This window comes from Rhinoderma darwinii, chromosome 3, assembly GCF_050947455.1.
Source record: "Rhinoderma darwinii isolate aRhiDar2 chromosome 3, aRhiDar2.hap1, whole genome shotgun sequence".
In the NCBI taxonomy this organism is placed as follows: domain Eukaryota; kingdom Metazoa; phylum Chordata; class Amphibia; order Anura; family Rhinodermatidae; genus Rhinoderma; species Rhinoderma darwinii.
In genome coordinates, this window is record NC_134689.1 from 129,898,870 (window position 1) to 130,187,227 (window position 288,358).

General features: G+C 42.8%; 4 protein-coding genes and 2 long non-coding RNA genes across 21 annotated transcripts; 2 read left to right on the plus strand and 4 right to left on the minus strand.

The window, feature by feature from the left end:
- Positions 1–8,527: 8,527 nt before the first annotated feature.
- KDM3B (lysine demethylase 3B) lies at positions 8,528–61,904 on the minus strand. 2 transcript variants are annotated; one of them, XM_075856721.1, is made up of 24 exons: positions 61,483–61,904; positions 59,421–59,588; positions 58,250–58,363; positions 58,051–58,156; positions 57,332–57,456; positions 53,350–53,418; positions 47,466–48,032; positions 45,458–46,646; positions 44,237–44,438; positions 43,913–44,127; positions 43,498–43,650; positions 41,090–41,203; positions 40,783–40,910; positions 39,917–40,193; positions 38,006–38,253; positions 22,241–22,504; positions 21,976–22,147; positions 19,986–20,076; positions 19,175–19,305; positions 13,838–13,957; positions 12,185–12,324; positions 11,929–12,105; positions 10,337–10,471; positions 8,528–9,958 (listed from the first exon to the last, which is right to left on the minus strand). In XM_075856721.1, exons 1-24 carry the CDS (start codon positions 61,645–61,647, stop codon positions 9,878–9,880), a joined length of 5,151 nt encoding a protein of 1,716 aa, XP_075712836.1. In that variant the 5' UTR covers positions 61,648–61,904; the 3' UTR covers positions 8,528–9,877. The 2 variants fall into 2 exon arrangements, with proteins under 2 accessions (XP_075712836.1, XP_075712834.1); XM_075856719.1 differs by having other exon boundaries at positions 58,051–58,159; positions 61,483–61,903.
- An 11,120-nt stretch (positions 61,905–73,024) lies between these two features.
- LOC142749119 (C-terminal-binding protein 2) lies at positions 73,025–95,872 on the minus strand. Of its 5 annotated transcripts, none has more exons than XM_075856724.1 (10): positions 95,774–95,872; positions 92,463–92,526; positions 86,694–86,848; positions 82,742–82,886; positions 82,438–82,644; positions 82,087–82,301; positions 76,780–76,910; positions 76,573–76,700; positions 76,330–76,444; positions 73,025–74,510 (listed from the first exon to the last, which is right to left on the minus strand). In XM_075856724.1, the coding sequence occupies exons 2-10, from the start codon at positions 92,503–92,505 to the stop codon at positions 74,348–74,350; spliced, it is 1,302 nt and encodes a 433-aa protein (XP_075712839.1). In that variant the 5' UTR covers positions 92,506–92,526; positions 95,774–95,872; the 3' UTR covers positions 73,025–74,347. The 5 variants fall into 5 exon arrangements, with proteins under 5 accessions (XP_075712839.1, XP_075712837.1, XP_075712838.1 ...); XM_075856722.1 differs by having other exon boundaries at positions 92,457–92,526; XM_075856723.1 differs by lacking the exon at positions 95,774–95,872 and adding an exon at positions 92,638–93,153 and having other exon boundaries at positions 92,457–92,526.
- A 12-nt stretch (positions 95,873–95,884) lies between these two features.
- On the plus strand, positions 95,885–139,286 carry LOC142749123 (uncharacterized). Of its 3 annotated transcripts, none has more exons than XR_012882375.1 (4): positions 95,885–95,986; positions 96,334–96,505; positions 104,002–104,122; positions 138,932–139,286. It is a non-coding gene; the product is annotated as an uncharacterized LOC142749123 (long non-coding RNA). The 3 variants fall into 3 exon arrangements; XR_012882374.1 differs by lacking the exon at positions 138,932–139,286 and adding an exon at positions 114,718–114,999; XR_012882376.1 differs by lacking the exons at positions 104,002–104,122; positions 138,932–139,286 and adding an exon at positions 114,718–114,999.
- On the minus strand, positions 135,280–189,084 carry FAM53C (family with sequence similarity 53 member C). Of its 5 annotated transcripts, none has more exons than XM_075856729.1 (5): positions 188,912–189,084; positions 187,486–187,683; positions 172,887–172,944; positions 140,283–141,040; positions 135,280–140,173 (listed from the first exon to the last, which is right to left on the minus strand). In XM_075856729.1, the coding sequence occupies exons 2-5, from the start codon at positions 187,561–187,563 to the stop codon at positions 139,949–139,951; spliced, it is 1,119 nt and encodes a 372-aa protein (XP_075712844.1). In that variant the 5' UTR covers positions 187,564–187,683; positions 188,912–189,084; the 3' UTR covers positions 135,280–139,948. The 5 variants fall into 5 exon arrangements, with proteins under 5 accessions (XP_075712844.1, XP_075712843.1, XP_075712842.1 ...); XM_075856728.1 differs by lacking the exon at positions 188,912–189,084 and adding an exon at positions 188,308–188,650; XM_075856727.1 differs by lacking the exon at positions 188,912–189,084 and adding an exon at positions 188,305–188,650.
- LOC142749122 (uncharacterized) lies at positions 188,099–201,328 on the plus strand. The gene is made up of 3 exons (XR_012882373.1): positions 188,099–188,733; positions 200,043–200,173; positions 201,171–201,328. It is a non-coding gene; the product is annotated as an uncharacterized LOC142749122 (long non-coding RNA).
- On the minus strand, positions 197,952–234,170 carry LOC142749121 (oocyte-specific histone RNA stem-loop-binding protein 2-like). 5 transcript variants are annotated; one of them, XM_075856736.1, is made up of 8 exons: positions 233,789–234,170; positions 228,529–228,648; positions 207,438–207,524; positions 202,673–202,786; positions 201,557–201,685; positions 200,377–200,514; positions 200,072–200,162; positions 197,952–198,297 (listed from the first exon to the last, which is right to left on the minus strand). In XM_075856736.1, the coding sequence occupies exons 1-8, from the start codon at positions 233,791–233,793 to the stop codon at positions 198,184–198,186; spliced, it is 798 nt and encodes a 265-aa protein (XP_075712851.1). In that variant the 5' UTR covers positions 233,794–234,170; the 3' UTR covers positions 197,952–198,183. The 5 variants fall into 5 exon arrangements, with proteins under 5 accessions (XP_075712851.1, XP_075712850.1, XP_075712849.1 ...); XM_075856735.1 differs by lacking the exon at positions 233,789–234,170 and adding an exon at positions 233,561–233,662 and having other exon boundaries at positions 201,557–201,682; XM_075856734.1 differs by lacking the exon at positions 233,789–234,170 and adding an exon at positions 233,561–233,662.
- Between the last annotated feature and the right edge of the window lie 54,188 nt (positions 234,171–288,358).

A 288,358-nucleotide genomic window follows, 5' to 3' on the forward strand; every position in this document is an offset into this window, starting at 1 on the left:
GGGTCTATGCAGCGGAACGGACACTACCTTTCTCTACTTATTGACTCTACCTACGGGTAAGCTTGTGACCTAATGGTCATTTTTTGATCAAATCACTATTTGCTATGATATGTACTGCACCTTTTCCTGCTTACAACCTCCTACCTATGGAGATATTACTCTTTCTTTCATATTTCTGAGAGATGGTGTATTAGTGCTATGATGATTTGGAATTAGTGCCTAGGCAAGCATGAAGTCTAAATACAGTCCTGCCTCAATGTCTGCAGCAACAGGTGTCATATTTTGTTGGCTGTCATTGTTACCATCGTCCACTAATCTTGTTACACCACTTCCGTAGCAAACCATATATACTGATTCTTGGGGGAGGTCTGAAAACTTCCCAGCAAAATAGTCGTGTGTTTTTTTGAATAAGCCCATGCATACATAGGCCTCCACTGCCACAATTCTTTGTTGTATCAAATACATCATGTTGGACACACTTGCAAGTGCATCATACTTATGTACGACGCTAGGAGTCCCTGCCTTGCTGCAGGACAACTGTCCCGTAGTATAATCATGTTTACAGTACGGGACAGTTGTCCTGCAGCGAGGCAGGGACTTCTAGCATCGTACATAAGTATGATGCTAGGAGCCCGGCTCCTTGCACTGTGTTCGGTCCGGGACTTGCGGCCGAAATACGTCCGTCAATTACGGACGTAATTAGAGTGTGTGCACATACCCTTACTGTAAGAGTTTTGATGAATGAGGCCCGATAAGCATTATCCTGTACAATCCACAATTCTGTTTCTTTGTTCATACCAGTGCTTGATTCGGAGCAGCATTGCTTAGCCTTTGAATAGTGTAATGTGGAAAACATCAGGTAGTAGGCCCTGTCAATTCTTTATAAGCTCAGCTAGTTAGAGATGGAGATTGAAGAAGGATAAAACTGCTTAAAAAAAAAAAAAATCACATACAGGAAACATTGTGGTCAGAAATCACTTTATAATAGACTTTACTGAAGATTAACCTATAATAACAGGTAAGCTTTTGAGCATCCTGTCCCTTTAAGAAGGGACGAGTGATTTAATCAGAGCACCATACCCCCATTATGTATAATGGAAATATATGCCATCCCAGCAACGAGGCTGCTGGAGAGCATTATGGCCAGTATTCCGTAATCTTCACCTCTGGAGACTTGCTTAAACTTGAGCCTCAGAGGTGAAGTGTAGGAAACAAGACCCCCTAATAAACCCTGGCTGTCCTACTCTCTTCCCCTCCATTTCTGAGAAATGCCAGCCTGTGCATCCACAACTCCAGATTTTCAAACTCTGACCGAGAGACTAATGCATCTGTATGGGGGACAGCACTGTAAGCATCAAGAAACTGTAGCGATCCAGAGCTCCTGTATCTAAGCCTATCCTGTGATGCGGTCTTCTCAACTGTGTACCTAATCCAAAGGAGGAGGGAGGAGGAGGGAGGGAGGGAGGAGGGAGGAGGAGGAGGATTCTTTTATTTTTCTTGGACATTACAAGGCTTAGAACATAAACTGCAATTTCTCATATTTTTAAGAAAATTTCAAAAGCCTTTTTTTTAAGGAACCGCTTCAGTTCTGAAGTGACTTTGAGGGGCCTATGTATTAGAAACCCTGATAAAACACCCCATTTTAAAAACTAGACCCCTCAATGTATTCAAAACAGCATTTAGAAAGTTTTTTAACCCTTCAGGCATTTCACAGGAATTAAAGGAACAGTGTCATCACAAATTATTTTTTTATATGTTAGAGATGTTAGTGCTTTATTAAAAACGTTTATATTCATTTGTGTGTTTGTGTTTTACTTTTTCTTATTTTTACACTTTTTCTTCCCTATGGGGGCTGCCATTTTTTGTTCCATTTCTGTGTGTGTCGATTAACGACACATACAGACATGGAATACGGCAGCCACAGTCCCATAGGGACTGCGAACGGCTCCCGTCCCATTGACTGCAGTGTACGGCGTCTGTGTGGGAACTGCGCATGCGCCGCTCCCACACAGTCCTATTCGAAATTGGCGCCGTTCGGCGCCATTTTCCTGTGGACCGGAAGTCGCGGCCGGACAGTAATATTACTACTTCCGGTCGCGGCTTCCGGATTTGTGCACTTGCACCAGTGGCAGCAAACGGAGCGGACGGGCCGGAGGGAGCCGCGGCGGCAGGAGCAGGTAAGAAATTTCAATGTATGTTCGTGTTTGTGTGTGTTTACTACTGTATGTAAACCTACTACACTGTGGGTTAGCTCAAAAAATGGCGACACACAGTGTAGGAGGTTACACCGTTCAAACCCCTCGTTTATCCCGGCACTAGCCAGGATAAAGGAGGGGGGGATGCTGAGAGCTCACTAGAGCGAGGGCTTTTAACCCAATGTTGCAATGCTGTAACATTGGGAACAGCTCCATCTAGTGACCAAAAATGGGTAGTATTATAAATTAGAAATAATTTATAATATTTCCTGGACTCGTGCAAAAAAAAAAAAAAATTTGAACAATGTTTAATCACCCACACACTAAATGTTTAATTTTTAAAAAAAAAAACATGTTTTTCTGGCAACACATTCCCTTTAAAGCAAAGTGGAGGTGAAATTTGCAAATTTCATTTTTCTTGCTGAATTTCAATTTCATTCAATTTTTTTTATGTAACACAGAAGGTTTTACCAGAGAAATACTACTAAATATGTATTGTCCATATTCTGACGTTTTTAGAAATGTCCCACATGTGGCTATACTGCGCTCGTGGAATAAAACACAAGCCCTAGAAGCAAGGAAGCACCTAGTGGATTTTGAGGCCTCTTTTTTTATTAGTATATATTTTAGGCAGCATGCCAGGTTTGAAAAGGTGTTCAGGTGCCAAAACAGTAGGAATCCCCCAATAGTGACCCCATTTTGGAAACTACACCCCTCAAGGAATTCATTTATGGTTGTTGTTACCATTTTGACCGCACAGTTTTTTCACAGCACCTATTTGAATTGGGCTGTGAAATTAAAAAAATGAAATTTTTTCCAATAAAATGTAATTTGTGATCAAAATTTCTTATTTTCACAGGGAACAAAATACCCCATTTTGTTGCCCAATTTGTCCTTAGTCCGGCAATACCCCATTTGTGGTGATAAACTGCCGTTTGGGCCCATGGGAGGGCTCAGAAGGAAAGGAGCGCTATGTGTTTGTTGGAGTCCAGATTAGCTGGATTGGTTTTCGGGTGCCATGTCGCATTTGCAGAGCCCCAGATGTATCAAAGCAATGGAAACCCACCATAAGTGACCCCATTTTGGAAACTACACCCCTCAAGGAATTCAAATATGGTTGTTGTTACAATTTTGACCGCACAGTTTTTTCACAGCGCCTATTTGAATTGGGCTGTGAATTGAAAAAAATGTCATTTTTTATCAAAATTTCTTATTTTCACAGGGAACAAAATATCCCATTTTGTTGCACAATTTCTCCTGAGTGCAGCAATACCCCATTTGTGGTGGTAAACTGCCGTTTGGGCCTATGGGAGGCCTCAGAAGGGAAGGAGCGATGTGTGTTCTTTGGAGTGCAGATTTTGCTGGTTTGGTTTTCGGGTGCCATGTCGCATTTGCAGAGCCCCAGAGGTATCAAAGCAATGGAAACCCACCAGAAGTGACCCCATTTTGGAAACTACACCCCTCAAGGAATTCATTTATGGGTAATGTGACCATTTAGACACCATAGTTTCTTCACAGAACTTATTTCAATTGGGCTGGGAATTTAAAAAAAATAAAAATTTTCCAATAATATGTCGTTTTAGCTCAAAAATTCTTATTTTCACAAGAAATAAAATACTCCATTTTGTTGCCCAATTTGTCCTGAGTGCGGCAATACCCCATTTGTGGTGATAAACGGCCGTTTGGACCCATGGGAGGGCTCAGAAGAAAAGGACCACCATTTGGCCTACTGGGGATTTTCTGGTGCGAAGTCATGTATGCAGAAGCCCCGAGGTACCAGTACAGTTGAAACCCGCAAGAAGTGACCCAATTTTAAAAACTGCACCCTTAAGGCATTCATCTAGAGGTGTAGTGAGCATTTGTAGTACGGCAATACCCTCAATGTGGCTGTTATCAGCTGCCTGGGCACACAGCAGGGCCCAGAAGGGAAAGACGAGGGGGGATAAGCTGTGCGGAGTACATCAGGGTAAGGCCTCATTCACACAACAGGGTTTCCCGGGCCGGGTGCCGGCCCTTCATAAATCGGCCGGCACCCGGCTGCATTAAGAATAATAGACCCCTAATGGGGCTATTCACACGACCGATTTTTTGACGGCCGGGAAAACCGGTCGTCAAAAAATAGGACATGCTCTATTTTCGGCTGGGTACCCGGCCGCCCGGCTCCCATAGAAGTCTATGGGGCCGGGTAATACACGGCCATCACCAGAATGTGTCCCGAGTGATGGCCGGGTTTTCCGTCGCTTGCGCTCTATCTCCTCCTCCTCACAGCGCAGAGTGCATGTGAGGAGGAGGAGTTGCTGCCATTCGGACAAATGGCTACGCTGGAGACTGTGTGGCAGGGCCGGGGTGTACATCAGGTGGAGCGCTGCGCTGGCTCCCTTCCCCTGCTTGTTTTAAAAGCGCCCTGGCCCGGCGACACCTTCCATGGCACCGCTAGCAGCTGCTGCGGCTGCTACTACTGTAGCAACGCCACTATAGCAGAGCAGGGATGTATCTCCCCGCTCTGCTATGTGCTAGCCCCAATTGAAGGAGCGGAACCCCTGTGTTTTCGGGGATTCCGCTCCTGGACAGAGCGCTTGATGTCTCTGTCCATATCTGGGCAGTGACATCAGGGGAAACTCCTGAAGCGGAATCCCCGAACACATGGGGATTCCCCTTCAGGAGTTGCCGCTGATGTCACTGTCCAGATCTGCCCGGCCCGGATGCAAAACCTTATGCAAACCGGCCGGGCAAAATGGCCGATTTTACCAGCCGACACTCGGGCGGGACCCTGTCGTGTGAATCCCGCCTAAGTACAATTGGGGTAAATTATAAACCAAGGGATGTAAGATACATTTTAAAACACTCTTTCATACAGAGTTCTGGTTTTTCGGGACACGTGTCACATTGATATATTGTGTCCTCCCTTATCCCCCTCTTATAGCAGACTTTGCACCTCTTTTGACTTTTTCCCTTCTTGCCAGTTTGGGGAACTTCTCCTGGAAAGTGTTGCCCTGGGACGATGCGTCTGGCTCCACTTCCAGAAGTACTGGGTGCCCCCCCTTCTTGGTCCCTGAAGATTAGGTTCTTGATAATCACCTCTTGAAATTCCAGGAAAGTTCCCCTCTGGCCTGCACATCGACGTAGCACGTACACATTGTACAATGCCATCTGTATGATGTGCACGGCCAGCTTCTTATACCACACCGCATGGCGCTGTAAGGCTTCAGGACTTGATCTGACAAGTCCACCCCTCCCATGTACCTATTGTAGTCCAGGATGCAGTCTGGTTTGGGGGTCTCTGTACTGGTACCTCGTACTGGTGTGGCCATGTATTGTTGTCAATACAAGGACATCTCTCTTGTCCTTGTACTTGACACACAATATGTTGCTGCTAGAATGTGCCTTGCTCTCACCCAGTCTGAGTGTTTGTCCAAGCAGTGTCTTAGGGAGGCCTCTCAGGTTTCTTCTAGCAGTGCCGCGTGCCGCATGCCGCAGTACTTCTGGAAGCGAGGCAGTTGAAGAGTGGGACGCTGGTATAAAAATTATCCAGGTAGAGGTGGTAACCCTGGTCCAGCAGTGGGTGCACCAAATCCCACACAAATTTTGCATTAACTCCCAGTAAGGGGGGACACTCTGGGGGCTGAATACTGCTGTCCTTCCCTTCATATATCCTAAATCTGTAGGTATACCCTGATGCACTCTCGCACAGCTTATACATCTTCACGCCATACCTTGCCCTCTTACCCGGCAGGTACTCGCGGAATTGAACCCTCCTTTTAAAATGTACCAAGGACTCATCAATAGAAATACAATTTTCGGGGGTGTATGCTTGGGAAAACCGGGCACTGAAACGGTCTAATAGGGGTCTCCATTTATACAAACGGTCAAAACTGGGGTCATCTCGGGGTGGGCACGGCTCATTATCATTATAATGTAAGAAGCGAAGTATTGCCTCATTTATTTATTTTTTTAGGTTACAGTTCAGAAGTTGCTTTGAGGGGCCTATATATGAGAAACCCCTATCAAACACCCCATTTTAGAAACTAGACCCCTCAAAGTATTCACAACAGCATTTAGAAAGTTTATAAACCCTTTAGGTGTTTCACAGAAATGTAGAGCAAAGTAGAGGTGAAATTTACATTTATTTTTTTGTCAGAAAATCCTCTTTATACCATTTTTTCTATAACACAAAAGGTTTTATCAGAGAAACGCAACTTAATACTTATTGCCCAGATTCTGCAGTTTTGAGAAATATCCCACATGTGGCCCTAGTGCGGTAATGGACTGAAGCACTGGCCTCCGAAGCAAAGGAGCACCTAGTGGATTTTGAGGCCCCTTTTTTATTAGGCACCATGTCCGGTTTGAAGAGGTCTTGTGGTGCCAAAACAGTGGAAACCCCCAAAAGTGACCCCATTTTGGAAACTAGACCCCTTGAGGAATTCATTGTAGTTTTCTTGGGGTGCATGCGGCTTTTTGATCAGTTTTTATTCTATTTTTAAGAGGCGTGGTGACTAAAAACAGCAATTCTACTATTGTTTTTTTATTCTATTTTTTTTACAGCGTTCACCGTGCGCTATAAATGACATATTCACTTTATTCTGCGTGGCGATACGATTACGGCGATACCAGATGTTTATAGGTTTTTTTTATGTCTTATGGCGTTTGCACAATAAAATATGTTTTGTAAAAAATCATTCACTTTTTGTGTTACCTTATTCTAAGAGCCATAACGTTTTTATTTTTACATCAATAAAGGCGTGCGAGGACTTATTTTTTGCGTAACGAACTGTAGTTTCGATCAGCACCATTTTTAGGTACATGCGCCTTTTTGATCTCTTTTTATTCCATTTTTTGGGAGTTGAAGTGACCAAACAATTGTGATTGTGGTTCGGTTTATTATTATTTTCTTTTACGGCTTTCACCGTGCGGGATAAATAATGAAATAATTTTGTAGTTCAGGCCGTTACGGACGCGGCGATACCAATTATGTATAGTTTGTTTATATATTTTTATTAATAATAAAAAGGACTGATAAGGTAAAAAGGGGGATTTTTACTTTTAATACTTTTAAAACTTTTATTTTCTTATTTTTACACATCTTTTTTTTACTTTATTACTTTGTCCCATTAGGGGACATGAGGGCAGGAGGCCCTGATCGCTATTCTAATACACTGCACTACATGCATAGTGCAGTGTATTAGAGCTGTCAGCTACTCACTGACAGCAAGCATAGTGGGTCCTGACTTTGTCAGGACCCACTAGGCTTCAGTCTATGGCATAGCCGGATGCCATGGTTTGGTGTCCGGTTGCCATAGTCACCATCGCCGGCCGCTATCGTGTAGCAGGCCGGCGATGGCAGCTTAACCCCTAAAAAGCCGCGATCTCTATTGAACGCGGCTTTTAAGGGGTTAATCAGCGGGGACACAGTGATCGGTCCCCGCTGTAGGAGCTGTGACAGCTGCTGTACGAGACAGCAGCTGTCATAGCTCCTGTATGTGTCGGGAGGACGGCCGAAACAGCCGTTACTCCCGAGACGTACTATTAGGTCATGGAGTGCGAACGATACAGCTACCATGACCTAATAGTACGTCCAGGAGCGGGAAGGGGTTAAGCACCTCCCTACATACTTAACCTTTCCAATTCACCGAATTTTTGGATAAATGCCCAGATTTGTCTTCCTGTGACCCTGCACTGCTGATTCTATACTTTTCTCCTTGATTTGTTCCACTTGGCATTGCCCATCTGTCTAGGCCATATTTATCTAGGCCTATCAAGAGAACAATAAAGCGGTCATTCCAATCTTCCACCTACTATTTAAATGAGATTACCTTTCAGCAGGTTGTAAATGGACACTAGTTTGCCCTATCATTTAGTGAGGACTTAACCCTTTGTTCTGCTAGAGAAGGACAATATTCTGTCATTAATTTCTGCTAGGTACTGCCAAAAAAAAAACAAAAAAAAAACAAAAAAACAGAACTTCGCTTGGCTCTACTGAACCAAACTTAGAGCACCAATGGGGTTCCAAATGTGCTATTCTGCAACTCCGTTACTGCAGAGTTGAATCGAAACTGGTGTGTTGACACAGACAAAAGTAGTGGCAGGGTACAACATCAAAAATACACCTTTTAAATATTTTTCTCCTGCCAGAGAAGTTGCCAGGCATACGGTCGTCACTTTCCATTAACTGGGAGGTAAGGAAACTTCCAAATGAGACCACAGGATAAATTGATACTGGTGTGAATTTAACATTACTCAGACACGGCTAAGAAGATTACAATTGTGCAGTCAATTGCAAAATACTTTTTGCACCACATTGTTTAGTACCTGAGGGGGGAAAAAACAACTCAAACTAGAGATTCATTGTACTTTAATAAGAACATCATAACCCTAGCCAGCCCTTCACAAAATCAAAGTACAGGAAATCAAATTAAACGTAATCTACAGTAATTCACTTAAAAAACGTGTGTATATGATTATATAAACAGACCTGCAAAGTGGCACAACAATACAGGTGGAGAAATGATCACCTTCCAAAAGTCAATAAAGAAAGCTCCTTAGAACAATTAATTGAGCCGTATTTATCAAAACTGTCTAACAGTTAAACTGTCCATGTTGCTCAAAGCGACCAATTAGAGCTCAGCTTTCATTTTTCTAGAGCAGTTTGATAAATGAGAGCACAGCTCTGACTGGTTGCTGTGAGCAACAAGGACACTTTTACGGTTAGAAAATTTTGGTAAATGACGCCTATTAATGTTTGAGGCCAATTAAATCATCAGATATCATTAATTTCAAAATATTTAATTGGCTAAAAATACCGCTTTCATTGGATGGGTACAATTGTTGGATGAAATGGATAATGTGCCAAACATTTTGCAAGAAGTTGCTACAGCAACTATATACATTTAATTCAAACACTGAGGAAAAATGCCCAATAACGGCTTACTTTGTCAACGCGAACACTCGTCCTGTGTTAGGGTTCTTTGACCCCCTACCCATTGCTTACACTATTTCAATTTGAAAGGAAGACTAAATACAATGTGCCTTTCTGGAAATGCAGGAAAACAGAGGTGGGTCTTCAAAGGGTCTAAAAATGTCTAATTTCATGAAAGAATAACTGTTCTGCTACAAACCTATTGTTCTTAATAAATACATTTCCAATCCATTGCTTTCCCCAGCAAAAGCATTAATTCAGCACCCGCCACTTTATTTAGAGCTAGCATATTGAACTATGCTATTTAAAAAAGGTTTTAATAAGTTGATTTGTATTGCAAATAACTACAAGGACAAAAGTTTAAATTATCCATTGTGTTAGACATTTGGGTTCAATGTGAAGAGTATCTCTTTTTTAATGTGTTAGTTCATCTTAAATTGGTTTTGTAGATTTCTCCATGACTAGAAAACTATGCCCAAGAAGCCAAACATGCTCTTCTATATTTTTAGTCCAGACTAGCACTAGAAGCCCAGTTTTCCAGCGTCCATGTGGTTAAAGCTGAAGGCAGCAACAGAAAATAGACGCCTTTCAGTCAAGTGCGCCAGTGAAAAATGTCTGCAGTACATGTGATTATGAGGCTGTATAGAAAAACAGCGCCTGGGTTGAACAATGGATTCGCACAATATTGACATTTGCCTCTAGTCGAAGAAATTCAAAACGTGAAGGAGGCTTTCTGTCCGAATTCTCCAAGTAGTAAAGCAAATGTTTTCTATGATCTGGCCAGTTTAGATTCATGAGCTCGGAGCGTTCCAACAGCATCTTTCACTGCATGGTAAATAATGTTCTTCACCTGAAACAAAAGCAAACAGCAACGATAAGCGGGGGAAAAAAAATAAAAATCATCATACACTTTTTGGGGTATTATCCAAATTCATCTTGTGAATTTGACACCTTAAATAAAGCCCTAAATAAACCACCCTAAATAGGACCTAAACAGAAGATGAATCGATTTGCGGAAAAAATGAAAATAGTAAAATATTGAAATCCAGAATGTAAGAGCATAGCGGATCCACACTCTGGTACATGCTCTGTAACTAACATAATAAACCATCTTTTTCCATGTTGAGCATTATGTATGAGGGGAAAATAAAGACTATTTAACCACTTTATGCCTGTGTTTTCCTAAGAAACAGAGCTGGTACTTTTTAAGTTATTGTTAATACTCTACCTGTAGTTTGTCCTCATGGTTTGTATGCGTATTTGACAAGTGCCTAAATTCCTGTGTCAGCCGGAAACAATGTTTCACATGTTCTGGAGAGACAAAATCTTCCGCTACTTTTATACAACTGTATAAGTTGTGCACCTTCAAACAAAAAGGAAATAAATATTGATATAAAACAACAGACTATCAGTGTATAGTAAGCTCAGCACAATCATGAACCTTGGTCCCGGAGAGCTCAACTTGGATTCAGAATTGCGTAATGAAGTAATATACAACTTCTAGTTCTCAGTTGCGTGACATTTAAAAAGAAACAAAGTAGGTGTTGTGGAAGCGAACATGTGGTGCCCCTCGGACAATCAGGCCTGGAGGATTGGTCCTAGGCACGCGAAATGGCAGTTTGAGGTGCTGTTTGGCAGGTGTAGTAGAATTTGCGGAGATGTTTGAGCTACAATATCATACAGATTCCCTAACTTAAAGGGGTCGGTCATCAAGTCTATTCGGAGGCTTATGCAAGTCTAGATCTACATAGTAATCTCATATCCTGCCACGACCAGCCGGCCTGCAAAACGATGAGATGCAGTGTGGATGTGACATGATAGAACACAGAAGGTATGCTTCAATAGTATTAAAAAGGTAAAAACAAGAAGTAGGCTGTCTCACAGGAATAGTATCCCATGTTATGTAGCCAGTGGCACTGTATGAGATATCACCAAGTAGGCAGATCTTAAATGCCACTGTTATATAAAGCTCCATACCCATCCTTTCTTCAAGCATTGAGAGAATACGGGACAAGCAACTTGTTTACACTGGCATCGGGCTGTCACCTGAGCCTGATGCCAATGCTTCAAAAAAGGAAACCGAATAGTCTCAATATTCAAAATAGATATGTTGGTTTATTCACCACACGTGCAAACGCAATGTTTCGGCTCAACCTAAAAACCTTTCGGTTAAGCCAAAAGTTGCGTTCGCACATGTAGTGAATAAACCAACATATATATTTTGACTGTTGAGATTGTATGCCGTTTTGTATTCGAATCACTGGATTTGAATATATGGGATTGATCCGCCCTAAGGTAACGTGCATACATCTCTAAATTAGGGTTGTCCACACGTAGCAGAATAGCGGTGTATTTTCCATCCCAAACTGCGAATGGATAATACGCAGAATGCAGCAAAGTGGGTGAGATTTGACAAATCCCATCCACACGCTGCATAAAAATTCTGAGCAGAAATTGGCCTGCGGTGCGAATTTTTCGTACTGCAGCATGTCAATTCCTGCTGTGGAAAGTGGACTGAATTGCGGCGTTTTTCAGAGATGTCACCATATCCCAGAATTGAGAAAAACGAAGGAAATGGTGCGTTTTTGCCGCTTCGAAAAGCCTGCTACTTTCAACGGAATTGCTGCAGATATTTTCTGTGGACAAGCCCCTAGAGTGCGGAGAGTGCTAGATCACTTTTACATTTTTTAAGTCTGAGGCCACACAGAGCAGCATGGTGGACTGCATGTGGCCATAGGCTGGATATTGCGCCAGTGTGCTTTTGATCCATTATTGAAATTTTTATACAACACAGAAAACCAGAAATGCATTGACTTGTACCTGATGTGGCGCTCCAGCTGGAATAAACACAGCATCTCCCAGGAATTGAACAATTGCCCAGCCCTGCACTCCATATTCCTCATAGAGACGCTTACGTAACGCCTGATCCAAATACCAACTTTGATCATGTATCGGATCATGATCTGGTGGATTTTCTTGTCCCTGTTCATCACCAAACTATGACATAGAAGAAAAAATTAATTACACATTGTTGTGTTTCATCTAAATAATACATTGCTAGATACCAAAACCATACCTTTCTAAGAAGCTCACGGATCTTCTCTGCATCCTTAGCAGCGTAAATATGCCACAAAGCGCCAGGCTTTTCTTTCCCCTCATATATACGTTTTTTTGTTACTTCATCGGCATCACCTTCATCAATAGTCTTGAGTACCTCTAAAAGTTGTATTACATTAGTCCAAACAGTACAAGTAAACCAATGTTATTAAATACATTCTGTACATATGTTTTTGAAATCTTTCTAAAATTTTATATTTTTGATGGTTTAGTATACTTGAGACAAGCAAAATTGATATGCACAAAGCTGTTTGGGTGAATTCACGCAGTGCGGATTTACGGCAGATTGCAGCTTGGATTCTGCACTGAACCTGCAGTAATTTACAGTATAATACATGTAAGTGGGGTTTTTAAATCCACATCCACGTGCTGCAACAACAATCTGCGTTGAACTGAGGGAATGCTGCAGATTTTGTAATCCGCAGCATGTCAATCAATTCTTACGCAGATTTCATCCTTTGCAATGCATAGGGGGAAATTTGCATCAATAAAACATGCAGATTTACTACAAAAATAGCCTGCATCGTGTGGACGCAAATACAATACAGATGTCTAGCAATGATTGCGGATTTTTCTTTGTTATATAAATAATTTTTTGTATCTGCATATAACTTTCCTTCCAATAAAAGTATTGTTTGCCCATAAAAATACAAATGTCATGCGAGGAAGACAGCAGACAGGGACAGGCCATAGAACTCAGTGCACAGGCGCTCCCCCATAAGTACTAGCAAATGTATTATAAAGCAGCATATAAAAAAGTGGAATTAAACTGATTTAAAAAAAAAAAAAAAAAGATCAATTATTGTTATTCCTCCCAATATCAGTGTACTGTTTAACTAAGAAAGAACACGAGAATAAAATCAATGCAAATCCACACTCTCATTCTGTGGTCTATTCTTCCTTAAAATGTAATCTCTAGTAAGAATCTGTTACCAGCAAAAGGCTCATGTTCTAGGCTGGAGGACACCTAGTAGAATGTATCTGGAAGCACAAAGCAGGTTTTGTGGGGGTTTTTCATTATTATTTTAAAATTGCGGAAAAACGCCACGGTTGCACAAAACATTTTGTCCAACTACAGCATTTCTTTAGGCCTTATTCAGACTACCGTGTTCAGTCCGTGATATACGGACCATGTGTTGGCCATATTTCCCGGGCCGGGCCGACCAGAGTCCAGGGAGCTGTGATCCTATAATCATAGTTATCTATAATGCTAGGAGTCCCTGCCTCCCTGTGGGAATACAGTCCTGTACTGTAATCATGTTTTCAGGACAGTACTCCCGTGGGGAGACTAGCATTATAGATAACTATGATTATAGGAGCCGGGCTCCCTGCTCTCCCGCCGGTCCGGGAAATACAGCCACCACACGATCCATATATCACGGATCAAACACAGCCATCTGAACAAGGCCTTGCTACAAATTCTGGGACAATCACAAAAAAAAAAAAAAAAGAAACGGCCAAACAACTTGAATACACCCAAAGGGGACTTTTCTGGTGGGGATTGTCAAAAAAAATAAAAACCCCTTTCTGGTGGGTTTCTGGTTTGCAATTAACGTTAGTGTGTTGGTCATCTGGCATAGGATTATCATTGGATGTTTAATGAAATGATTACCTTCATTGTGTGCACTCTCTCCTACAGGAATTCCTACATATACCATGACATTTACTGCATCAGACACATCCAAATGCAAGTTTGTTGTACCAACTCGTCTGTCTTCAGCAGTAATTAAACCTAATTAAAGAAAAGAAAACAAACAGTTAAAATCGTATGACCTAATTTTATAGAATGTATTCACATGTATACTTTCATGAACTGTGGACCTAAAAAATTGTTTTTTATATATTATATAAAAGCCTTTGTCCCGCTTCTTCTGATACACAAGGAACGTGTCTGAAAAATTGGACGAAGCTTTAGGGCTCGTCCGGACGTAACGGAATTGCGCTTATTTTCCATCCGGAATTGCAGACAGAAAATACGCAGCAGAATACAATAGAAGCAAAGTGGGTGAGATTTGACAAATGCCATCCAAATGCTGCAGAATAATCTAATTTTATTTCTGCAACATGTCAACTATTGCCTGTGGACTGATTTCCTGTGTTTTTCTGATGTACTGTGGAATTTGCTGCGGAATTTCTTACGGGGTGGAAAGGACATCACAGGAAAAAGAAAGATCACCATCACACAGTCCTTTGAAAAACATCTGCACAATTTTCTGCACTAAAAAAACCACATGAAATGGAACGGATTTGTCTGCTAGTTGATGCGTAAATGCTGCGAAAATTTCCTGCAGCAAATCCGTTTAGTGTGGACAAGCGCTTAGTCATGCCAAACAAGACATATTTAACAGAAAACGATGGTAAGTGTGCTAATTAATATCCTAATATATCTTTATGGCCGTAACAGCTGGTTTTATGATAGAGTTCCAAATCCTCTGCAAAAACAGATTTAAAAGATAAGCTGCTGGCTACCTGCAGGCGCAACTAGAGGGAGGTTATTGTATACGGAGTTCAATTTGTATAACTGTATACAGTTTGCTCGTAAGCTCCCTCTAGTGGCCGCAGGTAGCCAGCAAGTTATTTCATAGCCCATTAGTGACTGCCGTTTTACGGCGGCCTAATCTATGTCCTGCATGGATAACCTGCGCGGGCTAGGGCTCGAGGGTCTAATGACCACCGGGCTCCAGCTCGGACAGCTGGGATAGGAGGAACCTCTGATCCTGCCTATTTAACCGGTTTTATTTACAGAGCGAGGGAACTCCATCTGTCACCCATCAGCGGCTTGCTGATGTGTTACCATGGCAGCCAGGGGCCTAACAAAGGTCCCGAGGCCTGCCGTGGCTGTATGCCAGAGGCATGGCCTAAAAGATTGCCTTTTAGGCCTTATGCACACATCAGTATTTTGGTTCAGTATTTGGAAGCCAAAACCAGGAGTGCGTCCAGAACACGGAGGAGGTGCAAATCTTTCCATTATAGGTTCTCGCTTTATCTTTCACTACTGGTTTTGGCTTTCAAATACTGAAGCAAAATACTGACCGGAATACTTACGTGTGCATGAGGCCTTAGTTTTACAACGAAAGGCAGTAATGCTTTGGTATTAGGGGATTCCTATTTTTTCCTGTAAAAAAAAAACAAAAAACCTGTTTTGGCCCCTACTACAGAATATACGCCACCTACAGACACTGAACAAATCCAGTCTGCAAATGCAGTAGGAGAAGTAGAACACAAGCTAAAGAAAACAACAACAACTGAACCAGAGAGGAAATTGTCCAACCACAACAACTGAAGAAACAAAATCGGTGGGAGGTGTGTCCCCCAATAGTACTGGCACTACAAATATGCCGTATTTCTTTGTAAAGTTGGAATAGCTCTGGGGAAATCCCAATTAGGGAAGAAACGCGTCAGCTGAACTGCTAATTAGATGCTCGGTGCAGGTAGGGACGTCAACCCTGCCTAAGCAACCACGATGTGGTGGATATGTCACATGGAAAGAGCATGATAGGATTCCAAACCTTTCTGACCCTGCTCACTTCTTATTTGGAGGACTGCTCGCTGGGTTTGATCTCCAGAGAAACTATTGAGGTGCACCAGACTAGATGGACTAGACCGGGCCCCGTCCATAAAAAATTTAAAGATAAAAACCGTCTACCCTAGGTCTTCCTTGGCTTTGAAAGTAGCATTAAAGGAAAGCACTGTTTGGGAGTGTCAGAAAACGCAGCTTGGAATCACAATCCTGGATCAGAGTACACCTGGTTACTTTCTGCATTTTGTATTATATACCTGTGCTTTGTTCAAAGGCTGGTTGGTTATCTGCCACAGTAATATCTTGAAAGGATATTGGCAGTATCAAAATTAAATCACAAGTGTGAATCAAACCAAGCACTCGGTGCCAAAACTTCCTTTTGAGATGGGACTGACTTTGCTGATCTACGATCTTAAAAAAACTATTCTTAGATGAGAATTAAGCGTTATATCTTTTCGTAAAGGAGTGAATAAATTAAATTAATTGAGAATAAATAAATACATAATATTTTATTATCCCTAAAGAGTGCCTAAAATATTTCTGGCTTTTGTCTTTTTTGTGTTGTCGAATATTTCACTTGTCCCCCAATAGACTGGACGAAGAAAGGATTTTACTGCGAGTACTCAAAACATTTCCTTTTTCTCATTAGTCTCATTGGGAGGCGGGGGGAGCAGACCGTGGGACATCCTAAGCATCCCCAGGCCCAGGAGCGGGGATAGAGAAACAAAAGGACGTAATTGTTTGCAAGATGCCTGCAAGACCTTGCGGCCAAGGGAAATATCCACTAAAGCAAAATGTATGCGCCCAGTAGAACTTGGTAAATGTGTGCAGAGACTACCAGGTAGATGCCTTTGCACACATGAGGAGCAGTAGCCTGATGGAGGCATCAACTGCCCATGTGGAATGAGCTATAATCCGGTAGACCTCGCAAATGGCCAAATGAATCCAGCAAGTGATAATAGCCTTCCTCGGACCTTCCGGGACCACAAACAAGGAGTCAGATCTGCGAAAAGAGAAAGTGGAGAGGTAGACGCGCAAGGTGCAGACGACGTCCAGATTGCAAAGAGAGTATTCTTTAGGATGCAAGGGGACAGTAGGAGACCACTTTTGTCAAAAAGGAAGGCACGCTACACAGTACTGCCTTATCCTGATGAGTTAAATGCAGGGAAAGACAAGACTTGGCTGTCAGTTCATAAACCCTCTAGAATGGCCACTGCCACGAGTAAAACCACCATTCCAGATGAGGAAACTTTAAAAGATCTCCTGCAGAGGTTCAAACTGAGCCGACTGCAGCGTGACTAACACCAAGGTCAAATCCAAGGTAGTAGAGTGGGGGCAGATAGAGGGAATCGTGTGAGTTTACCCCCTGCAAAGAGGTCCGAACATTAGATTTGGACGGCAGTGGTCTGTTGAAGAGCATAGATAAAGGAGACACCTTATGTGAACTGAGGGCAAGACCACAATCCATCCCTTCCTGGAGGAACAACAGAATACTGGGCAAAGGAAAAAAATAACCAAAGGAGGAAGATTCAGATACTCGCACCATCGCAAGTATATCTTCGAAGTACGGTGCAGTATGAAGAAAGCTTTATAGCCTTAACATGGTGTGGGTCACCCGCTCCGATAAGATCCCTGCTCTTAGAACAGCCGCTTCAACAGCCACGCCCTTAAACATAGCGGATGTAAATTTGGGTGGAAGAGAGGTCAGAGAAAGCAGAGATAAATCATGGTGAATTGGTTCATAGGAAGATCAGAGCGTCGACCGTGCATTTCTTGAGTCCGAGAAATGAATTGGTGAACATTTGCAGTTGTTCCTGGACGCCAACTAGTCCACGTCCTGACTGTCCCACCTGGAGCAAATCTGGTTGAATACTTCGTGATGGAGACCATACGCCTGGGTCGATCGAATCAGCGACCAAATTGTCAACACCTGGGATTTACATTGCCAAGAGAGCAGGAACGTAAAGCTACGCTCACTTAATAATTCTCACAACCCCGCCATCACTGCTGAACTCTGCTTCGGGATTTAGATAGATTACGGCCATAATGTTGCCCATCTGGACTCGGACAGAATGGTAGTCCAATGTCTCAGACACAGATAGATCATCCTCAATTCCAGGATGGGAAGACAGGATTCCTGTTGGGACCACAGGCCTTGGAGCAGTGAAGTTCCCGAACGTTTCTCCCCAACCGAATGGACTGGTGACAATGGACAGGACGTGCCAGTGAAGTGGGAGAAAGGAGCGGCCCTGAGGGATGACCAGCAGCTGAGGGACCATTGTATGGTCAGAGGAAGTAGGATGTGTCGGTCCAATGAAACTGGAGAGCAGTTCTACTAGAAGTGCATTGCCCTTTGAAGTGGGGGGGGGGGGGGAAGAGTGTGAAACTGGGCAAACTTAATGGCCTTGATTGAAGCCACAATGTCGCCCAGGACTCTCATGCAGTAGCGGAAAGACGCGGGAGCCCCCTCCACAGAGCCCTCACAACCTATTGGAGGGCGGACAACTTCTTTGGAGGAAAAACACCCATTCCGACTGGGTGTCGAGCATCATACCAAGTAAGTAATCCGGGATTTTGGGCTGGGGTTGCGCAAGCACACGAGCGCCATAAAGTGATAATGATACAGGGGAACTGCAAAGTGCAGGAAGCGCTGATGGGACTGGCAAATGAGGACATGGAGGTATGTGTCCTTTACATCCACAGAATAGACAAAAAAAAAAATCCCCGTTCCATGGAAGCGATGGCTGAGCAGAGGGACCCCATCCGGTAGTAGTAGCTTACGGAGGGTAGGGAGTTTCAAAGGATAAGTACCTGTTCATTTGTTATTTTATACCCTCCTGAACAATTTTAAAAAAAACAAAAAAAAACTCCCGGATACCCGCTTTTGGCTCTGTTCCCAGAGTTTTTTTTTGCCACGGTTAAAAAACCGTGGCAAAAAACGCATGTGGTGCAAAACCACTTAAAAAAAAACAGAGCTGATTTTTTCAGGCAGAATTTTTCTGCCTGCAAAAAAAATCATGTGAACAGGCCCTTAAGGATTTGACTAACACTTGTGATGTGGCATGTCACCTGCTGACCGCAGCCACTGATTTTATTGATTGAACACTATGCATTAAAGGAGTTTTCTCAGCATAAAGCCCCACCCAACGATCAGTTCTGGCTTCTAAAACCGCTGGCAATCGGCTCATATTGCCAAAGGGAGTTGCGACCACTACAATATATAGTATTACATGGCTAGGCCAAGTCTGCTATAGTAGGAGCTCCGCTTTCTTCCCAAGCTGGGGACCCCCTGCAAAGGGCATGTGGAAAAGTGTTCTCTTGTTGAGATAACGCCTTTAAGGAGTCTAAATCGGTCTCTTAAAAACTAGTTTCCCTATACTAAACAATGCAACGTGAAATACCACTTCTGACATTTACGTGACAACATACCATAGGCATTATACATCTTAGGCCCAAGATCTGGTCGCACAAAGTAACTGGGCAATCTTGATGCCAAATTAAGCCTCCCATCTCGCTTTGTATATTCTGGCAGAGGAAGGTTCTCCATCAAGTCATCAAATCTACAACAAAGTGAAATCAAATTATTTCGGGAGAACGGACATGTAAGCCTTGCTTTCAACAGAAACATTTCAATCATGGCATGGTAAAGGGAAATTAGATATACTTGTATGTGTATAAAGTGTAAGGAATATAGCAGTGTGGTAGTAGATAATTTTAAAAGGGTTTTTGGGGATACCAAAAAAAAAAAGACTTTTTTAATTCTAACACAAATCCTAAAATAATAAATATATTTAGTATTCATACGAGTGGCCTGGCCAATCACTGGGAACTGCAGTAAAATGTCCTCCACAGAGACGTTACTAAGGTGGGCTGAGACTGGCTGGTTCACTATTGTGACATGTTCTTACTATGGACGACATGCCATCATGCAAACACGTTAATAGATATGGTAGATAAAACAGCGGTAGCAGCAAGGAATTCTAAAGGTTACTATTGTAGCATTTTGGAAAGCTTTTTTTTTTTTTTTTTTTTTTTTAAATCCCCCTAAATATCAGTAGAATCTCTCCATGGAATGGACCTACCTGGGCCTGAATGAGCTGTGTAAAGGCATCAAAATGAGTCAAACCCTTTAATGAATATAATGTTTGTAGAGACAAGAGAAGTCGGTGTCTGTAGTGAAGATTGGAACCATTTGGCCCTGTAATCTCATCATATGCCTTTAAGAAGAATGGCACTTTACCGTGTTGGCATCATGTCCCTGAAATCCTCCCCTGGAGGCCAGTCTTTTAGTTTAAGGACCATAGGAGAGCCATCCTCTGCCCTTAGTCGTTCTAAAAAAAATAGTAAAAATGAACGTTTATATTGAGCGTAATCGCAACAAATTCTTAATACAGGCTAGGATATTAATGCTTGTACTCAAAGTTAGGGCCTGTTCACATCACCGTTCGCTTTCCACTCCGGGGTTCCGTCTGAGGTTTCCGTCGGGTGAACCCCGCAACGGAAAGTGAAACCACAGCTTTCGTTTCAGTCACCATTGATATCAATGGTGACGGAAACATCGCTAATGGTTTCCGTTCGTCACCAATCCGTCAGGTTTCCGGTTTTCTGAAAGAATCAATAGCACAGTCGACTCCGCTATTGATTCCGTCGGAAAACCGGAAACCTGCCGGAATGGTGACGAATGGAAACCATTAGCGATATTTCCATCACCACTGATGTCAATGGTGACTGAAACGGAAGCTGTGGTTTTGCTTTCCGTCGGGTGAAGCCCGCAACGGAAAGCGAACGGTGATGTGAACAGGCCCTAAGGCTATATTCACACGAAAGTGGAAAAAAGTGTCCATTAAAAACTGATCAACTGTCAGTTTTTCATGGCCATTTTGCATCAGCGTGTCTCTAAATTTTCATCCATTTCCAGTCCGTCTGTCCGTTTTTAATGGCCGTTTGACATCCGTTTTGCATCAGTTTTTCATGGCCGTTAAAAAAAACTGATGAATTACATTGGTCAGGCTTTTTTTATCCCAGCCCCCTGAAAACACCCAAAGGAAGGTCACATGTTCACCTAGACACGATTTATAGCCTCCCTGTATAGGATGCCACACAGCCTCCCTGTATAGGATGCCACACAGCCTCCCTGTATAGGATGCCACACAGCCTCCCTGTATAGGATGCCACACAGCCTCCCTGTATAGGATGCCACACAGACCGACACGAATGCCCTACATACTCACCGATGCAGAGCTGTCTTCTACAGGTAAGGTCTCACCTTCACGGGAACTGCGGTGACGCGATGACACTCACCGATGCAGATAGTCTTCACGCAATCTGCGAAGGCAGCGTAATGACGTCATCGCATCTCCTTCGCAGAACCAGTGAAGACGAGAGACCACACCTGAAGAGGTTGGTGCTGAATCGGTGAGTGTCATCAAGCCGCCGATAGCCAGCAAGGGAACTAGTAGTTCCCTTGCAAATCCCCATGTCACAGATCCGTTTTTAGCGGTTGTTACATGTATTGACAGACGTTAAAAACTGATCCATTGACTTCTATGGGGCCGTCAGTCCGTGAAAACTGCAAAAAATAGGACATGTCCTATCTTTTGACGGCCATTATTCATGGGCCGTTAAAAAAACGGCCGTGTGAATACACCTATAGAACATCATTGTTCTGAAAACGCCCGTGTGACGGCCGTCACATGGCCGTTTTTCACTGTTGTGTGAATAAGGCCTTATACATTTATCCAAGACATTAATATGCAACAATTACAGCTTTACGGACATTTGGCATTCTAGCTGATGTAAGAAACTGTGAGATACTTCTATAAAATCACTGGCTCTCTTGTGGATGAATAATAGTATTTCACTTTTATTAGATATGCATTAAAAAAATGGTTTCCGCTATAACTCAGCATCTAATTCCACTTAGAAATTATCTATGCGGAACTTGGGCGGTAGTACACAGATCACTGTCACTTGTGATCAGCGCCAGCCCTAATAGGGGATAGATATGGCACTGTTTGTACAACACAGGTTGCAGCAAACACTCAGAGGGGGTAAAGAATACTCCTTAGTATCCCTGCCTGACCCTTTTCAGTCAGCTGCATTCAGCTCCCTCTATTACAACTACACCCAGTCGGGTGCACTAATGTCTGGACGCATTTCGTCTGTGGTGTAACCCACAGATACTTCAGGAGACTTATGCGAACTAATGCACGCACGCAGATTATGCTTACTTTCAATAACTTCAAACCCATCCCAAAAATCGCGAACTTTCACATCCGAAATTATAGCACAGTTCCGACAATTCACTAAATCCACATCTTGATCTCCAAATTCAAGGCTGAATGCTTCAGGTTTCCATAACTCCCCCTTTAGTTTTTTCTGGACGCCAGAGACAAGTACAGGCTGGGAAGACCAAGAAAATAAAGTTAGATTCTATACGGATACAGATTAAATTGAATATACATTTTCGCTCCCAAACGGCAAATATATTCTCACCTGGCCTTGTTTCCAACATTCCCTAAATATTTTCCAATTATTTTTGTTACTTGGGTCGTGTAGACATAGAAGCCTTCCATCACAAAGCCAGGAATGTGAGGTGTGCGGGTCAAGTACGTGTAAACCCATCACCATCTCCTTGCCCTCCTTTAGACTCTCCGTTGAGCTACTAGCTCTCTTGGCAGCATCTGATGTCTTTTTGTTTTCTACAACAGAAGCAATAATGTGGTCCAAAAAGTTTGGTAAGCTGGATTTTCCCTTTGCCTGAAAAATACAAAATGAATTTGTGGTTTTGTTAGAACAAAATGCAATACAGAGATCTCGCCACAAACTAATGTTCATAAATGATCTGGAGGAAGAGATACACTGCACCCATATAATTGTACAACAGATCCAAGTCCCATTTCACAACCTCTACGAATAGAAGAAATTCCTTGAGGTTTATAAACCAAGTTACTTGCAGCCCTCCCATGACTGCACACTTTTACTATCACACATTGATAACTACTGCGATACAGGAACAATAAAAATACACAAATAAAAAACCTCATATAACAGCAATTATTCCTTTAACCTGAGCCTACCTTATATTGCAACTAAAAGTGTGAGGAATATAGAAAGACTTTATCAATCTGTGCGTGCGTTTCTAAGGCTGGGTTCACACGACCTATTTTCAGACGTAAACGAGGCGTATTATGCCTTGTTTTACGTCTGAAAATAGGGCTACAATACGTCGGCAAACATCTGCCCATTCATTTGAATGGGTTTGCCGACGTACTGTGCAGACGACCTGTCATTTACGTGTCGTCGTTTGACAACTGTCAAACGACGACGCGTAAAAATACAGCCTCGTCAAAAGAGGTGCAGGACACTTCTTTGGACGTTTTTGGAGCTGTTTTCTCAGACTCCAATGAAAACAGCTCCAAAAACGGACGTAAAAAACGCTGCGAAAACGCCGCGAAACATGCAAAAAACGTCTGAAAAGCAGGGGCTGTTTTCCCTTGAAAACAGCTCTGTATTTTCAGACGTTTTTGGTCACTACGTGTGAACTTACCCTAATACCGAACAAGAATTACCTCAAAAACTGGAACAGCTGAACCCTATAGGTAGGCTCTCTGGTTACACCCTTAACCTGGACAAAACAGAGGAACTTTTACTCCAAGGTCCATCAAGACCTTTATAGTCATCTTCATACCCATTCCAATGCTAAACAAAAGCCCTGAAGTACTCAGGGGTACAAATAGCCAAAAAATCCAACGGTATTTTATAGAACGAATATCAACCCGTAAAGACAAGCGTTGGAGGCGATATGGAAAGTCTGAAAAGCTCACAAACGGTACGGGAGCGATATCATGAAATGACCAATTTCTATACAACCATTGGATTCCTTTCACTAAATGGGCATCAGACCTAACTTATCAGGTAACACAGCAATGGAGCAGGCTCAAAGGTATTTACCACCGGCCAAATATTTGGAGAGAAGATTGAAAGTGTGCCATAGTGTTCCTCACTCCTTCTTGGGGCCATCTAACAGGAAACTATGAATCCCTCAATTGATCAAATGTAATATACCCAACGCAAATTTATATCACTGCCTGTGGGACTGCCCCGCGATACAGCAGATTTGGATGAGGGTACATAACTAACTTTGTTCCCCAAGACCCACTCTGGGCTATTTTTAGATATTTATAGACAAAGAACACTATAGATGTACTCAAGGGGCAAGTAATTTATTGCATTTAGTGGCAGCAGCAGGAATTAAAGAGACTCTGTCACCACATTATAAGGGCCCTATCTCCTACATAAGGAGATCGGCGCTGTAATGTAGGTGACAGTGATGCTTTTTATGTAGAAAAATGATTATTTTAAACCACTTTATTAGCGATTTTTAGCTTTATGCTAATGAGCTTTCTTAATGCCCAAGTGGGCGTGTTTTTACTTTCGACCAAGTGGGCGTTGTACAGAGGAGTGTATGACGCTGACCAATCAGTGTCATGCACTTCTCATTGTTCCAGCCCAGCTTCTTTCACTGCACAATCACACTGTAACAATAAGAATTGTAGGTCACTAATTGGTCACTGATTGGTCAGCCTCATACGCTCCTCTGTACAACGCCCACTTGGTCAAAAGTAATAACACACCCAGTTGTCTATTTACCCCTTCCCGCCGGATCACGTACAGTAACGTCAAGAAAACTGGTGTCTTACCGCATTTTCACGTTACTGTACGTCATGGAGATGAAGCTGGCTCAGGAGCTGAGCCAGCGACATCACCGCCGGGTGACAGCTGTATGTTACAGCTGGCACCCTGAGGTATCGGGCAGGACCGGAGCTAGCCTCCGATCCGACCGATTAACCCTTCACATGCTGCGTTCAATAGAGATCGCAGCATGTGAGGAGTTTATAGCCACCGGCACCCCAGTAACGTGATCGCTGGGTTGCCGGTGGCTGCAAAGGCGATCGGAGGGCTAATGCAGTAACGGAATCCTCCTATGGCGGGGCCCAGGAGGCTTCCGGTACCATCGGCAAGATGGCGCCGGCTCAACTTCCGGCTCAGAAGCGGAGCCGGCGTCATCAGCAGTGGGTGTCCGCTGTATGTTACAGCGGACACCCCGATCTATCGCCAGGAACCGGAGCTAGCTCCGATTCCTGGCATTAACCCCTTCGATGCAGCGATCCATTGTGATCGCTGCATCCTAGAGGTTTGAAGAAAATCAGCAGCCTTGCCATGCGATGGCAAGGCTGGCGACTGTTACTATGGCAACAGGAGCCCTAACAATAGACTCCTGTCTGCCATTACGTAAGCTGATTAGGCCCCGCCCAGAGGCGGAGCCTGATGGGCTTGCTGTCAGTGAACAACTGACAGTTCCAATACATTGCACTACATAGGTAGTGCAATGTATTAGAACATCAAACAAACAGTTGGACATTCAAGTCCCCTAGTGGGACTAAAGGAAAGTGTAAAAAAAAAAGTGTAAAAAAAGTAAAACTAAAAGTTGTAAAACATACAATAAAAGTTTCAAATAATAACACAAAACACAATCGCCCTTTTCACTTATCAAGTCATTTATTATAGAAAAAAATAATAAAGCCATACATATTTGGTATCGCAGCGACCATAACGACCTGAACTATAAAAATATTATGTTATTTATCCAGCGCAGTGAACGCCGTAAAAAAACAAACTCAAAAACACTGCCATAATTACTGTTTTTTTTGGTCACCGTCTTCCAAAAATTGAAATAAAAAGTGATCAAAAAGTCGCATGTATCCAAAAATAGTACCTAAAAAATCTATACCTCGTCTCGCAAAAAACAAGCCCTCACACAGCTCCATCGACGAAAAAAATGTAAAAGTTATGGCTCTCACAACTTGGCGACAGAAAAAATACATTCTCTTTCCAAAAGTAATTTTATTGTGCAAAAAGTTATAAAAAAGTTCTATAAATTAGGTATCGCCGGAATCTTACTGACCCGCAGAATAAAGGTAACATGTAGTTTATAACGTACGGTGAACGCTGTATATAAAAAAAAAAGTGGCACAAGCTGGGCACGACATATTTGACACTGAATTGGCATATCTAGGGAAAAATTTTAATTTGTACCTTCCGCAGCGCAAACATTTATGGAAAAGACACGTGGGGTGAAAATGCTCACTACACCTCTTAATAAATGTCTTGAGGGGTGCAGTTTCCAAAATGGGGTCACTTCTCAGGGGTTTCTTTTATTATTTCACATCAAAGCCTCTGCAATTGTGAACCAATACTTTATATGTCGCCAAATTAGGCCTCAATTTTACATGGTACTCTTTCACTCCTGAGCCCTGTCGAATGTCCAGGCAAAAGATTAGGGCCACATGTAGGGTGATTCTAAAACAGGGAAACACTGCATAATAATTGAGAGCTGTCTTGTTATGGTGGCACAAGCTGGGCACCACATATTGGCGTATCTAAGGAAAAATTCCCATTTTCATTCTCCCACATCGTGTGCACACAAATTTCTGCAAAACACCTGTCGGGTTAACATGCTCACTACACCCCTAGGTGAATACCTTGAGGGTGTTGTTTCCAAAATGGGTTCACTTCTGGGGGGGATCCACTGTTTTGGTTCCACAGAGACTTTGCAAATGCAACATAGCGACCAGAAACTAAATGCAGCAAAATCTGTACACCAAAAGCAAATGGCGCTCCTTCCCTTCTGAGCCCTGCCGTGTGCCCAAACAGCATTTTATGACCACGTGTGGGGTATTACCGTACTCCAGAGAAGTTGCTTTACAAGTGTTGGGGTTCTTTTTTTCCTTTATTTGTTGAGAAAATTAAAAATTTGGAGCTAAAGCTACGTCTTATTGAAGAAAAAGGATTTTTTTTATTTTCACTGCCCAATTCTAATAAAATCTATGAAACACCTGTGGGGGCAAAATGCTCACTACACCCCTAGATGGATTCCTCAAGGGGTGTAGTTTTCTCAATGGAGTCACTTTTTTGGCGTTTTCACTGTTTTGGTCCCTCAGGGGCTTTGCAAATGAGACATGGCCTCCGCAAACCATTCCTGCTAAATTTGAGCTCCAAAAGCCGAATAGCGCTCTTTCCCTTCTAAGCTCCGCCGTGTGTCCAAACATCCGTTTATAACCACATGTGGGGTATTGTTTTACTCGGGAGAAATTGCTTTACAAATGTTGTGGTGCTTTTTCTCCTTTAGTCCTCGTGGAAATTAGAAAAAATTAGCTAAACCTACATTTTCTTTGAAAGAATGACGATTTTCATTTTCTCGGCCTACTTCCAATAATTTCTGCAAAAAACCTGCGGGGTCAAAATGCTCACTATACCCCTAGATAATTTCCTCATGGGGTGTAGTTTCCCAAATGGGGTCACTTTTGGTGGATTTCCACTGTTTTGGCACCGAAAGAGCCCTTGAGACCTGACATGGTGCCTAAAATATTTTCTAATAAAAAGGAGGCCCAAAATCCACAAGGTGCTCCTTTGCTTCCGAGGCCGGTGCTTCAGTCCATTACCGCACTAGGGCCACATGTGGGATATTTCTAAAAACTGCAGAATCTGGGCAATAAATATTGAGTTGCGTTTCTCTGGTAAAAACTTCTGTTACAAAAAAAATAGATTAAAAATGAATTTCTGCAAAAAAAAAAATGAAATTTGAAAATTTCACCTCTACGTTGCTTTAATTCCTGTGAAACGTTTAAAGGGTTAAGAAACTTTCTAAATGCTGTTTTGAATACTTTGAGGGGTGAAGTTTTTAAAATGGGGTGACTTTTTGGGGGTTTCTAATATATAAGGCCCTAAAAGCCGCTTCACAACTGAACTGGCCACTGTAAAAATAGCATTTTGAAATTTTCTTGAAAAAGTGAGAAATTGCTGCTAAAGTTCTAAGCCTTGTAACGTCATAAAAAAATAAAAGGACGTTCAAAAAACGATGCCAATCTAAAGTAGACATATGGGTGATGTTAATTAGCAACAATTTTGTGTGGTATAACTGCCTGTCTTACAAGCAGATACATTTACATTTAGAAAAATGCTAATTTTTGAAATTTTTCACAAAATTTTGGTGTTATTCACTGGTAAATATTGAATTTATCGACCACATTTTTCCACTATCATAACGTCCAATGTGTCATGAGAAAACAATCTCAGAATCGCTTTGATAGGTAAAAGCATTCCGGAGTTATTACCACATAAAGTGAAATATGTCAGATTTGAAAAAATGGGTCTGGTCCTGAAGGCCAAAATGAGCTTGGTCCTGAAGGGGTTAAGAAACGAATTAGCATAAATCTAAAATAACTCTTAACTTGCTCAAAAATGATCGTTTTTCAAAATAAAAACCACTGTTATCTACATTACAGCGCCGATTACATTATGTAGGAGATAGGGCACTTAACCCCTTAATGACGGGCATGTTTGTACCTTAACCCCTTAAGGACGCAGCCTAGTTTTGGCCTTAAGGCTCAGAGCCCATTTTTCAAATCTGACATATTTCACTTTATGTGGTAATAACGTTGGAATGCTTAAACCTACCCAAGCGATTCTGAGATTGTTTTCTCGTGACACATTGGGCTTCATGTTCGTGGTAAAATTTGGTCGATATATTCAGTGTTTATTGGTGAAAAATTGCAAAATGTAGAGAAAATTTTGAAAAAATTGCATTTTTCTGAATTTAAATGCATCTGCTTGTAAAACAGACGGTTATACCACCCAAAATAGTTACTAGTTCACATTTCCCATATGTCTACTTTAGATTGGCATCGTTTTTTGAACATTTTTTTATTTTTCTTGGACGTTACAAGGCTTAGAACATAAACAGCAATTTCTCATATTTTTAAGAAAATTTCAAAAGCCTTTTTTTTAAGGTACCTCTTGAGTTCTGAAGTGGCTTTGTGGGGCCTATGTATTAGAAACCCTGATAAAACACCCCATTTTAAAAACTAGACCCCTCAAAGTATTCAAAACAGCAGTTAGAAAGTTTTTTAACCCTTCAGGCATTTCACAGGAATTAAAGCAAAGTGGAGGTGAAATTTGCAAATTTCATTTTTCTTGCTGAATTTCAATTTTATTCATTTTTTTTTCTGTAACACAGAAGGTTTTACCAGAGAAACACTACTAAATATGTATTCTCCAGATTCTGCAGTTTTTAGAAATGTCCCACATGTGGCCCTACTGCGCTCGTGGACTAAAACACAAGCCCTAGAAGCAAAGAAGCACCTAGTGCATTTTGAGGCCCCTTTTTTATTAGAATATATTTTAGGCAGCATGCCAGGTTTGAAGAGGTGTTGAGGTGTCAAAACAGTAGGAATCCCCCAATAGTGACCCCATTTTGGAAACTACACCCCTCAAGGAATTCATTTAGGGTTGTTGTTACCATTTTGACCGCACAGTTTTTTCACAGCACGTATTTGAATTGGGCTCTGAAATGAAAAAAATGTCATTTTTTCCAATAAAATGTCATTTGTGATCAAAATTTCTTATTTTCACAAGGAACAAAATACCCCATTTTGTTGCCCAATTTGTCCTTAGTGTGGCAATACCCCATTTGTGGTGATAAACTGCCGTTTGGGCCCATGGGAGGGCTCAGAAGGAAAGGAGCGCTATATGTTTGTTGGAGTCCAGATTTTGTTGGATTGGTTTTCGGGTGCCATGTCGCATTTGCAGAGCCTCAGAGGTATCAAAGCAATGGAAACCCACCAAAAGTGACCCCATTTTGGAAACTACACCCCTCAAGGAATTCATTTATGGTTGTTGTTAGCATTTTGACCACACAGTTTTTTCACAGCATCTATTTCAATTGGGCTGTGACATTAAAAAAATGACATTTTTTCCAATAAGATGTAATTTTTTACCAAAATTTCTTATTTTCACAGGGAACAAAATACTCAATTTTGTTGCCCAATTTCTCCTGAGTGCATCAATACCCCATTTGTGGCAATAAACTGCCGTTTGGGCCCATGGGAGGCCTCAGAAGGGAAGGAGCGCTGTGTGTTCTTCGGAGTACAGATTTTGCTGGTTTGGTTTTCGGGTGCCATGTCGCATTTGCAGAGCCCCAGAGGTATCAAAGCAATGGAAACCCACCAGAAGTGACCCCATTTTGGAAACTACACCCCTCAAGGAATTCATTTATGGGTAATGTGACCATTTAGACTCCATAGTTTCTTCACAGAACTAATTTGAATTGGGCTGGGAATTAAAAAAATATATATTTTTTCCAATAATATGTCATTTTAGCTCAAAAATTCTTATTTTCACAAGAAATAAAATACTCCATTCTGTTGCCCAATTTGTCCTGAGTGCGGCAATACCCCATTTGTGGTGATAAACTGCCGTTTGGGCCCATGGGAGGGCTCAGAAGGAAAGGAGCGCTGTGTGTTCTTTGGAGTCCAGATTTTGCTGGATTGGTTTTCGGGTGCCATGTCGCATTTGCAGAGCCCCAGAGGTATCAAAGCAATAGAAACCAACCACAAATGACCCCATTTTGGAAACTACACCCCTCAAGGACTTCATTTATGGGTGTTGTGACCATTTTGACCCCATAGTTTTTTCACAGAACTTATTTGAATTGGGCTGGGAATGAAAACAAAATTATTTTTTTCAAATAATATGTAGTTTTGGCTGAAAATTTCTTATTTTCACAAGAAACAAAATACCCCATTCTGTTGCGCAATTTGTTCTGAGGGCCGCAATACCCCATTTGTTGTGATAAACTGCCATTTGGGCCCATGGGAGGGCTCAGAAGGAAAGGACCACCATTTGGCCTACTGGGGATTTTCTAGTGCGAAGTCATGTATGCAGAAGCCCCTGAGGTACCAGAACAGTTGAAACCCCCGAGAAGTGACCCCGTTTTAAAAACTACACCCTTAAGGCATTCATCTACATGTGTAGTGAGCATTTTGACCGGAGACCTACACCCCATAAACTGTAATGTGGGTTCTCCCGGGTATGGCAATACCCTACATGTGGCTGTTATCAGCTGCCTGGACACACAGCAGGGATCAGAGGGGAAAGACGAGGGGGGATAAGCTGTGTGGAGTGCATCAGGGTAAGTAAAATTGGGGTAAATTATAAACCAAGGGATGTATGATAAATTTTAAAACACTTTCATACAGAGCTCTGGTTATTCGGGACACGTGTCACATTGAGATATTGTGTCATCCCTTATCCCCCTCTTATAGCAGACTTTGCACCTCTTTTGACTTTTTCCCTTCTTGCCAGTTTGGGGAACTTCTCCTGGAAAGTGTTGCCCTGGTACGATGCGTGTGGGCTCGCTTCCAGAAGTACTGGGTGCCCCCCCCTTCTTGGTCCCTAAAGATTAGGTTCTTGATAATCACCTCTTGAAATTCCAGGAAAGTTCCCGTCTGGCCTGCACATCGACGTAGCATGTACGCATTGTACAATGCCATCTGTATGATGTGCCCGGCCAGCTTCTTATACCACACCGCATGGCGCTGTAGGGCTTCAGGGCTTGATCTTACAAGTCCATCCCTCCCATGTACCTATTGTAGTCCAGGATGCAGTCTGGTTTGGGGGTGGCCTTTCCTTCATATATCCTAAACCTGTAGGTATACCCTGATGCACTCTCACAGCTTATACATCTTCACGCCATACCTTGCCCTCTTACCCGGCAGGTACTCGCGGAATTGAACCCTCCCTTTAAAATGTACCAGGGACTCATCAATAGAAATACACTTCTCAGGGGTGTATGCTTGGGAAAACCGGGCACTGGAACGGTCTAATAGGGGTCTCCGTTTATACAAACGGTCAAAACTGGGGTCATCTCGGGGTGGGCACGGCTCATTATCAGTATAATGTAAGAAGCGAAGTATTGCCTCATTTATTTATTTTTTTAGGTTCCAGTTCAGTTCTGAAGTTGCTTTGAGGGGCCCATATATTAGAAACCCCTATCAAACACCCCATTTTAGAAACTAGACCCCTCAAAGTATCCACAACAGCATTTAGAAAGTTTATGAACCCTTTAGGTGTTTCACAGGAATTTAGAGCAAAGTAGAGGTGAAATTTACATTTTTTTTTTGGTAAGAAAATCCTCTTTATACCATTTTTTTTATAACACAAAAGGATTTATCAGAGAAACGCAACTCGATACTTATTGCCCAGATTCTGCAGTTTTGAGAAATATCCCACATGTGGCCCTCGTGCGGTAATGGGCTGAAGCATCGGCCTCCGAAGCAAAGGAGCACCTAGTGGATTTTGAAGCATCTTTTTTATTAGGCACCATGTCCGGTTTGAAGAGGTCTTGTGGTGCCAAAACATTGGGAACCCCCCAAAAGTGACCCCAATTTGGAAACTAGACCCCTTGAGGAATCCATTGTAGTTTTCTTGGGGTGCATGCGGCTTTTTGATCAGTTTTTATTCTATTTTTAGGTGGCGTGGTGACTAAAAAACAGCAATTGTACGATTGTTTTTTTTTTCGTTTTTTTTTACAGCGTTCACCGTGCGCTATAAATGACATATTCACTTTATTCTGCGTGGCGATACGATTACGGCGATACCAGATGTTTATAGTTTTTTTTTATGTCTTATGGCGTTTGCACAATAAAATAAGTTTTGTAAACAATCATTCACTTTTTGTGTTACCTTATTCTAAGAGCCATAAAGTTTTTATTTTTCAATCAATAAAGCCGTGCGAGGACTTATTTTTTGCGTAACGAACTGTAGTTTCGATCAGTACCATTTTTAGGTACATGCGACTTTTTGATCTCTTTTTATTCCATTTTTTGGGAGGTGAAGTGACCAAAGAATTGTGATTGTGGTTCGGTTTATTATTTATTTTTTTTACGGCGTTCACCGTGCGGGATAAATAATGAAATAATTTTGTAGTTCAGGCCGTTACGGACGCGGCGATACCAATTATGTATAGTTTATTTGTTTGTTTATATATTTTTATTAATAATAAATGACTGATAAGGGAAAAAGGGGGATTTTTACTTTTAATACTTTTAAATCTTTTATTTTCTTTTTTTTACACAACTTTTTTTAACTTTTTTTTTACTTTATTACTTTGTCCCACTAGGGGACATGAGGGCAGGAGGCCCTGATCGCTATTCTAATACACTGCACTACATGCGTAGTGCAGTGTATTAGAACTGTCAGCTACTCACTGACAGCAAGCATAGTGGGTCCTGACGTTGTCAGGACCCACTAGGCTTCCGTCTATGGCATCGCCGGACGCCATTGTTTGGTGTCCGGTTGCCATAGTCACCATCGCCGGCCGCTATCGCGTAGCAGGCCGGCGATGGCAGCTTAACCCCTAAAAAGCCGCGATCTCTATAGAACGCGGCTTTTAACGGGTTAATCAGCGGGGACACAGCGATCGGTCCCCGCTGTAGGAGCTGTGACAGCTGCTGAACAAGACAGCAGCGTCACAGCTCCTGTATGTGTCGGGAGGACGGCCGAAACGGCCGTTACTCCCGTGACGTACTATTACGTCATGGAGCGCGAACGATACAGCTGCCATGACGTAATAGTACGTCAAGGAGCGGGAAGGGGTTAATGACCAAGCCAGATTTGTCAAATCTGGTATGTCTGACTTTATCAGAGAATAACTCTGTGAAAGTTTTGAATATCCAAGTAATTCTGACATTGTTTTTTCGTCACATGTTGTACTTTATTTTAGTGGTAAAAGTAGACTGATACGATTTGCGGAAATTAATTAAAAAATAGAAAAATGGAAGAAATTTTGTAAAAATTACCATTTTCCCCTATTTTTAACTGCAATATGTCACATATGTACACACATACTGTACAATTTTTTTAATTAAATATATATTTCCATCTCTTTACTCTATTTTGGCAGCACTTTTGAAAAAATAAAATAAATTTTCAGCAATTTAGAGGACTTACAAATTGAATAATAATTTTATAAATTTTGAAGTACATTTTGTTTTCCTGCACCAAGCCAGGTTTTCATAGGCTCATAGGTGTCAGAGTGATGGAAACACCCACAAATGACCCCATTTAGAAAACTAGACCCCTTAAGGTATTTACCTAAGGGTATAGTAAGTATTTTGACCCCACAGTTCTTTGCTAAATTTAATGCATATCAGGTGAAAAAAATAATAATTTCACTTTTTTCATAAAAGTATTTGTTTGAAGACCGATTTCTTTGTAAAGCGACCATGAAAATGAAGAAACACACCCCAAAATCTATCACCCTCTTTCTCCTGTTTTCAAAAATACCCACATTGTGGCCCTAATGCGTTGTTTGGACACACGGCAGGGCCCCAAAGGAAGGGAACACCCGGAGGCTTTCAGGACTCATATTTTGCTTGAAAATGTTTTAGGCCCCAATGTACATTTGGAGAAGCTTTGAGCTGCCAGAATGATAGAAACTCCCCATAAACGACCCCATTTCGAAAACTAGACCCCTTAAGGTATTTATCTAGGGGTATAGTTAGCATTTTGACTACACAGGTTTTTCGCTAAATATATTGAAATTAGTCTGCAAGAATTAAAATGTACTTTTTTTCTGAAACAACATAGACATTTTTATTATTTACAAGGAATAACGAAGAAAATGCACCCCAACATTTGTAAAGCAATGTCTCCCGATTACGACAATACGCCATATGTGGTAATAAACTGCTGTTTGGACCCACAGCAGGGCTCAGAAGGGAAGGAGCGCCATTTGGATTTATGATTTTGCTGGAATGGTTTTCGGTGCCATGTCGCATTTGCAATGCACTGGAGGGACCAAAACAGTGGAAACCCACCAAGAGTGACCCCATTTTGGAAAAACCTTCAAGGAATTTTTCTAGGGGTATAGCGAGCATTTAGACCCCACGGGTCTTTTGCAGAGTTTATTAGAATTAGGGCGCGAAAATTAATATCAACATTTTTTCCACTAAAATGTTGCATTTTCTCATTTTCACAAGGGATAAAGGAGGAAAAAAACAACCATTTTTTTATAAAGCAATTTCTCCCGAGTACGGAAATACCCAACATGTTGTCATCGTTTTTTCATTAGAAATGAATTAACCCTTTCAGGACTGATCCATTTTTTGCTTTCATATTTTAGATTTTCACTCCCCGCTTTCCAAGAGCCATAACTTTTTTTAATTTTCCATCAATAGAGTGGTGTGAAGGCTTATTTGTTGCGGGACAATATGTCGTTTTCATTGGTACCATTTTGGGGTACATGCGATTTTTTTTGATCACTTTTTATTCAATTTTTTTGCAATCCTGAGCAAAAAACAGGAATTCTGACACCGTTTTTTTAGGTTTTCTTTTTGCGGCGCTCACCGTACGCTATAAATGACATTTTTACTTTATTCTGCGGGTCGGTACGATTACGGCGATACCATATGTATATAGGTTTGGTCCTTTTTTTAGCGTTTGCGCAATAAAATGACTTATTTATAAAAAAAATAAATTCTGTGTCACCATATTCTGAGAGCCATAATTTTTTAATTTTTTAGTCAAAAAAGCTGTGTAAGGGCTTGTTTTTTGCGGGACGGATAGAAGTTTTTATTGGTACTATTTTCGGGTACATGCGACTTTTTGATCACTTTTTATTCTTTATTTAGGGAGCGGTGGTGACCCAAAAAAATTGCGATTCTGTCGTAGTTTTTTATTGATTTTTTTTGGGGTGTTCATCGTGCGGGAAAAATAACATTCTAGTTTTATAGTTGGGTTCGTTACGAACGCGGTGATACCAGATATGTGTACTTTAACGTGTTCATTTTTTTTCTATAATAAAAGTCTTATTATAGGAAAAAAAGCATTTAGTGTTTATAGAACTTATAACTTTTATTTTTACACTTTTTTTAAAACATTTTTATTACTTTTTTAACTTGTCCCACTAGGGGACACTTAGTCTTGCAGCTTTGATCGCTGCTAGAGTACATTACACTACACACGTAGTGTAATGTACTCTAACTGTCATTGTGACGTGACTGTCACACTGACAGGAAGCAGAGGAGGAACGGCCGGAGGCTGTTCCTCCGAGGCTTCCGTGCATGGCAACCCGGAGGTCATTATCTGACCTCCGATTGCCGTGACAAGCATCGGTAGCCCCCACGATCACTTCGTGGGGGCTGCTGATGTGCTTCAAACCACTTAAATGCGGCGACGGCAATCCGTTGCCGCACTTAAGAGGTTAACTGCCGAAATCAGCGGCGATGGTCCGCTGTCCGGCAAGACTGATGTCTCAGCTGTCGGGGACAACTGTCAGCGCGGGTCTGTCACTCTGTGTTTACACAGAGTGACAGTTTTCAATGCGGACGAAAATGAACGTCATGGTGCGGGAACTAGCAGCCGACCATGACGTTCATTTTCGTCCTCGGTCGTTAAGGGGTTAAAGAGGCTCTGTCACCAGATTATAAGTCCAGAACTCCTAAGCGTTTATAACATAAAATCCTGAGGGGTGTTTGGAGGACGAGTTGGTGGTCATGCATTTGAAGGCATGGAGAGCATGGCTGGAATCGAGTTCCCCATCTGATTATCTGGATTAATTGTACAATTTAGACTTTATTGTTGTTGACATTTTGATTTGTGATGTTCCCCCTTCTTGCTTTCCATCCCTTGATCACCCATTTTGGGTTTACATATTGGGGGATTGGTTAATAAGCATATGGACTCAAATACTGAACCGACTGTTACAAGAGCCACAAATAGCCAAATAAGATATCTTTTGCCATTTCTCACCTAGATATTGAATTGTCTGTTTATTTTCCTTCTTTGTCAAGTTTTACATATTAAAATCTTTAATAAAAACATTTTTTTTTAAAAATAGAAAATTCAGGTACCCCCTTCCCGACATTTGACGTATCCATACGCTAAAGTCGGGTAGGGGGAAGTATGGAACGGGCTCACGGAGTGAACCCGCTCCATACGATGCCGGCGTCGGCTGTATGTTACAGCCAACACTTCAGAGTAACGAGCGCCTGTCAGAATCACTATATACTGCAATACATTAGTATTGCAGTATATCGTGCAAGCGATCTAACGATCACTGGTTGAAGTCCCCTAGGGGGACTAATAAAAAAAGTAAAAATTTGTTAAATAAAAGGTTTATTTTTATATAGAAAAAATGTTTTTCATTAAAAGTTCAAAAAACCACCCTTTTCCCATTTTCCCCCTAGAGCATAGTAAAAAAAGAACAAACATAATTGGTATCGCCGCGTCCATAAAAGTCTGAACTATTACAATATATCATTATTTAACCCGCACGGGGAACGCCGTAAAACAAATTGTAAACGCCAGAATGTCTATTTATTGGTCACCTCATATCCAACAAAAAATGAAATAAAAAGTGATCAAAATATCGCATGTACCCCAAAATGGTATCATTAAAAACTACAGCTTATCCCGCAAAAAATAAGCCCTCATACCACTTAATCGACGGAAAAATAAAAAATGTTATGCCTCCCAGAAATTTTCTTTTTTACACTTCGGTTTTTACTTGTAAAAGTAGTCAAATATAGAAAAAAACGATATATATATTTGGTATCGCCGTAATCGTATTGACCCACAGAATAAAGGTAACATGTTGTTTTAATTGCACAATGAATTCCGTAAAAAACTACGCCCAAAAAACCATGGGAGGAATCGCTGTTTTTTTCATTTTCTACCCCACAAATAATTTTTTTCCCTGTTTCTTAGTACATTATATGGCACAATAAATGGTGCTACGAAAAACCTACAACTCGTCCCGCAAAAATCAAGCCCTCATAGGATTAGATCGACGGAAACATAGAAGTTATGGCTTTTGGAAGGTGGGGAGGAAAAACTAAAATTAAAATCTGAAAAAGGGCTGCGGCGGGAAGGGGTTAAGATCCATCTAGTGTAAGGGTATGTTGAGACGCAGTAGCAAATTACGTCTGAAATGACGGAGCGGTTTTCAGGCGAAAACAGCTCCTGAATTTCAGACGTTTTTGCAAGTGCACGCGTTTTTCGCTGCGTCCATTACGGACGTAATTGGAGCTGTTTAGCAATGGAGTCAATGAAAAACTGCTCCAAAAACTTCCAAAGAAGTGACATGCACTTCTTTGACGCGGGTGTCTTTTTACGCGCCGTCTTTTGACAGCGACACGTAAAATTACACCTCGTCTGAACAGAACATAATAAAACCCATGGCAAACAATGGGCAGATGTTTGCAGACGTAATGGAGCCGTCTTTTCATGCGTAATGCGAGGTGTAAAACGCCTGAATTACGTCTGAAAATAGGTCGTGTGAACATACCCTAAAACATACTTCCTTAACAAACTGGTATTATAATCAGCCATTTAAAAAAACTAAAAAAAACTACTCACTGTAGCATTAAAGACTGGAGGGAAAGGAACTCCTGCTTCCAGTGCTCCTTGAGAAAGCTTCCCAGGACCAGAGTGAAGCAAATCTCTTAAACTGGAACCTTCAGTCTTTGTGTTGGAGGCAGCCGGGCCTAATAAAAGGCTGTTGAAGAGTTTTGGGGATGAGGATGTCTTCATACTTGAATTAAGAGAATCCAAACCGAAGGAAGGACTTGATTCGTTTTGCTGTACATGCTTCTGCGAATTAGGATCTGAAATAAAACATATCATTAAGTTCACTCAACTTTCGATTGTAAAGAGATTTGAACTCTGTAAATCTCAGATTCAAAGACAACAATGAGAAGTTAAGGTTTAGTTTACCAAGATAAATTTAAACCAGTATTTATTTTTTACTTAACTAAATAAAAAGGTCCATAATGCTAAGGCTATGTTTCCATCTGCGGTCGGGTTTTACTTTGTTCTGCTCAGGTCATAAAAATCGAAGTCGCCGGATCTGTCGGATGACGGAAACCAACAGAAACCATTACATGGAATCTATTTTGTCGGGTTTCCATCATGGTGTCCGTCGTTTTTGCCTGACAATGGAGCCTCCGACGCAGATATGAACTGATCCTTAGACAGCGCTGACTAAATGTTTATAAAACGTATAACTTATTAGGCTTTTGTCTTTTTCCGTATATTGCTGTGCAAAGTTACAATGGTCTAATATCCACTAGAAATGCACAAAGCCAGAATATTCAGTGTCTCGCTATACAATGTGTAATGTGGAAAATTAAAGGGATCCTCTGGAATTTGGGGGTCAAATCACTTCAGCAAGAGAATGCTTAAAAGGGGTTTTCTGGGAGTTTGAATGTTCTTTTGAGGCCTGTAATATGCAAAATGAAAAACAATGGACTTACTCTGCCAATATATTTACCTCGGTTCCTGTATCCTGGCCACTCCTTGCTTTATTCAGTGCGTGATCACTATGGATCACCGGTCATCACGTACCAAGTAACACAAGGAGTGCCACAAGACACACTAAACCCTTTTAACCCCTCCTCCCCTAAATAGGTTCAAGTACCCAAAAAACACTTTTAAAATCAGTGTTTCCAACTAGTGGTTAGGGAGCGCGCTGCATGTAGTTGAGGGAAGCTCTAAATACTATTAGGCCCTAATGACATCAAGGTTGTCATAGTATTACTAATGCTTAACAAAAGGGTTACAGTCATAACATTTGGTAAACAGCCATGTGACAGTATTAAAATAAAATGATCTGATTGGTAGCTATGGTCAATGCCGACACGACTCGTCAGCACTAGTTTACTTGCATAAGGCCCAATATGTATACCTCTTAATACAAAGTGCGGCTTAAGGCAACCTGTCAAATTTGAAAGTGGCTCGTTGGCAATAAAAAGCTGGGGACCTCTGGTTTAAACTATCTAATATCTAATCTAGTATTTTTAAAACCGCATTGAGGAACTTGTCAGATTTACAGGTTTTACTACATGCAAAACAATTGAATCTTTCCATAACATTCCCCGATTCACGTAGGGATCACAAAAAGCAAGTACTAATAAGCCAAATACAGAGAAACCCAAATGAAACACCAAATAATATGACAAGAAAGGAAACCTGTCACTAAGATAATGCTGCCCTAACCACAGGCAGATTCATTTAGTGACAAGTCCATAATCCACGTCTCCCTCCAGGCACGCTGTGATTGACAGGCATCTGCCCATTTGTGTAGGGAGCGGACACTTCTCCTTGAACACTAGCCATAACCCAGCGTTGAAGCCATGTGTTCTCTAAAACGTGACATCCCTTTAAAGTTCACCATAGCAGATTATGATCGTTTGACCTGTCACTAAGTCAGGAGTCTTTGTTCATAAAAAGAATGAATGAGTTTCTAGTAAAAACACATTTGTGCGCTACCTTTTGTTTCTTCTTTTGCTTTTTGTGCTGCCAGGTCTGCCAGCCAGTGCAAAGCGGATGAGGGAGTAGATTCTGGGCACTGCGGTTTGTTTTTATTCTCTGTGCTGTTCAAATTATTTTGTTCAGCCATGGTGTCCTCAGCCATGTTATCAGCAGTGTCAAGCTTCAAATCATCCTCGGTTTTAAGGCTATTTTCATTTGTTTGTCCAATAGTTGTGGATGATGACGATGATAATGACGTTGCAGAATCGCTTACAGGAGTACTTAAAGCTGGAAGCTTGAAAAAGTAAAAAACACAATCAAACTGGAATTTCATACCATGCACAGGAGAAAATTCACTGTAAAGAGTAGAAAAACAAATTGTATGCCTTGCCAGTGATGACCCAATCAGAGTGAGGGGGGGGGGGGGTTTACAGACCTGAGTGCCGCTGCGATGTTTACAAGCAGTGGCGCTCAGGTCAGCGGGCACTGTAGGGAGGTGATTGTTTTTTTTAAACAATTGCAAAGCGCTCTTAATTCTACATTAATAAGAGGACTAGAAAAATACAAAAAAAAATCCAGACAAACCATTTAAACAGTTAATAATTCAAGTACTCACACTTTATAACTTAAATTCTTATTTTTTTTTTTAAAAAAGGACACACTGGGTGCCTGTAAAAATTAAAGGCGTAACAAATATCTCAGCGCTATACCCCATCTCACACTGGGGCCTGTTACACAGACCTCTATGTAAGCGGCTCTGTGCCTGCGGTGCGCCTAGACGGGGTTATTTTAATGAGACAACCGCTTTCGTTGATTAGTAACATCTGGAATACATGTTCGCTCTCAACACAATAATGAAAAAAAATATAAGATCACGAAGTTACCTGGGACATGCCATTTGTGACTGCTGGTCTCAATACAGTTTTGTTATTTCTGTTAATACATGGGCAGTTTGCCTTGATACCCCATTTTCCTCTTGCTGCGTGGACCATATCCCCAATGTTGTAAAGGGCTGCAAGTAAAAATACATTTGACTTGTTAAACAAGAAAAAAAAATGTGTATAATAATTTGCAGCTTCCATAAAATATGTAAGGGTCGTGGTTGGTTGGAGGATGGTGTATTCTATCTCTGCTATTTTTCTAAGGTTCTTGAATAACAATAATAAAAAGGTAAAAATGGCTAATGCTTACCTGTGCCAGGGATAATCTGAGTGGGCATGAGGTTTTCTGGTTCATGTGACTGTCCTTTAGCACATTTTAACCAAGCAAAAACCTCTTCATCACCGGTGTCATCCTCTGGGGCAGCTGAGAAAACAAGCACATAAGAAATGACCAACTATCAAGACTCCTAGTATAATCTTCTTGATATTAGAAATCTATTTGACATTTTAGTATACACTCCATAAATCAGGCTAAAGTCACCCGGAACAGAAAATGCACCTCCTATTTGTAGTGATTACTACTGAATATAAGATCTCAATGACAAATCACGCAGACATTCTTTTTTCATTGTTTGTTAAAGAAGCAGTCCGGCTACTTTTTTTTTTCTGACCCCCTGCACTCCCACACGTTTGCAAATATAATATAGCACAATGTAGTCATGTGTATTAGCTTACCTGGTGTTATATTTCAAGAGTAGCCGCTCCGGTCCACCGTTGGGTCACGTGATCTCTATTCTGACTCCCTGAAGTCTACAGCTTCTACTGTAGAAAGTGCATGTCAGTCTCTCAATGGAAGTCTAGAAGACTCACATCGAGGCGATCATAGACTTGCATTGAGAGACTGACTTCCGCTCCCTACAATGGACGCTGTCAGATTCAGGGAGTCAGAATGGTAGTCACATAACCCAACGGCGGCCCTGAACCGCTACCCATAAAATACAGCCCCAGGTAAGCCAATACACATTGCACTACATCACAATTGCCAATGGGGGGGGGGGGGGCTATTTGTGGATTTGTTGCGTATTCCACAAACAAATTTGCAACAATTTACAGTACAATACATGTTGAGAGTTTTAAAAACTTCATCCACACAAAGAGAGATAATAATAACTCGGTGCAGAATTTAGGATATGCTGCTAATTTATAAAGCATATCTAACTTTGCAGCTCACTGCCTAAATATGAATTAAGATAAATAAAATATAAACTTATTTGATTTACCTTAAAAACAGTATCATGTTCAAGCTCAAATAATCAGCGTAAAAAATACACCCCTTACTAGGGACAAAACTATAAAAAACACAACGAGGTTCTAAAAATTGAAGGTCAATTAGTGGATCAGTCGTATAACGCTGCAAACACAGGAATGGTATTGATGCTAAACGCTGAAAATTCTCACTATTAGCTGGTCAACAGAAACATAGAGTAAATACTGTCTCATACAGATGGTACTGAGTAACTTATGCCATCATTCTGTTCAATATCACCATGCATATCCATGGGGTAACTGACATATGTTAATACCATCTAGAGAGTTATATCTAACTGCTCTGTTGCATGGTCCAGGACATAAATCAGGGGAAAAGGTATCCTGAAATGGCCTGACGTAGAAGAAAACCTAATTCCACCTGGGAATCAGTGAAGCAAATCTTACCCATGGAGGTTGAAAGTGAAGTGATCCACCCGGTAATGAGGCACCGCGACGCGCGTTTCGCATGTATCGCTTCCATTTTATTCAACAATAGTTTTACGTTCATTAATATAATTTAAAGGAACAGTGTCATCACAAATTATTTTTTTATATGTTAAAGATGTTAGTGCTTTATTAAAAACGTTTATATTCATTTGTGTGTTTGTGTTTTACTTTTTCTTATTTTTACACTTTTTCTTCCCTATGGGGGCTGCCATTTTTTGTTCCATTTCTGTCTGTGTCGATTAACGACACATACAGACATGGAATACGGCAGCCACAGTCCCATAGGGACTGCGAACGGCTCCCGTCCCATTGACTTCAGTGTACGGCGTCTGTGTGGGAACTGCGCATGCGCCGCTCCCACACAGTCCAATTCGAAATTGGCGCCGTCCGGCGCCATTTTCCTGTGGACCGGAAGTCGCGGCCGGACAGTAATATTACTACTTCCGGTCGCGGCTTCCGGATTTGTGCACTTGGACCAGCGGCAGCAAACGGAGCGGACGGGCCGGAGGGAGCCGCGGCGGCAGGAGCAGGTAAGAGATTTCAATGTATGTTCGTGTTTGTGTGTGTTTACTACTGTATGTAAACCTACTACACTGTGTGTTAGCTCAAAAAATGGCGACACACAGTGTAGGAGGTTACACCGTTCAAACCCCTCGTTTATCCCGGCACTAGCCAGGATAAAGGAGGGGGGGATGCTGAGAGCTCACTAGAGCGAGGGCTTTTAACCCAATGTTGCAATGCTGCAATTTTGGGAATAGCTCCATCTAGTGACCAAAAATGGGTAGTATTATAAATTAGAATTAATTTATAATATTTCCTGACTCGTGAAAAAAATAAAAAAAATTTGAACAATGTTTAATCACCCACACACTAAATGTTTAATTTAAAAAAAAACAACATGTTTTTCTGGCAACACATTCCCTTTAAGTACCAAAAAAACGTGGAAAATGTCCAGATATTTACCTCTGAGTTGCCTACTCTTCCTGAGCCGATAACAATCGAGACAGACACCAAATCCACACTTGCGACAAACCCAGTGAATATTGAAGAGCGTCGTCTCACAAACATCACACATCTCCCGCACACCTCGGACTGCTCGTTTCCAAGCAACCTTTTCTGTATAGAAACACAATGCTAATGTTAAAATGGCAACATTTTAAAACGCTTACGTTTTTATTTATTTGATCATAACTGATGATAGGACCAGAACAATTTAGGGTTACTGGGCTATCCAATCATGGATGACTCAATATATTGCGTGGTCTATAGATTGCTGTGTGTAACAGGTCACAGTAACGTTATGTAAATAGATCCCACAAATACCTTAGTTATGTTATGAGCACAAAAGTGTTATCCACAAGAAAGTATAAAAACTTACGTTGCGGCTCCACCATCATCATTGCTTCTTTTTCAGACATAACTAACTGACAGAACTGATCTCCCACATTAGCAAGAACATATTTAGAGGTCTCCAAGTCAATGCCCTCAGCAGGAACTGCATTTGGAATCCAGAGACGCATTGCTTCAGAATCACTCTGCTGGGGACTCAAAAAGCCTTCCACACGAAGTATTCCTTTCCTGGTAAAAATGAGCCTGAAATGCAACGAGAAAAACGGCAAATAATAAAGTCATCAAACAGTCAGCAATATTCCTGGAAAGCGATGTCTTAGATTTACTAAATAAGTTATTGATAAAACCATACCTGCGGAAGTGGAAGAATCTACAAGCCACAGTGGAATCATCCTGATCTGGCTCCTTAAATTTCCGATACCGTTCTAATCTGCACTCCCGACATTTATGTAAATGTGGCGCGACATTAATGCAGGACCCATCCTGAAGAAAAGGTTCTCCAGACTGCTTCAGCTTTCTTACTTTACTCATGTCTTTCAAAACAGACTGTCCAACTGCAATAAAAAGAAAAATATAAATCATGCACGGTGGGAACAAAAATTTTATTTGAGGATCGTGTTTACATTTTATTTGCGAGTGACATTTATGCAATAAAATGATTTATGCAATACTGGATTGTAGCATAGATTTCCAGGTTTTACCATTCAGAAGACTAGGAAAACTGTATACAGTCTACAGTATACAAACTGTGTACATATTAAGTCCAAAATCAATAAGCAATGACTGTTAGAACTAAAAATTACATTATGTCAAATGGCAGCCATCCGTCTTAAAGGGTAACTAAACATTCAACAAACTTCTGACTTGTCAGAAGTTTTGATTGGTGGGGATCCAAGCACCGCGACCCCCCAGCAAACCACTAAAACGAAGCGGCAGAAGTGCTCATGTGAGCGCTCAGCTGCTTCGTGTCTGTCCGATACATTGATTTCCAGAAAAAGCCGGAGTACGGACTCAATAGAAAGTCTATGAGCCTGTACTCCACCACATAATCTTTCCGGAAAAAGCCGGACACAAACAAGTGACACAGCGCTTACACGGGCACTACTGCCGCTTGGTTTTAGCGATTGGTGGGGGTCTCAGTGCTTGGACGCCCCACCAATCAAAAATTCTGACATGTCACTATGACATGTCAGAAGTTTGTTGAACGTTTAGTTACCCTTTAACTTTGTCAGCACAGCGATCCAGTACTTTAGGTTTTCCTTTTTTCTCTGGCCATTATTACCGGAGCGCAGTTATCGAACATGTCGGGATCGCACAAGCACTGCTTCAGATCCCAACATTTTACTAATCTAGAGGTTTTTAAAAGAAATTATCTGATTGGTAGCTATTGTCAATGCTGACACTATTTGTCAGCACTAGTTTACTTGCATAATGCCCAATACGTATACTGAATAAATTCCTAGCCGGTTAGTAAGGTGCATCTAAACAAACAATATAATTGCGGATGCAATAAGTGCGGGTACTGTTGACCTAGAGTAATAAAAAAAACATCCAATTTTCCTTTGCTTCATACCTTTCAGCGGAGCAGTAGTTCTTGGTCTTGCTTTTGGCAACTGTTTTCCTCTACCTTTTGCCAACAACAGGTCCACACCACGCTCTCCATTAGGTCCTAGCCTCCCAACAAGGTGCTCTGGAATACCTTTAAAGCCAGCCCTAGAATTCAGCTGCTCTTCTGAATCGCTCAGATCACTCAAATCACTGTTCGTACTGGAATCAGAGTCTTGTTTTGATGTCCTACTTCGTTCATCTAGTGTGAACCTGTTAACAGATTCAAAAGCGGCTTTACCATCATGAGAAAATTCAGAGGAGGAGAGGACACCAGGTTGGAGTCTACTTGACAAAGCAGTGAATGTTCTTAACAACGGGTTGTCCATTTGTCCAGATCCTATTGCAGGCTTATCTTCAGTAGGACTTGAAGACAATGTTGGCATTTCAATTGGTTGACTTAAGTTATTTGCTGGGGAATTTGAACGCCCATTTCCCAAAAAAGTAGAACTTTGAAGATTTTCCGTTATTGATGTATCTGAAGTTATGGGCAACCTTTTAAGTGTCTCTGTTGTAAACAGGGGTTTGGTTTTCAACAAGGAGCCAGGTTCATCAACTCGGTGCTGGTCCTGCCAAATAGAAGATGACATATTTCCAGGTAATGAACTCTGGACTGGCGAGGTTGCAAAGCCAAATGGTGAAATGTCCTTTTTATCTGAAAAAGCCAAGAAAGGGTTCGATGGTTCCTCTCGTGATAGCTTTGGGGGTTGCAGAAAAAGGTTTTCATGGCTCTCAGGTGGTCGAGCAGTTAACACCTTTCCAGGAAATGCAGGGGTAAGTTTAGGCATAGATTCAGAAAAGGGCGCTTTTGCGTTTACTTTTGTTTCCTGTGGAGTGAGAGCCTTTGGCTTAAAAAGTGTGGAAGAAAGACCTTCCTTGCATAACATCCCTGGGTCCTTGCTTGAGGGTTCATCCACCGCACTCTCGGAGATGGCAGTAAAGTAGTTACTTGGTGGAACGTTTTGTGACATACACTGGAAAAATAGATTTTTAGAAATATCTTTTGAATCCTCCTGAACCCTGCTTGCTCCAAACTGGAAGCCGACAGATTTGTTTCCTTGAACTGTGCCATTGGATTGGTTTCTGTCCTCTCCAAAAGTTGGCTGCTGAACAGACATACCAAAAGCACTTTTGACAGGAACACCTTGTCTGAAATTCTGCAAAACATTGAACAAAAAGGCTCAGGGTAAGCAAGGTTTTAATATGCAAATTTATAAACGTCATGATTAAAATGTTGTGAAGTATAACTTGAAGGCAAGTCGGTACAGTCAATTCAACATGAAAGAAACCAAAAAAAAAAAGGCAATACTATATAAAAAAAAAAAAGAAATTAGGAGAGTCTCCGGCGCTTTCATTGGATTTCCATTGCTTTTTAACGTGAGAATAGTGTAGTCTGCATTGCTATTCTTGCCATAAACAAATACCAGATTCCCGTCCGTCCATCAGCATCTGATTGACAATGCATACATAATATCGGTCATGGCTCCGTTATGATGCTAGTGTCAACAGAGTTAATTCTTGTACAATGGAAGACAACCTGACTTTTCCCATGTTTTAGTGTGTGCCATTGAATCACAGGGGTTTTAATAAGGATTTTTGATTAATGCTAAGACAATTTTGTTTCAATTCCTCACCGATATCAAGATATCAGCTTGCGGTCAGTGAATGAGAACACTATTGTTAACATTGAGACTGCAATCCTGAACATACCTAGTCCATCGCTCAGCTAAAAAGTGGATACAATTGTACAAGTCTGTGAGGCTGATAGATCAGCAAACAACCAGAAAGATTGATACTGCTGTATTTAGCTCACCGAAGATTGTCAATTCTAGATACAACACAATGGTGATCGATCCTGAACAAAAAATAAACGGAAACTAAAAATGACACAATATAAGTTATTCAGAGTTTTCTTGTGTCCTTTACAAATTCACCAGTAGGGTTAGAAACCTAAATACAGAGTATATAAGAATTACCTCTCCGCTGGTCCAGTTAGACTTCTTGCTTTCCTCTGCCGCTGCACTGGATAGACCGGTGTCAGAGATTCTTACTGTAGTTGGTGTTACGCCACTTGACGTTAAAGTGTCGGTTGTGCTTACAGCATTATCAGCCAGCAATGCGCTTTTATTCACAGGTCTTACTATTTCCGGCACCAGTGAGCCTTGACTAGCCATCGCTGAAAACGTCGGAAAAGATACAGGTGTTCCTTCACCAACAGGCTGGTCTTGGACCACTAATGTGCGCCCATTTTCTTTGGTGTAAGTTGCAAAGCGAATATTGCGATTAATTTGTGGAACAAAATGTAACATCTGTTTGGATCTTGAATCTACCACAGGGTCAGCAATACAGCCACTATTCCGGGAACTGCGGTTAAGCTCACTTAATTCACCACCATTGCTATCCAACTCTTTCTTTTCTGCTTTGTGTTTTTTTCCGGAAGAATCACCTTCTGCATCTGAAGGTAATTTTCTTCTACGGCCATCTCTTCCATCTGTATTTTCTTTTTTCTTTTTTGCTTTTGATTTGGTTACTTTTAAAGTGTCCTGAAACATAATTATAAATATGTGAAAAAGAGGTTAAGTTGCATATTATACAGTAACGACATGTTGGATATTTTATGTTAGCATGTACGCAGTTCTAGATTTATTTTGCGCACGTACTCAACCTGTGCATCCTAAAATTAGTGTGTGTGTGTATATGTGTGTGGGTGTGTGTATGTGTGTATGTATGTATATATATATATATATATATATATATATATATATACACACATATACATACACACACACACACATACATACATACATACATACACATATACACACACACAGCCCGTGTTATTCGGACTATAAGACGCAGCTGACCATTTGACGCACCCAGGTTTTAGACAACAGAAAATAGGGAAAAAATTATTTGTTCTGTTTCACCACATTCTTTGATCACTTTTTTAAGCGCTAAGGTGACCAAAAAACGATTCCGATGTTTCGTTTTTTAAAAAAAATTACGCAGTTCACCGTGCAAGTTAAATAATAGTATATTGTAATAGATCAGACTTTTACGGACGCAGAGATACCAAATTATTTTATTTTTTAAATTGTGCTTGTGGAAAAACGGGAAAATGTAATAATTTATCTAACGTTTTCTTTTTTTATTTTACACATTTCATTAGTTCCCCCAGGGGACGTGAACCAGCGGCCACTTGATTACATGTGGAGTTACTGAAACAGCGTAACTCGCTGAGCTACGCTGTTTCCGTAACTCCCATAGTAGTGAGTGGCAGTTACGGAAGCAGCGTAGCATGCGAGCTACGCTGTTTTCGTAACTACTGTTCAGTTCTATGGGAGTTACGGAAACAGCGTAGCTCAGCAAGTTACGCTGTTTCAGTAACTCCACATGCAATCACGTGGCCGGGAGAGCACAGAAAGCTAGAACGGGGTTTAGGGGGCCCCCGTCCTGGAGATAGGTGCGGGTCCCAGAGGTGGGACCCAGATCTATCTGAAATGTATGACCTATCATGTGGATAGGTCATAAATGTACTTCATGGAAAAACCCCTATAAATGCCACGGTCGCTATTGACCGCGGCATTTAACTAGTTAAAGGTGTTTGCCATAAAAAAAAACATGTATACCCTATCCACAGGATAGGGGCTACACGTGGGATCGCTGGGGGTCCGACCGCTGGGACCCCCAGCGATAAGGAGAACAGGGTACCGAAAGTCATCCAGAGCGCTACATGAGAAGCATGGACTTCCAGGCTCTGTGTCCGGCAGCTCCATAGAAATCAATGGAGAGCCGCTCACGCATGTGCAGAAGAATCCCATTTATCTCTACGGAGCTGCCGGACACAGAAAGCGGAAGTCAAAGCTTCTCATGTAGCACTCTTGGTGACTTTCGGTCCCGGTTCTCCTTATTGCTAGGGGTCGGACCCCCAGCGATCACACATGTGCTTTATTGCACAACCCCTTTAAACCCCCCTCCCCCTTTGGACCAGCATGTCAGCATACATCATACATCCCCCCCCCCCCCGCTCCATGATGTGCCGCCACGCCATGGGTCAGGAAAGGGTTAAGTAATGAAGCAGTCAGGGGGCCTGGCGGAGCCGGGTCCCCTGACTGTGGACTATAAGACGCAGGGACTGTTTAGCAAGATTTATTCTTGCTAAAAACTGTGTCTTATAGTCCGAAAAATACGGTACATATTCAGTTAAGACAACTCTACATTTGGTGACCAATATTTATTTCCCATGATGTAAGTCAGGCTAGTCCAGACAAGTTATTAAAATGTCCAGTTTGCAAAGAACATGTCTTTATGTTCTCAATTATGGAAGTATGTATAAGAGCTAGAACTTTTTTTTCCCCGTGGACATAGTTGTATGATGACTTTTTTTTTTTTTTTTGCGGGATTAGTTGTATTTTTTAATGGCACCATTTTGGGGTACATATTTTTTTATTACATCTTATTCACTTTTTTTTTTGGGGGGGGGGGGGAATAGGAAAAAAAAACCAGCAATTCCGCCATTGTTCTATACGTTTAAAATTTACACCGATTACCGTGTGGCGTAAATAACATGTTAACTTTATTCTATGGGTCAGTATGATTACGACTATACTAAATACGTATAGTTTTTTACATCTTACTACTTTTGCACAATAAAAACAAACACTTTTGAACTGACATTATTATTTTTTTGCATCATCGCTTTCCAAGAGCCATAACGTTTTTATTTTTCCATCAATTTACTTGTAAGTGGGCTTGTTTTTGCAGGACGAGATGTAGTTTCATTGGTACTTTTTGGGGGTACATTGGACTTATTGATTAACTATTACTTTTTGGGGGGCAACGGAAAAAATAGCAATTCCGCCATAGTTCACCTGCTGTTTTTTTTTTTTTACGGTGTTCACCTTGTGGTTTAAATTACACATGAACTTTATTGTTTGGGTCATTACAGTTGCGGCGATACCATATATGTGTGCTTTTGTTTTTTTTTTACACTTTTACTAAATAAAACCAGTATTTGATGGAAAAAAATGTTTATATATTTTTTTAACTGTAAAATTTATTTAACATTTATTACTTATTATTTTAGTCCCAATAGGGGACTTCACTATGCGATATTTTGATCACAGATATAATGCTTTGGTATACTTCGTATTATTGCCGGTCAGTGTAAAACGGACAAGCAATCTATTAGGATGTGTCTCTGGCATGTCCTAATAGGCATATAGCCAGGGTAGGTCTGGGTGCCTTTATTAGGCCCCCGGCTGCCATGGCACCCATCGGAGGCCCGCAATCGCATTTGTGGGCTGCTGATGGGTGACAGAGGGAGCTCCCTCCCTCTGCAAACAACTTAAATTCCGCAGTCGACATGGACCGCAGCATTTAACGGGTTAAACGGAAACTATCGAAGTAAACTTCGATCGCTAGCGTTGGAGCAGGAGACAGCTGAACACCCACCACAGCCTGCACGGGACACCCGTGCAGGACTTAGACTAGGCTGCCGTGAACAGGCAGTGACCTAGCCTTAAAGGGGGTTTTACACTGGGCGATTATCGTGCAGACGAGCGTTCGTATAACGTTCGTTGCCGATAATTGCCATGTGTAAAAAAGGCAGCGATCAGCAGATGAATGAGCAAACACTCAATCATCTGCTGGTCGTATCGTTTTAAAAAACTGAAACATTATCGTTGTCAGCAGCCCATCTCCCAGGGACACACAATGCCAACACTATAATAATGTATGGGGACGAGCGATCGGAGTAACGACCGATCGTCCCCATCCATAGCTCCGTGTGACCGGTGCAAACGAGTGTCGGCCGGTGTAAAAGGCCCTTAAGGCCCCTTCGTGACCGCCGTGAAATTGTTTGTCACTAAGCGGTTAAAGGTTTACACAGCATCAAATTCTGAGTCCCTATTCACAAGACAGGGTTTCCCGGCCGTTCAAAAAAAGTCCATCACACGGCCGCAGTAGGAACAATAGGCCCCAAATGGGGCTATTCACACGACCGACTTTTTGACGGCCCAGGAAACCAGTCCGTCAAAAAATGGGACATGCCCTATTTTTGGCCATTCTCCCGGCCCCCATAGAAATCTATGGGGCCGGGTAATACACGGCCATCACTTGAATGTGTTCCGAGTGACGGCCGTGTCTTTCTTCCGTCCGTTGCTCGCTCTCTCCTTTTCCTCCTCCTCACTGTGCGAAGTGCATGTGAGGAGGAGGAGGGTATTTTTTTGCTCCCTGTAGGTGCGGAATTCTCAATCCCCGGCCGCAGCTTCGGCAACGCTGTGGCCCGGGGATTGGGGATTCTGCTCCTGGAGAGGTCCCTGACTTCACTGTCCATATATGGACACTGTGACGTCAGGGACTTCTGAAGTGGAATCCCCGGCGCTGTGGCCGGCGTTTCCGCTCCAGGAGAAGTCCCTGACTTCACTGTCCATATATGGACAGTGAAGTCAGGGACTTCTCCTGGAACAGTCCCCTAAAATGGCGCCATCTACAGAAAGGTGGGGAGGGGTGACATCTATGGGGGTTGCTATAGAGGGGGGCTGTGTGGCATTACCTACAGGGGGGCTGTGTGGCATTACCTACAGGGGGGCTGTGGCAGAGGGCAGTGTGTGGCATTATATATAGAGGGAAGTGTTTTGCAAAAGATTTACAAAGAAAATTCATCCGTTTTCAAAACGGACGGAAAAACACGGATGCAAAACGGGACAAAATCGGCCGTTAAAAACGGAAACACGGCCCGGAACGGATGCAAAACGGCCGAGAAAAACGGACCAAAACGGCAGTTTTTATCGGCCGACACTCGGACCCTGTCGTGTGAATAGAGCCTGAGTGTTTACAACGCGCTTACAAAAACACTGGTAAAACAATGTAATTACAGTCATAAACCAGATTAAAGTGCAGATCCAAAAGATAAACAATGTGACAGGAGATATTAAGATATTATACAATCGACAGTTTTGTAAGGGTCCCCTTAGGCCTCATGCACACGACCGTAGCCATGTGCACGGCCGTGATTTCCAGGTCGGCTGGCCATGGAGTGACAGCCGCAAGCCGCCCGCAAATCGCGGGCTGTGCACATGGCCGCGGCCATTATTTTCAATGAGCCCGTTCTTTCTGCGGTCCGGACTCCGGGGCCGTGAAAACCATGGTCGTGTGCATGGCCCCATAGGAATGAATGGGGCCGCAATTCCCCCGTGGATTTTCGGGGGAATTGCGGCCGCAAAAACACGTTCGTGTGCATGGGGCCTTACACGGCCCCGATGTGGGACGCGTAAATGAAGGCCTATCAACGAGACAGCTCAATTGATCGGTGGCCAATTGCTCCTTTCACAAGTTGCTATGTATGGGGACGAGCGCTCATTACTACGATCGCTCGTCCCCATACATTTCTATCATGTCAACAGCACATCTCTCTATTTACACAGGGAGATGTGCTGCAGGCAATGATAATATTTTCGGCTGCATAAATGATACAATTAGTCGTTGGCTCGTTCATCGGCTGATCGTTGCCCTGTTTACACAGGGCAATGACCGGGAACGACGTTCTGTGAATGCTCATTTGCCCAATAATTGGCCAGTGTAAAAGGGCCTGAAGTCTAGACGTATTCTACTGAAAAGAAAAAAGCATTACAGCTTCTAAATAAATGAAATGGAGATCAAACCTCAATAGCTGACAAAAGCTCATTGCTACTCACTTTTCACCACCACCCCACCATAACTGTATTCATTTTTTAATCTTGAACGCAACGTTTTGGAGCGTAGGAAGAAGGATTTATAATTTTACCACGTTGTTTCTATCCTATTCTTCAACAATCAGAGTAACATTTTATATTAGAACTTACAAATAAAATATATTACCTCAGGCTCTAAAACGGATTCATCAACTAGCACCACATGTACCAATTTGGGATCAATAGTTTCAGCTCCCTGTGAACATAGTAAAAAAAAAAAAAAAGTTGTAATAATATGGAGCAAAATGTAAAATAAAAAAATAAATAAAAACATTTCTAAAAGAAGTGTAAAGTACAGACAAAAATAATAAAGTGGCTATAGTGATACGGAGATTAATGCTGAAAACTCCTGCTCATTACTTATATGGCATATTCGAGTAACCGATATTCCTTTGATGACTACATTTCCTTTGCCGCCTGTGTTCAAGGGAAACAAGGGATGAGCTCAACTGTCAAATGCCTAAACAGCAAAGATTGGCAACATTTTAACAAGTCTTTCTAAAAAATAAACAGGTAAATGACAAGGAATATAATAATAATAATAATCTTTATTTATATAGCGCCAACATATTACGCAGCACTTTACAATTTAGAGGGAACATGAAACAAACAATATCAGACATTACATAGTGACAAAGTTCATTTACAATTCAAACCTGGGGAGTAAGGACCCTGCTCGCAAGAGCTTACAATCTATGAGGACATAAGGGAGACACAAAGTGTAATAGTGTTTGTTCTGTACAATGGTCCGGCCATTTTTATACACATGCGGTGGTAACATAAAGCTGCATGAGCCGGTCACCAGCCAGTATCCGTGTATGACGGACATGAAGAGAAGGAGTGTGAGGGAATCTTATTCTGATGACTAATCTAAATGGAGGGCCATGGAAAGGAGTCAGATTAGGGAATGTTATAGGCCTGTCTAAATAGATGTGTTTTCAGGGCACGTTTAAAACTGTGGATATTGGGAATTAATCTGATTGTCTGGGGTAGCACATTCCAGAGGACGGGTGCAGCACGAGAGAAATCCTGGAGACGGTAGTGGGAGGTTCGGATAATGGAGGATTTTAATCTAAGGTCGTTGGCAGAACGTAGAGCCCGAGTAGGGTGGTAGACAGAGATGAGGGAGGAGATGTAAGGAGGTGCAGCACTGTGGAGAGCTTTGTGGGTGAGAGTAATAAGTTTGAATTTTATTCGGAAGGGGATGGGCAACCAGTGCAGTGACTGGCACAGATTAGAGGCGTTGGTGTAGCGGTTGGTCATAAAGATGAGCCTGGCTGCTGCATTGAGGATAGATTGGAGAGGGGAGAGTTTAGTGAGGGGAAGACCGACTAGTAATGAGTTACAGTAGTCAAGACGAGAGTGAATCAGAGCAACAATGAGAGTTTTGGCAGTTTCCTCCGTAAGAAAAGAGCGGATTCTGGAGATGTTTTTGAGGTGAAAATGACAGGAGCGTGAAAGTGATTGTATGTGAGGAGTAAAGGAAAGATCTGAGTCAAAAATAACCCCGAGACAGCGGGCGTGCTGCTTAGGAGTTATGATAGTGCCACACACAGAGATGGAGAAATCAGGTTTAGGGAGGTTAGTAGATGGTGGGAACACAAGGAGCTCAGTTTTAGAAAGATTCAGTTTCAGATAGAGAGAGGACATGATGTTAGAGACAGCGGACAGACAATCACTGGTGTTCTGTATTAGAGCAGGGGTGATGTCACGGGAAGAGGTATATAATTGGGTGTCATCAGCGTAGAGATGGTACTGAAAGCCAAATCTGCTGATGGTTTGTCCAATAGGAGCTGTATAGAGAGAAAAGAGGAGCGGACCTAGGACTGATCCGTGAGGAACCCCGATATCAAGGGGAAGAGGAGAAGAAGTGGAACCAGCAAATGACACACTGAATGAGCGGTCAGAGAGATAGGAGGAAAACCAAGAGAGAGCCGCGTCCTTGAGGCCAATAGAGTGGAGCATGTTAAGTAGGAGTTTGTGGTCTACAGTGTCAAAGGCTGCAGAGAGATCCAAAAGAATCAGGAGAGAGGATTTACCGTCCGATTTAGCCGCCAAGAGATCATTTGAGACTTTAGTAAGGGCAGTTTCTGTGGAGTGTAGAGTGCGGAAACCAGATTGTAAGGGGTCAAGAATGGAGTTAGCAGAGAGATAGCGGATAAGGCGAGAGTAGACCAAGCGTTCCAGGAGTTTGGAGATGAAGGGCAGATTAGAGACTGGTCGGTAGTTGGCAGCGCTGGATGGGTCAAGAGTTGGTTTTTTCAATAATGGGTTTATAATGGCATGTTTAAAAGCGGAGGGAAAGATACCAGAGGAAAGAGAGAGGTTAAATATTTTAGTCAGGTGACTAGTGACAGCTGGGGAGAGGGACTGGAGGAGGTGTGAGGGGACAGGATCACTAGGGCAGGTAGTAGGACGAGAAGAAGAGAGGAGCCTCGAGACTTCTTCTTCAGTTATTGGGTGAAATGCTGAGAGTGAAGAAGAGGGAGTGCGGGGGGGAAGGGGATCGATGTTACTAGGGGACTGGGAGATAATATCATGCCGGATGTTGTCAATTTTAACTTTAAAATAATTGGCCAGGTCTTCAGCACTGAGATCTGTGATTGGCGTCTGAACTTTAGGACTAAGGAGGGAGTGAAAAGTATCAAAGAGGCGTTTTGGATTATTAGATAGTGTGGAGATGAGAGAAGTGAAGTAGACTTGTTTGGCGCGGTGAAGGGCAGAGTTGTAAGTTTTGAGCATAAATTTGTAATGGAGGAAATCTGCATTTAAATGCGATTTTCTCCACAGTCGTTCGGCACATCTCAAGCACCGCTGAAGAAAGCGGGATTGAGGCGTGTGCCAGGGTTGTCGTCGTCTTTGTCGGGTGGTTCGGAGTGTAGGGGGGGCTGCTTCATCCAATGCATTTTTGAGAGTGTTATTATAAAGTTTGGCAGCCAGATTGGGAAAGGAGAGGGAAGTGATAGGGGACAATGAGGACTGTAGACTGTCTGTGAGTTTCACAGTGTTAATGGCATGTAGATTTCTGTATGTCTGATACGTAGGGATGACCTGAGGAGGCAGAGAATATTTGATAGTAAAGCAGAGAAGATTGTGGTCAGAAAGCGGGAGAGGAGAGTTAATAAAGTCAGAAACTGAGCAGAGCCGGAAGAAGACCAGGTCAAGTGAATGCCCGTCTCCATGTGTAGGAGAGTTAGTAAGTTGTGACAGACCGAGGGACGAGGTTAAAGATAGAAACTGGGAGGCAGATGAGGAGATTGGGTTATCAATGGGGATGTTGAAGTCACCCATGATGAGAGTGGGTGTTTCAGAGGATAGAAATTGTGGAAGCCAGGCAGCAAAATGATCCAGGAATTGGCGGGGTGAGCCCGGTGGGCGGTAGACAACTGCCACTCGGAGGGAAAAAGGGTGAAAGAGTCTGAGGGTGTGGACTTCAAAAGAGGGAAATGTGAGTGAGGGGACCAGGGGAATGACCTGGAAAGTGCAGTGTGGGGAAAGAAGTATACCTACTCCTCCACCCTGCCTGTTCTCAGGTCTGGGGGTTAAAAGGAATAGTATAGTGAGAATATATTGAATGCAAAGCAACTGTAATATTGCAATTGCAAAACTATACAATTAAAATATATGAAACAGTATCACAAGTCATGTTTTACAGGATAGTGTATGCCATATTCTACATGGAAATAATTAGTTTTATGCATGCAGGGACAACATCATCAGAGAGAATGGCTGTATACAGGATGTGTCTCATCATGAATTTTATAAAGAAAACTAAGACAGGAACCTAATAATCTATTCTCTTCTCTTGAGCCCATGATCTGCTACTTTCCACTTGTATAGAGGTAGTATAAAGATGAAGAATATCACTACCAGCTACGTGACATGATGGGAGATTAACTGTACGGCAAACCAATACGGCCAACAGAGAAACTAGAGAATATCTGCAGGACATACCAGTCTAAAAAAACAATATAAAAACGTGACTTTTATAAAAATGTATCGTGCTCTTTTTAAAGAAATTAACAAAGAAGTCATAGCGTGCAAAAGAAAGCAAATGTTACATAAAGTTCCTTTACAACTGAATTATGCATCTAAATCTTTATACCAACCTCATTCATTGTAACATTTATTATACGAGTAATAGGGTCCTGATGGGTTACAATTCCACAAATCCATGTCTCATTCTCATCTGGCCTGAATACCTTCACCTCTTGACCTTGAATACTGCAAATACCTAGAAAATTAACATAAAAATAAAATAAAAATGCACTAAATTAAAGAGAATCAACAACAAAATAAGATTTCACTGTGTCAAGCTGAATCTCCCCCTCTGAATAACATTGTGCATACAGCCAGCCCATGTAGAATCTAGCAGCTACGTAATATATATTTCATCACCTTTTCGTTGCTTTCAATAATGGATCAGCGTTTTTATCCCGTGCAATGTATGAAATAAAATCCCGTTGCTAGCAGGAAACCGTCAAATGGTTATTGACAACAATGTTATTCTTATTAGAGGTCTTTTTAGGTTATTCAGACTATTTGATGGTTTCCAGGTAGTAACCAACATTTTTATACATGTTTTTTTAATGGACCATTAAATTCAATGGGCCGGTCGGATCCGCAAAAACGGACAGGAATATGACTGGTTCATAAAAACGGATGTATGCATGGTTAAAAACACAGGTAGCAGACTGAAGAAATTCACTGAAGTGTCCACGAGCCCTTAGTTTTCCCATTGGAGCTGCATGGGTTTAGTTATGAAGACTACAGTTCATGCAAATAAAAATAATGTAAAGACATAATAAATATCCTCATTAATCTGTACCTCTTAAGATGATTTCTTGGATTTTCCTTGAGTTAATGATGTAAGTAACCGCATCCCGCAATACCGGCTGTTCTTTTAAAACCATTTTGTGGCTGTCAACTCCCATCTGCTGGAATAGGAAACGAAAAACGCATTTAATGTATTTGTGACAAAGGCAAGCCAAAAAAACGTTGCCTCTATGACAAGACAGAGGCGTTACCTGATAAAGACGGAGAGTGCTGGCATCTGGAAGGAAATGCAAGATTCCTTCCAACAGAAACTCTATAGGCACCAGGGTTCCTAGGCCCAACTTATCCACCAGAGTTGTGAATGTCTGCAAACAAAGAACACATTAGTATGGCTGTTAGGGTGACTCTGAAGGCTAGGGCGACATATTTGTTTTTTTAGCAAGATGTTTTTCTATGGAGTATTTAGAACATAACCAAGCGATGTCTAAGATTTAAGTGTTACTCTATAAAAGGAAAAAAGAAGCTACTAAAAAAATAAAAAATAAAACGCTCAGGAATCCCAGCATGTAGCGATTAAAAAAAAAAAAAAAAAAAAAAGCATTGCTGGCAACTCACTTAACTGGAGCGAGTGCTAAAAAGTCCGGATGTAGCCCTAGCCTAGATAAAAGATCTTGGTTTTAGATGGAATTATCTCAAGTGGTTCTTATATACATGAACTACCCCATGATCCACCTCCCGCACCAGGCAGATAATCTTTAGGGTATGTGCACACAGACTAATTACGTCCGTAATTGACGGACGTATTTCGGCCGCAAGTCCCGGACCGAACACAGTGCAGGGAGCCGGGCTCCTAGCATCATACTTATGTACGATGCTAGGAGTCCCTGCCTCGCTGCAGGACAACCGTCCCGTAGTATAATCATGTTTTCAGTACGAGACAGTTGTCCTGCAGCGAGGCAGGGACTCCTAGCATCGTACATAAGTATGATGCTAGGAGCCCGGCTCCTTGCACTGTGTTCGGTCCGGGACTTGCGGCCGAAATACGTCCGTCAATTACGGACGTAATTAGTGTGTGTGCACATACCCTAACTGAGTAAAAAGGGTACAAAAACTCCAACCACTGTAAATCCATCAGTCCACTTTTCTTTGTGCGGCTATATTGGTGTTCTGTTATACAGAGGTCGGGGCGTACATGATAAATGTCTCAGGCTCCTATGAGAGGTGGAATTAGGGCCATCTGGACGTGGCAATACAGAGCGCACCTAGCGCAGATTTCTCACGAAGAACCATATTAAATAAATGTCAAAATGATGGTAATGGCCAAACTCCAAATAAAAACTAATTTAACCCTTTGACGGGAGTGGCAGAAAGGCAAAGCAAAAAAACTTTTGACAAAACACAGAATATAAGTGGGATACTCACCAGTGCTGGCCAATGTGTTGGACAAATGCGACTTCCTTGGACAATAATAGGTTCTTTTCTTGGTGACCAAACCAGTGGCCCTTCCAGCAAGATCACCAAAACGTCCTTTCCATGAACTTGCACCCATGAATGTGGCCTAGAGCTTTTTTCATCAAATTCTACATATACCTGATAGGGAAAAGAAAAACGTCAACTACACTACTCTATAAAGAGACATCCAGTATACAGAAAAATTTAAAAAAACACAGCACATGGTATACATTTTTTTTTTTTTTTACGATGGGACCCTATAGGCGCAGAATGCCACTGTATGTATACAGTGACATACCGCAGAGGGTATTAGGAAACTAATCTGGCATAGCCGTAATTGCTCCGTTATAAATGGCAGCTGTGGCGCTAGTGTGAATACCGCGTTATACTTTGAATTGTGCTTCAGGTGCTCACCGTTTTTAAGATGTTTACTGTCAGTGAATGAAAACATTCTTGTTTACATCTAGTCTGACAATCTGCACAGACCTGTACAACCTGAGAGTTTTCTGTAATGTATCATCCAAGGCAATCCTCTGTGAGCTAAACATAGCAGCAGCACAAATCTCTCTGTCCCAATGTTTGCTACCCCCTTGGCGAAATGTTACGTAACCTTATGTCACAGCCACCAAGGGGGAGAATGGAGCAGGCTCACGGGCTGAGCAAGCTCCATACTCAGTCAGTGTCAACTGTAAAATACCCAAAAAAAAAAAAAGTATGGAATAGCGTGCTATAGGTTTTTTTTAAATGGAGGCCTATGGGCAACATATCCCACTGTATGCCTATGCAATCGTACACATCACCTTCTTGCGTTGGAGGTATACATCAGAAGCTTTTCCCGGGTTAAACGGGCGGCCACAGATTGATGTGAACAGGGCCTATTCTCAATCGATGACAGCAAGTAGAGATCTTAAAAATGGTGAATACGAGTAGCTTTCATTATGCCATGCTTAAAGGGATTTTACCATAATCCATATTATTCACCCCCTATACACAGGATAGGTGATAAATATCTGATCGGTGAGGGTCCGACAGGTGGAACCCCCACCGATCCCAAGGACAGGCTAACCTGGCCGTCTTTGTGCGCCCAATATGAATGCTATACTGCGCATGCTTAACCACTGCTCCATTCCTTTTTATAGGGCGCCAGAGACCGCGCTCAGCAGCCCCATAGAAATGAATAGAACGCTGGCCGAGCATGCGCTGTATAGCTCCATTCATATGGGGTGCACGGGGACCGTCTGATAAGCCCCTTTTTCAGGATCGGTGGTGGTCCCAGCTGTCGTACCCCCACCAGTTATTTATCACCTATAGGAGACAAATATTGATTATGGTAAAACGCTTTAGTTATATAAACAGATTTTTTTTATTAACGCTGCAGGGGGGACGTAGCTTTACACGGCTGGGATTTATTCACGTCATAAATGAAGACTTGTCTTTTTTTTTTTTTTTTTTGCTAAAAGGCAGTTGTACTGATGGATGAGGCAAGACACGGACTTCCATTTCACTCAACATCTGATTATCCCCAGAGAGGTGACAATCACTCAGATAACAGGAAGAAAGTTCCACTTGTAAGAAAATTCAGCCCAGCAATTCCTCAGCAGCAACAACAGTGATCCGGACATAGGGAGACGATTGTTGCTACAATGTGACATTTTCAACCAGAAAGCAGGTAACTATTTAGGGTTTCTGTCATGGATTCATTGACAAAGTTTATGAAAACTATGACAGAAAGTGTGAGTTCCAGAGTTCGGTACGGCTCAGGAGGGGGGTCACAGGAGGGCACACACCCCTCATGTCCTGACAGCAGCCCCATGTTGTATAAGGAGTGCAGCGGGCGGCGCAGCACCATTGTTATCCATGGAGCCTCAGTATAACGTGTTTACATTGGGCGTGGGGGAGGGGCTGCAGTCATGGGGCAGGGAATGTTATCACCGGGAGTGGGCCGGACTAGGCCCAGACAAGACACCGAGTGATTCCGAACTCCGGAAGAAAGCGTTCTATAACGAGATGCAGGTTAGGAGTGGCCACTTACCGCCAGCTCCTCGGGCGCTGCTCCTTTGAGCCCCCGCACAGTTCCGCCCTCCCAGGCCCGCTTCCCCAACGGGATAGACGGATCTGGGACTCCTTCACGTCCGGAGGAACTCTCGTCAAACAGCAGCCTCAGCCGCTTCCCTACTGGGGACACCGGTGCAGTCATGTTCAGTACCACTCTCCGGCTGGTTACCCGCGATCACCGGACGTGGAAAGAGCGAGGCCTTTGCAGCACCCACCGAGACAACGCGTTACACAACAACGCCGCCGTGCGGCTGGGAGTTCATTGCAAGGAACCAACAGCGCCCCGTGTGGTAAGGAGGAGAACAGCCATCAAAACAATGCATTAAACCGCCCAGCGCCGTGTGTAGTCCGGACTCTACGAAATATGCTCTAGCGCCCCCTTCCGACAGGGATCTCAGGCAATAGAATGCATAGCAACCCACCCATTCATCTGTTGGCAATTCAGGGCTATAGTGCACAGCGCCCCTAGTGGTATGGAGTACACGCTGCACGCTTATCCTATAAAACAGTAAAGATTCGATTGGTCAATATACTGAAGAGATCTTCAGAAACAAAGAGGCGGACGAGATTGATGGAGCGGCATGAACTGGAGCGCGGTGGGGAAAAGCCGCCATTACATGTTGTCTATACACTCTGGGAGGGATAACTTGAACGGCTGACTGAGAACGGGCGTGGCCTTTAGGATAATGAGCTGAGCGATAGGGGAGTATACCACTTAGAAAATGGGTGGAACGGACTCATGCAAGGAACTAAAAGCCCAACTCACTGACCAGACCTGTAGTATTGTATGTGTGAAATAAGTAGACCAATACACAGAACATAATATCCCAACTACATGTACAGAACACCTCATAATCAGTTAAAAGGACTTCCTCTATTGTTTATGGACCTTGCCCCTAATTTTTTTAATGGCGTCTCAAATCTTTTTATACATAAATCTATTTGAGGCCAGTTTTACAAGGCCATAATATGGCCACAACACCTGAACACCCGGCAGTTCTACTAAACCAAACATAAGTCACCATAGATCCCTATGGTAGTCTAAGCTTGGTTTATGAAAACCATTAGGTCCAGGTATTACATGTGGAACCAGTGATGTAAACAATGAATGTCAAACTGGTTGCCATGGCTACGTCCAGAGACATATATATATATATATATATATATATATATATCCCTTTAAATTGTGTGCATTTTAATTTATTGTAACAGCATGCTTCTCCTTTCTCTGTATGGAATAGAAAAGTAGACTACACTATTCCACGCAGAGACATTCAGCTAAATAAAACATATACCACTTGGTATAGATCTTTTTACATTGTGACACTATGGTCAACATATGCAGTGCCATACGTTGCAGCCTTTCGTCAGCGGTATATGATGGAAAATAAAAAGTTATTAAACATACAGGACGAATGAATAGAGTCAAACAATATAGCAACACCCTGGAGTGAAACACAGAGGGTGAATACATGCCCATAGTGATATGGATACATATTATGTATAAAGCGCATACATAGTGCTAGGTAATATATCAACTCATAAAGATATATATCATATGTAAATATAAATTGCCTGCAATACTGCAGTGTGAATGAGGACACGGACAAGAGGCTAAATGCAAGCAGTAATGGACTAAGATTTGTAAGACATGTTCAAAAGAGTGCAGCATATGACATAACATGCCTCAATACATACGCATGTGTATGAATCAGCTAGGACGGCGCCAACCGTATTTTGTATGAGATGTTTGTTTTTTTTAAGCTTCAACATTTTTTATTTATTTTTTTAAAACAGCAGCATAAAATTATGACGTACACCGCTTATTACCATTGAAATTAATAGAATGCGGTTTACAGGCGTTTTCGACTTGTATTTTGGAGCATAATGCAAATGCTCCAAAATACGCTAGAAAATAAGCCGTGTGAACATGCATTTAAAGGGGTTGTCCACTATTGGACAACTGATGACCTACTGATAGGTCATCAGTGTACGATCGGTGGGGGACCGACACCCGGACGCTGCACCGGCTGCCACCGTGCACTGGTCGTCCATGCTGGAAACACATAGCTTCGGTCACGGAATAACGGCCGAGCTGCAGCACGGTTGCTATGCAATGTACAGAGTCAACTGCTTCCGGATCCGTACACTGCGTACTGTGCAATGACCCCCCCCACCAATCGTATACTGATGACCTATTCAGTGGATGGGTCATCGGTTGTCCGGTAGTGTACAACCCCTTTAAGTACACAGCGATATTACAGATCTGTGTTGTACAAATCGTGCCATATTCCACTATGTGCCATATTAAGAAGCTATTCGGCCATAGAAGGAAGGCTTCTAGCAATCCCCTCCCCCCAAGGCTGGATTCACATGACCATGTTACGTCCGTGATGGATGGAACGTATTTCAGCCAGAAGTCTCGGACCGAACACAGTGCAGGGAGCTGGGCTCCTAGCATCATAGTTATGTACGATGCTAGGAGTCCCTGCCTCGCTGCAGGACAACTGTCCCGTACTGAAAACATGATTACAGTACGGGACAGTTGTCTGGCAGCAAGGCAGGGACTCCTAGCATCGTACATAAGTATGATGCTAGGAGCCCGGCTCCCTGCACTGTGTTCGATCCGGGATTAGCGGCCGAAATACGTTCCGTCCATTACGGACGTAACATGGTCGTGTGAATCCAGCCTAATTCTCATTTCTGGGCTTCATAGCAGGTGCAAAGCTTAAAAAGAGCTGTTCACAGCCTACTATAGTTAAACAGCCACTTTAAAAAAGGGTCTTACACTATAACAGAATGGTGTAAACTTTTAATGTACAGAGTCGTGATCCTTCAGCGCATTTACAAGGGGAGTATTAGGGGAACACTTCCTTGAAGTCTAATCCAGGAAGCATTACCTGTGTGCAGAAATGCTTGTTACAGAATAAGGCCCCATGCACACGACCGTGCCCGCAATCACGGGCACGGCCGGCCGCTGACTGACAGCCGCATTTTCGGGCCGTGCTCCCATACAAAGTATGGGAGCACGGCCCGCAAAATGCGAAAGAACGGACATGTTCCATAATTCCCGGAACATTTCCACGGCACTGACACCCTTCCGTAGTGCTACGGAAAGGTGTCAGTGTTCAATGAAAGTGAATGGCTCCGTTTTTGCGGACCGCAATTGCGGTCCGCAAAAACGAAGGTTTTTTGCTGTCGTGTGCATGGGGCCTTAGGGTATGTGCCCACGACCTATTTTCAGACGTAATTCAGGCGTTTTACACCTCGAATTATGAGTTAAAAGACGTCTCCAATATGTCTGCAAACATCTGCTCATTGCCTGCAATGAGTTTTACGATGTTCTGTGCAGACGAGGTGGAATTTTACGCGTCGCTGTCAAAAGACGGCGCGTAAAATTACGCCCGCGTCAAAGAAGTGCAGGACACTTCTTGGGACATGTTTGGAGCAGTTTTTCATTGACTCCAATGAACAGATCCAATTACGTCCGTAAAAGACGCTGCGAAAAATGCGAGTACATGCAAAAAAGTCTGAAAATCAGGAGCGGTTTTCGCCTGAAAAGATCTCTGTAATTTCAGACGTATTTTGCGATTGCATGTGAACATACCCTTAGGGTATACCCTTCTCCAAACATGTCCCAAGAAGTGTCCTGCACTTCTTTAACGCGGGCGTAATTTTACTTTGACGTCATTTTAATTTCAGACTTTTTTTTAACAACTCACGTTTTTTGCGGCGTATTTTACGGACATTATTGAAGCTGTTTTTCAATGGAGTCAATGAAAAACGGCTCCAAAAACATCCCAAGAAGTGACATGCACTTCTTTGAAGCGGGCGTCTTTTTACGCGACGTCTTTCGACAGCGACGCGTAAAGTTACACCTCATGGGAACAGAACATCGTAAAACCCATTGAAATCAATGGGCAGATGTTTGAAGGTGTAATGGAGCCGTTTTTTCAGGCGTAATTCGAGGCGTAAAATGCCCGAATTACGTCTGAAAACAGTGCGTGTGAACATACCCTAATGCTCCTAATTACACAAGTCCAGGAAGCGTTCCTACAAAGATGTCCTGCTCTCCACCCACAATCAACACAAACGTTGCACAGCATGCTTATTTTGGATGAGTTATATATTAGTACGTTAAACCCATTTCCAATTATAAACTCTGGGACACAATATCATCAATGTAGGGGATCGCTTTTAGGCCTTATTCACACAAACGTGTATTACTTCCGTGATACGCGCGTGAAAATCACGCGCGTCGCACGGACCTATGTTAGTGAATGGGACTGTTCAGGAAGTCTGATTTGCACGCAGCATGTGTCCGCTGAGTAAAACTTACGACATGTCCTATACTTGGCCGTTTTTCGCCAATCACGCACACATTGAAGTAATTTGCGCAACAGTAGATAAAGAAATGAAGGAAAAAATAAAAGCACTTCCTTCATTTCTTTTTCTAAACTTCAAAACAGCGTGTCATACGCATGGCATATGCGTGAAAATCACGCAGCACATACATCAGTTGGCTTTCTGTTCCGGGGTTCCGTCTGAGGTTTCCGTCGGGTGAACCCCGCAATGGAAAGTCAAACTGAAACCACAGCTTCCGTTTCCGTCACCATTGATATCAATGGTCACGGAAACATTGCTAATGGTTTCTGTTCGTCACCATTCCGGCAGGTTTCCGTTTTAATGACCGAATCAATAGTGCAGTCGACTGCGCTATTGATTCCATGGGAAAAACGGAAACCTGCCGGAATGGTGATGAACAGAAACCATTAGCAATGTTTCCGTCACCATTGATATCAATGGTGACGGAAACGGAAGCTGTGGTTTCAGTTTGACTTTCCATTGCGGGGTTCACCCAACGGAAACCTCAGACGGAAAGCCAAAGCTGATGTGAACAGGCCCTTATAAATTAACAAAATGCAAAGTGAATGAACAGACGAGAAATCTAATTCAAATCAATATTTGGTGTGACCATTTTTTGCTTTCAAAACAGCATCAATTCTTCGAGGTACATTTGGACACAGATTTTGAAGGAACTCGACAGAGGTTGTTCCAAACACCTGGAGAACTAGCCACAGATCTTCTGTGGATGTAGGCCTCCTCAAATCCTTCTGTCTCTTTATGTAATCCCAGACAAGACTTGATGATGTTGAGATCATCACTTCCAGGTCTCCCTGTTCTTCTTTACGCTGATGATAGTTCTTAATGACATTGGCTGCATGTTTGCGGTCGTTGTCCTCCTGCAGAATTTGGTGCCAATCAGACGCCTACCTGATGGTATTGTAAGATGGATATCTGCCTGTATTTCTCAGCATTGAGGACGCCATTAGTCCTGACCAATTCCCCAACTCCACTTGCTGAAATGCAGCCCCAACCTTGCAAGGAACCTCCACCATGCTTCAGGCTGGGTTCACACAACCACTTTAACGTCCGTAATCGACGGACGTATTTCGGGCGGAAGTCCCGGACCGAACACAGTGCATGGAGCCGGGCTCCTAGCATCATAGTTATGTACGATGCTAGGAGTCCCTGCCTCTCCGTGGAACTACTGTCCCGTACTGAAAACATGATTACAGTACGGGACAGTAGTCCTGCAGAGAGGCAGGGACTCCTAGCATCGTACATAACTATGATGCTAGGAGCCCGGCTTCCTGCACTGAGTTCGGTCCGGGACTTCCGGCCGAAATACGTCCGTCGATTACGGACGTTAAAGTGGTCGTGTGAACCCAGCCTCACGGTCACCTGCAGACACTCATTATTTTACCGCTCTCCAGGCCTTCGGCGAACAAACTGCCTTCTGTTACATCCAAATTTGGACTCACCACTCCAGAGCGCCTGCTGCCATTTTTCTGCACCCTCAGTTCCTATGTTTTCATGCATAGCCGGGTCGCTTGGCCTTGTTTCCACATCGAAGGTATGGCATTTTGTCTGCAATTCTTCAGTGAAGACCACATCTGGCCAGACTTCTCTGAACAGTAGATGGTTGTACCTGGGTCCCACTGGTTTCTGCCAATTCTGAGCTGATGCCACTGCTAGACATCTTCCGAATTCAAAGGGAAGCACGACGTGTCTTTGATCTGCTGCACTAAGTTACTATTGGCAGACCACTGCATCTGCGGTCCTCAACGTTGCCCGTTTCTTTGTGTTTCTTCAGAAGACCTTGAACAGCACATCTTGAAAAAACAATCTGCTTTTAAATCTTTGCCTGGGAGAGTTTCTGATGTAGAATAACTACCTTGTGTCTTGTTGCTGTGCTAAGTCTTGCCATGGTGGACCTGTGACATGAAGCGGTCTTCCACATCCTTACCTTTATAGCAGAGTTTGGCTGTTCCTCATCCAGTTTTAAACCTCCTACATAGCGGTTTGTTACATTTAGTGACTGTTTCAACCTACATATGAAAATAATTATCACCTGTTTGGTATAATTGGTTAATCTTATACCTGACTATTATCCTACAAAATCCATGACTTTGTGCAAGTGTACCATGAAGAATTGATTCTATTTTGAAGGCAAAGGGTGGTCACATCAAATGTTGATTTGATTTAGACTTCTCTTCTGTTCACTTTGTATTTTGTTCTTTTATAATTTATTAACATATTTTTTTAAAGCAGTCTTACTTTGAAGCATTTTTCCGCAAGTGCCTAAAACTTTTGCACAGTACTGTATATTTTCCCAGTAGTTTCCTGCTTGCATCTGACTGGATACACGTTTGGTGAGATATAGACCTCTCAAGGATGGAAAATACAGCTGGGGAAAACGTGCCCTTTGATGTTCTGTTCAAAATGACTGATGCCTTATAACCCCAGAAGATCGTAAAACACATTTTTTTTTTTTTATCTTACTAAAGGAATACAGACAAGTATAACATTGGTTGTAGGACTTTATTAAAATATTATAGAGAAATGATTAGGAGACAAAACTATCCTAACAAATCATTTTCTAAGTACTACAAGTGAAAAATTAAAGTATTTGCAGTCAGACCAATTAAAAAAAATGAAAAAGGAAATTAAACAATGAAAATACAGAACACTTGTTTACAGACAGCTTTTCAATGTTTCACAGTTTTAGCTATCCAGCTGAAAAAAGGCATATTGTTCATTGTCTACAAAAATATATTTCTGACACTCCGAGTAATTTATAAAAAGCTGGTCAGCTGTGCATAACCTGTAACAAACCAACACAAGATTGACCACACAACACTGCACCTTTAGGACACAGGGTCACATCTCAGCTCAGTCCATGCAGGGTTAATACAAGATCACCCATTGCAGATGTGGGGCCACTGTACAGGGTAAGAAACGCTCTAATATCTTCTCCATGCAGATTGGGACATCACTAATACAGGAAAATAAACCATACAGGACCCCAGTCACTAAGAATCCCTGCTGAGGGTTAATTAAGGGAATCCTCAAAATAACCCATGTATGTAGGGGACGTATAGAAAATAATGCAAATAACGGAATCCCACATGAACAGGGGCCAAAATCATCTAATTAAAGCTACTAGCCAATATTAAATGCATGGCCTGTTTTTAGAGATTATCTCAAGGGCCCTCCATTTATCTACACATACTCCACTGTAGTAACCTGAACCCCTAATTATCCACAAAAATGGTTCATGGGAATAAAAGAAACCTGCTATGTGCATGTCATACCGAGGCTCAGAAGTCTTGCGTTGAGCTGATTTATGAAAGTTTGTTTTTTTAACAGTATAAAAAAAGGCTCCTTTTAAAGGAGAGCGGATAAAATATGTCAATTCATAGGATGCGATTATTTTCTGTGTGCTGGGTTGCTGTTCAACATAAAATACACAAAAAAAATCTTAAGACTTTGGTGAGTTGCTTCCTAGACATCCCAGTCAGAAGTGTCTGCACTACCAAACTGCGGTAAACTTTGATATGGTGCTCTGCTATGTAACATTAACACAATTACCAATGCTAAATCACCCGCTTATTTACCCATTCCCAGAAATTATAATTCATTAACTGTCCTCTTCTAGAGAAATAAGACAACTACTATTGTCTCAGCGGATTGAAACTTTGTTGTCCTGGAACACAATTACAACCTTCTTGTAAAACAATGTGCTGCTGGAACCATTTATTAGTGAAGGGCAAATGTTGCAGCCCTCAAAAATACCTCGTATGGCCACATGTGGTGTCAGCAGCCACTGGCTGCTTTGTGGGACCTTGGTTATTCCAGTAAGCGTTAAAGAGAACCTTTCACCTGTCCATAGATGTGCAGCTGAGCACAGCATGTAATGGACAGGGCTGCACAAACCCTGGGGTACTTTAAAATTGTTTTCTACCCTCCTCCGTTATATTTGGCGCCTGATATTTAAAGAGGCTCTGTCACCACATTATAAGTGGCCTATCTCGTACATAATGTCATCGGCACTGTAATGTAGATTACAGCAGTGTTTTTTTATTTAGAAAAGTGATCATTTTTGACGGAGTTATGACCTATATTAGCTTTATGCTAATGAGTTGCCTAATGGACAACTGGGCGTGTTTTACTTTTTGGCTAAGTGGGAGTTATGGAGAGAAGTGTATGAGGCTGACCAATCCCTTCATACACTTCTCTCCATTCATTTATACAGCACATAGCGATATAGCTATATCGCTAAGTTCAGCCACATAAACACACTATAACATTACTGCAGTGTCCTGATAATGAATATACATTACCTCCAGTCAGGACGTGACGTCTATTCAGAATCCTGACACTTCGCTAACGTTTGTGAGATTTACAGCAAGACAAGCGTAATCTCGCGAGATTACAATGTAACCTGTCATTTAAAACGAGATTACGCTTGCCTTGCTGTAAATCTCACAGAAACGTTAGCGAAGTGTCAGGATTCTGAATAGACATCACGTCCTGGCTGGAGGTAATGTATATTCACTGTCAGGACACTGCAGTAATGTTAGTGTTTGTGTATGCATATAACGATATAGCTATATCGCTATGTGCTGTGTAAATTAATGGTCAGCGTCATACACTTCTCTCCACAATGCCCACTTGGCCAAAAAGTAAAACACGCCCAGTTGTCTATTAAGAAAGTAATTAGCATAAAGCGAATATAGGTCATAACTGTCAAAAATTATCGTGTTTCTAAATAAAAAAACACTACTGTAATCTACATTACAGCGCCGATCACATCATGTACAAGATGGGGCACTTATAATGTGGTGACAGAGCCTCTTTAAATAACCCCCTGAACGTTCAATGGGGCGTGTAATGGCAAGGGGGCGTGTAACACGGCTGTGAAACTGTCCAATCAGCTACAGACAGTGTCACAGCAAGAGCTGGAGAGAGGAGCATGTGCGATCGCACGCGCGCTCTCACTCTTCAGCTCTCACTCTTCAGCTCTCGGCAGACAAGTACAAGACTGATCTCTCGCAAGAGATCAGACTTCTTACTTTCCCTATAGAAAAAGTATTGCTACAAGCACTTTCATTTCCATAATATGTGACCACTATCACCTAAACATGTTAGGCCCCTAATATGTTATTAAAGCAAAGGCAAAAGAGACCAGTCATACCCCCCTACAAGATATCTCCAGTGCAAAACATTATGCAAACCCCTTCATAGTAAAGAGCTAATATAATGGATAAAACTGAAAATGATATCAAACATACACAAGCACTAAAACACTGTAAAAAAAGGCTGAAAACTTGGTGTGCAGAAAATAAGGTAATACAATGGGTCAGTGAAACAAAAAGGTTCTGCTATAGTCATCACAGAGTGACCATAAAGAAATCCCAATGCGAAGAATGGAAAAGCAACAGAAATGGTATGTGTGTGTATGTATGTATGCATATAGATAGATAGAGAGAGAGCCAATTCTGTCTGATGTATTTATATAAGCAATTTAAAAATTACGTCAATTTCCCTTCAATTAAAATGTAGATGACTTTGTCACCGTATTTTAGAGCTGTTCTCCTCTAGAAGCAATGCTCCTAGGTGAGAATAGCTGGGTAAAACTGCATCTGATTGACATGGCATAAAACCTCCTTATGCCGATATATGAAATCACAGGCATAAGGTGGTACAGCAGGGCCCCGTATGGGTGCCCTATTATGGCTCTGTACAACCCAGAGGTTATAGTCTGAATACTGCCATGTGCATAGGCCCATAGACGGGATACTTAAGGACTGATAACTAACTATATAATGCACGTAACAATAGTCAGAACAGCTAGTTTGCAAGCCTACCTTATGTTTGGGAAGAGCATGCCACAGTCACATAACTGCTTATAGATGAGAACATCCCAGTACTAGTTTTTGAGAACTGGCCAAACTCACAAGTTTGAAAATTAATTAAAAAATAATAATGTTCAGGGTATTTACAGGCTACATTTATTTTCACCTGCGGTATCTATGCATTTAGGGTATGTACATTTATTGCAGCAGTGAGACGTTACATTGTAGTGAACAGAGAGAAGAGAGTAATCAGAAACAACCAGATCGGACAGGTTTCAATGGTACTTTAATGCAAGTGCTGTTTTTGGAATTAGTGGTGATCCTCACGGATTTTAAACCTAACATACAACCTGAGAAATGGACCTGGAGTAATTGCTACAATATTCATAATGGGGACATTGTACACATCCAGAAAACAAGCCTTCAGGAAAGGCTTGATTCTGATCTCAAAAAATGGAATCTGATCCCGTACTTCGCTCTAGAGGACTCATACATGGATATATATTGGATGTGGATATGGATATGCTTGTGTGCATGATTCCTTATTCGAAGACTCAAAATCCTAAAATGAAGTAAAAATCTATATTCTCTGGGCTGACAGGACTAAAGTCTGGTTGTCCATAGGCCAAATGCACTAAGGAAATGGGCCCCACCAAATGGAGGGCTTTCTAATTTTCAGATGATTAAACTAATGATTTGAAATTTTAATTAAATATAACAATATAAACAAACTTAGCACCAAACATTCAGATAAATGTCTCTTAACAGCAAATATATGCCAAGAATGAGGACAGGAGATAACAAGAAAACTAAAAGACAAAAGGAAAAAAAACAAAAAAAAACCTTAAGATGTTGCTCAGCCTTTTCGCTGTTATTAAAGAGGCTCTGTCACCACATTATAAGTGTTCTATCTCCTACATAATGTGATCGGCGCTGTAATGTAGATAACAGCAGTGGTTTTTATTTTGAAAAACAATCATTTTTGAGCAAGTTATGAGCAATTTTAGATTTATGCTAGTTAGTTTCTTAAGACAACTGGGCGTGTTTTGGCTTTTGACCAAGTGGGCGTTGTACAGAGGAGTGTATGACACTGACCAATCAGCATCATACACTTCTCATTGTTCCAGCCCAGCTTCTTTCACTGCACAATCACACTGGAACAATGAGAAGTGTATGATGCTGATTGGTTACTGATTGGTCAGCCTCATACACTTCTCTTCACACCGCCTACTTAGCATAAATCTAAAATTGCTCATAACTTGCTCAAAAATGGTTTTTCAAAATAAAAACCACTGCTGTTATCTACATTACAGCGCCGATCAGATTATGTAGGCGATAGGGTATTTATAATCTGGTGACAGAGCCTCTTTAAACTTTAGGACTGCGTGCCAGCATACAAACTCAATCCACTTCTTCCTCAATCCAGACTATTAAAATATCCTTCTATTATATACACAATTTCAACCTGATTCATGCAACCTTATCCTGAGACTTGTTATACTAAGTGACACATTCACTAGATGCTATTCACAATCATCCCCAAGATAGTACAAATATCCTTTGTCTCAAATATGCCAAGAAACAGAGAGGTCGATAAGAAGGGTGGGCTAAAACCATACACTTTATAATATAAGCAACAGTATTACTCTGCCTAGAATAAAACACGCGCACGGTCCTGGAATTCTGCTCCTTTATAAGCTGAAGTGCAATACGCCATAAACTACTACAACTTCTGGATGTAATAAAGCAACAGAATCTACATTCTTTTAAACGAAAAAAAAAAAAAATCATCTATACTTCAAAGCAGATAAAATGGTGGCAAACAAATGAATTAATGCCCAAGCTCACATTCATCACCATGTTCGACACAAGACTTGCATGTCATGTGTACTTATACACCTCTTTTCATCCGTATACTGTTACAAGGACTCCAAGAACCTGAGAGAAACTCCACAGACGCATGCATTAAGCGATCATTATTTTAACTTTAAAATAATTCATGTTTTGTTTTGTCCTTGGCGACAAACAATGATCCAACTATAAAATTCATAACTTGAAGGTGCACTCCGCAAAGTAGACTTGCAATAGACTTGTTAAGAAAATAACGTGTTTCCTATCTTGCAGTACTGAGGGGGATTGAGATACGTTTCAGATTAGGAGATACCAGCTACACTAAAAATTTGGTGATGCCTCAGCTCCCTGAGACAACTGGGCATGTCTCGCTCTAGAGGAAGCAGTAAAGATCAGCCTGCCCCGGCACACAGAAGCACAACCCACCCGTATAGTATTTTACGTAAAACTAAATCAGTTAAAAAATAGATCTGTTGAAAGGCAATATCTAAAGGTTTCCAGGCATTGATAAGAACATTCTCTTTTCCGGTGTGAGGAGAGATGATACACCTCAGGGTTTGCAGCGTGATTCCATCAATTGGGTAAAGCTGCTGAAGAGACCTGGAATCCTGCCCTTCTCCCCCAAACCATTCTGAGGGAAGAGGGTGGGGGGGGGGGGGGCAGAGAACAATTATGGGACTGGTGGTATAAAAAAAGGGAAGAAAAAAAAAAAAAAAAGATACAAAAAAAACAAACACAAGGCAAAATAAACATATTAAACAAAAAAAGAAAACACAAAGCTCAGTATTGCTACTGGTCAGTGGGAATTTCTCTGTCTGGCTCTGGCTTGCTCGTCTGTCCCGGTGATGGAGTGTGAGAAACAGAGGGAATTAAAGGATGTGAAGTTGCCACTAGGCTTTCCACTGAAGCTGGGTGCCCCGGAGCAGTTACTCCCACAACTCCCGGTGGGAACCTGTGAATAAACAAGCAGATAAACAATTCATGTTTCAAACACATAACAACATGGTCCCTTATGAAACATTAGGCTGATCATTAATGTTGGATAACGCTCTAGGCCAGGATCACACACATGCAGTTTTTGGCTCAGATTCTTGAGCCAAATGCTTAAAAAGAACCTTTCACCTGCCCATACACGTGCAGCTGAGTGCAGCATGTAATAGACTGGGCTTCACAAACACTGTTTCACTTGAAATTATTTTTCTAACTTCCTCCATTATTTACATATCGGTGCCGTTACATTTGGCGCCCGACATGTAAATAAGCCCCTGAACTGTCAATGGGGCGTTTCTATCTAGCTAATTGGCAAGGGGGCGTGATGTCTTCGCTCTGACACTGTCCAGCTACAGACAGTGTCAGGGCGGATTGCGCTGTGTTCCCTCCCGCGAGAACACACACACCGACAGAGAGCACTCTCTGCAGAACCGGCAGCCTGTGTGTGTTCTCGCGGGGGGGGACGGGGGGACAGTGCAACCCGCCATGACACTGTCGGTAGCTGATTGGACAGTGTTAGAGCAAAGACATCACGCCCCCTTGCTATTTAAGTTAGATATAAACGCCCCATTGACAGTTCAGGGGCTTATTTATATATCGGGCGCCAAATATAACGGAACCGATATGTAAATAACAGCGGAAGATAGGAAACAAATTGGGTTTGCTATCTTCAGGCAGGGGGTGCTATCTACAAGACTGAAGTCCCTGGCCAGAGATCTTGCGATGCTCCGGCCGGGGATTCCGTTGTTGAAAGCCCTGACTTCACTATACTCAAAGTAGCCCAGTGTGCGGGGAGTCCTCGGCCAGGATCAGTTTTTACCAACCGTTACAAGGATTGTTCCCTAAAAACTGATCCATTGGGAGCCGTCTGGCTGTGAAAACGACCAAAAACATGTCCTGTTTTTTGGACGGCCAATATTCACGGGCCGTTAAAAAAACGGCCATGGCCTCGCTTCCCCTGATTGCATTTCTAGGCCCTTGTTGTACCTTATGTTGTATCGGAGTCTGAGATGTTATTTTTCGGTACATTAATGCAGCTGATATTTAATGTTCTTTGTACTGGGATGTGATGCACACTTTTTTGTTTGGGCTTTGCCGTTATTTGTTCTGCTTTAGTGTATTGAGGCCTTCCCTCCACTGTGTGTATTGAAAATCAATAAAAAATTTGAATATGAAAAAAATGGCCATGTGAAAACACCCATAGAAATTCATTGCTCTGAAAACCACCGTGTGACGGACGTTTTTCACAGTCGTGTGAATGTAGCCTAAGTGAACTCAAAATAAAGGAGATGCATCGTCTTTTCTTTATACCTTTCTTTCCTTTTGGCTAAAAAACAAATAAAAAAACAAAACTGAGCCGAAAAGCTTGTGTGATCGTAACCTTAGTGTCAATATTTCCCTAAACAATTTGAAAACACTTGACTATCATGTAGGTCACATGCACATACAACCTCCACCTTGTACAGAGCTGTAGTACAGCGGTGTATGGGCCGTAGTGACGTTATCCGGTCATAGTGCCTTCCAATTCAAAAAAGCCGAATCTCATTTTATCACACATTTTATTACAACCTAAAATATCAAATGAACCCATTCTGAATTCAGTAATGTAAAGGGAATTTCAGGGAAAATAAACAGCATTCAGATACGCAAAGTTCACACAACGATGCAGTTTATCCTTCAAAAATTCCAAACTAAGGTTTTTATTGTAAAATCAATATGCGATGGGGCCAAGAACTTGAATAAACCATAAACTTATGGCATGCAATTTTAAATAGACCTACCTATATCCCGCTGCCCCATTGAGCTCTGGATGAACAGACTCCATTCCCGACCACTGTGCAGCTGCCAGTAAATATTCCTTATTTACACAATTTCTCAATGCATCTGGAATTGGGCCTGTAAAGACACCACAGAGTTCAGTCCATTAAATGGAATTGTGCTCACGTATCGCTGTGTGGCTCCAAAAACAATTACAAAATCCTGAAAATATTAGTAGAGGACATATATATATATTATATATATACCTGTAATGGCTCTGCGGATTTCTTTAGCAGCCTCCTCTCTTGATTCAATTGAAGCATGTTCACTGTACCAGGCAGTGTGCGGTGTGCAGATCAAGTTAGGGGCATCCTTTAAAGGTCCCTGAGAAAAGCTGAAGGCAGCAATAGAATGCACGGTTACAGTTATGCTCACTGGCAATGTTCAGCCCTTCCCAAATGAAGACTGCCTACCTGAAAGGTTCTGACTCATGGACATCTAAAGCAGCACCTCGGATTCGTCCATCTTTTAACGCCTGGGCTAGTGCTTTCTCGTCCACAAGTCCCCCACGGGCAGTGTTTACCAGAAAACAACCCTGCCTCATCTAGAATAAAAAAGAAAATGTATTGCTGCATTACATGTGTCAGTAACATCAAGAGCGCATAGGTTAATGAAATATACTGTAATGTGCCATTCATGCATTATTAGGAGGTTGCCTCCTTTGCCTCAGTAGTTCTTAGAGTTTAGTTGAAACACATATTGAGACTGGCAACTTAGGCTTTGTTCACATTAGGATTGCACGATGCATCGAAATTTCGATACTATTTAGATGCCATGCACCCTCAAACGGTTCAATACCGTTGATTCATGCATTGCGATACTAAGCTGCACGGCTGCAGTTTAGCATTGTAACACATGTAGTCAGAGGTGATTGTGTAATACAGCCATTGCCGTGCTCCTGAGTCCTGACAAGTGTGCGCACACAGTCAGAATAAAATGATGCGACCGACACTGCACTAATAAGCGCCGGCCCTGAAGACCGAACACTGCGGGCGTACGGCAAAACACCCCCATGTTTTCTCTTCAGTACCAGCGCCGACGCTCATTAGTGTAGCACCGGTCGCAAAACCTCATGCTGACCGCACGCGTGCACACTTGGTGTCGGGAGCGGAGCAATTGCTGTATTACACAGCCGAAGACCCGCTCTAACGGCGGAGATCAGAGAAACCTCTAATCTCTGCAGATATTCCCTTGAATGCTGCGATCAAAGCGGACCACAGCATTGAAGGGGAAAATGAGAAGGGGAGGAATGCCCCTTGGATCGCTTCACAGGGAATCCCTGTGACGCGATAGAGGGACAGAACATATATGGGCAGACAGCCCAGGGTCCATTGAAGAACCCCAGGGCTGTCTGACCAGATTTCCTGTTCGGGCATACTTAGGTATGTCCTAACAACTGCCTGTGTACTATAAGTACACAGGCTAATGTACTGGCAAATAGATATAAGCCATTGCTATGTCCATTATGACTGAGAAACATTATGGGGTTAATAACTATTAATGTGAGGCACGTGGAGGTTTACAATGAATCCCACCTTGCATCAGAAAATGGAAGAGCTTTTTTTTTTTTTTTTTCTCTTTTTAAATTACTGTTGGCAAAGTATCATTTTGGTATCGAGAATGGCAATACTACACGAAGCATCGGTATCGAAGTCCAAATTCTGGTATTGTGACATCCCTAGTTCACCCAATGTTTGGTGTGTGTACTTCCAGCATATGTCTGCGTGGTGTTGGAAAACCTTAGTTCCAACTGTAATGGAAAACTACTTAGTTCTCTAAGCTTTCCAAAACAAGGGCATAGTGCTAAAAATGTATACCGCGTGGTATTCTTTCTTGGTTATCTTTTTACAAAGGGAGTCAATTGCTGACATATGCAACTGTATGGCAAATAAGCCGGATGTACATACCAAATGTGGTGTGAACAGAACCTTATTAAAATTAATGTGTTATACAGTCATATGTTCCAAACTAATATGAAAGAGTGCAAAAAGCAGAGGCAGTGCAGGAGATCTGAAAATTGTAGGATGGAAACCAGAGGATATTTGCTCCACATCGAAGAAAAGACAGCAGTTAAATTCATTACATTTGTCAAATACACACTGCCCTTATTGAAATCTGTCCTACCAAAAAGTGACAGCATCGCCAGCAGAAACCAACCAGATTTCATGGTTTGTTTTCCCTAAGGCCAGGGATTGAAATAAAATAAGGGATCTCCGTGTTCTATGAGCAACACTGATATTTTTTTGTTAACACCGTTTTTATGCGTAAGAGCCACTGACATTCATGTATGTCATGTTAGAAGAGGAAAGTTATTTAACCTCTTAGTGACCAGCCTATTTTAGGCTCTAACGACCAAGCTATTTTTTCCGTTGTTTTATAGTCGCATTCAAAGCGCTATAACTTTTTTATTTTTCTGTCGACATAACTGTACGAGGACATGTTTTTTGCGGGTTAGTTGTACTTCTTAATGGCACCATTTTGGGGTACATATAATTTTTAGATGAACTTTTATTAACCTTTTTGGTAGGGGCAATAGAAAAAAAACCTGAATTCCACCATTGTTCTATGCGTTTTAAATTGACGTCGTTCACTGTGCGGCGTAAATAACATGTTACCTTTATTCTATGGGTCAGTACGATTACGACGATACCACATATATAGAGGCTTTTTATGTTTTACCGCTTTTGCACAGTAAAAACACTTTTGAACAAAAATTATTTGTTTTTGCATCGTCGCATTCCAAGAGCCGTCATTTTTTTGACAATGTAGTGATTTTTTGGCCTTTTTTTGCGGGACGAGACGTAGTTTTGATTGGTACTGTTTTGGGGTACATGTGACGTATTGATTAACTTTTATTATGACTTTTTGGGGGGCAATGGAAAAAAAATAGTAATTTAGCCATTGTTTTTTATGTTTTTGTTTTTTTACGGTGTTCACATTGCAGTTTAAATTACATATTAACTTTGAATCGCGGCGATACCATACATGTGTACTTTAATTTATTATTTACACTTTTACTAAACAAAACCACTTTTTATGGGAAAAAAATAGGTTTTTTTACTGTAATTTTTATTAATCATTATTTCACATGACTTACTTACTTGATCTTCAGATCGCTGCTATAATGCTTTGGTATACTTCGTATACCAGAGCATTGTTGTCTGTCATTGTAAATCTGACAGGCAATCTATTAGGATGTGCCACTTGCACGTCCTAATAGGCATATATCCAGGGCAGACCTGGGGGCTTTTATCAGGCCCCCAGCTGCCAAAACACCCCATCAGAGGCCCGCGATTGCATTTGCAGGCCGCCGATGGGTGAGAGAGGGAGCTCCCTCCCTCTGTAAACAAGTTAAATGGCCACGATCAAAGTAAACTTTGATCGCAGTTGTTGGAGCAGGAGTCCCGGCCTCAGCCTATTTTGGGCCTTACGAACAAAGCCATTATTATCCATATTTCCTGTCACATTTCTAAAACCAGAACTTGTTTTGTTGTTTTTTGCTGGATGAGTTGTATTTCTTAATTGCATGATTTTGCGGTACATTTAAATTTATTGATTAACTTTGGGGGGGGGGGGTAATTGGAAAAAAAGTCTTTTTTTTGCATCTTAAATTTACGCCCTGGTATAGATTACATAACTTTATTCTATGAGTCATTACGGGTACAGCGATACCAAATTCATATAGCTTTTTTTTGTTGTACTAGCGGATTTTTTTTTCTTGTGGAACAAATTTTATTGATGCCGTTTTGGGGTACATGCAACTTTTTTACTATTTTTCCGTCGATATAGGCCTAGTAGGACTATATTTTTGCGGCACTAGTTTGTTTTTTTGTAGCAATATTTATTGTGCCATATAATGTACTAGGAAACGGGGGGAAAACATTTGTGGGTTAGAAAATGAAAAAAACAGCGATTCCACCATTTGTGTCGCCAAATTCTGAGAGCCATAACTTTTTTATTTTCTGTCGATTAAGTGATATGAAGGCTTATTTTTTTGCAGGATAAGCTGTAGTTTTCAATGATACAATTTTGGGGTTTATGCAACGTTTTGATCACTTTTTATTCCATTTTTTTGTGGGAGATGAGGTGACCAAAAATAGTGATTCTGGCATTTCCAATTTTATTTTTTTTACGGCGTTCACCGCGCGGATTAAATAATGATATGTTGTAATAGTTCAGACTTTTACGGATGCGGCGATACCAATTATGTTTATTTTTACTATGCTCTAGTGGCAAAATGGGAAAAGGGGGGTTTTTTGAACTTTGAATTTTTTTTTTTACATAAGAAAACAACCCCAAAACGTTATTTTACTAATTTTTACTTTTATTATTAGTCCCCCAAGGGGACTTCAACCAGCGATCGTTGTATTGCTTGCACAATATACTGTAACAACAATGTATTGCAGTATATCGTCTCTCTGACTGGCTTCTATTAAGCCCTGCCAGAGGCAGGGCTTAGTAGGAGCACAGAGATGGCAGACCTGGGGGCCTTCATTAGGCCCCCAGGCAGCTATAGCAACCATCGCCACCTCGTGGTTGCATTCCGGGGGGCGCAATGAGCTGCTAGAGCAGGTTGCCCCCTCTTTCTAACAATATAAATGCCGTGCTGGAGCGCGATCCCGCTCGTTACTGTGAAGTGTCAGCTGTAACACAGCCGATACCCGCATCGTATGGAGCGGGTTCACTCCTTGAGGACGTTCCATACTTCCCCCTACCCGGCTATGACGTATGGATACGTCAAATGTCGGGAAGGGGTTAATGACTGCCATAAAAAGGCGTAATGGGCAGTCATTAAGGGGTTAATTTGTAAAAATATAAAAACCAGTTTCTATAGAAAATTTTTCAGTTCAAGGTCTTTGCTTTTGGTTACAAATAGTGGAGCAGAACAAGATAAATGTGCCAGAGGCACACTGAAGACCAATTTCCCAACTGCTAACTGATATAATTAAAAAGTAACTTTTATTATTTCATTTAAAGATGTCCATAGGGACAAAAAATATGAACACGAACAATTAAAAATTGTAGCCAATGTTGCTTTAGCACACGCTCTATTTTTCCTCTATCTGCATGTATTGCCAGACAGAGTATAAAGTATTCAGATTACAGAGTGTCAGTCCGGCGGCTGCAGACTGCCGGGCTATGTGCGATACCGAGTCAGGTGCGTGCTAGGAATGCTAGCCCCGTTTTGATCCCCTGAGGACGCTGTGTTGACAGCGAAACATGTCGGGGGGGCTATACTTATTGTTTTAATCAGCCAGGCTTGACTAGCATTCCTAGCACGCACCTGACTCGGTATCGCACATAGCCCGGCAGTCTGCAGCCGCCGGACTGACACTCTGTAATCTGAATACTTTATACTCTGTCTGGCAATACATGCAGATAGAGGAAAAATAGAGCATGTGCTAAAGCAACATTGGCTACAATTTTTAATTGTTCGAGTTCATATTTTTTGTCCCTATGGACATCTTTAAATGAAATAATAAAAGTTACTTTTTAATTATATCAGTTAGCAGTTGGGAAATTGGTCTTCAGTGTGCCTCTGGCACATTTATCTTGTTTTGTATTCACTATAGACCTGCCAACTGCTAGGGTCCCTTCAGCAAATACTGGAGCAGTTCTCAACAATGACACTATGGCTTGGCACCCTGTATGAACCCGCTTGCCCTTATTTTGTTTTATCTATTCTGTAAGTCACCCTTCTGTGTGCAGCGGTTACACACCTGTTTTATGGTAAAATCATTGATGAGGTGATGGTTGTGCTCATTCAGACTGCAGTGCAAAGTTATGCAGTCACTATGCATTAGCAGATCTTGAAGTGTCGCCATTCGCTGTAAGCCCAGGGAACGTTCAACTCCATCCGCAAGATAGGGGTCATAGAATATGACTGTGAAACCAAAGGCCTTGGCACGTAAAGCAACGGCTTGCCCAACCCTGCCTGCAAATGAAGACAAAATATAATACTGCCTGATAAAAAGAAATCTAAAATAATGTAGCTATCGGCAAATTGGGTTGAAAGGTTTTCAACCATTTTCTTTGCTCATAGTCTATGTTTCTATTAGACTGAGCTTTACCAAGTCCAATGATGCCCAAAGTCTCCCCGCGGATTCTGGCAGCCCCTCCCGCAACCTCTCTGATCTGTTCCACACTGGCAGCACGATTCCCTTCTCGCATAGCTTGGTGCAGCCATGTAACGCGTCGATAAAGGTTCAATATGTGGCAAAGTGTAGAATCAGCTGTCTCTTCCACGGACGATGAGGGAACATTACAAACAGCAATCCCTTAAAAAAAAAAAAAAAAAAAAAAAAAAAAAGAACATTTTCAGTAAAGATGGTCTCAAACAAATCAAACTTGCACAAGTCATCCTGTAAAACTTACCTAAATCAGCTGCAGACTTGATATCAATATTGTCATATCCACTTCCAATTCGTATGATAATACGAAGAGCCTTAAATTTTTCCAAGTCCTCTCTAGAAAGGGTGATTGTGTGATACATAAGGGCTCCCACTGCTTCACTTAATACCTGTTGTAAAATGATGCTGAGTGTTAAAATCACAAAATAATAAAGCTTTAGGCCTGGATCTCACACACAGTTTTGGTGAAGTTTTTGGCTCCGTTTTTTTAACCCAGGCCAGAAGAGGATCCAAAAGGAAGGAACGGTATAAAGAAAAGACTGATGCATCTACTTTTTTTGTGTCTTCTGTGTTTTTTTTTTTTTTAAACCAGTGTCAAAAAAGTGTGTGTGTAAGTGTGTGTGTGTGTGTGTGTGTAAGTGTGTGTGTGTAAGTGTGTGTGTGTAAGTGTGTGTGCGCGCGTGTGATACTGGCCCTAGAGGAGTTTTCTAGTCCCTAAAATAAAGATCTAGGTGAATAAATAGAAAAATTATAAACTTTAAATATATTTACAGCAGTGTTTGCTTCCCCTTCCATGATGACAACCTGACTGTGCCAGACCACCGCTGACCGCAGCAGTGACGTCACTAAGAATGAAAGTCGTGATCAGGTGACGTCATCAGCAAGGACAACACCCAATCAAACAGCAATGCAAAGAAAAGACCATCGGGGAACCGGTGAGCCATGGCATGAGAATGGGAGTTGCTGCAATAAGTATATTTGAAAGATAATAATTTTATTTTGCATCTACTTTCCATCGCAGGGACCAGAGAACCTGTTTAAAGGGCTGTCCCCATCAGGATAACCTCCGTCCATATGTCCTCCCTCTCAAAACCCCTCTATAATGTATTTCATGGTTGCCCATTTATTTGAATGTGCATCATGTGATAGCACATTTCGCCTGCAGCCACCCGCAGCTTCCCTTGGCGATAACAGCAGATCGCTGCGGACCAGCAGCAAATCACCAACAGGTCCTCAGTTAGAGAAGGCTTTGTTCAGAAGTAATCAGGCCCAGACATGCGAGGGCATTGACTGGTGAGTAGGTGGGCTTTGCTAAAGGTACCATGCAGAACACATTTAGGGTATGTTCACACGGCTTATGTTCGAGCCGTAGACGGCCGAAAAATCGGAGAGCAGAACGCCTCTAAACATCTGACCATTGATTTCAATGGGAAAAATGTTGCTGTTCCGTCTGGCCGTTTTTTTTACGCGTGCATGTCACTTCTTGAGCCGTTTTTCATTGACTTTATGGAAAAACAGCCACAATAAAACACGAGTTGCGAAAAAAATGGCTGAAAATCAGGAGTTGTTATCCCTTGAAAACAGCTCCGTATTTTAACATGTTTTTTTTTTTAGTAAGCATGGGCACATACCCTTAATTGTATCATGTGAATCACAACAGTATGGTTTAGTGCAAGTTTTTGTTTTTTTTTTCTAGTCAAAATCGGAAGTAAATTTTTTTCTAGAAAGAAACTAATTATACTACCACTTTTTTGACCTACACTTGGTTTTGGCTACTAAAAAATCCAAAATAAAACACAAAAAACTACAGGGGTTAACAGGAACAAACACACATGGGATTGCAAAATTTGTTGGTCCAGACATCTTGCTGGTCCTAACATGGCCAGAAATAGTCCGAAAATTCCATAATAGTCTGCATAAGATACAAGCACAAAAGTACGAGAAATATCCAAATCTTAGGCTTTGGATCGCAATGTTTTTTTTTTTGTTATTAATATTGGAACCCACCCAAAAAGACATCGGTATTATGGACTAGCTAATGAGCTAATAGTAACAAATATAAATAAAAAATAATAAATGGCACATATATTTAGTGATCAGTTATCCATGTCCATAGTAGGACATTTTATGTACAGTGATTATTTCAGGTATTACAGACATCAGATCACTGGGAGGTATTAAAAGGCGAATGTGGAAGCACAATTGGTAAGTGATGTGATCTCACAAACTCTAAATGTGGGTTTCTCGACTTATACAGGCAAACAGACTGCAATAGAGGTGTCAAATATCAGATAATCTGAATCAGGGGCCAAGTCAGATTCAGGCACTCAACGTACAGTACAATGTATGGGGATGGGCAAAAGATGTCCCAACAAAGTATGGCTATAATGGAGGTGGACACTTTGATTTATATAAATATTGCATAACCACAAACAAATCAATACAATAATATGTCCCCAGTTCTTCTAGGGTGACATGACTTCAGTGCAGTAACTGTCCAGTCCAAGTAAAATATAGTGACATTTAGTATACTCTTCACATGTCGTTTTTACAAATAAGGCTTAAAGAGGCTCTGTCACCAGATTTTGCAACCCCTATCTGCTATTGCAGCAGATCGGCGCTGCAATGTAGATAAGAGTAACGTTTGTTTTTTTTCAAAAAACGAGCATTTTTGGCCAAGTTATGACCATTTTTATATTTATGCAAATGAGGCTCTCTAAAGTACAACTGGGCGTGTATTGTGTATGTACATCTGGGCGTTTTTACTTCTTTTACTAGCTGGGCGTTGTGAATAGAAGTGAATGATGCTGACGAATCAGCATCATCCACTTCTCTTCACAACACCCAGCTTCTGGCATTGCACAGACACAGCGTGTTCTCGAGAGATCACGCTGTGACCTCTCGAGAACACGCTGTGTGTCTGTGCACTGCCAGAAGCTGGGTGTTAACGAAGAGAAGTGGATGATGCTGATTCGTCAGCATCACACTTCTATTCACAACGCCCAGCTAGTAAAAGAAGTAAAAACGCCCAGATGTACATACACAATACACGCCCAGTTGTACTTTAGAGAGCCTCATTTGCATAAATATAAAAATGGTCATAACTTGGCCAAAAATGCTCGTTTTTAAAAAAACAAAACTTTACTCTTATCTACATTGCAGCGCCGATCTGCTGCAATAGGAGATAGGGGTTGCAAAATCTGGTGACAGAGCCTCTTTAAAGGAACAGTGTCACCACAAAAAAAAATTTCATGCCAGTTTAATGTTAGTGTTTTATTAAAAACGTTTTTATTTATTTGTGTGTTACTTTTCCTATTTTTTCACTTTTTCTTCCCTATGGGGGCTGCCATTTTTTTTTCCATTTCTGTATGTGTCGATTAACGACACATACAGACATGGAATACGGCAGCCACAGTCCCATAGGGACTGCGAACGGGTCCCGTCCCATCCACTTCTGTGTACGCCGTCTGTGTGGGAACTGCGCATGCGCCGCTCCCACACAGTCCAATTTGAAATGCGCGCCGTCCGGCGCCATTTTCCTGTGGACCGGAAGTCGTGGCCAGACAGTAAGATTACTACTTCCGGTCGCGGCTTCCGGACTTGTGCACTTGGACCAGCGGCAGCAGACGGAGCGGACGGGGCGGAGGGAGCCGCGGCGGCAGGAGCAGGTAAGAGATTTCTATGTATGTTCGTGTTTGTGTGTGTTAACTACTGTATGTAAACCTACTACACTGTGTGTTAGCTCAAAAAATGGCGACACACAGTGTAGGAGGTTAGACCGTTCAATCCCCTCGTTTATCCCGGCACTAGCCAGGATAAAGGAGGGGGGGACTCTCAGAGCTCACTAGAGCGAGTGCTTTTTTCCCAATTTTGCAGCAAAAAGCAATGTGGTTGCTTTACCACATGCAATGCTGCAATTTTGGGAATAGCTCCATCTAGTGACCAGCAATGGGAAATATTATAAATTAGAATCTAATTTATAATATTTCCTGACTCGTGAAAAAAATAAAAAAAATTTGAACAATGTTTAATCACCTACACACTAAATGTTTAATTTAAAAAAAAACAACATGTTTTGCTGGCAACACATTCCCTTTAAGGTAGCTATACCTTAGTTTCACAATAAAATGCTTCTAAATATGTAAGGTATTTAGCACAAGACAAAGATGGAATACACACAACATATCAATACTTACTTTCTCATGGATTTCTTGTGTAGACTGAGCATCACAGAATGCTACTGTAGCAACATCCTTTAATATAGGCATCTCAACTGTGCAGTCCCTTCCATCTAGAAGGGCCACTAATGGACGGACAGGCATAGGACCATTCAGAATTGGCGGCCGAATACCTAAGACAAAAGGAAACTCTCAAATATTTTCTGTATATGTTGCGTATTTCCGAGTTACAAAGTACAAAAAATGCTTTTAAAACACAATTATTCAAAACATTATGTATGTGCCACAAACACATCATATAAATCAATGTCTAATTTTTAGAGGGTATGTCCACCCATGTTTTATATAGACATAAGCTTCCTAAAAACGTAAGTAACTTAATAAATACATTGCATTACTTATCTTGTACTGACCCTGAATTATGTATTGCCCAAAGCTACATTCACAGCTGTGCTGGTTTCATCGGAAACAGTTGACCAGCTCGATATCAGACACATTAACGGTTGTATTTACAAGTGGTTTTAGCCATGTTTTTTTTCCGCGATTTTCATAAACGATGCAAAACCGCAGCAAAAATTGCAACAAAAATAAACTACATGCACCCCAACAGCTTAGCCAAGCTCCTACGATGCAGCTTTGGTTGAGATTTTCTGTGTGCATGCAATGAGCCAGCAAGGAAGTCCGCAGAATTGTGAATGCAGCTCTTTATTAAAATAGCTTAAAAGCATGCCTATCCTTTAAGCTGACTTTTCTGAAAAGCTGTCATATGTGTGCACATAAGGAATAACACTATATCTGGTCATTGTATATGGCATTTTATTTTTTTAGCAGTTTTCCACTCTGCATGCTCTCCCTAATTCTCAGTGGTCTATGAGATAGTGGGTGGAGCCTAACTGCTATTATATCTTTTATACAAAGTACACATAGAAAAGGAGATTCCCTCTCTCCTATCTCGATCTATAACATATATAGAAGTAGCAGCATGGAGGACATTATATAGCAGTACTGAGCAGTGTATCAGAGAATCCAGCACTGGCGTGAGATAGAACACATACTAGGAAGCTGCTGCTGCATCTGTGTGTCTCTCTCTGCCTCTCTTTCATTCTGCTCCTGCTCTCCTCCTCCACAGACTCCAATGTGCTGGTAGTCTCAGCAATAAAGTCAGCTTGTGTGAAAAGTTGGATGGGTGGGTGGGTAAGAAAGTAGCCGGATAAGTGGAGAAAGAGGCATTTTTCTCTAATGAGATATTACAAAGTTTCCTATATTCCCTTGTACTATTGATTCATTCAAGTTTGTTGAAAAGTTAGCGACCATTTAAATATTCAAAATCACTATAAAATAAGTAAAGCAATGTATTTTTCACAGTACTAAAAGCTTCAAGAGATAGACAGCTATATTATCGCACAAATTATTAACGTAGCTTTAAGAATATGTTCACACAGCATAGGTTTCAGGCAAAAAAAAATAAGAGGCCGATTTCAAGAGAAAACTGCCTTTGATTCCAGGCGTTTTTTGGAGCAGATTTTCAAAGCTTTTGATGTTCGCAAGCATTCTTGAAGTGTATTTTGAAGAATAATTTGAGGCATATTTTCAAAGCATTTTTTTTGTATTGTCAATGGAAAAACAGGTTGTAAAATGCTTCAAGAAGGAACATGTCACTGCTTTTTATACAATGCATATTTTTACGAGGGTGTTTTTTTAATTCAGCATCATAAAAATACACCTTTTATGTATTTTCCACTGAAATCAATGAAAAACACCTGTTTGCAGGAGTATTTCAAGTGTATTTTCGAGAGTAATGAATGTTTTATGCTCCAAAATACGCCATGTGAACATGCCCTAAGGGTTCCCACACACGTAGTGGATTTGCTGTAGTTTTGGACCGATTTCACTGTGGATTTCACCACTTCTACATTTAACAGTAACCACAGTAATGCACATTTTCATATCCGGAGGAGAAAATCTTTAGCAGCATGTGGATGAGATTTTTAAACCTCATCCACTTGCCTGCAACAGTCTTCATGTGGGGATATTCTGCCCCCGCAAATACAAGCGGAAAAACTGCAACGTGGCTTAATGCGAGACACGATATTACAAAAAACAGTGCCATTCAAAGAGCAATGCTGGCCAGAGACTGACAAATGTCTCACCAACAGACGGTGTGACTTCAGCACATGCTTTCATGTTCAATGGTCATTCCAGTCTAAAACTGTGCCATATGGTCGGACCAAACAAGCGCCTGTTACCATGACAGACCTAAGGATATATTCACACGCGGCAGATTTTTTTTGCACAAATTGGTGTGATTGAAAATAAGTTTCATAAAATATCAGTGGGGTGGTTTCTGCAGTATGTGCATGGATTTCTGCTAGTCACATTTAGATGAATGGGATAGTTACAGAAATACATGCCACAAATCTCCCGTGTGTGAACACGCCCTTAGGCCTTATTCACACAAACGTGTTATACGTCCGTGCTACGCGCAAGATTTTTCACGCGCGTCGCACGGACGTATGTTAGTGAATGGGGCCGTTCAGACTGTCAGTGAATTTCACGCAGCGTATGTGTGCTGCGTAAAACTCATGACATGTCCTATATTTGGCCGTGTTTCGCGCAGCACGCACCCATTAAAGGCAAATCGCGAACGGCACACTGAAGCAATTCCGGGTGCCGCGCGTGATGCACGCTACAGTAGTAAAATAAATTAAGGAAAACAGAAAAGCACCACGTGCTTTTCTGTTTGTAAACATAAAACCAGAGTGTCATAATGATGCCGGCTGAGCGAAAATCACGCAGCCACGCACCATATGCTGATGCCACACGAACCTTTTGCGCATGCAATACGGACAGGTCCGTGTGAATAAGGCCTTAAAGTAAGGACCATATGCTAACCGTTATATTAGGGAGTACAATTACACCCACTAAACAGTAACTCAACCAGGAGGCCAAAAAGAAATCACCTCCTGGTTTTGTGGAGTCACATGATCCCGAACTGCTAGAAGGGACCATGTGATACACCATGTGATGCAGTCTTACTCCTGTTTGCACAGAATCATGGTGTATGCCACATGACCCTTCTCAGCACGTTTCTGAGTGGCTAATATAGATCATGTGACCCCCACAAAACCAGGAAGTACTTTCTTTTCAGCCGGTCCGTTTGTCACTATAATCTCTAGTATAGTTCTATTATAGTGTCACATGCTCTTATTTAAAGGTCTGTCATAGTAACAAGTGCTCTTTAAAGAGAACCTGTCACTAGCTTTGGAGCCGCTAAACCACCAGAATGTCATTATGCAGCTGGGGTTTTGTTCCAAACCTGCCCAGGTGGAAACCGGACGTTTAGACAAAACAGCAAAATAACTTACACGTTGCGGAGATCATTCTGGGAGCAGCATCGGGCACCCGCGCATAGTGCACAAGCAGGAGACAACAGTAAACGGCACCTCGGCAGTAGCGAAGTGTACACTCCACGGCTTCATATATGCAATACATATGTGCCCAATACTGCTGGAATCCTCTCAGTAATTTGTACGTTATTTTACTAACTATTGCCTAAGCAGATGGTTTTGTCGTGGGCAGGATTGGAGCACTAAACCCCATCTTTGTAACAACATGCTGGTGGTGTAGTTGTCCCAAACCTAGTGACAGGTTGCCTTTAAAGAGGCTCTGTCACCACATTATAAGTGCCCTATCTTGTACATAATGTGACCGGCGCTGTAATGTAGATTACAGCAGTGTTTTTATTTAGAAAAACAATATATTTTCACCAAGTTATGACCTATTTTAGCTTTATGCTAATGACTTTCTTAATAGACAACTGGGCGTGTTTTTACTTTTGACCAAGTGGGCGTTGTACAGAGGAGTGTATGACGCTGACCAATCATCGTCATACACTTCTCTCCATTCATTCACTCTGCACATAGTGATCCTGTGTTGTTCACTATGTGCTGTCACATACTCACACATTAACGTTACTGAAGTGTCTTGACAGTAAATAGACATCACGTCCAGCCAGGATGGGATGTCTATTCACAATCCCGACACTTCGGTAACGTTTGTGTGTGACTTACTCTCACAGCACATCGAGATCACGCAGTGCTGTCATTTACAGCGAGATCTTGCGAGATTACGATTGCTCTGCTGTAAGTCCCACACAAACGTTACCGAAGTGTCGGCAGTGATGAATAGACATCCCGTCCTGGTTGGACGCGATGTCTATTTACTCTCAAGACACTACAGTAACGTTAATGTGGGAGTATGTGACTGCACATAGTGAACAACGCAGGATCACCATGTGCAGTGTAAATGAATGGAGAGAAGTGTATGACGATGATTGGTCAGCGTCATACACTCCTCTGTACAACGCCCACTTGGTCAAAAGTAAAAACACGCCCAGTTGTCTATTAAGAAAGTCATTAGCATAAAGCTAAAATAGGTCATAACTTGGTGAAAATATATTGTTTTTCTAAATAAAAACACTGCTGTAATCTACATTACAGCGCCGGTCACATTATGTACAAGATAGGGCACTTATAATGTGGTGACAGAGCCTCTTTAAAGGCAACCTGTCACTAGGTTTGGGACCACTACACCACCAGCATGTTGTTACGAAGATGGGGCTTAGTAACGTTAATGTGGGAGTATGTGACTGCACATAGTGAACAACGCAGGATCACCATGTGCAGTGTAAATGAATGGAGAGAAGTGTATGACGATGATTGGTCAGCATCATACACTTGTCTCCACAACGCCCACTTGTGTACAAGATAGGGCACTTATAATGTGGTGACAGAGCCTTTTTAACTGGGACTAGAAGAAAGTTTGCTTTAACTCCTGAAACAGCACTACGCTTATCCTTCTGTGTCTGGTATTGCTGCTCCACGCCATTCACATAAATAGAAGTGAGCTGCAATACCAGACACAGCCCATCAACAAGAGTGGTGCCGTTTCTGGAGGAAAAGCAAACCTTGTGTTTTCTAATTTTAGACAACACTTTAAATCGGGTTTTTAGGACTAAACATTGATGGTCTATCCTGAGTGTTTGACCAGCTGGGACAAGACCTCTGCGTCCCCAGCCAATCACTACAACAACGTGGCCATTGTAGCCATACGGCTGTGCCCGGTACTACAGCTCAGTCCCATTCAAAACCCCCATCAATCAAACATTATTTCCCTGTCTGAGGATAGACCATAAATGTTTTAGTCACAGAAAAACCTCCTTAATTGCCGATTGGGTACACAAAGTCAATAAAACCTTTTTAATGCAAAGACCCAATCATTATTTCCATTTGACATCCAATTACATTTCTAAATATCTATAGAATAGTAAAACACATTTGTATCTGAGCCATACATGTTATATATAGTGCAGCAGGAACAAGCTTATGAGACATGGTTGCGACAATGAGCCCCATGTAGAAAAACGAATACAGCCGCTCAGAGGAACCAGAGTTCATATGACATTTCTCCAGCACTAGTTATACAATGTAACAAGTGATCTGGTTGGCTGCTATCAGAAAACTGCTCCACTTGTTGACTGCAATAGCTTTTATACATGGGACCCAATGCATTATCAGCTCTCTGTAGTAGAGGAAGGACACACCTGCAGTTATAGGTCAAGGCAAGATTTCATTTAGAAATTTGCCTGTTTTCTGTATGAAAGAATTTGTGCTTCCACTTGGCCTTCTCCGCACCAAGTAGTACAGAAATACGTCTATAATGTATAAAATGACCTGATATAACCACAGGTTCCTACAAACTCTGAATTTAATATCTTCTAACCCTCACAGATTCGATCCAGGCGTTGTCTCTTGACTTTGTGCTTGTCCATGGCTCTGGCCTTAGAAACCTCCTGGAGATAAATAAATAATTGTTATTACCATTCCAACAGAACAAAAGGGAGCATGAATACAGTACTGAGCAAGTGTTCGGGATTCAGGTACACTAGGGCACAGCTTCTTACCTACGCTCACAGGCAGAGGGTATTCCCAGGACTACTCCTTACCCTTGGGATTTACCTGCAAACACCTGGCATAATTCATGGGTATACTCAGAAAAAACAACTATCTGGACCAGAGGCTCTCAAATCACTCCTTTGGGGACCTTTAGCAACTAGACTGCCTGTGTCTCCTTGGTTTGCAGGATAATTAGATGTCAGCTCTTCAATAGATTCCCTTTTGATTCAGCACATACAAACAGCCAGAAAAGAGCCCAGTTAGTTTACATGGGCAGATTTCTGCCCATAACAAGCGGCGAAGTCGAACGACTACCATTATGAGAACAGACAATCGCCAACGCGATTGTTCGGTCCCCATCAGTTTGCATCATTGTTGGCAGCGCATCCCCTGGTTACACTGGGACATGTGCTGCCGAGAGCGCAGATTTTATAGCCTGCATTATTTCAGGTGATCAGCCGACGAACGAGTGTTTGCTTGTTTGCCGGCTGATCGCTTCCCGGTTTACACAGTCCAATAATCGGGAGGCTTGTTCTGCCAATTATTGGCTCATGTAAAAGGGCCTTAAGTCCAATTCAATGTTCCAATATGTAATAAAAAGACTGACCATTTCAATAAAATGGATAAAACGTTACACAGTAATATGGAAAATCTTTACTGAATGTAAATAAAACAATACAAAAATAGAATAAATTTTCTGCATTATAGCAGATACACATTAGACATAAGAAGACAAGGGTGGCCTTTGTTGCAGCAGTATTTACACCACCACTCACAGGTGTTCTTCTAAGTGCCTGATATACGGTCCGTACGTCGGACGCATTTCCCAGACTGAACACACTGAAGGGAGCCGGGCTCCTAGCGTCATACTTATCTATGACACGAGGAGTCCCTGCCTCGATGCGGGACAACTGTCCTGTACTGTAATCATGTCCCTCTCCATTCAGAGAATACAAGTATCTTAAAAAGGTACCTGCTGACACTACTGGGGAGAGAAAGCAAGGGAATTTTATTTCCACATTACTGCTCTCCACAATTACCTGAAAAGCTCCTACACATACATGCAGCTATTGCACATAATGAGCGAATCGTTTTCTTCTTCTTCTTCAAGGATCTTCTTGCTTGACACTTTTGGTTGGAACTGGGGGTTTAGAAGTGTCATTGACTTACACCTGTGCAAAGCTTCTTAGCCCCCTTTTAAACCACATTTATTGGTTACATGTAATGGACAGTTAGCAAATAAACGTATCCTGTGATGTATCCAAAAACTTTCTATGTTTCAAAAGTTTTTATCATTGTCCTTTTCACATCTATTTGACAGTTAAACATCTGGATACTTTTTTTTTTGTTTTGCTGCATAGAACTATAAGCTGCAAAAAAAGTAAAGGCTATACACTTTTTTTTTTACAGTTAGCGCTGTAGAGGAATTCCTGCGTTTTTTCCATCTAGAATTGCGGACGGAAAAAACGCAGCAGAATACAGTAGCAGCAAAGTGGGTGCATATTCAATTCCTGCTGTGGAAATTGGACTGAATTTCTGCGTTTTTCAGATGTCACCATCTCCCAACATTGAGAAAAACGCAGCAAAATATGCACCGTTTTCTGCAGTCGAAAATGCAGGAAATAGTGTGTTTTTGACGCAGCGGAAAGTACGCTACTTTCAATGGAATTGCTGCAGAAATTTTCTGCAGCAATTCCGTTACGTGTGGACAAGCCCTTAAAGTCCATGGCAGATGTAAGCAACTATGCGTTCATTTATTCCTAACAAATGTTCAACTGTATGTTCAAGCCTGATGTGGGCTTTTTATAAATATAAAATTGTAGAAGTTATGTTAGCTCAGACCAGTCACACAGCGTAAACAGGTTTTCTAAAGAGGATATCTATGTCTATATTCATAATCAAACATGAGACATTTAGGCAAATATTAAGTAGTTCACATAAGAATTGCCCTATTTTTTCTGACGTGAAACAGATAGGGTAGACAGGCTGCGTAAATGGAAACTGCGTATCTGCCCTGGACGCCGCAAGGAATTCAAGACAAAAAACGCACCAAATTGTGATTGGCTGCAGCAGTCACATGGGACGAAACATCATCTCTGGAGGCCAGTTTGGACACAGGAGCAGAGAGATCTGGGTAAGTATAGATTTTTTTTGATTTTTTGGCGACAGAATTGCAGCTTTTCCGCAGCCAAAAAACGAAACATCTGCTGTTTTTACCATCCCATTTAATTCAGAAAACCTGCAACAGAGAACCAGCGATTCCGCAGCATAAATTGACATGCTACGGATTAAAAAAACCTCCGTAAATTTATGAGCCTTCTTTTCGACACATAAGAAACTTTACATTGAGGTGGCCACACATGCAAAGATGTGTCTGACAGTTAGATTCACTACTCTAATAGGGGAACATCTCAGCCAGCCGATTCTGGTCCATTTGTGTGTACAGGACTGAATACTAGTGTTGTATTGGCATCTACAAGACATCAGAGAATGGGATCAGGTCTGTCCCAAATGAATTAATCACCTATGGGGATTCCAGCCTTTAGGATTATTATTGCATATACCTACTAAATCCCTATATATATCCCGACTTTAGGAACCAGTTAAGAAGAAAGTTTGATTTTTTTTTATTTTCTAAGAACTTCCAGACATCAATAGTAAATAACCCCAAAAAAGTTAGGTACCAGCCGCAAAATTCTGGGTACATTGGATCCAGGGATCCGTTTAGTTCGAATGATATACATCTATATAGATACCATGCTAATTGGAAAATGGAGATGACATTTTCTATATGAAAAATAAGCCATAAGTGAACGCAGCACCCTGTACAGTACAATGATCTAAGTCATGGAGATCACTCATGTACAATGATCCAGTTGCCACACAAGAAACCACTTATCGGTACTTCATGATAGTCGTGTGTGGAGCTAAAACTCAGAGCATACAGTATGTGGATCACCGGACACGATGGACCTGCGAACCCAGCGCTGCCCTGTACACCGAGAACTACAATGAAAAGATAAGATCCAGTGCTGGAACACGGAGTGTGAACGCATTGCCCAATAAAGCAGTACATACGAACATCCACCCCCAAGCCCGCTCCCTCTAGTGTTAACCTAGTGCCCACCCGCTTTCTTTTCTTACCTTCTCCTCCCCACCGGACCCGTCGCGCTCTCGGCAGCGGATCACACCGGAAACAGGAAATGACCACTAGCAGTATCATCGAGAACCACTGAAGCAAGAGCGACACCAGGCCTTGTTGTCTAAGCACGCCCTCTGATGGTCATTCCGTGCAGCTCATGAGTGAGCGTGTAATGCATTGTACAGCGGCGCCGTGCCGTGGAGAACCCTGATAAGGTCAGCGTCATGGTTGTCACTGGGATTACCATGCTAGATTGCGGCGAACGCAGTCATTTTGTAACCAATGTGTAAACAGCAACTATATCACAGCAGGTACCCTAACAAAACTTCCAATCGCGGTTGGTTACAGCAGTAGTACTACTACTACCATCCTCCTTGATTACTACTGTCTGACAAAGTGCCATATAGTGATAACCAATAGTAATGCCCACATGGTTACTGCATACCTTCTAATATGTTATACCAACGTTCTGCACAACTTTTTTTGCATTACTGCTTTTTATTGGCCCCAAAGTTTGTGAAAGTAAGGCCTAATTGACATTACGTTTTAACCCTTTGTTTAGTGCCAGGAAAAGTCCTGACAATGTGTCCATAGAGCTTCAAGGTTGGGGACCTCAGCTCCACAAGTATGGCTACCAAGTCAGGCTGTAACAAAGTGACTGTATGTTCCAAAGTCTGTCGCAACTGTGCCACTACTGGCCTACGCTCTAGCCCTGGGGTCTCAAACTCGGCCGGGTAAGTGGGTCCCATATAGAAAAAATGGGAAGTTGACGGCGGCATTACTTTCAAATTTGATACAATACAAAATTATTGTTAATCAATTAGTTATTTGAACTACTATTACACTATATTACTATAATAATAATAATAATAATACTATATTACTATAATAATAGCACTAGGTTTAAAATTTGAGAGAATTCTCCACGTGCTTATTTCAACAATCAGGTTTAAGTGTCGCTAAATGCAGTCCGGCGGCTCAGTTGGCAGCGTTTGGCAGACACACATATCAAGATTGGGCAGCCCCTTTTTAGATAGTGCCACAGAGTCCTCTGTACATAGTACCACAGAGCCCTCTGTAGATAATGCCACAGTGCCCTCTGTGGATGCTGCCACACACTCCCCTTGTAGATAGTGCCAAACACACCCCCAGTAGATAGCTCCATTGAGGCTCCCTCTAGGAGTGGAATCCCTTCCAAAGCGTTGCCGACGCTTTGACTGGGGATTCCTCTGCTGTTGGAGCCCCTGACGTAACTGTCCATACACAGTTACGTCAGGGGATCCTCCTGGACCGGAACGTGATATCAGGGGCAACGCCAGAGCCGATGTCCCAGAGCAGAGCACTAGTATAGGCTCTGCGCCGGAACTCTGGGGAAGCCACTGACATCAGTGTCCATATATGGACAGTGATGTCAGGGGCTAGCCCAGAGCTGGAATCCCGGAGCTGGCCCACTTCTAGCACTCTGCCTGGGATTCCAGCTCTGCTCCTGACATCACTGTCCATATATGGACATGGATGTCAGGGGCAACCCCAGAGCTGGAGTCCCAGGCAGAGCACTAGTGGGCTCTTCCTGGGACTCCAGTTGTGCTCCTGACATCACTGGGACTCCTGCTCTGGGGAAGCCCCTGACATCACTGTCGATGTATGGACAGCCATGTCAGAGGCTTCCCCAGAGTCCCGGAGCAGAGCTTATACTAGCGCTCTGCCCGGGACTCCAGCTCTGGGAAAGCCCCAGACATCGCTGTCCATATGTGGACAGCGATGTCAGGGGATTCCACAGAGTCCCGGAGCAGAGCCTATACTAGAACTCTGCCCGGGACTCCGCTCTAGGGAAGATCCTGATAACACTGTCCATATATGGACAGCGATGTCAGGGAATTTCACAGAGTCCCGGAGCAGAGCCTATAGCGCTCTGCACGGGACACCAGCTCTGGGGAAGCCCCAGACATCGTTGTTCATATGTGGACAGCGATGTCAGGGAATTCCAGACTTCTGGAGCAGAGCCTATACTGGCGCTCTGCCCGGGACTCCACTCTGGTGAAGACCCTGACAACAATGTCCGTATATGGACAGAATTCCACAGATTCCCGGAGCAGAGCCTGTACTAGCGGCTCTGTGTCCTGCTGGCCGCAGATGACAGCCCCAGGGGCCACATGCGGCCCGAGGGCCGCGTGCTTGAGACCCCTGCTCTAGCACATAGCTTACCCTGCTATCTCAAGGGTGCACAGGCCACTTTGACTACTCTGCACCTCCGGGGGTGATGATAGTCAATACGCCACTACCTACACGGATCTCAAATTCCTTGGCTGCGTACGTGCAATGTGCACTTCACATACTATCTGTGCAACAACATAGAGAACGGTCCCAAGCCATACAGGGGCAAGTTCAATTCCAGTCCATGTCCTATAGTACGGATACCTTCTCTTTAAGGACCGATCAACATATTACAGTTGCTTCACACAAATTGTTGGGTTCAACAAGTTAACAGCTGTTCCTATTCACTTGTCAACTCAGCGGATGATGAAGGAGGGGGTGATTGTACACACTATAGGGCTTGGCTTTATCCACCACATTCAGTTTACACAACAAAGTTTCAACCACCCTCTAAAGACCACTCCCACTACACTTAAATGCCAACTGCTCAAAAGTTAAGATCCAGGAGTCCACTTCATGGCACTTTTTGATCACAGCAACTGCTGGAGGTGTCCCCACTATTGCCTTGCAGTCAATGCCACACACTCTCCTTGAGCACCCACTTCAGATTCCACATGGATGCCTCACTCCGTACTAGGCGCCCAACAGACTCCTCCTTTTTCCCGTCACCAGTGCTGCGTTTCAGCTGAGCTTATATACGGCCATGCAGTGTTTATCACTCCTCCTTACGCCACTGACTGCCCTGGGGCCGGCCCACAGCATGTTGACTCTCACCCCATTTGCTTGGTGCACAGCTTAGCCTGAGGCATTGTCAAGCAATGGAGATGCCGCTTGTTGGCAGAGAAAGGCTCTCTCCCACTTTACGCACACTACTGCTTTTTCAAATTTCAGACATATATAACAATTTGAATCAACCACTACTTTTTGCATAGTGGCTTGAAAAAGCAACTCAACATGTTGGATTTTATAATAAATTTACCGCCAAGTTGTAGTGCTGTTGCCTGCTTTACTATCTATCGCTTATAACTACGTCAAGCTTTCTCTTGATCTCTAAAAACATTTACACCTACTGACCAGCCATGGTGAGAAAACCACCTGCCTAATATTGTGTAGGTCCCCCTATCCTGCCAAATATCTCTGACCTGTTCAGGCATGGACTCCATGGATTGGACTTGTTTTTCCCAGTACATCCCACAGATACTCGATCGGATTGAGATTTGGGCAATTTGGAGGCCAACTCAACATCTTGAACTCTGTCATGTTCCTCAAACCATTCCTGAACAATTTTTGCAGTGTGGCATGGCACATTCTCCTGCTTAAAGAGACCATTTCCTTAGGGAATACCGTTACCATGAAGAGGTGGCCTACAACAATGATTAGGTGGTACATGCCAAAGTAACATCCACATGAATGCCAGGCAGGACCCAAGGTTTCCCAGAAGAGCATTTCGCAGAGCATCATACTGCCTCTGCTGGCCTGCCTTCTTTCCATAATACATCCTGGTGCCATCTCATTCCCAAGTAAGCGACACACATGCCTCTGGCCATCCTCATGATGTAAAAGAAACAGTGATTCATCAAACCAGGCCACCTTCTACCATTGCTCCATGGTAAAGTTCTGATATTAACATGTGCATTGTAGGCCTTTTCAGTGGTGGATGGGTCAGCATGGGCCATGCTATAACCAGTCTGCGGCTACGCAGCCCTAAAGACAGCATTCTGCCATGCACTGTGTGTTCTGATAACTTTCTATCATAGCCAGCATGAATTTCTTCAGCAATTTCTGCTACAGTAGCTTTTTTGTGGGATAGAAACAGAGTAGCCTTTTCTCCACATGCTTATTATTGAGCCTTGGCTGCCCATGACATTCTCTCCCGTTTACCGGTAGTACTTTAGTTTGGTGGGTACTAACCACTGCATACTAGCAATACCCCACAAGATCTGCTGTTTTGGAGATTAGAAAATAAAGTAAAAAATTATTTTTGAAAAAAAACGGCTGTGAAAGCCCTAGCGATATTCCGTACAGTGACTCAGTCTTGTGAGAAAAGGCGCTTAAAAAAATAGCTTGACATATAGCAGCAATTTCACACGATTTATCTCAAGTGATAAATTGTTCCAGTAGGGTAGAGCTCCTGGCTTAAGGCTGGGCTAGACCTAGACTTTTTATCACTAACTACAAAAAAAAACACCAAAAAACTATATGAAATCGCGGTCCATAGAAATGCAGCGAATAGCTTTAAAACTTTTTCAAAATTGCACCCATCAAGTGATTTGCTAACAATTTTTTTTAAATCGATACATGCTGGGATTTTACAGCAATTTTAAAAAGTAATAGCTACGGTTTTCCTCCATAGAGTAACATGAAAAACGCTGGTTAAGGTTTAGATTACTCTTACTACAAAAAAATCTAGGGGTCCATTCAGATATCTGCCGTAGAGGTCCGAAAACCACGATTTGGTGCATTTTTCAATTTGGTTGCGGGAAAAAAAAAAAAGTAACCCCATCAAAAAACACACACCAAATCACCGTAATAAAAGCATGCGGTTTTAACTGCACCTTAACGTCTGACTGGACCCTAGGTGTAGCCCTAGCCTTGTGCGCATGTTAAAACAGGCCCACGGGTGTATTCGTACGTTGCAGTTAAAACTGCATAGAAATACCGCATGCGTTTTAACAGTGTTTTTCTATTGCAATTTTCCGGTAAATGCAACCAGATCAAAATACTCAATCAAAATGTTTTTGGTTGCGTTTTTTTTTTCATTCGGTTTTAACCGCACCGCAACGTCTGAATATACTCTAAGTGTCTATAAAGCGGTTATCACTTACTGATCATGTTATCATAGAGATGATCCAGGCCTCAGCTTCACTGTAGGACTGGCGAGTAGATGACATTTGTCACTCATAACTGCTCTGGATTTTATTAGCCTTTTTACTGATCATATGATCACAGGAAGTAATACAGGAAACACTACATGACATAGTCGCATCCTGCATCTGGGTGGCGAGGAGATGTTAATAATAAAAGCTGCTTATTTTTCTGTAGAGCTACCAGTTGTCAATGACCGCTGGTCCCCATAGTACAGACGGACATGCCTACACTAAGAAAATGCCTTTAGGCCAGGATTAGTTTTGATGCAGTTTTTGGCTCAGTTTTTTGAGTCAAAGCCAGAAGTGGTTCCAAAGGGAAGAGAAGGTAAAAAGAAAAAACTGATGCATCTACTTTGTGTCCACTCCTGTGTTTGGCTAAAAAAAACGGAGCCAAAAAACACCAAAATTCTGCAAATGTGTGATCCTGGCCGGGGACCTGCTATAGGCTGAAATGAAACATGCCGTTTTTTGCACCAAAGCCAGGAGTGGATTCAAAAGGAAGGGAAAGTATAAAGGAAGGATTTATACTTTTCCTTCCTGGTGTATTCACTTCTGGGTTTGGATCAAAAAACTGCACCAAAAACTGTATGGCTTTATTCACACGAACGTGTCAAATGTCTGTGTGACGGCCATTGTAACAACAGCCATCACACGGACCTATATAATTCAATGTGGCTGTTCAAACGGCCGTTATTTGAACGGATCGTGTGAAGGATCCGTGAGAAAATAGGACATGTCCTATTTTTTCACGCTTCATGCATTCCTCCATAGACTCTAATCTATGGGGGATGCGCGATATCGCGTCCCGCAGCGCAGAACACGGATGCACCTTGGACGTGAAAAACACCAGTTTTTCACGTCCGAATTGCGCAACGCCCATGTGAATCTAGCCTATGTGTGATGTATTTGCCATCAAATAAAAATTCTGAGCACCTTTTATTAGAACTCTGCGTTGTGCCGTTCCTCTGTTTGTACTAGAAATTTAGTACTGACTGGACAGTGTTAATGTGTAACGACCCCCCCCCCCCAACTGGTAATGCCCAGTTAACAATTTACTCACATATTTCTAGAAGGAATAACAGAGGAATAGTACATTAGAGTTCTAAGAAAAGATGCTCCAGAATTGGTATATTATGGGGAATGCAACTACTGTATTCACTAAAACAGTCTTGTCAGGAGAGAGGACAGGTCCTCTTTAACCCCTTCCCGCATTATCATGTACACATAAGTCACGGGATGGGTCACTTCCCGCAATCCGATCTGCATGTACGTGATCACACAGGCACAGAATCGGTGACTGAAAGCCGGAGTCCCGCTGCAGCAGCCGGGATCAGAGTAACCTCCAGTCCCAGTAGTTTAATCCCTTAAATACCGTGGTCAATAGCAACTGCGGCATTTTAGGTGGTTTGACAGGGGGAAAAAAAAGTACAGTTAACATTATTTTTTAAAATTATTATTTTATAAACTTTTTTAACACATTCAAACCCATCACCCCCCAAAAATTATAAGAGTTAATCAATAAGTCCCATGTACCCCAAAGTGGTATTAATGAAGGCTAAATCTGATGCCTCAAACCCGGTTCTACGTAAGAAGTCCTGGGTTTGAGGCATCATATTGGTCCACAGCCTCAATGACCGTGACGTTCATTATCTGCTTATGCTTCAATGCCGGCACGATTTACTTCACCTTCATGCTTATTTCTCCGTGCTCGTGCGCTGCTTGCCCTTTTCGAGGCGGGCAGTGCACAAGCACTTAGGAATAGCATGAAAGCAAAGTAAATGTTTCCGGCATTGAAGCATAAGCAGAGAATCAACGGCACTGGCATTGTGGAGGCTGTGATCCAATAAGATGCCTCAAACCCGGGACTTCTTACATAGACGCGGGCTTGAGGCATCCTATTGGTCCACAGCCTCCTCAATGCCCGCCTCATTCATTCTTTGATTATGCTTCAATGCCCGCCCCCGTGCACTGCCCATAGCAAAAATTGCGTCACCCTGGAAAACCCCTTTAAGAATGCAAAAACAATTCTGGAATAGCTGTTTTTTTTCCAATTCCCCCCGTTAATCGGGAAAAGCGTACCCAAAAATATTGAAATTGAAAAATGCAACTCGTCCTACAATAAACAAGCCTTCATACTTTTATGTCGACGGAAAAAGAAAAAAAAGTTATGATTCTTGGAATGCGGCAATGAAAAAAAAATTAAAAGAATGCTTGGTCATTATGGCCAAAATAGGCCTAGTCATTAAGGATTTAAAGAGACTCTGTCACCACATTATAAGTGCCCTGTCTCCTACATAAGGAGATCGGCGCTGTAATGTAGGCGACAGCAGTGCTTTTAATTTAGAAAAACGATCTATTTTCACAACGTTAGGAGCGATTTTGGTTTATGCTAATGAGCTTTCTTAATGCCCAAGTGGGCGTATTTTTACTTTCGACCAAGTGGGCGTTGTACAGAGGAGTGTATGACGCTGACCAATCAGCATCATGCACTGCTCTCCATTCATTTACACTGCACTAGCGATATAGTTATATCACTATGTGCAGCTACATACACAAACCCTAACATTACTACAGTGTCCTGATAATGAATACACATGAAATCCAGCCTGGACGTCATGTGTACTCAGAATCCTGACACTTCTGACTCTTTTTTTGTGAGATTCCGGCAAGTGAAACCAAATCTCGCGAGATTACGGAGCTAAACGAGATTTCGTTTCACTTGCCGGAATCTCACAAAAAAGATTCAGAAGTGTCAGGATTCTGAGTACACATGACGTCCAGGCTGGATGGTCATGTGTATTCATTATCAGGACACTGTAGTAATGTTAGGGCATTACTGTCACCTACATTACAGCGCCCATCTCCTTATGTAGGCACTTATAATGTGGTGACAGAGCCTCTTTAAGTAAAAGAATACTGCTTAATATCTGTTGTATGAACACCAGAGCTATATTTATTTATGTACAGGTCTCATTCAGGCATGAAGTTGGACATCTGAACTTTGCTCCCGCAATAAAACAGTTGTCCCCAAAGTCAATAATGGTGACTGGGCTCCCATGTGACTGGTGTTCTGCCTGAAGGATAGATAGGAACCTTCCTACTGACATGCATAGTATCTGTGTGTACATTTCACGAGATTATGCTGAAAATTAAACTGTGGACTATATAATGAGGGTTTTAGTTGCCACAACAATGCCTTGTTCCCACAGTGCATATTTGATTCGGATTTTGCAAGCATTTTTTAAAGCCAAGACCAGAATTGGATCCAGGAGAAGACACTTTAAGGCCCACCTATAGATATATCTGCTTCAAATCCAACCAGGCTTAATGGTATGTTTCTACAGGCCGGATATACTGCCGATTTTCATTTTCCGCAATGGATGTTACATTAAAGTCTATAGTATATTATAAAATGGACTACACACCTGCGTTTTAATTTGTGGCGTTTTTGTTTTTTTCAAACGCAGAATGCTCTGGGTATGGCGTTTTTCCCATAGACTTCTCTATAGGACTTCAAGAACATCAGAGAAAAAAAATGACGTACAAAATGACACCAGATGAAAAACGCACATTACATTTTAACACCGCTAGCGTTTTTAGATGCAGTTTAAATTGCAATTAAAAATATTTTTGTGTGCGTGAAGGAGGCCACCATTATCCAGTGCTTTTTGGCACGTTAGTGCTCAACAATGCACAATGCCAATAATAAGATCACGCAAGCTTTTTTTTTCTCTTCAAGGTTACGTCTTGTGTTAATTCACAAGTTGATTCAAAACACAACGACAATGCAAAATGAAAGGGAAGGTGTCATGATTTTTTATCATATTGCTTTTCATATAATATTTTCAAAAATTTTATTTAATTGTGTTCTCAGGTTTTACTTTTTAATGTATTCTTACTTTTACTTCTCTATGGGGGCTGCCATTTTCTTTCATCTCTGTATGTGTCGATTAACGACACATAGAGAGATGCTATACGGCACATACAAACCCATGGAGAATGCGAACGGGAGCCGTTCCATTCCCAGTTGCGTGCGCCGTCTCTGTGGAAACGGCGCATGCTCCGCTCCCACACAGACCAAAACTAAGCTCGTTCGTAGAGCGAAATCAGGCGCCATTTTCATGTGGAAGCCGCTGCCGGACAGTAAGATGACGACTTCCGGCCGCGGCTTCCGGCCATATGTTCAGGCGCAAGGAATAGGAGCATAGACCAGCGGAGGCGGCAGGTAATTTATGTTTGTGTATGTGATGTGTGTATTATGTTCGTGTATGTTCGTGTGATACGGTCTGCTGAGCCCTGTATCTAATCCTCCTACACTGTGCAGTCGCTCAGAAAATGGCGGCACACAGTGTAGGAGGTTTGAAGACATTGAGACCCTTCCTTCTCCTGGCACTAGCAAGAAGAAGGGAGGGGGGATTGTGTGAGGACACTAGAGGAGAGTGTGTCCACCCCAAATTTGCTGCATAAATCAATGAGGTTGCTTTATCACAGTGACCATGCTGCAATTTTGTGAACTGCTCCCTCTAGTGGCCAGCACATGGAAATGTTATAAATTAGAATCTAATTTATAATATTTCCTGACTTGTGAAAAAATTAAAACAATGTGCAATCACTTAAATACTAATTGTTTAACTGAAAAAAATAAAATAAAATTCTAGCGACACATTCCCTTTAAGATCGATTTTGGACCTCTAAGGTCCGCCTGATTCAGTGACACACATGAGAGCTGAAATGCTGCTCCACACTCTTTCGAGGGCTTTATTTAAATGGTGCGTTTGAGGTGCAGCTCATCCTGCACATCCAAGAACCACGTGGTTTTACTGTGATTTGTAACGGTTCCACAGCTAAAACAGATGGAGCTCATTAGGACTGCAAAACTTCAGAAACTTGCGGTAATACTGCATGCGGTTTTAGCTATGTGGTTTGCGGTAAAAAAACGCACCATCCGAATAAACCCTAGTGCTAGTTTGAATGTGAAATACGTTTTCCGGATTAGATGTGTGACTATGTTGTCTGCACTAGTTTTTCTACATGAAGCAAATAAACCGAATCAGCTAGTACATCCAAAAACCTGAAGTATTTAAAGGGGTTATCTGGGATTTTAAAATTGATGGCCTACCGTTGGGATAAGTCATCAATTTAGATCGATGCGGGTCCAACTCTCGCACCCCCGCCAATCAGCTGTTTGAAGCTGCCACAGCGATCATACAATCACTTTAACCTCTTCATTGTTTACATAGGTTTCATTCCTGTTTATACGTTCTCACCCAGTTATTTTCGTAGCAACTGTGCACAGTATTGTCCCATTAAAAGAAAAAAAAAAATAAACACATGAAAATCCACAGCATATAATCCGCATCAGTTTCCACATCAAAATGTAAAATCTGTATCTTAAAACACAATTTTTAAGTGCGGATTTTCCAAATCAGATTCTGCAACAGGTGCATGAGGCCCAAGGCCGGGTTCCCACGGGTCGGATACGCTGCGTAAAAACTATGCAGCGTATCCGACATGGAACCTGCAGCATCCTCCGTCCGAAAAATCGCATCACATTGTGTTGCGTTTTTTTTAAGCGGAATTTCCACTGCGGAAAGTAGCGCTTGAAAGAAAAAAACAAACAAAAAAGTCCATACTTGCCCCCTCCCCCTTCTCTGCACGTAGTCCAGCCTCCTATGACGTTGCAAGACATGTGACGCTGCAGTCTGCGAATGGCTGCAGCAGTCACGTGACGAAACGTCATCCTAGGAAGCCGGACTGCAGGAAGGAGGAAAGCGTTCTGGGTAAGTATGGTTTATTTTTATTTTGTTCTTGGGTTTAAGATTTTTGTTGCGTAATCACTGCAATTTCGCCGCAAAGGTCGCAACATTTGGCTTCTGTTGAGGGTTTTGCAAACCCATTGAATTTAATGGGGAAAACCCGCAACAAAAACGCAGCATAAGTTTACATGCTACGGAATTAAATTCCGCACCGCAGGTCAATTTATTAATGTTTACGCTTTTTTTTTTCCTTAGCGTGGGCAGATTTTCTACATCTCATCCACTTTGCTGGTACTATAAATGCTGCAGAATTTCCGCACACAATTCCAATGCAGAAATTCCGCCACGTGGGAACCCGGCCTTAGGCTGGATTTACATGGGATGGAAATGCTGCAAAATACGCAAATTTTATGTGCGGATTTTCCAGTGTATTTCACCCCTTCTACATTTTAAATGGTGAAATGCGCTGTGAACATCCAGAACAGAATGAGCATTCTGTGGTTTTGCAAATCCGCAGCATGTTCTGGTTTTCAACTGGAAAACGTTCAGGACCATGTGGATGAGATTTGTTCAAGTCTCATCCACATGGCTGGGACTGTAATCCACTGCGGATTTTCCACACAAAAAAAATCTGCAGCATTTCTATACCGTGTGATTTCAGCCTTAGGGCAAATTCACACGTAGCGTAAATACTGCAGGTTTTCCACAACGGAATGTCACGTTGGGTTCGTGGATCCACTGGGCCAGACCGCATTGGCGGTATGGCAGCTGGCCAACAGGACGCAGGTCACAGTCCACAGTTCGTATAAGGTACCTGTGGCAGTTCGGACAGTAGTAAGGCAGGCTCGGCTGGGACTAGGCCGCGGGTAGAAGTCAGGCGTGGAGCAGCAGGACAGGCGTAGATACAGCACAGCACTAGAACAGGATAGCACGGGATACAGGAACAGGGAACACTGGAACTGGAAACCACTAGGAGACCATTAGCTTAGACAAACTAGGATATGACAAACAACGCTCAGGCATCGAAGCAAGGGGCTGGACACCTCTTATAGTCCAGGGCACTCATGAGCTGATTAAACATTAAACCCTACGGGACCCTTGGCTGAGGTGAGTGGAAGTGAGCGCTGGCGTCTCCTGAGGAGACTGGGGCCAGCGCTCGCAGACCCATGTCTGCGGCCGTCAGGGGGAGAGTGGAACCGACGGCCTGCAGCCACGGACAGGACAGTATCCCCCCTCTTCTTGTCCGCCTTCAGTTTCATGCAGTCGACCGCCAGCAGGATGGAGGATCGAGTCTGCTGCCAGATCTGCAAAAAGTCCCTAAAAGCCATGTTAGCAGCTGGTACCTCGGACGTATCAGGCACCGGGAGAGGAATTCGTGGGTCTTGGCCATAGACAATGAAGAACGGTGTCTTCTGTGTGGACTCACTGGTGTGATTGTTGTATGAGAATTCAGCCCACAGAAGCAACTGCACCCAGTCATCATGCTGCTTGGAGTTGAAGTGGCGTAAGTAGTTCTCCAAGATCTGATTGATCCTCTCGACCTGACCATTGGACTGAGGATGGTAGGCCGAGTAAAAGTCCAACTTTACACCTAGGAGTCCACAGAGGGCTCTCCAGAACTTCGAAGTGAACTGAACCCCCCGATCGGACACAATATGCTGCGGAAAACCGTGCAGCCGGAAGATGTGTTGGATGAACAGCTTGGCCAGTAGAGGTGCAGAAGGAAAACCGGTCAGAGGAACGAAGTGGGCCATCTTCGAAAATCGATCCACCACCACCCAGACAGCACTGCATCCAGCAGAGAGAGGCAGATCAGTAATAAAGTCCATAGCTATATGCTGCCAGGGAGCATCGGGCAGAGGCAATGGCTGGAGTAGGCCAGCAGGTCTGGAGTGAGCGACCTTGTTAGCTGCACACACTGAGCAGGACGAAACAAAGTTCAACATGTCCTTGGGCAGCGTGGGCCACCAGAAATGACGGGCAATCAGATCTCGGGTCTTACGGGTCCCCGCGTGACCTGCCAGTCTAGAGTGTCCGCAGTGGAGGATTCTGCCTCGGTCAGCCAGGCGCACAAAGGTCCTCCCAGGAGGAATGTCCCCAACTTGCAGGGGATTGACAGAGACAATGCAAGACAAACTAATAATGTTCTGTGGAATCTCCATGGTGTCCTCGGTCTCCAACGACTTGGACAAGGCATCGGCCCGCACATTCTTGTTGGTCGGGCGATAATGGAGCTCAAACTGAAACCTGGTAAAGAACAGCGACCACCTGGCCTGATGTGGATTCAGCTGTTGGGCTGTGTGGATATATGTGAGGTTCTTGTGGTCAGTAAAAATCAGGATGGGATGAGCTGCGCCCTCTAGATGTCTCCACTCCGCCAGGGCCAATTTGATGGCCAGTAACTCCCGATCCCCAATCGAGTAGTTGCGTTCTGTGGAAGAGAAAATCTTAGAGAAATATCCACATACCATAGACTTGTCCTTGGAACCTCCCTGGAACAGGAGTGCACCAGCACCGACAGAGGATGCGTCCACCTCCAAAGAGAACTGTAGAGAAACTTCTGGATGATGGAGGATAGAAGCGGACGTGAAGGCACTCTTCAGGCTAGTGAATGCAGACTCTGCCTCAGGAGTCCACACCTTGGCGTTCATGCCCTTCTTAGTGAGGTCAGAGATAGGAGATGTCAGTGAGGAGAAGTTTGGAATAAACGGTCTGTAAAAATTAGCGAATCCCGGAAAGCGCTGTATGGCCCTCAAGCCTTGAGGGCGTGGCCATTCCAGAACGGACTTTACCTTTTCAGGATCCATCTTGAGACCTCTATTCGAGACACTGTAGCCGAGGAAGGGTAGAGCATCCTTTTGAAACACGCACTTCTTCAACTTAGCATACAGACGATTCTCTCTTAACCGCAGCAAAACTTGACGGACATGTCTCTGATGAGTCACAGGATCTGGAGAAAAAAAATCAAGATGTCATCAAGATAGACCACAACACAAACATAGAGGAGGTCACAGCAAATGTAATTAACGAACTCCTGGAAGACCGCGGGAGCATTACACAGGCCGAAGGGCATTACTAGGTACTCATAGTGTCCATCACGGGTGTTAAATGCAGTCTTCCATTCGTCACCCTGGCGAATCCGGATTAGGTTGTAAGCCCCACGCAGGTCTAGTTTGAATTATTTGATCGTATACGTGGTGCCAAGATTTTTTCCAGAGATCAGCGGCAACGGATATTTATTTTTTACCGTGATTTGGTTGAGACCCCGGTAGTCAATACAAGGACACAGGGAGCCATTCTTTTTTTTTGCCGGGGAAGAAGACTTCCGTATGAAGCCCCTCTCCAAGTTCTCCTTAACATAGGCGGACATGGACAAAGTCTCTGGCATGGAGAGAGGATATATCCTACCACGGGGAAGGGACGCACCAGGGATCAGTTAGATAGGACAGTCATACGCCCGGTGTGAGGGCATTGTCTCCACCTCCCTTTTGCTGAAGACGTCTGAAAATGCAGCATAATGACCAGGCAATTCTGCCAATGACCGAGGCAGTGAAGGCTGAGCCGAACTAATCTGCACCAGGCATCGGCTGTGACACTCGGGGCCCCACTGGAGAACCTCTCCAGAGTTCCAGTCCAGGACTGGGTATGTAGTCGTAGCCAAGGCAGACCCAGCAGCACAGGGTTAACGGCCTTGGACAGGACATAGAACAGTAGAAGTTCGGAGTGGAGATCCCCTATTTGGAGCCTCAGCGGCTTGGTCACAGCTATAACTGGGTCTTGCAGAGGTTAGTCAATTTACTGATGCAACCATCAACGGTCTCTCCAGATGGGTAGTGGGTAATTGAAGAAGGTCCACCAGGTCTCTACAAATGAAATTAGCAGCGGATCCAGAGTCCAGATATGCAGAGATCTGATGCGTTTTCTCACTGGACACTATGGTCTAGGGTATGGACAATTTAGACAGGAGTCCCTCTTTGCCCAAGGTTGTCTCTCCTACCAATTCTAGCCTTTGGGGCTTTTGGGGACACAGACGCACAAGATGGCCTCCGAGGCCGCAATAAATACAGAGTCCCGTAATGCGTCTGCGTTGTCTCTCCTGGGTAGATAGCTTACATTGGCCTATCCTCACAGACTCCTTAGGAGGATCAGTGTCTGAGGACGGCAGGGGTTGCTGCAAGGTATGGACCGGACTAGGAAGACCTCCCTCCCGACGAACCTCTTGGAGCCGTTCTGAGAGCCTTCTATCAATCTGGTCAGCCAGAAGTATGAGGTCATCCAGGGTAGATGGCAGGTCTCGAGTGGCAAGTTCATCCTTAATTTTAGGAGACAGTCCATGCCAGTATGTAGCCACCAGGGCCTCATTGTTCCACAACAGTTCTCAAGCCAGGGTGCAGAAGTGAATGGGGTACTCGCCCACAGAGATGTCTTCTTGGCGTAGGTTCAGCAAGGAAGCTGCTGCAGAGGAAACTCGTCCAGGCTCTTCAAATACCGTGCAAAATTTCCGGAGGAACCCCTGGAAGTCACGGGTCTCTGGTCCTTTTCTCTCCCAGATAGGGTTCGCCCATGCAAGGGCCTTGCCAGTAAGGAGAGAGATGATGAAAGCGACCCTTGCGCCATCAGACGAAAATGCCCTTAAATACAGACTGAAGTGGATCTGGCACTGGTTAAAAAAATCCATGACAGGTACTTGCATCTCCATCATAGCAGTCAGGATGTGGCAAAGAAAAACGAGGATCAACACTGCCAGGAGGTATAGTCTGAAGAACAGTACTGCCAGGAGATGTAGTAGGAGGAACGGCAGCTCGTGCCGACGTGCGAGAACGGTCAAGGCCTGGAGGAGTTGGTCCTGTCGAGACCGGAGGTCTCGCATATCCGCCCGCATCTCTTGTGACGTCGTCATGGTCTTGGATCGACCAGCGGGGTCCATGGCCCGAGAGTACTGTCACGTTGGGTTCGTGGACCCACTGGGCCGTACCGCCTTGACGGTATGGCAGCTGGCCAACAGGACGCAGTCCACAGTTCGTATAAGGTACCTGTGGCAGCTCCGACAGTAGCAAGGCAGGCTCAGCTGGGACTAGGCAGCGGGTAGATGTCAGGCGTGGAGCAGCAGGACAGGCGTAGATGCAGCACAGCACGGCACTAGAATAGGATAGCACAGAATACAGGAACACGAACACACTAGGAGACCATTAGCTTAGACAAACTAGGATATGACAAACAACGCTCAGGCATCGAAGAAGGGGCTGGAACCCTCTTATAATCCAGGGCACTCATGGGCTGATTAAAACATTAAAGTCCGGTGTGAGGTAGGTGGAAGTGAGCGCTGGTGTCTCCTGAGGAGACTGGTGTTTTAACGTGCTTGTGATTTTTCATTAAAAAGAACGGGCGCCTTTTAAAAACCCTAACCCTATTTAGCCCAATAGAGAAAACCGTAGCAAACCCTAAAAACCACAGGGTTTTCAAATGCAAAACCTGAGTGATGTTTGCACACCTCCTTCACATTCAGTGTAGGTTTCTGACTTTTAGGGTATGTGCACACGCTTAGCAAAAAACATCTGAAAATACGGAGCTGTTTTCAAGGGAAAACCGCTCCTGATTTTCAGACGTTTTTTAATTAACTAGAGTTTTTCACGGCCGTTTTTCTAGAGTCATTGAAAAACGTCTCCAGAAGTCACATGCACTTTTTCCGTGGGAGTTTAACGCAGCCGTTTTTCAAAACGGCCACGTAAAAAAAACGCTCCGTCGGAACAGAACACAGTTTTTCCCATTAAAATCAATGAGCAGATGTTTGGAGGCGTTCTGCTTCCGATTTTTCTGCCGTTGTGAACATACCCTTATTGTCCAAAAAACTTCCGAAAATAAGCCGTATGAACATATCCTTACCCCGGACAATTATCGGGCAAACGAGTGTTCACAGAACGCTCATTCATCGGCTGATTGCATAATTTTAAATTCCGAAAATATTATCGTTGTCAGCAGCACATCTGTGTAAACAGGGAGACGTACTGCCGACACGATACATATATATGGGGACGAGCCATCAGAGTAATGAGCTCTCATCCACATACTAGCTCCTTGTGAAAGGAGCAAACTAGCGCCGATTAATGAGTGGTCTTGTTGATCGGCGCTCATTTACACAGCCCACATCGGGCCGTGTAATACCACCTTAACTCCCTCTACCTATTGAAATAAACAGCAGGTGTCGGCTGTAACATATAGGCAAAACTTCACTGTAACAGCCGGGATCAGAGATAACGCAGATTCCCATCCGTTTAACCAATTAGTTAGCAGCTGCAGCATTTAAAGAGGCTCTGTCACCAGATTTTGCAACCCCTATCTGCTATTGCAGCAGATAGGCGCTGCAATGTAGATTACAGTAACGTTTTTATTTTTAAAAAAACGAGCATTTTTGGCCAAGTTATGACCATTTTTGTAGTTATGCAAATGAGGCTTGCAAAAGTCCAAGTGGGTGTGTTTAAAAGTAAAAGTCCAAGTGGGCGTTTTTAATACTTTTACTAGCTGGGCGCTCTGACGAGAAGTATCATCCACTTCTCTTCAGAACGCCCAGCTTCTGCCAGATCACGCTGTGACGTCACTCACAGGTCCTGCATCGTGTCAGACGAGCGAGGACACATCGGCACCAGAGGCTACAGATGATTCTGCAGCAGCATCGGCGTTAGCAGGTAAGTCGATGTAGCTACTTACCTGCAAACGCTGATGCTGCTGCAGAATCAACTGTAGCCTCTGGTGCCAATGTGTCCGACACGATGCAGGACCTGTGAGTGACGTCACAGATCTGCACTGCCAGAAGCTGGGCGTTCTGAAGGGAAGTGGATGATACTTCTCATCAGAACGCCCAGCTAGTAAAAGTATTAAAAACGCCCCGATGTACGCACATAATACACACCCACTTGGACTTTTGCAAGCCTCATTTGAATAACTACAAAAATGGTCATAACTTGGCCAAAAATGCTCATTTTTTAAAAATAAAAACGTTACTGTAATCTACATTGCAGCGCCTATCTGCTGCAATAGCAGAAAAAACAAGGGAAGTAATCCAGCGCTGAGTCCAGTTGTAAGTTTAAAAAGGAAGCGTTGTTCCCATCTTTATTGAAGTAATATTAAAAATCGTAGGGAGACGCAGTCCCAGAAAAATTGTGAGTAGGCAGTATGCCCCAGCCTACGCGTTTCGAGCAGCTCCTGTGCTCTTAATCATGGCAAAGAAGTATGAGGACAACCATCGTCCTGTCTGCTTAAAAAGCGTAACTAATTAGTACGCAAGAAAAACAGGTGAATGATTAACCCTGACTGCTAATTAACTTCTCAGGTGAGATCCTCCTATATATGGATGAGATACGGGAAGTATATGTTAAACATAGAGAGGAAAACCCTTTCTATGATCCCTTAGTGTTAACACATCAAATGGTGAAAGAATATAGAAATTACAGCTGTATTAAGACCAATTCAGGGATGCTCAAAGCTGCAGTTTATAATATACCGGGTTAGATAGTAAATATAGCAGTCAGGACGACTTAGTCCCCACAGTTCTCACAACGTATATCACAGATGTTATCAATTCAATATACGAAATTTAAAAACAACAACACATATTCATGGTTTGGCTCAGTCAGAAGTATAACATTCTCCAACAAATACATATATGAGATATTAAAGTATGTAATATAAGCATCCAAAAACATATCGAGAATACAATTAAAAAGAAAAAGTGGGAATGTAACTCCCATCGAAATAAAATGTAAATCGATTTACACAAATATGATCTAAGTAAAGGTATGTAAACTGTATGATAATAATGATTACATGTTGTAAATATGATTACGTCAATCTCATGATCCCAAAACGTTATAATTAATTCCATGATGTTTTATATTGGAATTAAACAGAAAAAACAGTCAGGTCTGAATAGGTGTATAGAACATTAATGCGTTTTTTTCCCCAAAAATATATGCAAGAATCATTCTCAATGTTTCATATATTGGTTTGTTATAAAAAAGAAAGGGACATGTTATCTGAGTCCACGTTGAAAAAGAATGTTCCCAAAATTATTCCTGAAAAATCTATATGACATCAAACAGTGTCAGAGAACCCTTATTGTATACTGTATCTATTTGACATTGCGTACTCATGTATAATATACTTTATCCCTAGGTATGTGATAACGTTCGCAACAGGACATTGTTGGAGATATAAACCGATTTTCGCAGAGAGGAAAAGGCACGGTGCCTATATTTTATCTATGAGGAAGATAGAATGCAACCTGAAACTACATATCTAGAATATCAATGCATGAAGACCTGTTTATATGCGTTAAATTCTACAATATATGAAATAAAATAAATAAATAAATATATAAAACATATATGTATAATAGCTACCTCTGATGAAATGTAACTGTAGATGTAAATATCAAAAAATAAACAGAATTCATTCTGCACTGGATCAGATATTCAATAATTATGGATTGTATCTCACGGGAAAAATACTCCACATGGGGAATATATCCCGGACATCTAGATGTAAAAGTTGTCCTTGTGCGACTATATGAAACTGACATTAATATATTCTATCAAGAATTACATAAATGACCCATATAACTAATGGTACTATTCAAAAATATGTAGTACTTAATAAATTTCAAGTACATTATTCCATATAGAAGGGACCCCCTAACAGATGTTAATAGTGAGGAATATTAAATATAAATTACGTAGTCACCCCCTGTGTTATATCGAATGATTTATATACTGGAACCTAATATTATCTGTGAGTGTATAGAATATTAATATACGATCCCCAAGAACAATCGGATTACGATAAATTCCAATGGTTCAAATATTATCACACAATATCAGGTCAATAACTCGGATTGCAACCGTCCCTGTCCATACTAAATGGTGCTGAAAACTCTCTGACCTATTACAATAGAACATTATGTAAGGAAAATACCTGAAGAGATCCGAACCCTTGATTGGATCCCCGTGAAGGGAATATTTAACTGTCACAATATTATACCCATTCATCTCAACACGAGTATCTGAAAGACCCTCGGAGAGAGAGGGTTCCGTGACTAATGTCGCTGTCCTCAATGTATGGTGCTGAAAGGAGTATTTGGCTATCATGGTAGTATATCCATTCATCTCAACACGAGTATCAGATTATGATAAATTCCAGTGGTTCAAATACTATCACACAATATCAGGTCAATGACTCAGATTGCAACTGTCCCTGTCCAGACTAAATGGTGCTGAAAACTCTCTGACCTATTACAATAGAGCGTTATGTGAGGAAAATACCTGAAGAGATCCGAACCCTTGATTGGATCCCCGTGGAGGGAATATTTAACTGTCACAATATTATACCCATTCATCTCAACACGAGTATCTGAAAGACACTCGGAGAGAGAGGGTTCCGTGACTGATGTCGCTGTCCTCAAAGTATGGTGCTGAAAGGAGTATTAAGCTATCATGGTAGTATATCCATTCATCTCAACACGAGTATCTGAAGGATACCCAGAAAGAGAGGGTTCCGTGACTGATGTCGTTGTCCTCAATGTATGGTGCTGAAAGTGATGGTAAGTTACAATCTCTCGGGCGTGTCTCCTAATATCTGATCCAATAGTATGTACTACCAATCTCTTACCCTATACCTAATGGTACTAGATGTATTTAGAACTATCACCAAAGAAAGGGGGGTATGTGGTGAATATCTGTAAGGTCAAAATCCCTAAAAAGAGTCCCCTTAATTGGAGTGGGTAGATATAAGAATGAAATGCCCGCTTATCTCAACGAAAATACCACAGGGATATTGAAGGGAAGAAACAACCCATTACATGATATATGTTATATTCACGATTGATGGTACTACAAATATTAATGAGCCACAATGTAGCTCCATAATAAATAATCTTCCCATAGGGAAGTACATGAGAGTTGTTAAACTCACAAAGACTTGTGCAGATAAAGATCAATACTTGTATGTAACTTATGATTTTAATAATGAAACATGAGTTCCTTCTTAACATTCAAACCCTGTGGGAATCGTGTTTCCAAATTGTAAATCCAGAAGGCTTCCCTCGTTAACAGGCGTTGTCTAATATTCCCCCCTCTTACATTACCTCTGACTTTTTCCACTGCATAGCAGCAAAATGAGTTGACACAACGGTTGTGTTGTAAAATGAAGTGTCTGGAGATATTTGAGATATTCAAAAAATTGGGGTTCCTGATATAGCTTAGATGTTCTAAAACCCGGAGTTTGAATTTCCTAATGGTACACCCCACGTACTTAAGCTTGCAAATGGTACATTCTATGACATAGACGACATTATTGCTATTACAGTTGATGTACGATTTTATTGGAAAATTGATGCTACCTGAGGAATTTGAAAAATCCTTGGTGATCTTGGAAAAGTTACAGACCTTACATGGATGTGTCCCACATTTAAAGTATCCTTTATGGGTTAACCACGTGGGTTTAGGAAGACTAGTAGTCAATAGAGACGGGGCCAGCATATTACCAAGGGTTGGAGGTCTCCGCGATACCACCCGACACCCACTTCTCAATACCTCTTCTAATTTAGTATCTTCATACAACAAGGGAATGTACCTAAGTACCATGTTTTTGATAAGATTGAATTGGTTGCTGTATTGAAGTACCAAAGTAGGTATATCAGTGTCTACTGTACCAGAGCTTGTAGTGTCTGAATTGCGTTCGATGGAAAGGAGACCATCCCTATCTTTATCTTTAACAATGGTTTTGGCCCTTTCCAATGTCCAATTCCTATACCCACGGGCTGTAAGTCTGCGACATATTCTAGATTCCTCCTTAATGTATCCCAATTGTGTGCTACAATTCCTCTTGGCCCTTGTCAACTCACCCACGGGTATTGCCATGATAGTGTGCTTAGGATGACAACTGGTGGCATGTAGTATCGTATTCCCCGATATGGGTTTATGATAAATCTCTGTGCACACCCTTGAACCATTTTTGGAAATAAATTTGATATCCAAAAAATTAATGGTTGTGTCATTGATAACATGTGTAAACCTTAGGTTGAGATCATTATCATTCATGAAGGTCATGAACTCCTGTATGGCAGACACATCGCCCTCCCAAATAAATAGGAGGTCGTCGATGTATCTGCCATACCAGTGGACATGACCCACATATGGGTTGGACAAGGAAAAAAGAGTGGACTCCTCCCACCAGGACATGACCAGATTGGCCAAGGACGGAGAGAACTTAGCCCCCATAGAAACTCCCCTCCTCTGAAGATAGAAGGTGCCCGCAAAATTGAAATAATTGTGAGACATCAAAAAAATGGTCACCTTGACTATAAAATTTTGCAAAATCGGGTCATATCCACTGTACTTGAGTAAATGGTGGGTGAGGGCCTCAATAGCAACGTGATGTGGAATACTTGTGTAGAGAGAGACCACATCACAACTCAACCAAGTATGGTCTGAGTTCCAGATTTTGTTCTGAAAGATAGAAAGAACGTCTTTCGTATCCCTCAAATGACCTGGCGTCCTTAGGACCAAAGGTTGAAGGTGGCAATCCAGCCACTCTGAAATTCTCTCTGTTAAGGACCCTATACCGGATACTATAGGCCGCATCGGGGGCGGAACAATGCCCTTGTGTGTTTTGGGCAATGCGTGCATTATAGGTATTACCGGGAATTCCACATATAGATAGTCATATTCTTTTTTGCTTAATAGTCCCTCAACCAACCCTTCATCAAGTACACTTCTCAATGCCCTGGAGAAGTCATTAGTGGGATTTTCACACATTTTAACATAAGTATTGGCGTCATCCAACAACAGGAAGATTTGGTCCATATACATGGCCCTATCCATAATGGCAATGGACCCTCCCTTATCCGCCATCCGAACCACGATGTCCACATTTTCTTTCAAAGATTTGATTGCTTGTTTCTCCGCAATGGATAAATTATGAGAGGTTTTGTCACATCCAGTTAGATTCTTGATTTTATGTAGCTCTCTCTCTATAATTGATTGAAAAGTGTCCATAGCTTCGGTGCGGGACTGAGTTGGATAGAACCTGGGATTTTTAGTAATAAATTTAGGAGTTTGACTGGTGTTTAAATTCTGTGTTTGTTCGCCCGCCAGATCTTCCAAGCATAGTAATGCCAACTGTTCTTGAAACATGAGCGTCCTATAGTTGTTGATATTAACCGTGGAGTTTGTTATTTGGTCATCTGTAGTCGCCTCTGAAGTAAGGAAGTGCCTTTTCACCGTGAGATTACGGACAAACTTATTAATATCAAGAAGAGTGGAAAAGACATCAAAATTTTGATTAGGCACGAAATTCAGTCCCCTTGATAGGACCTTGAATTGTATCGGGGAGAGAGGTACAGATGATAGATTGATCACATCTAGGTTCCCCTGTGATCAATCTATCATCTGTACCTCTCTCCCCGATACAATTCAAGGTCCTATCAAGGGGACTGAATTTCGTGCCTAATCAAAATTTTGATGTCTTTTCCACTCTTCTTGATATTAATAAGTTTGTCCGTAATCTCACGGTGAAAAGGCACTTCCTTACTTCAGAGGCGACTACAGATGACCAAATAACAAACTCCACGGTTAATATCAACAACTATAGGACGCTCATGTTTCAAGAACAGTTGGCATTACTATGCTTGGAAGATCTGGCGGGCGAACAAACACAGAATTTAAACACCAGTCAAACTCCTAAATTTATTACTAAAAATCCCAGGTTCTATCCAACTCAGTCCCGCACCGAAGCTATGGACACTTTTCAATCAATTATAGAGAGAGAGCTACATAAAATCAAGAATCTAACTGGATGTGACAAAACCTCTCATAATTTATCCATTGCGGAGAAACAAGCAATCAAATCTTTGAAAGAAAATGTGGACATCGTGGTTCGGATGGCGGATAAGGGAGGGTCCATTGCCATTATGGATAGGGCCATGTATATGGACCAAATCTTCCTGTTGTTGGATGACGCCAATACTTATGTTAAAATGTGTGAAAATCCCACTAATGACTTCTCCAGGGCATTGAGAAGTGTACTTGATGAAGGGTTGGTTGAGGGACTATTAAGCAAAAAAGAATATGACTATCTATATGTGGAATTCCCGGTAATACCTATAATGCACGCATTGCCCAAAACACACAAGGGCATTGTTCCGCCCCCGATGCGGCCTATAGTATCCGGTATAGGGTCCTTAACAGAGAGAATTTCAGAGTGGCTGGATTGCCACCTTCAACCTTTGGTCCTAAGGACGCCAGGTCATTTGAGGGATACGAAAGACGTTCTTTCTATCTTTCAGAACAAAATCTGGAACTCAGACCATACTTGGTTGAGTTGTGATGTGGTCTCTCTCTACACAAGTATTCCACATCACGTTGCTATTGAGGCCCTCACCCACCATTTACTCAAGTACAGTGGATATGACCCGATTTTGCAAAATTTTATAGTCAAGGTGACCATTTTTTTGATGTCTCACAATTATTTCAATTTTGCGGGCACCTTCTATCTTCAGAGGAGGGGAGTTTCTATGGGGGCTAAGTTCTCTCCGTCCTTGGCCAATCTGGTCATGTCCTGGTGGGAGGAGTCCACTCTTTTTTCCTTGTCCAACCCATATGTGGGTCATGTCCACTGGTATGGCAGATACATCGACGACCTCCTATTTATTTGGGAGGGCGATGTGTCTGCCATACAGGAGTTCATGACCTTCATGAATGATAATGATCTCAACCTAAGGTTTACACATGTTATCAATGACACAACCATTAATTTTTTGGATATCAAATTTATTTCCAAAAATGGTTCAAGGGTGTGCACAGAGATTTATCATAAACCCATATCGGGGAATACGATACTACATGCCACCAGTTGTCATCCTAAGCACACTATCATGGCAATACCCGTGGGTGAGTTGACAAGGGCCAAGAGGAATTGTAGCACACAATTGGGATACATTAAGGAGGAATCTAGAATATGTCGCAGACTTACAGCCCGTGGGTATAGGAATTGGACATTGGAAAGGGCCAAAACCATTGTTAAAGATAAAGATAGGGATGGTCTCCTTTCCATCGAACGCAATTCAGACACTACAAGCTCTGGTACAGTAGACACTGATATACCTACTTTGGTACTTCAATACAGCAACCAATTCAATCTTATCAAAAACATGGTACTTAGGTACATTCCCTTGTTGTATGAAGATACTAAATTAGAAGAGGTATTGAGAAGTGGGTGTCGGGTGGTATCGCGGAGACCTCCAACCCTTGGTAATATGCTGGCCCCGTCTCTATTGACTACTAGTCTTCCTAAACCCACGTGGTTAACCCATAAAGGATACTTTAAATGTGGGACACATCCATGTAAGGTCTGTAACTTTTCCAAGATCACCAAGGATTTTTCAAATTCCTCAGGTAGCATCAATTTTCCAATAAAATCGTACATCAACTGTAATAGCAATAATGTCGTCTATGTCATAGAATGTACCATTTGCAAGCTTAAGTACGTGGGGTGTACCATTAGGAAATTCAAACTCCGGGTTTTAGAACATCTAAGCTATATCAGGAACCCCAATTTTTTGAATATCTCAAATATCTCCAGACACTTCATTTTACAACACAACCGTTGTGTCAACTCATTTTGCTGCTATGCAGTGGAAAAAGTCAGAGGTAATGTAAGAGGGGGGAATATTAGACAACGCCTGTTAACGAGGGAAGCCTTCTGGATTTACAATTTGGAAACACGATTCCCACAGGGTTTGAATGTTAAGAAGGAACTCATGTTTCATTATTAAAATCATAAGTTACATACAAGTATTGATCTTTATCTGCACAAGTCTTTGTGAGTTTAACAACTCTCATGTACTTCCCTATGGGAAGATTATTTATTATGGAGCTACATTGTGGCTCATTAATATTTGTAGTACCATCAATCGTGAATATAACATATATCATGTAATGGGTTGTTTCTTCCCTTCAATATCCCTGTGGTATTTTCGTTGAGATAAGCGGGCATTTCATTCTTATATCTACCCACTCCAATTAAGGGGACTCTTTTTAGGGATTTTGACCTTACAGATATTCACCACATACCCCCCTTTCTTTGGTGATAGTTCTAAATACATCTAGTACCATTAGGTATAGGGTAAGAGATTGGTAGTACATACTATTGGATCAGATATTAGGAGACACGCCCGAGAGATTGTAACTTACCATCACTTTCAGCACCATACATTGAGGACAACGACATCAGTCACGGAACCCTCTCTTTCTGGGTATCCTTCAGATACTCGTGTTGAGATGAATGGATATACTACCATGATAGCTTAATACTCCTTTCAGCACCATACTTTGAGGACAGCGACATCAGTCACGGAACCCTCTCTCTCCGAGTGTCTTTCAGATACTCGTGTTGAGATGAATGGGTATAATATTGTGACAGTTAAATATTCCCTCCACGGGGATCCAATCAAGGGTTCGGATCTCTTCAGGTATTTTCCTCACATAACGCTCTATTGTAATAGGTCAGAGAGTTTTCAGCACCATTTAGTCTGGACAGGGACAGTTGCAATCTGAGTCATTGACCTGATATTGTGTGATAGTATTTGAACCACTGGAATTTATCATAATCTGATACTCGTGTTGAGATGAATGGATATACTACCATGATAGCCAAATACTCCTTTCAGCACCATACATTGAGGACAGCGACATTAGTCACGGAACCCTCTCTCTCCGAGGGTCTTTCAGATACTCGTGTTGAGATGAATGGGTATAATATTGTGACAGTTAAATATTCCCTTCACGGGGATCCAATCAAGGGTTCGGATCTCTTCAGGTATTTTCCTTACATAATGTTCTATTGTAATAGGTCAGAGAGTTTTCAGCACCATTTAGTATGGACAGGGACGGTTGCAATCCGAGTTATTGACCTGATATTGTGTGATAATATTTGAACCATTGGAATTTATCGTAATCCGATTGTTCTTGGGGATCGTATATTAATATTCTATACACTCACAGATAATATTAGGTTCCAGTATATAAATCATTCGATATAACACAGGGGGTGACTACGTAATTTATATTTAATATTCCTCACTATTAACATCTGTTAGGGGGTCCCTTCTATATGGAATAATGTACTTGAAATTTATTAAGTACTACATATTTTTGAATAGTACCATTAGTTATATGGGTCATTTATGTAATTCTTGATAGAATATATTAATGTCAGTTTCATATAGTCGCACAAGGACAACTTTTACATCTAGATGTCCGGGATATATTCCCCATGTGGAGTATTTTTCCCGTGAGATACAATCCATAATTATTGAATATCTGATCCAGTGCAGAATGAATTCTGTTTATTTTTTGATATTTACATCTACAGTTACATTTCATCAGAGGTAGCTATTATACATATATGTTTTATATATTTATTTATTTATTTTATTTCATATATTGTAGAATTTAACGCATATAAACAGGTCTTCATGCATTGATATTCTAGATATGTAGTTTCAGGTTGCATTCTATCTTCCTCATAGATAAAATATAGGCACCGTGCCTTTTCCTCTCTGCGAAAATCGGTTTATATCTCCAACAATGTCCTGTTGCGAACGTTATCACATACCTAGGGATAAAGTATATTATACATGAGTACGCAATGTCAAATAGATACAGTATACAATAAGGGTTCTCTGACACTGTTTGATGTCATATAGATTTTTCAGGAATAATTTTGGGAACATTCTTTTTCAACGTGGACTCAGATAACATGTCCCTTTCTTTTTTATAACAAACCAATATATGAAACATTGAGAATGATTCTTGCATATATTTTTGGGGAAAAAAACGCATTAATGTTCTATACACCTATTCAGACCTGACTGTTTTTTCTGTTTAATTCCAATATAAAACATCATGGAATTAATTATAACGTTTTGGGATCATGAGATTGACGTAATCATATTTACAACATGTAATCATTATTATCATACAGTTTACATACCTTTACTTAGATCATATTTGTGTAAATCGATTTACATTTTATTTCGATGGGAGTTACATTCCCACTTTTTCTTTTTAATTGTATTCTCGATATGTTTTTGGATGCTTATATTACATACTTTAATATCTCATATATGTATTTGTTGGAGAATGTCATACTTCTGACTGAGCCAAACCATGAATATGTGTTGTTGTTTTTAAATTTCGTATATTGAATTGATAACATCTGTGATATACGTTGTGAGAACTGTGGGGACTAAGTCGTCCTGACTGCTATATTTACTATCTAACCCGGTATATTATAAACTGCAGCTTTGAGCATCCCTGAATTGGTCTTAATACAGCTGTAATTTCTATATTCTTTCACCATTTGATGTGTTAACACTAAGGGATCATAGAAAGGGTTTTCCTCTCTATGTTTAACATATACTTCCCGTATCTCATCCATATATAGGAGGATCTCACCTGAGAAGTTAATTAGCAGTCAGGGTTAATCATTCACCTGTTTTTCTTGCGTACTAATTAGTTACGCTTTTTAAGCAGACAGGACGATGGTTGTCCTCATACTTCTTTGCCATGATTAAGAGCACAGGAGCTGCTCGAAACGCGTAGGCTGGGGCATACTGCCTACTCACAATTTTTCTGGGACTGCGTCTCCCTACGATTTTTAATATTACTTCAATAAAGATGGGAACAACGCTTCCTTTTTAAACTTACAACTGGACTCAGCGCTGGATTACTTCCCTTGTTTTTTCTATTATATACCGCCAGCCGTAGCGGGAATCCGAGCAGAGAGTCAGGAGACGCACATAACTGGTGAGCTGGAGGTTTCCTCCCCTATTTCTTCTGCTGCAATAGCAGATAGGGGTTGCAAAATCTGGTGACAGAGCCTCTTTAAGTCGATAGAGAGGGGGCAACCGCAAAATTACATTGGCTTACGTGCCATGGTTAAACTGCATTATTGATCCTGGCCGTTATAGTGAAGTTTTACCTGTATGCTACAGCGGATACCTGTGGAATATGGGGCAGGCTCAGTACACAAGCCCGCTTCATACTCCCCCTTTCTGGCTATGACGTATAGTAACGTCAATGTCGGAAAGGGGTTAAAATGGATGCCATAATAGTCTAAGGCTGACAAATGTCTGTCACAGATGCCTAACAATTGAATTAGTCACCCATAAGCTATTATTTGATCCGTTTAACCATTTTCCTAACACTTTAAGGCCTTATTTACACGAGCGTGTTAAACATCCGTGTGACAGCAGTTGAAACAACGGCCGTCCCACGGACCTTTGTAATTCAATGTGGCCGTTCACACGGCCGTTGTTTCAACAGACCGTGAAGGATCCGTGAGAAAATAGGACATGTCCTATTTTTCACGCATCCCTCCATAGACTCTAATCTACGGGGGATGCGTGACATCACGTCCCACAGAGCACGGATGCACCTTGGACGTGAAAAACTGCAGTTTTTCAAGTCCGAGATGCGTAACGCTCGTGTGAATCCGGCCTAAGGGTAGGAACACAGCATATTCAGGGCTGATACACTGGGTCAATATGCTGCGTCAGGGCTGATACACTGTGCAGCATATCCACCCTGAACACCGCAGGGAATGCCGTCAGGGCTGATACACATATTCAGGGCTGATACACTGCGCAGCATATCCACCCTGAACACCGCAGTGAATGCCGTCAGAAATCCTGCACCACACCGTGATGCGTTTTTTTCGGGCGTAAATTATCGCACATACTTACCCCCTCCTCAGACGTCTGCTCCGGCCTCCCTGGATGACATTGCAGGCCATGTGACTGATGCAACCTGTGATTGGCTGCAGCGGTCACATGGCCTGCAAAGTCATCCAGGGAGGCCAGAATGGAGAAGAATGGAACTCTGGGTAAGTATAGCTTTATTTTTTCTTACTTGCGATTTTTGCGGCGGAATCGCCGATTCCGCCACAAATGTCGCAACACACACCACTTTGTTGCGGGTTTAAGCAACCCATTGAATTCAATGGGAAAACCCGCAACAGAATATATATATATATATATACACACACACACACTCATTATGTTAAGTTAAACGACTGCCATACAGTAGCATCCATTACCAAAAGGCTCTTATGTTAAGGAAAAGTGTACACCGTGAAAAAAAAATGGCATTCCCAGTGTAATGACAGGGATAGGGAAACAGACAAGTGAGCCCTAATCTACCCGCCACTCAGTCCCTGCCTACTTGCAACGACCCGCCCTAGGCGACGGGGTACAACTGGGCCACGGTCCCTACACTCAATAAGTGCACGACAGACAACCAGACAAGGAAACACAGAACAAAGGGAAACGGGGCAGTTGCCCACGGCAACACCGTGAGCAACAAGAGTAGTAAACGAGCCGAGTCAAACCAGGAGTGTACGAGGTGCCAAACGCAGAGCAGGAGAGTAGTGAACAAGCCGAGTCAAACCAGGAGTGTACGAGGTACCAAACGCAGAGCAGAAGAGTAGTCAGTAAGCCAGGGTCAATACGAAGCAGGGACAAGTAGTTCAAGAAGCTGCAGCAGGGCCAGGAAACCAACAGAGAAGAATCACAAGCAAGGAGGAACAGGAAAGGCAGGTATAAATAGACAGAGGGCGGGAGCTAGCTCCGTCTGGCCAGGCTGTGATAGGCTCTCCCACTCCTAAGCCTGCCATCCTGAGTGGTGGAAGATGGAGTCAGTCTCACAGACATAGAAGCAGGTGCAGACTGATTACCTATGAGCGTGGATACAGAAGCTGTGCCTGGCAGATCCTTAACACCCAGATGTATACTGCCCGGCGGAGGACACAATTTTGGCCTCCATTGATATAATTGGAGTCTATGGGTACATTTCACGTATGCGGCAGGAGTTTTCCCGACGCATACGCCAAACATGCAAGGGGAAATGCACTGTAAAAGAGGCCCAAGCTGAGCTGCTGTAATGCAATTGGACAGTTAGTTATTAGTATATCAGATTACTGTATAATGCCTAGTGTAAACATAACACTTTGTGCAGACATTGAACTGGCAAGAAACGCAGGGAGATTTCAACTCTGAAGTCTGCAGAATTGTGAAGGCAGCTCTGGACTACTCTACAAACTCTGAAAGTACATTGCAAAACGTATATTATACGAATCCTAAATTACTCAACTTTTTATGGTCAATAAGGGTATGTTCACACAGTGTTTTCGGGCCGTAAACGCCCGAATAATCGGAAGCAGAACGCCTCCAAACATCTGCCTATTGATTTCAATGGGAAAAACGGCGTTCTGTACCGATGGGCCGTTTTTTTATGCAGCCGTTTTGAAAAACGGCCGCGAAAAAGAAGTGCAGTTTTTCATTGACTATAGAAAACCGCTCCAAAAACGGCCGTGAAAATCACAAGTGGCTTAAGAAACGTCTGAAAATCAGGAGCTGTTTTCCCTTGAAAACAGCTCCGTATTTTCAGACGCTTTCGAGTTGGTGTATGAACATACCCTAATTCTACATGATCAGCAGAGCCCACCAAATAGCTTTTAGAACATTGAGGCTCAAAACGCAATGGGAACAGTTTTTTTCAAGAAAACGTGTCACAGAAAAATGATTCCATCTGATAATGAAGTATTATTCACCTTAATGAAATTTAAAGTTCCACAAATAAATAAATCTGATAAGGGAAGAGAAAAAACAAATGGGTTAATGCACAAGAATGCATTAGGCTCCTTTTACACAACCTTTATAGTACTTTTAGGTCTCTTCCGTCAGAGGAAGCATCGCTTCCGTTAGAATTACCATTGATTTCAACGGTAATTATTTTGTTTTAGATGCTTTCCAATTGCCTCCTTTCGCTAGGATTCAGCCTGCACTTTTGCTTCCGTCAAGAAAACAGAAACCTAGCGGACAGATGATTGTGTTAGGGAACGTTGCCATTGGTTAGTCAGGCGACTGTTTGCGGCTCTCTACTCTGGTTTATAGAGGAGTGGTCTCGAGCAAACAACCCCTTCAAAATACTTCCACCATTTAAAGCAATTATGTTTTTGTGTAATGATTGGCTGTTAGATGGGACATTTTTTTTCTTAGCATGTACAATCACTTAGCTGTGATCACAGAAAATTGTCAAAAAAAAATATATTTATATATATATATATATATATATATATATACACACACACACAGTGAATGAAATAAGTATTTGATCCCTTGCTGATTTTGTAAGTTTGCCCACTGTCAAAGACATGAACAGTCTAGAATTTTTAGGCTAAGTTAATTTTACCAGTGAGAGATAGATTATCTAAAAGAAAACAGAAAATCACATTGTCAAAATTATATATATTTATTTGCATTGTGCACAGAGAAATAAGTATTTGATCCCTTTGGCAAACAAGACTTAATACTTGGTGGCAAAACCCTTGTTGGCAAGCACAGCAGTCAGACATTTTTTGTAGTTGATGATGAGGTTTGCACACATGTTAGATGGAATTTTGGCCCACTCCTCTTTGCAGATCATCTGTAAATCATTAAGATTTCGAGGCTGTCGCTTGGCAACTCGGATCTTCAGCTCCCTCCATAAGTTTTCGATGGGATTAAGGTCTGGAGACTGGCTAGGCCACTCCATGACCTTAATGTGCTTCTTTTTGAGCCACTCCTTTGTTGCCTTGGCTGTATGTTTCGGGTCATTGTCATGCTGGAAGACCCAGCCACGAGCCATTTTTAATGTCCTGGTGGAGGGAAGGAGGTATTCACTCAGGATTTGACGGTACATGGCTCCATCCATTCTCCCATTGATGCGGTGAAGTAGTCCTGTGCCCTTAGCAGAGAAACACCCCCAAAACATAATGTTTCCACCTCCATGCTTGACAGTGGGGACGGTGTTCTTTCGGTCATAGGCAGCATTTCTATTCCAACAAACACGGCGAGTTGAGTTAATGCCAAAGAGCTAAATTTTAGTCTCATCTGACCACAGCACCTTCTCCCAATCACTCTCAGAATCATCCAGATGTTCATTTGCAAACTTCAGACGGGCCTGTACATGTGCCTTCTTGAGCAGGGGGACCTTGCGGGCACTGCAGGATTTTAATCCATTATGGCGTAATGTGTTACCAATGGTTTTCTTGGTGACTGTGGTCCCAGCTGCCTTGAGATCATTAACAAGTTCCCCCCGTGTAGTTTTCGGCTGAGCTCTCACCTTCCTCAGGATCAAGGATACCCCACGAGGTGAGATTTTGCATGGAGCCCCAGATCGATGTCGATTGACAGTCATTTTGTATGTCTTCCATTTTCTTACTATTGCACCAACAGTTGTCTCCTTCTCACCCAGTGTCTTATGGTTTTGTAGCCTATTCCAGCCTTGTGTAGGTCTATGATCTTGTCCCTGACATCCTTAGAAAGCTCTTTGGTCTTGCCCATGTTGTAGAGGTTAGAGTCAGACTGATTAATTGAGTCTGTGGACAGGAGTCTTTTATACAGGTGATGATTTAAGACAGCTGTCTTTAATGCAGGCACCAAGTTGATTTGGAGCGTATAACTGGTCTGGAGGAGGCTGAACTCTTAATGGTTGGTAGGGGATCAAATACTTATTTCTCTGTGCACAATGCAAATAAATATATATAATTTTGACTATGTGATTTTCTTTTTTTTTTTTTTTTATATATATATATATATATATAATCTATCTCTCACTGGTAAAATTAACCTAGCCTAAAAATTCTAGACTGTTCATGACTTTGACAGTGGGCAAACTTACAAAATCAGCAAGGGATCAAATACTTATTTCCTTCACTGTATACACACACACGAAAGAAATCCCACAGCACTCCGATGGTTCCAAAAAGTATGTGATTTATTCAGTCAACGGCTGCAACGTTTCCGTCCTGCTATAGGACCTTTTTCAAGCATAGCAGAGTGCTGCTTATCTCTACATGTGATCTTTGACGCTAGGAGTCCCTGCCTCGCTGCGGGAAGACTGTCCCGTACTGAAAACATGATTTCAGTACGGGACAGATTTCCCGCAGCGAGACAGGGACACCTAGCGTCATAGATAACTATGATGCTAGGAGCTCGGCTCCCTGAAGGGTGTTCAGTCCGGGAAATGCGGATGAAATACGGACCATATATCACGGACCGAACATGCTCATGTAAACTGGCCTGAGAAGGAAAAGTTAAGCTGCGCTTCTTGTGTTTTTGAATAGGAAACCGTTCCCTGAACTTGTTTTGTTGTTGGTGGAGGCAAACAAAAACTAAAAACCATCAATAAATACAGTAGAAGTTTTAGACTATTTCCGAGGTTCCATAGCAGAGGTGAGAAACACTCCATAAACCTGTGCGAGCCAAGCGCCAATGTAAGGAGCCAAAAACTGCACCAAAACGGTGTCCGTTATCTTGCCGATACAGTAGCCTGGATAATTCTGATGAGCAGTGTAGAAGAAAGGTGGTTAAAATAATAACTTTAAAAAAAACCCCAATATATTGTATCCTGACCTACAAGATTGGAAAATGCTTCCCTGGCCTAACAGGACTCAATCAGATTCAGTAATTGGCACATGATCTATAGCTCCTGCATGGGGCTGTAATAGGGCCATGTGTGTTTCTCGCATAAACTATTACATTCCATAAAACTACTAAAAGATCTGATAAAAAGGTCTGAGACGTGGAATGGCAAGACTACTGCCAATCTACTCTTCTCCTCTGTCGTCAGCACAGTGCCAGTCCGGCTTTGTGCTAAGAAGAGAAGTCATGTGAGATCGACTGGATGTTAGGGATGCACAAACACGCACACCCCTTTCTATGTGCTTGTCAGGTAGTGTGGCTGAGGAGGGCAGAGATGGGGAAGGAAAACATTCACACACAATTAGTATTTTCTAAAATAAATAAAAAACAGAGACATCTTTAAAACATAATACAAATCAAGTAGCGGCATATTCACGGTCACCTAAGTCTGGAAAAAAATAATATAATAGCAACTAAAGTGAACAATTTATTTCAGGAAACAGTGGGGGCAGTAAATGCCCTAATTTTACAATGAACATTTTCATTAAAGCAAATACTCTCCAGTTTCTCAATTCATCTTGGTTTTATTCCTTATTATATCTAGGCCAATAATTTGGAGGGAAACACATTAGGGACATTTATAGAGAGCTCTCAATATACACATAAAATGAATCTGTAATGCACTGTGAAAAAATAAGTTAACAACTTGCTGCTATGTATGAACAGCTGAAAAGTCATCGAGCAGTTCAAATGGTTTGACCAGTGCAGATTGGACAGTTAAAAATCGATCACCACCTTCATTTTAGTAATAAAATAAAATACAATTTTATAATGCAGTAATAACAGTTTCTTTCTGTCCGATTTTAGGTTTAAAATACTACAGTATATTTTCGTGAAAACCTCCTGGTCACAACATTATATCATTAGCAGAAACCTGTCGCTTTAAGGCTAGACACATATAGCTGGTCTGCCACGGATTTAATATATCTTGACCTTCCCTTTAAAAAAAAAAAAAAAGTCAAGAAACTTATAAATAAAGCGGACATCTGAAATATAAAAATAGGAAGTTACATTTACAATACTATCATGGTAACACCAAAGCTACATAATGTAGAATATTTTGAAGCTTATACCTGGTTTAACACTAGGCATTTTGAATAGACCTATGTATATTTGTAGATGTGGACTTGCAAAGGCTTTAAATGGGTTCTCCAGGACGAACAAAAGCAGTTTATAAAGCATGTCCGCAGGTTCTACGTACTTAATTCCTAGGACCTGTGCCATGCAAACAAATACAGCAGCACCTTAATCCGGGTTGCCAGGGACTGGTTCTTGAGGAACAAATCACTACATAGGTGCACAGTTGAATAAACTGCACCCGATAGTCCCAGAGAACAATTTTAAAGCAAATATGTCACAGAGATCAGCACTGCTTAGCTTCTAGTTTTTGGTCAAGGAGATGGGACAACCGGAGGGAGCATCTTCTTCCCAATGATTCAGCAGCACCCTGGGCCCCGGTCAGGCTTTTGATTCAGAGAGGTTGCCCTCTCCCCGTTACCAAAAACCGGTCACCGAGTCCATAGCACAGTTGAGGCTAGCATACAGTTAGTGGAATCACAAAGATCATGACTTAGACCACAACCCACACACATAGCCTCCACTGTGCGAAGGTAATAGATAAACTTTAAATATCACTGCTACAGGCAGAAAGAATAAACTTAGTCATGAGTAGAATATACGCCAATTGAAATGGTAACTTGCCATTAAAACACAGGTCGACAGCAATAATTAAAAACACACAGGAGCAGATTTATTCATACAAGGGCAAAGAAAACAAGGAGGTGTTGCCCATAATAACCGGCTTAAAGCTACCAATATCTATCTAGAAAGTGAAAGCAATAAACAAATTGGTTGCTATAGAAAACACTACCGTTTCTATGCATCATTTTTTTAAAACAAATTGTCCTAACATTGGCTCTTTTTTGAGTAATCTGTGATTCAACATTTAAAAACTAGAAAATGTCAAACTAAATGGTAATTAAATCCGGAATAAAAATAATTAAATGCATTTCGGCATTCTAAAAATAAAGCAGAAGAAAAAAAAGTATTGAAGTATGCAAGCTACTTTTAGGGGTTCTTCAGAAATGTTTGTTCTGTTCTTATGGCAGAAAAACAACTGTTAGGTCTCCACCGGATATGTCCACATATCTGAGTGGCACTTCCATTACAGCTCTTTCCACTAATAAAGGCATGGTGGTATTCATGACTGCATAGTGTTCACTTAGTGTTAAAAAGGTGGACGTTAACGTTGTCATTTTTCGGTCCCACAACGATACATTGAATAATAAAACACTATGCAGTAAACTCCCCCTAGTGGCGACTACAGATGGACAGAATTTTATTATTTTTCGCTGTCTATGCAGTTGATTTGGATCTCTATCGGTGTGTGTGAGAAGGAGGCCTAAAAGTGGTCAGAGCTTTGTTTTTAAAAAAAATAAAAAATCAGGACAAAACATTAGACATATTTATGTTAAAATGGGGCTGAAAGTGTACCTATCACAGGAAAAAGGGGGCGTGTTTTATTTGATAATCCATTAGCAACTTAAGAAATGAATAATTTTCGAAATAGATTTTAAAAAAAAATGCAAACATACCTCCAGTATAAGGGTAAAGCCCCATGGCAATGACGCGGCCACGAAGCACCCGACAGCTAGCAGTTGTCAAGTTGCTAGTTAATGGCCATGCGTTGTTGTGAGTAAAAGGGCTGTTTACCTGCAAAATCATGCAGCCATTAATGAGTTTTGTAGCTGCACAAATTTGCATGTTAACAGCCCTTAGGGTATGTGCACACACACTAATTACGTCCGGAATTGACGGACGTATTTCGGCCGCAAGTAGTGGACCGAACACAGTGCAGGGAGCCGGGCTCCTAGCATCATACTTATGTACGATGCTAGGAGTCCCTGCCTCTCCGTGGAACTACTGTCCCGTACTGAAAACATGATTACAGTACGGGACAGTTGTCCGGCAGCGAGGCAGGGACTCCTAGCGTCGTACATAACTATGATGCTAGGAGACCGGCTCCCTGCACTGTGTTCGGTCCGGGACTTGCAGCCGAAATACGTCCGTCAATTACGGACGTAATTAGTGTGTGTGCACATACCCTTATACCCATAACATTGCACGGCCATTAACTAGCAACTTGACAGTTGTGCTGAACAGGATGCCAGCGCGGCTGTCGGCCCCATCAATTCTGCTCCGTAGGGTCTTACCCTTAGGGGGGATTCACACGAGCGTGTATTCGGTCCGTGCGGGCCGCGTGGTTTTCACGCGCCACGCACAGACCAATACAAGTCTATGGGGCAGTACAGACAGTCCGTGCTTTTTGCGCAGCGTTTGTCAGCTGCGCAAAAAGCGCGACAGGTTCAATATCTCCGCGTATTTCGCGCATCACGCACCCATTGAAGTCAATGGGTGCGTGAAAACCACGCAGGTCGCACGGAAGCACTTCCGTGCGAACCGACTGAAACAGCGCACCAGCTGTCAAAAGGATGAATGTAACCAGAAAAGCACCACGTGCTTTTCTGTTTCCAAACATCCAAACGGAGTGTCTTTGAGATGAGCGAACGCGGACAATGGAACCGAACTTCACCGGGTTCGGCCGAACTCGTTTTGGCCGAACCCGGCAAAAAAATTTCTGGTACGCGACGTCCGGAGATAGTCACTGTCCAGGGTGCTGAAAGAGTTAAACTGTTTCAGCACCATGGACAGTGACTACCGATCCCAATAAACATGAACCTGTAAAAAAAAAAAAGAAGTTCTGACTTACCGATAACTCCCGGCTTCTTCCTCCAGTCTGACCTCCCGGGATGACAATTCAGTCCAAGTGACAGCTCCAGCCAATCACAGGCTGCAGCGGTCACATGGACTGCTGCGTCATCCAGGGAGGTGGGGCCCAATGTCAAGAGAGGCGTGTCACCAAGGACGCGTCACCAAGGCAACGGCCGGGAAGTTCTCGGTAAGTACGAACTTTTTCTTTTTTTTTTTTTTAACAGGTTGCTGTATATAGTGTTCGGCATTCACTGTCGAGGGTGCTGAAAGAGTTACTGCCGATCAGTTAGCTCTTTCAGCACCTTGGACAGTGACGGGCGTCGACTAGCCTCATCTCTATGATGGCGGCTGCGCGAAAATCACGCAGCCGCGCATCATACACGGATGACACACGCAGCTGTCAAATGGTTTTTGCGCGCGCAAAACGCTGCGTTGTTTGGGCGCGCAAAAACGCAACGTCCGTCTGTATCTGACCTTATGCCGAATTCCGACGACCGCAGTGTATGTCCATGTGATGGCCGTTAAAACAGCGGCCGTATGAAGGGTCCGTTGAGAGATCGAACATGTCCTATTTTCGTCCGTTTTCACTGAATCCTTGATAGACTTGAGTATATGGGGATCCGTGAAAACGGGAACCACATGGGGCAACTCAGACGTGAAAAAGGGCAGTTTGTCACGTCCGAGTTTCCCCATGTCCGTCTGAATTCGGTCTTCGTGTACTTTCCCTATGCAAATGAGCCATCGCCTTGCAGGTAACTGCCGTATTAATGATTATCAATTGGTAAGCGCTATATTAAGACAGCAGTTAGTGGGGGGGGGGGGTGCTTTTGAGACACCACAAGACGTCGCATTCTGAGCTTAGACACTGCCGCAGGGGATGCCGGGTACCCCTACCTGGAGGTTCAGGAGCTGACCCCTGTAAGGAGTTGGCTCATTTGCATAGTGAAAGTATATTTATACTGAAGGCATTTTTTTAAATAACATTTAGAAAATGAATACATTTCTTAAGGCGAGAAATTTTGGGAGGAATCCTCCAGCTCACCATTAGTAGATTTCACCCACAGGCTGCGCCAGGATCGCCGCAACGGCACACGGCAATGAAGCAGGAAAGTAAACCAGTGATCCAGCGTGGAGATATTTAAAATGAAAACTGGTTTCAATTTTATTGCAAAAATCTTAAAAAGAATATATGGATAGCTTCCAGATACAGGAATATGGACAGTGACTGTTGCCTACGCGTTTCAGACGCAAGCCATGAGGAAGGACGTGGTACACGTCTGAAATGCGTAGGCAACAGTCACTGTCTATATACCTGTATCTGGAAGCTATCCATATATTCTTTTTAAGATTTTTGCAATAAAATTGAAACAAGTTTTCATTTTAAATATCTCTGAGCTGGATCACTGGTTTTCTTCCCGGTTTCCTATTTCTTAAGACGCTAATGGGTTATCAAATAAAAAAAAGCCTCCACTTTTTAGGTTATAGGTACACTTTAAGAAGATTTTTACTTTATGGCATGTGCCCAAAAGCAGCATTACTTACAAAACCTCTTAATACTTAATAATCCCAGATCACAGTTTGTTAAACTCCAACGAAAAATAAAAATCATGATGCCCTCACAAATCACAGTACGATGCTGCATTTTCTCACCACACCAAGTGGTACTGGTAAAAACATATGAAGTCTAAGATAAGATTTAGAAATAGGACTCCAAACAAATTAAGAACGGGGGGAAAAAAATAAAGTGGTTATGATATGTATACACAATGGATAGTCATCTGGTCTCTGCGGAATGGAGCAGAGATCAGTAGAGGTCAGTTTCTTGGAGTGATAGCATTTAAAATCAGGCAGTCAGCTCATTCCAGTGGATTTATGAATGTAAAATAACACAGTTCAGCCCAGAACCCTAAAAGAAAGTCTCTGAGGTCCAGACAGGATGATCTTCCCCACCCAAGTACTAGTATGGCCAATGGAGGCAGACATAATAGGAGGAAAAAAAAACAACCCGTCTTAGTGAAAGTTCTAATTCAAGTAATGGCGGAGGTTGATATTTTGTTCTGTGGCTGGCAAGGACTTTAGTGAGAAAACATTGGCACAATTAAACCTAAAGGCTGCACTTTGAAAACGTAAATGTATATGCCTAACGCAAGTCTCATTGCATTCTGCGATAATGGTTATACTCTTACATTACAGGTATATGTTCTGCCAAATTGCTTTTCTATTTAAAGAAAAAATCCAGTATCATATAACTTTGCATTGATGATCTGGCTGAAATATTGAAGAAAGGAAAAAGAAGAACATTTTGTACAATGACAGGAGCTTAGTTGTTAAATGACTGGGCACTTGTCAGTGGTCTGATGTTTACGGTGTGGGAAAAGGTGTCATGAAGAGAACAGCCACAAGCTACTACAGGGTAGAAACCTTCCTATAACCGCAAATATCTAGAACACAAATCCTATACAATATGCAGATAGGGAACATGTAGAAATGATAGGGTTTTGGCCAACTTTCCATTTTTTACTTGAGTTTTCCTTTAATAGAAATCTTAACAGCGGAAACCTCCTTTGCCTGTTGAAACAAGAAAAACCATGTGGTAAAACAATATTTCTGGGCCTGTAGTCACAGAACGCTCCTTACGATCATTTATTCACATCAGACAAGAAATTATAAATGATCCAGAACAACGTTATCCAAAAAGGCATTTTCACCTCCACAGACAAAGAATTAAAATAAACAAAGCCCCAAAAAAGTTATATTTTCCTTTTCGCATCTTAGAAAACTGAGACAATGGGCAGTCTTTTCCCCAAATACCTTTTCACGCAAGTGGAAAAAGAACCATATATTACACCAATTTGAATGATAGAATATAGTCATTTAAATAAAAAAGGGACAACACCAGGAAACACAGCCATGACAGGAAGAGAAGCTTGATCATTCATATTTGTGTCTAGCTAACTACTTTTAATTTACTCACTAGAGCGCAGAATTTCTTATCGCCAATATTGCTTTCAAGTTCCCAAATGCATTCAGTGCAGAATATACGGCCACTCATAGCAGAGCCCTTTGCAATGCTTTGATTTAATATGCATTACAGACAGTTTGCCATTTGTGTTCTAAAGGAGTTGGGGAGGGCGGACATTTTTTTTTAATTTTTTTTACAGAATATTAGCTTTAATTGATAGTGGGCAAATTGGGTACAATTTTGCCGCGAGAAAGAGATCTCCGAAACTCAAGGGCAGAACCATGGTCTACAAATATGACAGTGCAAATGCACCGAGGAAGAGAAGAAAAGTGGTCGCCACCACACAGCGGACCATCCCCGTTCTTCAAAGCTCAAAGTGCGGTTAATAATCTATTTCTTGTGCAGCTCAACTGAGAAAGATTTATCACCAAACTTTACAAAGAAATAAGTGGGCAACAGCTTTCACTTTAAACTGCAAATTACCAGCCAACCTTTTTTAGGCTCTGTTTCCATCTGCGCAAGTTCTCTAATTTTTCAGGACAAAATAGCGCAGCATGCAGCGCTATTTTGACCCGGCACAATGATGGCCACAACCAACGAAATCCATTAAAGTCAATGGGCTCCATGTGTTTACTTCATGCGACAGATACAGTGCTTCAGTTTTTCTCGTTCTGCTCCTATGATAGAGGACGGTAAACAGAATGCAGATGTGAACATAGCCTAAATAAACATCATGCATTTAATTTTAGTTTACTTAAAGTCTGTAGAAGAGAAATAATGTGTTTATGCTTTTTTTTCTTTTAAATGTTGAGGGTACTTTTTTTAGCATCTTTATTCCTTGGGGGCTGCCATAAAGCATTTTCTATGTAAACAGTGCAGCCGGGTATACGTTTTTTTTAATTTTTTTATTTAGGACTGCTTCAATGAATTGGAGTTATGGTTAGAAAAAAGTGTTCATAGACTAATACAGTCTCCAGGAAAAGCCTTAGCTGCGTGTAGTGTTGCTATCCTGCCCTATCTAGGCCTCCAACACACTACAATATAGCGGTCATTGGTCATTTAATCCCTTCAGATGACTTTGAAGATCAATTTTTCTGTCAGATCTCAAAATATGTTAAAATGCTTTATGCTTGTTTAACAAATTATTCTTTACGTGAGTAAAGTAATAAAACAAAGTTATCAATCATAAGTAGTATGCCTAATTTAAGAGGGGACAAATAAAGACATCCATTTTACTACTGGTTGTTTGTTTTTTTTAGAAAAAAATAAAAAAATGTTGTGGGATATTATAAAAGGAGCATATGGATCCTCAAAAAAAAGGTACGGCCCAGAATCTTCTGGAGCCAGAACCACAAACCATTTACGTATAAACTGGCCCTGAGCTGCTTGATCCTGCTCAGATTGAACAACGTAACATCAAGAAGAGATTATTTTCCTACTTTAACCAATTTCACACAAACTTGACAATGGGCCTGAGGGAAGGGGATTGGACATGTTCACTCTTCGTGGTAGCAGCCAGATGTAACAAGAACACATTTTTTACCATTTTGTTTTACAATTTGCACAAGGTTTCTGGAGCTCGCCAAGTTTTATTTTTCTCTAAACTATAGTATGCAATATTCATTGTCTTTCTCCCCATTGATTTCTATGGAAAATTACAGGGGGAGGGATGTAATTTTTTTTTACAAGCGTTGCTCTAAGTAGTTTAAGGAATATTTCCTATTGCCAAACTCTTATGGAGTGTATACAGTAGTTTTCCCTGTAAGGAGGAGTGGGGCTATATGGACAAGTCACAGCATCTAAAAAGGAAATCCTCAAGAGGGGGCGCTGTCCTGTAAAGGTTCCGTTCTTATGTTGCATCCATATCAGAGCGGAGTTGATCATACCTTATTTTGGAGCTGTACATATCCATACAAAAAAAATGAGGTTTTACATTTTTACATATAACTGCAGACTTAGATAGGCGATTTCCTGTCTGTAAGGTACAACAATGAATTCTGAACACTAAATGCTTGCATGGCTCCCATACAGCATTCAAAATAATATATAATAACCTGACTATCTTCTCTGACTAGGTCTTCTCAGTGTCTTGGGGACTGAGGCAGCACTGAAGAATGAAACAACCACCCACATTTCATTACACGCTCCAAAAAGACACATTCTGAAGAGTGAAAAGCATGAAGATGGGAAATACAGCAGGATTTGGGATATGCAGGACAAAGGTTTAACACCTGTCTGAGGTATTGGGGTGATCACTTAATGCAAGACTTAGGTGGCAGTGCAGACAACAAATAGGTTCAGGATGACCTGGAAGCTCCCTTTTAACTGGCCAGCAATTTAAAAAGAACAAATTCAATACCGCTTCTAGAATATTTGCCACAGGCGAATATTCATAATAAAAAGAAAAGATAAAATAAAAATATACAAACACAGCTACAACAATTGAAATAACATTTTTGTTCTGTTGTCAGCCTCCCTCAGGATGCATTGGAAAACTAAAAAGATGTTCATTATGGAACACACAGGATTGGGTTCACCCTGCTGTGACGCTCTGGGCTCATGTCTTGGGGCATTCATTTGAAAACAAGGCCTCAGCCTTTGTGCACAACCAGATTTGCCACCTTGTCAGTTTAATTAATACCCCCCCCCCCCTTCCCAAACAGTCACCTTAGACAAGAATTAATCACATGCCTCTATTTGCATGTGATCCCCTTGGGGCAGTGCAGAACACATCCTTCCAAAAGCCATCAATATAAAAATAAAGCAATCCCACAGCACCCTTTATGTAAAGTTTTGTTACATGGTAATGAGAGATCCCAACTCCAGCACAATCACTGGGAAATGAGAGGTCGGGAGTACAGATGATCCTGCCTCAGGCTACTCCTTTAGCAATAGATTGGAACTTTAGGCTCACTCCCTTTATACCCAATTCCCCCAAACAATTCCTATCTGTCATGACGATTAGAAGGTTTGTGGAACGCTCTTGGTGCAAGTCTCTTGGTGGTGGCCTGAAACAGGCACCCAGACACTCTCATTCATACGTCCACCTTACGAACAGAACTCCGTTTGTAGTATGATGTTTCCTGAGAGTGCTAATTCTCTTCAATGAGATTTAAATCCAGGTCCGCAAAATCGTGCTGGAAGAGCATTGCCTGGGAGCAGGACGAGTGATCCCTCCTACCCATATCTTCTTCACTAAGTGCCAATGTGCAAGTTGTGACAGGACTTCCAGAAGTGCAAGGAGACTCCCCATGACAAGCCAGAAAAGAAGAGCTGCCTTCATCAGAGTTGTCCAGGAAACACATAGCACCAGCATTCTGCAAAAACAATAAGCCATTAGTAAATTAAAAACTTGACAAAACATTTCAACAAAAAGAAAAGTAAATCAATTTAAAGTAATATATTTATTATTGTAACAAAGGTCACCTGGTTCATCTTGTAGAAGTCCAGAGAAGGACGATGCCACCGTGTATCTTCCTCATGCCTACGCTTGATTCCACATTTCCTTGTGTCAAGGTCACAAGGTTGCGATTGGCTGCGGGGCAAACACTGCTGTCGCCGGACCAGCTCTGGGGTGGAAGGTGGGGAGCTGCTGGCTGAAGGGAGGAACCGTTCTGCATCCTTGAAGAGTACAGGAGAGAGGGAAAAACGACGCTGCAATGGAAAGCAGCTTGGCCCTTCTGTGTTCTCCCAGAATATAGTGGTTGGGGAAAAGGTGTAGGGACACGGTGACTCCCGGCACAATGCCAGGCTAAAGAAGGGAGGGCTGTTGGCTTGGATGCAGCGAAAAGAGGCACTGGGGTCATTTTGGAACCTGAGACTGGAGACCCCTTGGGATGGACTTTCAGTCTGCACTCCCAGTACTGCTCCAACCCCACCACTGTTACATCTCCTCTTAACAGGAGTCCAAACTTTAGAACCACTTGGTCTCCAAATAGGCCTCCAGCGTGATAGGTCCTCTGGCACCGATAAGGAGCGGCAGTGTCTTTTTGTGGGTGGGGCTGGAGGTGCTGTAGAGTTCACTGCCTCAGGTGCTTGTGAAGGGCTCCTGCTGTTTGGCGAGTTCTCTCTACTACAAACCGGAAAATGAAGACTCAGACTGGAAAGGTGATGGCAACCAGGTCGGATTCCGTCTTCAAGTTCAATCCGCGGACAATGACTGACAAGCCCCCAGGAGCGTTCTTCTGTAGATAACGAATATATAGTGTTAGGTCCATACCACAATAGGAGACATAAAACCAATTCATGTTAGACACAGTGTTAAAGACGAAAGTAAATCATGGATAGAAGTCAAAGTTCTTAAAACACAAAAGTGGTCTTACGGCATATAAAAAAAGTGTATGCTATAATTAATATTAACTGTACAGCCATCTAAAGTTTTAACACACTATTGATATAGCGATTCATTTGATGGGAAAGAGTGCTCTGCTTGCAGCGCTATTTTTTTTCTTCAAACAAAGGACGCCTTGGCTTCCAGTCAGACCCCATTAAAAGTCAATGAGGTCCATTAGATGCTGCTGGTATCCGTTGTGCGATCAATCCAGAACTAGGTCGTGGCTTTGATTATAAACGGAAGCCACGATGCATTAGTGAACAGAGCCTTCTGTTACAGACTCCCTACAAGATAAACGTACTTCTGTTTATTGCCAATATTGGTCAAAACCAACATGTCATTGTAAAGTGTATAAAACACATACTTCTTATATTTTACAGTGAAACTTTCCCAAATACCACCTATTTGATAAGAATCCCAGCAGTTGTCCTTGTATCCTCAGACACCTGCAGTGAGGGGAGAGTCAGGGCACCCCTATACACAATATAGAGGGTCGGCCGGTGCCGGCCTACGTTAGTTAAGGTGTATGGGCACCTTTACTACCCTACCATATCTAAGCCTCCAGCAGTACAAAGAGCTGTCATTCACTCCCCCAGCCTCTAATAAAAATGAAACGACTCAACTCATTCTCTCCGGGTTTACACAACAGGACGCAAAGTGCTATTGTGACTACTGTAGTGGCCACACACACACACACACACTTTTTTTTTTCTCCCCTCTCTTTCTGCTCTTCATTCCCCTCACTGTAATTTTGTGAAAAGTCCTTGGCTAGTTTGATGTAAAATCTAACGTAGTTTTTGGATGTAAATAAAGATTAGCCTATGTACATTCCCAATCTGTTAACATGTTTTTTCGTTTCCTACAAATTATACATAATTTAAAACTAAAACTTTAATTTCTGTCACAGATTAGCCCCACTGTAATCCAGTGGAGCAAATCCGTGGCTTTCTGCTGCGGAATTCACGGCAAAAATGAGCTTGCCCAATACCCCATTAACATGCATTGCCGGCAGAATGTTAACGGATTCAATCAGGATTTAGGTGCGGAATCCACGCCTAAATCCTGAACATGGCTTAGAAGTCAGAGTTAGTAGTGTATGGATATATTATTCAGCAACTTCTTGCCCTAAAAGATGCAGGGTTTCCAAAAGGCGACAGCCATAAGTGCCAATAGGAGTTGCCATGTAACTTTTCACAGTGCAACAGTTATGCAGTTACTCTTTCTTACTGCTCTGCCCAGGTAAACTTCACTGAATTATGGCGTTATATTCATAAACCACGGAGCTCAGGATGAACATTGCTAAAGGTTTTTATCAGATAGCACGTGCTGCAGCAAATTCCCATTCAAAGGAACCCAAAGGCCTTATTTACACGAGCGTATTTCACGTCCGTGTTACGCGCGTTAAAACAACGGACGACACACGTACCTATGCAATTCAATGGGTCCATTCAGACATTCAGTGTTTTTCACGTGTCTGTCCGCTGTGTGAAACTCATTGCATGTCCTATTCTTGTGCATCACGCACCCATTTTAGTCAATGGGTGAGTGAAAAAAAACCAGACAGCACACGGATGTCATCTGTGTACTGTACGTGTTTTTCACGAACCAGTTGCTAAAGAAATTACGAGGAAAAAATAAAACATCTTCAGTTTTTTTTGCTGATGTAAAAAACATGTGACATACGCGCGTAAAAACGCAGACGTGCACTGTACACAGTTGTCACACGGAACTACAAGACAAGAAAGACACTGCGTTTTTTTACGCACACAAAACGGACAGGTTTGTGTGAATAAGGCCTAAGGCTACATTCACATCGCAGTGAAAAAAGGCAGTTTTCAGAACAACGCTGTTCTATGGTTGTATTCCACTGTCGTTTTTAATGGCCCGTGAATATTGGCCGTCCAAAAAATAGGACATGTCCTATTTTTGTCCGTTTTCACGGACAAAAATAGGACATGTCCTATTTTTGTCCGTTTTCACGGACAAAAATAGGACATGTCCTATTTTTGTCCGTTTTCACGGACAGACGGCCCCCATAGTAGTCAATGGATCCGTTTTTAACGGCTGTCAATACATGTAACAACCGTTGAATCCCCATGTCACAGATCCGTTTTTAAGAGGCAAGGGAACTATTGGTTCCCTTGATGGCTGTCGGCGACGCGATAACACACTCACCGATGCAGCGCAGTCCTCTAGCCGTGTCTCGTCTCATGGGTTCTGAGAAGGCGACGAGATGACATCATCGCGCCTCCCTCACAGAACTTGTGAAGACTAGAGACCACACGTGAAGTAGACAGTGCTGCATCGGTGAGTGTGTAGGGCATTCAGGCGGAAATAAATGTCACGTATTGTTGCGCTCACTACAAGGGTAGTATGGCGCTAGTACAGTGGGCATTATTGTCAACTGTGGGGAATTTTTCGGGACTGTCCCGGAAGATTACTACAGGCAGGGGGGGGGGGGGGTGCCCTCTCCAGAGAGGTGTGTGCGCCATCATCAACAGGGGGGCTGTGAAAGAATCATGACAATGACCTTCCTTTGGGTGTTTTCAGGGGGTTGGGACAAAAATAGTCTGACAAATGAAGTTCATCAGTTTTTTTAACGGTCCTGAAAAACGGATGCCAAACGGACATTAAAAACGGACAGACGGACTGGAAATGGATGAAACTTTGGAGACACACTGATGCAAAACTGCCATGAAATACTGACAGTTGATCAGTTTTAAATGGCCATTTTTTTTCCACTGTCGTGTGACTATAGCCTAAGGCCTTATTCACACGACAGTGAAAAAAAATGTCCATTTAAAACTGATGAACTGTCAGTTTTTCATGGCCATTTTGCATCAGTGTGTCTCTAAATTTTCATCCATTTCAAGTCCATCTGTCCGTTTTTAATGTCCGTTTGACATCCATTTTGCATCAGTTTTTCATGGCCGTTAAAAAAACTGATGAATTTCATTGGTCAGGCTTTTTTTGTCCCAACCCCCTGAAAACAACCAAAGGAAGGTCACATGTTCACCTAGACACTATTTACAGCCTCCCTGTAGATGATGCCACACGCCCCCTGTAGATGCCACACGCCCCCTGTAGATGATGCCACACGCCCCCTGTATATGATGCCACACGCCTCCCTGTACATGCCACACGCCTCCCTGTACATGATGCCACACGCCTCCCTGTAGATGATGCCACACGCCCCCCTGTAGATGGTGCCACACCAGCCTCCCTGTAGATGGTGCCACACCAGCCTCCCTGTAGATGGTGCCACACCAGCCTCCCTGTAGATCGTGCCACACCAGCCTCCCTGTAGATCGTGCCACACCAGCCTCCCTGTAGATCGTGCCACACCAGCCTCCCTGTAGATCGTGCCACACCAGCCTCCCTGTAGATCGTGCCACACCAGCCTCCCTGTAGATCGTGCCACACCAGCCTCCCTGTAGATCGTGCCACACCAGCCTCCCTGTAGATCGTGCCACACCAGCCTCCCTGTAGATCGTGCCACACCAGCCTCCCTGTAGATCGTGCCACACCAGCCTCCCTGTAGATCGTGCCACACCAGCCTCCCTGTAGATCGTGCCACACCAGCCTCCCTGTAGATCGTGCCACACCAGCCTCCCTGTAGATCGTGCCACACCAGCCTCCCTGTAGATCGTGCCACACCAGCCTCCCTGTAGATGCCACACCAGCCTCCCTGTAGATGCCACACCAGCCTCCCTGTAGATGCCACACCAGCCTCCCTGTAGATGCCACACCAACCTGCCTGTAGATGCCACACCAACCTGCCTGTAGATGCCACACCAACCTGCCTGTAGATGCCACACCAGCCTCCCTGTAGATGCCACACCAACCTGCCTGTAGATGCCACACCAGCCTCCCTGTAGATGCCACACCAGCCTGCCTATAGATCATGCAACATACTCACGAGAGCAGCGCCGTCTCTCCTCTTCTTCACTTGTGGTCACTCGTCTGCACGGGATCTGGCAAGGCAGTGCGACGGGGCGATGACGTCATCGAGGCGCCTTCAAACCCGAGTGACCACAGACGAGTGACCACACCTGAAGAAGCGCCGCAAACGTGAGTATGCCAACGATAGCCAGCAAGGGAACTAGTAGTTCCCTTGCCAATCCCCATGTAACAGATCCGTTTTTAACGGTTGTTACATGTATTGACAGCCGTTAAAAACGGATCCATTGACTTCTATGGGGGCCGTCAGGCCGTTAAAACGGCCAAAAATAGGACGTCCTATTTTTTGACGGCCATTATTCACGGGCCGTTAAAAAAACGGCCGTGTGAATGCACCCATAGAATATCATTGTTCTGAAAACGGCCATGTGAAAGCCGTTAAAAGGACGGCCATAACATGGCCGTTTTTCACTGTCGTGTGAAAGAGGCCTAACACTTCATGCACACGACCGTGTCCCGTCCGAATCCCGTCAGTGATCCGAGGAAAGATAGGACATGTTCTATCTTTCCTCAAATTGGAGACTCAGACATTTTTCACAGACCAGATTCATCCGCTAAGGTGAATGGGTCCGTGAAAATTATCGTGTGTCGCTTGGATGCCGTAAAAAACGGCCCAAGTGGCACAACGGTCGTGTGCATGAGGCATTCACCTAGAAATGGATGACAGCAGTAAACAGTAGATAAGCTTGTCCACACGGTCAGTCTGCAGAAATTTATTGTAGAAATCCTGCAGAGTACACAGTGGTTAAAGGGGTAACAACTTATCACAGGATAGGTGATAAGTGTTTGATCACTGGGGTCCCACTGATCATGAGACAGGTGTCCCAAGTCCTGTTTGAATGGATCGGCAGTCACACATGCACGCTGCCACTCCATTCATTTTCTTTGGGACTGACTGATAGCCAAGACAGACAGTTAGGGTATGTGCATACACACTAATTACATCCGTAATTGACGGACGTAATTCGGCCGCAAGTCCCGGACCGAACACAGTGCAGGGAGCCGGGCTCCTAGCATCATACTTATGTACGATGCTAGGAGTCCCTGCCTCTCCGTGGAACTACTGTCCTGTACTGAAAACATGATTACAGTACGGGACAGTTGTCCTGCAGCGAGGCAGGGACTCCTAGCATCGTACATAAGTATGATGCTTGGAGCCCGGCTCCCTGCACTGTGTTCGGTCCGGTACTTGCGGCCGAAGTACGTCCGTATATTACGGACGTAATTAGTGTGTGTGCACATACCCTTATATCTCCATCAGTCCCATGATTTTAAATGGAGTAGCAACATGCATTTGGGACCAGTTTCTCACGATCAGTTAGGATCCCATTAGTGGGACCCCCAGCGATCAAACACTTATCACCTATCCTGTGGTGGAAACCCTTTAAATTTCCGGCTATACTCTTCCATTATCTGCTGGTCCCAGGGGGGCAGGGCTTAATAATCGTTGCGTCCTACTGCAGACAATTATAATACAGCCAGACACAGAACACATATTTAAGAATTCTTTATATAATTCTCGATATGAATTGAAATAGGAGGAAAAATTGGATCAAAAAGGAAAAAAAGATTGAGAGCAAGTGCCGGAATAGGTTTTAAAAAATTTTTTGTACATTTTCTGTTAAATGTTTTTTAACCAGTTGGCATACAGTACTGTAAGGCTGGGTTCACACGACCTATTTTCAGACGTAATCGAGGCGTTTTACGCCTCAAATTACGTCTGAAAAAACGCCTCCAATACATCGACAAACATCTGCCCATTCATTTCAATGGGTCTTACGATGTACTGTGCCGACGACCTGTCATTTTACGCGTCGCTGGCAAAAAACGGCGCGTAAAATAACAGCCTCGTCAAAGAAGTGCAGGACACTTCTTGGGACGTAATTGGAGCCGTTTTTCATTTACTTCAATGAAGAACAGCTCCAAATTATGTCCGTAAAAGACGCGGCGAAAAACGCCAGTACATGCATTTACGTCTGAAAACCGCTCCGTAATTTCATACGTAAATGCAGTTATCGTGTGCACATACCCTAATAGTATGGCACCAGCAGGAGAATTCCCTCAAAGAGCTGTACTATTACGGCGCCAACATCGTGTGGGCACAGAAACTTGTCCTTGTATGAGCAAATAGCAGGGTTTATTAAAAGACCCTAGGGCTGAGTTTTAGTATAGCCTTAGGCATACTTATGGATGTCCTAAAAACTGCCTGTGTATTTAACATACACAGGGTAATACACTCGCATATACAGTGAGGGTATGTTCACACGATAGCAGGCATTTACGTGTGAAAAGACAGACTGTTTTCAAGAGAAAACAGCTGCCTCGTTTCACACGTAAATGCTCCTCCTCGTAATATACGAGGCGTCTGTGACGCTCGTAAATCTTGAGCTGCTCTTCATTGAGTTCAATGAAGAACGGCTCAAATTACGTTGCAAAGAAGTGCCCTGCACTTCTTTGCCGAGGCAGTCAATTTACGCGTCGTCGTTTGACAGCTGTCAAACGACGACGCGTAAATTACAGGTCGTCTGCACAGTACGTCGGCAAACCCATTCAAGTGAATGGGCAGATGTTTGCCGACGTATTGTAGCCCTATTTTCAGGCGTAAAACGAGGCATAATACGCCTCGTTTACGCCTGAAAATAGGTCGTGTGAACCCAGCCTGAAGGAAATAAGTATTTGATCCCTTGCTGATTTTCTAAGTTTGCCCACTGTCAAAGACATGAACAGTCTAGAATTTTTAGGCTAGGTTAATTTTACCAGTGAGAGATAGATTATATAAAAAAAAAAAAGAAGAAGATCACATAGTCAAAATGATATATATTTATTTGCATTGTGCACAGAGAAATAAGTATTTGATCCCCTACCAACCATTAAGAGTTCAGCCTCCTCCAGACCAGTTACACGCTCCAAATCAACTTGGTGCCTGCATTAAAGACAGCTGTCTTACATGGTCACCTGTATAAAAGACTCCTGTCCACAGACTCAATTAATCAGTCTGACTCTAACCTCTACAACATGGGCAAGACCAAAGAGCTTTCTAAGGATGTCAGGGACAAGATCATAGACCTGCACAAGGCTGGAATGGGCTACAAAACCATAAGTAAGACGCTGGGTGAGAAGGAGACAACTGTTGGTGCAATAGTAAGAAAATGGAAGACATACAAAATGACTGTGAATCGACATCGATCTGGGGCTCCATGCAAAATCTCACCTCGTGGGGTATCCTTGATCCTGAGGAAGGTGAGAGCTCAGCCGAAAACTACACGGGGGGAACTTGTTAATGATCTCAAGGCAGCTGGGACCACAGTCAACAAGAAAACCATTGGTAACACATGACGCCGTAATGGATTAAAATTCTGCAGTGCCCGCAAGGTCCCCCTGCTCAAGAAGGCACATGTACAGGCCCGTCTGAAGTTTGCAAATGAACATCTGGATGATTCTGAGAGTGATTGGGAGAAGGTGCTGTGGTCAGATGAGACTAAAATTGAGCTCTTTGGCATTAACTCAACTCGCCGTGTTTGGAGGAAGAGAAATGCTGCCTATGACCCAAAGAACACCATCCCCACTGTCAAGCATGGAGGTGGAAACATTATGTTTTGGGGGTGTTTCTCTGCTAGGGGCACAGGACTACTTCACCACATCAATGGGAGAATGGATGGAGCCATGTACCGTCAAATCCTGAGTGAATACCTCCTTCCCTCCACCAGGAAATTAAAAATGGCTCGTGGCTGGGTCTTCCAGCACGACAATGACCCGAAACATACAGCCAAGGCAACAAAAGAGTGGCTCAAAAAGAAGCACATTAAGGTCATGGAGTGGCCTAGCCGGTCTCCAGACCTTAATCCCATCGAAAACTTATGGAGGGAGCTGAAGATCCGAATTGCAAAGTGACAGCCTCGAAATCTTAATGATTTACAGATGATCTGCAAAGAGGAGTGGGCCAAAATTCCATCTAACGTGTGCAAACCTCATCATTAACTACAAAAAACGTCTGACTGCTGTGCTTGCCAACAAGGGTTTTGCCACCAAGTATTAAGTCTTGTTTGCCAAAGGGATCAAATACTTATTTCTCTGTGCACAATGCAAATAAATATATATAATTTTGACAATGTGATTTTCTGTTTTTTTTTTTTTTTTATATAATCTATCTCTCACTGGTAAAATTAACCTAGCCTAAAAATTCTAGACTGTTCATGACTTTGACAGTGGGCAAACTTACAAAATCAGTAAGGGATCAAATACTTATTTCCTTCACTGTATGTGTGTGTCAGTTTATTAAGTGATAAAAGATCAAGAAAGAAAATCTTTATATGGGGGGGGGTTTGAAAAAGATTATTATATGTATTTTGCAACCCCCACATAAACTTGGGACGAGAATCAAAACAAAATCACTGTCAGTTAAAAAACAGGTTTATAGTCATGTCACTAAGTCATACACTTTATAAAAATATTAAAAATATTTTTTTTATTAACCCCTTAGTGACCAGCCCATTTTAGGCCCTAATGACCAAGCTATCTTATTCGTTTTTCTATAGTCGCATTCAAAGAGCTGTAACATTTTATTTTTTTCGTCTACATAGCTGTACGAGGACTTGTTTTTTGCAGGATTAGTTGTACTTTTTAATAGCACCATTTTAGGGTACATATAACTTTTAACTTTTTTTGGGGGGCTATTATAAAAAAAACTGAAATTCCACCATTGTTCTATGCGTTTTTAAATTGACACCGTTCACTGTGCGGCGTAAATAACATGTTACCTTTATTGTATGGGTCGGTACGATTACGGCCATACCACATATGTAGAGGTTTTTTATGTTTTACGACTTTTGCACAATAAAAACACTTTTGAACTAAAATTATTTGTTTCTGCCTCGTCGCTTTCCAAGAGCCGTAACTTTTTTATTTTTGCATCAATGTAGTGATTTTTTGGGCTTGTTTTCTGCGGGACGAGACTTAGTTTTGATTGCTACTGTTTTGGGGTGCATGGGACTTATTGATTCATTTTTATTATTACTTTTTTGGGGGGCAATGGAAAAAAATGGCAATTTCGCCATTGTTTTTTCTTTTACGGTGTTCACCTTGCGGTTTAAATTACATATTAACTTTATTAATGGAGTCATTACGGTCGCGTTGATACCATATATGTGTACTTTTATTTATTTTTTTACACTTTTTCTAAATAAAACCACTTTTTATGGGAAAAAATATATTTTTTTTTTTACTGTAATTTTTATTAATAATCTTTATTTCACATTTATTATTTATTTCATTAGTCCCACTAGGTGACTTTACTGTGCGATCTTCAGATCGCTGCTATAATGCTTTGGTATACTTCGTATACCAGAGCATTATTGCCTGTCAGTGTAAATCTGACAGGCAATCTATTAGGATGTGCCTCCGGTGCGTCCTAATAGGCATATGTCCAGGGCAGACCTGGGGGCTTTTATCAAGCCCCCCGGCTGCCATGACAACCCATCGGAGTCCCGCGATTGCATTTGCGGGCCGCCGATGGGTGACAGAGGGAGCACACGCCCTCTGTAAACAAGTTAAATGCCGCAGGAGACCCGTGCAGGACTTAGACTAGGCTCACGTGAAAAGGCGTCAGCCTAGCCTAAGGCCCCTTAGTGACGAACGTGAAAAGGCGTATTGTTGGTCACTAAGGGGTTAAGGCTATGACTTAGTGACATGGCTATAAACCTGTTTTTTTAACTGCCACGGATATCGTTTTGACCCTAGTGCCAAGTTTACAATTGTATCTGGAGCTGCCACCAGTTGGGGAGCCACATGCAGTGGGCCCAAGAGTCACCAGTTGGAGAACACTGCTTCACACCAAGGTTAATAAAAGTAATCTGAAAGGTCTATACAATAAACTGTCCATCCACATTATAGTAGCTCAGCTTCTGGGGGTGTAGGGATGCACGATGCATCAAAACTTCAATACGGTTTCGATACCGTGCACCCTCAAACTGTTCGATACCGTTATTTCATGTATTTAGTATAGTAACATGAATGTATGAGAGCGGGGCTGCGGCTGTGTGATACAGCCATTGCCCCGCTCCTGAAAGGGCCTCCCAGAGCAGTATTGCTTGGGGGACACATGATGGCATAGGGGCATTCATGTTATCAATTTTATTGCTGGCTCACTATATTTTTTGTTAGGGGTGGGGGGGGTGGGGGGGGGGTAAACGGACCAAACCACCTTTCTTTTCCCTTATTTTTTGCAGTTGGTACTTACCTCCTTTCCAGAAGTTTCTGTTATTCTGCCTAGCTCCAGGTTACGGTCGCTGATTGGTTGTCTACTTACCTGGGAGATTCTGGAAGCTTCCATTCTTCTGCCCAGCCCCTGGACTTCATCGCTGATTGGCCGTTCAGTCTGAAGGCGGGAAGATTTTGCTTTAAAAACCCAAGCTTTCCCGCAGTTTGTCAGTTCCAGATTTCCTAGGACCAGCGTCCCCACCCTCCCTCACAATTTTATTTAATTTCTGCTTGTCGCAATGTCTTATTAGTGGGGTTTTTGTCTCCCAGCTATTGCTGGGTGGACTGAGTTTTAAACTGGTTTATTATTATTTTGTGATTTTTAATTTATAATGGTTTTAACTATTTGGTTCAAGTATTTATTTTATTGATTCAAGTATCAATATCTTTTGGTAACCCTTAATAAAAACATTGTGGCCTTTTTATCCATATATTTTGTGTCTGGTGTATGTTATTCGGTTTATATTAATGTATGAATCTGGGCCTTGTGCCATCATGACAAGTGCGCGCGGTCAGCATGATGTAATGCGGCCGGTGCTGCACTAATGAGCCGCGGCCCTGAAGACAGAACAAGGCGAGCGCACTGGAAAACACCCCCATGTTCTGTCTTCAGTGCCTGTACCGCCGCTCATTAGTGCAGCGCCGGCCGCATCACCTCATGCTGACCGCGTCACACTTATTGTCAGGAGAGGCAATGGCTGTATCACACAGCCGCAGCCCCGCGGCTGAGATCAGAGAAACCTCTCATCTCCGCCGCTATTCTGCTGAATGCAGCGATCAAAGCTGACCGCAGCATTCATGGGAAAATGAGAAGGGGAGATGCCCTTTGGATCGTGTCACAGGAAATTCCTGTGACGCGATCGAGGGCCATACCATATATTGAAGCACCATTGAAGGACCCCAGGGCTGTCTGACCAGATTTCCTGTTAGGGCATACTTCGGTATGTCCTAACAACTGCATGTGCACTATCCGTACACAGGCTAATGTAATGGCATGTGGATAGATATATGCCAGTACATTCAAGTTTTTAAAAAAAACAAACACACACACACACACACACACACACACACACACACACACACACACACGGTATAGTCGCGACCATAACAACACATTTATAGCGTCATTCATGTTTGCTCTGTTATAAAAGCAAAAACTGCTTTCTTTCACTTATTAATGTGAGGCACGAGGTATTATGAATTTTGAACCTTCATGTGCCTCACATTAATAGTAATTAACCCCATCATGTACCTCACACATTAACCCAATGTTGTCCATTATGAAGAACATGATGGGGTTAATTAATGTGAGGCACATGGAGGTTCAAAACTCAAAACCACACGCCTCACATCAGAAAACTGTTGATGACAACTATTCCATATAGATTCATCCAGGTAAAAAACAAACTGCGATAGAAGACAAATAAATCTATCAGAAAGCCTACGGCACTGTATGCCTATACAGTGGCATACATCGGAGGTGTACCGGCAATTAACCCTTGCTGTATAAGCCATTTTCAATGACAAGGCTTTCTGGTAACTGAAAAGAAGTTTAATTTTAAATTTAGCTTTTAAGGGAATGAAAAACACGTAACTCAGAAAAAGGACAAAAAGTTACTCAGCATATAACAGGGAGGTCCATGGCCCCATCATAACAATTGCCGACAACTACGGTGACTAAAATTACATTGTCAGGCCCCATGCACACGACCGTAAAAAACCTCCGTTTTTGCGGACCGCAATTGCGGTTCGGAAAAACGGAGCCATTCACTTTCATTGAACACGGACACCTTTCTGTAGCACTACGGAAGGGTGTCAGTGGCGTGGAAATGTTCCGGGAATTATGGAACATGTCCGTTTTTTCGCATTTTGCGGGCCGTGCTCCCATACTTTGTATGGGAGCACGGCCCGAAAATGCGGCTGTCAGTCAGCGGCCGGCCGTGCCCGCAATCGCGGGCCGTGATTGCGGGCACGGTCGTGTTCATGGGGCCTCAGTATTTCAAGCCCACTGAGGTCTATTACAACTTTTTTTGTAAAAAAAAAAAAGCAATTGTAGCAATGTGCGCTAGGACCCCCGCAAATGTAGTCTGGAAAAGACCATGCATTGTAGCTTCTGCATTATTCAGTTGTGAATGAGTGGAGTGATCTCAGATCTCTGCAATTTGCCTTTTTCTTTAACATTTAGTAGGCCTTTCTGCTCAAGCTTCTTGTATACATCCACTATTTAACCCCTTTCCACCCGGCACCGTAATAGTATGTTGTGGCTCGCAGCTAGTTATAACTATATATAGTTAGTTATAACCAGCTATCCTACGAGGGCGCTGTAATGGCATGGGCTCAGGAATCGAGCCATCACTATGACGTATGTGGAATCTAAGGCGTTAGAATGAGGGGCGGCCCCCTCCGACAAGTTATTTAATAGGTATTGCCGCGTCCATAAAAGTCAGAACTATTGCACTATAACGTTATTTAACCAGCTCGGTAACGGAACGCCATAAAAAAAACAAAACACAAAGATTGATGTTTTTTTAGTCACCTTAGCTCTCCAAAACACAAAAAAACTGAATGTACCCCAAAATAGTACCAATGAAAACTACAGATTGCCCTGCAAAAAATAAGCTCTCACATCACTCAAATAGACAGAATAACAAAAAGTTATGGCTTTCAGAATATGGCGACATAAAACAAAGACTTTTTTTTAAGAAAGGTTTTCTTTATTTTTAGAAAAGTCGTAAAAAAAATAAATAAATTAGTTAACGCCATAATCATATCAACCCATAGAATAAAGTAAACATTAAAGTTTTTACAGCCTGATGGACGCAGTAAAAATAAAAAACCCCCAAAAAATGGCACAATCACTGTTTTTTGCCCATTGCACGCCACAAATAATTTTTGGGCAGTTTCCCAGTACAATATGTGGTACATTAAACGGTGCCATTAAAAAAAACTACAACTTGTCCCGCAAAAAAACAAGCCTTAATACGGCTATGTCGACAAAAAAAATAAAATAAAGTTATGGCTTTTGGAACGTCTGGAGAAAAAAAAATAAAAAATAAAAAAACACAAAAATTTGCCTGGACGTTAAGGGGTTTGGTTCTTTGGGGGCCGTTTAATGGGTGTAATTGTACTCACTAGTATTATACTAGACTATGTATCATACTAATGTCCTTATTTTCTTTCCCTATTCCCGCATGCACTAGAATGGTTCTGCACTTATATACTTCTTGTCATTTAGGGAAACAAATAGGAACCCCAACACCACAGATACCTGTACTGACTCAGGAATCTATTGCAACAGAGCAGACCGTACATCACACACTGCATCAAGATGCAATGACCAACGACTATGTACTATTCTTCTTCCAAACTTACATTTTTCTTCACAAAATTAAAAAAACAAGCACTGATAATGAAGAGCTCAAAAAGAAAGCACATACCAGTCAAAACCAGTATTATATAGAGAATCTATAGAGCTACAACATAGTAGGACTGCAAAGAAATCAGTGTACAAGAAAAGACAGCAGATTACGGCTAGGACTTGCTACTTAGGGCGGGTTCACACATAGCGGAATTTCACTTAAATTCCGCTGCGGACACTCCGCAGCGTTAATCCGCAGCGGAGCCGTTTCTCCATTGACTTTCACTTTAATTTAGCAGTGTTCGTTTACACGATGCGTACAATTCCGCTGCGGAGCATAGGCTGCGGAGCGGAATTTGGTGTCCGCAGCATGCTCTGTCTGTTGCGGAGCAGTGGCGGACTGGTTGCGGACTCATGGCGGAATTTCTCCATTGACTTCAATGGAGAGTCAAAATTCCGCAATGAAGTCCGCAGATCTTATGTGTGCTGCGGAGCGTATTGTTTTTACTACCATGACATTTCTTCATTCTGGCTGGACCTATGTATTTCTAGGTCTACAGCCAGACTGAGGAAGTCAATGGGGCTCCCGTAATGACGGGAGCGTTGCTAGGAGACGTCTGTAAATAGTCACTGTCCAGGGTGCTGAAAGAGTTAAGCGATCGGCAGTAACTGTTTCTGCACCCGGGACAGTGACTACCGATCACAATATACATGTATCTGTAAAAAAATATAAGTTCATACTTACCGAGAACTCCCTGCGTCTGTCTCCAGTCCGGCCTCCCAGGATGACGTTTCAGTGTAAGTGACGGCTGCAGCCAATCACAGGCCAAGCACAGGCTGCAGCGGTCACATGGACTGGAGCGTCATCCAGGGAGGTCGGGCCGGATGCCGAAAGAGGGACGCGTCACCAAGACAACGGGCGGTAAGTATGAATTTCTTTGACTTTCACTAGGGAAAGTGCTGTCCCTTCTCTCTATCCTGCACTGAATAGGGAGAAGAGAAGCACTTTTCCTGCAGTCCGCAGCGGCCAGTCCGCATCAATTTTCTGCACATTTTGTGCAGATCCGCTGCAGAATCTGCAACGCAGATTCTGTGCGGCATTGATGCGGACAGTTGCGGAGGAATTCCGCCATGTGTGGTCATGCCCTTAAAAGTAAGAAAACATTTATTTTTTTAGGGTTTCATGCCCTCTAAGAAACAGGTCATTTTTGTTTTTTAATAAAAACGTCTGTGTTTTGTGCAACTTCCAAATTAGCTTTTATTAAAAATTATTTTTACTTTGAGATACAGCTGCCCTGTATTCTCTATACAAAGCAGCTGTATAGTGCGCCAAGACCTGAATCTGTCAGGTTCGAAGGACTGACTGGTTCAGTGTCAGCAGGTCCTGCGTGTCTCTGACACAGGATCTACCTGTTAGGGTATGTTCACACACACAGTAGCAAAATACGTCTGAAATTACAGAGCTGTTTTCGCCTGAAAACAGCTCCTGATTTTCAGACGTTTTTGCAAAAAAAAAAAAAGCAATTGTAGCAATTTAGCAGCGTATTTTACGGACGTTATTGGAGCTGTTTTTCAATGGAGTCAATGAAAAACGGCTCCAAAAATGTCCCAAGAAGTGACATGCACTTCTTTGACACAGGCGTCTTTTTACTCGCCGTCTTAACAGCGACGCGTAAAATGACACCTCGTGGGAACAGAACATCGTAAAACCCATTGAAAGCAATGGGAAGATGTTTGTAGGTGTAATGGAGGCGATTTTACAGGCGTAATTCGAGGTGTAAAATGCCCGAATTACGTCTGAAAACAGTGCGTGTGAACATAACTTAGATGTGATCCCTTAGGGTATCAACTTCGATGTGATGGATAACAGGTGGATCCTGCATGTTGGACACGCAGCACCCGCTTTCACTAAATCAGTCAGTCCTGCGAACCTAGAGAATACAGAGCAGCTGTATCGCTAAAAGTAAAAATAATTTTTAATAAAAACTAAAATGTAAAAGTTGCAAACAGACTTTTTTTTTTTCTAATTAAAAATCTCCATCTGTGTTTGGTGCAGCTTTTAAATTAGTTTTTAGACACACAGGACCTGCTGACACTGAACCCATCAGTCCCGCTCCTGGGCCCGAATGCAAATACCACCTTTGTACCCTTAAGGCTGGGTTCACACGACCATGTTACGTCCGTAATGTACGGAACGTATTTTGGCCGGAAGACCCGGACCGAACACAGTGCAGGGAGCCGGGCTCCTAGCATCATAGTGATGTACGATGCTAGGAGTCCCTGCCTCTCTGCAGGACAACTGTCCCGTACTGTAATCATGTTTTCAGTACGGGACAGTAGTTCCACGCAGAGGCAGGGACTCCTAGCGTCGTACATAACTATGATGCTAGGAGCCCGGCTCCCTGCACTGTGTTCGGTCCGGTATTTGCGGCCGAAATACGTTCCGTACATTACGGACGTAACATGTTTGTGTGAACCCAGCCTTATAACCATGTCCCTGATAATGGCAGTTCAGCCCATTTCCAAGCACAGATATACGAAGCAGAAAGAATATTTAAACTTTTAAAACAAGTTCTGCAGAATGTATTTTTTTTAAAATTTATTTAGGTCTGAGTGTATGAGTTTTTTTCATAAGTATTTCGGAGCTTAAAAAGGCTGCTTTATGCTCCAAAATATGCCCTAAAAACGCCTGCAAACAGCTTCCTATGGTTTTCTTCAATGGTTAAAAGCTATAACTTTACGCCGCCGTTTAAAAAAAAAAAAAAAAAAGCATAAAAATATGCCTCGTAAAGAAGTGCACGTCACTTCTTGATGCGTTTTTGAGCCAGATTTGCGCAATTTCCAATGGACAATGGCAAAACGCTTTGAAGAAACACTTCGGGAGCAGTTTCTCGTCGTATTTTGTGGTATATTACGAGGCGTAAAATATGCCTAGAATATGCCCGTGTAAAACCCACCATTATCCTTAAGGGGTAACTAAGCTTTCAGAAAACTTCTGACATGTCATAGTGACATGTCAGAAGTTTTGATCAGTGTGGGTCTGAGCACGGAGACCCATACCGATCGCTAAAAAGAAGCGGCAGAAGCGCTCGGAAGAGCACGGAGCTGCTTGGTTTCCGATCGGCTTTTCTCTGAAAGCCGAGCAATTGGTGTACGCGCTCAATATAAAGTCTATGAGCCCATACACAAAAGGCTTGGCTTTCCGAAAAAAGCTGATCAGAAACTAAGCGGCTCAGCGCTCACCCGAGCTCCTCTGCCGCTTCGTTTGAGTGATCGGTGGGGGTCTCAGAATTTTTGATCAGTGTGGGTCTGAGCACGGACATGTCACTATGACATGTCAGAAGTTTTCTGAAAGTTTAGTTACCCTTTAAAGAATAAGAGGGCTTTACAATACACGGTTTGTAAAGAAAAAATGCCCTCCCTCCCTCCCTATGGCACCTACTGAACTGAGTGCAGCTGCATGTAAACATTTCAGCAAGCTATCAAGTCCGTACATGCCCCCCTTTTTTATAGTTTGTGCTATGTACCGGACATCACATGTGACACGGCTGGAGCAGAGAAAGCCTGGGCCGCATTAAAAATCCCCCCAAATGTGTACGTACCCCCACCCCCCAAATGTGTATGGATTTAAACGATGCTGCAAATTTTACAGTTTAGTAAACGCCATAGCGAGGGAAGGCATGTTGTGTTTTTTGAGACCCGTTTTCAAAGTCCTGCGTACCCAGGTTTTTCTGCGGGCATCCTGTCCCCTCTGTTAGTTTTTTATATGTGCCCTTTCACAAACAACCAAGAACCTTGTCTTAATTAAAAATCTCACCCACACGCTGCAGAAAATGTCTCTGTTCACACTTGCACCATGATTTCAGTTTTCACAGGAGAACTGTCTATTAGGACTATCATTTTTTTTCTCTATTAATTTATAATGGCCCAGTCATGTTTTCATCAGGTGTCAGTGTTCTTTGCTGGAAAAAATACTGCAGCATGCTACGCTGTTCTGATTGTCCAAAAAAACCTGAGGCCTGATGAAAAAGAACAAACAGAGGTGTGAACAGAGGTGGAAAAAAAAAAAAAGCTTCAGAAGTATTGGGGATTATTATTATTATTTTTAATCCCCACATCTGGGGTTTGTCTGGATTCACCGCTACAAAGTCCGCACCAAATTCAACACTATAGGATGCAGACTTTCGGCCAGAATTTAGTGCAGTACCTGGGTAAGATTTGCTAGTTTTTTTTAGCAGCAAGTCAGTCCAGAGTGAAGACACCCTTAAGATAGACGGTCATAAAAAACAGTCAGCAGTCAGGCCAAGAATGGGCATTTTGAAATTCAGAAGCATTAGGGTGAGCGCACACGTGCATTGTATTTCTGTAGCATATACATTGTAAAGGTTTGTCTATGGGCACCAATATTGCCCAATGCAAGAACTAGAGAAATCTGTCTGCGTTGCACAATAGGTTTCCCATAGCCATGCATTGTAGTTTCTACAGCTTATTTTCACGCTTCAGAAATACATGGCATACTTGCATTGTGCGAGTGCACATTTAGTTAGGTTATATAGCACTTGCAGCTAATGCGTGGTTCTTCAGTTATTTAAGTATTCTAGCGAAGTGCTGCTACACACCAAACAAAATGAGAAAGTAGCTACACGTTAAAGCTATGTTCACATGCTTAGCAAAAAAACGTCAGAAAATACGGAGCTGTTTTCATGGGAAAGCAGCTCCTGATTTTCAGACGTTTTTAAGCAAACTCGCGTTTTTCGTTGCGTTTTTGGAGCTGTTTTTCTATCGAGTCAATGAAAAACTGCTCCAAAAACAGCTGAATAAGTGACATGTACTTCTTTTTTGCAGCGGTTTTTGTAAGCATTTTTTTCTGCTTTCGATCTTTCAGCCATTTTTCGGGACGTTTACGGACCGAAAAACGTCTGAAAACACTACGTGTGCACATACCCTAAGGCTGGATTGTTTTGCGGTGTTTATCGTGGAGTTTATTAGCATTTTTCACTGCGGGTTTTTGTTTTTTTGGGTTTAAAAAAAAGCTGCTGCAGATTAAAAAAATGTTACTTTAACCCCTTACCGACATGCCACGTACAGTTACCGTCGGGTACATAACTGTATGTGCCAGTGATTGAGCAAGGTCAGAAGTGTCAGCTGTATATTACCAATGACACCCTGCTGTAAGGCCAGGACCGGAGCTAGCCTCCGATCCAGCCGATTAACCCCTTAGATGTAGTAATCAAAAGCAAAATCACTGCATCTAGGTGGGTTCTAGCCACATTACTATGGCAACCGGAGGCCTAACAATGGCCTCCTGGTCTGCCAACTATGAAAGCCTATCAGGCCCCGCCCGGAGGCAGAGCCTAATAGGCTTTCTGTCAGTGTATAACTGACAGCTCTAAGGGTATGTTCACACGGCGGGGGTCCGTAACGGCTGAAATTACGGGGATGTTTCAGCCTGAAAACATCCCCGTAATTTCAGCCGTACCGGCATGTGCAGGCGCTTGAACGCCGCGTCAATTACGGCCGTAATTAGCGCTGCTATTCATTGGAGTCAATGAATAACGGCTCCAATTACGGCCAAAGAAGTGACAGGTCACTTCTTTGACGCGGGCGTCTATATACGCCTCGTGTGAACAGACAAACGTCTGCCCATTGCTTTCAATGGGCAGATGTTTGTCAGCGCTATTGAGGCGCTATTTTCGGGCGTAATTCGGGGCAAAGTCGGCATGCCAAATAGCGCTCCTGCCATCCTGAGCTCTGCGGTGTGCCCTAACAGCAGTTTATTACCACATATGGGGTATTGCCGTAATCAGGAGAAATTGTTTTACAAATGTTGGGGTGCCTTTTCTCCTTTATTACTTGTAAAAATGTAAAGGTCTACCTACGTTTGATCGGGGGGAAAAAAAATAAAAAAAATGTCGGTTTTCCGTTTCACGGCCTAATTTTACTAAATTAAAATGCTCACTATACCCCTCGATAAATTCCTTGAGGTGTGTAGTTTGCCACATGGCTCACTTCTGTGGGGTTTACACCGTTTTGGCCCCTCAGGAGCTTTGCAAATGGAGCTGCAAATGGCGCCGCAAACCATTCCAGCAAAATTTGTTCTCCAAAAGTCAAGAAAAGTTTGCTTTAAAAAAGTTGGGGTGCTTTTTCTCCTCTCTCTATTGTGAAAATGAGAAAAAATAAATAAATCTTGACTACATTTTAATTTTCACTACTGAATTACAATAAATTCAGCAAAAAACCTGTGGGTGAAAATGCTCACTATACCCCTTGATTAATTCCTTGAGGGGTGTAGTTTGCCAAATGGTGACTTTTTGTGTGTATTTCCCCTTTTTAGGCACCACAACACCTCTTCAAACCGACATGGTGCCTAAAATATATGCTAATAAAAAGGAGGCCCCAAAATCCTCTAGGTGCTCCTTTGTATCGGAGTGCATCCGGTGCTTCAGTCCATTAGCACACTAGGGCCACATGTGGGATATTTCTAAAAACTGCAGAATATGGGCAATAAACATTGAGTCGCGTTTCTGTGGCAAAGACCTTGTGTTACAGAAAAAAAAATGTATTAAAACAGATTCTGCAAAAATGACATTTCAAAAGTTTACTTCCACTTAGTTTTAATTCCTGTGAAACGCCTAAGAGGTTAAGAATTCTTATAAAATGCGGTTTTGAAAACTTCGAGGGGTGCAGTTTTTAAAATGGGCCAATTTATGGGGGCTTCTTATACATAGGGCCCTCAAAGCCACTTCAGAACGGAACTTGTCCCTAAAAAAAAAAAAAATAGGCTTTGAAAATTTGAGAAATCGCTGTTTAGGTTATAAGCCTTGTTAAGTCCAAGAAAAATAAAAAGGAATTTTAAAAAAATGATGCCAACATAAAGTAGACATATGGTACATTTTAGACAGTAAGACCACACGAAAAATAGTTAGTTGTCTTACAAGCAAATACATTTAAATTTAGAAAAATGCAAATTTTCTATAAATTTTGGCCTTTCACAAATAAACACTGTCAAAATTTGGTTGATACATTAACCCCTTCCCGCTCCTTGACGTACTATTACGTCATGGCAGCTGTATCGTTCGCGCTCCATGCCGTAATAGTACGTCTCGGGAGTAACGGCCGTTTCGGCCGTCCTCCCTACACATACAGGAGCTGTGACAGCTGCTGTCTTGTTCAGCAGCTGTCACAGCTCCTACAGCGGGGACCGATCGCTGTGTCCCCGCTGATTAACCCCTTAAAAGCCGCGTTCTATAGAGATCGCGGCTTTTTAGGGGTTAAGATGCCATCGCCGGCCTGCTACGCGATAGCGGCCGGCGATGGTGACTATGGCAACCGGACACCAAACAATGGCGTCCGGCTATGCCATAGACGAGAGCCTAGTGGGTCCTGACAACGTCAGGACCCACTATGCTTGCTGTCAGTGAGTAGCTGACAGCTCTAATACACTGCACTACGCATGTAGTGCAGTGTATTAGAATAGCGATCAGGGCCTCCTGCCCTCATGTCCCCTAGTGGGACAAAGTAATAAAGTAAAAAAAAAGTTAAAAAAAGATGTGTAAAAATAAGAAAATAAAAGATTTAAAAGTATTAAAAGTAAAAATCCCCCTTTTTCCCTGATCAGTCATTTATTATTAATAAAAATATATAAACAAACAAATAAACTATACATAATTGGTATCGCCGCGTCCGTAACGGCCTGAACTACAAAATTATTTCATTATTTATCCCGCACGGTGAACGCCGTAAAATAAAATAATAATAAACCGTACCACAATCACAATTGTTTGGTCACTTCACCTCCAAAAAATGGAATAAAAAGAGATCAAAAAGTCGCTTGTACCTAAAAATGGTATTGATGGACACTACAGTTCGTTACGCAAAAAATAAGTCCTCTCACGGCTTTATTGATTGAAAAATAAAAAAGTTCTGGCTCTTAGAATAAGGTAACACAAAAAGTAAATGATTGTTTACAAAACGTATTTTATTGTGCAAACGCCATAAGACATAAAAAAAAAAACTATAAACATCTGGTATCGCCGTAATCGTATCGCCGCGCAGAATAAAGTGAATATGTCATTTATAGCGCACGGTGAACGCTGTAAAAAAAAACAGAAAAAAAAAACAAATAGTACAATTGCTGTTTTTTAGTAACCACGCCACCTAAAAATAGAATAAAAGCTGATCAAAAAGCCGCATGCACCCCAAGAAAACTACAATGGATTCCTCAAGGGGTCTAGTTTCCAAATTGGGGTCACTTTTGGGGGGTTCCCAATGTTTTGGCACCACAAGACCTCTTCAAACCGGACATGGTGCCTAATAAAAAAGAGGCTTCAAAATCCACTAGGTGCTCCTTTGCTTCTGAGGCCGATGCTTCAGTCCATTACCGCACTAGGGCCACATGTGGGATATTTCTAAAAACTGCAGAATCTGGGCAATACGTATTAAAAAAATGTAAATTTCACCTCTACTTTGCTCTACATTTTTGTGAAACACCTAAAGGGTTCATAAACTTTCTACATGCTGTTGTGAATACTTTGAGGGGTCTAGTTTCTAAAATGGGGTATTTGATAGGGGTTTCTAATATATGGGCCCCTCAAAGCAACTTCAGAACTGAACTGGAACCTAAAAAAATAAATAAATGAGGCAATACTTCGCTTCTTACATTATACTGATAATGAGCCGTGCCCACCCCGAGATGACCCCAGTTTTGACCGCTTGTATAAACGCAGACCCCTATTAGACCGTTCCAGTGCCCGGTTTTCCCAAGCATACACCCCCGAGAAGTGTATTTCTATTGATGAGTCCCTGGTACATTTTAAAGGGAGGGTTCAATTCCGCGAGTACCTGCCGGGTAAGAGGGCAAGGTATGGCGTGAAGATGTATAAGCTGTGCGAGAGTGCATCAGGGTATACCTACAGGTTTAGGATATATGAAGGAAAGGCCACCCCCAAACCAGACTGCATCCTGGACTACAATAGGTACATGGGAGGGATGGACTTGTAAGATCAAGCCCTGAAGCCCTACAGCGCCATGTTATGTGGTATAAGAAGCTGGCCGGGCACATCATACAGATGGCATTGTACAATGCGTACATGCTACGTCGATGTGCAGGCCAGACGGGAACTTACCTGGAATTTCAAGAGGTGATTATCAAGAACCTAATCTTTAGGGACCAAGAAGGGGGGGCACCCAGTACTTCTGGAAGCGAGCCCAAACGCATCGTACCAGGGCAACACTTTCCAGGAGAAGTTCCCCAAACTGGCAAGAAGGGAAAAAGTCAAAAGAGGTGCAAAGTCTGCTATAAGAGGACGATAATGGATGACACAATATATCAATGTGACACGTGTCCCGAATAACCAGAGCTCTGTATGAAAGTGTTTTAAAATTTATCATACATCCCTTGGTTTATAATTTACCCCAATTTTACTTACCCTGATGCACTCCACACAGCTTATCCCCCCTCGTCTTTCCCCTCTGGGCCCTGCTGTGTGTCCAGGCAGCTGATAACAGCCACATGTAGGGTATTGCCATACCCGGGAGAACCCACATTACAGTTTATGGGTTGTAGGTCTCCGGTCAAAATGCTCACTACACCTCTAGATGAATGCCTTAAGGGTGTAGTTTTTAAAACGGGGTCACTTCTTGCGGGTTTCAACTGTACTGGTACCTCAGGGGCTTCTGCATACATGACGTCGCACTAGAAAATCCCCAGTAGGCCAAATGGTGGTCCTTTCCTTCTGAGCCCTCCCATGGGCCCAAACGGCAGTTTATCACAACAAATGGGGTATTGCGGCACTCAGAACAAATTGCGCAACAGAATGGGGTATTTTGTTTCTTGTGAAAATAAGAAATTTTCAGCCAAAACTACATATTATTTCAAAAAAATAATTTTGTTTTCATTCCCAGCCCAATTCAAATAAGTTCTGTGAAAAAACTATGGGGTCAAAATGGTCACAACACTCATAAATGAATTCCTTGAGGGGTGTAGTTTCCAAAATGGGGTCATTTGTGGTGGGTTTCCATTGCTTTGATACCTCTGAGGCTCTGCAAATGCGACATGGCACCCGAAAACCAATCCAACAAAATCTGGACTCCAACAAACATATAGCGCTCCTTTCATTCTGAGCCCTCCCATGGGCCCAAACGGCAGTTTATCACCACAAATGGGGTATTGCCACACTAAGGACAAATTGGGCAACAAAATGGGGTATTTTGTTCCCTGTGAAAATAAGAAATTTTGATCACAAATGACATTTTATTGGAAAAAATGAAATTTTTTTTCATTTCAGAGCCCAATTCAAATACGTGCTGTGAAAAAACTGTGCGGTCAAAATGGTAACAACAACCCTAAATGAATTCCTTGAGGGGTGTAGTTTCCAAAATGGGGTCACTATTGTGGGATTCCTACTGTTTTGACACCTCAACACCTCTTCAAACCTGGCATGCTGCCTAAAATATATTCTAATAAAAAAGAGGACTCAAAATGCACTAGGTGCTTCTTTGCTTCTAGGGCTTGTGTTTTAGTCCACGAGCGCAGTAGGGCCACATGTGGGACATTTCTAAAAACTGCAGAATCTGGACAATACATATTTAGTAGTGTTTCTCTGGTAAAACCTTCTGTGTTACAGAAAAAAAAAATGAATAAAATTGAAATTCAGCAAGAAAAATGGAATTTGCAAATTTCACCTCCACTTTACTTTAATTCCTGTGAAATGCCTGAAGGGTTAAAAAACTTTCTAACTGCTGTTTTGAATACTTTGAGGGGTCTAGTTTTTAAAATGGGTTGTTTTATCAGGGTTTCTAATACATAGGCCCCACAAAGCCACTTCAGAACTCAAGAGGTACCTTAAAAAAAAGGCTTTTGAAATTTTCTTAAAAATACGAGAAATTGCTGTTTATGTTCTAAGCCTTGTAACGTCCAAGAAAAATAAAAGAATGTTCAAAAAACGATGCCAATCTAAAGTAGACATATGGGAAATGTGAACTAGTAACTATTTTGGGTGGTATAACCGTCTGTTTTACAAGCAGATGCATTTAAATTCTGAAAAATGCAATTTTTTCACAATTTTCTCTAAATTGTGCAATTTTTCACCAATAAACACAGAATATATCGACCAAATTTTACCACGAACATGAAGCCCAATGTGTCACGAGAAAACAATCTCAGAATCGCTTGGGTAGGTTTAAGCATTCCGACGTTATTACCACATAAAGTGAAATATGTCAGATTTGAAAAATGGGCTCTGAGCCTTAAAGAGGCTCTGTCACCAGATTTTGCAACCCCTATCTGCTATTGCAGCAGATCGGCGCTGCAATGTAGATTACAGTAACGTTTTTATTTTTAAAAAACGAGCATTTTTGGCCAAGTTATGACCATTTTCGTATTTATGCAAATAAGGCTTGCAAAAGTACAACTGGGCGTGTTGAAAAGTAAAAGTACAACTGGGCGTGTATTATGTGCGTACATCGGGGCGTGTATTATGTGCGTACATCGGGGCGTGTTTACTACTTTTACTAGCTGGGCTTTCTGATGAGAAGTATCATCCACTTCTCTTCAGAACGCCCAGCTTCTGGCAGTGCAGATCTGTGACGTCACTCACAGGTCCTGCATCGTGTCGGCCACATCGGCACCAGAGGCTTCAGATGATTCTGCAGCAGCATCGGCGTTTGCAGGTAAGTCGATGTAGCTACTTACCTGCAAATGCTGATGCTGCTGCAGAATCAACTGTAGCCTCTGGTGCCGACACGATGCAGGACCTGTGAGTGACGTCACAGTGCTGCACTGCCAGAAGCTGGGCGTTGTGAAGAGAAGTGGATGACACTTCTATACACAACGCCCAGCTAGTAAAAGTTGTAAACACGCCCCGATGTACGCACATAATACACGCCCAGTTGTACTTTTACTTTTCAACACGCCCAGTTGTACTTTTGCAAGCCTCATTTGCATAAATACGAAAATGGTCATAACTTGGCCAAAAATGCTCGTTTTTTAAAAATAAAAACGTTACTCTTATCTACATTACAGCGCCTATCTGCTGCAATAGCAGATAGGGGCTGCAAAATCTGGTGACAGAGCCTCTTTAAGGCCAAAACTAGGCTGCGTCCTTAAGGGGTTAAAAGTACAATGTGTCACGAGAAAATCTCATAAATCGCTTGAAAAAATAAAAGCATTCCAAAGTTATTTCCATATAAAGTAACAAAGGGGAGGATTTTAAATAATATGGAGGAGAGGTTCCCCGTTTCCCTTGTATTGACAAATTCCGAAAAACATCCAACACAAGACGGGTAGGGGGGCGTTGACCCCTTGGTTGCTTTTATGTATATCCATTGTCTATGCAAGGAAATACACAAACTAGGAAGTCTATGGAGCGCTCTTGTGAATTGGAAATTAGTTTGTTTGGGAGAATATCCCGCTATCTGATGAGGTTTATGAGACTTGTTAAATTCACAAAATATTACTTGAATACACCGTGTATGGATTGATCATGCAAAAAACAATCATCCAAAATTTTTCTATATAAAGAACCTTTTAAAAAAATATATAGTAAAAGTTATATTTTATATATCAACTCCGGATCGGTTTTCTTTGTGTATTTAATATATTACAGAGGACTGCTGTAGATGGAGTCCAGGTGATGGACTATAAATTATACCATCGTTACACATAAAGGGACACGTCAGATTTGAAAAAATTGGCCTGGTTCATAAGGCCAAAATAGGCTGTGTCCTTTAGGGGTTAGTCTATAGGCATTTAAAAAAAAAAAAAAGTTATACAAAATCGGGTTGTGGCTTTTTTGGCTTCAGTGGAATTTATTAATTTTTTCTTCAAAACCCGGCATTCTCCGGGCATGGAATTTTTTTCTGATAGGCTTCTCTATAGAACTTGAAAGGCAATGTATAATAAAACGCATGTAAAAACACATTAAAAAAAAACGCAAGTTAAAGAACTTCTTTTTTTTTTATGTGTTTCTCACGCAATTGAAAGCACCAGACAAAAACAGGAAAATTCAGCCAAACATGATTTTCTGATATGTCCCACGTCCATTCTAGATCTTTTTGTGCTTCTACCACCAGTGATTTCAGAAAATTCTAAGCATAGATTCACTGACTAGAAATCTCAAAGTGGGTTCTTTAAGGCCTTATTCACACGGACTTGTCAGTTTTGCGCACGTAAAAACCGCTGCGTTTTGCACGTGCAAAAGGTCCGTGTGTCATCAGCATATGGTGCGCGGCTGCGTGATTTTCGCGCAGCCGGCATCATGATGACACTCTGCTTTTCTGTTTCCATTCATTTATTTTCCTACTGTAGCGCGCATCATGCGCGGCACCCGGAAGTGCGTCCGTGTGCGATTTGCACGCACCCATTTACAATGGGTGCGTGCTGCGCGAAACACGGCCAAATATAGGACATGTCACGAGTTTCACGCAGCGCACATAAGCTGCTTGAAATTCACAGGCAGTCTGAACGGCCCCATTCACGTTCGTGTTCTTTCATTAAAGAAAATCTGCAGCGTATTAGGGTATGATCACACGCAGCGTTTTCAGACGTAATTCGGGCGTTTTACGTCTCGAATTACGCCTGAAAAAACACCTACCTATTGCTTTCAATGGGTTTTACGGTGTTCTGTTCCCACGAGCCTTAATTTTATGCGTCGCTGTCAAAATACGGTGTGTAAAAAGACGCCCGCAAAAAAGAAGTGCATGTCACTTCTTGGGACTTTTTGGAGCCGTTTTTCATTGACTCCATTGGAAAAACAGCTCCAATAATGGCAGTAAAAAACGCAGCGAAAAACGGGAGTTGCTACAAAAACGTCTGAAAATCAGGAGCTGTTTTCGCCTCAAAACAGCTCCGTATTTTCAGATGTTTTGGTCACTGTGTGTGAACATACCCTTACAGTAGCAACAAAGTGGATGGGATTTGAACAAATCTCATCCACACGCAGCGGAAAAACATGCATATATTGACCTGCAGTGTTTTTATTAATCCCATCCGCAGAATGTCAATTTATGCTGCGGAATCATTACACTTTCGTTGCGTTTTTTCCATACAGATTCAATAGGAGGTAAAACCTGCAAAGAAATAACAAATGTTGCTATTTTTGCAGTGGAAAATATGTGACTATTGTTATGACAATTCCGGGGGTAGGTATAGACTTTAAACACTAAAAAAAATATGCATATATTTTTATTTTTTCGGATTTGTGATTTTTGGGGTGGAAAAGTGTTTCCACCGCAACAAAAAAAACGCAAATCTGAAAAAATGAAAACATTTGTAAAATATATATATTATGACCACCAGCTAATATCCAGAGTAACCGCCACGTGCAGCACCAGCAGCAGCCAGACGGGCTGGGAGTGACTCAATAAGGTGCTGGTAGGTTGTCTCAGGTATCTGGAGCCATGATGACTGCAGTGCAACCCACATTTGCTGGAGGGTGCGTGGGCAAGGATCCATAGAGCGAACAAGTCTATCGAGGTGGCCCCAGAGATGCTCAACTGGCTTAAAGTCTGGCGAGTTAGGGGGGCAGGGAAGTACTTGGAAGTCCTGGTCGTGCTCCTCCTACCTCTGTTGGACATTTTTAGCCGTGCGACATGTCGCATGGTCTTGCTGGAAGATTCCACCTGTCCCAAGGAAGACAAACAGCACGTATGGGTGGACATGATCCGCAAGGATTGATTCATACCGAAATCGGTTCAGAGTGCCTTCCACATGGATGAGTGGGCCCAGAGAATGGCATGAAAAAACTCCCCAGACAATAACGCTGCCGCCACCAGCTTGTGTTCTTCCAGCAACGGTTGTAGGCGGTTTGTTCGCCGATGTTTCTCACCTGACACACCAACATCTATCGGTTCGATGAAGCAGAAAACGTGACTAATCGGAGAAGGCAACCCTTTGCCAGTAATCGGTGGTCCAATTCCGACAAGGCCGTGCAAATCTAAGCCTAAGACACTATGCACCTTTGTTTGCATAGAAGCAGTGACCATCCGTCTGCTTCAGAGCTCCATAGGCCGTAGGGTTTGCTGAACTATTGTTTTAGAAACACGTCTGGTAGTCCCCCGGTTGATTTTCACGCTGAACTGCTCCACTGAAGCGTGTCGTTCGGCCCTCGCGCACCTTCGTAGCCGACGTTCATCTCTCACATCAGTGGCATGTGGTGTTCCGTAGTTTCCACATCGGTTATTCCCAATCGTGCCATTTGTCCACTCATGATACAAATTCACCACAGCAGCACGCGAACAGTTCACAAACTGCACTGTTTAAGAAATACCGCCACCCTAGGCCTGAAAGCCAATAATCATCCCTTTTTGCAACTCTGATAAATTGCCCCTTTTACCCATGGCAACAATAAGTGGTATGTGTTCAGACAGCCTATCACACACCTTATATATCCACCAAGCCAGCCCACGACACATCACTTCCGATCCCAGTGTGGGATTGTAACGTTGCAACAAGATTGCATTTTTCACTTATTCTGGGAGTGAGGCAAGAATTAATTTTAACTATTTAATACTCTTGGATCGGGATCATTTCCCCTGGCGCTGTTATAGCGATGGTTGCTTGTTCCCCGAACAATTCTCCGTGCAGCCAATCACAGGCTGTAACAGTCACATGGGCTGCAGCATGACATTGGAGGCCAGGCTGCAGTAAGCATTGGCATTTTTTTCCCTGCTCTTTCCACAGCAGCAATTCTAGATGAAAATCTGCACCAAAATTCGGTGCGGCCCTTTTTCCCTGCGGGTTCTAGGTTGGATAGGCGGCGTAAAAGTGCACAGCGTATCTGGCAGGTGTGAAAATAATCTAAGTCTGCAGAGGTTGGAGCTCATGGATCACATAATTTTGATCTTCTGACATGTCTATTATATATTGGGCCTCATGCACACAGCCGTGCCCGTAATCACTGCCCACATTTTCTGGCCATGCTCCCATACAAAATATGGTAGCACGGCCCGTAAAATACGAAAAGTAGGACATGCTCTAATTCCCGGCACGGCTCTATGGCACGGACACCTATCCGTAGCGATACGGAAAGGCGCCCGTGCCCAATAGAACCGTAAAGGTCCGTATTACGGTCCGCAATTACGAAGATTTTTTACGGTCGGGTGCATGGGGCCTTAGAACACGTTTTAAGTTATTTTCCCTTTAACCCGTTAGTGACCGCCAATACGCCATTTAACGGCGGCCACTAACGGGCTTTATTCTGATGCATGTGCCTTTTTACGGCACTGCATCAGGATAAAGTAAACAGAGCAGGGAGCGTCAAATCTCCCTGCTCTCAGCTGCCAGAGGCAGCTGAGGGCTGGGAGCGTCCCTGCTCTGCCATGTGAGATCGATATTAGTATCGATCTCACCCGTTTAGCCCCTCCGATGCGATGCACAATAGCGAGCACCGCATCTGAGTGGTTTTGGAGAGAGGGAGGAAGCTCCCTCTCTCTCACACCGACACCCGGCGATACGATGGCCGAGTGTCTGTGTCTCCAATGGCAGCCGGGGGCCTAATAAAGGCCCCCAGGTCTGCCTGGAGCGAATGCCTGCTAGATCATGCCGGAGGCATGACCTAGCAGATGCCTGTCCGTTTTAAACGGACAGGCAGTAATACACTGCAATACAAAAGTATTGCAGTGTATTACAATAGCGATCGGAGAATCGCGTATTAAAGTCCCCTAATGGGACTAGTAAAAAAGTTGAATAAAGTTCATTTTAAAAAAAAAAATTGAAAAAAAAAATGAAAAACCCAGCTTTTCCCCTTACAAAATGCTTTACTATTAAAAAAACTAAATAAAGTAAAGAAAGTTACACATATTTGGTATCGCCGCATCCGTAACGACCCCGACTATAAATCTATTACATTATTTAACCCGCACGATGAACGCCGTAAAAAATGTAATAAAAAAACTATGGAAAAATTGCTGTTTTCTGTGAATCCTGACTTTAAAAAAATGTGATAAAAAGTGATCAAAAAGTCGCATCTACTCCAAAATTGTACCAATAAAAACTACAAGTCTTCCCGCGAAAAAAAAAGCCCTCATACAACCGCATCGGCGAAAAAATAAAAACGTTACGGCTCTTCAAATATGGAGACACAAAAACAAATAATTTTGAAAAAAAAGCGTGTTTACTGTGTAAAAGTAGTAAAACATACAAAAACTATACAAATTTGGTATCGTTGCAATCGTAACAACCCGCTGAATAAAGTTAGAGTTATTTATATCACACGGTAAACGCCGTTGATTTAAGACGCGAAAAAGAGTGGCGAAATTTCAGGTTCTTTTCTATTCCCCCCCAAAAAAAAGTTAATAAAAGTTAATAAATAAATATGTCCCCCAAAATGGTGCTATTAAAAAGTACAACTTGTCCCGCAAAAATAAAAAGGTTATAGCTCTTGGAATGCGATGATGGAAAATGTAAAAAATGGCTTGGTCATTAAGGTTTAAAATAGGCTGGTCATTAAGGGGTTAAGCAGAACTATAATTTCTAAAACCGTTCTGGCAAGACCATTTAACATGGTTTCTTTAAATTTCACATCCACCTCTATTCCAATAAACTACTTTGTCAGTTATCGGACATTCAGGAAGAATAGAGACAACAAAAATAGGGTGAATAGATTTTGACACAGAGCAAATATGGCTTCCCTCATAGCCTCATTGACAAGTTTGCGTAGTAGGAGTGGATATGAGCAATGTATGAAGGCTTACAGAAATGGCACAAACTACCGCCTCTCACAGAGCACTCATACATATTAGTTTATATGGAGTCTATACATACACTGAAGTACAAACTGCAAAATGGCGCACACAAAACCAACGGTAACATGGAAAGGTATGTGTTCCACCTAGACACATACACGCAGACTGATCTAAACTGGAATAGCAAAGGGGAAATACAATTCTTTGTACAGGAATCTTTACGAATATATTTTGGTTATATTCGCAAATTTAAGAATTACAAGTCACACTTGACATCTAGTCAAGCATCGGGAGTTTAAGATTTCAATTTAGAAGCCCAGTTATTAGATCAGCCAGTTTTCAGAGGAGCACATGCACACAAGTGACTAAGAAAAGGATCCATGGAAAGCGGTAAATGCCAGTCCACCGCACCTACACATCACTTGAAGATATATTCATTTACCTGTCACAAAATGGTACGGACTGCTGCACCCCCCAGGGTCTGGATGATCAGGCAGTGGCTGAGAGAGACACAAACATAAGTGAGAGCTGCTGCAAAGTATTGTACCAGGCTTCAGTTTTCACAACCCATACATGTGTCTCCACAGTGTATTAAAGGGGTTCTCCTGCAACTGACATTTAACGCAAATTTTCAGCCCCTCCTCATATCTCATTCAGCTCTTAGTTTAGCACAACGATCCAGCCTTAGCATTGTTTACACACCATTATCAGACACGGCTCATTGGAGTACCGTCTGGCTAGCCCACGTTTTAGTTGGGTCCCCCCTCTATAGGGCTGTGAATGTGCACAAAGCTCAACTTTTTCTAGAGTCCCAGAGTAAATCTGCGTGATGATACTGGACACAAAAGTAACATTATCCGCTCCATGCAATCCAAATATGAACAAAAACACACAACAAAAAAATACAATAAAAAAAAACCACATACATGAGGACCAGTGGGCACAATATTATTACTTTAATTATTCAAATACTGGAGAACCCCTTTAAATGCATTGTGCTGCTTTTACCTTTTAAAGCTAAAGACCATTATTATTTCCTGGTGAAAACATAAATCCATGATCTACGTTCCCATTACCACATTTATAAGCAAGTTAGTCAACACAATAAGTGACCATATTTTAGCTAGCCCGATAGATGCACACAAGTGTTCAGTGAGCACTCCACTCTAAGGCTATGTTCACACGTCAGATTTGCCTATAGCTTTAAAAACGTAGACACGAAACTTATTTTTTCCGCAACGCAAATTTTAAATCCACACGGAAACTTTCTTCAGTGTCTGCACAGAAGCACAGATTTGCCATTGAAGTCAATGGGAGGCGAATTGTTTGCGGATTTTAGAATAAAATGTATAAAATTTGTATAAAATCCAAAACATGTGAACAAGGCCTAAGTCTCTCTATCAGAAACTGAATAGCCTGTGGTGAGCTCTTAAAATAGATTGAAGAATTGCGCAGATTGCACACACTAGACTAAAAAAGTCTGAAAATACTAGACTAAAAAAGTCTGAAAATACGGAGCTGTTTTCAAGTGAAAACCGCTCCTGATTTTCAGACTTTTTTTTAAGCCACTCGAGATTTTCGCTGCATTTTTTACAGACGTTTTTGGAGCTTTTCTTCAATACAGTCTATGAAAAACAGCTCCAAAAACGTCCCAAGTGTCCTGCACTTCTTTTTCACAGCCGTATTTACCATTGATTGCCCATCGGAACAGAATGCCGTTTTTCCCATTGATTTCAATGAGCAGATGTTTTGAGGCGTTCTGCTTCCGATTTTTCGGCCGTTTTTCAGACGTTTAAGGCCCGAAAAACGGCTGAAAACACTCTGTGTGAACATACCCTAAGAATTTAAAAATAAAAGGTCCGTGGCAAAGCAGAATGCACAACCTTATATGGCTGCACATTGAGTCTTCACCCTTCTGCAATACGGAACCGCAGGCACTTTGTGTGATGCCATATGATACCCCCTCCACAATCAATATATTCCCCTAGAAGCAATGCGAAGTTATAATACTTTAGGGATAGAGCATGCTTTGGAAGACATTGTGGATTCAGGCAGGATTTAGGCACGCATTCCTCGCCACTCGTGGAATGTACGTGAATGGGTTTTTTTTTTTGCAGAAAGAAAAAAATATGCAAAATAATAACTGAGCTGCAGATTTTAACCCTTTGGTGACCAGCCTATTTTGGGCCTTAATGAAAAAGTGGATTTTTTTTCCCATTTTTAAAAAAGGCATAATTTTTAATTTTATTTTTCCATAGACCTAGCCTTGTGAGGGCTTGTTTTTTTGCGGGACATTTTTTTTTTTTTTTTTTAATGGCACCATTTTGGGGTACATCTAATTTATTGCTAAAAGTTTTAGTAACCTTTTTTGGGAGTAATGGAAAAAACAGAAATGTTACTCTTTTTACGCATCTTAAATCTACGCCGTTTCCATGTGTTATAAATAACATAATAACTTTGTTCTGCGGATCGTTAAGATTTTGGCAAAACCAAATTTCTATCGTTTTTATTGGTTTTACTACTTTTGCGCAATATTAAATAAAAATAAAAAAAACAAACAAAACGGTTTAAAAGTATTTGTTTTTGTGTCGCCATATTCGAAGAGCCCTAACGAAGGCTTATTTTTTTTGCAGGACGACTTTATTGGCACCATTCTGGGGTACATACGACTTTTTGATCGCATTTTATGAAAGGCAGGATAAACGTAAAGATGCAATTCTGGCATTTTTTATTTTATTTTTCAGTGTCCACCATGCGGATTAAAAAAACAGAATAGTTTTAGAGTTCAGGTTGTTACGGATGCAGCAATACCAACTGTGGAGCTTTTTAATGTTTTTAGTTTTTTTTTTCCATAATAAAGCATTTTGTAAGGGGAAAAGTAGATTTTATTTATTAGTAACTTTATAGAAAAAAAAATAACCTTTTTTTTCCCAGTCCCAATATAGGACTTTACTAGTCGATCGCTTTTTTAAATACACTGCAATACTTCTGTATTTTAGTGTATTATGGCTGTCAGTGTTAAAATTGACAGAAATTCTATTAGGCTTTGCCTCTTATCACGACCTTTTAGCCATACAATGACAGACCTGGGAGCCTTTGTTAGAACCCCGGCTGCCAAGGAAACCATCGGCACCCTGCGATCGTATAGCAGGGGTGCCCATGGGGTGAGAAAGGAAGCCCCTTCCCTCTGAAACTACTTAGATGTTGCGGTCAATAGGGGATAAACAGGCAGAATCAGATGTAACTTCGATCCCGCCCGTTAGAGCAGGAGCCCGGCTGTCTTTAAACAGCCCCACACCCGTGCCGGGCATATTACACAGTGCCATGGAAAGGCGCTGTGGCATAAGTACCCTTTAAGTGTAACTAAACGTTTGACAAACTTCTGACATGTCATAGTGACATGTCAGAAGTTTGGATTGGTGGGGGTCCGAGCACTGAGACCCCCACCAATCGCTAAAACGAAGCAGCTGAAGCGCTCGTGTAAGCACTCAGCTGCTTCGTGTCTGTTCGGCTTTTTCCGGAAATAAATGTATCGGTGTACAGACTCAATAGAAAGTCTATGAGCCCGTTCTCCGATACATCGGCTTTCCAGAAAAAGCCGGACACAAAGCGGCTGAGCGCTCACACGAGCGCTTCGTTATAGCGATTGGAGGGGGTCTCAGTGCTTGGACCCCACCAATCCAAACTTCTGACATGTCACTAAGACATGTCAGAAGTTTGTCAAATGTTTAGCTACACTTTAAGGACTGCTGTGAAAACCACGTATGAGCAGCCACGAAGGGGTTAAAATCTGCAGCACGTTCATTATGGACGTGGAATCCACGCTGGAAAGAAGCAGATTCGCTCCACTGAACTTCAATGGGGATCAGCATGTCAATACGTGGCAGAGAGCAGTTTCAGCTGCGGATCTTTGCCATGGATTATCTTCAAAATCAACAGGCGACTTTGCCTAGTGCAAATCCTGACCGTGTACACATGGCCTTATACAGCTGTATGCACGGGCCCGAACGCTGCAGAAATCCTTCAGAAGAGGCCATAAATCTGACCACAACTGATAATGGGAGGTATAGGCAACAAAAGGAAATTGAACTGGTGAGATTTCTATGTAAAGATTTATCAAAGATAAACCTTCTCTTTATTAGGGAATTGCCCTTACACAATGCCTAATAAATAGATATCACCCAAGCAAGTGCAGTAATAAGGGACAACTGGTGCGGCAAACCAAATTACAATGGAAATAAGCACGATGGCCATCAGCCCATCCAAACCGCCTTTTCTCTCCATTGACAACATTTGGGGGGCCATTATTCTATTCACAGCACCATGGAAAGGAGAATATATTTTCCTGGCGACTGCTGTTCACTATTTGAATTGCTGCATTCTAGCTTATAAAGGGAATGATGCATCCAACAAATATTTATCAGGGAACCATCGTTATTTTGACATTCTATTTTATGGAATAGTATTTACGTTGAGTGTAACAAAACAAAACAACCACATCTGTAAATCCATTAAGGATAGGTTTACACATTACACAGATGTCAGTAACTCTGTTCGGAGCCTCAGTGGGCAATCCCAGCTGATTTGATAGGAAGAATAGTGCGGCAAGCAGCGCTATTCTTCCAATCAGAACAAAAACCCACAACGGAACCCATGGTGAGTCAATGAGATACATCAGGCACTGGTGGCCTTCGCCGTACAATGGATCCAGCTATGCGTCGTAGTTAGCGTTAAGCCGAAATTACGATTACAAATTACAAGTGTAAACAGAGCCCAAAGGAATTTAGTGTATAAATAGCTCCATCAAGAAACGGTGTTATTTTTCCTCATCTGAGTTTTATTTACTTAACACCCAAACGACGAAGGACGGATATATCCGCCCTATGCAGGAGCTAGATCCCACAAGAGGACAGATATATCCGTCCTCTGATCGTGCGGGTACTGCCAGTGTACCCACGCTATCAGCGGCAGGATCACGGATGTTATACACACGCTCTGATTCCAGCAGTTTAACCCATTCGATTCGGCTGTCAATAGCGGCATCTAATGTGTTTGACAGGGGGAGGGAGATCCCTCTGTCACCCCATAAGCGCCCCCGCAAAGAAGTCGCGGGGCCTTGTCGGGATGCTATGGCAGCCGGGGGCCTAAAAAAGGCCCCCAGGTCTGCCTTCAGCAGCTGCCTATTAGGCCAAGTAAAATAGTTAAATAAAGTTTATATAATAAAAATATAAAACCACTTTTTCCCCCCAAAAAATGGTTTTATTTAGTAAAAGTGTCAAAACAAATAACACATACACATATAAAAGGTATCGCCGCGATCGTAATGACCAATAAAAGTAACACGTCAATTAAACCGCCGGATGAAATGCATCAAAAACAATTACAAAATTATTTTTTTCTCCCATTCCCCTCATAAAAAATAAACGTTAATCAATAAGTCCCATGTACCCCATAATAGTACTAACGAAAACTACACCTTGCCTCGCAAAAATCAAGCCCACATACGGCTCTTGGAACGCGGCGATGCAAAAACAAGTAATTTTTTTCTAAAAGGGTTTCTATTGTGCAAACGTAGGAAAACATATAAAACCTTTACAGATTTGGTATCCCCGTAATCGTGCCGACCCATAGAATAAAGGTAACCGGTCATATACACTGCATAGTAAACGGCGTAAATTTATAACGTGAAAATCAATGCTGGAATAGCTGCTTATTTTCAAATTCTCTCCTAAAATAAAGTTACTAAAAGTTAATCAATATATTGTAAGCATCTAAAAATGGTGCAATTGCAAAATACAACTCGTCCCGCAAAAAACAAGCCTTATACGGCTATGTCGACGGAATAAAAAAAAAATGGTGAACAAAATGGCCTGGTCATTAAGGAGTTGAAAAGCAATGGCTTACACCAAGGTATTACTGATCTATAAACCTAGAATTACTATCACCCTCTTTGTTACAAGAGGGAATGGTCACATCATTAACACTACACAGGGCAAACATCACTAGCTCACAATCTACAAATGTTCCCCAATGAATGCCTCCTTATCATTTTGTTTTTTGTAGTAAATAGTTTAAGATTATAAAAAGACTACCTCAAGCTTTGGGAAAACTTTACATAAAAGGTAAATTGAACATGAACATAAGCACTGTATTATTAAAGTGTATGTCCTAGCATAATTTAGCTACAAAAAAATAAATAAAATGTGGTCAGGCCCCTTAAACATCACATTTAGGAGATCCGCTCTCCCAAACTTCTTTTTAGATGAAAAGGAGGATCAGATTGTAGCACCATAATGCGAGATTTGGTTTCACTTGCCGGAACCTCACAAAAAAAATAAAAAATAAAAAATAAGATTTCGAAGTGTCAGGATTCTGAGTACACATGACGTCCAGGCTGGATTTCATGTGTATTCATTATCAGGACACTGTAGTAATGTTAGGGTTTGTGTATGTAGCTGCACATAGTGATATAATTATATCGCTAGTGCAGTGTAAATGAATGGAGAGGAGTGCATGATGCGGATTGGTCAGCGTCATGCACTCCTCTGTACAACGCCCACTTGGTCGAAAGTAAAAGTACGCCCACTTGGGCATTAAGAAAGCTCATTAGCATAAACCAAAATCGCTCCTTAGGCCTCATGCACACGACCGTAAAAACTCCCGTTATTACGGGTCGTAATTACGACCCGTAATAACGGGCTCATAGACTTCTATTGGCGACGGGTGCCTTCCCGTTTTCTCACGGGAAGGTGCCCGTGCCGTTGAAAAAGATAGAACATGTCCTATTTCAGGCCGTAATAACGGCACGGACAGTCCATAGAAGTCTATGGAGCTCTCGTAATGACGGGTGGCTACGTGTGTGCACCCGTCATTACGGCAGCGTTGCTAAGCGACGTCAGTAAATAGTCACTGTCCAGGGAGCTGAAAGAGTTAACTGATCGGCAGTAACTCTTTCAGCACCCTGGACAGTGACTACCGATCAGTATAAACCTGTAAAAAAATAACAATAAAAGACGTTCATACTTACCGAGAACTTCCTGCTTCCTCCAGTCCGGTCTCCCGCCCGTTGCCCTGGTGACGCGTCCCTCTCGACATCCGGCCCGACGTCCTGGATGACGTTTCAGGCCATGTGACTGCTGCAGCCAATCACAGGTCAATCACAGGCTGCAGCGGTCACATGGACTGCCGCATCATCCAGGGAGGTCGGGCTGGATGTGAAGAGAGGGTCACGTCACCAAGACAACGGCCGGGTAAGTATGAATTTCTTTAAATTTTATTACAGAAAGGGCTGTCCCTTCTCTCTATCCTGCACTGATAGAGAGAAGGGGCTGCCGATTAGTGCAGTGCTATTTTGCCGCCAAAAACGTGCCCGTAAATACGGGTGGAATACGGGTGACACCGGACCCATATTTACGGGCACGGGTTCGTAAATACTGGTGCAAAACGGGTCGAATACGTGTGACACCGGACCCGTATTTACGCCAGTATTTACGGGTGGGAAAAAATACGGTCATGTGCATGAGGCCTAACGCTGTGAAAAAAGATCGTTTTTTTAAATAAAAAGCATTACGGTCACCTACATTATAGCGCCGATCTCCTTATATAGGAGATAGGGCACTTATAATGTGGTGACAGAGCCTCTTTAACACCAGGCAAAATACAGTAATCCGATGTAGGATATCACAACTCTCCCACTGCATTACAGAAACTCAGCTAGGCTGTCAGGCACTTTGCCTACCAATGAGCTTGTCGACGGATTTCAATAGTAACTAACTACAGGCTGTCGCTCAGGTCTGAAGGAAGTGGGTTGTCCAAACGCCAAAAAATAAATGTTAAAAAAATTATTAGATTAATATAATATACACTTTTTTTCTTCATCGTTGCATACAATTGTACATGTTAAATAAAAAGTGCTATTTGAGCTACTCACGGAACCCCCGATATTGCCGTTCAGAAGCAGAACTATGTTTTTTCAGTGCAAGCTGAAAAACGAAAAACTTTCTTTCACCTCTTTTCATGATTTCCAGCCCACCCCTCAAAACAGGTGCTAGAATAAGGGAGCAGAGAACAGAAAGGGGACTGGCTTAGGTATTGAACAGTCAAAGGTAAAGCCCCCTGCAGTCACATGCCGACACGAACAAGAGAGGGGGCAACTCCCAGTCATGTGGGGCTGTTTCGGCCATACTTATTTTAGTAATGGATTTCTCATTATATTCTGAAATTGATCCGTAACAAATTTTTCCTCCAGATAACCCATTTAAAGAGGCTCTGTCACCACATTATAAGTGGCCTATCTTGTACATGATGTGATCGGCGCTGTAATGTAGATTACAGCAGTGTTTTTTATTTAGAAATACGATCATTTTTGACAGAGTTATGACCTATATTAGCTTTATGCTAATGAGTTTCTCAATGGACAACTAGGCGTGTTTTACTATATGACCAAGTGGACGTTGTACAGAGGAGTGTATGACGCTGACCAATCGGCGTCATACACTTTTCTCCATTCATTTACACTGCAGATCGCGATATAGCTATATCGCTATGTGCAGCCTCATACACACACACACTAACATTACTCATGTGTCATGACAATGAATATACATTACCTCCAGCCAGGACGTGACGTGTATTCATTCTCCTGACCACTCCTGTAGCGTCTCTGTGATTTACAGCATAGCAGGTGTAGTCTCGCGAGATTACGCTGTAAACGGTCATCCACAGCGAGATCTCGCTGTGCTGTAACTCACACAGACGCTACAGAAGTGGTCAGGAGAATGAATACACATGACATCCTGGCTGGAGGTAATGTATATTCATTATCATGACACACGAGTAGCGTTATAGTGTGTTTTTGTGACTTCACATAGCGATATACCTATATCGCTATCTGCAGTGTAAATGAATGGAGATAAGTGTATGACGCTGATTGGTCACTGATTGGTCAGCGTCATACACTTCTCTCTACAACGCCCACTTGGTCATATAGTAAAACACGCCCAGTTGTCCATTGAGAAACTCATTAGCATAAAGCGAATATAGGTCATAGCTGTCAAAAATGATCGTTTTTCTAAATAAAAACACTGCTGTTCTCTACATTACAGCGCCGATCAGATAATGTAGGAGATAGGGCACTTATAATGTGGTGACAGAGCCTCTAAGTAATGCAATGTATCTTCCAAGTTACAACATTTTTTACAAGTATTATAATAAAATGATGGAAAATTTAAAATTGTTTCTTGCCAGTACATCAGCAGATTACAGGGTGCTTTAGAAAGCTCTATATTCTGTATATGACTTGCAGTCTATAGGCAGCCTTTTATAGTTTGCAGATAACCACTGGGAATCCTAAAGCGCAACTAAAACTTTCTCACAAAAAAACAAACAAAAATTGCTATTAGGACAATCGTTCATAAAACCGTAATCCCTCCTTTTTTTCCTGCATTTACAAATACTTTTTTTGACACACACTTCCGGTTTTAAACAGGCCTCGCTGGGCATGACTTTCAGATGACCAATGTAATTATTCTATCCACCTATGCTGCCTAGTATGCACTGATACTTTATCGTGAGTCTGAATATCAAATCAGCCAATAAGCAACTCTAATCTCTAAAAATCACTCGCCCTCCGTGTCTTTTCTATGAGCAGCTCATTTCATGTCGGATCAATAGTTCAACATTATCAATAGTCTACAAAAATATTTGTACCGTTTCCCCAGGACATCATCCCTTACCTATCAGGTTCTCTCAGGTCTATCCCTCCAATGACCCATGTCCCCAGAGATGGCTAATAATTTCCTGCACCTCTTATTTTCTTCTATGTCCTTCCATCCCGAGTGACTAGTCCGCATGTCTGAGATCCATTCCCCCTGAGCTGCCGCTCTGTCTTTTCCTGCCCGCCATCTTATGTCTTAAACATAACGTACAGATTTTTCTTAGCAACAAGAAGAGGTTTAGATGTGAGTTTGGCTAAAATGTTCTACATGAAGAAGGCATATTATGGTAATCAAATGAATTCCAATCTTTAAAATGTTTTTCATACTCTATGGAAATTTCCCACAAAAAAAAAAAAAAAAAAAGGTTTAGTTGCTCTCTTTAGGTTTCTTCAGGTGTCCTGCTGTACTTTGAATGGCAACAGGAGCAATCCTCTTAACAAGGCATTATCCACACGAGGGTGTCAGATATGCGTCCGCATAAAAATGGACCGTTTATCATGCATATGAATGTCCTTGTTGCGTCTGTTTTTCTCCTCTGGAAGCACTTCCTGGTCACTTTTTTTGTTTTTAGAATCTTTTTCAGTAACTGATCCGCGAAAAACAGACAACACACAGATGTTGTCAATGTGCTGTCCGTGTTTTGTTTTTTCCACACGCCCAAAGACTTAACGTGGACCAGACTCGCCCATTAAAATGACTAGAATAGCTTATCCCGTAATGATAGCCCACTGTCTTGACAGCAGGCAGTGCAAGGTCCTTAGTCTACAGCGACGTCTTTTGGCGTTACTATAGAAAAGGATTATGAGCGCTCCTTCTCTAAGCAGGATCGGTTACTAACAGCTCTGGGACTTCGATAAGTCTAGTGAATACAGCTGGGAATGGAGAAAACTCAAACCCCAGCTGTTTAAAAATTTGATCGCCGCAGTCCGTTAATGCAGCACGATCAAAGGGGACTACCCTCTTCGATCGCATCACAGGAAACCTTGTAACGAGATCGGAGATTGGGGGTGGACCCTCTGCAGTCAGCCCTAGGGACCTAGAAAGGATCCCAGGGCTGTGTATTCAGTAAGGCCTGATTTACACGAGCGTGTGCGTTTTGCGCATGCAAAAAATGCGCCATTTTGCGTGCGCAAAAGGCACTTAACAGCTGCGTGTGTCATCAGTGTATGATGCGCGGCAGCGAGATTTTCTCGCAGCCGCCATCATTTTGACACTCCGTTTGGATGTTTGTAAACAGAAAAGAATGTGGTGCTTTTCTGTTTACATTTAGAGAATGACAGCTGTTGCGCGAACCACGCAGTTCGCACGGAAGTGCTTCAGTGCGACCTGCGTGGTTTTCACGCACTCATTGACTTCAATGGGTGCGTGATGCACAAAAAAAACGCAGAAATATAGAACATGTCGTGAGTTTTACGCAGCGGACTCACACTGCGCAAAACTCACGGACTGTCTGTACTGCCCCATAGCCTAATATAGGTGCGTACGACACGCGTGAAAAGCACGCGCGTATATTACGCTCGTCTAAATGATGCCTAAGCCTGCTGTTCGGGCACACTATTTGTTGTCCTAACAGCAGCCTGTGTCATAGTGACACAGTATAATGTATTAACATACCAAAAACATACCAATAGGGAATTTAGATTGTGAGACCCAATGGGGACAGTAAAAGAAGACCTCTGTACAGCGCTGTGTCATATGTTGGCGCTATAGAAGGAACTGAAATAAATAATATTAACATACAGGAGGAGTATTTGAATACATAAGTAAAAAAAAAAAGTTATTAAAAAGTTATCCCTTTATGGGATTCAAAAAAGAATTTAAAAAAAAAAAAAATATATTTTGCATAAAATGTATTTTATTGCCCATACACTACATAAAAACAAAAACCTTACACATATAAGGCTTTGTTCACACCTGCGTCAGGGCTCTGTTCAGGCGTTCCAGCTGAGCTTTCTGTCAGGGGAAACCATGAACGGAACCCCGACAAAAACGAAAACCATAGGTTTCCGTTTGCATCACCATTGACTTCAATGGTGACGGATCCGATGCAAACGGTTTCCGTTTTTCCCCGTTGTGCAAAGATTCCATCGTTTTGACAGAATGATTAGCGCAATCGACTATGGTATTGATTCAGTCAGAACGACGGAACCCTTGCGCAATGGAGACAAACAGAAACCATTTGCACCGTATTCGTCACCATTGAAATCAAACCTACGGTTACCGTTTGTTTCAGTCAGGGTTCCGTTCACAGCTTCCCCTGAAGGAAAGTGGTGATGGAACGACTGAACGAGGCCCTGACGCAGATGTCAACGAAGCCTTGGGTATCTACACCACCATAACAAGTATTCATTTAAGAGGTTACTTAGCATGAAAAAGTCAATTAAAAAAAAAAAAATTAAAAAAAATGCAGAAAATTGCTTTTTCCTATATTCACACACAAAAATAAACTTACACTGTAATTTTTTTGTGCCCCCAAACTATGCAGGAACAAAAAAAATACAAATTTCTCCCACATAAAACAAGGCCTCATATAGCCAGGTCAATGAAAAAAAAACAATAAATAAAAAAATAAAAACTTATGGCTGTTGAAAGGCAGAGGCAAAAACAAAAAAATTTATGGGTCATTAAACAGGTTTTCCAATCCTAAGAAATTGATGGCCTATCCACATGGCCATCAACACCTGATCGTGGGGGTCTGACTCCTGGCACCATCGCCGATCAGCTGTCTTGAAGGGGTTGTGGCGCTTTTACGAGCGCGGTTTCCCCTTCATTTCAACCTGCTTTACTGTGAACCGCCGACACACTTGTAGCATTGGTTCACAGTATTACAGCCTTCTACCATTCACTTCAATGGGAGAAGGTGGTAAAACTGAGCCGCGGCTACTAGTGTGTAGACGATTCATTGTATGAGCAGGTAAGGAATGAAGAAGCAGCCCCTTCAAAACAGCTGATCGACTGGGGTGCCGGAAGACGGACCCCTACTGTTCAGGCATTGATGGCCTATCCTGAGGATAGGCCATAATTTTCTTAGGACTGGAAAACCCCTTTATAGCCTTTTCAGGCCTGGTCATTAAAGGGTTAAAATAGACAGCACATTGACGAGAAACACGTTTGTGTGAATAATGCATGCCAAATGCACACATTGAAAATCTGCATCAAAACTGCAGGTGTACGCAGGTAAAGTCCGCTTTTATGCTGGGTTCTCTTTTAAAAAAAACTCATCAGATACAATGCGCAAGCGGAAACGCAAGTTAAATTGACATGCTGCAGGTTTTAAAATACGCACCGCAGGTCAATTTACGTGCAGAAAATAAACACAACGTGTAGAGATTTCTTGAAAACTCATTTACTTTGCTAGTACTGTATTATGCTGCGGATTTGCCGCATGAAAATATGTGTGGCAAATTCGCACGTAATACGCATCGTGTGCATTTGGCCTCATGCTTACTCTTAAACATACATTCTCTAACGTAACTTCACAATTCGTATTGTTTTAACACATTTGCAACGTAACAAAGCCTGGTAATGTTATAAAGTCTAAAATAGAGAAAAGGAACCTTGCTTGGGGGGGGATCATTTTGGGCCTAATTTTAATTCGGTAAATGTTTCACAAAAACTGCTCCCCCTGACGCCTCATGTGATGGGCTGCTCAAATTTTCATTAAAAAAAAACAAAAAACACACCATGTACGAAGCACATAAATACACATTGGATTGGAATTTAGCAGCTGAAAAAGCAGTCAGGCCACTTTCCAACAGTGCAAATTTTATGAGTATTTTGCAGCCATAAAACCCAAAAACATATATTAAAGAGGCTCTGTCACCAGATTCTCAAATCCCTATCTCCTATTGCATGTGATCGGCGCTGCAATGTAGATAACAGTAACGTTTTTTGTTTTTTTTTAAACGTTCATTTTTGGCCAAGTTATGAGCAATTTTATATTTATGCAAATGAGGTTTGAAATGGACAACTGGGCGTTTTTTTTTCGTTATGTCCAACTGGGCGTGTATTGTGTTTTTAACTGGGCGTGTCTACGTGTATGACGCTGACCAATCAGTGACCAGTCAGCATCATACACTCATCTCCATTCATTTACACAGCAGCGATGTGCAGCCACATAAACAGAGATTAACGTTACTGCAGTGTCCTGATAATGAATACACATGATCATCCAGCCTGGACGTCATGTGTATTCAGAATCCTGACACTTCTGACTCTTTTCTTTGAGATTTCCAGCAAGGGAAACGAAATCTCGTTTACCTCCGTAATCTCGCGAGATTTCGTTTCCCTTGCTAGAAATCTCAAAGAAAAGATTCAGAAGTGTCAGGATTCTGAATACACATCACGTCCAGGCTGGATTTCATGTGTATTCATTATCAGGACACTTGATTAACGTTAATCTCTTTATGTGGCTGCACATCGCTGCTGTGTAAATCAATGGAGAGGAGTGTATGACGCTGACTGGTCACTGATTGGTCAGCGTCATACACGTAAACACGCCCAGTTAAAAACACAATACACGCTCAGTTGGACATAACGAAAAAAAACACGCCCAGTTGTCCATTTCAAAGCTCATTTGCATATATATATATATATAAAATAGCTCATAACTTTTATAAAAACAAACGTTACGGTTATCTACATTGCAGCGCCGATCGCATGCAATAGGAGATAGGGATTTGAGAATCTGGTGACACAGCCTCTTTAATGTGTCATTATACGTTTTCTCTGTTTAGGTTCCACTCGAAATGCAAAATACTGACACATCTGCACTGTGAGAGATATATCACAACTGACGCAAAGGAAAAGTGGAGTAGTTGCCCGTGGCAATCAATCAGGTTGCTGCTTTCATTTTCCAAGGGCCTCTGAAAAATGAGAAGTGAAAGCTGATCGGTTGACATGGGCGACTATTCCACTTTTCCTTTCCACCAGTTTTGAAATATCTCCTCCAATGACTTTTTCAAAGCCTTATGAGGGACACCCGCAGCAATAGAATACAACATTTTTCATAACTATTATTTTAGTTTCCTCTGCACAAGCAACATAAAAAATAAATAAAAAAAAGCAGGACTTCATTAGTGTTATTGTAAAGTAAGGCAAACATTACATATCAATAATATGAAAAACTTGAAAACCAGGTCAACGCATTTGGAGGTGAGGTCAATGAATGTTCCTCTGTCATGGAGTTCTATAAAACCCCTCACATTCCACTGACTGGCTCTTACCTCCTAGGTGGTACCCGAGTACCACCACTCACCGCGCAGAATAACGGTCATGCTAAAACAAGACAAAACCAATACACAAAGTTGACAATGAAGACCTTACCAGACTTATACTGAAAGATTTGCATTTCAGGTCCTCCAAACTTTGTTTTTGTAATTGCTCTGTAATCATGGAGATCATGATGCTGAGGTCAGACTTCTCACTTGTCTTCTCAGTAACAAGTATAGGACATGATGGCAACCTCAGTGCCAGTCTTCACTGGGCCCAAGTATAGGATCAGTTAGACCCCATCATTCCATCCTGCATTAAATAAACATACAGTCATTCCAGCCAGCAGAACAGGACATCACAACTTAGATCTCAATGGAATTGATGGCTCAACTAGAGGATACCCGGTAAGAGGGCAAACAGTGGTCTCTGTATCAACATGCAACACCACCATCATGATCACCACTAGTGTCAACATACTGCACTGGAGGTCTTCATGAGAAGAAGGCCTGCAGTCTAGGGGCTTGTTCTGCATTAGCGATCACCACTACCTTGATCGGTGCCAGTATTCAGGTTGTAACGATGACATCTCCTTACGTGCTACTATTAAGATCATATAATATGGAAAGCGCAGGGAAAATGGCATCTCTTTATTGGAACAGTAAATAATGCAGACACGTTGACCTTATGCGAGTGGTTTGGATTAACATGCTCTGGGCCCTAAACCAAACCACGTCTAGAATGGCTGAATGAAACATCGCTCGTGTTATTTCAATGGGCTTTGCAAATATAACTAGCACTAACACTGATCGCATGCAACCTAGAGGGTCTCATCTCTCCGGACTGCAGACGCCGGATCTACGGATTGATGTGCTAGTATCATGACATGGGGATGCAGGATTTGAAGGAGGATGGGGGTAGAGCATCTCTCACCACCTCCAAACCAATGCGGTGCTGGCCTGTCTGCCCAGTGACATCTTCTGCCTGTGCATGAATAGGATGCGGTGCTGAGGGCAGCAATGACAGGCCCCCCAGTGACTGCAGATCTTGCTCTGGAGCATGAAGAGTTAAAAGCTTGTTTATCTCCCTCCACAGGAGATGGCCTGGCCGGCGCCTTCCCCGGGCCGCATCCTACATAGCTCGCATCGACGAGGCCTCACGCATCAGACCGCCTCCCCTTCACCTTGTCTCCGCCGCCCCCACCTGCTCTGCCGTTACCTGCCCCAAACAACGACCCTCCCAACGACCCAGAGCAGCTCTGAGCCACCAGCGGCCCTGCAGCGCCCTTAAATACCGTCTGGACCGAACCACTTTTATAGGGAGAACGGCCGGGTAGTGGAACAACAAAGCAACGTACAAAAGGTACGGAAACCTGAGAACCATGCCCCGGGCGTACTCAGTTTGATGGCTGCTCAACCCCGCTCTGCTTTACGGAGCGCAAAGGTGATCTTGCGGTATGTGAGACAAGCCGTAGTCGTAGCAGTGTCCCCCACTGACGAATCGACTGCCCTGGTCCCTAGTGCGGAACAAACCATCTTACACCATAGACGGGTCAGGCGGCTATGCTTCGGTCAGCTTGCGCCCTTAGCTCGGACCACGATCGGGAAGCGGGTGATGTCACCGAAGCACAGCGCAATAGCCCCGGTATCGTTAGCGTGTATCTTGGGCTGTGCGACATGCTGGGATTGGCCGGTCTCATCACAGGCCACAAACACACACCCATCATTCGTACGTGTTCCGTATGGAAGCAGGACGTACTGGGAAGTGTAGTTTTCTGAGGACAGGCTGCTGTGTTTGTCCCTGCATTTGAGTAACTTGTGAGTGTGCAGTGCATCTTAGTGATGAGGAAGGCCTGACCCTCCACTAGCCATACTGGGGCTAGTGTAGTCATGGAATTAGGACCACGCTGCTATGGATGGCGGGAGGTAAATGCGGGGAGGGAATAGGTTACTTCACCTTAATCAATAAGAAATTTGTATTGGACCAAAAGTGATGATGCAAGTAAATTGTTACAAGATGTAATCGAAAAATACAGTCGTGTCCCTACCAATGTATTGTAAATACTACACTCACCACACATTTAGGGGACATCAGGTCTGAAGTGTTTTAAAACAAAGGACCACCTCAAGTTCTATAGCCTATGCACCGTATTTCTATGGTAGAAAATAATTTCATGATCAAAAGAGACACCAGACATGTTTAGAATAAATTTCCTACAAATACCCGACCCATTGTCATGTAACAAAAACATAGAAATACTATAAACAAAATAAAAGAAAATCACACTCCCAATTTCCATTCCAAAGCCTTCAATACTTACCCGCCGTTTTGCGGTTCTATTTTTGCCACCGATGGTTTCAGACAGCCGTAACAACCAGTTCTCTAACAGCTCCTGCACACGACCGAGATCGGGCCGTGAAAAACGGTCCGTGTGTCAACCGCTTCTCCCAGCCCGACCGCGGTACAGGTTTGACGGGACTCCTGCCATCATAGAAATTGACGATGCTAGGAGTCCCTTCCTCCCCATGGAACTGCTGTTCCGTACTGTATCATTTTGTTCCAAACAGGAGCTCCCTGGGGCGGCAGAAACTCAGAGCATCATAAATGTCTGATGCCAGGAGTCCTCTTCACCTGTACCATGGTCAGGCAATCCAGCCAACACACGGACCGTTTTTCACAGCCCAAACTCGGTCGTGTGCAAGAGCGGTTAGGGCTTGTCCACATGTAACGGATTTACACAGCAACGAGCAGACAATCCACACCATTTCATGCCGTTTCTACGGTGGAAAATAGTGTTTATTTGTCCCAAGGGTTCGGATATAATTTTCACTTCCTTTTAGAGATTCTGCAGGATATCAGGAAATTAGTCCAATTTCCACAGCAATAATTGACAGGCTGCGGAGGTAAATTTCTGGACTACATTTTTCCACAGCGTGTGGATGACATTTATTAATTCACACCCACTTTGCTTCTACGGTATTCTGCAGCATATTTTCAGTCTAATTCCGTTACGTGTAGACAAGCCCTCGTTATACAATAGCGTTCACGCCAAAAAGTCTCTTTAGTAGAACTTACCACGCAAGAACAAATCTTCATGTACGCAGGGTGGCACTGTTCCCATATTAGCCATGTTGGATAAGAATTCTCATGTTTCAAAACCTTACCGTTATGTTCACTCACCGCTTTTTTTTTTTTTGGTGGTATTTAAGCATCGTACCAGAAGACCCTACAGTAGACCCATCCTCTGCCAATAATGAGCCCCAAATGTCCAGCAGAAAACAATCACTTGGCTTGAGGGTCTATATCTTATAGTTTATTCTTATTAACAAAGCTTTCAATGCTGTTAAGGGCTTGCACACACTAACCGCACTGGCTGCGACAGACTCCATGTGGATGGTGGTTTTCTCCCCTAGAAGAAATGCGGCTAGGCCAAAACGCCACTATTTTTATGTCCTCTGAAGAAAATAAAAAAAAACAACTCTGTATAACAGAGGAATACAGAGGTACAGTAGGGGACTGCTGTACATCTTAGGAAGCCCCATTACTCCTCCATACCAAAAAAAAAAGCCATAATACAGCCGTGTGCATGAACCCTAAAAGTGTATGTGCTATATAGATGGAGAGTGAGCTGAAAGGACCACTTACACTGGCAAATTGATACAATTCATTAATTTCCAAACCGATTGTAACATAAATTGGTCAGTGTCAATGAAGAAAATTTACTATAAATATATCTATCTAATCCAGGGGTCTCAAACTCAGCCGGGTAAGTGGGCCGCATATAGAAAAAATGGGAAGTTGACGGGCCGCATTACTTTCAAATTTGATACAATACAAAATTATTGTTAATCAATTAGTTATTTGAATTACTAGAACACTATATTACTATAATAATACTACTACATTACTATAATAATAGCGCTAGGTTTAAAATTTGAGATATTTCTCCACGTGCTTATTTCAACAATCCAGCTTTCCAGTTTAAGTGTCGCCAAATGCAGTCCGGCGGCTCAGTTAGCACACATGTCAAGATTGGACAGTGCCCTCTGTAGAGGCCGCCACAGTGCCCTCTGTAGAGGCCGCCACAGAGATGTCAGGGGCATGCCCAGAGCTGGAGTCCCAGGCAGAGCGCTAGTAGGCTCTTCCTGGGACTCCAGCTGTGCTCCTGACATCACTGGGACTCCTGCTCTGGGGAAGCCCCTGACATCACTGTCGATGTATGGACAGCGATGTCAGAGGCTTCCCCAGAGTCCCGGAGCAGAGCCGATAATAGCGCTCTGCCCGGGACTCCGCTATGGGGAAGACCCTGACACACTGTGGAATTCCCTGACATCGCTGCCCATATGTGGACAGTGTGTCAGGGTCTTCCCCATAGCGGATTCCCGGGCAGAGCGCTATTATCGGCTCTGCTCTGGGACTCTGTGGAATTCCCTGACATCGCTGCCCATATGTGGACAGAGTCCCAGAGCAGAGCCTGTACTAGCGCTTTGCCCGGGACTCCGGCTCTGGGGGAGCCCCAGACATCGCTTTTCATATGTGGACAGCGATGTCAGGGAATTCCACAGAGTCCCGGAGCAGAGCCGACACCAGCGCTCTGCTCGGGACTCCGGCTCTGGGGAAACCCCAGACAGACATCGCTGTTCATATGTGGACAGCGATGTCAGGGAATTCCAGAGTCTCAGAGCAGAGCCGATACTAGCAGCTCTGTGTCCCGTGGGCCGCAGATGACAGCCCCAGGGGCCGCATGCGGCCCGCGTGCTTGAGACCCCCGATCTAATCTCTAGGTGTACAGAGAGCTGAAAGAATCTGCAATGGACTGTAGACATGCTGCAATTTTTAGACTAGTTCCAGTTTGAACTTTGAGTTAAAGAGGCTCTGTCACCAGATGATCAAATCCCTATCTCCTATTGCATGTGATCGGTGCTGCACTGTAGATAACAGTAACGTTTTGTTTGTTTTTTTTTAAAACGATCATTTTTGGCCAAGTTATGAGCCATTTTATATTTATGCAAATTTTATATTTACGATCGTCCGACGCGATGAAGTTCCTGTGGGAGGAAGTGACGTCACAGCATGATCTCACGAGATCACGCTGTGTATCTGTGCGCTGCCAGAAGCTGGGTGGTAACGATGAGAAGTGAATGATGCCGATTTGTCAGCATCATACACTTTTATTCACAATGCCAAGCTAGTAAAACACGCCAATGTTACAAACACAATACACGCCCAGTTGGAAATAAGAGAAAACACACCAGTTGTCCATTAGAAAGACTCATTTGCATAAATATAAAATTGCTCATAACTTGGCCAAAAATGATAGTTTTAAAAAAACAAAAAAAAAAACACGTTACTGTTATCTACATTGCAGCGCCAATCACATGCAATAGGAGATAGGGATTTGAGAATCTGGTGACAGCGCCTCTAAGTAAAAATACATCAGTTTCAGATTTTTGGAAGAAAAAAAAACCTGCAAGACCTATACATGTGAATACAGCTTGAAGACGGTACAGACTACCCGGCAAAAAAATGCCAGCACTGACTACTTGTCTAACCATGAACACTTTTTTTTTTTTCCAGACATGTTAATTAAATTGCCTTTGTCCGTACATTGGCTGTCGAAGCTAGACTAGGGTTGTCACGATACCAGCATTTGTACTTCAACACTTCATACAGTATTGCAATTCAATACCAAAACAATACTTTAAAAAAAACAAACAAGTCCTTCCGTTTTCTGATGTGAGGCACATGGTATTAGCAATTTTGAACCTCAATGTGCCTCACATTAATATTAATAAACCTCATCATGTACCTCAGTCATAATGGGCAACATTGGGTTAATGTATGAGATATGATGGGGTTATTTACGATTGACACACATTGAGGTACTAAATTCATAACACCATGTGCCTCAATAAATTGACCCCATTCTTTTCCTCACATGGCAAAATTGGCGTTTGGCCCCTAATGACTGTGCCAATTTTGGCTTCCAGGACAGAATTTTTTTTTTAACATTTCTTCCTTTGCATCCCAACACTCAACTTTTTTGCTAAACGTAGCTGTACGAGACTTTTGTGGGACCAGTTTTACTTTATGTAGGTGCATTTACACTAGTTTAATTTATAGAAATTATTTTTGCCAAAAAAAAATATGATCAAGTGCTCTAAATGTGTTGTGCTGTTTGTTACAGTCGTAACAATACCAAAATGTGCATTTTTTAGGTTTTGGGACTTAGAGGCTCTGTCACCAGATTTTGCAACCCCTATCTGCTATTGCAGCAGATAGGCGCTGCAATGTAGATTACAGTAACGTTTTTATTTTTAAAAAACGAGCATTTTTGGCCAAGTTATGACCATTTTTGTAGTTATGCAAATGAGGCTTGCAAAAGTCCAAGTGGGTGTGTTTAAAAGTAAAAGTCCAAGTGGGTGTGTATTATGTGCGTACATCGGGGCGTTTTTAATACTTTCACTAGCTGGGCGCTCTGAAGAGAAGTAACATCCTCCTCTCTTCAGAACGCCCAGCTTCTGACAGTGCAGATCTGTGACGTCACTCACAGGTCCTGCATCGTGACGGCCACATCGGCACCAGAGGCTACAGTTGATTCTGCAGCAGCATCAGCGTTTGCAGGTAAGATCGACTAAGGCGAGATTCACACGACCGGGTCGTTCCCGAGCCCGAGTGGCGGCTGGTAAAATCGGCCATTCTGCCCGGCCGGTTTGCATAAAGTTATGCATCCGTGCCGGGCCGGGCAGATCCGGACAGTGACATCAGCGGCAGCTCCTGAAGGGGAATCCCCATGTGTTCGGGGATTCCGCTTCAGGAGTTTCCCCTGATGTCACTGCCCAGATATGGACAGAGACATCAAGCGCTCTGTCCAGGAGCGGAATCCCCGAAAACACGGGGATTCCGCTCCTTTAAGGAGCTAAAGTGCGGCTAGCACATAGCAGAGCGGGGAGATACCTCCCTGCTCTGCTATAGTGGCGTCGCTGCAGTAGTAGCAGCCGCAGCAGCAGCAGCTGCTGCTAGCGGCGCCATCGAAGGTGTCGCCGAGCCAGGGTGCTTTTAACAAGCAGGGGAAGGGAGCCAGCGCAGCGCTCCCTCCACCTGCTGTACACCCCGGCCCTGCAACACAGTGTACAGCGATGCCATTCGTCAGAATGGCATCAACTCCTCCTCCTCACATGCACTCTGCGCTGTGAGGAGGAGGAGATAGAGCGCAAGCTCCGGAAAACCCGGCCATCACTCGGAACACATTCCGGTGATGGCCGTGTAATACCCGGCCCCATAGACTTCTATGGGAGCCGGGCGGCCGGGTGCCCGGGCAAAGATAGAGCATGTCCTATTTTTTGACGGCCGGATTTCCCGGCCGTCAAAAAATCGGTCGTGTGAATAGCCCCATTAGGGGTCTATCATTCCTAATGCAGCCGGGTGCCGGCCGATTTATGAACGGCCGGCACCCGGCCGGGAAACCTTGCCGTGTGAATGAGGCCTTACCTGCAAACGCTGATGCTGCTGCAGAATCAACTGTAGCCTCTGGTGCCGATGTGGCCGTCACGATGCAGGACCTGTGAGTGACGTCACAGATCTGCACTGTCAGAAGCTGGGCGTTCTGAAGAGAAGAGGATGTTACTTCTCTTCAGAGCGCCCAGCTAGTGAAAGTATTAAAAACGCCCCGATGTACGCACCTAATACACACCCACTTGGACTTACTTTTAAACACACCCACTTGGACTTTTGCAAGCCTCATTTGCATAACTACAAAAATGGTCATAACTTGGCCAAAAATGCTCGTTTTTTAAAAATAAAAACGTTACTGTAATCTACATTGCAGCGCCTATCTGCTGCAATAGCAGATAGGGGCTGCAAAATCTGGTGACAGAGCCTCTTTAAATTTATAATCTGGTGACAGAGCCTCTTTAAATGCCCTATTTCCTACATAATCTGATCGGCGATGTAATGTAGATAACAGCAGTGGTGTTTATTTTGAAAAACGATCATTGTTGAGCAATTTTAGATTTATGCTAATGCCTTTCTTAGACAACTTGGCGTGTTTTTACTTTTTACCAACTGGGCGTTGTACAGAGGAGTGTATGAGGCTGACCAATCAGAATCATACACTTCATTGTTCCAGCCCAGCTTCTTTCACTGCACAATCACACTGGAACAATGGGCTGGAACAATGAGAACCGTATGACGCTGATTGGTCAGCGTCAGACACTTCTCTGTACAACGCCCAGTTGGTCATTAAGAAACTAATTAGCATAAATCTAGAATTGCTCATAACTTGCTAAAAAAATGATGGTTATTCAAAATAAACACTGCTGTTCTCTACATTACAGCGCCGATCAGATTATCTAGGAGATAGGGCACTTATAATCTGGTGACAGAGTCTCTTTGAATTACTGTAAAAAAAAAACAAAAAAAAAAACATTCAAAGGGCTAACAGTAAGGGTATGTTCACACGCAGTGATTTCAGACGTAATTCAGGCGTTTTACGGCTCGAATTACGCCTGAAAAAACGCCCCTAATATGCCTACAAACATCTGCCCATTGCTTTCAATGGGAATTACGATGTTCTGTTCCCACAAGCCTTTAATTTACGCGTCGCTGTCAAAATACGGCGTGTAAAATGACGGCTCGTCAAAAGAAGTGCAGGACACTTCTTGGGACGTTGAGGCGTTTTTCCTTAACTCCATTGAAAAACAGCTCCAAAGACGGCCGTAAAAAAATGCAGCGAAATACGCGAGTAGTTAAAAAAAAAAAAAAAAAAAAAGTCTGAAAATCAGGAGCCGTTTTCGCCTGAAAACAGCTCCGTATTTTCAGACGTTTTTGGTTACTGCTTGTGAACATACCCTTACGGTGGAGGCAATTTTCCCTTTGACCAACGCAATCAGCTTTGATTGCGGCATTTAAGACAATGACAGATCAGAGCTTTTTCTGATCTCCACCGTTAGGCCCTGTTCACACTGAGTTTGTTGTAGGCAGAAAATTACGCCTCAAAATTCAGTTTGGAGTTTTGAGGCAGATTTTGATTTGCCTGCACAGCGTTTGCCACAGCGTTTTTTGGATCGCACCCATTGAGCGCCGCTGGCAAAAACACCGCAAAATAAGCTCTCTGACTCCATTTGATGTCAATGGGAGGTCAGAGACGTAAACGTCCAAAGATAGGGCATGTCGCTTTTTTTCCCGTGAGCCGAGATAAATGAATGGGAGGCATTTTGACACGCTCTTTGGCATGATTTCCGACGCAGTTTCCACATCAAAAAACATGTCATAAAACTCAGTGTGAACTGAGCCCAAGGCCTTATTCACACGAACGTGCGAGTTTCGCGCGCGCAAAAAAAGTTGCGTTTTTTTGCGCATTGCAGTTGCGTGTCATCAGTGTTTGCTGCGTGATTTTCACACATATGCCACGCACTTTTGATGTTTAGAAAAAGAAATGAAGGAAGTGCTCTTATTTTTCCCTTCATTTCTTGATCTACTGTTGCGCAAATCACGCGCAACACACAGAAGTGCTTTCGTGGGCTGCACATGATTTTCACGCACCCATTGACTTCAATGGGTGCTTGATGCGCGAAAAACGCCCAAGTATAGGACATGTCGTGAGTTTTACACGTTTGTGGATACATTCAGGGTATGAGCTGGGAGCTTTCCCGGTGCATATGTCAGGACCTATTCACATGGCATTCAAGATGTCTAAGTTACGGCGACCAAATGCACTAGTTGGACTGCTTAACAGACTCTTGTTTACTTCTAGAAGGTACGTAGAAACCAAGTAAGTTTGATATTTCTAGCTTTGACAGACTTAAATTTGATGGAAATAATGGACAGTCAAACAACTTGCAATTTAGAATTTCATTTATATATGGTATATAAGTCATTTGTTCATCTTAGTGATTTTTTACAACCAATCTATATTTTCCCTGGTGTAAGAAAGCACACATCTACAAAACGACAGCTTTTATTTTCAGGCGTACATCTGCTCCAAAGCCGAGCGGCAATGTCCTTAGAAAAGCTTTAAAGTGCCACAGAATAGCCAAATTCACCATACAATAAGCTGACTGCATGTACAGATCCACAGATGTAATAGTGCGCACCATTAACATTTTACCCATAAAATAAAAATCCATAAAACATTGCAAGTGGATATGGATCATTGCGTGATTCATATTTAAAACAAAAGCAGAAACACACATGTTCTGCAATAATTTCACCAGGTTAGTGTATACACCTGTAATATACAACAGTTGTACAGTCATACTTCAAAATAATTGACACCATTTCCAGGAGGAGAATATTTACATAAGTCATTCACAAACATGGTGGTACAACAAGTGCTAGAATGCCAACATTCCAAAGACGTTGACAAGATTTAGTAAGACCGATTAATGGAAAAAGTGATACAAAATACAGTAGAACAATCCATATATAAATCAGAATAAATTAGGCTCTGTTCACATCTGCGTTGGGGTCACGTTCGGACGTTCCGTCGGAGCTTTCTGTCAGAACGGGACCCTGAGCAGAGACAAACTGACACCAGAGTTTGTGTCTGCTCAGGGTCCCGTACTGACGGAAAGCTCCGACGGAACGTCCGAACGTGACCCCAACGCAGATGTGAACAGCGCCTTAGGCTGAAAAGTGCATCAAAAGTATTATGCTTTGTATTAAACACCCATACCTGGATACTGTATGACCAGTGTGAACAATGTGGTAAAAACAAAGGATTTTATTCACTAGTTTGTGTGCAAACCAATCAAGCTGTACTTAATGCAGCGCTAGGAAGAAACGGGTGATCATTTGTTTCTTCAGCAATAGCTATTGCCCTATCCAATATGGATATTGCTCTGTATGGCCATAGTACTGTAACCAGTTGTAGTAACTCTGAAATGTTTCTTCAGGAAGGCCACTCATATTATGCACATCTGAAATCTGGAGGAAATAGAATAATATTACACCAAAGTCTCAAACAGAACACAAAATAAAATAAACCTAAATATTAATATTGATAAACAATAGTGTAAGGCAATGTTGTGTCCTATAACAAACAAACAAGTGGACCTAAATATTTTATTACCAAACAGTATATAAAGATGTAATTGAACAAAAACAGAAGACAGACTGGTAGGTATGCACATGACAGTAATATGGCTCTCTGCGAAACTAGAGTTGAACACAGCTGTAATAAGATACCTATTGGCATTTTTATATGTAGGCATACAAAAAAGGATTCCATATGAAGCGGAGAAAATAAATAAGTCCTGGTATGCCTATGACTCCGTAGTGTAGGGCTGAAGGGACTGTGCGGCATGTGTAAAAGGCTGCAGTCATGTGCACAAGTGGTTACCTTTGTTTTCTCGGTTAAATATAGGCCTAGATCAGAAGAGATTCGAGAATGAAAGTTAGAGCCCAGAGTATCAAAATTGGTGCAAAGGAAAGTGAAGCAGTTGCCAACTAATCAGCTGCTTTCCATAGGGACTCTGAAAAATGGGAGGTGGGATCTGAATGATTGGCCAACACAAACTACAATGCATGTGGTTGAAAGGTTATGGATAAAGGGTTATTTCAAACGCAGACATTTATGGCATATGCACAGCATACGCCATAAATTTGATAGACGGCACGCTTCTGATTCCAGATGGGGACTAAGTGGAGAAGTGGCCACACATGCGTGTAGCTCTCTCCATTATGTTCCATGGGAGTTACCACTCTTCATGCAAAAACATAATGGGTTCCAGACATATAATGTTAAAGGCTATATAAACCTTTTATTTTTTATTTTTTTTTAAATATACTTTTTTTATAAATAGGTCAGTGTTTAATTCGTTTTTATTAAAAATGCTTTACTTAGAATACAGGATAGAAGGCAGCTGTATTTCAAATTTGAGAGTTGCAAAAACACTTTATATAAAAATTTTAAGGAGAATGTTGATTTTGGGCCTTAAAGGCTATGTACGAAGTCCTGCCTAAATAAACGTTTAAAATGTCTTTATTAATTAGTATTTAAAATAGGGCACTCATGCCAATTTTACTGTGAATAGGCGTTTGGCAAAACAGAGACACAGTTCCCTGATCAGGTGTAAAAATAAGATGATGATTGGTACACCTTAGTGTCGATACAACACCCGACAGGAGTAGTGATACACACCACTAGTCCGTTTGCCGCAACGATACAAAGTAGCTCAGTCCAATATGAATGTTCCACAGGCACCGATGCTAGGTGCACCAATTGAAACATGAACAGAGAACTTAGCAAAAATAAATGTGGTCTGTTTGCCACAAGTTAGCAATTTTGAGCAATCTCCCAACGCGTTTCTGCAACCCTCTGAACCAGAGGGGAACGTCCTCAGGGGTATTTGTAAATTGTGTATATTAGTTTGAGCAGCTACCATACAGCACATATTATGCTGCTGAATTCGTGTATTCTCAAGAGCGCAATGAGACACTAATGCCTGGTCTCATTGCGCTCCTGAGAATACACGAATTCAGCAGCATAATATGCTGTACCAATCATCTTATTTTAAATTGGCATGAGTGCCCTATTTTAAATACTAATTAATAAAGACATTTTAAACGTTTATTTAGGCAGGACTTCATATTTTTCAATATTAAACCTATACTAATTATCCTGTTATCATTGGAATTTACTTAAAGGCTATGTACACTTCTTTTTTTAGGTTCACAAAGTTGAATATACCAAACCAACCTCTAGGTCAAATAGATCAGCTTCTAAATCTTGAAGGGACTCCGTATCATCAAACCAAGTTTGAAATAAACTGTGTTCATAATTCTCTTCCCTGCAGGAAAGGTATGCACATTAACGAAGTCAAACACGTTACTAGAAAGTACAGCTATATATCGGTCCACAATACGACTTTGTAACTTAAGTTATGGTCTGACTGATAAATGCGAAGGTTGATGTATGGGTGCACCTACGTTTTGTACCCTTGGCAGTATTTCCAGTGTGGATCAATACTCATACACTGAGAACTCATAGCACTTCATACTCACTGAAACGAGACCTCCGCAGGAGGATCCCATGCATGTAGAGCACGCCTCCAGAGTTTAATCTGCATATCCCAAGACCGCCGACTGTACTTCTTATATTTGTTGGGGCTGCGAGGGTGAATTCCAGAAATCCTTTCAGACCTGAGAAATCAGTGACTGCTTTTTGTAAGTGTTTATGGATATTCTAATATTTAAAAATCACTTGAAAAGGTAGGCTTAATTTATTAAAAATGTATTAGTCAAAACAGGAATATTTAATTTTGCCTGGACTGTTTATGCATCCTTTTTATTCTTGCCGTGTGTTATGGAGAAGACCTATTACAGTAGCTGTAAGTTCTATACTTGGTGCAGGGCACTTTGGGCAGGCCAGAGTGCCTTGGGGTGGTGCATAGATCATATATTATTACAAAATGGTGAGCTACTAGAAACGATGTAATGGTAATTCTACATGTATGGACACACATTTTCCCCTGGTATTATCAATCATTGATTTTAGACTGCTGGAGAGGCTGCATTTTGCAAGGGGGTTGTCCAGTTGGGTTAGCTCAAGACTTCAGAATATCTTTATAAGGGTTGGCGCTGCATTTTGCTCTGTTCTATCGCTCCCAATACCATGTATATCCATAGAATTAAATTCTCAGCCCGCTGCTACTGCAGTTATAGCAATAGTCATGTCAAACCAGCCTGCACTGTTAAAAAAAAAAAGAAAAAAAAAAAAAGAAGGGGAGCAGGTCCAGGTTGTTATACAATTGAAAAGAACCACTAACCCTTAGTTTTTCCCATAATGTTTCTCTAAGAAAATGAGGATGTCAGCATATGATCTGCTCATCTGAGGACGGCATAGAGTGCTGCTAAAAAGAACCGCGGATCAGGGGACATCTAAGGGGAGAACAAGAGAAGGTCTCCTGAATGGAGACACCAGAGAAAACCAACATGCCTAAACAGCGTGGTTAAAAAAGGCCCATTTATTGAATAAAATAAAAAAAAGGAAAAAAGCTTTAAGTTTGGCGTGCTGCTACTATTTTTTTTTTTTTATACTGGCTTGACCCACAATATTTTTCACAAAGAATGCAGTGTACCTTAATAGTTCAAGTTATAAAGCACAAAGATGAGAATTTAAACGAAACTACGATTTTAAGCTTGGAAGCAATTGCTTCTTGGGTAAATGTCTAGAGAGGCTTACTTGGGAACTTCTTGACGATAACGCCGATAACCAATGGTGTTTTTGCCATAATCTATTTGCTTCTGTCGCCTTTGAAGGACAGCTTCATCAGTCTCAAGCTTACTGGAATGTTGTGTTGTGGAGGGACTGCTGCCCAGAACATGTTTACAAAAACAGACAAGTCCATATTAGTGTGACACACCCATCTCTATAGCATGTGATACTTGCCTAAAATATTAAACTTTGAAAAACTGTTTTTGAATCTTAAAGGGGTTGTCCAGTCATATTGATGGCCTATCCTGAGGATAGGCCATCAATTTCTTATATTTGATTGGTGTGGGTCCAACTCTTGGCACCCCTGCCAATCAGCTGTTTTGAAGGGGCTGCGGTGCTGGTATGCGCGCTGCTTCGTCTTTACTCCTTATCTGCTCATACTATGAATCGCTGACACTTCTAACGGCGGTACACAGCATTACAGCCTTCTCCCATTCACTTGACTGGGAGAGGGCTGTAATATTGTAAACTGCTGCTGCAAGTGTCGGCGATTGATAGAACAAGCAGGTAAGGAATAAAAAGGAAGAGGCGCTTGCACATGCGCTGCGGCCCCTTCAAAACAGTTGATTGACTACGGCACCTCAGTCTGACCGCCATCCATCAGATATGGATGGCCTATCCAGAGAATAGGCCATGAGTTCCGTATGACTAGACAACCACTATGGGGACGTTCAGACTGTCAGTGATTTTCACGCAGCATGTCCGCTGTGTAAAACTCACGACATGTCCTATACTTGCCCGTGTTTCGCGCAGCACGCACCCATTGAAGTAAATCGGTGCGTGCAAATCGCGCACAACACACGGAAGCACTTCCGGGTGACGGGCGTGTTTCGCGCTACAGTTGTTAAAGAAGTGAAGGGAAACAAAAGCCCCTCCTTTACGGTTTCGTAACAAAAACAGTGTCAATGATGCCGGCTGCGTGAAAATCATGCAGCATGCACCATATATAGATGCCACACAACTTTTGCGCACGCAAAACGCAGCGTTTTTGCGTGCGCAAAACGCACATGCTCGTGTGAATCCGGCCTTAGGCAAATGTTAAGAGGAATGAGGGGGGGGGGGGTTAGGTTACAGTAAACACACCTTAATCTATGCTTTTTCAACTCCAACAAATCCAGTTCTGTATTGACACCAACACTAACCCTCGTTTGTCCACAGTTCTTCTCAGGGGAAAGTGTGCAATCAGAGGAAGTCAGCCTGCAAAATTCATTTCGTTTTGTTTTTTTAGGAATAAAATCTTTTTTTTAAAAAGTGTTGATCACACCATAATATACATAGTACACATTTTGGGGTACATAATTTATAAGTCCCAGGAGTGGACTTGAAGCTGTGATTGCACATATAGAGTTTCGAAATATTTTGCATTTCAAATAATCATTGCACGTTAGTGTTTCACTAACCTATGGCAGACCTGGGGGCCTCAGGTTGTGGGGTTGCCAATTTACTGAGAGGGAGCTATTTACCACAGCATTTAAGTGGTTAAACGTCTGGCAGAGAAACAGCAGGAGTCAGACTAAGGCCCCATGCACACGAACGTGTTTTTGCGTCCGCAATTCCCCCGCAAATCCACGGGAGAATTGCGGACCCATTCATTTCTATGGGCCCATACACACTATCCGTGTTTTCACGGGTCTCCGCATGTCCGCAAATCCGTGCCGCAAAAACTCAGGACATGTCTTATTACAGCCCGCAAATTAGATGCGGACATGCCCATAGAAGTCAATGTGCCCTTGGAAAATGCGGGTACACCTCCGTGTGTCAACCGCAGTTTGCAGATTTGCGGAAGTTTTGCTAGGCGACGACCGGGAATGAGTTCTGTCATCATCCTGTTTTACCTAGGCTTTTTTTTTTTATCCGCATTTTGCGGATTACATACGGATGAACTGCGGATTACATACGGATGAACTGCGGAGGACATTTCACGGAACACTGTCCTGGAATTTGCGGACCAGAAAAACACTACGGTCGTGTGCATGAGGCCTAAGGCCTTATTCACACGAATATGTAATACGTCCGTGTGACGGCCGTTAAAACGGCCATCACACGGCCCTATTCAACGGAGACATTCAGACATGGCGTTTTTCACGCAGGGTGTTTCCGTTGCGTGAAACTCACTGCATGTCCTATTCTTGTGCATCACGCACCCATTGAAGTCAATGGGTGCGTGAAAATCATGGACACATCTGTGTTCTGTCCGTGATTCACACGCAAGTTCATAAGAAAATAAGTGAAAAAATTAAAAATTTGTTCATAAACATCAACTGATGCCACACGGCACACACACTGATGCCACACAGAACTGCAACGCATGACAAACGTGTCCGTTATTTGCAGACGCAAAACGGACATGTTCGTGTGAATTAGGCTTTAATCATCACGATCACTAGGACATAGTACCACACCATACTGCGGTAAGGACACCACAATTAGGACATAATTGTACGCCCTTTTGCGACAAGAGGTTAAAGCGTCCCTCTGGTTTAAACTAAAAATTTAACGTTTGCTGGCAAAAGTAGCGATCGGGGCATCAGATCTTCAAGTCTCCTAATGGGACAAGTAAAAAAACTTAATAAAAATGTTGTACAAAAAAACCCCATAAGTTTCAAGTAAAAAAAAGACAAAAAAAACAAAGTGCTTTCTTTCCCTTTCTTTTATTATTGGAAAAAACGTTAAAAGCCGAAACGATACAGAATTAGTATCGCCGCGTCCGTAACGACCCAAACTATAAAACTATGTAATTTATCCCGCACAGTAAATGCCGTAAAAAAAAGAAAACAATGCCAGAATCCTTGTTTTAGGTCACATCTCCTCCCAAAAAAAAAACAAAGGTGGAAAAAGTGATCAAAAATGTCACATTTACTTGAAAATAGTACCAATAAAAAAAAAAAGACAACCCATACCGCAAAAAATAATCCCTGACACCGGTTTGTCCACGCAAAAATAAAAATAAAAAGTTACAGGTCTTAGAATATGGCGACACACAAAACAATTTAAAAAATAAAATAAAAAAGTGGTTTTATTGTGCAAAACAAAAAAAAAAAAAAAAAAAAAACTTTAGAAGATTTGGTATCGCCGTAATCGTATTGACCTGCAGAATAAAGTTAACATTTAATTTATGGCGCATGGTGAATGCTGAACAAAAAAAAAAATTTATGTGTCCCAAAATGATACCAAAAAAAAAAAAAAAAAAATACAGCTCGTCTCGCAAAATACAAGCCCGCACACAGCTCCATCAACCGAAAAATAAAAAAAGTTATGGCACTTGTAATGCAGCGATGAAAAAACATCCCGATGTACAGGCTGGAGGGGAACATTCCTTCCGTTTCAGGGCCCTAGTATTTAGGAACTAGGAAGGGAAATAGCACATCAGCTGGAAGCGAGGGCCCCCGTGCAACGCTTTCCCAGCAAAATTTCCCAAACTACAAAGGAGAAGAAGTCCCGAAAAAGTGCAGAGGGGGAATAAGAATGAAAACTGTTTATCAGTGCGACCCCCACCCTGTGCATAACAGATTGCTTCACAGCTTACCACACATCTATGGATAGTTTTATTTTTTACCCCATTATTATACCCTCCTATTATGCCCTGACGTACTCCGCACAGATTACATATGTCCCCAAATTATAAACTGAAATACTAGTAATACTCAAACAAAACTACTACCAAGCAAAATCCACGCTCCAAATGGCGGTCCTTTCCTTCTTAGCCCTACAGTGTGCCCAAACAGCCGTTTACATCCACAAGTAAGGCATTACCATTCCCGGGAGAACCCGCTTAATTTATGGGGTAAGATTCTCCAGTGACAAGCTGGGACCACCATATTGATCGGTGAAATGGCAGATCAGTGGAAAAAGGGAAGTTTTAACTTTGGATCATCCACTGCGTATTAAGTTATTAAAAACACCTGTGGGGTCTAAATTCTCACTACACCCCTTGATAAATGTTTTTAGGGGTGTAGTTTCTAAAATGGTGTAACTTTTTTTGGTACATCAGGGGTTTTGTGAATGCTATATGGCGCCTGCAAACCATTCCAGCAAAATCTATGCTCCAAGAGTCAAATACCACTCCTTTTCTTCTGTACCACCTCACACATGTAAACAGCAGCTTATAGCCACACATGGGGCGTTACCATACTCGGGAGAAACTGCTTTACAAATGTTGGGGTGCTTTTTCTTCTTTAATCCTTGTGAAGATGAAAAATGTTGCTCTAAAACTGTCTTATTTGGAGAGAAAAAAAATTTAATTCTCATTTTCACGGCTTAACTCTAATTCAGCAAAAAACCTCTGGGTTCAAAATTCTCACTATTCCCCTAGAGGATTCCTCAAGGGGTGTAGTGTCCTAAATGGAGTCATTTCTGGGGTGTTTCCAATAAACTAGTACTACAGGGGCTCAGGAAATGTGACATGGCACCCAGAAACCATTCCAAAATCCAAATTGTGCTCCTTCCCTTCTGAGCCCTACCATGTGTCCAAACGGCAGTTTATGACCACATATGGGGTATTGCTGTACTCCGGAGATATTGCTTCACAAATGTTGGGGTGCTTTTTCCCCTTTAGTCCTCGTGGAAATACACATGTGGGGTATTTCCTAAAACTGCAAAATCTGGGCAATAAATATGCAGTTGCATTTCTCTAATACATATTAAAAATGAATTTCTGCAAAAAAAAAATTTTTAATTTGTAACTTTCACCTCTACTTTGCTTTAATTCCTGTGAAACGTCTAAAGGGTTAAGAAACTCTCTAAATGCTGTTTTGAATACTTTGAAAGGAGAAGTTTGTTAAATGGGTGACTTATTGGGGGTTTCTAATATATAAGGCCCTCAAAGCCACTTCACAACTGAACTGGTCCCTGAAAAAAATAGCCCTTTGAAATTTTCTTGAAAATGTGAGAAATTGCTGCTAAAGTTCTAAGCCTGACGCCCTAGAAAAAAAAGGAAGTTCAAAAAACGATGCCAATCTAAAGTAGACATATGGGGGATGTTAATTAGCAACAATTTTGTGTGGTATAACTGCCTGTCTTACAAGCAGATACATTTAAATTGAGAAAAATGCTAATTTTTTGAATTTTTCGCTAAATTATGAAGTTTTTCACAATTAAATACTGAATGTATCGAGCAAGTTTTGCCAGTAACAAAGTCCGATGTGTCACGAGAAAACAATCTCAGAATCGCTTGGATAGGTAAAAGCATTCCGACGTTATTACCACATAAAGTGAAACATGTCAGATTTGAAAAATGAGGCTGTGTCAGGAAGGTCAAAAGTGGCCAAAGCGGGAAGGGTTTAAAGGCAATGTAAATGTTTGAAAGTTCGTTTTTTTATTTTTATAAAAGTGTATTAATAAACTTTGTAAATACAGGTTATTAAATAATATTTTTAACTTTAAGATACAGCTGCTCTTGATTTTCTATACAGGGCTGCTGTATCTAGCACTATTCACTGAATCCATCAGTCCCATGTGTTCAGTGACTGCAGGTCCTGCCTGTGTTTGACACACATGATCCACCTGTAAACTATCACATCTAAGTTATGAACTTAGATGTGATCGATAACCGCTCAATCCTGCGTGTCAGACACAGGACCCGCTGACACCGAACCAGTCAGTGCCGCGGACCTGACTAGAGGATTTAGTGAATGTTACAGCTTCTCTGTATAGAGAATTAAAGAGTAAAAAAGTAATTTTTAATAAGAATGTATTCAAAATTTTACACTAATACACATTTTAAAAAAAAAAAAAAAAAAAAGAAGACAAAAACCCTTCAAACATTTAATTAGCCCGTTAAAAAAAAACCACATGATAGTAAGTCTGAAGAGCCTAATCTATAGATCTAGGGCCAAGTGCACACATGTACCTTGTGGTATTTGATAGATCTGAATGTTGATAGCTATCTTCTGATAAAAATCCTGGAGCACTGAGGAATCGGGATCTTGATGGTACCCTTGAGAAGAAATTTCAGAAGCATTAAACAGTAAAATTATATATGCAAATATTTTCAAACTGAAAATCCATAGCGAATTACAGTATCAGCCATGCGTATCAGATTTGAACAAATCTCGTCTATATGCTGCAGAATTTTTCCTAACGGAAACAAAATTTTAAAATCAAGCAGCATGTTAAATTTTTGTTGCGGATTTGTACTGTGGATTTCACCCCTTTCAATGTAGAGGGTTTTGCGGTAACATGATGAAAAATACACTGCGGCAAATCAGCACTGTTATGGATTGCCCTTCAGATTCATGTTCGGATTTGTTGCGGAATCATCTGCATTAGATCCGAACTTATAACGGGAAAGCACATTTTAACAGCTACTACCTATATACAGGATAGGCGATAAATGTTTAAGGGGGTTATACAGATGTTAAAAAACTGATCACCTATCCTTAGGGAATAGGGCATAAATTCTTTATCTGTCTGACCACTGGGACCCCCGAGCTGTTATTACGGATTAAACAATCAAGGGGCCGCAGCACCTTCAGGCTGGGTTCACACGTTGCAGAAGCGTGCCGTGTAGTGAAAAAATACTTGCTTTTGCCACAGGTATTTAGATGAGTTTCCTCTGTAAAGACCACGTTGCCAATAACTGTGTAGCAAAATTGCAACAATTTATCGTAAAACACGTACAGTTTTTGGCCACAGGGCATGCTACCGCAACACGTAAACCCAGCCTCATTGTGATGATCCACGGTTCACCTGACAATTCACACCTGTGTAACACAAGTAAAGGCTCTGTTCACATTGGAAGCATTGTTAGGTTTGTTTCCCCCCGATTGGCAGTACGACGGAGCCTTCTGCACTATTCTGCCCAGAAAAAAGGAGAAACTTAACGGACCCATTATGTTAATGGTTCATGTCACGGATCCTGTAAGAATGGAACACACGTGTGAACAAAGCCTAGCACATGTCCTGATCTGGAAAAAAAATGGGTCATGAGATAATTGCAACTAGTTACTACAATGTAGAAATCATTTTTTTTTTTTTAATAGTAAATACATGAAGTTTCCTAAAACTTTTCCCTCTAATATTTATCTGGGCTGAAGTTATCTGGCTCCGCTCACACAGAAAAAGGCTGCCGATGAACCAATGAACTTCCCTGCAGAGCTAGGGGAGTGCAGACTTGACAGTATTTCGTGCACTACCCACCCAGGTATTAGAGAGCATGTATACTTGACTAGCTCAGGACATTGCCTGCAGGACAACTTAGGGGGTTATGGATGGCTTGATAGTTTCATGTTCTCCATGGGCCAATCTGACACTTGCTTCACACAGAAAAAAAAAAAAAATATTTATATTTTTTTTTTTAAAAATTTCCATCCCTTTCCATCCTACAGCTGGCCATAGACATGAAATCTAAACCATAGGACAGACACGTGACCGATCAGTAGTCAAACTAACTTTATCCAAATGGAATTCCGAACATTTACAACCAGCAACAAACTAAAAAAAGCTAAAGCCAGTAAGAAAACACAAAATCTCACCAATTCTTTATAATTTACAATACCACTAAACTTCAGGTTATTGTCAACAGGACAGAAATAAAAATTCAACACAACAGATCAAAATTGCAACATATTAGGGAAGATGCATCACAATTGATGTAAAGGAAAAGCTGTGCAGTTACCCATAGCAACAACCGAGGAGCAATGAAGCACGGGGGATAACACACCCCAATGAATGATATTCAAAGTATAATAATCACGTATTGTAAAAGAATATATAAGTCTTTATTAATAAATTACAATACATGGTATCACATAAAATACAATAAACATACAAACAAACATATGGAGAGCAGCAGCACGGTAGACTGATAAGTATACCAAAGGGTTTAAGCAAACCTGACCCAGCTCAGAGTCCACCATCCAAGGTCAAATCCCAGAATAGAAGGTAAGTAGTAGATATGTGTTGTGAGAATAAATTTAACGAAAGATGCTATGGAGACTGCATAATATGTAAAAAGGCAATAATATGCTATATGGCTCTAGAAATATATAACCAAAATAGTAAGGAGAACCAAGCAAGGAAATGGCAGTAGCAACAACATCAATAGATATCCTAAAATAAAGGAAACTCACATACCTAGGGACATGATGGGAGAAAACTGAGATGGAACACAGGAGCAAAAAACGCCTCGACGCGCGTTTCGCCACGGACTGGCTTCGTCAGGAGGCTGACGATATTAAAACAAGGGGGACTATATAAAGGGTAGCTGACACTAATAATGATACACACCTGTGGATGCTGCGCAGATCGACGCTCACACCGCATGTTGCGAGACACCTCATCACCAAGAGCGCCAGAGTGTTCGCATGGTGATGACGCATTACGTCATTGGACGCAAGGCGCACATCACCAAGGTAATGCGAACAAACAAGGTTGGCACCATAGAATGAGGTACTCACAGCGCATGCGTGGAGTAGCGTACATACACACAAGCACTAGGTGAAATTAAAAGGCAAAGAGAATATATGTCGAGCAGCTCAAATTGGTAAAGAGCTCAAATGGGGACGATTTGATCAAACTATAGTACAGATGACAAATATCGATATTCAAATTTATACAAAATATATTAAAAAGTAGTAATAACCATAAGTGATCTATATGCAACTCGAATTAGACATAATAGCAAAAAACTCAAGAATAGCATTTGTTATATACATGAAGAATATGAATATATAAACAATAGATTCATTCCTTGTCCATTTACAGTGTCAACATTTATTGAATACTAATGTCTACGATTTCCTCATAAACGATACCTATATACACTCTATCAAATAGGAAGATAGTGGTGAAAAAAAAGTTACCCATAGCAGCCAATCAAATAGCTGCTTTCATCTAACACAGGGCCCCTGAAGATGATATCTCCGTTATTGGTAGCTGGTTATTTGTGGTGTGCACAAGCGAGAATGACCAGTTACAGCAGGTTTACACACTAGATTTGTTGTGGAATATTTTGCAACTTAAAATCTGTGCCATACATCTGAATGGGGTTGTTTCTGCAGCATGTGCATACACAGGGCCGGCCCTAGGATAGATGGCGCCCTGTGGAAATGATCTTTCGGCGCCCCACCCCATCATTAAAAAAAAAAAAAAAAAAGACTTCCGGTTCCGGCGCGCACATGAGTAGACGCGAGTAAGGAGAGCTCCGTTAACCCGACTCAAAAACCGGGGTCCCGAGGCTTTGATATCTGACCTGAGGCTGCTGGCCGACAACCCTACGTACAGGCTTCTCTCCGGCGTATGGAGAGATATCTGGTGAAAACCGGGACCCCAGGATTAAAAACACAGGCCCTGCAGACTGACGACATGCTGCCGCTGGGGAAAATGGCGCCTGAGCCGGCCAGGAACACGAGGAGTACGAGCTCGCGCTCGGCATCACAACCTCCTCTGGTGCAGCCAGATGGGGAAGAAGGTAAGCCTGAGACTATGTTTCACAATATGGACATTTCATGTCGAGTCTTGGCCAGGGAAGTAGCGAAACTTATAGCCCCAGATATCACAGCTTCTCTGGAGGCGACGGTGTCGAAATTATTGCACCAAATTCAGTCGGATGTCTCAGCTCAGGCGGAAAGACTTAACGATTTGGAACAACGGTTCAGTTTATTGGAGGATGAGCTAGCGGGAACACAGGAGGAGGTGAAGAAGGTGATAGCTTGCAATCTACAGCTGGTTGATAAAGTGGATGACTTGGAGAATCGCTCGAGGAGGAGCAATTCACGTATTATTGGGCTCCCAGAGTCTATACCAGCAGGCCAGTTGCTAAAGTTGTGTGCGGTGGAGTTGCCTCAGGCGCTGGGGTTGCCAGCCCCGCTGAGAGCGGAGAGAGCTCATAGAGTGGGACCGGTGCGAAGTGTGACCCAAGATGGCGCCCCAGCACGACCGCGACCAGTCATTGTGAAGTACCTGGACTATGTGGATAAAACGAATGTGTTACAGGCCTACCGAAGGTCAGCGGCACAAGTGAGAGTGCGAGGCAGCAGAATCTTGATGTTTGGAGATTACTCGGCTGAGGTTACACGTAAGCGGCGGGCTTTTAGCACGGTGTGCTCTCTACTGGTCCAGAAACGCATTCGGTTCTCTTTGATGTTTCCCGCCATTCTCAGGATCTTCGAACCCGGTGGTGGGATGGAATCGTTTTCTTCTCCAGGGGAGGCGGCTAAGTTTGTGGAAAGCTTGTCCAAAGACAACAATGGTGATAGCCAGACACACAGGGGCGGACTGCCTTGGAGGGGACGTTCCAGAAACAGGAGTATCAGGAGGGGGCTCACCTCTTCTTCCCCGGATTGAAGGGAGCTGCCCAGGCGGTGATGGAAGGAGACTCCTGTTATTTTAAGTCCCACATTGTTTGAGACAAAATTGTTATACCTATCGGTGCATCGGAGGTTGAGGTTTACTGATGTTAATGGTAGGAGAGGGCCCAGCTGAGGGAGGCTTGAGGAAATTTTTGCAAGGAGTCGGGTGGGAGTGTAAGGCGCTGTTGATATTTTCCGGGTATACAGGGAGTTCATGGTATACCAAGGGGTTTCTAGTGGTGGACTGTACAGAGATTTCACGCTAAAATGTGCGAAAAAAGAGAAGTCTGAAATTAGTAATGATCTGTTGTTGGGGGTTCAATTCTGTTTTATGTTTAGGGAGGGGGAAGGAGGGGGAGAAACTGTCTCGGTGGATGAGGTTTGCTTTGCCATTACTGTGGGATGCCTAAGGTAATAACATGGAATGTGAAGGGACTGCAGTCCCCACATAAACGCATGATGGTTCTTCGCCACCTGAAAAAGCTGAAAGCGGATATAGCGATTTTACAGGAAACCCATCTATTGGAACGTGATTTCCAGAGAATGCGTAAATTATGGGTGGGCACAGTAATGGGTTCTCCAGCAGTTAATGGCAAGGCAGGCGTCTTACTGCTCATACACAAAAGTATTGAATGTTCTGTGATTACTTATGAGCGGGATGAGGGGGGCAGATATTTGCATGTGATCTTAGAGGGCGCCATGGGGAGAGTGAGTTTGTACTGTATATATGCACCAAATGACAACAATCGGGTATTTTTTAAATTTCTGGAAGGAAAACTGCTAGCGGATAAAGAACCTCAGATTCTGCTGGGAGGGGACCTTAACTCAGTCTTATGCACAACAGAGGATAGGAGAAGGGGAGATGGTAGGGTGTTGGTTGAAAGAACACACGATAAAGTCTTGGCCCCATTAATGTCTTCCACGGGCATGGTAGATGTATGGAGAACACAATTTCCATTAGGTAGAGAGTTCACTCATTTTTCTCATGTGCATACCGCATGGTCGCGTATTGACTATTTTATGGCTTCTCCGGTGCTCCTCTCTAGGATCCTTAGTACTCGAATAGAGGACTTGGTGATTTCAGATCATTCACCGGTTTCTCTGATCTTGGCAGATACATTTAAAAGGGGGTCGGATATATTGTGGAAATTTCCGTCGTTTCTGGCCACTGATGAATCCTTTCAATCATGCTTGAAGGGGTGGTTAGGGGAATATAGTCAGGAAAATCAAGCTCATGGAGAGAACAGTCACTTGTTTTGGGACACAGCCAAGGCAGTGCTGAGGGGGAGGATAATTTCTTATGTGGCGTCGCTTAAACGAAAAACCAACAAGCATTACAACGAGTCTAGTAGGAATCTTCGCATGAAATACACAGCGTACTTGGCAAATTCGACACTAGCGCTTAGGGGGGACTGGCTCACGGCTAAGGCAGAGTTTGAAAGGTGGCTGGACAAAAAAGAAAGGTTCCAGAGAGAACAAACAACTGCGCATTTTTTCAGATATGGGAACAAATCAGGCTCCCTGCTGGCCAAAATGGCAAAAGGACAATTTCGCCCGACTCACATAGGGGGGTTGAGAGATGGGAACGGGGAAATACAGAAGGATCCAAAGATCGTCAATGATATACTGGGAGATTATTATACTGCGCTATATGCACAGGACAACTCGAAGAGGGCTGAGGGGAGGGAGTTTCTGGATTCCTTAACGTTACCGTCTCTCTCGGACTCTGATAGAGAAGCATTAAATGCATTGATCACGGAACAAGAGATCATATCGACCATTAAATCATTGACGAATAACAAAGCGCCAGGGCCAGATGGATTTTCTAGCGATTTTTACAAACTTATGAGGGAGGAAGTCACGCCCATTTTATTGCCGGTGTATAATCGTATACTGTTGAATAAGGAATTCTTGAAATCGGGAAATGTAGCTTATATCAAAGTCTTGTATAAGGAAGGGAAAGACCCGGCTAACCCGGGGTCCTATCGACCAATCTCTTTGATAAATCAGGATGTTAAAATATTGTCGAAGATACTGGCAGACAGGTTGGCTATGTTTCTCCCGAATTTGATTGGGCCACACCAGGTGGGGTTTGTTAAGGGGAGGTCGGCGGTCAAAAACATACGCACGGTTTTGGCGGTACAAGACGCAATGAGGACTTCTAACATGGAGGGACATGATTCGCCAGCACTTTTAACGCTAGATGCCGAAAAGGCCTTCGATAATGTCCACTGGGAGTGGCTGAGGTTAGTTCTAGATAGATTTGGGGTACAAGGATTGTTTAGGAATTACTTGGAAGCATTATATTCAGAACCGCTAGCTAGGGTGTTCACTGCAGGATTTTTGTCAGCACCAATACATTTACAGAAGGGAACAAGGCAGGGATGCCCCCTGTCTCCATTGCTGTTCGACTTGGCTTTGAAACCGCTAGCGAGACATCTTTTGTCCTCTAGGGATTTTGAAGGGATTATGGTTGGCAGTCAGGAGGTCAAACTAACATGCTTTGCTGACGATCTTCTGTTGTTTCTGAGATCGCCTGGGGATCATTTGGGGGGAGTGCTGGAGAAGCTAAAATACTTTGGGTCATTCTCAGGCTATAAAGTCAATGCGCAAAAGAGTCAACTACTTTACTTGAAGGAATCAGGGGCAAGACCACCCTTGCAGGGTATGGTGGAAATAGCCAGATCTTATATCACATACCTGGGGATTAAGATAGGTAAATTTCCCTCTTCCCTCTATAAGCTAAATTATTCGCCCTTGTTTGAAAAAATTCATAAGGAACTAAATCGATGGGCGTCATTGCCATTGTCGTTGTTTGGGAGAGCTGCTCTTTTAAAAATGATAAGCTTTGCTCGCCTGTTATATCCAATGCAAACCATACCCATATTGATAAAGCATCTAGATAACCAGAAATTACAGACAGCATTTTTACAATTCTTGTGGCAAAAGAAGAGACCTAGGATTGCATATACAAAATTGGCTCTACCCAAAGTGGATGGAGGCATTCAGCTGCCACTTATACGATATTACAATTTAGCGGCCATCTGCAGGCATATAGGGGACTGGATACATAACACTAATATGTACTCCAATGTTCAGCTGGAGCAGGATTTGGCGGGATCGGTTCCGCTGCAGGCCCTGCTACATCTGCCGTATGCTCAACTGCCTAATAATGTTAAGTCAAGTCTGTTGCTGAAAGATACAATCGGTGCCTGGAAGGCGGTGCGGAAGCTTTTTGGTCTTCCGTATGGTCTTTCTAAATTCTGGCCGTTGTGGGATAACCCCATGTTCCCACAGGGGAGTCAGAATAAATTGTTTTCGCAGTGGAGAGATGAAGGGATCAATGTCCTGGGCCAACTCATGAATGTTGAGGAGGGGAGATGGCTTACGTGGCAGGAGGTTTCTAGCAAATATAATTTGAGGGGAAACCAGTATTTGCAATATGCTCAAGTAACAGGGTTATGTAAAACCAAAGTCTGCAATATTGAGGCAGTGGAGATGCGGGGAGCATTTGATGGGTTGGTGCCGCAGGGTGGTACGGGGAGAAGCCTTGCAAGTTTATATGGTAAACTTCGGAATGCTCATCTTGATTCCTTTAGTACTTCTTGCTTTAAAACGTGGGAGGTAGAGCTGGAGGATCCAGAAATCTCCAGCAAAATTCGAGATGGATGGGAGAGGGTGAGGAAGGTCATGGTAAATGAACAGTGGCGGGAGATGCACTTCCGGCTTATGCACAGAGCGACATACGCCTTTAATTTATCCTATAGGGACGCTCCAGCACACTATCTGCGTAGTTGTCCTAAATGCGACTTACACAAAGCTAATTTACTTCATGGGATGTGGTTGTGCCCACAAATTCGCACGTTTTGGGATCGGGCTCTACAATTCATTAAAGACACCTGGGGGGAGGAGGTGCACGCAAACCCACAGGCAGTGTTGTTTCACTATATCCCTTTGGATCCAGGGGGGGAGGGACCACCTATAGTGGCCCGGAAAGGAGTACATATGGCTTTATTGGCTATCAAGAAGTGCATCTTGCGCCACTGGTTACAGGCATCGGTACCGGAAATTGCGGAGGTCGTGACCACTCTCAAGACTCTAATGGGATATGATAGAACGGACCTAGAAAGACACAAAGAAAGGTCTACAGAGCAATTTTTTAAAACTTGGCGTACATTCATCGAGCAACATTATCCCACAGCAGAGATAGGGGTGTTCATGCGCACATTTCGACACACATCATGGTATAGTTCACAGAGTATCCAGGGCACGCTAGGCATTCTGGTGGCTAGTTGAGAAAATGTTCACCGAGATGGGGGAGAAGTTGGGGGGAGGGAAGGGAATTGTTGGATGTGTTTTGTATTATTAATTACTTTGTAACTTAATGATGACAAGGAAAATGGAAAATAATTTTGAAGCTGGAACACATTATTATCTGATGTACGTATTATTGTATGTGTGACACACATTGCATACTTGTAACTGTTCTGGCTTTGAATAAAAATATATTTGAAAAAAAAAAAAAAAAATGCCCCATAAAAAAATTATAATGTCCCTTTAGTGCCCCCATACAGTATAATAATAATATTTAATATTATATATTACAACCACTTCAAGGACAGTATTTTGTCCTCTAATTGTGCGCACAGTATTATGCCCCCTGTAGTACCCCTACACAGTATAATGTCCGCTTAGTGGCCCCCACACAGTATAATGCCCCCCTGTAGATTTTGCCATATAGCCTCCCTGTAGACAGTGCCATAATCCCCCACCTCCTTTTTGTAGATCGTGCCATACAGCCCCCCACACCTCCCCCTTGTAGATCGTGCCATACAGTCCCCGCACCTCCCCCTTGTAGACAGTGCCCCCAAACAAAAATTTTACTCACCTAGGCCACGTTCCCATGACGAACTGAGCTGCTCCATGACGGGACCCTAGTACAGAGTTTCCCAACCTTTTCGGACTCTAGGTAGCACTGGAAAAACAAAAATTTCCTCCGGGCCCCCCTACCAAAAATTGTTTTAAGAAAGACAGAAACCAGCTAAGAACAAGCACTCCACTCGTAGGGCATGTTCACACACGTTTTTTTGTAAGGCAAAAAAAATCTGACACAAAATTCCTTCAGCAACTGACAGCGTTGTGTGACCTTTTTTTGTGTTTTTTCTTAAGCTGTTGAAGCGAATGCAAAAGACGCAGGAAAAAGAGCTCCAAACGAGTGCCGCATCTTCTGCCTCCTAATAATTTCAATTGGAGGTCAGAGGTGGAAACCACTTGAAGACCATCAGCCCCCCACTCAGTAAAATGACCATCAGACCCCCACTCAGATTCCCCCTGTAGGTAGCGTCGCACAGCCCCCTGGTAGGAGGCGTCGCACAGCCCCCTGGTAGGAGGCGTCGCACAGCCCCCTGGTAGGAGGCGTCGCACAGCCCACAGCTTCCTGGTTGGTAGTGCCACACAGCCCCCTGGTTGGTAGAGCCACACAGCCCACACAGCCCCCTGGTAGGTAGTGCCACACAGCCCACAGCCCCCTGGTAGGTAGTGCCACACAGCCCACAGCCCCCTGGTAGGTAGTGCCACACAGCCCACAGCCCCCTGGTAGGTAGTGCCACACAGCCCCCTGGTTGGTAGTGCCACACAGCCCCCTGGTTGGTAGTGCCACACAGCCCCCTTGTTGGTAGTGCCACATAGCCCCCTTGTTGGTAGTGCAAGGACTACGAAATGACCGATAGCTGGCGGGCAATAGACATTCAAAAAAGGACAACTGTGCAGGAGCACACAAAATACCCAGCTTTCCCAGCTATCAAATAAATGTGTGGAAATAAACTAAGTTATAACTTTTATTTAGTCTGAGTAAAGGATTAATCCTTTTAGCTAGATTAAATAAAAGTTATATCTTAGTTTATTTCCACACTTTTTTTTTTTATACCCAGGAAAGCTGGGTATTGTGCGCTCCTGCACAGTTGTCCTTTGTAGGTAGTGCCACACAGACCACAGCCTCCCTGTAGATAGCGCCACCGTAGCTCCCTGAAGGAGCGGAATCCCTGTGTGGCCGGGGATTCTGGTCCTGGAGCGCCGCTTGAAGCCTCTATCCACATATGGACAGTGACATCAGGGAAAACTCCTGAGGCGGAATACCCGTCCACAGCGTTGCAGACGCTATGACCGTCGATTCCACTCCAGGAGAAGCTCCTGTTGTCTATGTCCATGACGTCATTGGCTTCTCCTGGAGTGGAATCCCCGGTCAGAGTCTGTAATGCTGTGACCGGGGATTCCACTTCAGGAGTTTGCCCTGATGTCACTGTCCATATATGGACAGAAACATCAAGCAGCACTCCAGGAGCGGAATCCCCGGCCACACGGGTATTCCGCTCCTTCAGGGAGCTACGGTGGCGCTATCCTGGAAGGGGGGGGGGGGGTTTGATATCTACAGGTACAGAGATATCCCCCTGCTCTGCTATAGTGCCGTCGCTACCGCTATAGCAACCACAGCAGCTGCCAGCGGTGCCACCGCCCTCATGTCCGGTGTCACAGCTAGCAGCCGCTATGGCTGCTGCAGCGGTAGCCACTAAGTGAAGAAGCGCCCGGGTGCGAATGCAGTTAGTGTGTGTATGCCCGCTGGTAGTTGCAACGGCGCGGGGATACACACACCCGCTGGCGCCCCTCTTGCCGTGTGGCGGCTGGCGCCCTGTGCAACCGCACTTGTCGAACATAGCAAAGGCCGGCCATGTGCATACATTTTAACAAACCCCAATCAAAATGAATGGGATAGTCACCGAAATTTCTGCAAGAATCTGCCACATGTGAACATGCCCTTAGTTCCTGTCCAACTACATGTCATGTTACGTTTTCTTTGCATTCTGTCAAGGACATAAGACATGATCATCTACCATCAGATAACCATGGTGTATGTATTTATTTATTTTTTTATGTATCTTTCATTTTGTTTTTTTAAACACATTTCATTTTGTCTCTAACCCCACAAAGTGCCAAACACATGACAAATGTCTTTGGTCAGATGCCAATTTCCTTTTTCTGCTTATTAGTCATGGTAAACTGCAGCAAGGACAACTATGTTCTCAGTTCAGCTTCGCTGCTGCATTTACATGGGGTACTGGAAAAGAAAGATTTTGGCAACAAAGTGGCACTTTGACAACGGAGTGTTCATAAGCCCACATTGAGGGTGGCCCAATACACTCCAGCATTATTTTAGGATAGCAATATTTTGCTTGTCCATTGTGTGAGATCTTGGGGACCACTTAGCTCACAGTCTCGCCATCTCCAGGGTGAGTTGGTTGGCACACATAGAAAGTTCACTCCAACTCCTTGAATAAAAGTTTAAACCAGCCGCAGCTAGCTTTATTGTCTTCACATATGAAAGATAGTTTTACACAGCAGTTCAAACCCTAGGTCATCTAGCCTCTAACTAAACATTAAGCGTCCCTCGCTAAGAGACCCTGAGCCTTGTGCCCAGTACCTCAAAACATAGGCAGCTTTACCATACACGGTGGTGACTCACAGGCTAGCATGCCTGTCTTCCCCAGACTGAGAGCCCTGTGTGAACAGCACACACCTCAATTAAAGAGCCGCCTCAGGTGAAGGCTAACTAGGCTCAGACAGCCCAAGACACGGACTCTCTGTATGGAGTGGAAGCCGCCCTTCTTCACACTCCAGCAAACCAGGTCCTATTTCGGGATTTACACCCAAGCAACAGCAGAGAAAACCCTCTCTGCTGTACATGCTCCCTGGTTGCTTGAAACCTGACAGTTTCTGCACTGTCCAGTAGCTGCACTGCTACAATTGTTCTAAATGGCATTTACATTTAAGGCTCTGTTCACATTATCAATTTTTCCCCAGTCAGGTTTCTACACTATTCATGCCGCCAAAGAAATATAAGAAAATGATAATCCTTCATAGCTTACATGGTTCCATTGTGAATGGAGGCCAAGATGTTCATGTGAACAGATCCCAACTCATTGAGGGCACACTCCGTGTGTCACCGTGGTTCAACTACTGCAAAATAATGGAATTGTGAAGACTGCTCACACAGAATGTCTACAAGCAGTCTTCAGCCTCATGAAGGGGAGGCAGTCACAGCTTAAGGTGCAGCCAGTGGCGTAACTACCACTATAGAAGCCGTAGCAGCTGCTATGGGGCCCGCGGCATGAGGGGGCCCGTGTCATCCGCCTGCACGGGCCCCCACCATGGCCGGAGGCTCCGCTAGCAGCCGCTATGGCTGCAACAGCGGGACGCCACTGAACACTACGGCAGAGCAGGGAGGTATCTCCCCGCTCTGCCATTAAACAAAAGACATGTATCCCCTATCCACAGGATATGGGATACATGTGTGATCGCTGGCATTGATCAGGAGAACGGGGGACTGAAAGTCCCCTGAAGTTCTCCATCACAAACCTCGGATCTCCGGGGTCTGTGTCGGCAGCTCCGTAGAAATTAATGGAGCGCCGGTCGCGCTTGTGCGCATGAGTGACCAGCGCTCCTTTCATTTTTATTGTGCTGCGCAGATGCCGGAATTCAGAGGTTAGTCATGGAGAACTTGGGGGACTTTCGGTCCCCCGTTCTCCCTATTGCTGCCAGCGATCACACATGTATCCCCTATCCTGTGGGGGGTTGGGGGGGCTGCATGGCGCCATCTACAGAGGGGGGGGCTGCATGGCGCCATCTACAGAGGGGGGGGCTGCATGGCGCCATCTACAGAGGGGGGGGCTGCATGGCGCCATCTACAGAGGGGGGGCTGCATGGCGCCATCTACAGAGGGGACTGCATGGCGCCATCTACAGAGGGGACTGCATGGCGCCATCTACAGAGGGGGGGGCTGCATGGCGCCATCTACAGAGGGGGGGGGCTGCATGGCGCCATCTACAGAGGGGGGGGGGGCTGCATGGCGCCATCTACAGAGGGGGGGGGGCTGCATGGCGCCATCCACAGAGGGGGGGGGGCTGCATGGCGCCATCCACAGAGGGGGGGCTGCATGGCGCCATCCACAGAGGGGACTGCATGGCGCCATCCACAGAGGGGACTGCATGGCGCCATCCACAGAGGGGACTGCATGGCGCCATCCACAGAGGGGACTGCATGGCGCCATCCACAGAGGGGACTGCATGGCGCCATCCACAGAGGGGACTGCATGGCGCCATCCACAGAGGGGGGGGCTGCATGGCGCCATCCACAGAGGGGGGGGCTGCATGGCGCCATCCACAGAGGAGGGGGGGGCTGCATGGCGCCATCCACAGAGGGGGGGGGGCTGCATGGCGCCATCCACAGAGGGGGGGGGGCTGCATGGCGCCATCCACAGAGGGGGGGGGGCTGCATGGCGCCATCCACAGAGGGGGGGGGGCTGCATGGCGCCATCCACAGAGGGGGGGGGGCTGCATGGCGCCATCCACAGAGGGGGGGGGGCTGCATGGCGCCATCCACAGAGGGGGGGGGCTGCATGGCGCCATCCACAGAGGGGGGGGGCTGCATGGCGCCATCCACAGAGGGGACTGCATGGCGCCATCCACAGAGGGGACTGCATGGCGCCATCCACAGAGGGGACTGCATGGCGCCATCCACAGAGGGGACTGCATGGCGCCATCCACAGAGGGGACTGCATGGCGCCATCCACAGAGGGGACTGCATGGCGCCATCCACAGGGGGGACTGCATGGCGCCATCCACAGGGGGGACTGCATGGCGCCATCCACAGAGGGGACTGCATGGCGCCATCCACAGAGGGGACTGCATGGCGCCATCCACAGAGGGGACTGCATGGCGCCATCCACAGAGGGGACTGCATGGCGCCATCCACAGAGGGGACTGCATGGCGCCATCCACAGAGGGGACTGCATGGCGCCATCCACAGAGGGGACTGCATGGCGCCATCCACAGAGGGGACTGCATGGCGCCATCCACAGAGGGGACTGCATGGCGCCATCTACAGAGGGGGCTGTAAAAAAGGCACTATCTACAAGGGGGGGGGGGTTGTGTGACACTCAGGGGAGGGGGGGCCCCCCAGTCAAAAGTTTGCTATGGGGCCCAGTCTTTCCTAGTTACGCCCCTGGGTGCAGCAATGGTGGGGGTCTCAGCACCTGGACCCTCACCCATCAAAACTTCTGGTATGTCTATAACATACCAGAAGTTTCATGAAAGTGTAGTTACTATTAAAACAAATTCTGCTGAGATGTAAATACTGAGTAGCCTGCATTACACAGCATCACGTATTTTTCCAGGCTCAAACACTCTGAAAACACAGAAAATAGTCCTCAACAAAAGCGGGCTCATCCACAAGTGCGTATTCAGGAGTGGATCCAAAACATGGAGAAAAATATAATGGAACCATTTATACTCATTTATGTATCCACTTCTGATTGAAAAAAATAACGATAAAAAAAACAAAGAAAACACTGATCAAATATGCAAGTGTAAACCTGGCCTATATGGTTAGATCCAGTAAACAAAATGTGAAGTTTGCCATTGATTCTATTAGGATATATGGACATTAGAATAGGTGGGGGGGGGGGGGTGTCATCTGCTTGCGCCCACCTCTGAATTAAATTGCTGCAACTGTATTTCATGATGCTCCATTCATTTAAATAGGCGCCATGTAATACTACATGGAGTATATACAAATCACAAAAATGAGCAATGGCTTTTATCAGTGATGTTGCAATAAGGGGGGGGGGGGGCACGACGGCAGAAGTAATCTCTGTCCAAGTGTCATTGTCAAAGTGTCCTGGCAGTTAGACAGGGAAAGGGACAGGTAAGCTGCATTACCAATTCAAACAAACTACCACACATTCTAAATTATTAGATTCAATATTTTACCTTTTTACAAACAAAATACAAAACAAACATGTTCACTACCGCACTCATCATTATAGCGGCTTTTGCTTTACAATCCTACCGCTCATTTAGGCCTTGGCAAAAAACAGTCCACATCAGTCCCTCTCTCCTTGCCTCGCCCATGTACAGCTTCCATGCGCGATTCACTTTCCTGAGTCAACTTAAAGAGGCTCTGTCACCAGATTCTCAAATCCCTATCTCCTATTGCATGTGATCGGCGCTGCAATGTAGATAACAGCAACGTTTTTGTTTTTTTAAAACGTTCATTTTTGGCCAAGTTATGAGCTATTTTATATATATATATATATATATATATATATATATATATATATATATATATATATATATATATATATATGCAAATGAGGTTTTAAATCGACAACTGGGCGTTTTTTTTTTCGTTATGTCCAACTGGGCGTGTATTGTGTTTTTAACTGGGCGTGTTTACGTGTATGACGCTGACCAATCAATGACCAGTCAGCATCATACACTCCTCTACATTCATTTACATTCATTACATTTATTACATTACATTCATTAGCAGCGATGTGCAGCCACATAAACAGAGATTAACGTTAATCAAGTGTCCTGATAATGAATACACATGAAATCCAGCCTGGACGTCATGTGTATTCAGAATCCTGACACTTCTGAATCTTTTCTTTGAGATTTCTAGCAAGGGAAACGAAATCTCGCGAGATTACGGAGGTAAATGAGATTTCGTTTCACTTGCTGGAAATCTCACAGAAAAGATTCAGAAGTGTCAATAATTCTGAATACACATAACGTCCAGGCTGGATGATCATGTGTATTCATTATCAGGACACTTCTGAATCTTTTCTGTGAGATTTCCAGCAAGTGAAACGAAATCTCGTTTACCTCCGTAATCTCGCGAGATTTCGTTTCCCTTGCTAGAAATCTCAAAGAAAAGATTCAGAAGTGTCAGGATTCTGAATACACATGACGTCCAGGCTGGATTTCATGTGTATTCATTATCAGGACACTTGATTAACGTTAATCTCTGTTTATGTGGCTGCACATCGCTGCTGTGTAAATGAATGTAGAGGAGTGTATGATGCTGACTGGTCATTGATTGGTCAGCGTCATACACGTAAACACGCCCAGTTAAAAACACAATACACGCCCAGTTGGACATAACGAAAAAAAAAACGCCCAGTTGTCCATTTCAAACCTCATTTGCATATATATATATAAAATGGCTCATAACTTGGCCAAAAATGAAAGTTTTTAAAAAAAAACAAAACGTTACTGTTATCTACTTTGCAGCGCCAATCACATGCAATAGGAGATAGGGATTTGAGAATCTGGTGACAGAGCCTCTTTAACCCATCGCATCCCACTGCTCAACATAAAAATCACAGAACCATCTATGGTCTCTCTCCATTCTCCTGCTACTAGCTGCAGGGGACATCTCTCCCAACCCTGGTCCTCCCTTTTCTTCTGCCAAGCTCAACCACTTACCCGCCACACAGAAACCCTGAAAATCTTCTTACCATTCCTTGTATGTCTTCTCCTGTCTCTTAACTGTGCTCTCTGGAATTCTCAGTCCATGTGCAAAAAACTCGCCTTTATTCATGACTTATTCCTTTCTAACTCTCTCAACCTTCTGGCTCTTACAGAAAAATGGCTACACCTGTCTGACACTGCTTCCCCTGCTGCTCTATCTTATGGTGGTCTCCAGTTCTCTCATGCCCCCAGACCTGAGAACAGGCAGGGTGGAGGAGTAGGTATACTTCTTTCACCACACTGCACTTTCCAGGTCATTCCCCCGGTCCCCTCACTCACATTTCCCTCTTTTGAAGTCCACACCCTCAGACTCTTTCACCCTTTTTCCCTCCGAGTGGCAGTTGTCTACCGCCCCCCTGGCTCACCCCGCCAATTCCTGGATCATTTTGCTGCCTGGCTTCCACAATTTCTATCCTCTGAAACACCCACTCTTATCATTGGTGACTTCAACATCCCCATTGATAACCCAATCTCCCCATCTGCCTCCCAGTTTATATCTTTAACCGCGTCCCTAGATCTGTCACAACTTACTAACTCTCCGACACATGAAGACGGGTATTCGCTTCACCTGGTCTTCAGTCTCTGCTCAGTTTCTGACTTTATTAACTCTCCTCTCCGACCGCAACCTTCTCTCCTTTACTATCAAATATTCTCTGCCTTCTAAGGCCATGCCTACATATCAGACATACAGAAATCTACATGCCATTAACGCTCAGAAACTCAGACAGTCTACAGTCCTCATTGTCCCCTATCACTTCCCTCTCCTTTCCCAATCTGGCTGCCAAACTTTACAATAACACTCAAGAATGCATAGGATGAAGCAGCCCCGCCTACACTCCGAAACACCCGACAAAGATGACGACAACCCGGGCACATGCCTCAATCTCGCTTTCTTCAGCGGTGCTTGAGATGTGCCGAACGACTGTGGAGAAAATCGCAGTTGGCTGCAGATTTCCTCCATTACAAATTTATGCTCAAAACTTACAACTCTGCCCTTCACCGAGCCAAACAAGTCTATTTCACTTCTCTCATCTCCACACTATCTAATAATCCAAAACGTCTGATACTTTTCACTCCCTCCTTAGTCCTAAAGTGCAGACGCCAATCACAGATCTCAGTGCTGAAGACCTGGCCACTTATTTTAAAGTTAAAATTGACAACATCCACCATGATATTATCTCCCAGTCCCCTAGTAACATCGATCCCCTTCCCTCCCGCACTCCCTCTTCTTCACTCTCCGCATTTGACCTAATAACAGAAGAAGTCTCCAGGCTCCTCTCCTTCTCGTCCTACTACCTGTTCTAGTGATCCTATCCCATCACACCTCCTCCAGTCCCTCTCCCCAGCTGTCACTAGTCACCTGACTAAAATATTTAACCTCTTTCCTCTGGTATCATTCCCTCTTTTAAACATGCCATTATAAACCCATTACTGAAAAAACCAACTCTTGACCCATCCAGCGCTGCTAACTACCGACCAGTCTCTTATCTGCCCTTCATCTCCAAACTCCTGGAACGCTTGGTCTACTCTCACCTTATCCGCTATCTCTCTGCTAACTCCATTCTTGACCCCTTACAATCTGGTTTCCGCACGCTACAGAAACTGCCCTTACTAAAGTCTCAAATGATCTCTTGACGGCTAAATCCTCTCCTGATTCTTCTGGAACTCTCTGCAGCCTTTGACACTGTAGACCACAAACTCCTACTTAACATGCTCCACACTATTGGCCTCAAGGACGCGGCTCTCTCTTGTTTTCCTCCTATCTCTCTGACCGCTCGTTCAGTGTGTCATTTGCTGGTTCCACTTCTCTTCCCCTTGCCATCGGGGTTCCTCAGGGATCAGTCCTAGGCCCGCTCCTCTCCTCTCTACACAGCCCCTATTGGGCAAACCATCAGCAGATTTTGCTTCCAGTACCAGCTCTACGCTGATGACACCCAATTATATGCCTCTTCCCATGACATCACCCCTGCTCTAATACAGAACACCAGTGATTGTCTGTCCGCTGTCTCTAACATCATGTCCTCTCTCTATCTGAAACTGAATCTTTCTAAAACGCTCCTGGTATTCCCACCATCTACTAACCTCCGTAAACCTGAGGTCTCCATCTCTGTGTGTGTGTGGCACTATCATAACTCCTAAGCAGCATGCCCGCTGTCTTGGGGTTATTTTTGACTCAGATCTTTCCTTTACTCACATTCAATCACTTTCACGCTCCTGTCATTTTCACCTCAAAAACATCTCCAGAATTCACCCTTTTCTTACGGAGGAAACCGCCAAAACTCTCAATGTTGCTCTGATTCACTCTCGTCTTGACTACTGTAACTCATTACTAGTCGGTCTTCCCCTCACCAAACTCTTCACTCTCCAATCTATCCTCAATGTAGCAGCCAGGCTCATATTTATGACCAACCGCTACACCAACGCCTCTAATCTGTGCCAGTCACTGCAGTAATTGCCCATCCCCTTCCGAATAAAATTCAAACTTATTACTCTCACCCACAAAGCTCTCCACAGTGCTGCACCTCCTTACATCTCCTCCCTCATCTCTGTCTACCACCCTACTCGGGCTCTACGTTCTGCTACTAACCTTAGATTAAAATCCTCCATAATCCGAACCTCCCACTCCCGTCGCCAAGATTTTTCTTGTGCTGCACCAGTCCTCTGGAATGTGCTACCCCAGACAATCAGATTAATTCTCAATATCCAGTTTTAAATGTGCCCTAAAACACATCTATTTAGACAGGCCTATAACATTCCCTAATCTGACTCCTTTCCATGGCCCTCCTTTTAGATTAGTCACTAGAATAAGATTCCCTCACACTCCTCTTCCTGTCAGTCATACACGGATACTGGCTGGTGACCGGCTCATGCAGCTTTATGTGCACCACCCCATGTGTATAAAAATGGCTGGACTATTGTACAGAACAAACACTGTTACACTTTGTGTCTCCTTTATTTCCTCATAGATTGTAAGCTCTTGCGAGCAGGGTCCTCACTCCTCAGGTTTGAATTGTAAATTAAGTTTGTCACTATGTAATGTCTGATAATGTTTGTTTCAGGTTCCCTCTAAATTGTAAAGTGCTGCGTAATATGTTGGCGCTATATAAAGAAAGATTATTATTATTTTTATATAGCGAGGCCACGTATGACTATTTACTTGTGCCGATCCACTTGAGAATTACTCCATATCAAATTTTCGCAATAAAACAAAATTAGGAAGTTGCAAAAAGGCCAGGGGCATGCTACACATTCTTCACTGTAGACAGCAAAAAAACAAACAAACGACCATTTACTTGAAAAATTGTGCCCTCAAATTCAACATTATGCCTGGACATAAAAACACCTGTCTGGTAACAGGTAAGACGTGTCATAGCAGAACTTCTTTCAAGACTGGCTGTCATTATCTGAATTCTATGAGTTTTTAGCTGTAGGAGTACAAAACAGATGTTTTATGACTAGGTCATATGTTCTAGAGCAAAAATGGCTATGCTTCTCACCATGTGCAAGCCTCTTTTGGCCTCTGGCTGCACGGGTATGACCACACAGAAAACAGACTGGTAGCATAAAATGACCAGCTGTATTTGGCGGTGTTACGGTTTCACTACTAACTATATGTCGCTATTTCTCTAGAAAATGCACAGTGGTATTATTTGGGCCCTGTGTATTAGGATTGCTTTTAATTCATTATATTTTGTGGGGGGGCACTTCATACCAAAATCAAAAATAAAAACTTTAAAGTGTACCTTTTGTTGGACTCTTCTGCCTGAACGGACATCTAGTGTGGAGATGCGCTCCTGCATGCTGGGCGGTACAATTGCCATGGCAACCACAGGTCACACAGGACTCATACACGCTACTCTATTAATCAAAATTGGACCCGGGCCATGCACAATACTCTGGGCATCGTATGGTTGCCCATCAAGCAGGAGCATCTCTCCACGCCCCATGTCAGTTTGGACAGGAGAGTACAACTGGGGGCATGGTTTAAAAAACCCACCATGCACTGAGCGCCCAGTGCACCATCTCCTGCCTTTTACAGAGAAACGGTACCAAGTATAGAGGGTATCAAGGTCCATAACAGGAGAAGTGCTGGCATCATCTAAATTAACATTGTAAAGCATCAGTCAGTCCAGAATTGGCTAAACCGTAGTGGTTATACTAGAAGACAATTCTGTTACAACTTTGCAGCGGTATACACTAGTAAACTAAGGTCAGCAGTTCTTACGCAGTACCAATCTTAAATACAAGCAAACCGGTTCATTGATGAATCATTTTTATTTGTTACCCAAAAATGTCCTCCATGACAGTGAAGTTATCGATCAACATCCAGGGTTCAGGAAGAGGAGACTTGGAAAGCCTGTGCAATTGTGGGTCATTGTAGTTCATTTTCAGCTGAGGACGTAGCCTATAAAACATTAGTATGGTTATACTGACGTTATATTAAACACATGTTAGTACAAATGTGCAAAACAGGCCAGACTTTACAATACTATTCATTTTAAAATGATCAACCTATTTAGCAAGAACTTCTGATTGATGGAGCAAACTTCTGTTTTAAAAGGCATAGATTACCTCCACAACCTCTTGGAAGCTTTGGATATTGAATAAAAACATAAGGTCTATTCACACGACAGGGTCTGGGTGTCTGCCGATAAAAACGGCCGTTTTGCATCCGTTCTGTTTCTATTCCGGGCCGTGTTCCGGTGTTTAACGGCCGATTATGACCCCTGCATGTTTTTTATTGTCCGTTTTAAAAACGGCTGAGTTTCATTTATCAATTTTTTTCTGGCCCCATCCTACTAAAAACATCCACAGGAAGGTCACATGATCGACCAGTCACCATTTTCTCTTGCTTTCAGAGTATAGAGAGCTTTGTCTTATCCCTCAGTTTCTTTGCATTAGTTCTGTCTTTTTCCATGCTATTTTTTTTTTTTTTTACTAGCTACCACGTCCTCACAACTATTGGACCATGTACTGCAGCTTTAACTAATTTCTCTGCAATTCGGACAGCAATCGCAGATGTTGATGCCCCCTGTAGATCGTGCCACACGTCGGCCACGCTCTGGCCAGGGATTCTGCTTCAGGAAGAACCCTTGACGTCACTGTCCATATATGGACTCCGCTCAGGCAGGGGATCTGGCAAAAAAACAATCTCCTCCTCACACGCACATAGCGCTGTGAGGAGGAAAGAGCGAGCGGCAGAAAGCACGGCCATCACTCGGATCACATATGTTTTACACAGCCCCATAGACTACTATGGGAGCCGTGTGAACAGCCCCATTTGGGGCGAATTGTTTTCACTGCAGCGGTGTGACAGTCGTTAAAAAAATAGGTCCGTCACACGGCCGAGAAGCCCTGTATAGGGTCTAGACATTTTTATTTTATTTTTTTAAATTATGGATCATAGTACGATAAATATTTCCGGGTGGTTTCACACGGGCAGATTTAATGCCCGTTAATAGTGTCAATCATGTGTTGGGAAAGGCAGGGCTCGCACCTCGCAGTCGATATTTTTTTCCTGTGATTGCGGCAAAAGCTCTGCATTTTGACTGCGACGTGTGAACTCAACCTAAAAAAAAAGCCTTAACACAAGATGCTACTTAAAGAGGCTCTGTCACCAGATTTTGCAACCCCTATCTGCTATTGCAGCAGATCGGCGCTGCAATGTAGATAAGAGTAACGTTTTTATTTTTAAAAAACGAGCATTTTTGGCCAAGTTATGACCATTTTTGTATTTATGCAAATGAGGCTTGCTAAAGTCCAACTGGGCGTGTTTAAAGTAAAAGTCCAACTGGGCGTGTATTATGTGCGTACATCGGGGCGTGTTTACTTTTTTACTAGCTGGGCGTTGTGTATAGAAGTATCATCCACTTCTCTTCACAATGCCCAGCTTCTGGCAGTGCAGACACACAGCGTGTTCGAGAGATCACGCTGTGACGTCACTCACTTCCTGCCCCAGGTCCTGCATCGTGTCGGACGAGCGAGGACACATCCGCACCAGAGGCTACAGATGATTCTGCAGCAGCATCGGCGTTAGCAGGTAAGTCGATGTAGCTACTTACCTGCAAACGCTGATGCTGCTGCAGAATCAACTGTAGCCTCTGGTGCCGATGTGGCCAACACGATGCAGGACCTGGGGCAGGAAGTGAGTGACGTCACAGCGTTATCTCTCGAGAACACGCTGTGTGTCTGCACTGCCAGAAGCTGGGCGTTGTGAAGAGAAGTGGATGATACTTCTCGTCAGAACGCCCAGCTAGTAAAAACGCCCCGATGTACGCACATAATACACGCCCAGTTGTACTTTAGAAAGCCTCATTTACATAAATATAAAAATGGTCATAACTTGGCCAAAAATGCTCGTTTAAAAAAAAAAAATTACTCTTATCTCCATTGCAGCGCCGATCTGCTGCAATAGGAGATAGGGGTTGCAAAATCTGGAGACAGAGCCTCTTTAACTCCTTAACGCCGAAGGACGGATATATCCGTCCTCAGCAGCTGCTAGTTCGCGCAGGAGGACTGATATATCCGTCCTGTGATCGCGCGGGTACTGACACTGTACCCACGCGATCAGCGGCAGGAGCACGGCTGTTATACACAGCCTGGCTCCTGCTGCAACTGCCGGAATCGAAGCGCGCGCCGATTACGGCAGTTTAACCCATTAAATGCCGCTGTCAATAGTGACAGCGGCATTTAATGTTTGACAGAGGGGGGAGCTCCCTCTGTCACCCGATCGGCGCCCCCGCAAACAAATCGCGGGTCGCCGTCGGGTTTCCATGACAGCCGGGGGACTAACAAAGACCCCCAGGTCTGTCTTCAGCATCTGCCTGTTAGGCGATGCCAGAGGCATGACCTAACAAGTTGCCTGTCAGTTTTACACTGACAGGCAATAATGCTTTGGTATACGAAGTATACCAAAGCATTATATATGCGATCGGCACATCGCATAGTGAAGTCCCCTGGAGGGACTAAAAAAAAAAATGTAAAACAGTTAAATAAAGTTTGTGAAAAAAAATAAAATAAAAATTACAGTCAAAGTCAAATAAAACTACTTTTTTGGCCCAAAAAGTGGTTTTATTTAGTAAAACGGTCAAAACAAATCACACATACACATATATGGTATCCCCGCGATCGTAACATCTTGACCAATAAAATGAACATATTAATTAAACCGCCGGATGAACGGCGTCCAAAGAAAACGCAAAAAACAACGTCAAAATTCTCTCTTTTCTCCCATTCCCCCCATAAAAAATAAAATAAAAGTTAATCTATAAGTCCTATGTACCCCAAAATAGTACTAATGAAAACTACACATTGTCCCGCAAAAATCAAGCCCACATACGACCACATCGACGGAAAAATAAAAACGTTACGTCTCTTGGAATGCGGCGATGCAAAAACAAGTAATTTTTTTCTAAAAGGCTTTTTATTGTGCAAACGTAGAAAAAACATATAAAACCTTTACATATTTGGTATCCCCGTAATCGTGCCGACCCATAGAATAAAGTTAACATGTTATTTACGCTGCATAGTAAACGGTATAAATTTATAACGTGAAAATTAATGCTGGAATAGCTGCTTATTTTCAATTCTCTCCTAAAATAAAGTTAATAAAAGTTAATCAATATGTTATAAGCATCTAAAAATGGTACAATTACAAAATACAACTCGTCCCGCAAAAAACAAGCCCTTATACGGCTATGTCGACCGAATAAAAAAAGAGTTACGACTCTTGGAATGCGACCGTGAAAAAACAAAAAATAATCCTTGGTCATTAACGTGCAAAATGGCCCGGTCATTAAGGGGTTAAGGGGGAAAGAATAAACAAAAGAAATAAAAACTGTTTACTATCACGACCACCATCTATAGCTTTTAGAACTAACCCTTCCCGACATTTGACGTATCCATACGCCAATCGATATACATTAGTATTGCAGTATATCGTGCAAGTGATCTAACGATGGCTTGTTGAAGCTGGACTACTAAAAAAAAAAAAAAAGTAAAAACTGAGTTAAATAAGTTTGTTTTTTTATGTAAAAACTAAAGCTTATCCCGCAAAAATTAAGCCCTCGTACCACTTAATTGAGAGAAAAAAAAAAAAAAAAAGTTATGGCTCTCAGAATTCGGCGACACAATAAGTTATTTTTTACACTTAGGTTTTTACTTGTAAAAGTAGTAAAGTATAGAAAAAACTTATATATTTGGTATCGCTGTGATCGTATGGAGCCATAGAATAAAGTTAACATGTTGTTTTAATTGCACACTGAATTCCATAAAAACGGCACTCAAAAAAAAACCACGGAGGAATCACTGTTTTCTTCATTTTCTACTCAAACCATTTTTTCCTGTTTCCTAGTACATTATATGGCAAAATAAATGGCGCTACGAAAAACTACAACTCGTCTCGCAAAAATCAAGCCCTCATAGGATTAGATCGACGGAAACATAGAAGTTATGCTTTTGGAAGGTGGGGAGGAAAAAAAGAAAACTTGAAAAAGGGCTTGTCCACACGTAACCGAATTGCTGCAGAAGTCTTCCTGCAATTCCGGTGAAAGTAGCGGGCTGTCCAATGCGACAAAACCTCAATTTCCTGCGTCTTTGACTGCAATTCAGTAGACTTTCCGCAGCAGGAATTGACATGCTGCGATACGAAAAATACGCACTAATTTCTACTCAGAATTTTTACACCTGCTTTGCTGCTACCGTAGTCTGCTGCGTATTTTCCATCCGCAATTCCGGATGGAAAATCCACAGCAATTTTGCTACGTGTGGACAAGCCTTAATAGTTCAGTGCTCGGGAGCATGCTACAAACGTCCACCTTGCCCTCAGATACGCTTAGTCTTAGTAGAGCCCCCTCCCCCCCTATAAACGTTGTGCCATCACTGACTTCATAAGAGCTTCCCCTAAGGTAAGGGGAGGGTAGACAAGTTAGCCAATCCGGTTACTACTTTCATTTCCCACAGGGCCTCTGAATAATGATCTGGGCTCTGGTTGCTATTGACAACTTGATTTTTTTTTCTCCACTTGCAGCAGTTTTGAGAAGTCTCCCCTATATCTAAAGATGCATTTATGTACATGCTGCATGTGTATTTGCCGATTTGCCACATTCCTTGGTACTTCTCATACATAAAAACATTAACCTCAGAATATAATAATCTGTAATATCCTAAACAAAAATACGTCCTACTTCACACCAGAAAAAAACCCAATGAGGGCGACACAAACTCTTATTCCAACAGTCCTAAGGTGCATTTCTCCATGTTAACTAAAAGACAAGAAAGCGGGCTCCAGCATCACTGATCGCTACAAGACTCTTTACCGCTGCATGGCTCAAGAAACAGCTGATCTAAGCTACTCCTTCCTCCCGATCTTTAAAAGTCCCGCCGACGTCATCCAGGGCGGGGCCTTAATGCAATAATATAGTAAAGATTAGCCAATTACAGACTACCAATTCTAGCGTTTCACTGTGCTAACCAATCAGCTAAGAGTTTGTTTTAAAACGGGCGACGCCTCCTTGTAGCCCCGAGCCTCTTTTTCTTTTCTTTACCTCATTGGTCAATCTCAGCGTTCTGACCCCGATGGTGTCCGCTGATTGGTCACTGCTTGGGGCGGAAGAATTCAATTTCTCGAGCGCTTTGCTTCTGCTCGCTTTATGGTATTTACTTTTCGTTTCCGGTGCTTGGTTCGATGTGAGGGGCAGTAGGCCCAGAGAGAACAATCTTTTACGCGGCATGTATTGAGTGGTGGTTACGGCTTGCCCATGGAGACGGAGGGTCACCTTCACGGATGAGGACGAGTTTCCTTTTAACTATGTGAGAACTCTAATATAAATGTATGCATTATATCCCCTGTAATATACTTTGTGTTTTTTCTTCCGTGCTGCTGCCTTTAGTCCACTGATAGAAAGAGACCTGCAGGTGTCCAATCAGAGATCAGCGCGAGATATTGGAGTGGACTATGGCTGACCGCTCTACGGAGTCCCAGCAGATGTCCGTGTTCACACTGAGTTTTTTTGCAGGAGGAAAAGTCCTCCAGCAAAAACTGCTCCAGTAGGTTTTTGCACAGTGGTTTGACAAAGACTCAAGGTTTTTTCTTTCCTCTTTCTGACTCATTGAAATGTAGTTTTGGAGGCGGAAACCGCCTCAAGATGGGTCATGTTGCTTCTTTTTACCACGACGAGTTTTTTTTACTCGTGGTAAAAAAACTCGTCTGCCTCCCATTGAAATCAATGGGAGTCATTTTCGGGCGGTTTTTGAGGAGTTTTTTGGCGCGGTTTCTGCCCCAAAAAAACTCAGTGTGAACAGGGCCTAGGCTGTTTTTTTTGTAGGCGGAAAATTCTGCCTCAAAATTCAGTTTGGGATTTTGAGGCAGATTTTGACCTTACTCCACGCCGTTTGCTGCGTTTTTCGCTCACGCCCATTGAGCGCTACGGGCAAAAAACTCAGGGAAATACGCTTTCTCTACCTCCCATTGATGTCAATGGGAGGTCAGAGGCATAACCGCGCGAAGATAGGGCATGACCCTTTCTCCTGCGAGGCGGTTTTACCGTTCGCGGGACAAAACCGCCTCCCATTGACCTCAATGGGAGGCATTTTCGGCTGTTTTTTGATGAGTTTTGCGGAGCGGTTTCCACGCCAAAAAACTGGTCAAAATACTTCATGTGAACAGGGCCTAACAGTGTGGCCACTTAAAGGGAAGGTGTCATGATTTTTTTTTATTATTATATTGCTTTTAATAAAATATAAACAAAAATTGTATTTATTAGTGTTGTGACTTTCTACTTTTTATTGTATTCAAACTTTTACTTCTATATGGCGATTCCATTTTTTTTTCTTCATCTGTGCCGATTAACGACACATACTAGGGATGCACGATGCATCGAAATTTCGATACGGTTTCGAAACTCTGCATCCCCAAACGGTTCGATACCGTTATTTCATGCATTTCGATTCTTAGCTGTGCGGCCGCACAGCTCAGTATTTATAACACATGAATGTATAAGAGCGAGGCTGCGGTGTGTAATACAGCCATTGCCCCGCTCCTGAGTCCTGATAACAAGTGCGCGCCGTCAGGATGACGCGATGTGGCCGGCGCTGCACTAATGAGCGGCGGCACTGAGAACAGAACATGGTGGGCGCACTTCAAAACACCCCCATGTTCTGTCTTAAGTGCCTGAACCGCCGCTCATTCGTGCAGCGCCGGCCGCATCACCTCGTGCTGACCGCGCACGCACTTCTTGTCAGGAGCGGGGCAATGACTGTATTACACAGCCGCAGCCCCGCTCTACAATGGTGGAGATCAGGGAAACCTCTCATCTCCGCCGCTATTCCCGTGAATGCTGTGATCACAGCGGACTGCAGCATTCAGGGGAAAATGAGAAGGGGGGGATGCCCCTTGGATCGGATCACAGGGAATTCCTGTGACACGATTTGAGGGACATACCATATATGGGCAGACAGCCCAGGGTCCATTGAAGGACCCCAGGGCTGTCCTACGATATTTCCTGTTAGGTCATACTTAGGTATGTCCTAACAACTGCCTGTGTACGATCAGTTCACAGGCTAATGTACTGTAATATAGAAATATGCCAGTACATTCATCACACCTTGTGCCCCACTATAAGTGATAGAAAGCAGTTTTTATTTTATTTTTTTACAGCGTACACATCATAAATGCAAAACATTTGTTGTGCAGGTTATTACGGCCGCGCCAATACTGAATGTGTAGATTGTATGTATTGAGACTTGTTTTAATGTTTATTGTAAAAAAAGGTGTATGTATTTTTTTTTTATTTAACATTACTTTATGTTTTTACTTTATTTTTTAAACTTTAAAGAGGCTCTGTCACCACATTATAAGTGGCCTATCTTCTACATGATGTGATCGGTGCTTTAACCGGTTAAGGACTAGGCTGTTTTACAGCTAAATGACCAGAGCAAATTTCACAATTTTGCTATGCGCTTCTTTAGATGACTAACTCAGCAGGTGAATAAAGTTCATCTTTGAATTTTACTCTTTTTAAAGGACAGATAGGGCTTTGTTTTAGTGGCATTTGTCAGTATATATCATTTTTATTTTTTTCTCTAAAGTGGGCAAAATTGGAAAAAAATGCAAGAATTTAGCAAATGCGTCAGTTTAGGCTAGCATTTTTCACACACGGTATAGTCCACGGACAAAATTCATCTCCTTTCACGTTCTTCCACTTCTCCCGTGCATGGGGATACCAAATATGTGTGCCTTATTCACTGTGCGGGCATGTGCCAGGGCTTGGCATAAAAGGAGGCTTTTTGGCCTTTTCGGTCCAGGAATTCTGCACTTGATTTTATAGCCGCATACTGTTTTCTGGGGGGCCTAATGCTGCTGAAACATTAGAATCACCCCATAAATGACTTCATTCGCACAAGTAGACCCCACAAGGTTTCCTTCAAGGGGTTTATCATATTTTTAGACAGTCCAGTTTTCTTCTGAAAGTTTCTTGAATAAGATGGATCAAAATAAAATTAGCAATTTTTTAGCAAATGCGTCAGTTTATACCAGCATTTTTCACACACGGTATAGACCACGGTCAAAATTAATCTCCGTTCACATTCTGCCACTTCTCCCGTGCACGGGGATACCAAATATGTGGCCTTATTTATCACATAGAGATGTAGGAGGGCGGAGGATAGAAGATTATTTCACATATCGATTTTTTTCAAAGCTGGTTTTACAAAACTCAACAGAGTTTCTATAACACTTCCAAAATATCTGCTCTTGAAGCAGAAATCCCAAAATATTCATCTAGGGGTATAATGGGAATTTATTTTTTGGGGTTTTCTAAAATAAGAAATTGCAGGTTTATGCAAATGGACTCTCCAGCAGATGAACTTTAGAAAACATCAAACATGACATCCACCCCCCACCCATTCCCTCCCTCACCCTTGGAGTAAAATCAGGGGAAAATAAAAACGTAATGTAGGGCAAATATATTTTCAACAAATTAACTAAAATCTAATAATGCAGAACAGTGTGGTATTTTTTAAAACATGGGTGAATGCACAGGCCTGGTTGCGAGGGACATGAGGGACAGAAATATCGGGAATCTTTGCGGTGCCCGTCTTTTCTGCAGACGCGGCACTTTTTCTGGGGGTTGCTTCTGGTTGCTGTTGGGGGAATCCGACTGATGAAGTGTCTTTCAGTCAGTCGCGTGACATCCTCAGACTGGGGGCATTCTCGGGTGTCCTGAACATCAAAAATGAGGCCTTCAATAATTTTTTCCTGGAAATCCAGGTATGTGTCTCTGCCTCTGTTTTTTTTGTAGAGCACAAATGAATTGTGGATTGCCACCTGTAACAAATAAATGGCCACCTTTTTGTACCAGGTTTTAGTTTTACTAAATAGGGCTGTAAAACCTGGTCGCTTAAATCCACCCCCCCCATGTACTTGTTATATTCGGACACGCTCACTGGTTTGTGCTTGTCCGATGTTGCCCCTCTTTCCCTCACTGCCACTGTTCCTGCGGTATGAATCGTGCTTAGCACATACACGTCTTTGCGATCCCTGAACTTGACCGCCAGCAATTCTTCAGATGCATAAGCACAGGAGTCCCCCTTTACCATGCGCTTCCCACTAATTGCTGTGGAAAACCAATTCTGTTTTTGCGCATGGTACCACATGCCCCAGTCCTTGCAGCATGCAAATGCCTAAACAGGGGCACACTCGAATAAAAATTATCACAGTACAGGTGGTACCCCTTGTGAAGTAGAGGCTGCATTATCTCCCACACAATCTTACTGCTGGTGGAAAGATCAGGGGGGCATCCAGGAACATTTATTGTGCGGTCCCGCCCTTCATAAATCCTGAAGGCGGTGGTATATCCTGACCCGCTTTCACACAATTTGTAGAGCTTAACGCCATATCTTGCCCTTTTGGAAGGTAGATATTGGCGAAAGCTAAGTCTGCCATGAAAGTTGAGGAGGGATTCGTCCACACTTACATTCTGCTCAGGGGTGTAGAGTTGCAGAAATCAATTATTCAGGGAATTTATTAGCGGTCTTATTTTGAACAACCAATCCCGGTTTGCATCGGTACTTGGGGGGGCCTGTGCGTTGTCATTGAAGTGGAGGAACCTCATTATTGTCTCATAACGAGACCTGGGCATTACTGCAGAATATACTGGGGTGGCTTGGGCGGGTCTTGTTGACCAGTAAGACCTAATGGAGGGCTTTTTGACAATACCCATATTTAGGGTGAGCCCCAAATTTTTTTTTAATTCCTGCAAATTGGTGGGCGTCCAATCTCTGGCATGGGTGGATGAAGGTTTCTGCCTTATATATTGCGTGGCATATAAATTTGTTTCGTGGACAATCTGATTTAGGATGTCGTCCGTTATAAATAAATGGAAGTAATCCATTTGGACAAAATTTGTATTGTCCACGGTTATGCCAGGAGTGGCCGTAAATCCGTGGATTCTAGGCCCAAAAGATGGGGCAGCTGCCCATACAAGAGCCTGGACTGGAGGGACCAGGCTGTCCCGTGCTACAGCGCTACTTGACCCTGCGCTTTCATGTTCTGCAGTTTCAACTGCATCAGGGACAACGTCCCCTGAAGATGAACCTGAAGTGACGCTGTCATCGTCACTACCTAAAACAGGTTCCATCTCGGACGCCATCTCTGATGTGGTCTCCGACTCAGACCACAGCAAACTAACTGCTATATATATCTACACTACCGCTAACAAAAAAAATAAACCGCTATTGCTATATATATTATATATATGTGGATATATATATAATTATATACTCCCTACCTGCCTATTCTAATAGAATAAAAGAAAGAGGTAGATAGATAGAAAATAAGATGGATAGATAGATTGTATAGATAGATAGAAATCTATCTATACAGAGAATGTTTTAGAGTGTAACTGTATTTTTTTTGTAACTGTAACTGTAATCTTCTGGCAGCAATTCTCCCGAGTCTCCTCTTCTCCTCAAACTGAAACAATGTTTGAGGAGAAGAAAAGAGGCAGGAGATTTACTGCCAGAAAAGTCAAAATAAAACAAATGTGGTTGCTGTGATAGGTTTTCACAGCGACCACATGTTCAGGGACCATCAGATTGGTCCCTGATACTCTGCCCAGTGCCCAGAGCTGTTGGTAACAGCGTAGGCACAGGGCTGTGTGCACGCGATCGCGTGCACACTGTTTTCTTTGCAGAAATGCATGTGATCGCTGTGATTGGTTGTCACAGCGATCACATGTTCAGGGGCCAAAAGATTGACCCCTGACATTCTGCCCAGTGCCCATGGCTGTTAGCAACAGCCAGGGCATAGAGCTGTGTGCACGCGATCGCGCGTGCACAGTCTCTGAAGTGCGGCCGTATATATACTATACGCCGGACTTTAGAGACCCTGACCGCTGGCCGTATATTTACGGCCAGCGGTCGGGAACCTGTTAATGTAGATTACAGTAGTTTTTTTATTTAGAAAAACAATCATTTTTGTCTGAGTTATGACCTATATTAGCTTTATGCTAATGAGTTTCTTAATGGACAACTGGGCGTGTTTTACTTTTTGGCCAAGTGGACGTTGTACAGAGGAATGTATGACGCTGACCAATCAGCGTCATATACTTCTCTCCATTCATTTACACAGCACATAGCGATATAGCTATATCGCTATGTGCAGCCACATAAACACACTATAACATTACTGCAGTGTCCTGATAATGAATATACATTACCTCCAACCAGGACGTGATGTGTATTCAGAATCCTGACACTTCTGTAGCGTCTCTGTTAGACTACAGCACAGCACAGCGAGATCTCGCTGTGAATGACAGTTTACAGCGTAATCTCGCGAGACTACACCGGATCTGCTGTAAATCGCAGAGACGCTACAGAAGTGGTCAGGATTCTGAATACACATCACGTCCTGGCTGGAGGTAATGTATATTCATTATCAGGACACTTCAGTAACGTTATAGTGTGTTTATGTGGCTGCACATAGTGATATCGCTATCTGCAGTGTAAATAAATGTAGAGAAGTGCATGACGCTGATTAGTCACTGATTGGTCAGCGTCATACACTCCTCTGTACAACGCCCACTTGGTCATATAGTAAAACACGCCCAGTTGTCCATTGAGAAACTCATTAGCATAAAGCTAATATAGGTCATAACTCAGTCAAAAATGATAGTTTTTCTAAATTAAAAAACACTGCTGTAATCTACATTACAGCGACGATCACATCATGTAGAAGATAGGCCACTTATAATGTGGTGACAGAGCCTCTTTAAAGTTTAAAAAATAAAGTAAAAACCTAAAGTAATGTTAAATTTAACCCCTTCCCTCTTTGGCCGCTTTTGACCTTCATGACAGAGCCTCATTTTTCAAATCTGACATGTTTCACTTTATATGGTAATAACTCTGGAATGCTTTTACCTATCCAAGTGATTGAGATTGTTTTCTCGTGACACATTGGACTTTATGTTACTGGCAAAATTTGCCCGATACATTCAGTATTTAATTGTGAAAAACACCAAAATTTAGCGAAAAATTTCAATAATTTGCATTTTTCTCAATTTAAATGTATCTGCTTGTAAGACAGGCAGTTATACCACACAAAAATGTTGCTAACTAACATCCCCCATATGTCTACTTTAGATTGGCATCGTTTTTTGAACATCATTTTATTTTTCTAGGACGTTACAAGGCTTAGAACTTTAGCAGCAATTTCTCACATTTTCAAGAAAATTTCAAAATGCTATTTTTACAGGGGCCAGTTCAGTTGTGAAGTGGCTTTGAGGTCCTTAGATATTAGAAACCCCCAATAAGTCACCCCATTTTAAAAACTGCACCCCTCAAAGTATTCAAAACAGCATTTAGAAAGTTTCTTAACCCTTTAGACATTGCACAGGAATTAAGGCAATGTAGAGGTGAAATTTACAAAGTTCATTATTTTTTTCCAGAAATTCATTTTGAATACATTTTTTTTGTACCACAGAATGTTTTACCCAAGAAATGCAACTCAATATTTATTGCCCAGGTTCTGCAGTTTTAGGAAATATCCCACATGTGGCTCTAGTGTGCTACTGGACTGAAGCACCGGCCTCAGAAGCAAAGGAGCACCTGGTGGATTTTGGGTCTCCTTTTTATTAGAATATATTTTAGGCACCATGCCCGCTTTGAACAGGTCTTGTGGAACTAAAACAGTGGAAACCCCCCAAAAGTGACCCCATTTGGGAAACTACACCCCTCGAGGAATTTATCTAGGGGTGTAGCAAGCATTTTGACAGGCCAGTTTATTTGCAAAAATTTTTGGAACTAGGCTGTGAAAATGAAAATCTACATTTTTTCAAATAAAATGTAGGTTTAGCTAATTTTTTTTCATTTCCACAAGGACTGAAGGAGAAAAAGCACTATAAAATTTGTAAAGAAATTTCTCCCGAGTAAAACAATACCCCACATGTGGTAATAAACGGCTGTTTGGAGACACGGCGAGGCTGAGAAGGGAAAGAGCGCCATTTGGCTTTTGGAACTCAAATTTAGCAGAAATGGTTTGCGGAGGCCATGTCGCATTTGCAAAGCTCCTGAGGGGACAAAACAGTGGAAACCCCCAACAAGTGACCCCATTTTGGAAACTACACCCCATGAGGAAATTATCTAGGAGTATAGTGAGCAGTTTGACCCCACAGGTGTTTTACAGAACTTATTGGAAGTAGGCCGTAAAAATGAAAATCTACATTTTTTTCAAATAAAATGTAGGTTTAGGTATTTTTTTTTCATTTCCACAAGGACTGAAGGAGAAAAAGCACCATAAAATTAGTAAAGCAACTTCTCCCGAGTAAAACAATACCCCACATGTGGTCATAAACGGCTGTTTGGACACACGGTAGGGCTCAGAATGGAACTAGCACCATTTGGATTTTGGATAGTGTCTGGGCGCCATGTCACATTTGCTGAGCCCCTGTAGTACTAGTACAGTGGAAACACCCCAAAAGTGACTCCATTTGGGAAACTGCACCCCCTGAGGAATCATCTAGGGGTATAGTGAAAATTTTGATCCCAAAGGTTTTTTGCTGAATTAATTAGAATTAAGCCATGAAAATGAAAAATATTTTTTTTTTCCAACAAGATGTAGTTTTAGATCAACATTTTTCATTTTTACAAGGAATAGAGAAGAAAAAGCACCCCAACATTTGTAAAGTAATTTCTCCCGAGTACGGTAACACCCCATATGTGGTTATAATCAGCTGTTTACATATATGGGAGCATTCAGAAGAAAAGGAGCGGTATTTATCTTTCGGAGCGTAGATTTTGCTGGAATGGTTTGCGGACAGGATGTTGCATTTGCAAAACCACTGATGTACCAAACAAAAGTGACCCCGTTTTAGAAACTACACCCCTAAAGGCATTTATCAAGGGGTGTAGTGAGAATTTAGACATCACAGGTGTTTTTCAGAAATGAATACGCAGTGGATGGTGCAAAGTGAAAATTGCAATTTTTCCACTGATCTGCCCATTCACCGCACAAGATGTTGTGCCCCTAGACAATCTTACCCCATAAATTGTTAAGCGGGTTCTCCCGGGTATGGTAATGCCTTACTTGTGGCCATAAATTGCTGTTTGGGCACACTGTAGGGCTAAGAAGGAATAGACCGCCATTTTGAGCATGGATTTTGCTTGGTAGTAGTTCTGTTTGGGGTTTTGCTGGTATTTCAGTTTATAATGTGGTGGCATATGTAATCTGTGCGGAGTACATCAGGGGTATATGTAATCTGTGCGGAGTACATCAGGGCATAATAAGAGGGTATAATAATGGGGTAAATAATACAATTATCCATAGATGTGTGTTACGATGTGAAGCGATCCGTTATGCGCAGGCCGGTGTCACACTGATAAACGGTTTTCTTTCTTATCCCCCTTCTGTAACGCTCTGCACCTTTTAGGGACTTTTTCTCCTTCGTAGTTTGGGAAATATTACTGGGAAAGTTTTGCGCTGTTATAATACGGGCGCCCTCGCTTCCAGCGGATGTGCTATGTCCGTTCCCTTTCCTAGTTCCTAAATACTATGGCCCTGAAACTTAAGGAATGTTCCCCTCCGGCCTGCGCATTGAGAGGTTTTTTCATCACCGCATTACTAGTGCCATAACTTTTTAGTTTTTCAGTTGATTGAGTGGTGTGCGGGCTTGTTTTTTGCGAGACGGGCTGTAGATTTTATTGGTATCATTTTAGAACACATACGACTTTTTGATCACTTTTTATTTCATTTTTTGGTAAAGGAAATTACCAAAAACAAGCAATTCTGGAATCGTTTTTTATTGTTTTTTTTATCGGCATCCACAGTGCGCCCTAAATTACATGTTAGCTTTATTCTGCGGGTCGATACGATTACGGCGATACCAAATTTATATAGTTTTTTTTTATGTATTGCGGCTTTTGCACAATAAAATCACTTTTTATAAAATCATTTGTTTTCTGTGTCGCCATTCTAAGACCCATAACTTTTTTATTTTTGCGTGCACTAAACGGTGTCGGGGATTATTTTTTGCGGGACGGATTGTAGTTTTTATTAGTACTATTTTGGAGTAAATGTGACTTTTTGATCAGTTTTTATAGCATTTTTTGGAAGGAGATGTGACCTAAAAATAAAGATTCTGGCATTGTTTTTCATGGTTTTTTTTTTACGACGTTCACCGTGCGGGATAAATTACATAATAGTTTTGTAGTTTGGGTCGTTACGGACGCGGCGATACCAAATATGTATAGTTTTTTTTAATTTTTACGGTTTTTCCCATAATAAAAGACTTACTATGGGAAAAAAGTCAGTTTAGCTTTATTTTTATTTGAAATGTGTGTGTTTTTATTGTTTTACCACATTTTTATTTACTTTTTTTACTTTTCTGACATGTCCCACTAGGGGACATGAGGGCCTGATGCCCCGATCGCTACTCTAATACACTGCACTACATACGAAGTGCAGTGTATTAGCGCTGTCAGTTATTCACTGACAGCAAGCCTATGAGGACACGCCGAAGGCTAGTCCTCATGGGCTCCCGTACAAGGCAGACTCGGATGCCATTTTCTGGTGTCCGATTGCCACAGCAACCCAGAGATTGCATCACTGGGTTGCCGATCGGGTGAAAACCTATCAGATGCTGCGCTCTATTGAGCGCAGCATCTGAGGGGTTAATCTGCCGGATCGGAGAATAGCTCCGGTCCTGGCAGTTACAGGAGGGTGCCAGCTGTATAATACAGCTGTCACCCTGCGGTGATGGTGCCGGCTCTGCTTCTGAGCCCGCACAATCACTGCGCCGTACATGTACGCCGCTTTGCGGGAAGCACCTCCCGACAGCGCCGTACATGTACGGCGCATGTCGGGAAGGGGTTAAAAAAAACACACATACACCTTTTTTTACAATAAACATTAAAATAAGTCTCAATACATACAATCTACACATTCAGTGTTGGCGCGGCCGTAATAACCTGCACAACTATTCTTTTCCGTCATTTATGTGTACGCTGTAAAAAATAAAAAATAAAAACTGCTTTCTATCACTTAGGCCGGATTCAGACGAACGTGATTTGCGTCCGTGCAGCCCGCTGGTTTTCACGCGCCTCGCACGGACCTATACAAGTCTATGGGGCAGTGCACAGTCCGTGAATTTTGCGCAGCGTTAGTCCGCTGCGTAAAACACATGTTCTATATTTAGGCATTTTTTGCGCATCACGCACACATTGAAGTCAATGGGTGCGGAAAACCACGCATGTCACACGGAAGCATTTCCGTGCGAACAGCATGATTCGCGCACCAGCTGTCAAACTCTGAATGTGCTTTTCTGTTTACAAACATCCAAATAAAGTGTCATAATGATGGCGGCTGCGAGAAAATCTCGCAGCCGCGCATCATACGCTGATGACACAAGGAGCTGTTAAGTGCCTTTTGCGCACGCAGAACGCTGCGTTTTTTTGCGTGCGCAAAACGCACATGCTTGTCTGAATCCGGCCTTATTGTGAGGCACAAGGTGTGATGAATTTAACCTCCATGTGCCTCACATTAACCCCTTCCCGCTTCAGGACGTACTATTAGGTCATGGTAGCTGTATCGTTCGCCCTTCATGACCTAATAGTACGTCTCGGGAGTAACGGCCGTTTCGGCCGTCCTCCCGACACATACAGGAGCTGTGACAGATGCTGTCTCGTACAGCAGCTACTACAGCGGGGACCGATCGCTGTGTCCCCGCTGATTAACCCCTTCAAAGCCGCGTTCTATAGAGATCGCGGCTTTTTAGGGGTTAAGCTGCCATCGCCGGCCTGCTACGCGATAGCGGCCGGCGATGGTGACTATGGCAACCGGACACCAAACAATGGCGTCCGGCTATGCCATAGACGGAAGCCTAGTGGGTCCTGACAACGTCAGGACTCACTATGCTTGCTGTCAGTGAGTAGCTGACAGTTCTAATACACTGCACTGCGCATGTAGTGCAGTGTATTAGAATAGCGATCAGGGCCTCCTGCCCTCAAGTCCCCTAGTGGGACAAAGTAATACAGTAAAAAAAAAGTTAAAAAAAGATGTGTAAAAATAAGAAAATAAAAGATTTAAAAGTATTAAAAGTAAAACTCCCCCCTTTTCCCTTATCAGTCCTTTATTATTAATATAAATAAATAAACAAATAAACTATACATAATTGGTATCGCCGCGTCCGTAACAGCCTGAACTACAAAATTATTTCGTTATTTATCCCGCACGGTGAACACCGTAAAATAATAATAAACCGTACCACAATCACAATTGTTTGGTCACTTCACCTCCCAAAAAATTGAATTGAAAAAGATCAAAAAGTCGCATGTACCTAAAAATGGTACTGATCGAAACTACAGTTCGTTACGCAAAAAATAAGTCCTCGCACGGCTTTATTGATGTAAAAATAAAAAAGTTCTGGCTCTTAGAATAAGGTAACACTAAAAGTGAATGATTTTTTACAAAACGTTTTTTATTGTGCAAACGCCATAAGACATAAAAAAAACTATAAACATCTGGTATCGCCATAATCGTATCGCCCCGCAGAATAAAGTGAATATGTCATTTATAGCGCACGGTGAACGCTGTAAAAAAAATAGAATAAAAAAACAATAGTAGAATTGCTGTTTTTTAGTCACCACCCCAACTAACATTAGAATAAAAACTGATCAAAAAGTCGCATGCACCCCAAGAAAACTACAATGAATTCCTCAAGGGGTCTAGTTTCCAAATTGGGGTCACTTTTGGGGGTTTTCCCACTGTTTTGGCACCACAAGACCTCTTCAAACCGGACATGGTGCCTAATAAAAAAGGGGCCTCAAAATCCATTAGGTGCTCCTTTGCTTCGGAGGCCGGTGCTTCAGTCGATTAGCACACTAGGGCCACATGTGGGATATTTCTCAAAACTGCAGAATCTGGGCAATAAGTATAGAGTTGCGTTTCTCTGGTAAAACCTTTTGTGTTATAAAAAAAATGGTATAAAAAGGATTTTCTGACAAAAAAAAAAATGTAAATTTCACCTCTACATTGCTCTAAATTTCTGTGAAACACCTGAAGGGTTCATAAACTTTCTATATGCTATTGGGAATACTTTGAGGGGTCTAGTTTCTAAAATGGGGTGTTTCATAAGGGTTTCTAATATATGGGCCCCTCAAAGCAACTTCAGAACTGAACTGTAACCTAAAAAAATAAATAAATGAGGCAATACTTCGCTTCTTACATTATACTGATAATGAGCCGTGCCCACCCCGAGATGACCCCAGTTTTGACCGTTTGTATAAACGGAGACCCCTATTAGACCGTTTCAGTGCCCGGTTTTCCCAAGCATACACCCCCGAAAATTGTATTTCTATTGATGAGTCCTTGGTACATTTTAAAGGGAGGGTTCAATTCCGCGAGTACCTGCCGGGTAAGAGGGCAAGGTATGGCGTGAAGATGTATAAGCTATGCGAGAGTGCATCAGGTTATACCTACAGGTTTAGGATATATGAAGGAAAGGCCACCCTCAAACCAGACTGCATCCCGGACTACAATAGGTACATGGGAGGGATGGACTTGTCAGATCAAATCCTGAAGCCCTACAGCGCCATGCGGTGTGGTATAAGAAGCTGGCCAAGCACATCATACAGATGCCATTGTACAATGTGTACGTGCTACATCGATGTGCAGGCCAGAGGGGAACTTTCCTGGAATTTCAAGAGGTGATTATCAAGAACCTAATCTTTAGGGACCAAGAAGGGGGGGGGCACCCAGTACTTCTGGAAGCGGGGCCACACGCATCGTACCAGGGCGGCAACACTTTCCAGGAGAAGTTCCCCAAACTGGCAAGGGAAAAAGTCAAAAGAGGTGCAAAGTCTGCTATAAGGGAGGACACAATATATGAATGTGACACGTGTCCCGAAAAACCAGAGCTCTGTATGAAAGAGTGTATTAAAATTGATCATACATCCCTTGGTTTATAATTTACCCCAATTTTACTTACCCTGATGTACTCCGCACAGCTTATCCCCCCTAGTCTTTCCCCTCTGGGCCCTGCTGAGTGCACAGGCAGCTGATAACAGCCACATTGAGGGTATTGCCATACCCGGGAGAACCCACATTCCAGTTTATGGGGTATAGCTCTCCGTTCAAAATGCTCACTACACCTCTAGATGAATGCCTTAATGGTTTAGTTTTGAAAACGGGGTCACTTCTTGCGGGTTTCAACTGTACTGGTACCTCAGGGGCTTCTGCATACATGACTTCGCACTAGAAAATCCCCAGTAGGCCAAATGATGGTCCTTTCCTTCTGAGCCCTCCCATGGGCCCAAACGGCAGTTTATCACCACAAATGGGGTACTGCCGCACTCAGGACAAATTGGGCAACAAAATTGGGTATTTTGTTCCCTGTGAAAATAAGAAATTTTGATCACAAATGACATTTTTTGGAAAAAATGACATTTTTTTCATTTCACAGCCCAATTCAAATACGTGCTGTGAAAAAACTGTTCCGTCAAAATGGTAACAACAACCATAATTGAATTCCTTGAGGGGTGTAGTTTCCAAAATGGGGTCACTATTGGGGGATTCCTACTGTTTTGGCACCTCAACAGCTCTCCAAACCTGGTATGCTGCCTAAAATATATTCTAATAAAAAAAGAGAACTCAAAATGCACTAGGTACTTCTTTGCTTCTAGGGCTTGTGTTTTATTCCACGAGCGCAGTAGAGCCACATGTGGGACATTTCTAAAATTTGCAGAATCTGGACAATACATATTTAGTAGTGTTTCTCTGGTAAAACCTTCTGTGTTACAGAAAAAAAATTAATAAAATTGAAATTCAGCAAGAAAAATGAAATTTGCAAATTTCACCTCCACTTTGCTTTAATTCCTGTGAAATGCCTGAAGGGTTAAAAATCTTTCTAAATGCGGTTTTGAATACTTTGAGGGGTCTAGTTTTCAAAATGGGGTGTTTTATCGGGGTTTCTAATACATAGGCCCCTCAAAGCCACTTCAGAACTCAAGAGGTACATTAAAAAAAAGGCTTTTGAAATTTTCTTAAAAATATGAGAAATTGCTGTTTATGTTCTAAGCCATGTAACGTCCAAGAAAAATAAAAGAATGTTCAAAAAACGATGCCAATCCAAAGTAGACATATAGGAAATGTGAGCTAGTTACTATTTTTGGTCATATAACCGTCTGTTTTACAAGCAGATGCATTTAAATTCTGAAAAATGCTATTTTTTTTTCAAAATTTTCTCTAAATTTTGCAATTTTTCACCAATAAACACTGAATATATCGACCAAATTTTACCACGAACATGAAGCCCAATGTGTCACAAGAAAACAATCTCAGAATCGCTTGGGTAGGTTTAAGCATTCCGACGTTATTACAACATTAAAGTGAAATATGTCAGATTTGAAAAATAGGCTCTGAGCCTTAAAGGCATGGTGTTGCCCTAAAAACATGTTTTTTTTTTAAAAATTAAACATTTAGTGTGTAGGTGATTAAACATTGTACAAATTTTTTTTATTTTTTTCGCGAGTCAGGAAATATTATAAATTTTTTCTAATTTATAATACTACCCATTTTTGGTCACTAGATGGAGCTAGTTCCCAAAATTGCAGCATTGCAACATTGGGTTAAAAGCCCTCGCTCTAGTGAGCTCTCAGCATCCCCCCCTCCTTTATCCTGGCTAGTGCCGGGATAAACGAGGGGTTTGAAAGGTTTAACCTCCTACACTGTGTGTCGCCATTTTTTGAGGTAACCCACAGTGTAGTAGGTTTACATACAGTAGTAAACACACACAAACACTAACATACATTGAAATCTCTTACCTGCTCCTGCCGCCGCGGCTCCCTCCGGCCCGTCCGCTCCCTTTGCTGCCGCTGTTCCATGTGCACAAGTCCGGAAGCCGCGACCGGAAGTAGTAATATTACAGTCCGGCCGCGACTTCCGGTCCACAGGAAAATGGCGCCGGACGGCGCCAATTTCGAATAGGACTGTGTGGGAGCGGCGCATGCGCAGTTCCCACACAGACGCCGTACACGGACGTGAATGGGACGGGAGCCGTTCACAGTCCCTATGGGACTGTGGCTGCCGTACTCCATGTCTGTGTGTGTCGTTAATCGACACACACAGAAATGGAACAAAAAATGGCAGCCCCCATAGGGAAGAAAAAGTGTAAAAATAAGAAACAGTAAAACACAAACACACAAATGAATATAAACGTTTTTATTACAGCACTAACATTAACATATAAAAAAATTATTTGCCATGACACTGTTCCTTTAAGGCCAAAACAAGGCTGCGTCCTTAAGGGGTTAATAGTAATTAACCCCATCATGTACCTTGCATATTAACCCATTATGACTGAGAAACATGATGGGGTTAATTACTATTAATGTGAGGCACGTGGAGGTTAAATTCATCATCACACCACGCACCTCACATCAGAAAATGGAAAAACTTTTTTTATTTTTTTATTACTGTTGGCAAAGTATCGAATTGGTATCGAAATCATAATACTAAACAAAGTATCGGTATCGAAGTCCAAACTCTGGTATCATGGCATCCCTAAGGCTGGGTTCACACACCCTATTTACGGACATAATTCAGGCGTTTCAGCCTCGAATTACGTCCGAAAATACGGCTCCAAAGCGTCGGCAAACATCTGCCCATTCATTTGAATGGGTTTTACGATGTACTGTGCCGACGGTCAAATGTTTTTTTACGCGCTGCTGTCAAAGGATGGCGCGTAAAAAAGACGCCCGCGTCAAAGTGCATGTCACTTCTTGAGACGTAATTGGAGCTGTTTTCCATTGACTCCATGGAAAAACAGCTCCAATTACGTCCGTAATGGACGCTGCGAAAAACGCCTGCACATGTCATTACGTCTGAAATTCCGGAGCTGTTTTCGCCTGAAAACAGCTACGTAATTTCAGCCGTATTGGACGCTGCCGTGTGAACATACCCTAACGCATACAGAGATGCTATACGGCACATACAACCCCATAGAGAATGCGAGCCGTTCCATTCTCAGAAGCGTACGCGGTCTGTGTGGGAACGGCATATGCGCCACTCCCACACAGACCAAAACGTAGCTCGTTTGTAGAGCGAAATCCGGCGCCATTCTCATGTGGACCGGAAGCCGCTGCCGGACAGTAAGATGGCTGCTTCCGGCCATATGTTCAACTAAGCGAAGGCGCAAGGCAGAGGAGCGTAGACCAGCGGAGGCGGCGGCAGGAGCAGGTAATTTATGTTCGTGTGTGTTAGTGTAGGTTTGTGTGATACTGTCTGCTGAGCTCTGTATCTAATCCTCCTACACTGTGCAGTCACTCAGGAAATGGGGGCACACAGTGTAGGAGGTTTGAAGACACTAGAGGAGAGTGCGTCCACCCCAAATTTGCAGCATAAATCAATGAGGTTGCTTTACCACAGTGACCATGCTGCCATTTTGGGAACTGCTCCTTCTAGTGACCAGCACATGGAAATGTTATAAATTAGAATCTAATTTTATAATCTTTCCTGACATGTAAAAAAATTAAAACAATGTGTAATCACTTAAAGGGAATGTGTTGCCAGAAAAACATGTTTTTTTTTTAAAAATTAAACATTTAGTGTGTGGGTGATTAAACATTGTTCAAATTTTTTTTATTTTTTTCACGAGTCAGGAAATATTATAAATTAATTCTAATTTATAATACTACCCATTTTTGGTCACTAGATGGAGCTGTCCCCAAAATTGCAGCTTTGCAAAATTGGGTAAAAAGCCCTCGCTCTAGTGAGCTCTCAGCATCCCCCCCTCCTTTATCCTGGCTAGTGCCGGGATAAACGAGGGGTTTGAACGGTGTAACCTCCTACACTGTGTGTCGCCATTTTTTGAGCTAACACACAGCGTAGTAGGTTTACATACAGTAGTAAACACACACAAACACGAACATACATTGAAATCTCTTACCTGCTCCTGCCGCCGCGGCTCCCTCCGGCCCGTCCGCTCCGTTTGCTGCCGCTGGTCCAAGTGCACAAATCCGGAAGACTCGACCGGAAGTAGTAATATTACTGTCCGGCCGCGACTTCCGGTCCACAGGAAAATGGCGCCGGACGGCGCCAATTTCGAATTGGACTGTGTGGGAGCGGCGCATGCGCAGTTCCCACACAGACGCCGGACACTGAAGTCAATGGGACGGGAGCCGTTCGCAGTCCCTATGGGACTGTGGCTGCCGTATTCCATGTCTGTATGTGTCGTTAATCGACACACACAGAAATGGAACAAAAAATGGCAGCCCCCATAGGGAAGAAAAAGTGTAAAAATAAGAAAAAGTAAAACACAAACACACAAATGAATATAAACGTTTTTAATAAAGCACTAACATCTTTGACATATAAAAAAATAATTTGTGATGACACTTCCTTTAAATACTAATTGTTTAACTGAAAAACAATCATTTCTAGAGACACATTCCCTTTAAAGATCCCCTGCTTATTAGCAAAAATCCCACCCTAATGATTGAGTGATATCTCTTAGGGTATGTGCACACACACTAATTACGTCCGTAATTGACGGACGTATTTCGGCCGCAAGTCCCGGACCGAACACAGTGCAAGGAGCCGGGCTCCTAGCATCATACTTATGTTCAATGGGCAGATGTTTGTCAACGCTATTGAGGCGCTATTTTCGGACGTAATTCGGGGCAAAAACTCCCAAATTACGTCCGTAATTCACAAAATGTTTTTCATCTGGAGAGGTAGATGACGCTTGGCTCATTTTTAAAGGGGAACTCTAGAAAAAAAATATATGATTCATTAAGAAGGCCCTCATAGTATGTGCTTGTATGACACTAGCCCCTAACCAATTTATATTACTCTGTGTATTACACACACACACACACACACACACACACACACACACACACACACACACACACACTGAACTACATAACATTTTAAGTCTCTGTGATGACTTGATAACCCCTGATCCCTATTTATCAATCCCTACATGAAAACTACCGCGTTTCACTAAGGCCGGCTTTACACTAGCGTGTTCGATCCCTATGTGGGCCGCATTTCATGGACCGAACACACTGCGGGGAGCCGGGCTCCTAGCATCATGGTTATCTATGACGCTAGGTGTCCCTGCCTCTCCGCGGAACATACTGTCCCGTACTGAAAACATGATTACAGTATGGGACAGTTTTCCCGCAGAGAGGCAGTGACACCTAGCATCATAGATAAGTATGACGTTAGGAGCCTGGCTCCCTGCAGTGTGTTCAGTCCAGGAAATGTGGCCGACATTTGGATCGTATATCACGGACCAAACACGCTCCTGTGAATCCGGAAATAAAGGGGTTTTCCCGTTTTGGACACTTCTGGACACTGGTGGTATTTGCAGGAGCAGAACTTGCTGGTAGTATTTGCAGGAGCAGAACTTGCTGGTGGAATTTGCAGGAGCAGAACTTGCTGGTGGAATTTGCAGGAGCAGAACTTGCTGGTGGTATTTGCAGGAGCAGAACTTGCTGGTGGTATTTGCAGGAGCAGAACTTGCTGGTGGTATTTGCAGGAGCAGAACTTGCTGGTGGTATTTGCAGGAGCAGAACTTGCTGGTGGTATTTGCAGGAGCAGAACTTGCTGGTGGTATTTGCAGGAGCAGAACTTGCTGGTGGTATTTGCAGGAGCAGAACTTGCTGGTGGTATTTGCAGGAGCAGAACTTGCTGGTGGTATTTGCAGGAGCAGAACTTGCTGGTGGTATTTGCAGGAGCAGAACTTGCTGGTGGTATTTGCAGGAGCAGCACTTGCTGGTGGTATTTGCAGGAGCAGCACTTGCTGGTGGTATTTGCAGGAGCAGAACTTGCTGGTGGAATTTGCAGGAGCAGAACTTGCTGGTGGAATTTGCAGGAGCAGAACTTGCTGGTGGTATTTGCAGGAGCAGAACTTGCTGGTGGTATTTGCAGGAGCAGAACTTGCTGGTGGTATTTGCAGGAGCAGCTCTTGCTGGTGGTATTTGCAGGAGCAGCTCTTGCTGGTGGTATTTGCAGGAGCAGCTCTTGCTGGTGGTATTTGCAGGAGCAGAACTTGCTGGTGGTATTTGCAGGAGCAGAACTTGCTGGTGGTATTTGCAGGAGCAGCACTTGCTGGTGGTATTTGCAGGAGCAGCACTTGCTGGTGGTATTTGCAGGAGCAGCACTTGCTGGTGGTATTTGCAGGAGCAGCACTTGCTGGTGGTATTTGCAGGAGCAGCACTTGCTGGTGGTATTTGCAGGAGCAGCACTTGCTGGTGGTATTTGCAGGAGCAGCACTTGCTGGTGGTATTTGCAGGAGCAGCACTTGCTGGTGGTATTTGCAGGAGCAGCACTTGCTGGTGGTATTTGCAGGAGCAGCACTTGCTGGTGGTATTTGCAGGAGCAGCACTTGCTGGTGGTATTTGCAGGAGCAGCACTTGCTGGTGGTATTTGCAGGAGCAGCACTTGCTGGTGGTATTTGCAGGAGCAGCACTTGCTGGTGGTATTTGCAGGAGCAGCACTTGCTGGTGGTATTTGCAGGAGCAGCACTTGCTGGTGGTATTTGCAGGAGCAGCACTTGCTGGTGGTATTTGCAGGAGCAGCACTTGCTGGTGGTATTTGCAGGAGCAGCACTTGCTGGTGGTATTTGCAGGAGCAGCACTTGCTGGTGGTATTTGCAGGAGCAGCACTTGCTGGTGGTATTTGCAGGAGCAGCACTTGCTGGTGGTATTTGCAGGAGCAGCACTTGCTGGTGGTATTTGCAGGAGCAGCACTTGCTGGTGGTATTTGCAGGAGCAGCACTTGCTGGTGGTATTTGCAGGAGCAGCACTTGCTGGTGGTATTTGCAGGAGCAGCACTTGCTGGTGGTATTTGCAGGAGCAGCACTTGCTGGTGGTATTTGCAGGAGCAGCACTTGCTGGTGGTATTTGCAGGAGCAGCACTTGCTGGTGGTATTTGCAGGAGCAGCACTTGCTGGTGGTATTTGCAGGAGCAGCACTTGCTGGTGGTATTTGCAGGAGCAGCACTTGCTGGTGGTATTTGCAGGAGCAGCACTTGCTGGTGGTATTTGCAGGAGCAGCACTTGCTGGTGGTATTTGCAGGAGCAGCACTTGCTGGTGGTATTTGCAGGAGCAGCACTTGGTGTTGGCATTTGCAGGAGCAGCACTTGGTGTTAGCTGCTTTTAAGAGCAGAAAAATGAATGACGTTTAGTCACAGACCTAGTAGCCGATGTAGGAGTAGTAAATGCAGGTTATAGCCAATATTACAGGTCAGTCAGATTAATAAGGGTATGTTCACACGCTAGCTGTCTTTTACGGCTGAAATGACAGACTGTTTTCAGGAGAAAACAGCTGCCTCGTTTCAGCCGTAAAAGCTCCTCCTCGTATTATGCGAGGCGTCTGTGACGCCTGTAATCTTGAGCTGCTCTTCATTGTGTTCAATGAAGAACGGCTCAAAATATGTTGCAAAGAAGTGCCCTGCACTTCTTTTCCGAGGCAGTCAATTTACGTGTCGTCGTTTGACAGCTGTCAAACGACGACGCGTAAAATACAGGTCGTCTGCACAATACGTCTGCAAACCCATTCAAATGAATGGGCAGATGTTTGCCGACATATTGTAGCCCTATTTTCAGGCGTAAAACGAGGCATGATACGCCTCGTTTACGTCTGAAAATAGGTCGTGTGAACCCAGCCTGAGGGTCAAACGGGTCAGCAGGTTACAGGAACATTCGTAAAATCAGGATAAATCTAAAACACTAAAATTTGGAGTAGGGAACAGAGTGGAGGAAAGGGCAGATTCAAAATGGCCCTTGATGACATAACTGGACCCCCACAATACCTGGTTTCAAAGGGATTACTCCTCTGGTGCTTGTGGCTTGGTATATAAGTCCATGATTTTACCTATTGGTATCTTATCTCCGTGCTTGTTAATGAAGTCACGGAGACTCCTCAGGCAGACACAAATGCCCAGAACTAATATTCCCAGAGCGATTAATAGCCACTTGACCACTAAAGACATGAAGGATTTTGTGCCACCTCTGTATGAGACAGACCGGTTTTTGTCTTCTATGGTGCTTGACTCCGTTGGATGTTCCTTCTGTGGTGGAGTGCGGTGGCCAATCTTTACCGGTCTGGCATCCAGGCTTCTTGCCAAAAGCAAGATGATGAATATGGAGTTGAACAGGAGACTCATCTCTGTTCTGTGCCCCAAAAGAGGCCCTCAAGGTTCAGGTTTTTGACCTGGGCCTTCTGGATTGGGGCTTCAACTTTGATATTGCTAAAGCAATAAACTTGAGATTCAAGCAAAGTCGCAGAACACAAACTTCTTCCGGAGACAGTGAACTAATGAAATAAGACCAGGACTCCTCCCATGTCAAAAGATTCTAGTTTGTGATGTCACTGTCCATCCATCACAATGACCTCATGGTCCATGCATCACAATATTATTAACTTATAAACATTGCAGGTGTACACTCAGTCCAGTGCCTTTGCTCACGCATGGACTCCACCCTCTCACCACATGTTATATGGAGAATAACTCATCCACCTTGTTATTTGGCCGCTAATAGTAGTAATAGATCTGACGCTATAGCAATAAATAGTGAGATATACTGGATGAAGCAGCCACATGACAATCCCGGACAACTAAAATGGAGCTCTCATTAAAAGGTAAACATATTATTTTGTAGTTCATTTTATTTGTTCATTTTATGATGATCCCTTTGTAGTGGTATAATTTGGTCACAGTACCTCACTTTAATATCACGTGTATGGTATAGATTTTAATTTGCAGAAATTTCTCTAACAAATGTGCCGCATGTCAATATATACTCTTAGGATATGTTCCCACGGCCTGTTTTCAGGCCGTAAACCTCAGAAAAACGGCCAAAAAATCAGGAGCAGAACGCCTCCAAACATCTGCCCAATGATTTCAATGGGAAAAACGGCGTTCTGTCCCGATGGGCTGTTTTTTTACGAGGCTGTTTTTAAAAATGGCCGCGTAAAAAAAAAGATTACTGAGACGAAGAAGTGCATGTTACTTCTTCAGCCGTTTTTGGATCAGTTTTTCATAGACTCTATAGAAAAACGTCCGTAAAAAATGCAGCGAAAATCGCAAGTGGCTTAAACGTCTGAAAATCAGGAGCTGTTTTCCCTTGAAAACGGCTCCGTATTTTCAGAAGTTTTTGAGTTTGTGTGCGCACGTACCCTTGCGGTACAGTTTGGGTATTGTATGAACTCTTTATTTGGGATTAAGTAGACAAAAAGCCCTGGGCGTTTCCCCAAACTTGGTACGCCACTTCCCAACCGCCGCCCTGCAATGACTTGTCTATAGTCGACACCACTTTTATGTGCTAGCATTGACAACTGGGTGTTAACATTCCCCTTGTCAAAGGACAGGGTCCCTACATACTGACAGTCTCCCATATTTGCTGACAAATTTTTCTTACAAGGGGAATGGTAACACCCAGTTATCTATTAGTCCTGGGCTACACTGAGAATTTTTGTGGAATTCAAGTCTTTACTATACAATGACTATATGATACTATGTTAGGAGAGGTGACAGCTTCTCTATAAATCCAATGTCTCACAGGTGACGTCTCCGATTTTGTAGAAGTTCACATTCCTTTTCTTCTCCATCTGACCTGGACCACCGTGGTGACTACTCCTGACTGCAGTTTTTCCTGCCCAGACATCTTTGCCCCCTCGATTCTGCAGCCATCCCCAGCCTCTGTAGCAATACAAATAAAGTCAGACCACAGACACCTAAACTGGAAGCCAAAATGCTGTAGATTTTCAAACTCAAAATCCATAGCGAATTACAGTATCAGCCATGTGGATCAGATTTGAACAAATCTCGTCTATATGCTGCAGAATATTTTCTAACGGAAACCAATTTTAAAATCCGCAGCATGTTCATTTTTGTTGCGGATTTGTACTGTGGATTTCCCCCTTTCAATGTAGAGGGTTTTGTGGAAACATGCAGAAAAATACACTGCGGCAAATCCGCACTGTTGTGTATTGCCCTTCAGATTCATGTTCGGATTTGTTGCGGAATCATCTGCATTAGATCCGACCTGATAATGGGGAAGCACATTTTCACAGCTACTACCTATACACAGGATAGGCGATAAATGTTTAAGGGGGTTATACAAATGTTAAAAAACTGATCACCTATCCTTAGGTGATAGGCCATAAATTCTTCATCTGTCTGACCACTGGGACCCCCGAGCTGCGATGACTGATTAAACAATCAAGGGGCCGCAGCACCCTCCAAGCTGGGTTCACACGTTGCAGAAGTGGGCCATGTAGTGAAAAAACACTTGCTTTTGCCGCAGGTTTTTAGAGGAGTTTCCTCTGTAAAGACCACGTTACCAATAACTGTGTAGCAAAATTGCGGCAATTTGTGGTAAAACACGTAGGGTTTTTGGCCACAGGTCATGCTACCGCAACACGTAAACTCGGCCTCATTGTGCTGATCCAATGTTCACCTTACAATTCACACCCGTGTAACACAAGTCAAGGCTCCGTTCACACTGGAAGCATTGTTAGGTTTGTTTCCCCCTGATTGGCAGTATGGTGGAGCCTTCTGCACTATTCTGCCCAGAAATAGAGGAACTTAACGGACCCACACAGAAAAAAAATTATATACTTTTGTTTCATTTTCCATCCCTTTCCATCCTACAGCTGGCCATAGACATGAAATCTAAGCCATTGGACAGACACGTGGCCGATCAATAGTCAAACTAACTTTATCCAATGGAATTATGAACACTTACAACCAGGAACAAACTAAAAAAAGCTAAAAGCAGTAAGAAAGCACAAAATCACACCAATTCTTTATCATTTCCAATACCACTAAACTTCAGGTTATTGTCAACAGGACAGAAATAAAAATCCAACACAACAGATCAAAATTGCAACATATTAGGGAAGATGCATCACAATTGATGTAAAGGAAAAGTGGTGCAGTTACCCATAGCAGCCAATCAAATAGCTGCTTTCATCTAACACAGGGCCCCTGAAAAAGGAGGGGGAGAATCTGGTTATTAGCTACTAGTCCCCTTTTTCGTGGCACGAGTTCTAAGATATCTCCGTCATTGGCAGCTGGTTATTTGTGGTGTGCACAAGCGAGAATGACCAGTTACAGCAGGTTTACACTGTAGATTTGTTGCAGAATTTTTTACAACTTAAAATCTGTTCCATACATCTGAATGGGGTGGTTTCTGCAGCATGTGCATACATTTTCACAAACCCCAATCAAAATTAATGGGACAGTCACCGAAATTTCTGTAAGAATCTGCCACATGTGAACATACCCTTATTTCACCTGTCCAAATACATGTCAGGTTACGTTTTCTTTGCATTCTGTCAAGGACATAAGACATGATTATCTACCATCAGATAACCATGAGTATGTATTTTTTATTTTTTTTATGAATCTTTAATTTTGTTTTTTTAAACACATTTCATTTTGTCTCTTCCCCCACAAAGCGCCAAACGCATGACAAATGTCTTTGGTCAGATGCCAATTTCCTTTTTCTGCTTCTAAGGCCTTATTCACACGAACGTGTCCGTTTTGAGTGCGAAAAAGTTCCGTGTGGCATGAGTATTTGGTGCGTGCCTGTGTGATTTCCGCGCATATGGCAGCGTGATGACACTCTGTTTTTATGTTTACAAACATAAAAGCAGGAGGTGCTTTCTTTTTTTTTTTTCATGTATTTTACCCCTGTAACATGAATCATGCGCGGCACACGGAAGTGCTTCTGTGTGCCGTGCGCGATTTTCACGCACCCACTGACTTTAATGGGTGCGTGTTGCGCGAAAAACTGCCAAGTATAGGACATGTCATGAGTTTTACGCAGCGTAGATACACATGGAGAAGGGTCTAACAGAGGCCCCCAGGCTATATGCCTATTAGGCTGTGCCAGAGGAATGTCCTAGTAGATTGCCGGTCAGTTTTATACTGACCGGCAATAAACCTTTGGTATACGGAGAACACCAAACAATTATATCCGATCTATATTAAAATGTATTTAATAAGATTATGGAAAAATGGGTTTTATTTTTATTGTAAAAGTTGGATTTACCACAAAAGTGTTAAAAAACAAAAACATACATATATGGCATCGCCACGATCATAACCCGAATAAAGTTAACACAAACAGCCCCAACTAAAAATAAAATAAAAGTCTATCATTAAGGCCTTATTCACACGACAGTGAAAAAAAATGTCCGTTAAAAACTGATGAACTGTCAGTTTTTCATGGCTATTTTGCATCAGTTTGTCTCCAAATTTTCATCCATTTCCAGTCCGTCTGTCCGTTTTTAATGGCCGTTTGACATCCATTTTGCATCAGTTTTTTATGGCCGTTAAAAAAACTGATGAATTTCATTGGTCAGGCTTTTTGTCCCAGCCCTCTGAAAACTCCTCATGGAAGGTCACATGTTCACCTAGAGACTATTTACAGCCCCCCTGTATATGATATCACATACCTCCCTGTATATGATGCCACACAGCCTCCCTTTAGACCATGCCACACACCTCACTGTATATGATGCTGTCAGGGATCATTACCATGTATATTGTTTGCAAAAATATGCTTACATATATATGTATGTATATGTCAGTATATTACACAAAGAGATTGGATCTATGGAACACAAAGGAGTCTGCATGATGGACACGCCTATGGAGACACCGCCCCTGGAATGCAAGAGGAGTGTACAGAAGAACTTACAGCTGAATAGAGCCAATGGTGCTTAAGCACATCCCACATCTCTAGTGAGAAGTTTTGTGTTTCTTTCTTTGTTCAATAAAAAAGTTCAGTTCACTACCAACTTGTCTGCGTGGTAGATTTTCTCCATGCATGCCCTCAGTTCCAATTTACAGAGGTGGTTATTCAGTGTGGAATAACATGGAGAAGGAAGTTTGCCCTGACAGTTGGCGCCCAGCGTGTGGCTGCACTCGAGGGGATTTCGGAATCCGGACAACCGACAATCACAGGGTGAAACAGACGACCCAGGACTGCCCACTGAAGGAGCCTGATCACCTCCACAATAACACGGTAAGTCAGTTGATTTTATAAATCTGTGTTAGTGGACGGTCTTTTGGTAGTCTATAGAACCCTGGTCGGTTGGCTGGATTATCTCAGGCGACAGAGGCGACATCCCCTCTGTGTGGTCACGAACCCGTAAGAAATTAGTCGCGCCCGACTAACCATTCTCTGGGTAATTAGGGACTAGATAGAAAATATAACCTGTTTTATATAGGGGCACGATAAGTCGTGAGTAATTTTCCAGCAAGACCTGTGAGTTGCAGACTGGGAGATTGTAATAATCCAGCTAGATTTAATAAAATTGCAGACTGGGGGATTGTAATATTCCAGCGAGATGTAATACATTGCAGACTGGGAGATTGTAATAATCCAGCTAGATTTAATAAAATTGCAGAGTGGGGGATTGTAATATTCCAGCGAGATGTAATACATTGCAGACTGGGAGATTGTAATAATCCAGCTAGATTTAATAAAATTGCAGACTGGGGGATTGTAATATTCCAGCGAGATGTAATACATTGTAGACTGGGAGATTGTAATATTTGGGCGAGACCTAGAGAGAGTTGCAGACTGCGAAATTGTAATATTTCCGGCTAGACCTAGAGAGTTGTAGACCGAAAATTGTTATATAAATTACGTGTATAATATAGACTGTTAGAATGGATGGTTTACGGTCCATATTCAAATCATCAGGATCACCCGTACCCAGACGATCCTATTCGTATGATTTGGTGAAGCGAATGGAAGTTAGGAATAAAAAAGGTATTGTATGTTATATGTATTAGAAAACACAGGACCAGCCGTCTCCCTGTAATGGCGTCCGTACCTCATGTTGAGTGTGTCCTCATTGTGGGCAGCAAAAGCCCCCCTCACAGCTGAGCAATGTTGTACCTGTGGGAGAGGTTGCCCCCCACCCCTTGATGAGGTCACGCCCGGCCCAATCAAATCAGTATGAAATGATAGCCTTGTTAATTTTGTCATTTCCCTCAGTAACACATGCTGCAGTGGTTTTTTTTTCTATTCTAGATTCCGTCCCAGTGTGCAGGACGCTGTGCACTGGTGAGAAGACACGTCATCATAATATAGAGATGGTGGCCGACAGATTGGACACTGTTACAGATTATGTGTTTGATGTTTTGAACGTAGAAAATTCCTATACAATAGTGTGATGAATGATTGCAGATACGTACGTTGTTTTGCCGGCATTGAAATTGTTACGATTGTGAGAATAGAAGCTGTGAGGAGTGAGTGTGTGACCCCCTCCTGTAGAATACAGTTGGGAGGAGGAGGGGGGCTGTGTGCAGTGTGAAAAGCAGACTGACTGGTATACAGGGCGTGGACTGATGAGACAAGGAGATTACAATATTGCACTGATTTTAGATCTATATTTTATGCTCTTATTTTTAACAGCAGTAATGTCTAAAAACAAAATTTCTTAGTTTTTTGTGTTATGGGGTTAAAATCAGTTTCTTTTTTCTGTGTACAGGAAAGTTTCTTATCTTTGTGCATGCGCTGTTGTTGATAAAAGTTACGCTGCATATTTATGTGTTATGATGTGATAAGATTTAATGTTGGAATGTTTTGATGTTAATTCAAATGTATTAAACTACCGATATTGTGAGACACGGGGTCTTGAAAATGTATGTGCCCCCACTGTTCCCTATTTTTATATACAGTTTATTGGTTTGCAGTAATTAATATTATCAGATATTTTTTTTTCTGTGTTATTGAATAACTAATTACGATTGTTTTTGTTTTCACACATGAGGCGCGTGCTATGGTGCTGCCTAAATGTTATTTTGGAACATGTGAAATGTTTTACAGGTAAATGGTTGCAAGTCATTTTAAAGATAAAATGTATTTTTGTCAGGAGAAAGTCATTTTTGTTCCAGGCTGTTGTGTATTACAGGGGGTTAAACTAGTGCCCCCCCAGATAGAGTGCCCAACCTTATTATGTTGATATGTAGTTTTGAACCCTGCTACATTACTTTCGCAGAGTCCACAAAGGGGGGAATGGTGAAGGGACTGATCAGGTATAATTTTAGTTTGTTTTGTATTAATGAATTTGGTCCCACGAGATCTACAAAATGTGTAGGAGACCATCCCCCTCCAGCAAATTTACACAAGAGGTCGAGGTCACTCACAGATGAGTCTTTACAGATTTAGGGGGGAAGGAGGTGAAAATTATCTGAACATTGTTAATTTTATGTAAAGATTTTAGTAATTTTTATTTGTTTTTGTATTAATCAAGTATTTACAGAACCTGATAAAAGTGAGATTCTCAGTGTTCTGGATTATCAGATGAGTGTGGAGAAGTGTATAACATTTGTTTTTATTTTAGAGAATGAAGACGCCACCCCTTTGAAATGTTTTTATCTATATGTGACATAGGTTTTTAATGTAAATTTGTAATGTGGAAACACTTGATCATATACAGTATGTACAATACAGGATACGAGGCACCAGGTAAATCATCCAGAAACCACTCTCCCCTTCTTGTTCATCTCAAGGAGTGGAGCTGGAGGTGCTCGCTGAGGCTGTAACCTGACAGAAGGTAAGACGACCGACATTTACACTGACTCTAGGTACGCTTTTGGCATCGCCCACAATTATGGGCCCATTGGTAGTAGGAACTTTATTGGATCATCGGGTAAGCCAATTGAGAGAGCAAGAGAAGACAGAACTGACAACAAGGGTATGTGCGGCCAGGTATCCGTAAATTGGCTTGTCCCTGGATACAATAATGGCACCACTAGGTTTGTAGCAGCCGGCATGATGTGCGCACGGCATGACATAGGTAAAACCGCAAAGGTACCTGTGAAAAGTGCAGCCTGGCCAGATTACCCATCCCAGCGACTGCAGACCATACAACTGCCTGAGGAAGAAGTGTATGAAAAGGTGCTCGTATGTGTAGACCTGTTCTCAGGGAGGCCCGAGGCCCGGCCAGTATCTTCCCCACTGCAGACGTTGTGTCTAAGTGACTGGGGAACCGTGTTATCACAAGTATTGAACTGGTGTTTGTACAATGATAAGATGTCAGCAGTTCTCCAGATGTTGTCCCAAAGTTTGTTTAATAACGATATTCAAAAAGTTTAGTGGGAATATTAAATACTGAGGTTAAGTTTTATGTAAAGTTCTGGACCAGCCTTAGCATTGGACTATTGGAGGCGTCAGTATTGTATTTGTGTAAATGAGAACTTCACGGTGCAAGTGGATTCCCATTTGAAAATATTTTTGTTGTGACAGGAAAATTTTAGAGCAGAGAATTCTGTGCAGTGTATATGTGTATGTATAGATATATATAAAGAAGTAAAATGAGTTTGCATGTATCACTTCTAGTTACTGCTCAATGTGAACGTTTAATGTAAAGATGTTACTTGTTAATGTTTTTCTTCAAATTAATTATCTGATTAAGATCAATTACTGATTATGCGATGAAAAGCTTGTTCTCCACAGGAAGAGTCCAACTCCGAATGGAGGCGTGAGAACCAGATTCTGACAGAATGTGAACGGATAAAGGAAGGTAAACCGGTACCACCCAAGGCACTCTTGATGGCACTTGCATTGATGGTGTATGACCTCACATATGCCCCAAGACTGCAAGGCTTTACAGCTGATGCTGCCAAATTCTGTTAGAGCTGTTTGATTTGCCTACAGAACAGTCCTGGCAGGCCGGTGCCAACCTTATCATACACACCTCCCACGAAGAGAACAGACCTTGAGAGGCCTTCCCAAGTGGAACGTACCAGAGTAGGGGGGAAAAATTGGTTTGAGACACTTGTCAGATAAACATGTGGAATCTGTGTATATTTCTGTGAATAGGAGATGTTCCAGGTAATCAGCTGAGAATAAGGTATAAATCCTGCTGGGAAGTGTAAACACCAAGTTCAAATATAATGTACCCAGTAATCACACATCTTCTAGGTGCCCTGTCCAGTGGAACAGAGAAGTTTTTCTTATATAAAGGTGTTTGTTTGTTGTTTAACCCCTTAGGCTGGGTTTACACGACCTATTTTCAGACGTAAATGAGGCGTATAATGTCTCGTTTTACGTCTGAAAATAAGGCCACAATACGTCGGCAAACATCTGCCCATTCATTTGAATGGGTTTGCCGACGTATTGTGCAGACGACCTGTAATTTACGCGTCGTCGTTTGACAGCTGTCAAACGACGACACGTAAATTGACTGCCTCGGCAAAGAAGTGCAGGGCACTTCTTTGCTACGTAATTTGAGCCGTTCTTCATTGAAGTCAATGAAGAGCAGCTCAAGATTTACGAGCGTCACAGACGCCTCGCATAATACGAGGAGGAGCTTTTACGTCTGAAACGACGCAGCTGTTTTCTCCTGAAAACAGTCTGTTTTTTCAGACGTAAAAGCCTGCTACCGTGTGCACATACCCTTAATGACCGGGCCTGTTTGGTCCTTAATGACCAAGCCAGATTTGTTAAATCTGGTATGTGTGAGTTTATCAGAGAATAACTCTGCGAAAGTTTTGAATATCCAAGTAATTCTGACATTGTTTTTTCGTCACATGTTGTACTTTATTTTAGTGGTAAAAGTAGACTGATACGATTTGCGGAAATTAATAAAAAAAAGGAAGAAATTTTGTAAAAATTATCATTTTTCCCTATTTTTAATGGCAATATGTCACATATGTACATACATACTGTACAATTTTTTATTAAATATATATTTCCATCTCTTTACTCTATTTTTGCAGCACTTTTGAAAAAAAAAATTTTTTTTGGAGCAATTCAGAAGACTTACAAGTTTAGTAATAATTTTATACATTTTTAAGTACATTTGGTTTTCCTGCACTAAGCCAGGTTTTCAGAGGCTCATAGGTGTCAGAATGGTGGAAACCCCCACAAGTGACCCCATTTTGCAAACTACACCCTTTAAGGTATTTATTAAGGGGTGTTGTAAGTATTTTGACCCCACAGTTTTTTTGTAAGAATTCATGCAAAGCAGGCGTAAAAAAATATACTCTCACTTTTTTCATAAAAGTATCACTTTGAAGACCGATTTCATTGTAAAGCGACCATGAGAATGAAGAAACACACCCCAAAATCTATCACCCTGTTTCTCCTGTTTTCAAAAATGCCCCCATTGTGACCCTAATGCGTTGCCTGGACACACGGCAGGGCCCGAAAGAAAGGGAGCACCCGGAGGCTTTCAGGACTCATATTTTGCTTGAAAATGTTTTAGGCCCCACTGTATATTTGGAGAGATTTTGAACTACCAGAACGATAGAAACTCCCCATAAACGACCCCATTTAGAAAACTAGACCCCTTATGGTATTTATCTAGGGGTGTAGTGAGTATTTTGACTCCACAGTTTTTTGCAAAATTTAATGCATAGCAGGTGAAAAAAAAAATAAATCACTTTTTTCATAAAAGTATCACTTTGAAGACCGATTTCTTTGTAAAGCGAACATGAAAATGAAGAAACACACCCCAACATCTATCACCCGGTTTCTCCTGTTTTAAAAATACTCTCATTGTTGCCCCAATCTGCTTATTAGACGTGTGGCTGGGCCAAAAAGAGGGGGAGCACCCTTTGGCTTTCAGGGCACAATTGAATAAATTCTCGGCCCCATATCATGCATTGAGCAGCCTGAACAAAAAAAAAAAACCACGCAGAAATGACCCCATTTTAAAAACGAAACCCCTAAAGGTATTCATCTAGTGGTGTAGTGAGCATGCGGACCAAACATTTTTTTTAAAGGAGGAAATAATGGGTATTATTTCAGACACTATGGGTATATAATGTTTTCTCCAAATTCTTATTACGTTTCCACATGAAATAGAGGAGACGTGGTAGAAGGTTATTTTGTTAGAAATATGCCACATTAATAAATTTGTACGGCATACAGAAGAGAAGTGAAGCCGTGTATTCATAACGGATACATGTCGCTATAGACGTATTTGCCTGTACTTATGACTATGTCTTGCTGAAGAAGCAGTTGGTGCCATTATGATGTCATTGTGGACAGAATTCTGTCCTAATATAAAATCAGTCAGAGAGGAAAAAATAAACTGTACTGGAGTGACGGGCAATATCTTCAAACAAATGGAGGAAAATGTATCCAACTATGTTGCAAACTCGAGTCTGTTCACTAGATAGAAGAACACCTGCAGGGCGGCCATGACAAGGTTTTGTTTTTTTCAGTGACTGGTTGTACAACGTCTCTTTAGCTCCATCAATCCCTATATGAGGGAAGAACGTGCCAAGTGACCGCGGTACACCATAACAGGCCCCTGCCCGGCAAGGTAGGAACCGCTATTTGCACAAAACAACCAATCACCTACAGAATATATAGAGGGGCAATGTCCAAAACCATCTATAGGAACAGTAAAGGATCACTAATCCCCAAAATGTCAGTATTTCCAGAAGAACCGTAACCTAGCCCATGGTGTATTGATAAGGAACAGCTTGATTATTAGAGCTCCTCCATAAAAAAAATATACACGGTACAGAATTAGGAATGTAATAGCCGTATGTGGCAGGACATAGTCATAAGAAAAAGGAAATACATCCCCAATTTATTCTTGTAACCATTGCTAAAATGCACGACTTCCACTAATTCAGGGGCGGCTTAGGCCGCAGGTGTTGGATTTATCTACTAATAAATGCAATGCCCACATTTATTTTTTATTTCAAGAACACTTGTGGGGTCCATGTTCTGAATAGACAGATGTGGGCTCCTGCACAATAAACTGTATTCATTTGTGAGTGATCAAGTCCTGGATTTAATTGTCCAAGAAATGTATAAAAAAAAATCAAAAAGGGGAAAATTAGTTTTATAGTCTGAAATAAATAATTTACTACCTCCACATGAGAATCCCTCCCTCCTTTGGAAAGCTCAGAAACGAAAAAAAAAAAAATGAATAAATGAAATTGACTCCCTAAAAAGAATCCCCCCACCCCACCCTTTTTGGTGTTCCCTAAATTATAGATAAAATTAATAATTAGAAACTGTGTGGTAGGTCTCAAAACAGGGGTAGTTGCACAGGCCTGGATTTGAAGGGCACATGGGACAGTAAAACCGGGTATCCCTCCTCCTTCCGTGTTTACTGCACACTCGGCATCTCTTTTGGGGGTATTCCTTATTCTCAGTGGCAGGGACGGGATGAAGGAAGTGGCGCTCAGTGAGCCTTTTGACATTCTCTGACTCAAAGGATTCTCCAGGTGTGGGGGAGTCAAACAGGAGGTGCTCTATAATTTTCTCCCGATACTGGAGGAAACTGAGCGTTCCCTGGGTCTGGTACAGCACATAGCTGTTGTAAGTGGCCATCTTGATAAGGTAGATCGCTACCTTTTTTTATACCAGGCCCTAGTTTTGCGCTTGACCAGGTACGGTTGTAGGACCTGGTCAGATAGATCGACTCCCCCCATGAACTTGTTATAGTCCACCACGCAGACCGGTTTCCTCTTATCAGAGGTAGCGCCCCTCTCTTACTGCCACTGTGGTGTCCTCGTGCACGGTGGAGAGCATGTACACATCCTTTTTGTCACTCCATTTGATAGAGAGCAACTGGTCACTGGTGAATGAGAGTGACGCACCCCTTACTAGTCGCCTGGACACCAGTTGTTGAGGGAAGCCGACTCTATTTTTTCGTACCGTCCCACAGGCCCCTGTATTCGCAGCATGGAGGGACTTATACAGGGGGACACTGGTGTAGTAATTGTTGGTGTACACATGGTACCCTTTCTGTAGGAATGGCACCATGAGTTCCCAGACAATTTTCCCACTAATGCCAATATCCTCTGGGCATCCTGGGGGATTAAGGTGGCGGTCCCTGCCCTCATATATAAAAAAGGCACAGGTGTAGCCCGTTGTGCTCTCGCACACCTTATAGAGTTTCACTCCGTATCGGGCTCTTTTGGAGGGGATGTATTGGCGAAACGATAGACGGCCCTTGAAAGACATAAGGGACTCGTCTACCGCTATTTTTTGTCCAGGGGTGTACAAATTTAGAAAAGACTCAGATAGGAGGGAGATGAGGGGTCTCAACTTGTTGAGGCGATCATGGCCTGGGTCACTTCTTGGGGGGATTTGGGAGTTGTCCGAGAAGTGCATGAAGCGCATTAGAGTCTCATAGCGCGTTCGGGTCATGACAGCAGCAAATACTTGGGTGCTATGGATAGCGCTGGTAGCCCAGTAGGAGCGGATAGAAGGTTTTTTTTTTTTGCTATCCCCATATTTAGTGTAATTCCCCAAAAAATTTTCATTTCACAGACGGTTGTGGGGATCTATCCTCTGGAATAGTAAGACCTGGGATTTTGGGTGACAAATTGCCTTGCGTATAAATTCGTCTGCTGGACGATTAGTTCCAGTACCTGATCGCCTATAAACAAATTAAAAAATTATAGGGGGTAAAATTTGTGACATCAGAGTTGATGCCTGGAGTCGCTGTAAATGGCGGAATTTGGGGGAGAAAAACTGCAGGATCCCACATTGCGGGAGGGACTGGAGTACTAGGCCTTGCTCCTGACCCTTCACCGGTGACAGCTGCGTCCACCACCATAGGGCTGGGGGTCCAGTGGCAGAAGCAGAACTTGTGTCGCTTTCTGAGCAAAGTTCTGCTTCTGATGCAGTGTCCGTATCACTGCCACAACCGCTAGAGCATAGCATGGCGTATGCCTGCTCTGCAGAGAACATTCTGCGGTTTATTATTTTCTAACTCTAAACTAACAAGTAAATTTATTATTTTTTTTGTATTTTAAATTATTTTTTTTTATATATAATATAGACACAACACTAACTGAAAAAAATAAAAAAATACGGTAAACCACAGTTAATTACAGCAACTAAAACTAATTCAGCGAAAAAAAAGAATTACGGAGATAACAAGTAATTACGGGTAATCTGGGGTAATTACGGACAATATCGGAACACTGGCGAGTATGTGGTATCTTTTACAGTATTTCTCTCTCTCCTCTCACAGATCAACTACAGTGAGAGGAGGGAGGGAAAGAGCACAAATCCTGTGCTGTATTGTGAAAATATGGGACTATGGTCACTGTGATAGGTATATCACAGTGACCATCTGATCAGGGATCAATTATCAGGGTCCCTGATCAGTTTCTATGTACAGGCAGAATAGCTGCCTTACTCTGACCGCGCATGCGTGCGCCATTTTTCTTTTTTCCCGGCAGTTAGGGACGGGGGTGGGGGCACGGGGGGGATGGGGGACACGATCGGTGGCAGCAGGGGGCCTAAGAAGCAGTTTTTTTTTTTTATCTCCTCTCACCAAACATACATGGTGAGAGGAGATAAAAACCTCATTTACATCGGCACATTCATTGTAACGGCGGTCGCCAGTCACTGCTCCAAGCCCTCAGCTACCTCCGTCAGCTGAGAGCAGGGAGCTAAAGCTCCCCCCGGCGGCGCTATTTTATTCCGATGCCGCGACGTAAAAAGTCTATGGCATCGGAATAAAGCTCGTTAGTGACTGACGTAAAAAGACTATGGGCCGGTCACTAACGGGTTAAGGGCCTGTCATTATTATTGTATGTACTTAGAACAACGTTTATAGTGTATGCGGATGATATCACCAGATTAGTATTTATTTTAACAATTGACAAGGGTTGGGGGTCCCCGGCAAGTGCCAGTAAACATGAACTAAAAGACTTTTAATATGATGAACTCCATCACTGAGATGCGGCAGGCGCAGCCTGAGCCAGTACAACGCGTTTATCATGAACGGACGGCAGTGTCACAATTCTAAGCAGCCGCCCAGACAAGTAACTTACCGGAGGAAGAGAATAGATATGGAAGGTTTGTGGTAGTCACAATAAAACTCAACTAATCCGTCTACGTGGGAACTGACCCCAGGCTCACATCATGAGGTGCTATGTATAGCCCGGTGACGTATACTAAAAGAGACGGTGTCTGACAGATGAGAAGGACCAAACCAAGTCCTGATGACATCAGCGAAGATCAAAGTAAAGACCAAAGACCTGAGTGAGAGGGGCGCATGAGCGCAACTTAACATGGCGGACGTGTTCTAGCCAGGCTCCGCACCTCGTGAAGGCAACCCAGCATACATACCGCTAACAGCAGGCATCGGACCCCTAAAAGCAGCAGGGGAAATGCCTTGGATTCTCGGGCATCCATCTATGGCCAGAGGGAGCGGCAGACTGGGTAAGCAAACCCAGGCACAAAGATCCGTGGCGGACATGCTGATGGCGGCGCCAAACATGGCGGAGCAAGGCCTGCAGCAGCAGCAAGAGACACAGGCACTTACACAGCCCGGCACATCGGTGCTATTGCAGGAGTATCCAGTGCTCCTGAGGGAGCACAGCAGTGAGTCCCCGTCGCAGGCACAGAGGGACGAGCAGGTACAGGGCCCGATCCCGGACCTGGGAGCACCGCAGCCATTGCCCTCTCATGTGGTACAGCACCCGCTCATGCCGCCGGTCAGTAACCGTGCCCTGTCAGAAGACTAAATTTTCTCGTACATATCACGAGCCATGCAAGCTCAGATGGGAGAAATCCGCTCCAAAATCGCCGCAGTCCATCAGGACCTTCATAAAGTAGGGGCTCACATGCAGGCTATAGAAACCAAAATGGTCTCCATCACGACCAGGGTTAACCAGAACACCAGATTTATGGAAGATCTGCAGGGGCAATTGGATGTGGCGAATACCAGAATTGAGGACCTGGAAAACAGATCCCGATGCTATAACTTCAGGATCAGAGGGGTCCCGGAATCTCAAACAGATGTGCAGGCGGTGGTGCGTATGCTACTTACTACCCTGATGCCCGATATTTCGGAATGTCATATGGAAATTGATCGGGCCCACAGAGCATTGACGTCCATGAGGCGGGATGGACTTCCCAGAGATATAATAGTGAAACTCCACTATTATTCGGTTAAGGAGAAAGTGATGGAAAAAGCTCTGAAGCTCCCAGTGATCACCATTTGTAACACCACGATACAGATATTTGCGGATTTGGCTCCCCAAACCATACAAAAAAGGCGGAGACTCCGCCCTATTTTGCAGACCCTCAAACACCATGCTATTCCGTATCGGTGGGCATTCCCATTTCGTCTCCTCTTTATGCGCAACAATAGGCAATATGGATTCTCTATGCTACAGGAAGGGGAAGATTTTCTGAGAGACTTAAATATCCTCCTGTCGCCGGACACATCCAGCTCTTCTCGTTTACCTATGCAGGAACCTCCGTTGTCACCTATTTGGTGCACGCGGGGAGGCCGTCAAGATGGGCCTCGGGAACAGAGGGTGTACTCTCGTCGTCAACAACCGAATCCCCCCATGACGGGAGGAGAGCCGCAGATAGCTTCATTCATTTTATTTTCTCATTCCTCTTCATTATTCTTCATTATGGATCATAATGGCTTCAGAAAACACCAATATTGTGCCCAAACCGGATGCCTTCTTGATGGACTCCCACCGCAGCCTCTAGATGAATGGGAATCTCGATTCCAGTCGCTGAGTTTGTCCTGGAGTTGTCCGACTTCCACACATATTATCGGACCTTGTTTATAGTTTGGCCCGGACATTACAAAAAAGGAACCTGTTATCCTGGGGTCGCAGTGAGTTGGTGTACCGGCCATATGTATATGCTCAGCTAAAGAAGCGATGTTTACTTTGTATCACTATTAGTATCTGAAAGCATATTATTAACATGTGTATATTTAGCCTCCTTGTTATTGCTCCCACTTGGTCCCGGATAAAGGGCGGTACGAGGGATACAGGGGGGGGGGGATATACAAGAGACATAGCGGGGTGAAGGGGAAAGATTTTCCACCTAGTGTGCTCAGGGATGGTACATGTTATGGGTCCAAATGTCTATATATGTATTTATGGATATGCTTTGCCTTCTCGATGGTCTGCTGCCCCCATTTTGCAGTCCTTCTTGACTGCGTAGTTGGTAGACCATGTTCAGTACTACTAAAATTCTGTGTCTATTGCATTTTTGTTCTGTTTCCTATTCCCTCTCCCTCCCCCTCTTTCCTAGTTTTGACCTTCGTCTCTATGATTGGTTCCCAATCAGCACATGGTTATACCTCCTGCTCTATGATGGCGGTCCCGGAATCTACTAAAACCTACAGTTTACTCACACATAATGTGCAGGGCCTTAATTCCCCGATCAAGCGTCGAAAGGCCTTTTTATACTATAAATCTACTCATGTTGATATCCTATTCTTACAGGAAACGCATTTCTCTACCTCCTCTGCTCCATCGTATTTTCATAAACACTACTCACAAAATTTTGTAGCTAGTGCATCTACTAAGCACAGTGGAGTGGGCATATGGTTGGCGAGGGCGGTCCCGTTTACATCTCAAGACTATCTCTGACCCGGATGGCAGGTACATCTTGGTCACAGGTCTGTTGCATGACTCTCCGATAACCTTTATTAATTACTATGCCCCAAATACTAATCAACCGGCGTTCTTCCAGGGCATGTGGCAAAGGCTCCAATCGTCAATAGAAGGCCCGATAATTATGGGAGGGGATTCTAATATTGCCTTAGACGCGTCCATGGATAAGTCTCATACATCCCAGGTACGATATATTCCGCCTACCCCAACCAGCATTCAAGTAGCGCGATTATACATACTTCTCCGCGGCCCATAATATTCACACTCTTATTGATCATGTTCTGCTTTCCACTAGTTTGCTCCCTAAAGTCACGGACGCTAGAATTTTGGATACCCCTAGGTCTGATCATGATCCGTTAGTGGTTAAGCTATTACATTTATGTGGGAGACCTCCCATCTCCTCTTGGAGATTGAATGAGTCACTACTATCGGACCAGAAGATAGTCAAAGAAATCCAGCAGGAATTGGACACCTTTCTTGATTAATAAGTCTCCGGACACTTCGATTATGTCCAACTGGGCGGCTCATAAGGCCGGGATTAGGGGAAAGTTCATCCAGATCGCCTCGCATAATAAGAAACGGTCGAAGGAGACATTAGCATTGAAGGAAAGGCAGTTTGCGGATTTGTACGGGCAATTTAAAAAGGACCCATCGGCAGCTATCAAAGCTAAACTTGCGGAAGCCCGAACTGAACTGAATTTATGTCTGACAAGCTGGGCGGAAAAGAGTCTGCGATGGTTACAACATAAGTTTTTTACACAGGGGAATAAACCGGGGACATTTCTCTCGAGACACCTTACGCCTAGATTTAACACATCCACACCGCCGAAATTACGCTTGGCGGACGGATCTCTATCACAGAACCCAACAAAGGTTTTGAAAGCCTTTCATGATTTTTATTCCGCACTATATTCGGCACCATCCAAATTTGATACAAATAAGGCTAAAGTCTTGCTGGAAACAGCTATTCCTACTAAACTTTCCCAAGGGGATAGAGAGGTATTGGATGCTGAATTTAGTTTGGAGGAAGTGTTAGATGTTATTAAAAATCTGAAGGCTCACAAAGTCCCGGGGCCAGATGGGTTTTCTTCAGGCTACTATAAACACTTTAGGGAGGTCTTGGCCCCACACATGGTTGAGTTATTTAATGCCTATCGGGGAGGTAACAATTTACCTCCTTTCTCAAATTTAGCTTATATACATCTCATCCCCAAACCTCATAAGGATCATACAGATCAGGCCAATTACCGTCCGATATCCCTTCTCGATGTGGATCTTAAGATTATGACAAAAATTCTGGTGGTTAGATTGAATTCTTTCCTCCCTTCATATATACATAAAGATCAAGCGGGTTTAATACCCTTCCGCCAGGCGGAAGATCAGACGAGGAGAGCTGTGGATATTATCTCAGCAGTTCGCTCGGGTTGGGATGGAATTCCTGGACGTCAAAGTATGTTATTAAGCCTTGACCTTCAGAAAGCCTTTCTCGTTATCCTGGGAGTACTTGTTTTATGTCCTTGATAGGATGGACTTTGGCTCCAGCTTTTTGTCTATTCTTAAGATCCTATATTCTTTACCTACAGCAAAAATAAACTCTAGAGGATATATGTCGGGAGCCTTTCCAATATGCAGAGGAACGCGTCAGGGATGCCTGCTATCGCCCTCCCTGTTTGCGCTGGCTATTGAGCCATTGGACAATCTCATACGAAATTCTCCTGACATTAGGGGAGTACAGGTGGGGGGAATAGAACATAAATGTGCTTTGTTTGCGGATGGCATCCTGCTCTTTCTGTCGACACCTCTTACATCCTTGCCGAATCTTTTTCATATCCTTGATCAATTTGGCAGACTGTCGGGGCTTAAGGTCAATCATACCAAGTCGGTGACAATGAATCTCACACTATCAGATAGGGTAGTAAAGCTCCTACAACTTAATTTTAATTGGGATGCGCGTAGATTGACGTATTTGGGCATCAAACTGACACCCACAATAGAGTCCCTCTACAAAGCCAATTTCCCTCCACTTTTTAAACAAATAGCTGCAGATCTTGCTAGATGGTCTCCTCTTAATCTTTCATGGTTTGGTCGTATTGCCTCCATTAAAATGACTATTTTGCCCAGATTGCTGTATTTTCGCACGCTCCCTATCGTGGTCCTACAGAAGTCACTTAGAAAAATCCAAGCGCTTATGTCGTTTATTTGGGGTTCTAAAAGTCCGAGAATACAGAGACAGACTTTATTTACGCCTAAAGTGGCGGGGGGTCTGGGGGTTCCCAATATCCAACATTACTACTATGCAGCGCGTCTGGCACAGTTTACAGATATTTATGTGAGACCATACTGCCCTCAATGCACAAAAATAGAAACGACCGCATGTGCTCGTTTTCCGCTAGAAACGTTATTGTGGATGGAGTCCTCGGGCAGGCCTCCGGTTCTCTCCCCTGTGCTTTCTCAGATGTTACGGCTGTGGGATACGATTAGAAAAAAATTACATATTAAATCAACCCATAACCCTCTTATGACTATCACAGGTAACTCTGCCTTTCCTCCGGGTCTGCGTAGCATGGATTTTTGCTGGTGGCTCAAAGGATTTTACAGAATCAAGGACTTTTTTTTTTATAGGGGGGGGACAATAGAACTTTGGATTACTTTAGGGAATCACTATGCCCCCATCGGAGCACTTTAGATATTTACAGATACACCATTTCTTGTTAGATTGGAAATCCAGGCAGAAGGACATCAGCACATTGACCACTTTTGAAAGGCTTTGCTGGCTCTCGGGTCTACGACATAAAATATCCATGATATACTCCGATCTGGTCACTCCGGAGGGGAAACTCCCTTACATGGACCGTTGGGAACACGATTTAGGCACGGGAGTGTACTTGGAGCAGTGGAGGGAGATGGCATGTATGACCTCGAAATTATCCATTAATACATCCTTGGTTGAAGCGGGTTATAAGGTATTAATGAGATGGTATATGGTCCCCACTCGTATAGCTCGATTTAATCCGTCTGTGGACTCGCACTGCTTTTAGGCAGTGTGGTGCGGAGGGCACGCTGATGCATACCCTATGGGAATGCCCAGTAGTTGCTGCCTTTTGGAATCAGGTATACCAGCTTATTAACACGGTGGTCCAAGTCAAACCCCCCCACTGATGTAATTACGGCACTGTTGTGTGGTCCTATTCCGGAAGTTTGTATCCCCACATGTAAATTTGTCCGATATGTATTTCTGGCAGCTAAAATAACTATTGCTAGAGCTTGGCGATCATCCACATTGTCTATGGATATTTTGATTGATAAGATCTCATGGATAATGATCAATGACCGCCTTACACATCTTCTAGCTGGTACATTAGACAAATTTGATGCCATCTGGGCCCCATGGAGGAATCGCACACTTTCGTGAAATACATAGAGAAGGATACGATCCCCTTCTATCCTATATCTTCCCTCCCCCCCCCCCCCTCTCCTCTTGGTTATTGAATGTTTTCCCCCCTTTTTAGAGGCCATGTCATGGTACTCTATAAAGCAATGTGATGTCAATGATAGTTACCTATGTTAGTAATAACTACATTTATATGCCTTATATTTGGAAGGAGTTTTGACGTCATAACAGACATGTAATGTGAGTTTCACTGTAGGCCATGTTGGTCTAATACTCTGCTCAATTATATTGTTGATTTTCAAAAGTTGAGACTGCGAGTCTGTGTTATTATTATTTCACAAAAACTGTTTAATAAAAAACTATTGAAACCAAAGACCTGAGTGAATCCATCAGCAGTATCCAAGTGTTTTAATAAGTAAGTGAACAGGTCGAGGATAATAACAAATCCCCCACTGGACACCACTGTGCAGCCTGACTCCACAGAAGACAGGAGAAGACGAGGACGATGATGTACAGGACTGGCAATGAACTGATGGGACCCAAAACCTGAGGGTGATAGCATGAGATTGGTGATAGCATTATATTATTAGTTGAGGCCCTATTGTTTATATTGTCTGAGGTTTATAATTATGTGTGTAAATATGCCGCGGCACTGCAAATTACAATCTGAGTAATTTTATGTGGAGGTGTGAGGTGAAGGTCACTGGTTGTTGTCAGTCATATGTAAGAAGTACATGGCAGCAATGACAGCCCGGAGGTTATGTTACCCGGGTGTCTTTAGGTTTGGGGAAGATGCTGCCCATGACCTGTTGTATCTGCAGGGGTAAAAGTCCCATTAGGACAGTAAGTGACAGGGCGACAATTATTACCATTAATAAAAATGTAGACTGGATTAATTATATATATTACAACCAGCAGCGGTTTGTAGATTATACCAAGACAACCATCCTGTATCCAGAGGAGAATAGGGAAAGTTAGGCCCACTCCGAAACCTTGGAAGTCCAGGTACAAAGGGGGGGGGGGGGGGGGTCACTCATAAGGAGTAGCTCGTCTCAAGCTGGTGAAGAAATCAAAACCCCTACCCGCCTGGTTCGAGTGGTCAGTGGTAGGTTGATAGGCAAGACTCAGGGATAGAGTAATAATATTTTTAGGGGGGACTGTCAGGGATTATTACCATGTATATTGTTTGCAAAAATATTATCCTTACATATATATCAGTATATTACACAAAGAGATTGGATCTATGGAACACAAAGGAGTCTACATGACGGACACGCCTATGGAGACACCGCCCCTGGAATGCAAGAGGAGTGTACAGAAGAACTTACAGCTGAATAGAGCCAATGGGGCTTAAGCACGTCCCACATCTCTAGGGAGGAGTTTTGTGTTTCTTTCTATGTTCAATAAAAAAGTTCAGTTCACTTCTTACCTCACTGAGGGAGGACATCTACCAACTTGTCTGCGTGGTATATTTTCTCCATGCATGCCCTCAGTTCCAATTTATAGAGGTGGTTATTCGGTGTGGAATAACAGGGAGAAGGAAGTTTGCCCTGACAATGCCACACAGCCTCCCTGTAGATCATGCCACACATTGCCTCCCTGTAGATCATGCCATACAGACCCCCTGTAATGATAGGGGTAGGGAAACGGACAAGTGAGCCCTAATCTACCCGCCACTCTGTCCCTGCCTACTTGCAACAACCTGCCCTAGGCGACGGGGTACAACTGGGCGGCAGTCCCTACGCTCAGTAAGTGCACGAGACAGACAAGGGTACACAAAGCTAAGGGAAATGGGGTAGTTGCCCACGGAAACACCGTGAGCAACAAGAGTGGTGAACGAGCCGAGTCAAACCAGGAGTGCACGAGGTACCAAACGCAGAGCAGGAGAGTAGTCAGTAAGCCAGGGTCGGTATGGAGCAGGATCAAATAGTAAGAAGCTGTAGCTGGGCCAGGAAACCACACGGGAAGAATCACAAGCAAGGAGGAACAGGAAAGGCAGGTATAAATAGAGGGCGGGAGCTAGCTGAGTCTGGCCAGGCTGCGATAGGCTCTCCCACTCCTAAGCCTGCCAGCCTGAGTGGTGGAAGCTGGAGTCAGTCTCAGAGACATAGACTCAGGTGAAGACTGATTACCTATGGAAGTTAACCCCGAAGCTGTGCCTGGCAGATCCTTTACAGTACCTCCCCTTTTATGAGGGGCCACTGGACCCTTTCTAAGTGGACCTGGTTTATTGGGGAAACGAAGGTGGAACCTCCTGACCAATACCCCAGCGTGAACATCCCGGGCAGGTACCCAAGTCCTCTCCTCAGGCCCGTATCCCCTTCAATGGACCAGGTACTGGAGGGAGCCTTGGACCATCTTGCTGTCCACAATCAGGGGTGAGAACGGGAACAGGAGGTTTCCTCGAGGGAGCCAAGGACGGGAAGCAGCGTTTAAGGAGGGAGGCATGAAACACGTTGTGTATTTGAAAAGATGGGGGCAACTCCAGTTGGAAGGAGACAGGATTGAGGACTTCAATGACCTTGTACGGCCCAATAAACCGGGGAGCAAACTTCTTGGACGGGACCTTAAGGCGCAAGTTCCTAGACGATAACCACACCAGATCCCCGACCATAAACAAGGGGTTAGCAGAACGTCTTCTATCAGCCTGAGTTTTTTGTATGCTCTGGGACGCCTCTAGGTTCTTTTGAACTTGGGCCCAGACTGTGCACAGTTCCCGATGAACGACCTCTACCTCGGGATTGTTGGAACTACCAGGTGAGACAGAGGAGAACCGTGGATTAAACCCAAAATTACAGAAAAAGGGGGAGACCCCTGACGAGTTACTGACTCGGTTATTAAGGGAAAATTCGGCGAGGGGAATGAATGAGACCCAATCATATTGACAGTCAGAGATTAAACACCTTAAATATTGTTCTAGAGATTGATTAGTCTCAGTTTGACCATTAGTTTCAGGATGGCAGGCAGAGGAGAAGGACAGATCAATCTCCAACTTTTTACAGAAGGCTCTCCAAAACAATGAAACAAATTGTACCCCTCTGTCAGAAACAATATTGACAGGGACCCCATGGAGACGCAGGATGTGTTTGACAAACAAGGTAGCTAACGTCTTAGCATTGGGTAGTTTCTTGAGGGGCACAAAGTGGCACATCTTACTGAAGCGGTCTACTACCACCCACACCACCGACTTGCCTTGAGATGGAGGAAAATCGGTGATAAAATCCATGGAGATATGGGTCCAAGGTCTCTGGGGAATGGGCAAAGAACGTAGTAAGCCCGCTGGTCGGGACCTGGGAGTCTTGGACCTAGCACAAACCTCACAAGCGGCGACGTAGGCCTTAACGTCTTTAGGCAACCCAGGCCACCAATAGTTTCTGGCAATGAGGTGTTTGGTACCCAGGACGCCTGGATGACCAGATAGTGCGGAGTCATGATTTTCCCTAAGTACCCTTAGCCGGTATTGCAGGGGAACAAACAGCTTGTCCTCAGGAAGGTTCCTGGGAGCTGAACCTTGATCAGCCGCAATTTCAGAGACTAAATCAGAATCAATAGAAGAAATGATTATACCAGGAGGCAAAATACAAGCAGGATCTTCCTCCGAAGGAGGGCTGGCCATGAAGCTACGCGACAGCGCATCGGCCTTAATATTTTTAGACCCAGCCCTATAGGTAACCAAAAAGTTTAATCTGGTAAAAAATAGCGCCCATCGAGCCTGTCTCGGGTTTAGCCTCCGGGCAGATTCTAGGAAAACCAGATTCTTGTGGTCGGTAAGGACCGTTACCTGGTGCCTAGCCACCTCCAGGAAGTGGCGCCACTCTTCAAATGCCCATTTAATGGCTAAGAGTTTACGGTTGCCAATATCATAGTTACTCTCAGTGGGCGAAAACTTCCTGGAGAAGTAGGCACAGGGACGGAGATGGGTGAGGGACCTGGTACCCTGGGACAAGACAGCCCCCACTCCCACCTCGGATGCGTCAACTTCCACGATAAATGGCTCCATTTGGTTGTGCTGAACCAGCACCGGGGCCGAGATAAAGCACTTCTTAAGGACCTCAAAAGCCTGGACAGCCTCAGGGGGCCAGTGGAGGAGATCAGCACCTTTGCGAGTGAGGTACGTAAGAGGCTTAGCGATGACCGAGAAGTTAGCAATAAATCTCCTGTAATAATTAGCGAACCCCAAGAAACACTGTAACGCCTTCAGGGAGGCAGGTTGGACCCATTCCGCCACAGCCTGGACCTTGGCGGGGTCCATGTGGAATTCATGAGGAGTGAGGATTTGACCCAAAAATGGTATCTCCTGTACCCCAAACACACATTTTTCGGTTTTCGCAAACAGTTTGTTTTCCCGAAGGACCTGGAGCACCTTCCTGACATGCTCAATGTGGGAGGATCAGTCCTTGGAAAACACCAGTATGTCATCAAGGTACACTACAAGAAATACCCCCAGGTAATCTCTTAAAATCTCATTTATGAAATTCTGGAAGACCGCAGGAGCATTACACAACCCAAAGGGCATGACGAGGTATTCGAAATGGCCTTCGGGCGTGTTAAAACGCAGTCTTCCACTCATCCCCCTCTTTGATGCGGATAAGGTTATACGCCCCCCGTAGATCAAACTTGGAGAACCATTGGGCCCCCTGAACCTGATTGAAGAGATCAGGAATCAAAGGAAGGGGATACTGGTTCCTTACAGTGACCTTATTCAAGTTACGGTAGTCAATGTATGGCCTAAGACCACCATCCTTCTTCCCTACGAAGAAGAAGCCAGCACCTACCGGAGAAGTAGAGGGGCAAATGTAACCCTTGGCCAGGCATCCCTGGATATACTCTCTCATGGCTTCAAGTTCGGGACAAGAAAGATTAAATATCCTACCCTTAGGGAGCTTAGCTCCTGGTACAAATTCGATAGCGCAATCGTATTCTCTATGAGGAGGTAACACTTCGGAGGCCTCCTTAGAGAAAACATCAGTGAAGTCCTGAACAAACTCAGGTAGCGTGTTCACCTCCTCAGGGGGAGAAATAGAATTAATGGAAAAACATGACGTCAAGCATTCATTACCCCATTTGGTAAGCTCCCCAGTATTCCAGTCAAACGTGGGATTATGCAACTGCAACCAGGGAAGGCCTAAAACCAAATCGGACGATAATCCCTGCATCAACAGTACAGAGCACTGCTCCAAATGCATGGAGCCAACAAGGAGTTCAAAAACAGGGGTATGCTGTGTAAAATAACCGTTAGCAAGAGGAGTGGAGTCGATACCCACTACCGGGACAGGTTTAGGCAAATCAATTAAATGCATAGCTAGAGACATGGCAAATTCCACAGACATGATATTAGTAGAAGACCCTGAATCCACGAAGGCACTGCCGGTAGCAGACCTACCCCCAAAAGAGACCTGAAAGGGAAGCAAGATTTTATTACGTTTCATATTTACGGGAAATACATGTGCGCCAAAGTGACCTCCCCGATGATCACTTAGGCGCGGAAGTTTTCCGGCTGCTTTATTCTTACGCCTAGGGCAGGTGTTCACTTGATGCTTGTCATCCCCACAATAGAAGCAGAGACCATTCTTCCTGCGGAACTCTCTACGTTGTCGGGGGGACACGGAGACCTCCGAGTCTTCCGTGGAAGAGCGAAGCAACGGGACCTCGGGAGGCATCATGGGGGAGTCAGAGGGGAAAACACAAAAACGTTCAAGTTGTCGTTCCCTGAGACGTCGGTCAAGTCGTACCGCTATAGCCATAGCCTGGTCAAGGGAGTCAGAAGAGGGATAGCTAACTAGCAGGTCTTTCAGGGCGTTCGACATCCCCAACCTAAACTGGCACCTTAAGGCAGGGTCATTCCACCGAGAAGCTACGCACCACTTCCTAAAGTCAGAACAATACTCCTCAACAGGTCTCTTACCCTGACGTAAGGTCACCAGCTGACTCTCAGCAAAGGCAGTCCTGTCAGTCTCGTCGTAAATGAGTCCGAGAGCAGAAAAGAAACCATCAACGGAGGAAAGTTCAGGGGCGTCAGGAGCCAAGGAGAAGGCCCACTCTTGGGGCCCTTCCTGGAGCCGGGACACAATAATACCCACCCGCTGGCTCTCAGAACCTGATGAGTGAGGCTTTAAACGAAAGTAGAGCCTACAACTCTCCCGAAAGGAGAGAAAAGTCCTCCGGTCCCCTGAGAACCGGTCAGGCAACTTGAGGTTGGGTTCAAGAGGTGAGGTGAGGGGGACTACCATGGTAGCGTCAGGCTGGTTGACCCTCTGAGCCAGGGTCTGGACCTGTAGGGAGAGACCCTGCATTTGCTGGGCCAGGGTCTCAAGGGGGTCCACCGTGAGCAACAAGAGTGGTGAACGAGCCGAGTTAAACCAGGAGTGCACGAGGTACCAAACGCAGAGCAGGAGAGTAGTCAGTAAGCCAGGGTCAGTATGGAGCAGGATCAAATAGTCAGAAGCTGTAGCTGGGCCAGGAAACCACACGGGAAGAATCACAAGCAAGGAGGAACTGGAAAGGCAGGTATAAATAGACAGAGGGCGGGAGCTAGCTGAGTCTGGCCAGGCTGTGATAGGCTCTCCCACTCCTAAGCCTGCCAGCCTGAGTGGTGGAAGCTGGAGTCAGTCTCAGAAACATAGACTCAGGTGAAGACTGATTACCTATGGAAGTTAACCCCGAAGCTGTGCCTGGCAGATCCTTTACACCCCCTGTAGTTGATGCCACACAGCCTCCCTTTAGTGGATGCCACACAGCCTGCCTTGGATCATGTAACACAGACCTCCTGTAGTTGATGCCACACAGCCTCCCTTAGATCATGCCACACAGACCTCCTGTAGTTGATGCCACACAGCCTCCCTTGGATCATGCCACGCAGACATCCTGTAGTTGATGCCACACAGTCTCCCTTAGATCATGCCACACAGACCTCCTGTAGTTGATGCCACACAGACCTCCTGTAGTTGATGCCACACAGACCCCTATATATGATGCCACACAGCCCACTGTAGATTATACCACACAGACCCCCTGTAATTGATGACACACACCTCCCTGTATATGATTGCCTACATACTCAATACAACAATGCCATAAATACTCACAGGTGCAGCGCCGTCTCTTGTCTTCTTCAGGTGTGGTCACTCGTATGCACGGGATCTGGCAAGGCAGCGCGACGGGGCGATGACGTAATCGAGGTATCTTCAAACCAGTGAAGACGAGTGACCACACCTGAAGAAGCGCTGCAACAGTGAGTTTGCCCACGATAGCCAGCAAGAGAACTAGTAGTTCCCTTGCCAATCCCCATGTAACAGATCCGTTTTTAACGGTTGTTACATGTATTGACAGCCGTTAAAAATGGATCCATTGACTTCTATGGGGGCCGTTAAAACGGCCCAAAAATAGGACATGTCCTATTTTTTGACGGCCATTATTCACGGGCCGTTAAAAAAACGGCCGTGTGAATGCACCCATAGAATATCATTGTTCTGAAAACGGCCATGTGAAGGCCGTTAAAAGGACATCATACGGCCGTTTTTCACTGTCGTGTGAATAAGCCCTAAGTCCCACCTACCCAAAAATGATACCAATGAAAACAAGCGCTTATATGGCTAAACCGACCGACAAAATAAAAAACTTTATGGATCTTAGAAAGCGGCGATGCAAAAACAAATATAATTTTTTAAGAAAAGGGTTTTAATTGTGCAGAACTAGTAAAACATAAGAAACGTATACATATGTAGTATGTCCGTGATTGTACGGACCCAGAGAATAAAGTTAACATGTTATTTACATCGCATAGTGAACAGCTTCAATTTATAACGTGAAAAACTATCCTGGAATAGCGTTTTTTCTTCAATTCCTTCTCTAAAAAAAAAAAAAGTTAAGCAGTATAAAATATACACCCAAACACTGTGCAATTGAAAAACACAACTCATCCTGCAAAAAACAAGCCCTCATATGGCTATGTCGACATAAAAAAAACATGAAGCCTCTTGGAAGGCGGAAAGGAAAATAAAAGACAAAATGCTTTGTCATTAAAGCCAAAATAGGCTTGACCCTAAGGGTATGTGCACACACACTAATTACGTCCGTAATTGACGGACGTATTTCGGCCGCAAGTCCCGGACCGAACACAGTGCAGGGAGCCGGGCTCCTAGCATCATACTTATGTACGATGCTAGGAGTCCCTGCCTCGCTGCAGGACAACTGTCCCGTACTGTAATCATGTTTTCAGTACGAGACAGTTGTCTTGCAGCGAGGCAGGGACTCCTAGCATCGTACATAAGTATGATGCTAGGAGCCCGGCTCCCTGCACTGTGTTCGGTCCGGGACTTGCGGCCGAAATACGTCCGTCAATTACGGACGTAATTAGTGTGTGTGCACATACCCTAAAGGGGTTAAGGGGGAAAGGAAAGACAAACAAAAAAAAAAACTTGTTTGTTACAGCCGACACTTCAGAGCAACGATCGGGATCGCTAAATGTCGCGGTCAATAGAGACCGCAGCATTTAAATGGGGGTGGGGGGGGGGGCGATTGTTGCTATGGCTGCCTGTGGGCCTGATGAAGTCCCCCAGGTCCGCCATCTTTGTGCGCCTAATAAGCCCTGCCTCCGGCAAGGTTTAATAGAAGCCTGTCGGTGTCACGATATACTGCAATGCTAATGTATTACAATATATCATGCAAGCGATCTAACGATCGCTGGTTGAAGTCCCCTAGGGGGACTAATAAAGTAAAAAGTAAAAATGAGTTAAAGAGGCTCTGTCACCAGATTCTCAAATCCCTATTTCCTATTGCATGTGATCGGCGCTGCAATGTAGATAACAGTAATGTTTTTTGTTTTTTTTTAGACTTTCATTTTTATGTTATGAGCTATTTTATATATATGCAAATGAGTTTTTTTTTCGTATGTCCAACAGGGCGTGTATTGTGTTTTTAACTGGCCGTGTTTACTTGTTTTACTAACTGGGCGTTGTGAATAGAAGTGTATGATGCTGACGAATCAGTGACCAATCAGCATCATGCACTCCTCTCCATTCATTTACACAGCAGCATCACGTTCTTACTAGAACGATGTGCAGCCACATACACAAGTGTCCTGATAATGAATACACATGAACTCCAGCGTGGACGTCATGTGTATTCAGAATCCTGACACTTCTGAATCTTTTCTGTGAGATTCCAGCAAGGGAAACGAAATCTCGTTTACCTCGTAATCTCGCGAGATTACACGTGATTTGCTGGAATCTCACAGAAAAGATTCAGAAGTGTCAGGATTCTGAATACACATGACGTCCCGGCTGGAGTTCATTTGTATTCATTATCAGGACACTTGTGTATGTGGCTGCATATTGTTCTAGTAAGAACACTATGTGCTGTGTAAATGAATGGAGAGGAGTGCATGATGCCGATTGGTCACTGATTCGTCAGCATCATACACTTCTATTCACCACGCCCAGTTAGTAAAACACAATACACGCCCAGTTGGACATACGAAAAAAAACACGCCCAGTTGTCCATTTAAAACCTAATTTGCATATATATAAAATAGCTCATAACTTGGCCAAAAATGAACGTTTTAAAAAAAAACAAAAACTTTACTGTTATCTACATTGCAGCGCCGATCACATGCAATAGGAGATAGGGATTTGAGAATCTGGTGACAGAGCCTCTTTAAATAAAAATAATGTTATGTAATAAAAAAAATGTAAAAATTAAAAGTTCAAAAAAAACATTTTCCCCCCATTTTCCCCCTAGAGCATAGTAAAAAAGTAAATAAATAAACATAATTGGTATTGCCGCATCTGTAAAAGTCTGAACTATTACAATATATCATTATTTAACCCGCACGGTGAACACGTAAAAAACAAACAAACAAGTAAACGCCAGAATCTCTATTTTTGTTCACCTCATCTCCTACAAAAAATGAAATAAAAAGTGATCAAAACGTTGCACGTACCAAAATGGTATTATTAAAAACTACAGCTTACTCCGCAAAAAATAAGTCCTTATACCACTTAATCGAAGGAAAAATAAAAAAAATTATGGCTCTCAGAAATTTGGCGACACAAAATAAATGTTCTTTTTTACACTTAGGTTTTTACTTGTAAAAGTAGTAAAATATAGAAAAAACTATATATATTTGGTATTCCCGTAATCGTATTGACCCACAGAATAAAGGTAACATGTTGTTTTAATTGCACAATGAATTCCGTAAAAACGGCACGCTAAAAACTATGGAGGAATCGCTGTTTTCTTCATTTTCTACGCCACAAATAATTTTCCAGTTTCCTAGTACATTATATGGCAAAATAAATGGTGCTACGAAAAACTACAACTCGTCTCGCAAAAATCAAGCCCTCATAGGACTATATCGACGGCAAAATAAAGAACTTATGACTTTTGGAAGGAGGGGAGGAAAAAACTAAAATGAAAATCTGAAGGCGGGAAGGGGTTAAGATTGCATGGTTTGTCGGGCACATATAGCCCACCTATAAGGGCTTGCCCACACGTAACGGAATTGCTGCAGAAGTCCTCCTGCAATTCCGGTGAAAGTAGCGGGCTTTCTAATGCGGCCAAACAGCTCAATTTCCTGCGTCTTTGACTGCAATTCAGTTGACTTTCCGCAGCAGGAATTGACATGCTGCGGTACAAAAAATCCGCACTAATTTCTGCTCAGAATTTTTACACCTACTTTGCTGCTACCGTAGTCTGCTGCGTATTTTCCATTGACAATTCCGGACGGAAAATACACAGCAATTTCGCTACGTGTGAACAAGCCCTAAAAGTTCAGTGCTCGGGAGCATGCTACAAACGTCCACCTTGCCCTCAGATACGCTTAGTCTTAGTAGAGCCCCCCCCCTATAAAAGTTGTGCCATCCCGGACTTCATAAGAGCTTCCCCTAAGGTAAGGGGTGGGTAGACAAGTTAACCAATCCGGTTACTACTTTCATTTCCCACAGGGCCTGTGAATAATGATCCGGGCTCTGGTTGCTATTGACAACTTGATTTGATTTTTCTCAACTTGCAGCAGTTTTGAGAAGTCTCCCCTATATCTAAAGATGCATTTATGTACATGCTGCATGTGTATTTGCCGATTTGCCACATTCCTTGGTACTTCTCATACATAAAAACATTAACCTCAGAATATAATAATCTGTAATATCCTAAGCAAAAATACTTCCTACATCACACCAGAAAAAACCCAATGAGGGCGACACAAACTCTTATTCCAACAGTCCTAAGGTGCATTTCTCCATGTTAACTAAAAGACAAGAAAGCGGGCTCCAGCATCACTGATCGCTACAAGACTCTTTACCGCTGCATGGCTCAAGAAACAGCTGATCTAAGCTACTCCTTCCTCTCGATCTTTAAAAGTCCTGCCGACGTCATCCAGGGCGGGGCCCTAATGCAATAATATAGTAAAGAAGGGCGGACTTCATAATCATTAGCCAATTACAGACTACCAGTCCTAGCGTGTCACTGTACTAACCAATCAGCTAAGAGTTTGTTTTAAAAACAGGCGACGCCTCCTTGTAGCCCAAGCTACTTTTTCTTTTCTTTACCTCATTGGTCAATCTCAGCGTTTTGACCCCGATGGTGTCCGCTGATTGGTCACTGCTTGGGGCGGAAGAATTCAATTTCTCGAGCGCTTTGCTTCTGCTCGCTCTATGGTATTTACTTTTCGTTTCCGGTGCTTGGTTCGATGTGAGGGGCAGTAGGCCCAGAGAGAACAATCTTTTACGTGGCATGTATTGAGTGGTGGCTATGGCTTGCCCATGGAGACGGAGGGTCACCTTCACGGATGAGGACGAGTTTCCTTTTTAACTATGTGAGAACTCTAATATAAATGTATG

Excerpts from the sequence above, each read along its gene's own strand:
- FAM53C (XM_075856729.1), bottom strand. The coding sequence starts at position 187,563 with ATGATCTCCATGATTACAGAGCAATTACAAAAACAAAGTTTGGAGGAC. Across the intron at positions 172,945-187,485 it reads AATCTTTCAGTATAAGTCTG|CCACTGCCTGATCATCCAGA; the intron begins GTAAGGTCTTCA and ends TGTCTCTCTCAG. Across the intron at positions 141,041-172,886 it reads TCCGTACCATTTTGTGACAG|AAGAACGCTCCTGGGGGCTT; the intron begins GTAAATGAATAT and ends CGTTATCTACAG.
- KDM3B (XM_075856719.1), bottom strand. The coding sequence starts at position 61,647 with ATGACTGCACCGGTGTCCCCAGTAGGGAAGCGGCTGAGGCTGCTGTTT. Across the intron at positions 58,364-59,420 it reads CAACACATTGGCCAGCACTG|ACATTCACAACTCTGGTGGA; the intron begins GTGAGTATCCCA and ends CTTTGTTTGCAG. Across the intron at positions 10,472-11,928 it reads CAGCTGGAGCGCCACATCAG|GTGCACAACTTATACAGTTG; the intron begins GTACAAGTCAAT and ends TTTTGTTTGAAG.
- LOC142749119 (XM_075856722.1), bottom strand. The coding sequence starts at position 92,505 with ATGGACAAGCACAAAGTCAAGAGACAACGCCTGGATCGAATCTGTGAG. Across the intron at positions 82,302-82,437 it reads TTTGGGCATCATTGGACTTG|GCAGGGTTGGGCAAGCCGTT; the intron begins GTAAAGCTCAGT and ends CTTCATTTGCAG. Across the intron at positions 76,911-82,086 it reads ATGATTTTACCATAAAACAG|ATGAGGCAGGGTTGTTTTCT; the intron begins GTGTGTAACCGC and ends TTTTTATTCTAG.
- LOC142749121 (XM_075856733.1), bottom strand. The coding sequence starts at position 228,659 with ATGTTTTATAGGCTACGTCCTCAGCTGAAAATGAACTACAATGACCCA. Across the intron at positions 202,787-207,437 it reads GATCTATCAAATACCACAAG|GCTGACTTCCTCTGATTGCA; the intron begins GTACATGTGTGC and ends TGAATTTTGCAG. Across the intron at positions 200,163-200,376 it reads CCTGCGGAGGTCTCGTTTCA|GGAAGAGAATTATGAACACA; the intron begins GTGAGTATGAAG and ends CCTTTCCTGCAG.